Below are 287,564 nucleotides of genomic sequence, written 5' to 3' on the forward strand. Positions count from 1 at the left end.
TGCTGTGCTTTACATCCCCTTGACTATTTCATAACTATGATTATACTTTGTACTTCTTACACTCTTCATCTTTTTCATTCAGGTACTCAGGCTCCCTTCCCTCCGGCAACCATCAGCTTGTTCTCTGTTATCTATCAATCTATTTCTGTTTTGTTTGTTTACTTTGTTTTTTAAGTAGTTTGGATTTGCATATCCCTAATTAGTGATATTGAACATCTTTTCATGTGCTTGTTGGTCTTCTGTATGTCTTCCTTTGAATAATGTCTCTTCAGATTCTCTGCCAATTTTTTAATTGGGTTATTTGTTTTTTTGTTGTTGAGTTGCATGGGTTCTTTATATATTTTGGTATTAACCCCTTATCATATATATAGCATTTGCAAATACCTTCTCTCATTCAGTTGGTTCCCTTTTTGTTTTGTTGATGGTTTCCTCGGCTGTGCAGAGCTTTCTAGTTAGATTTTGGACAGGATGTAAAGAAAAGGGAACACTATTCCACAAATTGTACACTATTTGTGGAATTATAAATTGGTGCAGCCACTATGGAAAACAGTATACAGGATCCTCAAAAAATTGAGAACAGAGCTACCATATGATCCAGCAATTCCTTTTCTGGATATTTATCCAAAGAATATGAAAACACTAATTCAAAAAGATACCTGTACACTTGTGTTCATTGCAGCATTATACACAGTAACCAAGATATGGAAAGAACCTAAGAGTCCATCAATGGATGAATGGATAAAGAAGGTATAGTGTATATATGTATAATGAAATACTACTCAGCCATAAAAAATATGAAATATTGCCATTTGGACAACATGGATGGATCTTGAGGGTATTATCCTAAGTGAAATAAGTCCAACAAAAGGACAAAAACCATATGATTTCACTCATAGATAGAATATAAAACAAAAAAGAAACAAAAACATTAATACAGCTAAATTTATTAATCTGGAAAAGGATTTTTCCTTGGATTATTCATGGCATTGATAAATTTAAAAGTAGATGTCTCCAAGTTTACTGTCCATAAAACCAGCACAGTTAAAAGGGGATCTATCATTCTGATTCCTTTCCTTCATTTGTCAGCATCATTTTTCACATTAAAGATTAGTAGATGTACATTCAATAAATGGTTTGGCCAGTAGACACCCCCATATGTCTCTGAGGCAGAATTGCCAAACTTTTTTTCTGTGAAGGGCCAGACAGTAAATAGTCTAGGCTTTGTAGACCATAGATAGGGTCCTGTCGCAACCACGGAACTTTGCTCTTTGAACACAAAAGTGGTCAGAAACAGTATGTAAAATACAAACATGGCTTTACTCATGGCACTGAAATATGAATTTCATATAATTTCATATCACAAAGAATTCTTTTGATTTTTTTGCAATCATTTAAAAATGTAAAAACCAGACTTAGCTCAGGGGCTGTACAAAAACAGGTGGTGGGCTAAGTAGTAGTTTGCTGACCCTTCTCTGAGGTGTTACCATGAATCCTGTGGGACAAACTGCATCTGCTGATAGGCATTGCCCAACACAACTATTTTTAGCACAATTTCTGAACTTGTTCTGTGCCTTAGAAAAGTGCATCCAGATCAGAACCATGAAGTGAAAAAAAAAGGCAAGTTGCAGGCTTATCTCAATGTAACATGTTTATGACAGGACATTCTGTTTAACTGGGTGCATTGTGAGGTAAGGGCTGGTGAACTACCAGATGTGCGGTGTGGTTCCCTGCATGCAGTGGGAGGACACTGCCTAGATCCCGACGCTCTATTCCCACGGAAGGGTGTGTGTAGAATTATCCTTTGTTACTGTTATTAGATGCTCTAAAAAATGGGCTTTTGGGTTTCAACCTTGTTAGATAGTGTTTCCAAGTCCTGATTTTTAGTCCTAGCACTTTAGTCTCTGAACCCTGAACCCGCAGTAAGGGTTCGTCAGAACGAATACATGGCAGAGCCCCGTCCTGGGAGTTGGAAGGAAGAATTGTCCTTGAGTGTTTATCAGGCGGGACCTCTCTTCGGCAGACAGATGGGGCCACCGTGCGGGCAAATGTTGTTCTCACCCCGTCCGCCCCCACCCCCAGGCTCTGCAGGCAGCGTCGTCCTGCAGTGTGGCTAGCCAAGGGCCAGAGCAGACGCACATTGGGGGAACGGAGTTGTTTGTTCACCGATCACAAGATAGAGGAAACACCTTCCTAACCGTCCAGCAAGCGAGACTTCCCTTAGGGGAGCGTTCCCAGACGCCCCGGAAGAAGAACTGGACCTTAGAGACAGGTGCATCAAGCCCAAAGGGCCCTTTGCGCGCCAGTTATAAAAGTTACCATCAGAAGGGCCCTAATGGTGACCTGATGGCCCGTGAGAGCCGGTCCTACCTCCCTGACACCTCGCCGGGCTCTCCCCCACCTCGCCCCAGAGGCCCCACCCCCAGCTCGCGGCCTCACCCGCTGCCAAGATGCTCTGGGGGCGGAGGCCCGGGGACCCGGGGAGGCCCCGCCTGACTACGACCTCGGCCCAGAGCGCCGAACTCTCTCGTCCCACGCGGCCCGCGCAGGCCCAGGCCCGCGAGCCCCTCCCTTCATCTCTCCCCGCCCTGGCGGCGGGCGCGGGCTGCGCTCGCTCGCAGCGACCGGGCCCGCAGGCGGCCATGGCGGCGGGCGCCGGGGCCAGGCCGGCGCCGCGCTGGCTGAGGGCGCTGGCAGAGCCGCTGAGCGCCGCGCAGCTGCGGCGGCTGGAGGAGCACCGCTACAGCGCCGCGGGCATCTCGCTGTTCGAGCCGCCGCTGCAGCTCTACTGGACCTGGCTGCTCCAGTGGGTCCCGCTGTGGATCGCCCCCAACTCCATCACCCTCCTGGGCCTCGCCGTCAACCTGCTCACCACGCTCGTGCTCATCTCCTACTGCCCCACGATCACGGAGGAGGTAGGGCCCGCCCGCGCCCGCTCCTGGGCCGCGCCGTAAGAACCCCCAACTGCTGTCCCCAGGAGCCCCTCGTCCCCCGTCCGACTCCGCCCCAAGTGTCCCGCAGTCCCGCCGCCGGAGGCGCCCAGAGAGCGGGGAGACCCCCACGCGGCTCAGCCTCCCGGGGGCCGCGGAGGGGCGGACACGGCCGCTGCCCCCGCGCCGCGTCCGCTGGGAGACTCCCCGGGGCCGCCTAGAGGCTGTCACGCCGCTAACCCCAGTCCCATGTCCACCCTGAGCCTCTCCCAGATGGAGGGGCTGTCAAGGTCACTGCGAGCCGGGTACCAGCCTGCCTGGCCGCCACCCCATCCGGTGCCAAGCTGTGGGATGAAGGAGCAGTGACACAATGGGGACTGAACACCCATATCCCCATCCTGCCTGACAGCAGGGCTTGTGGTCAGGTTGGCCAAGGCCGAGATGCCCTTTGGACACTTACTATCTTATGTTTCTCAAGGGTGTGCTAGTGATCCAGAAATTACTGGTAGCCCTGATCAAAGATAAGTTACTTTGAAGAGGTAACTTCCTCTGCTTCCTTGACTTTTTCGTGGAAAACAAACTAAGGTGTTAGCAAGGTGATAATCCTTATCACCAGGGATCACAAAAGCCAACAGATTTTATTAGCAATCAGTATTTGACCTGTGTATCAAATAAGAAGAGTAAATAATGTGGGCTTTGGACAACTGTTAATGAGAAGCACCCCTTGGGCTGAGTGTGGAGGGCTTAGGAAGCAGAGAGGGTCCACTCATCTATAGCCTTTTAGAGTATACGGATAAACGTTACACTGCACGTTCTGTGACATTGCTTTCTCCTCTTTGCCCTCTAAATAGTGAAATCCCTTTATAATCATATTTGAGTGTATATAGGTCCTGTGGAGAACTAATGTGAGGTTGGATAGCAGGAATACAGTGGAAATATCCCATGCCTTCCATGTATGCATCCATTTTTAAAAATAATTAACACAGCCCACATTTTAAACAGTTCTTGTGGACTGACGGTTATGTTTATTATACATGATTTTTTTGGCAGAAATTCCCATTGTTACTCATTTCCATATTGTTTGAAAAAAATAAGTTGCTTTACTTTTAGGCTAGAATGAAAAGAGTGCTGGGTTAGAAGTGGAAGACTTGGGTTCTAATGTGGCTGTGCCACACCTTGCAGAGACCAGTTGGTCTGTTTCCCCGTGTGTAAAACAAAGTAATAGCTGCCAAACCAATTTCACAAGGATGCAGTGAGGGCCAAATGATATATTACCTGCATATAAACATAGAAAATTATAATTTGCTCAACATATTAAAAAGATTACTGTTCTTAAAAATGTCCTGAAAATATGTAATAAAATTTAGTGTTTCTTGGGCCAAGATTTGGCTAACAGTATTTGGGTGTTTCTGATATTTGTCAATTAAATTGTGAACTTTTCAATATTATTATGAATTTAAGAACCACTTGTGGAACACTTACAAAGAGCAGGGCATACATACAAATCCAAGAGATTCTATTTAGGGACGTCAAGGAGAGCCTGATGGAAGAGGTAAAACTATGATTAAATAATTTTTAGGTGAAGCCTCATTTCAAAAAAAGGGAGCCACTTTTCCAAAAAAATAAAAAATAAAAAAGGGAAAAAAATCAGAATGATCCAAAAAGGGGCAGTTAGAGTTAAAATAATAAGATGAAACTGAGAAGAGTTTCTAAAATGTATGTCATTGCATCCTGCACATGGTTCTACGTGGCTAAAGCAGTGAAGAGAAACACCATTACAGGATTCACATTGCCTGTCTGGTAATTCTAGCAAAAGCATGAAAGAAGCATAAGGGTTCAGGCTGTTATGTTTTCAGGTTACAGAGCTAGGAAATGATAGGATCAGGCAAGATTCAGATCCTAGTCAGTGTGACACCAAAGCTTATTTTTCACATATACCTCCACTTTCTTGTTTGGAGTTCCTGCCTTTTTGTATGTGGTATGTAGGAAAAATACCTTGTATCTTATGTAATATTCATCAGGTATGTAAGTGCTCTCATATCCCTTGTTGCATTTATGTCTTAGATCAACCCAAGGAGGCTGGCAAGTTTTTTCCCTTCCTAGAATGGCCTTTCCATTCATTTTGAAGTCATGGTAGTACTATGTATTTTTATGAAGAGAAAATTGAGGTCCGGAGAGTTAAATGACTTTAACCTGGCTTGGAACTTGTTTCTGATTCTTAGACTTACGAATTCTTAGTGCTTTTCAGACTTGAGAGATTGCTTCCACAAAGGGTCAGGAAAAATACTTAAGATTTTTGGATTTAGATGTGTAGGCTTATCTACCCATGTAATGCTGACTACATAGCTATATTAATAATATTTGCTCTATTTTTTAACTACTGTGTTATTTTCTAGGATATGACTGGGGATGAAGGGAAATTAATAGAAAGAAGTTAAATGATGGAAGTTAAGCGTCTACAACTGTGCTCTGAATTGCATTTCATACCACCATTTCTGTTAAGGAACTTTCCACTCCAGCCAAATCAAACTGCTTACTGTATAGCAAGGATTTCTTTTCTTCCTGTCCTTCTCTTTTCTCCTTCCTTTTCCCTTCTCCTGTGCAACTTCCATCGTTTAATGCCCAGTTCTAATACTGCCTCCTTAGGAAAACATTTCTTCCTCCTTGGCGTCAAATCAACCACTTAATCCTCTCAACTCCAATAATAACAACAATGATGAACATTTACCTGGTATTGACTACCTACCTGGCATTATTTTAAGCTGCTTTTGTCTATTTTCTCATTTAATCCTCTATAACTTTGTGAAAAGGTATTATTACTATCCCCATTTTCTAGATGAGGAAACTGAAGGGAAATTAACCTCTTCCAAGGTATACAGCTTTAATGGAGACCTGGATTCCAACAAGAAAGCTATGTTTCCACCATAGGACTTTGTAGCTCTCTAGTGGAACTTCTCCATTTCGGTTATGTATGTGTCCTTACTGAGCAGGACAACCTGCCAAAGTTTAAATTCAGACAGCGATTGCCCACTGGTGCCTTTCATAAAGCAGAGGTTTAGTAAATATTTGCTAAATTATTAACTGCATGAATGAAATAACAAAATGTAATCTTGGGAGATCATGCTTTCCCACCCTTAACCAGTTTTAGCTGGCCTTGGATTAAATACTTATCAGTTGTGATTTTAACAAGAGTAAGCAAGAGTTAGGGTGAGTAGAGAAAACAAGAACCGAATGGCCTCCTCCTTACCTTGATGAAGCAGTTCTATCTGAATGCGGTTCTGTCCTTGGCGGTCATTCCTTGTCCGTCTAATTCTAAAATAGAATCATAGACTCCAACAGTTTGAAGGACCTTAGAGCTTATTTAATGCAATTCCTATGTCTGCATATGAGAAAACTCAGTGATTTGAATCTAGTTCTTCAAGCTCTAGCCTCGTAGCATTTCTCTACCACAAAACACTCAGACACCTGTTTTTGGCTGATATAAACTGTGGCACCATTCTCTTTTAAGTTTATTTGAGTAGATGTTTGTGCTCTGCCCTCTTGGTCTGTGTATACAAATCAATGTCAGTGTCTCTGTTAACAGTATGTTTATAGCTGATATGTGCCCAGCATAGAGCTAGGTCAAGGGCATGGAATAATTTCTTTTATGATAGAAAGTTGAACCAAAAAGCAAGTATATCTGAGGAAGTCAGAAAGACCTTAAGAAATGTTTTAATCCCTGTCTTATTTCAGATTATAGTTGCCTTTGCACTATAAAGAATTATTTGTTGGGGGAATAATAAGAAAAGGCAATAATCTACAGATTCCTTCTCAACTTTTTATAGGTTTCGTTTCTTTGAAATCTAGTATCACTTAGATCCCTTTTTTTTTATCACTTAGATCCCTTTTTTTTCCTTTTTTTTTAAACCAGCTCAATAACTTATCAAGCATCATTTGTTAAGGCAGGAATGTTGTAAGGGATTGGCCTCTCTTTCTAAAACAAAGTATAAACTCCAAACTTTCAGGAGGTGAAAATTCTAGAAGCAGGGCAGGTATTAGAGTGAGGCAGGCAGGCACTAAGGCCTCAGAATTTACGCAGGCAAGTTCACAACCCTGGGAATAAATGTCCCCTTAAATTCTGCAGCCAGTGGGCCTCACTTTGCCTCACCCAAGTCCTGTCCCTGTCTAGAAGGAACTTCTGCAGGTGGAAGTAGCTTTTCTTTGAGATTTGCCTCTTTGATTCCTGTGGTTTTGCTATACTTGATTCCCAAGGACTAAGCTGTTTCTCCTTTAAAATTCTGGCTCAATGTAGATAAAACATGGCATTGTAGTGTATAGGAAGAGCTTTAAATCCCACTCCTGCTATATTTGACCTGGACACAGGGCTTGCTTCGACCACTTGGGTTTTCTGAAGTTAAAAAACAGGACAGAGGTTAAAACACCCAATACAACTGATGATGATAGATCTGGCCTGGAGAGTCTCTTCCTTCCTGTTCCCCATAGCACAGTGAGTGTGGCATTTTCAACAAGAACTCTAGTAAGAACTAAAGGAGGTTTTTTTTGTGTGTGTGTTTTTTTTTTTTTTTAAAAAAAGACTGTTCCGCAAGAAATATAAAAAGAAAGAAGGCTACCTTTCAAAGTACAAATTTCCGATGTCGTGAGGATTTTCTTAGGCCCTGAAGTGCTGGTTAAACCGCATTGGTGTGCTGCCTGGTTTCCTTCCCCCAGCTTATAACCTGCCTCATTTCCTGAAATCCTGTGTTCTCTCAGATGCTGGCCCCTAACCACAGCTGAGGCCAAAGGTCCCTGTTGAAACCAGTAAGCCCCCAGGACCCTTTCTGATTGGTGTGAGAACAATCTTACCCTTCCTGACACCAAATGCCCTGGAGCCTTCCAGGCCTCAGGGGAGCCTCCCTCTGTAAACAAGGAAGTGCCTCATCCACCACAGTTAAAAGTCTTAACTATATCATAGGCACGTAATAGGGGTTAGAGCAGTGTCAGAGTAGCAGTCTATTAGAAACTCCATGAATTTTCCCTTTAAAAATCACTAGAACCACCGACTGGGTACAAAGTCCACCATTTAACACCACACCAGCATTACATTTTTTCACATATGCATGATTTGTCTTCCAGTTTTCTTTCTTCCTACCTGTTATAAATGCAGTTTCTATTTTTATGGAGAGAGAAGTCAGTTGATGTTTGGATCATTGAAATGTCCCTGTTACCAGCTGACCCAGTAGCTACTGGTTATATAATATCTTTTGGATATGTATCAACTCATATCCAAGGTTATTTAAAGCAAAAACATACATTTTTTTTTTTAAGTACAAAAATTCATATAATTAGGCAATGAATAGTTCCAGTATTTCCTAAATTTTAATTTGGGAAGATTTTTGCTTTTGTGTATTACCTATACTATTTTTTATTTACTATTTTTCTTTCATCAACTTTAAACCTACTCTTTTTTAAAGATTTAGACTCATTTGAAGCCTTGATATCTATAAAATCATTGATTTGATAGCTATGGTAGCTATTTTTAAAACTATATTAAATAAATGATTTTCCAAAATACATTAAAATAAAGACATAAATGTTAAAATGAAAACTTTACCCATGAATCACCTAAAATTATCTTATGTAGTATCACTAATGACAATTATAATAATTAAATTTTACTGAGCTCCTTCCATAAATCAGGTACCTTTCTAAGCACTTTACATATAATAATTCATGTAATTCTCACAATAAGGCAGGAACAGTGATTATTCCCGTTTTTGATAGAGATTGAGGCACTGAGAGGTTACATAACTCATCCAATTCACTCTGCTTATAATGGCAAAGCAGGGATCTGGGTGCAGGTAAGTCCAGACTCCACACTCCTAACCACTCTGCCAGGAAAACCTGGGGTATGTATTCTTCCCTTTGGAAACCATTTTAACTGATAGATTACCAGGGAACCTACTGCCTAGTCGGAAACATTTAGATCATCAGTTAGTTTTAATCATCTAGTTGTTTAGCTCCTGTGGTATGTACGGCAGATTTTAAAAACAAACAACATGCCTCGTACCCTTGAGAGGATTATATTCTAATATGAATAGGGACCTTGGAAACTAGTCTAGTATTTTTATCTACAGAAGACCTAAGACTGTGTTCTAGAAAATCCAGTATTTTAAGGTCCGAGCTGTAAGTAAAGTTTGTCCAGTGAGCAGGGATATTCTCATTGACACTTTCTAAGTCTTGTCTTGACGCATGTGCTCATTCAAACACATGTATAAAAATGGGTATGATATCCAGCGTGAATAATTCATCCACATATGAGTGTTCTCTCTGATCCAGAGTTATTTTTAACAAGAACAATTGCCATATCATCTGGTTCAGACCTCTGGTTTCTCTATTCTATAATGAATAATACAAAGCTATAATTTAACTAGAAAAAAGTAAAATTTCTCAAATAATTTTATACAGATCTTTTTCAGTGGTGTAACTGAAAAGTGATTTAAATTTATTAGTTTGTGTTTTTTAATGACTAGGGGTAATGATTGATCCTTAGTAACTATCTTGTTTTTTAGAATAAACTTATATAATAAATAATCTTTCCTGAAGTCATGTAAGATTCATCGTTAGTAAAGTTATTATGTAAATTGTGACATAGCCACGTAATTGAATACCATGCAGTTATTTAAAAGAATGATTGATGTAGATCTGTATGTTTGACCTGGAAAGATTTCTATGATATATTGTTAAATTCTGATCTTAAAGGATACAGTAGATATTAAGAATATTATATAATTTAAAACTTTAAATGTTAGGAATCTAATATTACCTGAAGTTCTACTCTTTGGAATAGGTTCCTTCAATAGAAGTATTCTGATACATTGCTCATGACTTTATAATGCATAACGCAAGCCTGAGTTTTCCATACTTCCATTTAAAATTTTTGAAAATAAGTTTACATGAAAACTGGAATTGAGTTGGGGTGGCTCTGTCCATCCTGCAATTACACCCAAAGGGGAGACCCCTGGAAGGAAGGGTGTTGCTGCACCTCGCCAAGGGGATCTCCAGCCTGAGGCCTGTTTTGCAGAGATAACAGATTAGAAAAGAAGTTGAAATTTTGCAAACTATTCAATAGCTTCCAGGTGGGAATGGAGGTGATGACAGCAGGGAAAAGAGAAAGTAGCTCAGGCTCCTGAGGCCTTGGGAAGATGGGAAAAGGAGTGAGCTGGGTTTTGGTGGATCAGTGTGCTTTTCTGGGTTTAAAAGATAGGAAGCCTCACGAGACTTGCAGCCATTTCCTGTGGCTCAGTGCACTTGAAATAGTCTTGTGTGAGAGAGGGGAAAGTGCTTCTCAGCAGACTTGACGGGACTAGGAAGTCTGTGAAGTAAGACTCCAGGTGGGAAAGGCCATCCAGTCCTGTGGCAGGCACAGAATAGATCTCAGAGCTTAGGGCAGGTCAGAAGACCTGAGTTTGAATCCTGGACCCAGTCTAGCTGCTTGTTTTGATGTGACTTTATCACCACTCTCTAAGTTTCACTTTTATCTTTAATGAAAACAACATGATAATGACTGCCCTGTCTCTGGATTGCTATTGTATCAAATAAAATACATTTTTTTTAAATGTCCTGTGTTGTACTGTTTAAGAAATGTTATTACCTTTCCAATTTTATCTCGTTAGTAATTACCTATGGATTGTCTGTCTGAATAAACCTTTTCCTTTCAGGCCTCTACCTTGGTTTTTGCCTAGACCTCTTCTCTCTTTTCCCTCTTTAAACTACCCCTGCCCCTCTTTACCTGCTTAAACTTTAAATGTAACTCCTGTAGTATCCTAGTGAAGTAGTTTTAAACTAGTGAACCAGACTTCGTTTCCTTTTTCTAAAGGAGGGGCAGAGTTCTCCCCCAACCATGGTGTCCAGGAGTAACCAAATTTATTTCAGTATGGATTTCCATTAACTCCTTGACCTTTAGACTTGCCAGCAGCCAGTCTCCCAGAACAGAGGTCAGAATTAAGGTTTTTCGCCCCCTCTTTTCCGCCTCCCTCCCACACTCTGGTTCAAGACATTGTTTCTCAGTCTAGTTGTGTAGGACACAGCTCCCTGGCCCATGCCGGTGTTATCAGCCTTGCGCTCCCCCCGGCTGAGGCAGTCAGTCGCCAGTGGTAGGTCAGCCGCTCACAGCAGCTCACGGCAGCTCTCGCTGGCCGCCGGCCATTCACGCTGGCCACTGGCTGCTCATGGCAGCACACGGTAGCCCATAGTAGCACACGGCAGCCCACACCGGTGATCTCGGCGTTAGGAGCACGGCGCTCCCACCACCTGAGCCACCCGGCCAGCCCAGAATTAAGCTTTTAATGTGAAAATTTGGGAGTGTTTCTTGAGAAGCCCCAAATTTTCAATAAAAGAAGGTACTGTGCATAGAAAGGAGAAATGGAATATAACTGTCTCCTTTTGTTATCAAAATTAAAACAATATAATTTTTCATAGTAGGAAAAATGGGTAAGAGCTGGATGGTTGGAAAAAGAGTTAACAGGATTATTGGAATCCTTTTAAAAGATTCTAGGTAGTTTATTTTGTTTTTTATTTTTGTACTGTCGTGATTTCTCAATTCTGTTTTTAGCCCTCTCTTAAATTGTTTCATAGTTTCCAGTAAGTCTTTTAAAAACATGCTAAACAAAACTGAATATGACATTTTTATGTTTATAACTCAGGTTGCTTTTATTCTTAAGTTATTTCTAATTTATGCTACTTTTCTTTTAAATAAAAGAGACTTAATAAGTCCTTTTAAGCAGTTGGTAGTATAATCATTAGTGCTCGGCATTTAATATTAACAAATCCTGAAACTTTTATAACGTTAGTTCAAAGTAAACTTCTATTTACTTAGAAAGATTGAGGAATAGGGTAGGAGGTGGACTGGATATTCATATAATTACCACATAAACCATACTTAAGTTGATAACTTAAAAATTGTATTTCCCACTAAAAGTATGCAAAACAATTTAATGACAATAGCTAACTTTACTGAGCACTTACTATGTGCCAGGTTATGTGTAAAGAGCTAAGAAATTTTTCATCAGATACAACTGTAAGTATTATTTACATCTTACCTATGAGGTAACCAAAGTTCGGGGAGTTTAAATAACTTGTCCAAGGTCACTTGGCTATTAAATAACAGAACCAAGGACTCAAACATGGATCTAACTTTAAAACCTGAGTTCTTAACAATTTTGCTATTAATTCTTCTCTAAGACAGATTTCTGGGTTGACTATTGCTATTATAATACAGGTCCCTGAGAAAGTGGAATACTACATTTATAAAGTACTGAAAGAAAAGAATGATCATTTGTAAATATTTTTCTCTCTCTCATTCAAATTGGATTATTTCTGTTGATCTATTGTCAAGTTTACTGACTTGTTCCTTTTTCATTATTATCTGTGCTTCTGTATGTAATGTCATTTTTCCTTTGGCTTTTATGGTTTTTCTCTTCGTGACTGATTTTCAGTAATTTGATTACGATGTTCCTTGGCAGGTTCTTAAAAAATATTCTTCTTGGGGGTTTGTTGAGCTTCTTGAATATGTGAGTTTAAAGATTTCATCAAATTTGGAAATTTATTAGCCATTCTTCTTCTTGTATTTTTCATGTACAACCCTCTCTCTTCTCTCCTTCCAAGACTCCAATTACACATATATTAGACTGTCTGTTGCCCCACAGATGACTGATGCTCAGTTCAGTTATTCTTAGACTTTTTTTCTTTCTGTGCATCATTTTGGATAGTTTCCATAAGTAGCCTACAAGTTCACTGATCTTTTCTTTTGCAGTGTCTAATGTGCTATTAATCTTATTTTACATTTCAAATATTGTATTTTTCATTTCTAGAGGTTTCACTTGAGTCTTTCATGTTTTCCTCTACCTTCTTGAACATATGAAGTATATTTATAACTTTTAATGTCCTCATCTGCCAATTCCATTCCTGGGTTTGATTACACTGATTGATTTTACTCCTACTTGTAGATAATAGTCTCCTGCTTCTTTGAATGACTAGTAATTTTTGAGTGGATGCCAAACATTATTAGTTTTAATTTTGGGGATACTAGATTTTTAAATTATTATCATCACTCCTTTAAGATGTTGTACTCTGTGATAGTTACAGGTAAGTTGACTGGCATCAGCTGGATCCTTTTGAGGCTGGATTTTAAGTCTGTTAGGGCTGTCCAGAGAAGCCTTTAGTCTATTGCTAATTTATCCCCACTGCTAAGACAATACATTTCTGAGAACTCTACCCAGTTGAGGTCTTTCTACTGTGCATAGCAGGAACACGAATGATTCCCAATTTTGTGTGGGCTTCAAGAATTGTGCGGCCTTGTGCTTTCCAGTGGTTCTTTCCCTGACCTTAGTAGTTTTGTCTCATTCAGGCACAGGCTGGTTCTCAGCCAAAGGTACCCTTCTATAGATCACAACTCGTGCCCTTCTCTGAGCAGCTTCCTCTTCTCCCATGCTCTGCTCCACAAACTATAGCTGCCTTGACCTTCCTGAACTCTGTGTTTCTCCTCAACACAGCAAGATCACTGGGCTCTGTTCGGGTTCCCCATTGCTATGCTATGGCCTAGAAACTGCCTCTGGGCAATAAGCTGGAGCAGCCATAGGGCTCACGTCATTTGTTTTCCCTTCCTTTAGGAATCACAGTCCTGCATTGCCTGCAATGTCTGTAAACTGTTGTTTCATTTATTTTATTGCTTTTCTAGTTTTCTAAGGGGGGAGAGTAAATCCAGTCCCCTTATACACCATCATGAATGGAAGCAGGGTTCTGTAATTTGTCTTTAAGGTCTTTTTTCAGAGCAAAGACTTAACCGAATAATTTCAAAGCTGATGCCATATATGAATAGTATCATGTTAAAAGACCTGTGGACTAAGAATCAAACTCAGGGTCCTAATCCTTGCTCGGTCATTTAATTTGTGCTTCTTACAATATGGACTTCTGTGACCCAGATGACTTAGAGCAATTCATTTGATTTCTCATTTTAATTTTCATCTTTAAATGGAAGATTATGAATCTTTTGTATAACATACTGGGGTAATATCAAGTATGAACACAAGAAAGTATGTTACTTGGCTTATACTGAACTATTTTCAAACAGAAGTTAGCTTATTGCCACTTAACAGTCTTTATTATTTACATTTATTTTTAGGCACCATACTGGACATACCTTTTATGTGCACTTGGACTTTTTATCTACCAGTCACTGGACGCTATTGATGGGAAACAAGCCAGAAGAACAAATTCTTGTTCTCCCTTAGGGGAACTTTTTGACCATGGTTGTGACTCTCTTTCCACAGGTAAATTAACTATAGTGTTTGTTTTTTAAATAATGGCTTAAAAACTAAATGAACTGATCTGTTTGGTCATTTTCTTTTGGATAAGTGTACATTTGGAGCAGTTTTGCACAGCGTATTTTAAAAGTATCTTCAAGAATTTATTTTGTTCATTGTACCTTATTTGAATGCCAAGATTATGTACCTTAAAACTCTGTTTCTGAATAGGACAGGGTAGTTTTTTCATTAATTATTTCTAGTTCTTAATGGTTCTTAAATTTTGTTTCTTTCAGTATTATTTATGGCAGTTGGAGCTTCAATTGTTGTTCGCTTAGGAATTCATCCTTACTGGTTGTTTTCTGAATAATATAGGCTAGTTTTTTCATTAATTATTTCTAGTTCTTAATGGTTCTTAAACCTTGTTTCTTTCAGTATTTATGGCAGTTGGAGCTTCAATTGCTGTTCGCTTAGGAACTCATCCTGACTGGTTGTTTTTCTGCTCTTTTATTGGAATGTTCATGTTTTATTGTGCTCATTGGCAGACTTATGTTTCAGGCGTGCTGAGGTTTGGAAAGTAAGTATGTATTTTAAGTTGTACATTTAAAAATGTAACTGAATTTATTTTCACAATCTATTATACTTCATTTATCTATAATAAGGGACAAAGCTTCAATCAGGAATTTAATTGGTGCATCCATAAATGTTATACCTAATATACATACTAATGTTTACCTGTATGTGAGCACATATTGTTCTATAGGTTTTTTCATATAACAGTGTAGTCAGTTGATAATTCAGTGATGGAACTGAAGGTGAAAATAAACTAAGGCTATAGAAATTTTTACATCTTTGATATTTAATATATGGTTAACTAACCTCTGCATTCAGGAAGTTTATTTACAAACATCTTTTCTATTCTTTGTCCTTCCTTTTTAGAGTGGATGTAACTGAAATTCAGGTAGCGTTAATGATCGTCTTTGTGTTGTCTACATTTGGAGGAGCAACAATGTGGGACTATACGGTAAAACTGAGTATTTAAATTTATATTTAAGTACTTTTTAAATATTTAGGGAAAATATTGCATTATTAATTTTCTTTAGAAATCCTTGGCATTGTATTTATTATTCATTCAATTTCTTAACCTTTTCTCCTTGTTTTATAATTTTATTATCCTATATATCTTATTAAGGCATTTTCCCCCTATGCATGAATATATTAGTCCATAGAAGAAAACAACCCCATTTGTCTAATACAAAATTAAACACACTAGCTGAACTACCTTTTCCAGGCCAAAATGTATCTCATAAAATAGGTATTTAGAAAAGTAAATTCAATAAAATATTTTACATTTTGACACTTGTCCCTCAATATTAGGAAAGAAACGTTGCTAATTTGGATTTTTTATAATCTACTATGAGGTGAAATTTCCCATATTAAAGGAGTGTTTTTATTTTCTGCTTGTTGCTGACCTCAGTATTTTGACAAAGGTTGACTCTCAGGAAACTACTGTCGTAAATTCGTGCTTTGCATAGGAAGAAACTATAGAGACAAATTATTCTGTGTCTACAACCTAAGTCCACAACACTGGCTGACTCACAATCTCAAGAGTTAAGAAAAGGAATAAGGATAATATCAATAGTCAACAACTAACATTTATTCAACACTTACTGTGTTTCTAAATACTTTACTAATCACTGTTTCATCTGACCCTCAGAACAATACTATAAAATAGATACTATCATTTTTCCATTTTATAAATAAGTTTTAGAATGATTAAGTAATTTATCCAAGAATATATAGCTAGGAAGTACTGGAGCTAGGAATTAAGTAGACCGATTCCAGACTCTATGTTTTTAATTACTAAGCTTTATTGTATCACCAGTAAAAATAGACATAAAACTAAACACACTCTTTCCATAAAATCCCTTGGTATTTATCCAAATAAGTTGAAAACTTATATCCACACAAAAACCTGAACACAAATGTTTATAGCAGCTTTATTTGTAATTGCCAACCCTTGGAAGCAACCAAGGTGTTCGTTCAGTAGGTGAATGGATAAACTATGCTACATCCAGGAAATGGAATATTAGTCAGTGTTAAAAATAAAGAGCTATCAAGCCATGAAAAGACATGGAGGAACCTTAAATGTAGAGTACTTAGTGGAAGAAGCCAATCTGAAAAGGCTATATATTGTATGATTCCAATTATATGACATTCTGAAAAAGGCAAAATGATATAGTGAAAAGGTCAGTGGTTGCCAGGAGGGACAAACAGATAAAGCCCAAAAGATTTTTAGAGTAGTGAAACTATCGTGTATGATACTATAATGGTGGATACCTGTCATTATGCATTTGTCCAAACTCATAGAACATACAACACCCAGAGAGAGCCCTGCACTTTGGGTGATAATGACGTGTCATTGTAGGTTCATGGACTATAACAAATGTACCACTCTAGTGGGTGGTATTGATAGTGGGGGTGGTGAGGGGCATATGGGGACTCGATGTACTTTCCATACAATTTTGCTGTGAACCTAAAATTGTTCTAAAAAGCAAGTCTATTAAAAATAATGAGATTTCTCTAGGGCATTTTAGTTTCAGAATTGCCAATTACAGTTCACATCACTAGGCTCAGAAATCGACTTTGGGCATATTTTTAAGTAGTGGTACATTCCCTGAGACATTTGTGTTCCTTCTCATATAAGAATAAATAATAGAATCAAGTATTTGCTACTGTAGGCCTCTAGAATATACTAGAAGGATATGATGTGTTTTTTCAGGTAGCTGCTTTGCTAGTACCCATAGGTAAATGTGGACCTAGAGGCAGTTAGGCAACTCTCGTCATTAAGTCCGATATGGTTGTCTTAAATTTGGAATCCTGATTTATTTTTAATGGGGAAGAATTTAATTTAACCTTAAAGTCATTTCAGTGTTTTGACAATACCATAGGGAAAAAGCACATCTGCTTATTCTCACCAACAAGGATGCTTATTTTAGATGTAAATTTTCTAAACTTGTTAAACTGTAGTTTCCACAAATTTTGGTACAATATTTCAAAGTCTATTTTCAAAACACACTAGCCTATAGCTTTTGGCAATTCATTGTTACTGTTTTTTAAATCCTTTGCTGCCTTTGGAAGTTTTCTTGAACAGCAGTTGACCAACAGGTAAATATACTGCTAGAGATTTAATCCTGGATATTAACTACACAGAATTTTTGCATGCACACTCATCATGACTATTTGTCACATTCATGATGCAGATCATGGTATCTGACTTTCCTGGGATGCTGTCTTTTAAACATACTAGATCCAAGTAAACTGTCCTTTTTTCATTCCTTTAAATCAGATGAAGGCTTATGAGATTAAATATCTCATCACAATTACATAAGTAGACTTAGCTGAATTTGGTGGATTCCTTTTTCACTTAATGAATAAAATCATCAAAAGTTACCACTTCAGGCTACATTCCAGAAGTTAAGATTTGATTATAAGAAAAAGGATAGCTTATTGCACAGGGCTATATCATCATGTTTCTTTACTGTTTAATAGGGAAAAATATTGTTTTCTTAACGATTTCTTTCTTTCCTCTACCCCTAAAGATACCTGTTCTAGAAATAAAATTGAAGATCTTCCCAGTTCTTGGAGTTGTAGGTGGAGCAATATTTTCCTGTTCAAATTACTTCCATGTTATCCTCCATGGTGGAGTTGGCAAGAATGGATCCACTATAGCAGTAAGACATTAATTTCATCAACATTTAGTATTAATTTTATGCTAAATTTTCTTATCACCATCTACAGAGATAATAAAAATATGCCAAAGTTCAGGTATGGGGAAAGGAACTCTAAGTATCTTAAAGGATTCTTTTAAGGCATATAATTCAAAAGCCTTTTGGTGAACACACAATGTGATATATGTAGATGATGTATTACAGCATCGTACACCTGAAACCTATGTAACTTTACTAACAATTGTCACCACAGTAAACTTTAATTAAAAAAAAAAGTTTAGACTGATAATAAAGCTTTTTTCCTCTTTCTGTAGCCTTTCTGAGTAGACTTTTCTGACATTCCATTCACTCATCCACTGTTTCATTACTGTATATAATTAAGAATTGCCATCTGTTTTCTTGCATTTTGGGCCTTGCACTAAAAAGGTAGGTAGGGAATGAGTTCCTGTTGGTATGGCCAGAAAGTTGCTAGTGGTCATGGTTTCACACATGGGGCAGTTTATTGCTACTATTCTAGTATGTTAAAAGGTAAAATTTTTAACCTTAATTCTTAAATGGAGTGGACAGACCTTGTGTTCTGTATTCTTTACACTTTGCTCAGGCTATAATACTTTTGTATTTATTCAATGTATTTGTTTTTTAGAACTTAACTTTAATACTTTACGTGGGAGTCAGAATTCCTGTCAAGCTTTAAGAAAATACGTTATCAATGTTTTTTAGAAAAACATGTTGTCATCTTCAAGAATATAAGTACTTATTCCAGTGATGCCATCTTCTATCAAAATGTTGTTGGAATGTCTTTAGAATGACTTTAAGCTATAGCTCATTCTCTTTCATTTCTTTGGCGCTATAGTTCAAATTTTCTGTACTTTAAGGGTGGATTTAATTTTGGGAAAAAAATCAGTCACTTGGAGCTAGGTCTAATAAATAAGAGGAGTAATAAACACGAAATACCGCATTTTTAGTTTTAAAAAGTCTCATCCTCTTAAATGACTTATAAATTCTCAAGATAATTTCAAGGAATCCACATAATTCATACATTATCAATCCTTATGAATACATTTTATATACGTAATTCAAAAGCACAGTATAACACTCAGATATATAAGTTCTGATATATTTAGAAAAATTAATGTGTTGTTTTTTGAGGTGTTTTGTATGTTGATCTCAGTATGGTACTATGCATAAAGTGCTTAAAAATACTTGTTGCTTGACCATGAATGATAAAATAGAGTACCACTGAAGAAAATATGATTTAACAAGGATCAATGTCCACTTTAGAGAATATTTTACTAAGAAATAATTGATTAAATGTTTGAAGGAAAACAAAAAATCAAATACTATGGCTAAGAAGTGGTTGATTTCAAACTCTTAAACTGGAGGTTTTCCAAATGTTTTAGATTTTCTTGAATAAAAATCTACAGAACCATAATACAGATAAAAGTACTATTTTATTAGTCTGAATTTTTATAAGTTATTACTATGTAGTGTTTTATTATATGATTTTTATAGTAAGTTATAATTTATAACATGTAAACTTAAGTAAGTTTTAATGAACACATTTAAACTGGAGGTTAAAGATTTAGAAAGTCTTAATACCAAATTTATTTCACTATTTTGTTTAGGATAAGCAAATTATGAGAGAATCCTGATTCACATAGATAAAAATGTAATCGGTTGGATTGTATGGAGTTATGTAAGAGTGCATTTGCAATCTAAATGCAAAAAACGGGGGGTGGGGGGTGGTGTTGGTATAGAGAGACCAAGGCAGAATTAAACTCTTCCTAATCAGTGATTAAAATAATTTGTAAAACTGACCGATTAAACTGTATTTCAATATCTGCACATATGTTAACTTGGAAATCCAAGTGTTGATGGCCTTTAGCATAGTAAAGTTTGGTACAGAATAAATTATATTGTTATTTTTTAGTGGTTATTAGTTTAAAATGTGTATGTATATAAAATTGGAATCAAACATCAGTGGCACTGTATTGTTATCTGTATAACCCTAGGGGTTCCATGAAAGTCTGAAAAGTACCGCTAAGGCCTGTATACTCCTGTAAGCCATATACTACATCATACTCTTCTTTAGATTTCTAGTTCCTAATACAAAATAGATGCTCAGAAAATGCAGTGTAATAAATGCAATGTTAAAATGTGATGCTGATTTTGTTTTGTCCATTAGGGCACCAGTGTTTTGTCACCTGGACTTCACATAGGAATAATTATTATACTGGCAATAATGATCTATAAAAAGTCGGCAACTAATGTGTTTGAAAAGCATCCTTGTCTTTATACCCTAATGTTTGGATGTGTCTTTGCTAAAGTCGCACAAAAATTGGTGGTAAGAAATTCTTTTAATTTATGATTGATGGTATAAATAACATACTTGGGCCTCAAACATAAAACTGGAAACCATTTTATACAATGGGTAGGTTTTTTGTGGTGTTATCATCACAAAATAATATTTACCTATTTGTGCTCCAAGTAAAACTGTAAATGAGTTAATGTTATATTCAAGGAGACAGACTTTTTACTGTGTAGTAAGTTCTTTTAATTATTTTCTCAGCTGTAATTATCAATTGCAACTTTCTGATATCAAGGACTTTAAATATTGGAGACTTTAATAAGCTGCCTAGTCATCCAGTCATGAATTTGAGAATTTTTAGATTCAGTATTTCTGTATCAAATGTGAAATTAAATGGTCTCTTTATCCTTATTTAATAATGAATTAAAATTATAATCAATTCTGTCCTGAAAATAAAAGCTAAAATATTTAAAATTTAATAGTGAAATTATCTTGTTTACTTTTTTATAGATAGCTCACATGACTAAAAGTGAACTGTATCTTCAAGACACTGTCTTTTTTGGCCCAGGTCTTTTATTTTTAGACCAGTACTTTAATAATTTTGTAGACGAATATGTTGTTCTATGGATAGCAATGGTAAGTTCTTTTCTCCTAAGATTTTTATTTATTTTTAACATGTCAAATAGCACTATGCTTAAGAGTGATTTCAGTGAAATATCAGGTAGTCTCACTATCTATACAGTAAATGTTTTGTAAAATTACTTCTTTAAAGCTGTGAATTGTTTTTTATTGAGTATAGAAATGGCCCACATATCTGGAGGTCTTGCTTCCAACAGCCTAAATTCTTAAAAACATAACTGTTAACTGTGTACCTTAAAAATAACTATATCTTTCTCCCCCCAAAATAATAGGACAAAGATGTCAAAAATCACTTTATTCTGCCCAAAGGACTCCAACACTTATTAGAGTCTGACTTTACTTATTCAAGCTTGTTGAATTATTCCGAGCTTATAGAAGGTACCAGGTAAACTAGATGGAGTTAGTGTTAGCAAAGGTGGCCACTTACTGCACCAAGAACTGTCAGCTAATATTGAGGAAAGGAAGCAGAACTGACAGTATTACCAAGTAGTGGATTCTGGGACCATTTTGTGCTAGAAGCAAGTAACCCTATATATCTGTATGGCCCTTGAATGTACTGCATAATTTATATTAATAATGATGATTTCATCAAAGATTAAATTCTCATTGATTACATCCTGCTTAAGAAAGTGAAATGGATAATGTATATATTCAAAAGTCATTATTATTCAAAATGGTTATATAGAATTATGGTCTTAAGACAGAAGTTTTAGCCATTAGAAGAAAAGAAAATCACTGTTGTTAACACCTTAATCACAAAAGTGGATAAAGAAAGCATTATTAATTTTTTTATTTTGAGACATCTATATGGTTGGTCTTCAATTAATGGTGGTTTTGAACAATTCTACTGTATTTTTCCCTACCTCTGGACCTCACTGGCCTTCACCAAATTGTTAAGTGATATATAACATATACCGTGTTTCCCTGAAAATCAGACCTAGCCAGACCATTAGCTCTAATGCATCTTTTGGAGCAAAAATTAATATAAGACTGGGTATTATATAATTATATATTATATTTATTATATTATACCCAGTCTTATATAAGACCTGGTCTTATATTTTATTAAAATAAGACCGGCTCATATTAATTTTTGCTCCAAAAATGCATTAGAGCTGATGGTCTGGTTAGGTCTTATTTTCAGGGAAACATGGTATTCAAGTACACTAAAAGAAACCCTGCAGTGAATCTCTTGATAATTTAATAATCTCACCCTCTTTGTTAGATTTAGGCACTAAAAAACTGCATCTGTTCTGTGTATAGACCACTTAGGTATGTCTGATGATCCTTTATACTAGGTTCTATAGTATTAATAACTTAATATCCTTTTGTGGTCCATTCAAGTCTTCCATTCTTCAAATGGTAAAATATAAATCTTAATCCTTGAAAGTTTTTCAGGCAATATTCTAAAAAGTTTGCAAATCAAAATAATTTCCTTTAATTTACTGTCCACTTTAAATACTTTTAGAGCTCTAAAACTGTCTAAGTTTAAGAAATAGGGAGTGATTATTCAAACTATCTGAAAATTCAATGTAGGGTTTCTTTTTGTGAACTTAAATAAGTATTACCAAATGTAACTGGTAATTACCAAATGTAATTAAAATATCAGGTGTTAAAAATTCAAGCACCTATTTTGTAATGAATGAGTTGGTCTGGTTTTCAATGGTGGTGCAGATTATGGTGAGGAAGTCAAATTCAATTTCTCTTTAGAACACTGCATGGACCACAATGAAAAACAAAAAACACTGTGTAGCCCAAACAAAACACATGCCCTTTAGCATCCTTAGGGAAAAGGTTCTTGCTTCAGAGAGAAAAGGGTTAGATGGAGCTTTTCAAGTAAATGATACGAGATTTTCCCCTCATGGGTGAGAATTCCCTCTACCAGCAGAGCTGGGAGGCTCCTTTTTCTGAAAGGAAGCATTTGCCTCTGGTCCTGAGGATAGTTTTTAGTGTGCCTTCCTCAGTTTTGTATACAACACAATTTTGTATATGCCTCCCCTCAACTATGGTGTCTTTTCTAGGCATTTACTTTTTAACAACTAATCTCAAAGGAATAAAAAATGTAAATGATGGAATTTCATTATAATGACTGATAGCCCCTTTTAGTAGAAATTTGTGGCTTTGTTACACAGCAGAAAATTAAAAGATATGCATTCTGTTACTTTACAGCTTTTGTATTTAAGTCTCAGCTTTTACCACTCTGAGCCTCAGTTACTATAACTGTGAAATGTCCTGCATACTCCAGAAGACTATATAGTGAGGTCCAAATATGAAACATATGAAAGTACTCTAAAATGCAATTTTCCAGTGAAGAATTTTGGGTTAAGGTTTGAGATTGGCAGAGGGCAGAAAAATAGCTACTGCTTAAAAAAAGAAATATACCATAATCTATTTTATATTTTCTTTTTTGCTTCTAAAGGTCATTTCTTCATTTGATATGGTGATGTACTTTAGTGCTTTGTGCCTGCAAATTTCAAGACATCTTCATCTAAATATCTTCAAGACTTCATGTCATCAAGCACCTGAACAGGTTCACAAGCATATTGACTAATAGCCCAAGGAAAAGAGGAGAAGCAGTTAGGGGAACCTAGGAGTGAAGGAAATCCCCTTTTGCAGGAGGCTAGTATACTATCAAATAAGGTTATATTTGAATATAAAACATTAAGTCCTACAGATTCCATTATGTCTTGTTTCAGTTGTTAAGCCCTCATTATGTATCAGTATTTTTGACCACCGATGTTATCAGAGTAATACAATCTATAAATTATTAATAATTAGAAACAAAACCAAAGAAAGAAATTTCAATTTTCTGAGGGTAAGAAAGTGCACTACTATAGTTCTAAATAACAGTCTCTTTGTCTCAGAAATCTTTATTAGAGACTTGGGATTTTCACTGCCAAATGATTACATAAAAATTTAGGACTTAAAGGATTTTAGCCATGTTGAAGATGACGTTTACTTTGCTAAAAATTGATGAATTCATAATATTGCATAAGTGCATGGATTGTAATACTCTAATTACTGAGTCAAATGATGCTATAAGAAATGCTTTATTAGCCATTTTTCAAAAGCAGTATGTTAATTATTATATAAAAGTAAATACTTGCTTTAATATGCCAACTAAAATTTTAAAAGGCTACTGGAATTTTCTACAACTTGTATTTAGTAAAAGGAATTTGTCTTACCAGTTCAGAAAAACAAATGAATCTTTACAGTGAGGGTAATTTGTTCCTTGATATTCTGAGTTAAAATTTCATTGTTACAAAAAGGTGGACATTAAACATTCCCTTTTATGAAAATAATACAGTCGCTAAAGCACAGTTGACATGTAAGAAAATTAGTAATTTATGAAAACATGGCAAAATTATCTTCCCTTTAGAATATCAGCCTAAGTTACTTCAAGTATACATTTCATTAGAGGTTAAAAAGGGGGTAAAATAAGTATCAGTTATTCAACCACTATGTACATTATGTACTGGTTCACATCTTTCTACTCTCACTTAAAAGTATTTAGAGTGATTATTATGAATGATAGAACTACTACTGCAAGGATCTTTGGTGATCCAAATCCTCTGACTACCATCTTACCCTATTTTTAATTTTATACAAATTCTGTAGACCATAAGCCATATGGTAAAATAAAATTAAAAAAGTGAATGATTAATGAACATGTACTATATCTTAAGCAAGAAAACGACATTAATGAAAAAACAGTAAAAACTGATATACCTTAAGAGGAAAAAATATTTAATTAAGTATACAGAAAACACTCCAGAGTACTTATTTTGCCCCTGTAACTACTAGTAAACTTAAATAAGGACCCTCTTAGAAATTTGAGTAGTACTTGAGATTTATATTCTAAATACTTTGGCTTAAAATGGAAATCCTTTACAAAGTGCAAAAATTTAGGAAGTAAACTGTCCCCTTAGTGTCAAATATTTGTTAATGGTGGCAGACTAATTTCTTTCTATATAAGTTATCACAGAAAAAGAGAATCAGTATGGACTTATTTTTAAAAACATTGAAAACCTTAAAACTAAGAGTGAGTTGTAGGGGCAAAAACTAGAATTTAAAACATGGAAAAACAGGAGGAAATCACTCCTCTCCTAATGGGCATTATTTTTTGTTTTGAAAGATTCAGTGAAAGCAATTTGAGCAAGAAAACAGTAAGTTTGACTTATTTCAAACAAAAGCTGAAACAGTTTAATATTTATTAAATCATTTTAAAAGACAAGGTATAAGAATTAACTTCAAGTTTGGAAATGAAAGTAAAATCAAACTTCCATATATTTACTGAATATTAAAACTGAAAAAGCATTCTAGGTAATTTATTTTTGAAGACAGATGTGAAGTACTTAAACCATAAGTAATTAGGTATGTTGATAATATGCTCTTAATCATTACTACAAATATGTGCCATTTAATTGTGCACCAAGCCCAACTAAATGGCATTTTGATGTCTTTGTGGAAATGACATATTCACTAATCCATATTTTAAAAGTGATATTTATATAATGTTCAGTTGTCTTAATGGTTTTTATCAGGTTTATTCCATGACACAAACTTAAGTTGCTTTTAATAAATTTTATAAATCAGCAGTTTCTTTGAAATTTTATTAGAACTGGCTGTGTAACTTAATGACTATGTACAAAAGGATGTACATGTAAAATAGATTTTTTTTTCTTAGGAAGAACAATGTAACCTTCTATACTTGTGCTTTCTACTTTTTGGGACTGACAGAGATACAGTGAAGCCAAAACCTGAAATTAAGTCATCTTTATTGCTGAAAGTTAACTGACAAGTGTTAAAGAGAAAAATGCACTATTACTGTTATTAAAGATCAGAAAGTTTGGTACATATAATTTAGAAATTGCTGCTACTCACATGACTGTTCAGATTTTATTTGAAGGTTAACAGAAAGAGGAGGCTTACACTTAAGCTAATGATAAACAGGATGTAATATTTTAAACTAGAATTTTAAAACCACTCTGAAGATTTACATGCCTCTTAGCTAATATTATAATTGTATCATATTACTTAGGTTCAAGTTCTTCCTTCAAAGAATCATCAGAATAACATGGATTGAAGAGACTTTCGAACAGCTGCCGTCTCTTGCTGCTGCTGTTACATGAAAGGAAGTATTAAACATTTGTTTAATTTTTAGATAAGTGTTATACATATTTCAGCAAATAAAACATTTCAACGCTTATATTAATCCTTATTTTTTGGACTTTAAATGACTTACAGTTTCCATCATAATTTTTTTTCGCAACATAGCCAATTCGTTTCTAAGTTCATTTTGTGCATCAATAACTAGATTACTATGATTCTTCTCCAAGTCTTCCATACTCTAAAATACAAAAGGCTAAGTTCAGTTACAAACCACCACTTTTCATCTCAGGTTCTAAACTTGTACAATTAATTTTCAAAAGTAGGAATTTTAAAATTTTCAATGTATATTATTTATTCCAAATAAAAATAGTCTAAGTAATACATCAAAACCAAAATACCCACTAAAAGATTAAAAAATGTCAGACAAGAATCAACTATTATTATAGGAGGTATAACAGCAGTGTAGTGTACTTTGCTCAAAACAGTGGTTCATGAATTAAGGTTTCAATATTGAACATAAAAAGGAAAAAGTCCCAAATCAATAAATACCATCATTTTGAAAATTTATAGTAAGCTTTCTAAATATCAGGTTGTAATCTACTTATTATGACTAACAGTCAAGTTGATATGAATTCATTATAAAGGGAATAAAATGATCTGTAGTATACCTCTTCAATTTATGAAAAACAAAAATTATGTCATAAATCTTTACTACTCATCCAATAAATAGTGATCCTAATGCCTACTATATAAAAAGTATATGATGTTAAGTACTGTGGAGAAATTTAAAATAATACATGATCATTCCCTTATTCCAGTAAGAGACATATGAACAAAAATAACACAATTTTATAATAGGAATGGAACAACTTGCTGTGGCTCTGTAATAGAAAATGGGGATTAATTCTAATTTAGTTGGCAAAAGAGTAAGATTTCAGTAGATAAAGAAAAAGTTAAAAGCATTCTAGGGCAGATAGCATAAGCAAACGCATGGAAGTGCATAATTCAGAGAAAGCAATTATGATGAGGGGTGAGAGTAATGAACAAATGTAGAAACTGAAACATAAAAAGAAGATCATAGTATTGGGTGGAGGGAATACTGAATACCTAAAAATTTATAGTAAGAGGCTACTGACAGTTTTTCAGGAGGGAAGAAATAATGTTTAGGAAGATAGTATAGCAGACCTATGAAGAATGGATTAGAGAACAGAGAAATCAGTTAGCCTTTTAATAGTATAAGCAAAGAATGATGAGGTTCTGAACTAGGGTAGTAGCAGTGGAAATTTAAAAAAAAGAAAGAACCACTGCAGAGGTGAAAATTGCAGGACATACTAATAACTAGATGTGAAGAATAAGGGAGGTGGAGAAGTCAATATAATATTAATGTTCCTATCCTAAGTGGTAATATTTAGTGATAATACTTAGAAGAAATCTTTTCTAGTATGTTATCAAATCTTCATACCAATCAACAAATAATTTTCAGGGAGGTATTAGAGCTAGCTGATTAGAAACACTTTTAAAAATAACTTTTGTGTTCAGATATCTTATTTTAAAGTTCTTTAAAAGTATTTGTTTTAAAACTAATTAGTTTACTCAGAGAATACCAACTACTTTAGAAGTGACATTTTGACATGTATACGAACAAGATTTTCTAAAAGAACTCCCATCACCGCCCCCCAAAAAAAGGATTCCAATGAACTATGAAAAATTACCAAAAATACATATCTGCATGAATAAGGTCAATAGTCAGACCACAGACCACAATTTCTTAATATGCATGTGTCATTAGATAATTCTCAATCCAAAAATTTTTAATCAACATGTTTTTTTATTCTGTGTCTGTGCCATCTCTTGTAAGTTGGCATATAAAGCCATTTTTAGTCACTGGAATGATTCTAAAAGCAAATATGCCATAAAACACATATATAATACATTTGAAAATAAATATTCATCAATTTCAATAGGTACTTTCTATTTAACAAACACTGGGGATATAAAGACAAGTAAAAGACTACCTAAAAATGAATTATGGACTTTGTATTTTTAGTTGAATAGATAACTATCACAAGTGTTAATAAAATATGAATTTATGTACAATATGTACAATTTTTACGTAAATTTTCCAATTCACCATTTCCTGTTTTGAATAATTCCCCCAAAACATTAGAATCCTAAAATAAAATATATTTAGAACTTAAAATAAAAAACAATATGTTAGAAATGGATAGTTTTTAAAATATATAAGAAAACGTTTCCTTAAACTTAGAAAAAAATTATCTTCTACTTCCATACATGAATTATTTTATAAGAATATACTGTGTTACCAAATACAACAGACCTTTGTGTATTGTTCATGTAACTGTCTAATTGTTTTCAGTCTCTGGCTCTGAACAATCCTAGATTGTTGAAAAATCTTTTGTTGCTGTCGAAAAAAGTTCTACAAAAGTAAAAGAAAAAAATTATGTGATAACAATTTGAGTAAAATTTTAAATTTAGCAAAAAGTAAGCTTAAAAGGAATAGTTTAAAATCAATACATTTAACATTTTGCTTTAACATTATTATGACTAAATTTAGATAATTTGTATTCACCACTAATATAAAACAAAAATACAATAATCCTACTGGTCACTGAATAAAAATTTTAATACTCAAAATATGTCTTAATTCTTGGTGTTTTCAATATCAACATAGATGACCCTTCCAGTAATGCTGGTCTTTAAGTTCCTTGGCCTACTTTCCAGCAATGATTTTTGTCCTCCACCCTACTTTAGCCACTCACTTACATACTTCATATGCTAGAATTTTGTCATTACCAATAACTATAACCTCTATATAGTACTGATAATAGTAAACTTCATATTAACTTTGTGTTAGATACTACTCTGAAATCTTTTAAATAAAATTATATTTGAACTCGTAAATTCTGTGAGATAGGTACTCTTATTATCCCCTTCATAGATGAGGAAACTAAGGCATAAAGAAAAATAATTTTTCCAGTTTCACAACTAACATTTGGTCAAACTAGAATGTGATTCCAAACAGTATGTTTCCAGAATCCAGGCTCTAACCATTATTCCATACTGTCTCCATATATCCCACAATTCAACTACTATCTCCCTACTGTTCTAGCTTTCTCTTTTTAGTATACAGCTCAATAATCTCCATCAAGATCTAAAATCTATTCATCTTACCTACTTTTCACTGTCCCCTATCCCTATTTCCATGTCCTCATTTTCCTCTTTCCCAGTGTAAATTCTACAGTCAATCATTATTACTCCTTGGCCTATATAGCTTGCTCCCTTCTTACTCTGTCACATTTGTTTAGCTAAACCCCAACCCTGGAAAACCTAACTCTTCTAGCTACTCTGCCTGCATCCCGGTAGATGGTCATAACTGGAGAAAAACCCACTACATGCCAACAGGTCTAACTTTAAATCATGATCACTAGCCTAAAATGGACCCTTAATGTTGCTTGATAATTGTATTTCCTTAGTCCATTCACTGGCCCACTCAGGAAAGCATTTTATATTTTCTCATTTGACCTCAAAAGGCAACATATTTTCTACCATCTGATGACCTTAATTATTTCACTAAAGAAATCGAAGCAATCCAAAGAGAACTTTCAGTCTATCACCATATCTACCCATCCACCTACATCCCTCTGTGTTCATATATTCTACCTCTCTCCTATTTTTAAGGATGAACTATCCTTGTTCCCTGCTAACGCCAACTTTTTTACATCCCATTCATTCTCAAGAACTCAGCAAATGTCCCCCCTTTCCATTGTTTTTTATTTTTCCCTCAAAAATATTCCTAACAGCACACAAACATGCTGGTCTTTCTCCATTCTTAAAATGTATAAAATAAAAAACACTGTTCCTTTTCTACTCAGGCTACCATCCCATTTCTTTCCCATTCTCTCAAACGCTTTCCAGCTGGGTTTTTGCACTCGTTCCATCAAAATCATTCTGTTCAAGACTGATCGGAACCATTCTGATCAACAGCAATGACCTTCACATTGCCAAATCGAACTTCTTTGGCCTATAAGCAGCATATAAAAAGTTAATCCATTCTCCTTAAAAGGCTTTACTTTGCTTACAGTGGTTTTCTTTCTACTTATTAGGCCACTTAGTCTTCTTTACTGGTTCTTCTTCATCTTTTTGAACTCTTAAACACCGAAGTACTTACTCAGGGCTCAGTCCTTAAGACTTCTCTTTTACATTTACAATCACTCCCTTGGCCTTAGCAAGGAACAAGGATAGCTCATCCTTAAGAGCAGGGAGAAGATATAGCATATGAGCACAGAGGGTTGTAGGTGGGTGGGTAGATATGATGATGGGAGATTGGAAAAATTCCCAACTTTGTATATTCAACCCGTATCTCTTCTCTGAACTCCAGACTTATACCAGTGGCCTACACAACATCCCCCCTTGTTTCAGATGCATGTTTCATATTCATCTTAAATTTTAACATTTCTAAAACAGAGCTGATCAACCAACCCTTAAAATTATTTAATATGAATAGCACCTTAGTTCTTAGATAAGAAATGTGTGATAATTTTACAAACAATGAAAGGATGAAATAAAAGGATAGTTAATGTAGTTATATACCATATGACCTCTATCTCCTATAGAAATGGGCAGGTAACAAATCTGGCCATTAAGAGCAAACCATGTTTGACCATAATGACTGGTTCAGGAATAGACAAATAATCCAAATTAATCAGTGATATTCCTCCAGAGGACTTTTATACTAGAGTTACTGAGAAAGACTATCTTATTCCACCAGTGTTACTAAACTTTAGTTAAGTCTGGGATTGCAAGAACCTATTTTGCTTACCACATTGAGAGAGCTTACTACAAATTGGAGACAGAGCCAAGATGATACTACATGAACAATTCTCCCCCCTCCCCCATCCAACTATACCTAAAGCTAAACTACCCCTGGACTTCTTTTATTTAACCAATAATCCTTCTTTTGTACTTGGACAAATTTCTGTCGCTTGCAACTGCAAGAATCCCAATCAATATAGGAAGCAAAGACCAACAGCTTTTATGAGAATGGTATGTGCCTGTACTTCTCTGATTTACCATTCGGCAGAACCAAAGCATACAGCCAGCAATGGGTAATGTAACCTTGCCAAGTTCTATGGGTCTCCTACAAGGTTAGGCTCTCCATTCCTACTTGACACTTGTTTATAATAAATTAATTATAAAGCTAAGCATGATACTAACAGCTAGTTTTTGTTTTTGTTCCCCAGTTTTCTGTATGTCCATCTCCCACTGCTGAAACAAAGTCACAAACTGCTGAGAATATTCTTGGTTAAGCTTCTTTCTGTAAAATATAGTAACAAATATTGTCATATTTCATATCAATATGGGAAAAAAACATTCAAAACAAAATTCACTTTACATAATTTATACTATAATAAAAGAAGGAACTAGGATCTTAAAATTTCAGATATGAAAACAAGAAGTACAATTTTGATTATTGCTGACTCCAAGAAGTATTTAACCAGCTAACAGAAAAGCCCTCACATGTTTTAGCTCTTGAAAAAGAAAGTTTTATTGTATATATAAATTTTCCAGAAAACTTCATTTTACTCCCAGTTTATTTTTCATTTTCTCCTAATGAATATGGGCTCTGATAATAATAGATTCAATGAAGTTATTATATTTATCATATAAGATTTCCAAATAAACATATTTCACTTATTCCCATTTTGGTACAACAATGATTTTATACAAAAGAATAGTTAATTCACCTAAAATATATAAATTATTTATAATACATGATTGATCTTTTTCAACACTGTTGACTATCACAAGACTAATGGTTTGTATGACATTTACTTTTTATTCAGCTAGTGTATTTCTAGAACAAACTACCTTCATAGCAAAAAGAACCCTCCATTTTTATTTAACAGGATAAAGGTAATCTTTATTAATTTCTAGGAAATATATCTCAAGTCTACAAAGGAGTGAAGTTATAGGACTAAAGGACTTAGAGAAAAACCAAACCAAATATATTTTTTACTGGAGACCCCAATAAATGTAAGATGGTAATATTTTTCATAATTTGCATGAATGAATACTATGAAATGATAAAAATGTTGTGGCTGTGAATGAACCAACAACCATACCTTTGCTCTCGTTGGGTTTTCCAAACATTTTCAATTCTCTTAGTATTGGTTTTGAAAGAAGCCTTGGCATACATTTCTAATTTTTTTCTCTTGGTAAAAAGAACCTGGTTAACGTCAGCTACATGGAAAATAAATATTAAAATTTAATGTTGAATAAAATTGCATATTTTGTTCCCACATATTCAAAATAAATATGGGTAAACGTGGTTTAACAGTTTCAGAAAGACAAAGTTAAATCTTAAAATAGACATAATATAAAAAAGCAAGGTTATTTGCTTTTAGATAACTTTTAGTTACTAGTATACCAGTTTTGCTTTTCCTAGCTAGATTTTTTTTTTTTCAATTTAGAGATGGTTAAAAAGAGCTAATAAAAGAAAAGAGGGTCTCAAGGACAGACTTCAATTTTCTCATGTGAAAACACTAAGGCTAAATTTTTCTAAATTTATAAAATACTTGTCAACTGAAAGAACACATTTAGATGAATTATTGTTAGAACTCATTATACGAAACACACAAAACTTCAAAAACAAAAAAAGCAAAAAGTATAAAAATAGTTAAAGAATAAGAAAATTACTTGTTTTAAATATAGTGAATGATACTTTTAAGCATATCATTTACTAAGAGACAAAAACCAGGCATAGAAAAATCTTAATTTAAGTAAATATGTAGATAAATTCATTCAAGAACCATTTTAAATATTTTTGTGGAGCTTTTTATAGGACATTTTTACCCATAAGTACTGCATTTCGTAAAAATTTTAATACTTCAAATAATGTTTTTCCAAACACGTGCATATGAATCTACTATCAATAGTTATTTTTCAGTAATCATGATGGAACTGCATTATTATATAAATATACTTCTAATATCCATCAATAACCATAAATATATAAGACAGATTACAAAACAAGCATTTTGCCATAACCAAATCAAACAGGCTTTTCAAGCACTCAAAAGACTTGATTCTATAAATAAGCCATATTGAGAAGCCGAATATTGACTCTATTTGAGTACTATATCCCCTAACAGTTACTATAACTGACATTTGACATACTATTTAAAGTTTATTAACTTTTTATCTGATTATACAGCTCTTACTAGCTAGCAAGGCTGTTTTAATTCTCAACTACATAGTTTAATAATGTAAAAATAATATTTATTTAAAGGCTTCAATTTAAACTGTTCCTGATAGAGAAAAGAACAATGGAATGTCATAGAATATAACTAAATTGAGAAAATGGTAAACTGACATACATACAGATGTGTGTGTTTGTATCACTTAGTCTTTGGAAGAAAGTGGAAGTCTGTAAAAGTCCATACCCAAGAGGGGTAGATTTTTCTCATCACTTTGTTCTAAAATTCCATAGTCCATTAAATTCACACATGTATAATATGAAAGAATCATTGCTAGTAAAAGTACTCACCATTGTTAGTATCATTCGCACTCTTCACATCCATAACTGGAAAAGGTTAAGTAAGGAAATCTATGAAGCTGAATCACATATACTTATGCAAAATCTTATATATGAAAACAAAGCATTAAATGACAGTCTTGAGTACAACTGATTAGAATTTCCTATTATACAAAATACATGGTTTAAAACAACTTTCTTTAACTATAGGCATCTCCTAAAAACATACCTCCAAATCTTTTCAGCATATTCTGTACGTCACCCCTATGAAGAAATTGCATTTAAAAACTTAATTAAGGACCCATAAAATGTCATGCTTGATATCATAAAAATCACTCAGTATTTTACATATAATACTCATTGGCAAAGTAGACTGTTCTTAAAGTACTTAGTATCTAACAGGCAAAAATTATTTTGAGCACATTACCCCATATCTTCAACTATTTCTGCAGAATTCCTTTTCTTCCCATGCTTATCAATTACTGGAGTCTTCTCTGCATTAATAAAAAAATACACATATATTTTAAATTATACTATTTTGGTAATTTTTAATGAAGAAATATCTTAATTTTGAGGTCTTTTAGGCATTTTGTCAACATGAGTTTTTAAAGCAGATATATAAATGCAAATCTTTCTCTGCAGGTTAAGTGGAATTAAGATTCATGACCATTTCACATGAACAGTTTTGCAAGTCTTCCTGCGTTAATATCATAATAAGCCATGTAATATTTATCAGACATTTTGGGAATAAGGGCTGCAAAGGCAAATGCTATACAAGCTACTCTAACTCCAAATGACAAACATGAAGTTTCATTACAGTTTAAAATGCAGTAGGTTCAACATAAATGAGCTACAGGACATGGTCACTGCCCAACAATATTAGATATACTGTACCATCAGTAACATCCTCTGAACCACCCAGATCTTTTTTATCTTCTTTCTTAGAATCATAGGCTCTCATAACCTGATCCTCCATTGATGTCTTCCCAGATTTCCTGGTACGTTTTCTTCCAGAGGGCACCATATTTAGATGTTTTCCAACTTAAAAAAAAAAATCTCTTAAACCTTCCGAATCCAAAAACACAATTTTAGTAAACCGGTAAATTTCAAAATTAGAGATATCAAATAAAGATTATCTTAGTTGAATAACATTTTAGGAGTCTCATTTCTTTTGATGGACCGAAAGTTAACAAGATAAGTGTCAACCCTGCTCACACGTGTGCTGCTATGAAGAGCTCGCGTCTGAGGGCTGGGAGATCAGAATTTTGTCCCGCCCCTGACCAAGTCTGGCTAAATGTGGGAAAATCTAGTTTTTTGCATTTCAGTCACAAAGTGAAATCGTAGTTGGCAGGATCGACCATGCGCATGCCCCCCAAAAAGCTTACAGCAACATAAATATAAAATAAAACTGTTATGCATTCTATGCCGCGGAAAATTAACGTGCATGTAAGATTTACACAATATAGACATCGAGGACTAAAGAAGAATGGCCCTTAGTTTATTTCAATTGTTTCTGATGAGTTCGGGGCTGGCAGGAGGGAGAGATGGCTGACGACGGCCCACCCTTCCCCCTCCTCTCCACTTCCGGTTTCCCCCCTCCCCCCCAACGGTAAACGCTCCAAGTTCCAAGTGCGGTGTGACCGTCAGACCCAGCTCAGCCTGTTGCTTTCCCGTCTCCCTTCTCCCCTCGACCCTCGGCCGCTGAAGGCCCTGGCCTGCGTGAGGTTCACTGCCCTCATTTTCCTGTCAGAGACCCCAGGTGGAACCAATGAGAAAGATTCACCTCACAAGTCAAGAGTAACTTCTGGCTCAGACTCCTGCACTTCCAGACTCCTGCACTTATTCACGTCTGAAAACAACCCAATGGCAGAGAACCACAGTTACATATCACTAACAGTTAACCCCGCCACTACGGTCTCCCCGACGGCAGCCCCTTACCTGAGGTATCTCCTTCTTTACCGCGCGCTCCTCTGAGACAACTCGGAATTCGCGCGGGAGAAAAGCCAGTTTCGCCTCACCCAGGAGCGTCGCTGATTGGCTGATCTCGGTGCGCATGCGTGCAGTGGGCCGCGCGGGACTCCAAACCCATAGCTAGCTGATCTCGCGAGATTGATGGTCCAGAGCACTTTGTGGACCGAGGCCTACTGCTAATACGCTTGAAGCTGGTTGCTTTCCAGTTTCTTTTCTTTTTAAATTTTTATATTTTTATATTTAAAAGTTGCAAAAGAATATTATGAAACATGACAAACACACTACCTACCTAATTTGTGAAGTAGAATTTTACCAGAACTCATTGAATCTCATGAAGTCCTTTCCACCCCATCCCATCCCATTTCCTATTCAGAAATATATTTTTAAATTATCCTGGATTTTTGTGTAAATAATCACCCCCTCCAATTTTCTAAGCCTTATAACCTCATATATATGTTTTTGTACAACCCTGCTTAATTTTATTTGTGCTTGGGCAGTATAAAAAATTGCAGGACATTCTGTGTAGTATTCTGGCACTCACTTTTTTACTTAATATGTTACTAAGAGGCTCTATATTATTACTTGTAGCTATAGTTCTTTCATTTTTACCTCTGTATAATATTCCATTGTCACTTTTCAACAGTACATTCATTTCTTTTCTTGTAAGTGGACGGTGAGTTATTTTAACATTGTAGTCTATATAAACAATGCTATTATGAACATTCTAATCTCATGCATATGTGCCACAGTTCTTACAGAGTATCTAGGTGTGAAGTTGCTAGGTCATAGGTTAGACAATTTATATTCCCACCAACAAAGTGAGTCCCCATTGTTCAATATAGTTCATCATTACTTGGGATAGTCAGATTTCTTAATTTTGCCATTCTAGTAGGTGTAAAATATCTTTGAGGTCTTCTTTTATATTACTCTAATCACTCATGAGATTAAGATCTTGCTAGGCTTATTGGCGATTTGCATGTCATTTTCATTAAAATATCTATTTGGGTTTTTTGCTCACTTTTCAATTGGGTAGCATGTGATTCTTATTGATTTATAGGTCTTTTTATACGCTGGATATTAATCTTTATGACTTTTTTGGTATCTTTTCAAAGATATGTATCTTTATCCTGAAGTCATAAAAATATAAAGGTTTGAAGGTTTTATTTTTCATGTTTAAGTTTTTGTTTATCTAGAATTGAATTTCTATGCTATGGTATGAAGAAGGATTCAGTTATACTTTCCCCATGAGGAAACCATTTTATTGAATAGTGCATGGTTTTTCTACAACATATGTCATATGTCAAGTTTCTGTATGTTTTTGAGTCTGTTTCTCTAGCCTGTTCCACTGGTCAGTTTGCCTATCCCTGTGCCAAAATTAGTTTTCACCATTCCAGCTTTATTAAAGCTTTGATAGAGCAAGTCTCACACCTTATTTCTTTATTCAGGAGTATACTATGTGTTCTTGAGCTTTTGCTGTTCAAGTAAATTTTAGAATCAGTTTTTTAAGTTCAATAAAAAAAAAGCCTTCTGGATTTTGACTGGAATTTTCACTGAATCTATAAGTCAATTTGGAGAGAATTGAGTCTTCCTATTCTTGAATGTAGTATATTTTCCATTTATTAGAACTTCTTTAATATCATTTAATAAAGTTATTTTTTTTCTCTATGCAGTGTTTGTACTTTTATTAAATTTATTTATAAATATTTTATGGGTATTTTGATCTACTTGTTGCTGGTATATAAAAATCTAATTGATTTCTGATATTGATCTTATTCTTATATCCAGCATGTTGCTAAACACTTTTAATTACTTCTAATAATTTGTCTGTTGAGTCATCGGTATACTATTTCCTGAATATTAAACATATGAATGCCTACCGTGCCAGGCACATTTAGTAACAAAAAATAAGTTTTAATCATGAAAATTAGAATTAATATTTTATAAATATATGTGGATTTTGGGATGGAAAATATAACAATATAAGAGTTAGAATATATAAAATATTACAAGGCATTCTGAGTCTTTAAGGAAGTATTTTTCAAAAAAGAACCAAGAAACCAACAGCAATTTAATCAACAGAAAAACTGCTTACATAGACTGGTTTAGAAGAATACTGTGATAGTCACTGCTCTTACAATCTTAAAGCCAGTCCCTCACATGTTGTCCCATAAAATTCTGCCTGAAATTGGGAAATGATTTTATTAAAAATATAGGAAGGTGACACTTTGCACATCAAACTTATGTTTGTTCTCAACTTCCTAAATATCCCTTTAAGGCCCCAAAATCCCCAAAGGACTTTCCCTCCAAGTCCCCAAAGGAGACCTTAATGGCAGCTGCCAGTTCTCTCCCACTACCTCCCCTACTTGCCTCTCCACTACACCTCTTCTCTAGTTTTCCTTCTTCATATTGCCCTGGATCTTTCCTTTTGGGTCACTCTATGCATATCACTTTATTCTGTAAACAAAACTTTCTCATGCTTCTGTTGCATCTCTCCTATAATTCCATTCACCAAAACAAAGGAACCTCTTTAGGTTTAAAAGGGACAAGATTATACATAACTAGTTGATATTTTTGCAATCACAGTTAGAAAGAATCTAAGCATAATTTGGAAAGTTAATCCCGTAGGCAGATGTCCCAAGCAGCAGTCTTGTTATCTACCTCTTGGCCTCCCCAGTTCATTCACCAAACACTATGGCATCTGCCACAATCTTCTCACCCGGACTCCTGGCCTCAGTTCCTTAATGTCCTCATCTAAAATGAGTTGCACCTGCACTCCATTCAAAGTCCCTCAGTTTCTATGGCCACAGCTAAAGCTGCTCCACTTTCAAAATTCTACTTTCAGACATCCTACCCTCAAACCAGTACCTCCTACCTTTCCGGCTCACTTAGTCTCATCTGTTGCCACGATAACCATTTGCCAGTCTCTTCAAAACTTCCAATCCACTACCTTCTTACTTTTCCTTTCTACATGAGCCCCCACCTCTTGTCTTAGATTCAAATTCCATAATTTCAGTCAGTCTTTTGCAAATACCCTATGCTTTCACTGTACTTACCTGGCAAAATGTTATTTCTGCAAACACCTAACTATCTTTCTCTATGCCCACCCTGCTCTGGTGCCTCTGGAGAAATATACCCAGTAGAACAAATTTGTAGCACTTTAAATTTATGAGTTCCAGCCTCAATTGGGCCCTCAACATTGCCCCACATTCTCCCATTTCCTTTTGGCCTACACATTCTCCCCAGTTACCATTTTAAGCCTGTTTTACCCTACTCAACCTTCAACCCTGCCAACCTCTCTTCATGCTTAGTATTTGACCCTTTTCTTATTTTTTCTGAGGAAGTAGTTCAGACTGAAACCACCAAATCTTCTGCCATCAAACCTACAAACTGCCTGCGTCTGTATCCATCCTTTCCTTCTCTTAGACAGAAAACTTGTCCCTCCTCTTTTCTGAATTCCATGCCTTCTTATCTTCCAAGAATCTTACATTATCCATTTTCTCTTTCTCTGCTCTATCCTTCCTATTAACATATACAAATACTGAAATCTCTCACAACTATAAAAGTTGCTGGGCTTTATTTCCAAACAAGCTACTGTTCCTCTATCTTCCTCTTAGCAGTCAAACTTCTAGAAAGAATTATCTCAGCTTGTTGCTTCAATTTCCTTTCCTCCCATATACTCTTTAAACCACTCTAAAACAACTTTGGACCCCCTCACTTATTCAAAATTGTGCTCACTCTAAAGTGACCACTGACCTCCATGTTGCTAAATCAAATGTACAATCTCTGGTCCTCATCCCACTTGACTCAGCAACAGTCAAAACTGTTGACCACCCATTTTTCCTCCCTCATTCTGTCTTCCTTTGGCTTCTATATGTTATCTCTTATCATTCTTATCAAAGATACTTATCAGTATCTTTGCTAGCTCTTCCTCCTTCAATGGACCCTTAGATATTGGCGTTCCTAAGAATTAAAAGTGGTTTTACTTTTCCCCCCTCAATTTGTACACTTAACTCTAAATGTTTTTGTATACACATTATTTCAAATATCAGAGTTTCTCAAAGTGTGGTTCATGGACCAGCCTGTATCAAGATCATTGCAGATTATGACGTGAGGAGGTGGTGTTAAAATGAGGATTCCCAGGCCCCATCCAAGGCCTACCAAATTAACATTGTAAGTTAATTTGGGACTGGGAGTCTGAGTTTTAAATAAACTCTCCACGTTATTCTCATACTGCCTAAACTTTGGTACTAACTTGATTTGTCACTTTAACAAAGATAGCTCAATGTCTCCATCTGGTGACTTACTAATGCCATTGCCTTACTTTCTCAAATGTTAGAGAACTTTAAAAATGTAAAAAACAGGAAGGAAATTAGGAACAACAGATAGGAATGAATTATCTGAATAATCAAGATTGGGTTCTGTCATCTTTTGACTTTTCTAGTTCCAATAGAGAACTCATCCATGTTCAGGTTTCAAATTTTTATCCTTAGCCAGCTAAATAAAAACATAATAATTAGAATGATTATTTCATCACATGAAGTTTCTTAAAATGGAACCAAAGTTAGCTTTCCTGGGGTTGGCTAATAAAAAACATTCTACTTTCCACTAAAAATTTAATCTGGGTCATTAAAATATTACCTACCATGAGAGGGGGGTTGAGAGGTGGGGTGAAAACAGGTTAAGGGATTGAGAAATACAAATTGGTAGTTATAAAGTAGTCATGGGGATGTAAAGCATAGGGAATATAGTCAATGATATGGTAATAACTATATATAGTGCCAGCAAATGGGTACTAGTCAGGGGGATTACTTCTTAAATTATATAAATGTATAACCACCATGCTGTACACCTGAAATTGATGTAAAATAATATTGAATGTCAACTGTAATTCAAAATTTAAAAAAGGGGAGAAAAATGAAGGGGAATAAGAGGTTTAACTTTCCAGGTATAAAACAAGTAAGTCTCAGGGATGTAATATACAGCATAGGAAATATAGTCAATAATATTGTGATAGCGTGGTACGGTGTCAGATGGTTGCTGGACTTATCATGGTGATCATTTCTTTAGGTATATAAATGTTGAATAACTATGGTGTACACCTGAAGCTAATATTATATTGTATGTTAGCTATATTTTAATAAAAATCTTTAAAAAAATGTGGAAGAAGTTTCATATCACTATATGTATACAGATTAAACAAAAAAATGGAAAAAAATTTTACCTAACATTTACTGTTAAATTGTTCATTATGAAAGTAATAAATATTCATTGTAAAGCAATTTTTAGAAGATATTTTATGAAGAAAATGAAATTCACTCATAATCTCATTACCAAGAGATAATACACAATTTTATATTTGCAGTATTATTACCTTTCATTCTTTTTTCTGTGCATATATGTATTTTCCCCCAAGTAATTCAGAAATAGTATTTTTTGACTTCTGTACCTGCCTTAGTTTACTAACCAGCTCTGCATTTTTTTTTTTATCATATATTTCACCCCTTTTATCTAAGATTTGGCAAAGACTTCAGGATTTTATTGACTTTGATCATTCTTTCAGACTGCCTAGTTCAAGTCTCTGCTAATTCTTAGAAGACCACATTGTTAACACTCCTCCATATATATCATCACCCATTTACTCTAATTACCTAAATTCCTGGCAAAACTATTCATTTTCTTTAGTAATCAGTTGTGTAGAACTTTGTCAAGGTCATTTGAAAGCCTAAATATTTCATCCCTTATTTCCTTACTCATTGTCTCAAATAATTCAAGGTGATATAGGCAGTCTCTTAGAAAACTCAGTAGATGAACAATTGCTGATGGACTTTGAGTTATGAGTAGGAGTTAAAAGATAGACACAGAAGGAAAAGGCAGGTCATACAATAATAAAAGCATCTGCAAGGGTATATAGAGGCATAAAAATGCATAGTGTGTTTTAGAAAATTCAATGTGGCTGGCATAGTGTGTGCCCATGAGTGAGACTGGCATGGGAGGAAAAGCAGGAAGATCAGATAGATAACTTGGGACCAATTATGAACCATAGTAACCATAATTGTGAACCATTTATCAAGTATTTATCATGTGGCAGGTACTACTATACTGATGCTTTGCACACATTTTTTTTTTTAGATTTTTTTTTTTTTTATTGGGGAAGGGGTACAAGACTTTATTGGGGAACAGTGTGTACTTCCAGGACTTTTTTGTCCAAGTCAAGTTGTTGTCCTTTCAATCTTAGTTGTGGAGGGTGCAGTTCAGCTTCAAGTTGTTATCCTTTCAGTCTTAGTTGTGGAGGGCGCAGCTCAGCTCCAGGTCCAGTTGCCATTTTCTAGTTGCAGGGGGCACAGCCCACCATCTCTTGCGGGAGTCGAACCGGCAACCTTGTGGTTGAGAGGATGCGCTCCAGCCAACTGAGATCCGGGAACTCAGCGGCAGCTCAGTTCAAGGTGCCGTGTTCAATCTTAGTTGCAGGGGGCGCTGCCCACCATCCCTTGCGGGACTCGAGGAATTGAACCGGCAACCTTGTGGTTGAGAGCAAACTGGTCCATGTGGGAATCGAACCGGCAGCCTTTGGAGTAAGGATCATGGAGCTCTAACCGCCTGAGCCACCGGGCCAGCCCTTGCACACATTTCTTTGAATTCTTTCAATAATGAAAAATATGTAAGGTTCACTGTATTCTAATCAACAGATTTGATTTTTCCAATTGCTTACAAGTATGGCAGTTTACCTTCAACTTGAGTAATTAATCCAGAAATCTGGTCTTCCACATGCACCCAATCTTTATTCTGTGAAGCTAGAGTGCATTTGTTCAGCCCAGCATCCCTCCCCTCTTTCTTTTGCTAAAAGTCTCCATTCCCTTCTCCACAAAACTCAGACTAAACCAATCAAAATAACTTACCTCCTTCAGGATTTTCTATATGGAAGCCAGAGAGAATGCTTCCTGCTTCTCCGTGAATCAGGAGCTGTTATGACCCCACGATGGGGAGAAAAGCTGACATGCAGAAAGAGGCAGGGATGGGCCTTGTTGAATGTGAGTCCTAGTAGGATATCTGTCTCCAGCCCCCTTCTTTGTTTTTTTTTCCTTAAGCAGGTTGTTAGATTTGGCTCCTTAAGATACAATCCAAGTGTATCTTAATGGCTAAGAGTGAATTTTGGAGTGCATAAGGTCAAAAGCTGATACTGCCACTTAACAGTTAGACCTTGGGCAAGGCAGTTAAACTAGTTAGGCCCCAATAGTAAAATGGGGATGTGATAAGGATGAAAAGATTTTGAACATACAGCATTTAGCACATAGAATATGCTCAGTAAGATGTAGTGTTATTTTCAAATATATGGTGATGGAAGGAGAACTGACTCTGGGTGGTGAACACACAATGGGATTTATAGATGATGTAATACAGAATTGTACACCTGAAATCTATGTAATTTTACTAACAATTGTCTCCCCAATAAATTTAAAAAATAAATTAAAAAGAAAAAAAAAGATGTAGCATTATTAAGGCCAGTGGAGAGGCGAAATCAAGACTGACAGGACGCCCCTTCACCTCCTCTTAACAAAGAAGGAAGGCCCTGTATTCCTATCTCCATGAAGTCTGGGATTGACTTTAAAATATACCAACAAATAACTAAGTAACTACATAACTAAATAAATTAATAAAGCAAACAAGTATGGCAAAATATTTTTAACTGTTGAACAGATGGGAAAAGTCACTGTGCTAGACTCTCTACTCGTAGAATTTTCATAATCATTTTTCTTAAAGAAAGGTCCATTAAGATTATCATGCAATTTCTTTTCAGTCCTGCTGATCTGAATTGCATTGATTTTTCAAGTATTGAGCCAACCTTGCATTCCTAGAGTGGACTCAACTTGATCATAAAGGGTTGCTCCTTTGGAGAATCAGTGAATTTGACTTCCTACGGTTTTGTTTGGGATTCATGAGGTAGATGGCCTTTAGTTTTCCTTTCTCATGGTAACTGAGCCAAGATTTGGTGTGGGATTGTACTGACCTCAAGGAATGAGTTAGATGGTGTTTTGCTTCTCTTTTCTATACACTGGAGGAATTTTTGTGGGGATGGTGCTGTTTCTTCCTTAAATGTTTTGACTGGAATTATTATTACACTTTCCATTTAGGTCCTTGATCTGTTAGTCATTGTTTGTATACTTTGCAGTATATGTAGAAATAATCTTAAAAACAAACACTTTTGAAAAAGAAAGTGGGCAAAAGAAAAAAAAAATTTAATTAAAAAATCATTTCATTTTAATGACTACACTAAAATTCTCACTTCTGGCCTGGATAACAATCCTTTACACAAACTTTCACCACTACCATCATCACCACTGATATTTACCAGGCAGGACTACTGTGTTGGGTGCATTGCCTATGAGGTCAGACAATTAAGCTCGCAAACTCATCCTAGAAAACATGCTACATACCTGATTGCTCAATATCACTATGGTCACGTTCGAAGTACTCCCCTTGGGAAGCTATGCACCGATGCCAGTGCCTAGTCCACACTTCAAAGCAATTTTGGAACTCTTTTTCTGGAAAGGCCATCAGAGCTGTCGTTCGTTATTACCCTTTCAATATTTCCTTTACCTTTGGGTAAAGAAAGAAGTCACTGGGGGCCAGATCAGGTGAGTAGGGAAGGTGTTCCAATACGGTTATTTGTTTACTGGCTAAAAACTCCCTCACAGACAGTGCCGTATGCACTGGTGCAGTGTTGTGATGCAAGAGCCAAGAATTATTGGTGAGAAGTTCAGGTCGTCTAACTTTTTCACGCAGCCTTTTCAGCACTTCCAAATAGTAAACTTGGTTAACTGTTTGTCCAGTTGGTACAAATTCATAATGAATAATCCCTCTGATATCAGAAAAGGTTAGCAACATCGTTGCAACAAGTTCACAAACTTAACTGTCTACCTCACATGCCATTTCCGTTAATCATCACCATTTCAGAAAACTGAATCGTAGCAAAACACCAGGATCCGGGACTTGAACTCCAGAAATCTGCAGAGAGTGTGTGATTCACCTGCTCATGCTAGTATGTCATGGGGAGTCAACATGGCCTGGTGGGGATGGGAAAAGAGACAGACAACCTCGCTCCAACACACCTCTGCCTCTAACTGGCTGTCAGAATTTGGAACAGTCATGTAATCTTCCTGACCTTGGTGTTCTCGATGACAAAATGCAGGGTGTGGTCCAGGTAGTCATTCTGAAACTGCCGGGGAGGCATGGGAGTTTGGAGGCACCACCTTGGGGTCAAGCAGGATGAGCAGCTTTCCTTCTTCTGTATTATAAACTGGCCGTCTATAGAATTTCATTTGAATTAATGGTTCTGAGGCTTTAAAATTTTTGAAGTCATTTGACTACTCATCAACCTCTGAGGTTCCTCTGTGCTAATGGCTCTAACAGAATTAGAAGAATGATTCTATGAATATTCTATGATGTATATTATCTATCCCATTATCTAAAAAGTCCTAATTAGACAGAACTATATTCTTCTAAACACAGAAATCTCCATCACACCCAAACATTTATTTCTCTATAACCTTTCTAGAATAAATTCTTTACTTTTAAATAAATGATACCCAGATACCCCCTAAATTTCAATGATCAATCCCATTTAGAACTTATTTTCCCCCTATAAAATGACATTCTCCAGTATGTTATAATACTACTGTGTCCTTACACTACTTTCCATTTATTTCCAGTAGTGTTCAGTATAGACCCTAACACACTGTATAAGTACTTAAGTGATTATTGACTCTGGATAACAATAAACTCACTCCTCAGAGATTTAAAAATCAAAGCATCAGACAAAATGTAAGTTGTTATGAGACTTCAGTGTTTGAAATACATAACTCTTACAGCACAAACACAGTATTTACATTACAAGTTCTTTTTACAAAATATGTGTACCATTTTGAAAGAATACTGTTCAGATCATGATCTAAAACCTGTCAGAGTTCAAAAAGGACTCATAGACTCTGGTCTCTGGAAATCCACTGTATAATGATTATATAAATAAAATATGGCTGCACGTCAGGACTTACCCATACATAAAAACACTACTTCTCTATCCCAATAGTCAGCAAACAATGGCCTGGAAGTTAAACATGGTCTTGACATCTTCAAAGGTTAAAAACAATTTTTTTAAACTAAACAAGGAAGAAAATGCAACAGACACATGTGACCTGCAAATATTTACTATGTGACTTTTCACAGAACAGGTTAGCTGACCCCTGCACTATATAAAACCAATTGGAATATACCGATGAATATTAAAAAAGACAACACTGTAATGGGCCAATACCATCAGCAGTACTCATTTCTAAAATGAGGCACTTCTGTTAGAATATGTGTATTTCCCAAACATAATTACATCTGGAAAGTAGCTCTGCTACTTAACTCTAGCCCTTTGTAATTAGGCCTCCATATGAAATCACAGTATATTTAGGGACCGAGGTGAAAAAGGACAAAATATTTCAAATGTCAGTCATTGAGTTTGTCAGTAATTTAAGTCACTTAAGACCATTTACAGTCTTAAATGTTTATAAAATCCATAATTTAGATATTGCCAATAGAGGGGATATTGCTGCATTATTTAAATCTATAAAAACATGTTTAGACATCCCAATTCGTTATTTTCAGAAGAACAACTCATTAACTTAGTAGCTACTTATTTTAAAAATGGGAAATGGAAAAAAGAAAAACAAAAGACCAAAAATGTAAAACCACAGCAAAAGGGTTTGGATTGCAAAGACTGGGGACTCTTAGCAATGGCTGCCTAGGCTGCTCATATTGAAGTTAGTTGGCAATGGTTGCCATGGGAACTTAGCAGCAGTGTCGTCAGTGAGCCTTTTCATTAAAAGAATGACAGGTCCACAAGCAAATGCTTTAAAAGTAAAACCAGTTCAGAGCTTCACAACACACAAGTTTTCAGTGTGTTGGTTAAATAATTCCTGGTCAGTAGGCTATATTCACGCCACAGATCAAGCATTAAACTGGATGTTTTTCCTTCTTCAGGACAAGCTGGCTAAACATCACATCAGAAAGACAACTCTGTGATGTCAAGCTTTAAAATGCTCAGTGAATGCTGAGGTAGATGATTTTCAAATGAAGATCTCCTATACCCTGATTCGATCAGGACTTGCTTCTTTCTGTATCCTCCTTCTGGGAAATATCTTCCGCTTAAGTGCAATTAACTAAATGAAAGACAAAAATAAATTTTAATTTCCATGTTGACAAACTTTAAATTTTCTGAGTCATATGACCTTAATCATTGCCAGTCTTATACATCAAAAACAGACAGCAAACAATCTCCATGATTCCTCCCCAAAACAAAATCAACCACTACTTTTGTTTGGCTTTGTAGGGTCAATATACCTAGAGATATGTGCCCACAAGATATTTAAACCCACAAGAATTTAAAGTATTTTGGCCCAAGCTGCACTTTTAAAGACCTGTAACTACAGATTTCACAGAGCAATTACCAAGCACATTTATATTCAAGATGTCTGTTTGTCAAGTCATTTTCTATTGAAGGAGACTGGCTCTGTTTAGCCATTAAGATGTTGTCTCCAAGTTTGAAAATGACTACACATATAAGATAGAATTCTTAAAAAAAAAGAAGTAAAAAACCTACATTAAAATACTATTATCGTTTTCTCCCTATACTTAAACATAGCAACAATCATTTGAAAATATAAGTAATACTCAATTTATGAATGAGTTGTAAGGCAAAAAGTTCATTTGTAATTTACTAGTTTAGAACCTGGATAAATATTTCTTTCTCAGAGAAACAGTTAATCCATAAGACATGTGAAACAGAAAATCTGACCATCATTGTAATAAAGTTTCGATGAGAAAAATAAACATGACTTTTATGATTTTAACTTGGGATCCTACTGTCTACTCATCCATCTTGAGGTGGAAGTGGGGCTTTGCCAAAGCATAAACCCCCATGGTTTGAATGATGAGCTGGAATTCTGGGGCAGAGGAAGAGGCAGCACTGGCTGGTTTGTTTGTGAGCATGGCAGAGGTTAAGGAATTTGATTCAAGTAAGTAAAGAGCAGGTGTCAGAGAGGAGAGGGGATTTACTCCTCTCTTCCTTCCTCCCTCCTCCTGCCTCTCTGGTCCTCTGTTCTCTGCCGGTATAGACAGCGGGTGGAAGCCTGACCCTGCTGTTCCCTTCCACTGCGACCAGCTGCTCCCTTCAGCCAGGGTCCCTCTCCTTCCCCATCGCAGGCCAGCAAGCAGCAGACTCATAGGTTCCTCCCTGCTCTTCTGCTCTAAAAGCAGACATAGACTTTTTAAGATTTCTTTTTTTCCTAAGATTTTTTACCTGCCAGGAACAATAGCAACAAATATCAAGAACAAGATTATATTCCCCGGGGAAGTAGATGAAGGTTAAATCGCAGTCCTATTTGCCTGCCCAATTTTCCATTTCTCGAATTTCCTTCCATCTGTGGCAGGAAGCCCAGGAGCTGTTTATCCTAAAGCTCTTGGTACTTTGACCTCCTTTTCCTTCTTGAAGTAAATTCCCGTGAGTGACAGCTAGAACAGTTCCACTCAGCAGGCACCTAGGAAGGAGGCTTGAGGTGAGGTCCGCTTGCCCTGCACCAGTCAGGTCAGCCCAGACACTGTTCCCTTCCTTCCTCATTCCTTTTTCTTCAGAGCATTTCATACCTGCGGCCTACTAAGGATGCTCTTGCCCTTTTGTTTTCATCTCACAAATCTCCCTCCTACTTCTGGACCCTCACCTGAAGGAGCTGAAGGAGGCTGTGTGTGTGCCTGCCTGGAGAGCTCTCAGCAATTCAAAGGAAATGTTAGTGGGGAACATGTAAGTGAGTACGAGGGGCACCATCTACAGAACGTGGGAAGTCTGAAGAGAAGATACTACGATCACTTTTGGAAAGGTTAAAGAAAAAGAATTGGAAAACCCTAAAAAAATAGTATCAGATGAGGATTCTAGGTGGTTTTGAGTTAAAAATATTAGAGCTTTTCAGTTTTAGCTTGAACTCTGCAAGTTAATCTATTGAGTTCCAGGTAAAAAGAATACTGGTAATGGATCTAGAAGATAAATGAATAAAAGACTATTATGTTTGATGCCTAAATATTATGAAATATATTTGACATATTGACATATGAGCTGTAAGCCAATAGAAGAAATTAAAACTTTCTTGTGGGCAGCCGGTTGGGTCAGTGGTTAGAGTGTGGTGCTCATAACACCAAAGTCACCGGTTCATTTCACACATGGGCCAGTAAGAAACAATGGCTTGAGCTTGGAGCTAAGCTGTCAGTGGGAGGCTAGTTGGCTTAGTGGTTGGAGTGCAGTACTCATAACACCAAGGTTGTCGGTTCGATTCCCACATGGGCCAGTGAGATGCACACCCCCCCACACACACACAACTAGATTGAAAACAATTACTTGACATGGAGCTGATGGGTCCTGGAAAAATACACTGTTCCCCAAAATTCCCCAATAGAAAAACAAACAAAAAAAACTTTCTCGTGAATTTATATTATTTTCTAAAAGAATCAGATACTAATATACCAAGAAATACTGTTTGATCCCTACATAAAATATATAAAACTTACCTGTTCAGCAAAAAATGAGAATATAGTAAACATAATCAATGTTGCTAGTACACAATGAGTCCAAAACTTCAATTTGTCTCTATATGCTCTCCTGTTCAAAGAGAAAAGAAACAATTATGTAGCTCTGTGCATGGTTTCACTGTATTAGCATGAGTTATTTATTTAGCAAAAACAACATGAAACACAGAAACACTGGAGGCAATCCTAAAATGTTAACATAATATACGTTTCTCACATGAGTTTGCTTTTTCATTATATTTGAATTAGTAAAGTTATCCAGGCAGAGGAGAAGACTTCAAAAGAAAATTACTTCTAGCATTTAAACAAAAGCACTCTTTCAATCATTTTCATTTAGTCATTCATATTCATTTATTCCCTCAGTCACTCAATACTTCCTGTGTATACAGAGATGAATTAAATGAAGTTCCTGCTCTAAAAGTGTGTCGTGCGGGGGACCCTGTTTGCTGTGCCATTTGTCCTACAGGGAGGCCTGCGGGGTCTCTGCTCCTGCTCCCCACTTAAGAACGCAGGATATGGTGAGGCCAAAAAGGAACACCCACGGAGCCATAGATGGGGGAGTCACACCACTATAGTCTCGCTGGCGGCATCCGCCTCTCTGCAATCCGCGCTTGCCAGCTCAGCCACCATCTTCTTGCTAGGGCCCCATTTGCTGCTAGCGTAGCCACAGCAGTTATATTAGTGGCCAATGGCTCACTGGTTACAGCTGATGGCCAACTAGCAACAGCCATCCAATCACAGTTGATGGCTATTTACTACCTGAGCCAGCACCTTTCTATGTGAAGCCGAGAGCCTAGAAACTGCACTCCTGGCTCTGTCCCCACACTCCACCCCTACAGGGTCTCACCTCACAATCTACGTGACAAGTACCTTCCGCGAGGGGCCCTGTGCGAGGAGCCTGGAGGTGGATACAATATCCTGGACACAGCTAGGCTCTCTGGGCACAGCCAGGGTTTCTTAGGGCACCACCAGTCCTTCTGGGCACAGCCAGACTTCCTGGACTTCTTAGGGTACCACCAGTCTCCCCTGGCACAGCCAGGCCTTTCAGGGCACTGCCACTCTCTCTGGGCACAGCCTAGGTTTCTAAGGGTACCACTACTCTTTCTGGGCAGAGCCAGACTTCCTGGGCACAGCCAGGGCTCTCAGGGCACTGCCACCCTCTCTCGGCAAAGCCATACTTCCTGGACACAGCCAGGGTTTCTCAGGATACCACCGGTCTTTCTGGGCACAGCCAGGGTTTCTCAGGATACCACCGGTCTTTCTGGGCACAGCCAGGCACCCTGGACACAGCCAGGGCCTCTCAGGGCACTGCCCCCCTCTCTGGGCACAGACAGACTTCCTGGACTCAGCCAGGGCTCTCACATATTCTCAGCAGCGGCCACTTGAGACACAAAAACAAACATCCACCAGGTTCCACTATGGTGGTATGTTCCCAAGCAAACAGTCAAGCGGTCCACAAAATCAGGGATGGAAAGCAATTCCTCATAGTCCACAATCATTCACCAGGGCTGTGTGCCGACTCTACAATATGTGCCCGCTCCGCAAGGCAAGGGCTCCAAGTCCTCCCCAACCTGGGGGGTGAGGGCCTCAGCAAGGATTTCCCAGCCCACAGGGCTGCAACGACCTTCACTTTCTCTGGCCTATGCTGGTTGGGGAACCATCCACATCTTCCCACCCCTCCACGGGGGTCCAGCTCTCCGGCAGCTGCTCCTCCTGGTCTTCCTGAGACTGAGTGTTCATATGTACAAACTGCTCCACCGCCCTTCGGAGAGCTTTGGCCGGCACTATACCCTGCTCGTTGCGCCATGTGTCATGCGGGGCGGCAGGAGGGGTCTCAGCTCCCGCTCCCCACATAAGAACACAGGACACAGTGAGGCCAAAAAGGAGCACCCACGGAGCCATAGGTAGGGGAGTCATACCACTATATTCTCAGGGGGAAGGAGAGGGGGGAATTAGGCAGGATTTGCTACTTATCAGCTACTAATAACTCACCTTGAGCAAATCCTTCAGCTTCTACTACCATGTTCTCATCTGTAACATGGCAATGACAGTGCCCTTCATTGTAAAGACTAAACATACTGCCCAGTACAGTGTCTGCCATATAGCAGGTGCTCAAGAAACAGGGTGGCTGGCTACTCTGATGGAAGTAACGACAATGAATAAGGCTCAGCAGATGTGCTCGGCCAGTGAGCTCAGTAGAAAGTACATTTCAATTCTTATGCTCCATAAAAACTATAAGTGTATTTTGCAAAGAAATTATAGAGCAAATAACACATTTAAAAAACTGCATCACTCTAAAAAAAATACACATGTATATGAACCACGAGCACTTACCATTCCTGCAGCTCATGCATATGAAGGAAACGGTTTCTATACTCTCTTGGCAGCTCAAACTGGGATGGTATAGGGAACATGGATTCATAGAAGTCCCTGAGAACAGCTTTCACTGTCTGGGCATCTTTATGATTGTGGTCAATATTGTCATTCAGGCAAACAAACTTCCTGGAAATAACAGAGACCCGGGGTTACTGGTTAGCATAAGGATGATCCTGACTTAACAAAACAAGAAATATGGATTCCAAATATATTTAAATGGTTTATGTGCCAAGGTGTTACATGTACTAATACGATTCTCTGGGGGAGTAATGTTCTGTCAATTTTTCTTTGGATAGTTCTCACCTGTAACACAGCACTAGGAAAGATAATCTTGAAAGCGCCTTCTAGCTGTGGAAATAAATGAATGATTTCCAGTTGGCGTGCTCCAAAGTAAGTGTTTAATAAATGTAGTTAACTGACTGGAGCATTTTGTTAGCAACCAGGGGAAAAATGAGTAAGTACCTAAAACCAGTTCTCTGAACTGACAGTAATATTACTAAGAGCAGTCACATAGATATTGGGATAGCCTCAAAGCTATATAGATTCTATGACTCTGATGACTCTTTCTTAATATGTCTCCAAGCAAACTGTAAGATGCTAGAGTTCTGGCAAAAAGGAATTGCTTTCCATTCCTCTGTAATCTTACAGAGGTGCCTCCCTACTGTTTCAAGTTTCCTTCAAGGCAAAAGTCACTAAACTGAGAGCCCATAAAAATGGTAGGTAGAGAACAGCACTTCTGAAGTACACTTGCTAAAACAACAGCAACAACAACAACAACAACAAAACCCCAAACCAAAAACAACAAAAAAACCCACCAAACTTTAATTTATAATAATAAAGACCTCTCATATCCAGCTACCAATTTACAGGAAATACAGGGACAGAGGCACATGTTAAACAACTGGGATACAATCAGAGAAGGCCAAAGTGTAGAAAATATACAGAATATATAATTGGGTTTCTTCATATACACACACAAAAAATTATATGGTGAAAAAGGGAGAGCGAGATTGAAGGAAAACCCACAGACTGTAATGAATTTACTTGATGCCACTTCAAACCTACAAACTTAAAAACATATAAAAGGAAAGAAATACATATAAAAGACAATTGGGGAAATGTGTACACTGACCAGTTTATCATATTAAGGAATAATAAATGGTATTGTGGTTATTTTTTAAGAATCTTTATAGAGAAATATATTGAAAATTTTACATACAATGATACAATGTCTGAGACTGATGCAAAAATAATTGGGTAGTGGTGAAGGAGTGGGTGTGTTCAGATGAAACCACATCAACCATAAATTGCTTACTGAAGATGAGTAATGGGCATGTGAAAGTTCATTATCCTAGCTATTCGCTAAACATGGGGACTGCTTTAAATTAAAAAAATACTAAAGAGATATGTCAATCAAGTATAATGCATGAGCCTTTACTATATCCTGGATTAAAAACAAACAACAGCTATAAAGAACATCTAGAGACAGCTGGGGAAATCTGAAGACAGACTATCTATTAGATGGCATTATTTAGTCAATGTTAAGGTTCTTAGATATGTGTGAAAGGTCTTGTGGTGTGACTGTTTTAGAAGACATATGCTAAATTAGGGGTAAAGTGTCTGGATGTCTGCAACCAATTTTCAAAGAGTTCAGCAAAAACAAAAATAAAACATATGTGTAAATAGATGAAGCAAGATCAAGCAAAGATGACAAAAGGCTGATAATTTTAAAACCTGGGTTAAGTATTTATGGGATTTATTGTACTTTTTAAAATAAAAATTTATTTAAAATTTAAAAAATTGTTTTCTGTACCTTGAAAATTTTTTCAAAATTTGGGAAAAATTAAAGAAAGTATATGTATGAGACAAAGGGTGTGTGTGGATACAGGGTAGCTAAAGCAGACACTTCGGGGTGCCAAGCAAACACTCCCCTCTCTTTCTAAAGAGAATCTACACTTTGTTGGGTATTTCTACCACCATGAGCTGACTTGCATGGAGGTGACCCCAGCCCAACCCAGAGACAGCTTCTAATTAGCATGAGCGAATCCTTCCCCTTCACAGTGACTGGTGTGAGGAGGGGACAACACGTGACACACAGCAAAAGGTAAGCCCTTTCTGCCTCAGAACATGGCTCCGTCTGCAGGGACATCTAGAACTGCGGCAGCTGCCCCGTCTCCAGCCTGAGGATGAAGCCAACACAAGCAGGAGGGCAGCAGCGATGAAGAGGTCCGAGGGAAACGCAAAGCCTGGGTGCTGCCCAGCCCAAAATCCTTGTGAAGGGGATAAACCTATCCTTAGAGATGAAGTCAGAAGACTAATTTTCCCACTCCTGACTTAAAATGAGCCCCCATAAAAGTAAAACAAAACAAGAAAGGGCTCAAAATGATAAAATCTGTTCAGGGTCACAGGGTGTATCTGGGCCTGGCAGACACTGCAGGTGAAGGTTGGCTTACCATTGTGTCTTTTTAGTAAAATCCTATCTCCTGAAGTACCACAGAGGTCTATGAATTCAACAACTCATCCAACAACTTGCAAATAGGCATAAGGATATAAAAGGAGAAGGTATAACTAAGAACTGCACATTCTCAAATGGCATTACTACAGATCACTAATGACTGAGAAAGCATATCAACAGAATGGGGGAAGCAAAAAGCACATACCGAAATTGATTCTTAAAGTTAAAATTATTTTTAAAAATTAGAGCAGGGCATTCCAGGCAGAGGGAACAGCATGTGCAAAGGGAGCAACAGGCTGGGTGATTATTAATTATTGTGTCTTACTGTTTACTTGGCTTACGGGAAGTATGCATTTATTATTTTGTAGGAAATAAAGTACTTCCTGAATTACTAAATACACTAAATAAGCATTCAAGATAGTTTCATTTTTCTTAAAATTCCAATTTCTGCCCTTACGCCCAAACAAGAATGGGATTTTCAGAAAAAAATACCATGGTTTGAACATGTCTAGAACTTTTACATCTCAGAGTATTTATAATTAAAATCATAATTTAAATGAGGTGAAACTGAAGACTTCCAAAACCATTTCAAAGACTCCGATAAAAAATATTTAATTTTAGAAATGCTGAGAGGCCCAGCTGTCTGGCCTCACCTCCCCTGTGATGCAGTCCCACCCCTTAGTGGCACTGAACAGCTCACGTCACTTGACTCATAGAAGTCTGTGCATGAGTGGACCCTATCTCAACTCACAACTCTTATCTCTCAGTCTAAACACTACCTCCATCATTAGCCATTTCCATCTGCTCCAAACAGAAATAAATCACTCCGTTCTCTTTAGTTCTGTTGCTTTTTTTTTTTATGCATGTTTGCATGATTAAAGATAATTTTTAAAGTTATGGGAATTCTCTATACTTTCTGCTCAATTTTGTTGTGAACCTAAAGGCGCTCTAAAAAATAAAGTATTAATTAATTTAAAAATCCAGTACCTGGGGTTTTTTCTTATATCATCCAACTGGCCAACCACATGAGAAACATTGGTACGAATCATTTTAAAAGCAATTTCTTCTTCTCCCATGATTTCAAACCTAATTACCAAACATTTAAAAAGTGTAAATATTTACATGGATATGAAAAACAAACTTTCAATAAGAAATACATTTTATAAAACTTTAACAGACTCAACATCCTCAGAATGACTTAATGTTTCAATCTCACATAAGAAAACAATCTCAAATACATTTTAAAAGAATGCTTAATAAACTACTGTAAAACTATATGAAAATACGAGATTCTTGTCATAATTATTCTTAAACTAAACAAAGAGGAAATTGCATGTCTACTTACCTATATTTGTTTTTGTCCTTATATGCTTTGTGGATTTTATCAGTTACCGGTTTACAGTTGGTTACTAGACTTTTAGTGACTGGTGGCTGTGAGAAAATACAGACATTACATCAGGGCTAGGGACCAGGTAAGGCAAACAAAGCATCTGCCTCAGGTGCAAAATTTAAGAGGGTATCAAAATACTTAGTAATCAAGACAATGTTTTTAAAAATCTAATTGGTATACTATGGCCCGCAAGCTAATTGCCTGTTTTTGTAAATAAAGTTTTAAGTGGCACATATCTATATACTAATCCATGTCATATGCTAAACCAACCAGTGCATGGTCAACGATACTTATAGTTTGTCTACGTATTCTGATGGCTCCTGTGCTAACCTCTGTCACGAGCGGCTGCCACTCATCACATTGTGTCTCCTTGTGAGCCTTCCTGGGGCTCTCTGAGAACAGAAGAGAGGAACACAGTCCCTGACGTGCACTGTGAATGCTAAATGAATGATTCCTTCAATCAGGAACCAGATTTTTTATTGATTTGTTACTCTTTTCTCCATTCATTTATAAATGTCTTACCTGCAGTTTACTATAAATTATTTATATATGGCTTGATCATTGGCAAGGTGGAAAAAATTTGTAAATAACATTTTATTCTGATTTATTCTGAAAGTAAAAGCTATTCGTTAGAGAAAATATGCAAAATACCAGCGTGAAAAAGGAAATTAAAAAGCACTTATGATTTAATCTATTGTCATCTCTGTTACTTTTTGGGGTGTGTGTGTGCATGTGTGCGTGTGTGAAGGTATTTGGGAGTTTTCCATAGTTCAAATCATACTGTGTATATGGTACTACCTATTTTCCCCCAACGAATTTTATTTTGTAAACATTTTTCCATATAGCAGTAAAAATTAATTGTAAGCATCAATTAATGGCTATATTACACCCTTGTTCCATCAATTCTAAATACACATTTTTCTTTCACATTATCACTTCTCTGAAACTGGGAAGCATTTTATAATTAACAGTCTTCCAATCATTTCAGCCAAGTGGCACTCCAACATATACGTATGTCAATCATCCACAGCACCTTCTGGGAAGATCAAGAAAGTGTCAGCATCAAAACAGCTTAGCTTTGATGAAAGACGGTATTCCAGTTGACGAATACTCGTACTTCCTTGGTTAATGTTTAACCTCAGGACTATTCTCCCAAGCCAACGAGATTACTTTAGAGCTAGTTTCTGCCATCCTTAGTGAATAGGAGGCCTAATTATAGAATGTAAGCAACTGATTTCAATATTAGCTTAACATCCATTGGGTAAGAGAAAAGATATTCCAAAACAAGATATAAATTATTCTGGATTATCTGTGCTACTTTCCACCAAAATTATATATACACACAGAGCCCACTTCTAGTTTTTGAAGTGCCATACAGAAATGGTGTAAATAACACCCGATAAGGAAACACTTTCTGTTTTTCATAAAAGAACGCATTCCACTTACCAGATTGGGGTCATAGTATGCTTCCTGAGTTGCTGGGATGTTGCTTAGTTGAGTGATATTAGCAGGAAGCATTTTCGAGCAATTTATTAACATGTGTTCCAGACCCGTTAAATCCTTAAAGAAAAATAAAAGGATAAACCTCCTATGTATGTTACAAGTAATGATTGTGGTTTTAAAATAAAAACTATGTAAAAGTCTCCAAAATGTTTAATAAACTCTATCTTCAAAGAGACTTTGACTATATGATTCTTGTGCTAAAGATACCCTAAAAAGAGCAGAACAAGACAAAACAAATACAGGTATTGCATCTTCGTCTCAAAGTAGAACATCCTGGACTGTGAGGTACCATTTTACACAAGATGGTCCAGGGGATCACCAGAAGGGTGACCTGCAGCTGGATGCATCTTGGCACTCTCAATAGTGAGCTTCCTACTCCTGGGACTAGAGGGGACCATGACAGGGGGTCCTGTGCAGCATCACGGGCCTGGCTGGGCTCTCCAGTCGGCCATTCCCGAAGCCCCTGAATGAACTCGTCACGAGAGTCTTAAACTCAGGGATGGTCTGGCTCTTCTCCAGACAATACAATAGCGATCCGCACTGCAAGCCTAAAAAAGTAATCTCATAAAATACGAACTCCAAATTTGGTTTTAATTCTGGCACTAAAAATGAACTAGTTGGGAACACCCTCATTAAATATTAAGAATTGCTTTTACTTGACTTACACTGACAGATACAGGGGGAGAAAAAGAAAGTATCACAATTAAAAGTTTTATTTAAAACGTCACAAAGTTTAGGGGGGAAAATGCAATACCTGCAAACTTAAAGGCAGGTCGTGAATTCTGGTAGCCAGTGTTCGGATTTCTCTGTCAGATAAGACACCAGATTGGTCGGTATCAACTTCATCAAAAACTTGAGATATATTCAATGGCTGAACTGCACTCATGAGGTAATAAAAATAAGAGAAGGCAAACTGCATATCTTCAGAATGGCGCACTTTGTGAAATGATGTCTTGTCAAATTCTTCAGGAAACCTGTACAGATGTAACACACAATGAGCTCGAGATGTTTAAAATATACACGGTGCCTAACATCTGTGGAGTTAGCATTTGTTTCCTTCCCACTTATTTAGACAATACCTTCAACATATGACTCCTCAAATATTAGAGCCACAAATTTAGCACGGCAAAGATGTAAGTTTCAAGCAGCCTTAGCTGTGAGCACATGCAAGCAACCCAAACACAAGCCAGACTTACATATCTTGCAGTTCTTGCATAACTATTCGGTCGATCATGTGAGGCATGTGTGCAGGGACTTTCCGAGATGTGAATCCAAACTTGCTATTCAGAATTTTATTTACATATCGGAGGGAATCTGCAAATGTATCTTTCAGTTGCCTCCCAGTATGTGTGCTATCAGTAAAGTATGCCAATTGCATTTTCAATGACTCTTCTTCCTGAAAAGAGAATTCCACACACCACAGCGTTATGTTTAATGCACAAGTATATTCGGTTAACAAGAGATAGAGGTGCCATTTATAGAATGTGGTAATGACTAGTCACTAACGATCCGTGAGGGGCAAATGAAATGAGCACTCACACATCACTTAACGGACACTAAGAGCAGGACTGAATTGGATTCTAGTGAAGTATCACCAACATTGGCCTGAGAACAACAGCTGTAGCATGAAGGGGATTCGCCAAAGAATAGTCATTAACCAGGAGATGTCATAGCCATTCAATACAACATTTAGAAAATTTATTTACAAATAAATTTGATAGTGTTTTCATATCAAGCTTTTCTACCGGTGATTTCAAAGCAGCAAGTACTTGACTTTTGAACACAAGAACTAAAATACAAACTGGTTTCACCATATAATTGTCTTAGTATTATAAAATGTAAAGAACCCTATAAGAGGTAAAAATGACTGAATGGGCAAATATTGGCAAAGAATATGAACACACTTTACAAAGGACGCAATAGTGTTGCTTCTCAAGCTATAAAAATGTAAAGAGGTTGATGATAACTGGTGTTGGTTAGCCTGTGGCGAAACAACCAGTCGTGGATACTTATTTGTAGAAGCATGAAGTGGTACAACATTTCAGAAGGACATATTGAAATTTCCATGCACAAGACCCTTTAACCTAGCAATTCTACCGACAGAAATAAAAACATCCTCAAGAGTAAGATATGTGTATGAGAATATTTATTGCAACACTATTTGAAATTGCAAAACACTGGAACTAGCCTGCAGCTGTTAAAAAGAACAATGGCAGTCACATGGGCAATTTGCCCACATGTCACAAACCAAAAGGCAACTGCAGAGCAGTATATGTATAGTGTAACTTCACTGTTGCAAAACAGAAACCATATGGTTTATATGTTTACATACCTATAGAAAAATAGTGAAAAATACCCACCAAATTATAATCGTGATTATCTCAAGTGGGGAGATAAGGAAGGAAGGAGGGAGACCTTTCCCCTTTTTACTGTATCTCTTGTTACATAGCTTGCAATTTCTAATACCAGCTTATGGCACTTTTGCAATTAAAACAAGGAAAAACAGTGTGAAAATAAACCTAGGCACAAACTCTGCATTCCTTCATTCAACAATTAATAAATGCCTACTGTGCCAGGTACAAGATACTTCCTGAAGACAATGAAAGGAATAAGACATAGTTCCCCTCTTCATCCTCCTTTCTCCCAGCCTGACAGCCACTCATGACTGGGATTTGTTCACAATCCCACAGGAGTTTTCTGAGTCTGTTAACTCCTACCCACCCTTCAAAAGCCGGCTCACAGGGTACTTCTTCAAGGATGTCTTTCCCAATACCTCCAGGCAAAGATAAGGAATGTTCCTTCTGGATTCCTTGCACACACCTCAACAGAGATACCTGTCACATTGCTACAATTATTCGCCCACAAATCTGTGTTCCCGACTTGCTCTTTGAATAACCATTAGCAGCGACTGTGTTCTAAGCATCTTGCCTTCCCCAGCTGTTAGCAGTGATGGCTCTCGGGAGACATACAGACACCGCAGCTCTGCGGAGGCCATGGTTCGGGAGGGAAAGCTCTCCTACTCTGACGCTTGGCTCACACTGACTAGCTGTTGTGATGTCGGGGAAGCTAAGGAACTTCTCACCTTGGTTTTTTTTCATCAGCAAAGCTGGGAAAATATCAGATCTGACTCATGCAGTGCACACAAAAGCGTTTTTTTGAAATCACAGCATGGCAAGCAAAGATACCATTCCTGTTCTACCGCTTACTCAGGCTATGCCCCAGGCGGAATCCCTTGCTCATTTTCACAACAAGACCGTTTTCTAAACTGTAAAATGGGGATAACAATACTTAGGAGAAACTGCTATAAGCTATTTTTATTATTAGGGTTATTGGGACAATAAATGAAACCACCTAAGAAAAACATATAGTTCAGTGGTTGGCACAGAAAAGTGTTGGACCAAATGTAGCTGCTATTAGATTATTATCACTTAACAAGGTTATTTTTTCCTGAGCATGGGAAGGAACAAGGCTGGATGTCACTTACATCAAGAAGGTCTTGGAAATACTTTTTTTTCTCCCACGGCAAAAAGCCCAGGTAACTGTCTGTGTAATGTTGCAGTTTTCTTCTGGGTAACACTTCATTAAGATCTATGTGATTTTGAGGATTGTCCTCCATTCTGTTTTTCTCTTCTTCCCCTGTGATTTTGTTTTCTTTGGGCACATGCGTTTCCAGTGGAACCATCAGAGATGAGAGCTTTTCTTTCCACACACTTCCGCCGCCTACTTTTTGGGTCTGAGTTTCAGATCTAAAGCTTGCTTTGGTTTCCAAGTCCGAGGGTGGATTCTGACGCTGGTAGTGGCCAGTGACTTTCATTGTCACCGCTGGAAAAGCTGTCCTCTGTAACCTTTCAGATGCTCCTAAGCTGTTTGGCAACATGCTTTTGTGAACCTGTTTTGCCAGTGGAACCTCCAAACTATCATTTCTTTCACCGTGGTTTATTTGTACTGCGGCGTCCTGTAAGTTCATCAAAAACGATTTCAGCAAGATTGACTTGGACAGGTTGTATCCTTTCACAGTGATGTCTCCACGTTCCAATTGCAAATCCAGGTTACTGAGACGTAACTGGGCCTCTTTTGGAAGGAGTGAAATATTTACCAAGGGAATTTTCACCTCCTCTTGGAATCTCCCTGTTGTATTAACATCATGTCTCTTGAATTTTGGAAAGCGTTTCTCTTCGGGAACATCCTCAAATAGGATTTCCGCATCTGGAAGAAGTGTTATGGGGCTAACCAAAGTTTGGTAAGACCTCTGGGTCGTAGAATTCAGCTTGGGTTCCTCTCTTGTGTCAACCTCTACTGCTATCTGGATTTTGAATTCTTCGTCGTTTGTATTTTGAAGTGTGAGATTAAAATGTATTGTAGTCGCATTCATTCCACTGTGCATTATGAGGTGGATGGTTTTCCACTTGTTGGCAATAGAAGCATGTCGAATTATTGGGTTGTCACTGTAAGCGCCTTCAATTCCCCTTTTGGCTATTTCTGCAAAGCTGAAATAAGGCAGGTGCTCACCTTTTGGAATAACATAGTGAGTCTGGTTTGCGAGAAGAGTTACTTTATATAATTCATGAAAATGATCTAGAGGAAAAAGCACAAACATGACTTAAAAAAAATTAGGCACTTCCCTTCCCTTTCCTTTAATTCTTAGAGTCTGAGTTTTTACTAAGAATGCCTTTAAATGGACTTCAAAGTAATCAGAAATTCTAATCTAAGAGCTACTGGCAGAGGAGGGCTCGTTTTACTATCTGAAGCCACCACAATTATCAACATGGAATGTTTGCTGAGTCTGCCTCACTACCAAGACACCACACAATTCTTGACAGCAAATTCCAATGGTCAACTTCCATCTTTTTGTCCATTTGAAAAAATACAACTTTCTGCCAAAACCACCTCCATTAATAAGCTATCAACAAGATATAGTATTCAAACCATCCTTATCTAATAAATGATTGGTCTTTTGTTATTTCCAAATTAAACCATCATCATGTATTTTTCTACGAAGGTCAATCAGCTTAGTAAAAAGAAAAATCAGACTCAAGCAATAAAGGAAAAGATGTAGCCTTAGTATCTACTGTTTTCTAAAGATCTGTGTCCTTCTCTTTTAACTTACAACTAGTTTGGATGCAAAGCTGGGAAACGGATACACTGAGAATAATTACTTTACCCTCTCTACTTATCAAGGAGTTTTATCCCCTGATCCTTCTGTGTTTTTATGGCAATAAATATACCTTGCCCACAGTCACCAGCATCAAACCCACAGGACAAGACATTGCAGGCTTGGTCACAGAACTTATCAGCGAGCCAGGAATTTGCACAGCCTTGATTGCAGTAAGAGACACTGTTCATTCCTCCTCCAAACTGCCAGGGCTGTCCAACTCCAATACTCCCGGTTCCTCCGCCTCCTGCAACATAGCGACTCCCTGCATTGTTACCTATAGAGGGAAGAGGAAAACAGAACCTTGTTGCACTTGTAATCTTAAAAAAGAGATAGTTCCTTATTTCTTAATAGTGTTTTCAAGATGGATGCCCAAGGTTCAGTCAGAAAGCATTCACCTCATTCTTTAGTAAGATATCTCGTGTAGCTTAAGAAGAAAACGAACTGAAAAGGGGGCATTACTTGACTGTGGGCTGGGCACTTACTATCTGTGCAACCGAGAGGCACAGACTTCAAAACTGCTCCAGGGGACACGTGTAGACGTGGAGGGAGGAACAGGGACACAGGAAGAGGTTATTCCAAGACTGTGGCTGTCAGAACTGCCCGAAACATGACCGACTATGGGTGCTAACCTCGTTATCTAATGTCCACGTTCTAGTAGTGGCTGAGTTCTCTGGGCTGCACAGATCCACTCTGCATGTCTGTGTGTTCTCCCTGCAGCTGCTTCTATTTCTCAAAAGAGCATCTGATAGATCTGACTGAAACACAACTTGAAGTTTTGTTTCCTCCAGTACTCAACACTTTTCCAAATCTGTTTCCTCATATGAAATACGGGGATGACAACATCTCTGCATGTACTCTCTCTTTCTCAGGTGACTAAGAAATTAAGGTGGATAATGGATAATGTTTCATAAATTTAAATGCTTTATAAATTGACGGCAACAAATAAAAGTAAAGAACTTATTGTTACCAACAAGTCCAAATATAAGCATGTAAGAAAGGGAGAAGAAATGCTGAAGAGATGAGACATTTCTTTCTTTCTTTTTTTTTTTTACATTTATTTCTTTTGCCATCTCTTTAGTCACACACTGACCTATGTATAGCCATCTGCTGCTAAAAGCCACCAGCCATGAGCTCCTGTGAGAACCAGTTACAGATGTCCTTGCTCTCGAGCTTACGTGATTAAGGGTATTCCTGATTTCCATATTTTCAATAATAAGATAAGGCATTTTCAAATGCCAGGCCAACATGGGAAAATGCCCTCATCGATGGATAATACGAAAAGCTGGATCACACAGACACTAGTCATCACCTCCAGAGTCTCTGGATTACGGATTGTTTTAATACCTGAAGAACGTCTAATTCACTGTCCATGTTCACTAATGATTAGGAATGAAAAAATTCCATAAACTGAAGCAAATTACATTTGAACACATCCTTACCAGAGCAATCACCACCGTCCCAATCACAGGCTGAATTATTACAAGCCTTGTCGCAATAGCCGTCTTTAATCCAGGAACCTGGGCAGCCCTCAGCACAGTTTGGCACAGGCCATGTCAAATAAACCTACGATAAAACCAGAGAGAATGTACACCGGTTTCTGGTTTCTGACACTTTTTAACTCTCAAATTAGGATTCCTTTAAAAAAAATAAAAATGGAGCCTCTAGCAAAGGTTAATATTTTCCACGGGCTGACTACATTCATTGGCATAGTTTGCTTTTAGTTTGCCTGCTCCGGTAGTCATTTTCTAAGTTGTATTCTTTTGGCAGTTCTTACTGAGCACATTTACTCTGTTCCATTCCTCGAGGAAAGCAGACCAGGACTCAACTCATGGGTGGTTTCTCACACCAGAGTCTTATAATACATTTTGAAATAAAATAGCAACATGTCAGACTTGGATGTGAGTACAAATGCATGCCAAAGCAGGTGGAAAGTACACCACACAAGTCACTGCTTTCCTGTGACAGCTGTCATTAACTCCTGAATGTATTTATGCATAATCTTGTCTCAAGGCTGAGAAAAGCTACAGATGAACACTAAACACCCTAAGCATAAAATTCTGTGATAAATTAGTCAGTGCAGCAATCTGAGTTGTGGACTCACCTGCTTTCAAAATGTGATACGGGACACGGTTACTTTTGAAATGAAAATCATTAAACGAAGCATGCTCCCCTTTTGAAGTCTCCATGCCTTTTGCCCATTCCATCTGTTTGGAAACTAACTAACTCCTACTTGTTCATCAAAGTTCATTTCCACTCAGCTGGGAATTCTTCCCGGTTCCTGTCTGATTTCAACCTCCTGTGCTCCCACTCCTTGGCACCCAGGGCACACCTGCCGGAATGGAAATAACTGAACAGAGTCACTGATTTTGTGTGTCACCCCCGTGAAGCCACACCTCAACTTTGCAGCCCTACAATCTGACACGGGGGAGGCCGCTGAACAGGGAGACCAGAGAATGAGCACAGCAGGGTGGCATGAACAGCGACAGAAAAAGTAGCTTTGTGCATTTACCACGTACAGTTGCAGAGTTCTATCACTTACAAGCTTACGGTGATAAGCCTCCAGCCTAACAATAAATCCTTCTAACAACGCTACGGGGGATTCCTCTTTTCCCCACTATGCAGGCAGGACACACAAAGGTCAGGTCATTGCTCAGCACGGTTCTAAACAGCTGGCTCCCAAGTCTGTGCTCATAACCACTTCCCCTTCCTGCCTCTCAAAGACACAGTGAGACCAGCTGCCTTCCGTGAAACTGCATCCATGTCTTTAAGCAATAAATTGAGCTAACTTTCTATCTTGGTCATTTTGCTGACACTGTAACCAGGGTTTTGTGTTTCATAGTGATTTTGCTTTTTCTGCTGCTGTTGTAGGAGAAAATTTACAGGGCTGGGTAAAAAGAGTGGGTTCTGGATATCTGAGAATGTAGAAAAGTGAAAAATTACTAGGAGGTAGCTTTCTTTCTCCCAAATTGTTAACTTTCCTGGGCTTAGTACTCGAAATGCTTATTTGATCAAATCTGAATACAGTAGTATATATACTGATTCCTGATTTCCCGTTTATAACTTCTAAGTGACTTACAAGCTAGATATCGCTTCCTCTTGGATACTCACCTTCTGACCTTTGGAGTGACTATAAAAATCATCCGGCCAGACATCCTTCCCAAACATGACATCGTCGTTCAGGTAAATAAACTTCTGAGACAGGCCCTCGATGCGATGGATGTGACTTTCAATAGCTGGTGAACTAAAGGTGGGCAAGTGGCTCAAATTCCGAAAAACATCCTTTTAATGAAAAAAAGAAAGAAAGTGGGTGAATGCGTGATTTTCTTTTTCGAAGGAAGGAGGAAAGTGAGGAAGGACTAAGATAGGTAGAAATGGAAGTGAGAAGGATGAGGGAAATGAAACTAGGGAAAAGTAAAAGACAGAAAAAGAAACCACAGCCCTGTAATATATGAAAAGTCACGTACCTGGTGTGTCACTATTGTCACTCGAGGATTATCAAGGTTCAGCCACGATGGAATCTGCCCATTGGTGACAATGAAAATATTCCGAACCCATGGTGCGTGCCTCTCGATAGATCGCAGGGAGTATCTCAGTTCTTCATTATCTTCAAAACGGCTGGCAGAAACGTCTTCATCCTGCTTAGACTGAGAAAAACATTTGGCCCATGAAGATGTAAAATGTCCCTTCAGTCCCACCTCCTCCTCCTCCTGTCTCTCCCCCTGCCCTCTCTACTCTCAGGATGCTCTGGCAGACTTTTAAAGACCCAGTCTTACTTTTAAACATTACAACACCTACAAAACACTCAGCATAGTTAAAACAACAACAACACAAATATCTGACATTTCTTTCCCACACTTTTTAGAAAAGATTCTTGCATCTGATTCTAGTCACTTCAATTAATATTAACCAATGGCAGTGATGGGAAAATTAGAAAAGTTCCAGTCAACTCAAACCCTCTTCCTTCTTCTAATATAGTGACTATACATCTTTAACGATCTAAATCCGCGATTCGGGTGTTAAAATAATCTCTGTATCCCTTACCTGGCTGATGGCACTCAGATCCCATAATAAATACGCAGGACTTATGGTCAGTTCTTTTCCATCAATGGTCATGTTCTTCTTCGTCTGCTTATTCAGTTCTTGGAAATCTTTGGGGTTATTCAATTTTAGAAGGGCTACACTGGCCTCTGAGTACAGCTGCAACTATAAAATAACAAGAGGGTTACCTGTGGAAACACTGAACCCTAAAGAAGAGACACCTTTAGATTCCCAGTTTGATCACTGAACTTTAAATATACGTATAATATAGAATATACAGTATACATAGTATACATCTAAATATATATTATATACATTTAAAGATGAAGTTTCACATATATATGAAATAGCAAGCCTACATCTCAAAAAACAAGAAAACCTAAACAAGCCACTTTTCCCAAATGAATGGAACAGACCAGTTATTAAAAACAAGGAGTGGTAGGGAGTGTGGCAGACGGGACATCTTAGGCCACATCTGAAAGCTGTGGCCACTACCCAATGCCACCCAGTGCTGTCAGATTTCCTGAGATCAGAATCCCTGAGAATTATATGAAATCTCCCAATTTTCAATGCTGGCTCAAATGTTTTTGCTTGTCATATATTTGAACTAAATACATTTGGTCACCAGTTTGTGCCCTTTGTTCTAGAATATTACCCATTTCCTTTTTCTGGGATTAAGCCCTACAATGTAACTTCACTGGATTGGTGGAGAGCAGGTCTGCTAGCAGGGCGGCCTAGCAGTTTCTGTGCCCCATACCTAGGAGGAGTGTCTGGCAGGGCTGCTTACAGTGCTTCTGATAGGACAGGTAGATAGAAATGAGCAGGAGGAGGAGAGACCCAGCCCCAGTTAGAAAGCTCCTTGTTGCAGCTCCTACTTGGATCAAACACGCATTGCAGCTTCCCTCACTTAGGGCACTAATGCCTTACTAGCCCAGCAGGATTCCACGATCACACATACCCCTCAATCAAAGGGATGTATTGTAAGAAGCTAGAAAGAGAGACAAACCATCCTGCTTATCAGAATGTACACCCTGCTTCTCAGGGCCATTGTAATGAGTTCAGGCAGCCTTGGGAGCGAGAAGGGAATATGAGACATGCCAGCTGGGATAATGAGAGGCACTGGTGAGGGAGAGGGGAGAAAATTCTACCCATAGAAAGAAAAACTCTCACACAATGTAAGGAGGGGCTGTTTCCCTCTCTTGGGTCAGCCTGCTCCCTATCTCAGAGTGTACTTGCTTTTACTAGTAAACTTCTTGCTGTTCTACAGTGCACAAACTGTCTCTTAACTGAATTCTTTCCTTCAAGAAGACAAAGAGCAGAGGTACGATGTCATTCCCGGTAACACTTCCATAGGAAGAGCACCTTTGGGAGCAAAGCTTTTGAAGTGGTCGTAAGCCCATTATAAGCATCAACACGTGTTAGGAACAGGCTTCCCCACCTCCACTAGAATCTAAACCATCCTAGATCTGTTTATGTTCTAACTCTGTATCACAATTTCCTATGAAAAAGACCTTTCAGAACTGAAAAGGGCAGGGAGAGGATTGGAAACCACTCATCTAGGACAGCAAAATCCTTCTGTTGACCTGGCTTTTCTAACCGTGCCTAGGGCCTTCTTTTTTCATTTGTAAAACAGAAGCAAACACAAATTATTATGCGTTCATTCTGAGCTCTTGTATTTGCAACATGACTATACTTCGCTCACCTCTCAAGGTTACATAGGCCAAAAAACTAGAGGTTAGAGTTAGAATTTTATTTATACCCTTCCCCCTTTTTCTTATGCAGGCCATTACCTCTTAGCACAAACTGTGTGTGGCTGTATGTGTGCACGTGCTGGTGTGTGTACTGTCTTCCTGTCTTCTTTCACCTTGGCAGTGCCTGACATATACTCAGCCCGCACTGCTGTCACCACCCTGCCTAGGTGTGGGGGGCAGATGGGAGGAAGGCCATGCAGGGCGAACAGTCTTCTGTCTGCGTGGTACCTACACAGTCTCTCTCACTACCCACTCCCCGCCTCCCCTGCTCCTTCTCTACCTCCCACAGTGGCTCCCACAGCACCTGGGAGGGCTCCTGAGAGTGCTAAAATCACTATTCTAGAATAAATAAATGTCGTGCTTTAATATTCTGATTTAAAATTTAATGAGAAACTAACCTTATCTTCATCTCTTCTTCCAAACTGCTTTTATTCTTGAAAACTATTTTGAAATTTCACAGACGTTTTCCTAAGGTAACTATATAATAATTGGAAGAGAGTTGAAAAGTAAGGAGCAGAAGGAAATACTTATGTATATGAGAAAGATTGTCTACCACTGTCATCAACCAAGTTTTGAGTGGTGAAAAAGGTGGGGAGGAGGTCTCCTGTGCTGGCCACTAGGTGGCGCCCCAATCCCGGACACCTTAATTACTTTTCAGGAAGAGAGACAGGAGGCGGTAAGGAAGAGTGGTTGCAACAAGAGCCGAAAGCTGAAGTTCTTAGCTTGGGCAACTGCCTCCATATACAGATTCTTACTTGAAATTATAAGTTTATCTAAATTCTTTAAATCACAAGTTTCTCAAAGAGAGAGCAACTTTTAGACACCTACCCCATAGAGACCCATTTACCCTTTGCTCTTTTTAAGCCATTGACATTTCAAGACATCTGTTACTGTAGCATTACTGTGCTAAGGATGACTGACTGAATAAAAGCACTTAAATAGTTTTTGGGTGTGATCCCTTCCAAATAAGTGTTTACACAAAGCGCTGTGAGACCACCTCGGCTGTAGGTATGTGGGGGCAAGGAAGGCTTTGCAGACAGGAGGCATTTTGGCTGGGCCCTGAACAAAGCAACCATTCTCCCAGCAGAGAGTAGGAAAGACCATTCCAAGAAGAGAGAACAACCTGAGCAAAGGGCCGGAGGCTCGCAGTCAATGGTGTTTGCAGAGAACTGGGACAACTGTTGCTGAGGCCAGAGCCCCGGCAGGGATTGTACTGGTGCCGAGACTGGGACGGGAGGCTGAGGCCAGACTGAGAAAGATCTCCGGGTAAAGCGCCTGGATTTCATTTTGGAGACAGGAAGCATCTTTAGGAGGAGGAGGAGGACCCCATTCTAAGGAACACAGTAGGGGAAGATGTAGTAGGTAGAGATTAGACAAGAGGAGGCTGGAGGCAGGAAAACCAGTTCAGCCACGCTGCCGCAGTCCAGCAAGACATTTGGGTTCAACAAGTGCCTTCTCAGTGGTGCCAAGGATGAGAATGGTTCCCGAAACATCTGTGAGAGACCCTCAACATGACCCAGGTGACTCAGCTGTTGGGGGAGAGGGAAGGAAAAATGAAAGGGGAAGTGGATGTTTCCACAGAATATAGAAGTAATGCCGTTACCCACACTCAGAGCTTCACTGGGAGAAGCAAGCTTGTCGGGGAAGGAAACCAGAGCTCCGTGTAGAGTGTGCCACATTACAGGTGTTTTGTGGCATGTGAGAGGAAAGGGCTGTGAGGCACTGGACCTCAGGACCTCAACAGCTGAACCATTTCACCCTCCCAGGCTCCCACAAGGCCTCTGCCAAGGCCGGTGGCCTCCCTCCTGCCACTTAGAGCAGTTCTATCCCAGAGACCCCTCCCTGGGCCGTGAGTGTCTCAGGACAGGAATTACCTATTCACCTTTGTACCCCTAGTGATTATTTTGGGGCCGGCACTTAGGGGACCACTCAAGAAGTGCTTGTTGAAAGAATGAGCAAGAAGAAAGGCTATGACTATACAAACCTGCCACAAACAACGTCTTGGACTATAAAGGAAAACGCTTCAACAGTACGATTATCCATAGGAGTCACTTTAGGCTTATGGTACCATGTACTCAAATATTACTTTGCCTTCATTGTTCTGTTTAGAGCAAAACCAGAATCCCCATCCTCACCCCTCAGGAGGGAACAGAGGAAAAGTGGGATTTGAAAAAGGTTCCATTTGCAAGACCATAGATTTGAATTCATAAAAATTTTTTTGTGGACTATTATAGTCTTATAACTTAGTCTTTTCGATTAAAGGTTTTCTAGTTTGAGATACCTTGAGGTGAGTCTTTATGATCTGATTAATTACCACTAACTTATCTATAGAATTTTTGTATGTGATGGACACAGAATTCGCCTTTTGAGAAATCAGATTGTCCATATTTTCAGCTCACTCTAAATCATCGTGTTTTCATTCATGATGGGTTTTTCATTTGTGATTTGATTTTTGGTTTCTGTTCACTTCTTTAACATATGTCAGAGCAGATAGCAAACCTTCCCAAAGCTCTCAAGTGCATTCTCACATTTAGTTTAATTCAATGATAGTGGTTGCTGAGTGGGTGTGCAAAAGAAGTCGGAGGACATGGGTTTGTCCTCAAGCTATTTATAATCTCATTTGGAGACAGTATGTTTGCATACTCAGTATTCAAGTAACAAAACAAGATAGTATAAGATTAGATATAGAGAAGCATAGTATAGCCTTCCACTTTACATGCAGATAGGAAATGTCTGTGTGGATCCGAGACACGGGGTCAAAGAGGAGGGCTGCATGGGATCCTTGAAGGCTGACCAGGTCGTTTGTTTCAGCAGGGACAGTGCAGGTAGGGTGAACAGCATATTGTCCTGTCTGGACTCTCTGCCCGCTCAACCCTCTGTTCAAGACACATTCAAGGTCACAGTAAATTACAGTAATATTGTATTAATGCCCTTTCTTTTAGTGACTTCCCTGAAACTACCTTATGCACCTGCTCTTTTAAAACATGGCATCATGTCTGTGAATTTTATTCCTAAAATAAACACTTCAATAGATTGAACAAGCCATTCTGGAACTGATTTAAGTTTTAGAAAATCACCAGGACATAGTAAAACCTAGTAGGTTTGAGTTATTGAATCCCTAGAAGGAGCTAATTTGTTTTTCAGTTGCATGAGCTGGCCTTTTTCCTAACCTTGTACTGCCATATACAGGTGTATCAAATCACATCAGTGACAGCAACATCAGCAGGAAGTAAGAATCGGTAAGCTAAACACAGTGACAGAATTTAAAGAGCATTGCTTTGTAGAATCAAGAAAACCAGAGCTTAACAAATTTCGAACCAAGAACTTTATGCCCTTTCTTCTGAGAGAAAACACGCCCACGGATTATAGCCTGGAATGTTTCTGACAGAATAGCAGGAATCTTGACATAAGGTCAAAAGGAAAGTATACCTACATGAACTGTGCCCTAAATCAACCAGGCAAATAGCTCTGAAAACAATAAATGTTAAGAAAAAGGCATGTCACAGGGCAGCCTCCAAAGTCAACTCTGACAAATGGCATCACTGGTCAAGCGTGAAGAGTTAGTAAGTCTAAATCCTACTACGTTAATGGCTCTGTTAGCTATTAATGAAGGAAGATTTCACCTTAGCAAACGTTCCAAATGTCTGAAGCACACTCCCTTTGAGCAAAAGCTCCCAGTAAATATGCAGGTTGGAGCCTGTGTGTACTTACCACATGTATGATTTCCCCCATCTCCTCCTTCCTTTTGCTTCCATTTCCTTATACTCTAAGTTCCATCAGGGCTTTTGTCTTTTTCGTCCACTGCTATATCCGCAGCAGGTGTAACAGCCCCTGACACACCGTAGAAGCTCACTTGTTAAACAAATGATCCTGCTTCTATTTGGGACACCAGCAAACCAAATAAGACTCTTAGAATTTTGCCCAAATTAAGAGTAAGGAATGAGGATCTCCTATAAATAACAAGCCATCTCCATGACAACATATTGTGGCAGAATAGAGACCCTCTATGCTTCTTATGATTGTCAGCTATTCTATGAACGAAATGAACCACGAGAGAAGTCATGCATTAAGTGAGATGTGCTATATTAGTTTGCTCTATTTTCTATGCTCTTACCAGTTTTATTTTAGAAGAAAGATTCTCTGGCAATTTTGCTTTTAGTTGATTTGTTTCCTTGAATGTCAGTGGAAATCCACTCAGGAAAGCCAAATCTTGCATTAGCACTAGCCCGGGGACTTCTTTATCTGTTGTCTAAAACAAAAGGGGGAAAAACACAGCTCACTCTTGTGTCAATAGGTTGGGGAAACTTACAGCTGAGAAAACTAGCAAAGATCTACTGTACCACATGAGCTTCAAAGTAAGAATGTTAAGATTACCTACATCAACATTTACTAACACTAGCAAGCCAACCTTAGAGAAAAAGCAAACATTAAAAAGCCTCTCAACGTAAAAGAGCTACATTACTCAAACTTTTATTCTAGTCTACTGCAAAAATACAATTAATTTAAAATCACATACCAAATAGCCCCTCCAAACTGTCTGTTTGCTGTTTCTCTTCAACATTCCAGCATGAGCACCTTCAACTACAATAAAGAATACAATCAAATGAATACTTCACTGATGTCTGGCAGGACACTGTACAAAGCATTTTGAGAGCTGTTAAAATAATACATGGTCTCAAAAAGTGGTAGTTGGGGGAAGACAAAATTAACCTAGCCAACAAACGGGAACAATGTAAATCAGTGTATAATTAATGTTAAATTTTGCAATACCGAAGGAGAGATTCATGCAGCAGCAGATATGTGGAAACGACAAATTGACAGAAATCCCAAATGTAGGAGACAACAGAAGGGGGCTCTCGAAAGCTAGGCCAGTGGCATTTAGATTAATAGCAGGGAGCCACTGTGGATCCCAGGGTTTCTTAAGAAAGTCACCAGTCACCATGAATTCAGATAAGGCTGATTAGAGCAGATTTGGAGGGGGCTGGGGGGGGGGGGGCAATGACACAGCCCAACTGGGAGTGAGTTCTAAAGTGATTGGGGACAAATGAGATCAGCAAAGTTGCTGCTGACATTTGGCGATCAGGAGAGAGGTCAGAGGGCTGTAATTCTGATCTTCAAAATCGGCACAGAAAGTAGGTTGTGCAAACTATAGCCTGGCAAGATGGATTTCAATCCTGGGTTGAGTCTCAAATGTACCATAAAAGTATAGTTGGTGAGCATTGGAGAAGAACAACCCTTCGCAATACAGTTTATCTTTAACGGAAGCACTGAGTACTAAGGACACGGGTTCATTATGAATAAATTTATCTTTGTGGCTCTCTCCCCTCCATTGACATGGTGGGTTCTACAGTGACAGATCAGAGAATTCTAACAGATGTGGTATATGTATTAGTACATAATCTCAGCAAGGTCGTTATAAACATCTCATGTCATCTTTATGGATATAATGGAGACATACAGGCTCGATCTCACATTGAGTGGAGATCTCCATTCTGACTGCAGAGTGTGAAACTATAAAGCTAGAATCCACCTAGAGAGAAGTTTTAGAGTTCTGCCATAGGTTCTGTCTATGAGGTTTTGGAAGAGACAGAGGCATGCTTGTCAAACATGTGGAATTTACATGAAGCTGACAGAGAAGCTATTATCCTGAGTAACAAACAGACTAAGTAAGGGTTTCCCAAAGTTCTTACTATTTGGAGCAATGTGTCAAATCTAGCAAAATCAAATCTACAAACAAAGGTTAAGATCTCTAACTTGGCACCCCAAACTAACCACACAAGCATAAATTAAGAGACGTTTCAACATTAGCACATCTGGTGTTTTTTATTTTTATTTTTTAAAGATTTAAAAAGTTTTAGTCAACACTGAGTTCAGTATGTGGCAATGTGCTATGGCCGTATCAATCACTATGTTGTGCGTTTAAACAGAAGCAGAGTACTTAGAATAAGAAAGGTGATACTCCCCAACACCAACCCATCAGGAAACCCTGGTGGGCAGACCTTCAGAATGTCCAGAATCCAACCACTTCTCCCACCACTCTAATCCAAGCCACCTTCCCTCTTACCTGAATTATCACAACTTTGGCCCACCCCAAACCTGGTCTCTATTCCCACCACAGCAGCTAGACTAATCCTTTTGGAACATAAGTCAGATCACATTACCCTCTACTCAAAATCCTCCAATGATTCATTGGGCTCTGTCCTTGTCATGGCTACCTGGGCCTACACCATTTGGACCCCATTACTTCTTGCTCTTCTTCAAACATGCCAGACACACTCCTGCCGCAGAGCCTTTGCACTGGCTATTCCACTGACCTCAATACTCGTTCCCCACGTATTCATGTTGCTGGCTCTCTCATCTTCTCCAAGTTTTCACTCAAAATTCACCTTCTTGGTGAGCCTGCCCCTATCACCCAATTTCCCCTGCTCAATTTTTCTCGACAGCACTTAACTTCTACAAACTATATAATTTACTTGTATGTTGTATTTATTATCTGTCTCCCTCTACCAAGATGTAAACTTGATCAGATTTTTGCTCATCTGTTCACTGATGCATCTTCAGCATTGAGAACAGCACCTGGCACATAATACGCACTCAATAAACACTTGTTGAATGAACAATTTGCAGATTGAACCACACTGAAAAGAATGTCTGACACCAGTTGACACACTTTAAAACAGAAACAAAAGCTCATTCTGGGAAGTGCAAACTAGGATGCCGGTACAGAAGCCCCTAAGACACAGCTAAAGGAACAAAAATGAAAAGAAACCTCACACGGCAAAAGGATTACATTAGTTCTATAGGATTCCAAAGGATACAAACTTAACCAGTGTAAGAAAGCTGTAAGGAAGCACTTTGTAAGTCCTTGTAAAAGTCAATGTAGTCCAGAGATAAAATAAATTGTCACAGGAGGAAATTCATTTCCTATACATCAAAGGGGATAAGCCTGACTGGAAAAACCACTTTGCTGAGGAGACCCAGGTCCACCCCTCGCGGGCTGGACGGAGTGACTGTTTAAGTACCGCCCAATCAGTTGAGGCGAGGACACCGTGCAGTGGTAGGAGAATCAGAGACGGGAAGAAATGACACATTTCAGGAGGAAAAAAAAAAGGTCAACAGACCTCGATGATTAAATAGAAAGAGGTTAAATGAGATAAATGCAATGTCAAGTATGGCTACAAATTTTTTCATCTAAATCAGGGGTTAGGAGCCCATGGCCAAATTCTAGCCATGGCTTGTTTTGTATGGCCCCAAGCTAAGAACAGTTTTTACATGTTAAAAAGGTTAAATGTTAAATTCTTATATAAATACCTACATAACATCTGCCATTTTGGCTCTGGCCCACTAACCTAAAATATTTACTATTTGGTCCTTTAAGAAAGAAGTTGGCAATCCCTGATCTAGGTAATTGAGTGCAATAAAGAATAAGTATGCGGCCCACTAGAAATGTAAGTTCCAGGAAGGCAGGAGTGTGCCTTTTTTCTTCTCTACTGTTTCCCTGTGACATAGAACAACAACCAACTCAGAGCACCGGCTCAACGAATCTTTACTGAACGAATGAATATAATAAGTAGAACAGTCAACTAGAAACCCAAGTGGGAATTCAAAAACAGTGTTTAGGTGTCTATAGTTTAATACAGATTTTACTTATATCAAAATTTACAATTTTTTAAGTCTTTGCTACATTATAAAATTAGAAGAAAACTCAAGTTCCTCTCCATAGATGTTATAACTAAGTTATAATTATTAACATAATGTCATTCCCTTTTCTGTTTAGATAAAATATTATCAGAATACCTTCATTTAAGGAAACCTTAGTTTAACAAACAGAGCTAAATTTAGCCAAACAATAATCTGGATAACTTGTTATAATTTGTCCAAGATTATCCCTTTACTTTCCCTATAGATTTAAAACATAAATAAAAAAACACTAAGTTATTTATACTAAATAGTCCAGGAACAGACCTATAGTGGGAAAGGGGAGATATCTGTACTTGGAAAGGTTACAATTTCCTTTCAAATTACAAATAACTTAAGTACCAGGAGGTGAGTACTACATTAGATACTATTCAGGACACCAGCAGGTGAGGACTGAGGTCTCTGCTCAATAAAGAAATTAGAAGAGAACACCAAATCAAAAACTAAGTTGGGAGTTAGGTTATAAGTTCTTCCAGGAAAAGTTAAAGTAAAACAATATCATTTTTGAATGTACTAGTGAATGTACTAGTCCAGGATCTTCTTGGAGGAGACGGAACTTGACGGGTCTGGAACGAACAGGAGATGGGCGAGGAGAGGAAGAGTTAGAGGAAAGAGAGAGGCAGCACCACACGTGGTGACGACACTGACAGCTTGGAGGAGATACAAGGAGGCCAGTGAGGTGAGGATTGATGGGCAGAATCAAAGTAATTAAAGCTGAATCCTGAACCATATGATTTCACGGATATGTGGTATATAAACCAAAAAACAACAAAAGAACAAGACAAACAAATGAGAAACAAAAACTCATAGACACAAACGATATTTTAGTGGTTATCAGAGGATAAGGGGGGAGGGGGTGGAGATGAGGGTAAAGGGGATCAACTATATGGTGAGGGAAGGAGAACTGACTCTGTGATGTGATTTATAGATGATGTAATACAGAATTGTACACTTGAAATCTATGTAACTTTACTAACAATTGTCACCCCAATAAACTTTAATTAAAAAAAAAAAAGCTGAATCCTAACCACGAGAAAGACAGAGAAGTTTGTGTCTGTGAAAAACAAATATATACTACTGTACTGTTCTCTTCAAAAAGGGAGTGAACTGATAAAACAGGGTTTTCCAATTTATTTACAGTTGTGTGCTAGACAGATTGCAGAAGAACTTTACAGAGCAGCTAGGCATCTATGACTGGAGTCTGTGTGAAGAAATTCAGCCTGGTGTAGAGGAAATGAGATGAGTAGGGTAACAATCTATGAATCATTTGCAAAACAACAAAAGCAAGTAACAGGATGAAGTGAATTACTATTAATAGTTGTGGAAGTAAAAAGGAAGAATGGGTCATATAGTTCCAGATTTAAGCAGGGAGGTATGACATTGAAATAATGGGAGCTTGAGAATAAGACTCTATGCCGTAAAGGGACAATCAGTTTGCACTTCACACAAGTGAAAACACACAGAGCCTCCAAGGAGAGAGGTTCAGTGCAGAGGAAGAATGAGAGACAAGAGGCTCAAGGAGACCCAGGCATGGGGCTCAGCACCTCAGCAGCCAAGTGGGAGGAGGGATCCCTATGGATGCGGGTACAGTTTTATGGAAGCAATTACGATTTTAATTCTATCATCTGGCCAACTCAACTGTATAACCAGATGTTTCAGACTGTGAAGTATGAATGTTCCAGGTATGTTCAAGTATGATTGCTCCACGTATGTTCTGTCCAAACAGCAGAAAGCAACCTTGCTGAGGAGTTATATGTTTTTAAAAACAAAACAAAACAAAAAACAAAAAACAAAACCCTCCAGAATAACTGAGAGCCAAGAAAGTAAGGTAAATGTTGAGTACCAGGAGTAAGGTCCTGACCTGAAGTACAGAAAGCGCATGTATTACATGTGCATTTCTGAGGTTAGGGCTGAGATGCAATGGCAGCTCTTTTGCTTCTCTTTTTATCTGAATCATCTCTGTTCCACTCAGAATTTTTAAATTCAAACATCCAATGATAACAGGATTTTAAAATACCCACAAAAAAATCTTACCATTCTTAGTATTGTCGAAAACAACAACTGAAACATTAGTAGAAGGGTTTTTGGGTTTTGCAACATTGAATATGTCGCTGGCAGAATGAAAAGAAGGATAAAGAGATGGCAGGTCCTTCAGTGTGACGTTGGCCGGCAGGGCTGGGTCCAGGATGAGCATTGGCACCTTAATGCAGTGTGTCAGCAAACACTCCAACTGCTTCTCACTGGAAGGAAACACCAACATGCTCACAACTACATTCTTGAAAAATTCATCAACACTAAAAAGCTTGTTGGTGCTACTAAATTTTCCAGGTGTTTTTCTACATCCTATAAAAAATCATAATGTTTTAATAAACAAAGAATTTTATTTCAAGAACATAAAAATTTAGTAAGTTAGCAAGTATGGTATATAAAATTATTAAAAAAGTACAAGTCTAAAGATAGATATTTCAAATTTCTATTAATAAAACATGATTGCAACCAAAATGTACTAATTCAAAGTTATGCAAAAATTAAGCATTTCATTACTATCATTTGAAAGATTAGTCATAATTCCTGTGAAGCCCATTATTAGGCAGATTAGGAAGTAGATAAATCCGGTTGACAAGAGTGTCACCATACTAGATACAATTTACCAGGTCCAACTAGAATACAATTAAATACATTGGATACGACATGACACTGATGCAAACAAAAGTAAATGTGACAAGTTTCTAAGGTGATTTTACATGAGATATTTCTATGTAAACCTAAGAAATACCTAGAATAAACATATTACCTAAATAAAAGACTGGGCAAAGGACACGGCTAAAGAATTCAAAGTGGGAACTATGACTATTTAAATAATACATAAAATTGTCCAACCTCACTAATAATCAAATAAATGCAAATGAAAGCAATGAAGTATCACATTTTGTTTACTAACTTAGCACCCTCAAGAAATCATGTCTCAATGTTAGTCCAAGTACAGCAAACCTATTCCTCTCAAAAACTGCGGGAGTCACTCTAAATGGGCATTCACCATTTCCTCTTTGGAAAAGCAACTTGGTTATACATACATTGGTTATAAATATCTATCTATCTATATATAGATAGCTATCTATATATCTATATCTTTATCTATCTATCTATCTATCTATCTATCTATCTATCTATCTATCTATCTATCTATCTATCTAAAACAGGCAGATGCTTCTTCCTCAGTACTTTACTTTCAGGAATCTAGTTCAAGTAGGAGAAGAGAAACAAACAGGAAAAATGAACACACACACACACACACACACACACACACACACACAAAAATGCCACAGGCCCAAATAAAATATCACAAAGTACTGACAAAAGTGAAAATATAAAAGTGCCCTACATTTCGTAAATTATAGTATAGTTACTTTATAGAATATTATATACAACTATCAAAATTGAAAAGAAGCATGGAGATAATTTATCAACATAGAAATATGTACGATTATATAAAACTTTTAAAATAGGATAAAAAATTGCATTTAGATTATAATTTATAACTATAAAACATGCATGAAAAAGGAATAATAAAACAATCATAGCTGTTGAATGAGGGAGGGCCATAGAATTGTGTTGGTTTGTTCTTTTTACTTTCCTCTCAACCTTTCTGTAACGTTGCATCATTACTTTAAATAATTTATAAGGCATTTTAAAATAACAGTATTAACAGTAGTATATATAAATATCTATAATTAACATAAAGAGATAATTCAGAAGGTACTTCTGGATCTCAAAATTCCTCAGGAACATTTCTATGAATAACTCTTTTAAGTCTAATGATTAAGTGGGGAAGTGGCAGTTAACAGAGATTTCTGCTTTAAGTGAGGCAGTCTTGTTTTAAGGAGCTATCAGAGTCAGTTATGATTCAAATCAAGATAAATATATCTGATTCTTGTCATTAGGCTAAATTCCCTTCCCAGTCCTCAAATATGAGACATACAACTATGACAGCTTTTAAAGATAAGGAAATATATATGGAACACATAATTAAATAATGGATATAAATTCTATAAATGAAGACACTGGGTATAAGTTAGAGTTTAAGCAGACCAAGAAGAACAGTACACTAAGACAGATTGATTGGAATGATAAAGAAGAAAAACAAACCTTCTTAACCCTTCCAAGAAACGATAAAGCTTAGGTCAGCCACAACACAAATACCCAGAGTTCTCAATCAACAATAACTTGGGCACCGCAAAACTTCCTATCTCATGGATGCACTTAATTTGGGGGTCAAAAACTAGCCAAAGAGGGATTTAACAGGAGGAATAGAGTAAAGACAAAATACTGTGTTCCGAAAAAAAAACAGTGAGAACCTGGGAGTTTTACTTCAATCCTTCAAGTTTTTATTCCTGAGAGGAAAATCAAACTGCTTACCTCTTCTTAGTAGGCTCCGTTGTGTTCTTCCCAAGGATTTCTCTAAAGAAAGCAAATGTATTTCATTACAGATGCATGGACTAGTGCTAGCCCTGAATGTGAACAAGAGATAACTTACAACATTGATTTTCTTGCTTACTCCACTGGAACTAACCAGTAAATTAGGGAGTGCAATAATGCTTAGAACATTTAAGGTACATAATAAATTATGTTTCAACAAAATATGATCAATAAATATTATCATCATGTACCTTCCACAGTAACCACAACAGTTCAATTAAAACATAATCTTTTACATTTTACTAGTAAAACATGGTACCAGACTGTCAAAGCCATTTTCATATATTGGGAAGGTCTGAAATTCTCTAACACTGAATAAAACAGACTATTTGTTGCAGTATAACATAGCCAGTGACCTGCAACTGGGGCGCACCCGTAACATTTACAAAGAAGTAAATGGGGAAATTCTCAGCAAATACTCCTGGGGAATCAGAGGGGACATTACATTGGCCAGGGCCCTAGCTCTGAAGGCTCTCCAGAAGCCCATGGTACCTTTCCCAGATAAAGTAAAATGATCAAAATTCCATATATATGAAATCACCAGTTTCTAGTTTGCATACTATTTGATATTCCAAGGGGTAAAGAGAATATACTTTTTACTGCCTTTATCAAATGGGAAAAAAATTAACTCTGTAGGCCTGTTTTATTTTTCAAGGGAATAATATACATCCTACTGTATAGCTATGTTGCAGAATAAAACCTTATTGCTTGAAGATATCACACCTGGGCCTCAGACTGAGTGAGCAGGAATCCCAGGGCTCCCTTGGGAGGCTCCTCCATCTTCAGGCCTCTCAGAGACCCAGGCATCACTAGTGTGCCGCCGTCTAAAATGGGCAGCTAACAAAGTGAGGCCAGGATCTTGCCAAAGGGGCCAGCTGAGTCCTCTCTAGGCACCAAGAAACAAGGGTCAGGCGCATGGCTGCCAAGCTCTTGAGATGCAGGTTCTTGTTGGGATAGCACTGGGGACATCACCTCACCCTTCTGAACTGCACTGCTACTTATAGAACTTTTGGGGTTTTGTTTGTTTAAAAAAATCAGTTTCACCTCATTGCTTTCTGCTCCTCTTCCATGTGTTCTCTGACTTGCTGGAGTTCCTTCAGTAGTTCCAGGTCTGTGCCGTTCACCCAGGTGTACACCACATCGATCGGCATGGGCAGACAGAGCCTAGGGCAAACCAAGTCCCCCAGCTTATATGCATGTTTCCAATGCTTTGGGGAATAAGAGTATAACAGGGTTTAAACTTCGAGGCTGTGAAAAAAGTCAATGAAAAGGTAATCCCACCGTGGCATATATCACAAAATTGCATGTTTTCACACTGGAGCTAGGGGACTAATATTTGTTGAAAACCTTCTTTACACAGTTTACGTACTTCGTGTAGTTTGCATCTTTGAGCCCCACAACCACCCTGTTAGGAGGCTGACAGCACTCCACATTTACGATTGTGGGGAAGGTCTGAGAAGCTCACTTAAACTACTACATTCTCAGTTTAGCAAAAATGAGTCAATTGGGATACAAATGCAACCAGAGAAAAAAAAAATGGAAGCTTAAAATTACCAAAGAGTTATATACAGTTCCACCATGAAGACCAGCCCTATTTAATGCAGCCCTCCTACTCCCCGCTGCCCCCAAACCTAGCCCCTCCCAATCCTCCTGGTCTTGCTCTGCTTTCTTCTCTTCATAGCACTTATCATCTAACATATTAAAGAACTAACTTGTGAACCTACACTGGTAATTATATGTGCCCCTCCCCTAGAATGTACACTCCAAGAAGGCAGGAAACTTCCATCTTGTTCCCTTAAGTACCCAACTGATTAAAGAGTGCTCAGCACATAGGAGCTCAGTAAGTATTTGCTGAATGAGTCTGGTTTCTGAGACACTAGCCCAGAAGAACTTCCCAAACCTGCTCAGTTGTTTCCTTGTTATCCTAGCCTCAAAATAAGGAGTCAGGCAAGCATTTAATTCTTGAGTATCCTGTCTAAGGCTCATCTTGGTGTTTTTGTTCAGTTCTTACCCCTGCTGAAAGCTCTCTTCCCCTATTTTTCACCGACTTACCAAGATCCTACCCATCATGCAGTGCCTGCTCCAGACCTATGTTACAAAGTATGCGACACAGGACACAGACTTGGGATGGTTCTGTTTCAAGTTTGGTCTTTTCCAAGAAATGGTACAGTCTGGGTTTCTTTTTAGGTCAAGGACCAAAGCTTACCCTCCTTTTGTCTTCCTCACAGGCCAGGCACAGGGTCAGGCCCATGGCAGTAAGAAGAGCTCCAAAGCCTAACCAAACCATCTCATCTTTGCTTCTGGCTGCAATCATCTCGCTCAGGGCAGGATTAATTATCTCATGGGAATATAAATGTGGTTTGGTGGATAAATCTTTCAAATTATGGAAGGAAAAATATAAATAGTAGAAGTCACAACCACCTCTAGCTTCGAAGAAGCAGGTAAGATGATGGCAGGAGTGTTTACCCATTCACTAAGTATTTATTGAGCACTCAAGTGTGTTCTAGAAGCTGAGGACTCAGCAGTAAATAGAAAAAAATCCAAATCTGTGCCTTCATGGAGGTTACATTCTAGAAAGGTGAAGACAGGAAATAAGCCAAATAAAGTCAGATGATGTTCAATGTTATTATGGAGAAAATAAAGCAGGAAATGGGGACACAACGTGTGCCTATAGGGGAGGTCGGTGTTAAATAGGGAAATCAGAGATGGCCTCACGGGAAAGTGGCATTTCAGCACAGATATGAAGGAAGTGAGGACGCAAGCCATGTGGGTAACTGGGGGGAAAACGGTGCAGACAAAGGGAATACCTCATGCAAATGCCCTGAGGCAAATACCTATCTGACATGGGCAAAGAACTGTGGGCAGTGTGGCAGAGACAACAGAATCAAAGGGAAGAGCATAAGAGGAGGGGGGTCTCAGAACACCAGGGGACCCAGTTACATGGGGAAAACCAGGAATCACCTCATCATCAGGCATCTGTGATCGCTGAGCACCTACCAGCCCTCCCGTGAAGGTTCACCAGCGCCTACAGAATAAAACCTAAAACTCCTTAATCTACACCTCATGCTCTAGACACTCCAGCCGTATAACCCTTACCCAAACAGGGTAAGAACTTGCAGGCCTCTGTGCCTTTGAACATGCTTCCTCCTCTGCCTACAATATCCTTTCTTTCATGCTTCTTTCAACCACTTCCTCCTTCCTCAACTGCCCTCTTCCCTCATCTTCCCTCAAAGCACAAAGAGAATGTGCTTTGTACACTAAGGAATCCTTAGCACACTGTGTTGGACTATTCTTTTATGCATGTCTATCTTCCACTAGATGGAGTTATGTGTAGGACAGAAATGCTATCGTGTATTCTGTGCCCTGCTTCATTATTTCCTCTTTCCTTTCCCTTCAGGCTCTCTCTCCCTACTGTAAGGGTGTACAAAAGCTTCCTCATCTAGGTTTTTTCTGCATTTATCTACACCAATGGTTTTCAAATGTTAACAGGTTATCAGAATCAGCTGTAGGACTTGTAAAACAGAGTGCTAGGCTCCATCTCCAGAGTTTCTCATTCATTAGGTCTGGGCTGGACCCCGGAATTTGCATTTCTAACAACTTCCCAGGTAATACCCATGCTTCTGGTCCAGAAATTCACTTTGAGAACTGCTCACTTATATGTAGGTTATAGTTCACATTGTAAAGTTTAAAAAAAAAGCTTCCCCCCTAAAATGCCAGTTCTATATGAGGTGAGTTTCTCTTCTTCATCACCACATGTCTAGAAACAGTGCTTGGTGTATGAGTGCGGTTTAATATATATTTGTTGGCTAAATAACCACTAGTTTATTCTCTCAACATATACATCGGTCTTTTCCATTAAAAAAAATAAAATGCCTCACATTACCCTCATATAAATTACCCAAAGTCATTTCACTCCCAACTTCTCAGGTAGTCTATGCTCAGACTGAAACTTAACTTTAAAAAACTGCTTAAGTGACATATTTTTAGAAGAAAAGGCTTTAAAAAAGAAGAAAAAGAATTATACATTCTAAAACTTTCCTATAAAAGTAATTATCTGCTATTAAATTTTTTTAAATAGAATCAAGACATATCTATACATGTTCAACTGAGGAACACAATGTAAATATATAATGCATCTGTGCACTGTTTCTTCTAATAAGGCTGTATGACATGATTGATTTAATTCTCTGGTGTTAGACTAACCACCCTAAGGAGAACTTGTGATCTGCTCCACGTCAGTGAGTCAGTTGTTTTTCTACGATTAGACATTGTCACAGTGAGATTATCTTTCATTTTAACCACGAGACCACTATCTTAGTTCCCACATGAGAAGGGAGTCTTTATCTTAGAGCTGAAGACTATATAAGTCACCTCTGACTCAAAACTAAAGCTGTGGTGACAGTGATACAACTTTTATTTTAATCAGTTTAGTTTAAATTTAAATAAAGGCACTTAATAGTCCCTTGGCTCTACATTCTATAAAGTAGGTAAGAAAACTTAGAACTTAAATAGTATCTTAGAACAAAACAATTGTTAGAGATTTCACTCTTAATATAACATCTACATTTTAGAGATGATAAAATTGAGCCCCAGACTGACTTAATGCCTCACAACTAGTAGTAGTAGATAATTTATATAGAATGGATTTTTTTTTTACATTCAGTGTAAACAATATTAAAAAGACTTGTAGAAAAACTAGCAAAACAATGAAAACTTCCTATAAACATTACAGTATTTTAAAATCTATTAGAACATGTGATATGTATGATTCATTTACTTGTCATCATCAAAATAAGGCAATTTTGAAATATTTCTGCATAAAAATCAAATTATATTTTAATGCAATCTAAAATTAGAAGAAATATCTAACACACACAAAAAAATTCTTCAGAAAGAGAACAAGCGTGTTTAATTAAAACTGCTAGACCTTAACATCTGGATTTTCTAAGCTAGTTTTCTTTCTAAAAGTTTCGAGGCCCCTCAGAGCATGGCTTTACACAACCACACCAATAGCACCTAACACAGCAAAGGCACAGTAGGTTGAATAGGTAGTCAAAAAATGCTTGAGGGGGAAAAAAAAAGAAGACTCCATTTTGAGATTTTTTTTAGGAAAACTCAATGTTATTAAAGTGAAAATTGGAGAAGTAGGCAAATTATATTTCATTAAGAATCCGTTAATGTAACACTTCTCAAAGTGTGGTGACCAGGCCAGCAGTTTCAGTTTCACCAGTTAACTTGTGAGAAATGAGAAGTCTCTGAGCCCCTCTCTGACCTACAGACTCAGAAATTCTGGGGGTGGGGAGAAACCATATTTTTTCAAGCCTGCCATGGGAGTCTGGTTGGTGCCAACTAAAGTGTGAAAACTACTACATTAAGGAAATGGTTCTCAGACTTTTTAGTCTCCAGACCTTCCATACTCTCAAAATTATTAAGGACCCCAAAAGGTTTTTGTGTATAGATTATAACTATCCACATTTGCCATTCTCAAAAATAAAAGACATTTAAAAAACATTTATTAAATTCATTTTAAAATAAATCCCTTCACATGTTAATTATTCATATGAATAATTTTTCTAATGAAAATAACATTATCCAAAACAACAAAAAAAATTAGTGAGAAGGCATGGTTTTACATTTCTGCAAATCTCCTGAATGACTTAGCAAAAGAAAGCAAGCATCTTAAATCTTCTGTCTTCAGTCTGTTCCCTTGTTTTGGCTGAAGTACATGGGAAAAAAACCCAGGCTCACACAGATGAGGTAGTTGGAAAGAGGAGTATTTTAATAGCCTTTTCAGATAATAGCAGGTATTCTTCTTTGACACTACAGTGGCAGTTTCTTAAAAATTAGTTGCAATGTAGAATCTGAAACCACATTAATGAACTTTTTGTGCTTTTACATTATAATCCATTGGCCTTTCTTGTACTTTGAATGTCTCTTTTTACCCATGCAAGATTCTGTAACATCAATGTATTGCTTATCTGGAAAAATAGTCAGAGCTTACCGAGTTATGCAGATTTGCCAAATGATGACACATTTCCTTAATTTTCTTACATAATATTGATGAATGTGATTTTTTGGGTGATGCCACAAGTCTAATCAAAGAAGTCTTTACCATATTGTGAAGTTGTTAAGCTCACAGTGATGGAAACAAGTTTTCCAAAATTTTAATTTTCATTCAAAAGCTCGAGTTTTATCATTGGGAACAAGTACTATTATTTGTTTTCCTTCAAGAGACAGGATTGGTTTGTTCACTGTCAAGAAAATACCTGCCAATAACCAAGTGTGAGTAATTATACTTGGATTTGTCCTTTCAAGTTACAACAATGGTGTTCCATGAAACAGAAGAGCTACTTCAGGTTGCAGCTCAATCACCACGCAGTCAGGTGCTTTATGATGGCTTCCCATTTCATCACACAGACATTTAAAAAAACAACAAAAAAAAAACGTCTACTCAAAGGGTCAAGATACAATTAAATAATTTTTACTACATCCTCACCAACATTTTTAAGTGAAACTAGCTTTTTCCTTCCCCCTGCAAATATGTGGTGAAGAATACAATGATTCCGGCTGAAGGGTGGAAAATTTACCCACCACTGCTTTTCCACCAGCTGTGCAAATGTCAACACAGTAAAAAAGGCAAACAGCACCTTGGTATTGTTATAAAAATAGTTTTGATTTCACAGACCCCCAGGGTGTTTGAAAACTGCTGTTTTAAGAGCTCCGAAGAGAAAGATCCAGAGTTTCCCTACTTTACCAGATACTTGCTCACAAGCTATCTCCCGTACTAGACTGTGAAATAGTTGTGTCTCAGGATCTAAAACAGTAAGACTCAAAGATTCAATCTTCATTGAAGGAGCAAATTCAGGGATGCCATTCATAAGGAGGGCACTTTAAGGGAAAGGAAAGAGTAAAGCTTTAGGTCGACTCAAGAAATCCCACAACCGTTCTTCATTGAAACTGTCAGGACGAGAATAGTGAATACATCTAATAAGCACTGTTATTTTTAAAACTTCTCACTTGACAGAAATCCTACAGGCACTCATAAGAGATGAACAGAGAAACACGCAGGTGCTTCTAAGTGGGGACAAGGGTTGCCGAGGAATCGGTGTGGTAGGCTAGAGATTCTCAGAAAACTGTCAAGAAGTGTCAACTGACACCAATTGTCACTTGTAGTTTCACTAGGTTTCCTGGTTCAGTGAGAGTACAGGGATTTATGGGACCTATTCTCAGGAAACAATGGCAGTCAGGATCTCTTGTTATGGCCTCTGACATTTAGATCAAGGTCTTTTGTGAGGTTAACTACGTTGGTAGCTACCCCACATTTGTTTTGCTCCCCTCTTGCTTCCTGCCCTAGTGATTGGCTGTGTGCCATTACAATGAAAAGGAGAGTCAACAGATACTGTTTATTTTTTTAAATTAGAATGGCAATCAGCAGAAGAATCCAAAACAAACATCCATTAACAGTGGTTCCTCTGGGTGAGGGGAAATTCAGAATGGAACAGAGAGGGGCTTTACTTCCTATTTTTCTGTATTGTCTGAACTATTTTCACCACAGATATATATTTCTTTTATGATATAAAACAATGTAAGTAATAGTTCTATAGACAAAAAAACCAAAGAGCCTGTGTGATTCATTCTAGCTGTAAAAAGGGAAGGAAGACGCTGGAAAATATTGCTTCTACTCTGAAGTCTGTCTTGTGAGGAAGGAAAACTCTCAAGGAAAAGAAAGGTTAAGGCAGTATTCAAGAATGGCTACACCAAGAAGCGTGACCTTAAGGAGCAAAAAGAACCAACCCATGAGGTATGTGCTCCTTCCCGCAGCAAGAGGTGGTGACCACAGGGGCAGGGAGGGTCCCGTCCTGGTGGCTACCTTGGGAACGGCCCTGGTCAACAGTGATGTTACCAGTGAACACTGGCCAGGGCTCTGAACTGGCTGCAGAGTGGCTACCCAGTCTCCTCTTCCTACGGGGGTAGAGTTACCTTTCCCTCACAGAACTGGGGCAAGGGTAAAATGAGACCGTGTAACTTAAAGTACTCAATAACCTGCAAGGCAGGATTACTCTCTGGGAGTCGGATTTTCCATCTGTAAAATGTGAGGATGGACTACAAGGTTTCTTCAGAGAGAGGAGTCTTGAATGAATTAAACCATATCTGTAACTTGGAAAGACCCCTTCAACTGCTATATTGAAAGCATGGGTGATTTCATGACTCAACATTTGAGTCCACATAAGCTACTCTCGAAAATTGATCTCACCGATTCTGAAAGGACTTTCCAGCAATATTGTCTCTGTAGGAATCAAACAAAACATGGTATTGATCCCGGCTCCATTCCAGAACCACCTACGGAAAAAAAAAGAAGAGAAAAGGAAAAGAAACAATGTTATATTTGTATCAAATACTGAGTTTATAACTTTCATTTCATTAAGAATTGCTACAGAAACAGGTAACGCAATCAAAATTCACCCATTCACTCAGTGCCTGCCATATACCAGACACAGTGCTCAATCCAGATGAATAAGCTACATTATAAGGATAGTTACATCTATCTATCTATATCTATATCTATCTCTGTATCTACACACACACACACACACACACACACACACACACACACACACACAGTTTCCCCGAAAATAAGACCTAGCCGGACAATCAGCTCTAATGTGTCTTTTGGAACAAAAATTAATATGAGACCCAGTCTTATTTTATTGTAAGACTGGGTATAATATAATATAATATAATATAATATAATATAATATAATATAATACCAGATCTTATATTAAGTTTTGTTGCAAAAGATGCATTACAGCTGATTGTCTGGCTAGGTCTTATTTTCGGGGAAACACAGTAGATGCCACAGTTCCTGGCCTGTGGAAAGGGAAGGAGAATCGAAGAGATTTAAAAGGATGTGATGTGAGAATCGGGCCTTAGAGAACGAGTTCGCCAGGTGGAGAGAAAGGCACAGTGTCAGAAGAGTGTTCTAAGGGTGAGAAGCATCAAGGATGAGTCCCCGAGGATAACTGTGCAGTTGGCTTTGACTGGAGCAGTTAGTAACCTGGGCCCTGATTGTGAGATGCCTGTGTGCCACGGGAGGCAGAGGCACTGACGGATTTTAAGGCAGCTACATGATCCATTCAAAACTTGGGACAGACTCTTCTCACAGCACAGAAGAACACAAGCTATAACGGGAGACTGACAAGATATGGGGGATGATGACCTCACTACCTGTGAGGTTTCACTGATGACCTTGCTAAATATTTCAGAAGAAAACAAAGGGCTTTAGATAGGAGCTCCCCCATGTCTGCACCCCAAATCCATAAACCTACCTACATGTGCCCCATTTTCTTTTTCGCTCCCTTTTTCACAGAGGAAGTGTCCCTCCTCCTTGCAAACATCCCATCTCTGCCCATTTGCTCTGGATCACATCAACTCACCTTCTCAACACCTTGCCTCCTTGCTCTTTTCCTCTCAATGGATTATTCCCATCAGCATATAAACATATTCCAGGAGTATCTCAGGAAAACCTTCTCTTCACTCCATACCTCGCTCCAGCTAGTCCCTCTACTCTAAATTCTCTGCCTCTTTCAAAGGCAAATATCTTTCGAGTCATCTGCCACTCTCCCCTTCACTCTTCAGCCCATCACTTCTGCCTTCACCATTTCAGTGTCCTTGCCAAGGCCTCCATGTTGTCAAATCCAGTGACATTTCCCTGATCTCTAGCTTACTCAACTGGTAGTGGCTGCCCAGTTCCTCCTAAAGGAACCACTTTCTTGGTTTTCCTCCCATCACTCTGGTGACTCCTTCTCAGTCTCCTTTGCCAGCTTATCCTTTTCTCTCTGACCTTTAAATGTGTTCTTTCATTCTCTTCCTCTCCTTGGAATGCCCGCTTTCCTGCCAAGGCTTCTTCCAGCTTCCTACTCCACCAGCCCGAGGACATGGCCTTGCTACCCTGAGATGGCGGTGGGAGTCCCCGTCATTTAGATTTCATCCTAGCCAGCAGAAAGGAGGGAAAGGGAAAGACGTCCCCCTTCTCTAAGGAGTTTTCCTGGAAGCTGCACTTCTGTTTTCATTGGGCAGAAGGTAGTCACCTGACAACATCTGGCTACAGGGGAGGCCTCTGTAATTGTGCCCCTCTACAACTGCTCATTTCTTTGGGTGGCATTCAGGTTTTTCAAGATCTGGCCTCTGCCTACCTTTACCACCTCACCTCACTGGCATGCTTCAAAAACACCACAGATTCAACTAATAGTTCTCCCACTCAATGTACTAATTTTAAAACAACTGATTTTAAAATGTACTGATTTAAAAACTGAGGGTCTAATGTGCCTTGTACTAGGTTTACAAAGAGAAATAAGCTAAGTTCTCTGACTTCAAGTAATAATACCCAATGAGATATATATATATATATATATTAAGATTTTATTGGGGAAGGGGAACAGGACTTTATTGGGGAACAGTGTGTACTTCCAGGACTTTTTTCCAAGTCAAGTTGTTGTCGTTTCGATCTTAGTTGTGGAGGGCGCAGCTCAGCTTCAAGTTGTTCTCCTTTCAGTCTTAGTTGCAGGGGGCACAGCCCACCATCCCTTGCGGGAGTTGAACCAGCAACCTTGGGGTTGAGAGGACACATTCCAACCAACTGAGCCATCCAGGAGCTCAGCGGCAGCTCAGCTCAAGGTGCTGTGTTCAATCTTAGTTGCAGGGGGCAGAGCCCACCATCCCTTGTGGGACTCGAGGAATTGAACCGGCAACCTTGTGGTTGAGAGCCCACTGGCCCATGTGGGAATCGAACCGGCAGCCTTCAGAGTTAGGAGCACGGAGCTCTAACTGCCTGAGCCACCGGGCCGGCCCCCCCAATGATTTTTAATAGAGGTTTATTGATGGCTATAGCTGCACTGAAGGAGCACCTGACCCTTTCTAGGAAGACACCAAAAAGACTTCCCTGAAGAAACAGTGTCTTAAAGGATGGACAGGAGGAGTCTGTCAGCAGTTCGGCTGGAGAACAAGGTGTGTGCTGGAGGATGTGCAACCAGACTGGATAGGGAGTGAGGAGAAGAGAATCATGGGTGACTGCTAGGTTTTCAGTATATCTGGTATGAGTGACTGAAGAGAGAGTGGGGCCACTTAATGACACAGGAGGGAACAGGCGTAGTGGGGATGAAAGCTGGTGGGATTCCAGGTTCCCATTTTAGTCACGGTACATTAGAGGTTACACATGTATACGACCAGCCTCTCCAACTAGACTGCAAATTCCTAGAGGAGGTGGAATGAGCTCTGCTTTCAGTACCAGATACAGCACCAAAGCCAATGGTAGGCACATACCGATAGCTATAAAATGCCATCTACTTCGTTGAACATAGAATATGTTATCTATTTTTAATAATATAATTGTATCAATTTGTATCAACTTACTGAGCTCATGCAAGGGCCATGCATGCTCATGCAAGAAACCATGCAAGGGCCACTTCATAAACGGCTGAGAAACGCTGACATGCTGTGTGCTGACACACCATGTCTTCCTTCGTCAGATAAATTAATTTCGCCATCTCCAAATCACTTTGGTGTATGAGAAAGAACAAGAATCATAGCAAAGGTCCTCTCTAACACCTTCAGGTACGTTCCTACTAGTCCAGAATTCTGCACACTTAGCTCTCAGGGGACGTAGCTGGGCTATGACTCAGGGAACGCAGGTTTTCACCCCAGCTCTGTCACTTTTATGAGCGCTCTTGAGCAAGTTACTTAAGTCTCTTTGGGCTGTTTCTTCATCGTTACAGTGAAAGAGGTCTGACCAAATCATCTTTGAAACCTCTTCCAGTCCTAAAAGTGCATGACTAAAGGAGGTGAAGAGCTGTGCAAATGGTGCCCTTGCCTCCGTGTCAACTCCATGTCTCTTCCCATCTTCGGCCTCCTCTGGGTCTTGGCCCTGGTTCTAACCACATCAACATTTAAACTAGATTCTCTTCCGTCATAACCACTTCCCTTTTCTGCTTAAATCAATCGCCCACTAGACCCTATTATGGAAATCTTGCCAAACTCTTTTTAAAGTGAATGAGTAACAAGCTACGTAAGAAATCAAAAAGGAGGCTTGTAAATCAAATAAAATTCATCTCAGGTTTAGTGTCAGATCACTTTCTTAATACTACCCAGGATGGAAAAAAGCAGGAATTTCAATGGACAATTACAAATTATTTATCCTGGGTTAAGCCATAAAAATAGAAATACCTTCCAAACAACAAAGAAACCAAAAAAGACTTAAACTTCCCATGGGATCTTGTTTTAAGCCATTATTAGCAACAAACAACAGACCAGAGCTTGGACAAGTTGAGAAACACTTATCAAGTCTCTTCCTTCACAAAGCCTCCCCATCTTCTTCAGCCCAATCTGAATGCTTCCTTCTCAGAACTGAGTAACTTTTATCTCTATCACTACTGGTAACTTGCAAATCCAAATGACCCACTGCCTTGTAACAACATTTCTTGCCTTGCAGCACTTAGCATTTTTTTTTCTTTCTTTTTTTTTTTTTTTAAGATTTTATTGGGGAAGGGGAACAGGACTTTATTGGGGAACAGTGTGTACTTCCGGGATTTTTCCAAGTCAAGTTGTTGTCCTTTCAGTCTTAGTTGTGGAGGGTGCAGCTCAGCTCCAGGTTCAGTTACTGTTGTTAGTTGCTGGGGGCGCAGCCCTCCATCCCTTGCGGGAGTCGAACTGGCAGCCTTGTGGTTGAGAGGACGCATTCCAACCAACTGGGCCATCAGGGAGCTCAGCGGCAGCTCAGATCAAGGTGCCGTGTTCAATCTTAGTTGCGGTGGGGTGGAGCCCACCATCCCTTGCGGGAGTCGAGGAGTCGAACCAGCAACTTTGTGGTTGAGAGCCCGAGCTCCAACCAACTGAGCCACCCATCCGCCCCCACTTAGCTTTTTTATTGTTATATTTACCTTTCACTTCATGTTAGCATCTTGTCAGACCAATCAAGTTATAAATTGCTTCAAGGTGGAGAACTACTTAAAATTCTATTTATCATCAACTCATACCCAGTACATTTCACCGTATACCATAATCTTAACAAATAGCTGGTTACAGCAGGGGTGACATAAGAAAAGACTGGATTTGGGACACCTCCTAGAAGAACCTCCCAGTTCTCCTACCAGTAGCTGTGTAACGCTGGGTAAGTTACAAATGTTCAGGCCTCAATTTCCTCCCCTATGAACTTAAGTACAAAATCTATCTTGTCATTTTGTTGTGCTGCTGTAGCAGGAGAGTGATTCTTACATGACGTAGGCGAGTAAAAGGTATAAAAAGCATGCTGGAAATACCAGAAGTCACTGGTAAAGCGTATTTTCCTGAACCATCATTTTTATAATGGCAAGACATTTAAAACATTACATTGGTAGTAATGCAACATTTTTATGGAGCAATATGGAAAACTGACATAAGTTTTACAGATACAATGTCGGCCTACAAAAACTTCCTACTTGCCATTTTGAGCTATTTCCCCCCTCCCCGCCCCCCCCCCACCTCCTATCTACACTATTCTCCTCAGAGTATTTACTTTTCCCTGCTACTAAGGGAAGGTTGTCTGTAAAATTTAAGACACAGTGAACTGAAATACTATTTATTAAAATACCACATGAGCTCTGAAATACCTCATAAAAAATGTTTTTAATAAGGAATTGTAAAAATCATCTGAAGGTAGTTTATTGTACTAGTTAAAAATGCTTATCACTTTTAAGATTCCATTTTAATAGTCATGGCATGTAAGGTATTTAAGATCATTTGTCGATCAGTTTTTACAAAATGGCAGCCAAAGTCAGTTTTAATGTGTTGTTTGTAGAGGAGAAGGGGTGGGTATACACATCATGCCAAACACTCCTTCCCCAATGAATCCTCGTAACAAGGGGCCAACTGTGAGGGAGGGAGAAAAATGGGTCATTTTCCCAAGAGAAGCTCCAGGCCACAGGGCAGTGCATGACAGGGTTGAGATTTGAATCAACCCAACTCCGGAGCCCATGTGCCTGGTTAGCTTCGCCCAGGCTCTCTCGGCTTCATCAGGAGGCCTCCTCTGACGCTTCCTTACACAGATCCAGCTTTGTCAAATACACACTTAGGAACGTGGTCATTCCACTGTCTCTCCACTGGTTCTGAAGCTGGTATGTTTATCATCCTTAATTCAACGACTCCGAAATGTTTCCCCAGCATGTTTATAAATGACCACAATCACATAATAAATTTGCCTTTTTCCTCAGTATTTGCAGGTCTAACAGTCCTTTAACTGGTTTGTGTAGACAAATGCTAAAATTTTCAGATGATAAACTTTTTAAAGTTATAAAACCGGTATACACTTTTATTATAGAGTTGTATGATCCCAGACAGGAGAGATTCATGCCTGTGGCAGAATAATAGTGAATGAGATGAAAGCCCATAATCCTTTGTATCGGAGGAATTCCCGAATTAAGGAAAGGAGGAAGGTAATTATTAAGAAGAGAACAGGTATATGGTGCAAAGACCATAAGCTGTACAGTCAGAAGACATGAGTTTAAATCTGGCACTTATCAACAATAAAATCTAGGGCACTTCTCTATTCTCAATTTCTTCTTTTGTAGAATGAGGATATTTTTACCAACTATTTCACAAGACTGTTTTGATAAGTAAATGAGATGTGAAAGTCATACGTGGCTGTACAACAATACCTTCATACAAGCCGTTCACATGTCTCTTAAAGACAGCACTTACAATGCTGCAGGATTAACTGTTTAAACACGTGTCTCCACCTCCGTGAGCAACTCAAAGCCTGGAACTGGACCTCTTCTTTATTTTTATTCCCAGGTCCATGCACTGTGCCTGGCACAAAATCCATGAACATTCTAGAATGAATGAATACTAGTTTCACAAGGCAAACATCGTGGAATAGCTTATCACTCCACGGTTTTCCTCTAGAACTTTCTGCGCTTGGCTCCATTCTCGGACAGTCAAGGTAAAGCTAAAGGGCTAGGATTATAAAGAGACAACAGCAAGCCTAGGTACATAAGGACGTAAAACTCTCTCTGTAAAAAGCTCACGTCCCTTTCTCAATTTTCCGAGTAAAGAAATGGGACATGCTACCCCGTAAACCTTAAGAGGTTGGGGCTCTCTAGCCGCAAGCAGTAGGAACTCTAACACTGACAGAGCTTTTCACACATTGATAATCATCTCAAGTTTATAATATCTCTAGATTATAAAGGTTCTTCACAGTTTCTGAACACAAAATTAATTTTGCATTTAAAAACACTGAGAGAGAGACCAATACATGTATCTTAGGGATATGCTAAGCCTTATCTTTTCTACTAACCCTCCTCCTCCTTCGATACCAATCAGGAAGTCAAATCTCCTCATCAGAAGTGTTTCCTCATCACATTTGATTAAGCATGCTCATTCTGTTTTCCTGTCTTAGTCCTTTCAGGCTGCTGTGACAAAATGCTATTCCCTGGGGAGCTTATAAACAACAGAAATTTATTTCTCCCAGTTCTGGAGGCTGGAAGACGAAGATGACAAAGTGCCAGCAGACTTGGCATCTGGTGAGAGCCAGCCTCCGTGTTTATAGACAGCTGCCTTCCAGCTGTGCTGCCTCACTAGGTGGAAGGGGCGAGGGAGTCTCTGGAGTCTCTTTTGTACGGGCACTAATCCCATTCATGAAGGCCGCACCCTCATGACCTACTCACCGCCTCACCTCCTAATTCCTTCACACTGCGGATAAATAAAAAGACTTGCCCAAAGTCAAGCAATAAATAAGCAATATATAACGCCAGTTTCCAAACACAAAGGCACCTTTCTTTCAGGCCTTTGTACAATTATAAAAATCAATATGGAAAGTCTGCCTATTCTGAAGCCTCACTCAATGTGGCATTTTCACCACGACTCCTACTATGCCTGACAGCCACCTGCTACCAGTCTCCTCCACCTGCAATTCACCTCTAAACACAGACCTGATTCATCATTCTCTTGCTTCAAATCATTTGAATGATCCCCATTTTCTTCAGGATGAATCCAAGTTTCTTAGCGTCACGCACTAGACAAGTCGTAAACTGGCCACTGCCGGCCTCTCCAGCTTCAATCCTGGAAGGCGGTGGCCCTGGAGAACTACTTTTGTTCCTAGAAGGTGACAGTGCTTCCCACACCTACCAGTACACCTATGGCATCCTTCACTTTAAAAAGGTGGGGGGAGGGCCTTTCTTCCCTCAGCCATCTCATCTCCTTCAAGATCAAGCTGAGATGTAGGAGAAACTGTGCCCAACACCCATGCCTATGTCTTCAACTTAACTTTTCACAGTGCATTGCAAGTTTGTCTATTTGCTTGGCCATCTCCCTGTCGGGAGAGTGAATTCCGTAAGAGCAGAAAGAAACTGAACCATCTTTCTGTCTCTAGAAAGCAGAATAGCTGGCCCAGAGCAAACATCTCTGCATTTTTCTACCAAATAAATACCTTCTGAAATTTTGATAAAGAAGCTTTATCCAATTTGGAATTAATCAGAGACGGAAGTAAAGTTAATGAAACGAGGTGAAAAGGGGGGAAAGGTATTATCAATGTGGAAAGAGAAAACTAGAATCTAAAACAAACAATTTTAGGAAGCAACTTTAAAGTGGACAATATGGTTTTTAGTCTGATGGTAGAATGCTTTTGGCTCTTCCTGCACAAGTGTGACTTAGTCTGTAACATTTTAAAAGCTCACTTGTTTTTTCCTGCTTAATTGAGTACACAAATGAATCACACAGAGGCTGACTAATCACCTGCTAAAGACACTGCATGCGGATCCCAAGACTGGAACAATCAATCTAAAGGACAGTAAGAACTTCAGAAGATATAACATGAATATTTATAACCTGTTACAGCTACACTTGTTTGTTACCTTTTAGAAAGAACTAGAATAACATATGGTATTGTAAGTTGCCAGCGCTAGTAAATTAAAAATGCACTTGCTCCCTCTGCTTTCACATCAACCATAACAAAGCCCACTCAGGTAAAGTAATCATTGTGAACTTTTCTGCTCTGAGGAAGGATGAACATACTCTCCAGCATGACCTGCATCCACCCAGAAGGTAGGTCTCCTGCTGCAGTCTCCATGAGAATCACTGTGGCCGAGGGCAGAACAGTCCTGGGAGAGGACACCTGGCATTTAATTAGCACTTACTACACACCTGGCCCCAGGCACTGTGCAAGGTGCCTTCTATACCTTAGGTGTTTCATTTAAACCACCTTTCCTCTCTAGGCTCAATCACAATCAGTGAGCAAAAATAAATAAATTTTTATAAGTATTCATTCAACAAATATTTATTGAGCACCTATAGTTAGGATCTGGGAAAGCAAAGGAACTTGTCTATCTTGCTCATTTTTGTATCCCAAGGATGTCTGGCACATAATGGAACAAAAAGACCAGGAGGTCTTACCTTCTAAAGGTCTCAGGTCTGTCCACTTCTCTTAATACACCCTTCCACCAGCCTAGTCCAAGTCTCCCACTCTGTCCTGCAGATATCCGTGCTTCCTCTCGTTCAGTGTTTCTCAACGTTGGCACTATTAACATCTAAGGCCTGACAACTCTTTGTTGTGGAGGCTGCCCTGTGCATCCTAGGATGTCCAGCAGCATCCCTGGCCTCCAGCCCCTGGATGCCAGTACATACCGTGTTTCCCCTAGAATAAGACCGGACAATCAGCTCTAATGAGCCTTTTGGAGCAAAAATTAATAGAAGACCCGGTCTTATTATACTAGAAGACTGAGTCTTATACAACACTGGGCTTTCTATTAATTTTTGCTCCAAAAGACGCATTAGAGCTGACTGTCCGGCTAGGTCTTATTTTGGGGGAAACAAGGTACTAACCTTGGATGGTATTCCCATTGTTCTCAGGACAAACACTCAAATCCTGAACACCTATTCTACCAAGTGCTGAGAACAGGGCACAACCAACGCACCAATCTCCTCTAGGTCCACACTTCCTCTTGCTCCCCACCCTCCAGCCACATGGGCCTCTGTTCACCTTCTCACATGTACCCCAACTTCAAGCCCTTCACACGGTTTCCAAGGCCTGAGCACTATTAACATTTTGGGCTGGAAACTCTTTGCTGTGGGGCTGTCCTGTGCATTGCAGGATATTTAGCAGAATCTCTGGTCTCCACCCCATAAATGCCAGTAGCACCAATCCCACCCCACCCCCAGTCATGACAACCCAAAATGTCACCAAACATTGCCAAGTGCTTCTTGGGGGCAATTCTGACCCTTCAAAGTTGAACTCAAACAGTATAAAGAAAGCTTCTCCTGACCCAGCCACCAGTTGAGTTGGGTTCTCACTGCTGGTCTCTCCCACAACACCCTCTTCTTTGTAGCATTTCTCCCAATTGTTAGTTAAGTAGCATTTAATGTCTGAATGTGTCTGCAGGAACCTGTGGGCTCTGCTCACTGCTCTATGCCCACCGGCCTCCCACAGTGCTCAAACAACCGTACTAAGTGAATGGATGATGCAGGCAGCGCTCAGCTGTGGCACAGGGATTCCAAGATAAGAAGGATACCACCTTTGTGCTCAGGATGCTGAGTACAGAAATGGCAAATGAGTTTCATCTCCTGGGCAAGCTCAATTAACTGCTACCTGCATTAAGAAGCTGTGCATGGTGGAAAGAAAGGCTTCTTCTAAGGCTCCACAATGCCAGACACCACAGTTCAAAGAGAAGTGTTGAACCAAGAAAATGCAAAGTTTCCTGAGGAGGTGGTTGAAAACTCGGTTTTTGGAAGCTGCTGGCATTCTGGGAATCATGCTCCACCGCATCTAAAGGGGAGGGGTGGAAATCTCTTTTCCCATCACCTCAAGCCCAGGAAAAGGACTCAGTGGCATGACCAAGAGAGCCCACTGCAGGTCCGTGCAGTTGGGTGGGTGCCACATCTGTCTCCCACCTGAGAAACAGGAAAGGCTGGTTGGCTACCTACTCTGAGGACCAGGGAGAGGTTGCTGCCATGCTGGAATCAGCCTGCACCCCGCCTTTCTGCACTGCTAGGCAGGGCATGCTACCCCCAATCATGCTACCTTGGCATCAGGAATATTTCACGCTGAAGGAACTGAGAAACAGCAGCTGCAGGAAGAATTTTCTGACCGTCCCTGAAGCAGGTCTTAAGACCTTTTATTAGAGGTGCCTTCTCTGCACCTAGAGGAAAGGAGTGTCCTTCTCTCCGAAGACAGAGGGACGCTGAAAGGAATTCTGAATGAGCAGGACTGCATTTCCCCAGCTTTCTATATTTAGCTCATATCCTTTTACGTCCTATCACGACTCTCCAGTCTTCATCAAACCTAGCATTAAAAACTCAGGTTAACCATTTCCTTATGAAGTCTCCTACATCATGTAAAACTTAGATTAAATAAACGTGTATGCTTTTAATCTGTCTCTCATTAAGAGGCTTGTTGGCGAGGCAGCTGGAGATTGGAGAATCACAAATGTCTGGCCCAGGGTCTGAAACCTGACATCCCCCATGAGAGTAGATGGCCAAGGAGCAAAGCCTGGGGAATCCCAGCATTGAAGACAGAAGGAACAGTGAGTGGGCAAGGAGAACAGGGAGGGTGGTCTTCGTAAAGAAAGGAGTGAGAATTTCCAAATGTGTGGAGTACCAGGTGCTGCAAAAAGCTCAGGTGAAGATTTTTCTCTTAGATGCTAAAGTTCATTAACAAGATCAACAAAGTAAGACCTCATAGTAAGTCAAACCAAATACAGCTATCAAATTACCACATTAAAGATATATGCTGAATCGTTACTGAAAGATTTATGAGGGCACACTTGAGCTGTGTTTAACAAAACTCCGTATTAATACACCCATCCAAGAAGACAAGTTTCACAGATACCGAAATTTATAAGATATTAAAAATGGAAACAACCCACTTTTACATCTTCTAGAACAAAGTAAAGGGCTAACAGCGATCGCAGTCACACTGTCAATGTGAAGCCCAAGGACAGGAAATAGGTTTTGGCTCCAGCCAGTGTCTAGGACATCTGTTGCTCTCGCCCTTCTTTGATAACAGCCTTGTGATTTCCCTTCCGGGAACCCCCTCTTGGATCATGTGGCTCAGTTGAGACTGATGGCCCCGCTCACTCCCCCCGCTCTGGGGAAGATCCAGGTGGTGAATAGCAAGGGCCCTCGTGACCTGGCTGGGCAGGCCACTCTGGGTCTAGCTGGCAGGAGCAGGCAGAGAAGCTCTCTTTGCCTGACTTACTAAATGGTAGACCAGAAGCTGAAGTTGCTGGCAGCAATCTTTGCTCCGATGTAGACAGAGCCTGCCTTAGAACTAAACCAACAGAGGGGAAGAACAGGGACAAAAATGAGACTTCTGATGACATCATTTGAGCACCTTGACCCAAGCCTGCCAGAAGTTTCACCCTATATTTTTCAACTACACAAGTCAAAAACACTACCTTTTCTCTTTTATGAAGCCAGGTCTGAGTTGGAATTCTGTCTCAACCTCGTGCTGCTAATACCAGCAGCAGTTTTAAACCACTAATGATTCAAAAAGAAAAGGCTCCTGCCTCCTTCTAAAAGTCTCAGCTTCCTCTAGGATGCTTCACTCCATAATTTTCTTCCCTTCCTCTGATTTTCTAAGTGATTAGTGGGTACCTACTCAGTCATTCAATTGCCTGCTCCCTTTTATTGTTCTCCATGTGTATATCACAGCCTCATCTCAACTAGACAAAGATGGTCAAGGATGCGCCATAATTCTCTGTATCCCAGATACCACCTTCTACCATACAGAGTATAATCAGACGAATCATGTCTGAGAAAGAAAAGGTTAGCTACAGATGGTCTGCATCAGAACAGAAAACTTACCTATACTGGAAATGAATTTGAAGGGATGTCATTAAGATCATTTCCATTCATTCATTTTGGGTGCTATGAATACAGCAGGGAATATGACCAGGTCACTGCTTTGACAGTTAGCTGGGCTGCATATTTCTCGCAATCCCACCCCCAAAAGAGACCATTTAAAAAAAGACTGTGAGGCCACCTGCATTTTCTCTGTAGCACAAACTCCGTTATAGTTCATGCTTTCTCATGTTAAACACCTAATAAATGTATATTCATACAACATTACAGCTAAAGTGGGGGGTCTTAGAAATCTAGAAGTTTTAAAACGTTATTTTTAACAATGAAACCTTTCTCCACCCCAAAAAGAAATGTATACCAAACAGGTAAGAATGGCTGCCCCCACCCAGGAGGCGCTGGACTGACGCAGTTTGGGAACCACTGAGCATCACTGGCGCCGGAACCAGGCCAGAGGCTGCCTCCCAACTCTCAGGCCAGGTCTCTTTCGACTTCACCTGTTTGTTGCCTTTGGCCAAGAACACACTCAAAATATTTCTGTTCAATGACTGAACTACTCAAGTACAAACATGGTAACTAGTTTCTTTCTTGAAATTGGGCCAGTACGAGAAACTAACTGGTCACGGAGGCTGAACATAACGTGAGCTGGACCCAGTTTTCAATCTGATCAACAGTGATTTACAACCCTCTATTCACAATTCTGAACTCCAAAAAGCTCTCAACTGTGAAGATCTTTCCGTGTCTATTTGGCAGCAAAATTTGACCTGACCTGAATTTATCTGGTGGCAAAACTTAGTCTAAACTGACTTGAAGTTATTTATAGTCTTTATTTTCCTCACTGAGTGTGAACAGGCATATGTTCCACTGTAAAAGATTCTGATGTTTTCAGGTAAATTAGTAGTTCCAAAAGTTTCAGATGAGAGATTGTAGATTTGTATAAAAATAATGTATATAAATAATTCAACCAAAGAATGATGGCCCTGAAATTTTTACTTCAAAAGCTATGTTTTAAAGTATCAATATCAACAACAGAGGATGAATATTTACATCAGGACTTTCTGAGACAAAAAGGATCTTAAGAGCACAGTCAATCTAGTGCCCTCACTTGTAGATGAGAGAACTAGACTCCCAGAGGCCACATGATTTGCCCAAGGCAACTGCACAGTTTACAGACAAATTCTCACCCCAAGGTAATGGACTTCAGTGGAAATTAGACCCCCCCACCCTGACTGCCCTCCCTGTGGGTATGGATCCAGCTCTGCTTTTGTTTGATCAGAGTTGGCAGGGGTTCTCCAGAAAACACTGTGGAGAATCAATATTAAACTTAAGGGGAAATTTTTTTTTTTTAAGTAATATTTGTATGGATATTTGCGTATATGTCTTTTTTTTTTTAATAACTTTTATTTATTTAAATGTGTTCTTCCAAGACCCATCAGCTCCAAGTCAAGTAGTTATTTCAATCTAGTTGTGGAGGGTGCAGCTCACAGTCGCCCATGTGGGGATTGAACCGGCAACCTTGTTAAGAGCACCACACTAACCAACTGAGCTAACCAGCCACCCCGAAAGGCAAATTTTTTAAAATGTATTTTTAAAATACATCCCTCCCTCAATTCCCCTTTTCTGTCTCAAAACTTGGATGAGTGTACAAAGGGTTTATCAAAAAGTAGGAACCAAGACCACTTATTCTAAGAGTGGGGGAAGAAAGATATTAATGAACTCACAGTTAATAATGATAAATAATAGTCCTTTTATCCATTACAATTAGTGAAGTTATTAACAACTTGGTAATATCCACTGTATGATGAGAGTATTCTATTTCAAAATAAGGATTAAAGACATAAAACAGTTGATGATGATAATAATAGCAGCAGCAGTTACTACTGTTTTATGAGAGTCTCTCACGGGCCAGGAACTGTGTGTATTACTTTATACACAGGTCTTATTTAGTCCTCATACCAAACCTGCATGGAAGGTATTCTTGCCTTCATTTTAAAGATGAGGAAGCAGAGGTTCAGAGAGGTTAAGTACCCTTTCCAAGATCATACAAGGGACAACGTGGGCTGTTTGACAGACCATAAAGAGATGTGCTTAAAAGTACAGCCATTGGGGTCATATACTACCTCGGTTGAAAGCTCAGCTGTACCATGAACTGGATGGACTAACTTGTGCAAATGCCTCAGTTTCCTCACCTGTAAAATGGGTATAATAACAGTACCCATCTCACAGAGGTGATGTGAGGATTAAATGAGTTAATGTAAATAAAGCAGCTAAGAGAGTGCCTGGCACGTGTATTGGCTATTATCATGATCATGAATACAGACATCAGCATTCAAACCCGGATCTGCCTAATCCGGTAGCTTTTCTTTCCACTGTGCTGTAGAAATTAACTACAGGCGATATACTAGTGGTATTGAGCTAGTGTCTCTACCTCCCATGTCACCTATTAACATTCTTTGCCTCATTTCTTTTGTCTGTTCCAAACTTTAAGATCTGTCGCCGTTTCAAGACTGACAAATGTTTTTCTTTGTGGCAACCTGGATGGACCTAAAGGCTATTATGCTAAGTGAAATAAGTCAGAGAAAGACAACTACCACATGATCTCACTTATATGTGGAGTCTAAAGAACAAAATAAATGAACAAACAAAACAGAAACAGACTCATAGCTACAAAGAACAAAACTGATGGTTGCCACATGGGAGGGGTTGGGGGACGGGGTGAAAAAGGTGAAGGGATTAAAAAGTACATATTGGTAGTTACAAAATAGTCACAGGGATGTAAAGTACAGCATTGGGAATATAGTCAATAATATTACAATAACTATGAGTATTGCAAGGTGGGTACTAGACTCACCAGGGGGAAATCACTTCGTAAATTACATAAATGTCTAACCACTATACTATACACCTGAAACTAATATAAAATAATATTGAATGTCAACTGTAATTGAAAAATAAAAAAGGTCTTTCTTTTAGTAAATAAATGACCAGATGTTGAATATATAAAATGAAAAAGTCTAATAAAGGATTCCTTTAAGTCACCTTCACACTGCAGGGTTGTTAATAAACAGCTAATTTAAATTACTCATGGCCAAAAAAAGTATCTATCAGTAATAAGACTTAACTATGCATAGACACATTCACTATATTAAGTTGCAACACACAAAACAAAGATAGAACAGCAGGTGGTATATTAGTTACATATTCCACACTTACAAGTCCCAGGCACTTTCTCACCTGTACTTATTAAATTTATTTTTATCAGCCCCTAGACCAAGAACTACTAAAAGTGCCTGGAAATCATGCCATATCATTCATTCATTCATTAAACAAATATTTAGACTGCATACTGTGGCAGTACTTGCACAGTATTACTGCCTGGGCCAGGGTTACAGTAGGTAGTTAAACAGACAGTACCTTTCCTTATGGAGCTTACAATCCAGCATGGGTACAGACTTCAAGCAAATGTATACTGTGGCATTTCTAAAAATCATTCTGTTAATCTTAAAACCTTTTGCGACCATATATATATATATCATACATATACACAAGGAGTCAGATTTCTGACTTTAAAATACAACTCTTCTCCCAGCTGCTAGACACTTCTTTTAAAAAATGGTGTACTCTAAAATCACATACGTGTACTCCCCCAGTTCTGACCCACTCACCGTCACTGCACACTTGCTTATGATAAAGAATACGGTATCAGAGGGTCGATAATTAAATAACTATCCACCCTAAACCAAAGGGTTGTTGCATTCAATAATATGTTTAAAGTGTATATCCAGAGGGGTACAAAATCTATTAAACCCGTGCTTCCGAAACCTCCCAAACCTGTTGTTGGACCCTCTCAGGAATTTACAGTCTGACAGAACTACTTCATCGCACATTAACTAAGAGCAGGTCAAGAAAGGCCGGGCTCGTGTGATCTGAGTCTAAATTATTAGCCAATCCTGTGACCCAACGGCTTGTGCTGGCTCCCAAGAGGTCCCGGTGCTGGAGTCCAAGATCATGACGGTGTCCTGGTCACGTGAAGGGGCCCTAGCCTCAGGAGATCCCCAGGTAGGGAAAAGGGCTTGGCGCTACCTTTTGGAGCTACCAAGAGATCTCTCACATCCGTGTGTGCACATCTGCCCGTAAGCCGAACTGAAGGTGTACAGCTGTTCCAAATGACAGAGCAAAAAATGCAAAAAGTCCCCTCGCACAAGTAAGTCCTTTAAATTTGGGGGCAGCACCCACTCCCCACCGCAAATTACAGGCAGAGAAACACGCGCCCCTTGGACAACGTTTTGAGATCAAGGAAGAAACTAGATTAAGAAGTGCCTATGTCAAAGGTGAAAAGATTAGGAAGGTGACACCAGCGGAGGAAAACAGCAGGAAGGGCAAGGAATGAGAATTGAGGAATGGGAAAAGACACCGACTCTGGGTCCTGGGAGGGGGCTTCGTGAAGGATAATTCCTGGGGGATACAGTCAAATGACTTGGGGACCCTGCAGAAAACACCTGGAGGGAATGGAAATCAGCGCCTATCCCCACAAACCGTAGGGAGGACGAGAGATCTCAACCCCAGATGCTGAAACCTGAGCCTGCGGAGGAGATCGGAGTTCTCCGCGCCTCCGGGGAAAGGACAGGCTCTGGGACTTGTCCCCGGAGCGGCAGGGAGGATGGGGAAGCAGGAGCCCCGCGCGCCAGGGCTCGGGGTGCCCCGGGGCTCCGCGAGGCAGGGGCGGGGCGCCGCGGGGTCGCCCGGGTTCAAGGCCGGAGCTCCCGCGCCGCTACTCACCTCTCCGAACTGGAAGGCGGAGACGATGGTGACAACGACGCCCACGAAACAGACGTAGAGCCCATACCTGTGGGACAGGCAGGTATAGGTCTGTCTCTGTAGGAGCTTGAGCAGCATCACCCCGGCCGCCGCCACGCCACGCCCGGAGGAGCCAGAGCCAGAGCCGCCGCCTCAACGAGCCGCCATTCAGCGGCCACGATCGGGCCGCCGCGTTCAGGTCACAGCCTCCGGCAGCCGCACATTGCCGCTCCGGAGACCGACGGCCGCTGGGCTCCGCGCCGCGGCCACCGCTTCCGGGAGCCGGGAGCTCACGCCCTCCGCGCAGCGGAGGCGGACCCGCCGCCCGCGAGGGGGCCGGCGCCGCCCGGGTCTGGCCAGGGGAGAGGCGGCGGCGGCGGCGGCGGTGGTGGGGCCGCCAGCGCCACCTGGAGGACGGAGGGGAGGAGGGCAGGCGAGCGCTCTCCCGGTCTGCGCGTGCGCGGCGGCTCTCACGTCTGGGCTGGGGACCTCGAAAATCCGTGGGCCGGTCCCTGCAAGGTCTCTGTGCCACAGATGACGCTATAATGCCATGAATACTTTCGTGCACAAACCCCTTTCTTCATTTACAATAATTGGGAAATTATGGTTTTTCACAAGGTTGAGAGGAAATGCTGCATGGAGCTCATTTCCCCTCTGTCTCTCTAACCACATTGCTTGGAGGAGGAAACTTTTGGGCTAAATGTGCCAAAACCAAATTTCATTCATTCATTTATTAATTAAATATTTAGTGTCCAGTGCCTGGCATAGTGCTTGGTGTCGGGTTTTCAGAAATGAGCTACAGTTGGCCACTGTTCCCAGAGAGTCTAGTTCGGAAGATAAGCACTTAAACTGCGAGTGCAAAAATGTTACAGAAATCGTGCGATGTACGGGGTGGGGGTGAGGGGTTGGGGTGAGGGGACTACGCAGAGGTGCTCAGTTATTTCCACTTTAGCATCAGGTGATTTCTAGGAGGGCCTACCCTGGGCACCTCTTATTTGGGAGAGTTTTTTTGTTTTGTTTTGTTTTTTGTTTTTTGCCAAATATACCCGAGTTAATATGATTTTTATCTTGAATCTAGTCAGGGAAACAAAACACTTACCCAGTGTTGCCATCATTTATAGCATTTTTTTAGTTATCTTCAGAACCAATTTCAGGATACACTCAAAATATGTATGTATTCAACCGGATGGTCAGATGAAATTAACAGACTTGAAAATGTGATTACTACCTTTGTTCCAATCCAAGGTAAAATGTTTATACTTTTCAGTCAATTCTTTTCATCTTTCCTTAGGAGAAGCTGATATACATGTTATACACACATGACAAAAATTATGACAGTTGTATGAGACACTTAAACAGCGCCAAGGTCTTTTCAAGGGTAGTAATAGATATAAAACCATCTGCCTTTCAGTAGGACTCAGGACTCTGTTAAGATGCTTGTTGCCACAACAATGATGGCCAGCATTTACTTAAGAGCTGCTGTGGCCGGGACTCATCTAATCCTCACAATCTTATGAGGTAGATAGCATGATTATCCCCATTCTATAGATGAAGAAACTGAGGTACAAAGTGGTTAAATGACTGTCTAATACCACACAACCAGTGAATGACAGAATTGTTATTTGAACCTAATACTTAGGCTCTACAACAAGGCTGGGATTAGGGGGTGGTGAGCCCTGCAAATGCAAGGTCAGATTCTGTCTTTGTTTAAAATGTTGATACTTTGTTCTCTGTGGCTATTTCACATTAATTTTGATCTTTTTAAATATTGCACAAAAATATTATGTCTTACTTAGTGAGATTTGGTCTTTCCCTTAAATTTTGCACCCAAAGCAAGTGCCTCGCTCCCCTAGTCCTGGCCCTACCCTAGAATCTATGTTTCTAAGAAAGTATGCTTTGTGGTAGTGTAATTTACCCTTTTTTTTTTTCTATCTCTTTATGCTCCAACTAGAGAGCCTCAAGGATGTCCGTACTGTAGAAGACCTTTCTTCTAGAGAACTGATTCTAGCTCACTCTCTCTGTCCCTCCTGAGCCATTCAGTTGAACTTGAGTAAAATAAACGTGGGTGTAATATGATACATCTGGGTAGCTACCATACAGAGATAGTAGGAAAGTTAAATAAAATAATTCATGAAAGCACTTCAGTCCTGGGACATTTTGAGTGTTGGAAAAGTCAAGAGAAGAATACAGCATTTGACTTTGTTCTATAAGCCCTGAGGCTTTTCACCAGGGGAATGAGCTGATTAAACATGCAGTTCAAGAAGATGAATTTAGCAATATGAAATTTGTAGACATTATTTTAAACTATCAGTATCTGAACAATGGGGAAAATGGACAGGAGCATCTCATTTATCTGGGAATCTTTTACATGGCAACCTAAAAGAGCCAGAAAAACCAAGACAGAAAAAGACTGTCAGAAACCCACTGAAACCCAGGAGTTTTGCTTTTAGGAGAACCCCTCAGTTCCTCTGTCAAAATCTGAAAATATAATTCTGAGAAACTTTGTTATTTGGCTTCTCAGTCCATAGCAGGTTAGAAAAGAAAGAAAAAAAAATAGGAACTTTCTTTCCCATCCCTCCAAACAAGAAGTGCCTGTGATGATCTTGAGAAAGTGAGAAAAGGAAAAAAAAATTTTTTTTAAAGAAGTCAAGCTGGTTCAAAAAGCATAATTGTCCTGGGGTCAATAGAGTAGAGGCAAGAACAGAGAGATACAGTGGAGGCACCAGTGTCTCCCAGGGCAATAGGATAACGGGTCATAGAGTAGTGACCCCAATCTTTGAGAAAAATTCAAGTGATATTTAGTGTTTATTTATCATTTATCAAGGAACACTCAGTGCTGGGCATTTTACCAGGCACTGAGGATACCTAGTACTGACTTAGATACCTAGAGGGATGACCTAGAAAGATACAGTTCCTGCTTTCCTGGAATTTACACTCTAGAGGGAAAAGTATTGAGTTAGTATTGTGAAGGGAACTAACCTAGCTTGGGAGATCAGGGAAATCTTCCTGGAGTAGGTGATGCTGAAGCCCAGACTAAAGATGGAGGGGTGGGGGTAGGAAGGGATGTGTATTTTAGGCAGGGCTGGCACGTTGAAGTCTCTGATCTAAGGCAAGAGGGGCTGGAAGTGCAATAAGATGGAGCTAGAGAGGTTAGCAGGGCCTTGAAGGCTATCTTAAGAATAAAGGACTTCATCCTAAAGATAATGAAGAATTTTAATAAAAACCAAAAAGTTTTTTGACATGATCAGATAGGAATTTAAAGAATCATCATAACTGTGGTGTGGAAAATGTATTGGAGGGGACCCCAGGAGTTGAAGAGAGACGGGTAGGAATACACTTGCCACATAAAATTCAGAACACCTAGTTAAATTTGAATTTCAAATACTTCATTTTTAGTATAAGTTTATCCCATTCAATATTTGGGACTTATACTAAAAATTGTTATTTATCTGAAATTCAAATTTAACTGTACATTTTGTATTTTTATTTGCTAACTCTGGCACTCTATGTGGAAGGCTACTGGAGAATACAGGCAAGAGGTGATGGTAGCTTGGAGGAGGGTCAGGACGATGTCAAGGGAGAGAACCTAGGTGTATTTAGTCAACTGAACTGCCAGAACTTGGTGACTAATCACATGCGGTAGGGAAAGCATGTCAATCGTGACTTAAAATTTTAACACGGACAGCTAAGTGGATGAAAGTGCTGATTCTCTAGACGGAGTACACCAGAGGAAGAACAGGCATACAATAAATATTTTAGATGTATTTCCAAAATGGAATAATTACTGACGATAGGAATAATTGGGGAGTTAATACCTTAGGCTCTAGTGAACTATGAAGTTTACAGAAACGGGTTCCCTTAGTCCCAAGATGCTATATTCTTATTATTGGTGAACTTGTCCAATTTTTCAGCTACAGGATCTGTAACAAAAATCAAGAAAAGTATTTTTTCTTTTCAATATGCTCTTTCCCTAATAGTTTTTATTTTTTTAACATTCAGATGAAAACTTCAAACATAAGAAAAGCCTCTTTGATTATAAAAAAAGAAGATTAATCTTTGGCTAGGGCATAAAAAAAGAGTAATCTAACATAAATCACACATGATAAACTTATGGCCTACAGATAAGTTATAGTTGACCAGAAAAATTTTTAAAGTATTTTAAAATTGTGAGATTTCATTGACAAATCCTAATTCTAATTTCTAGTTTCTTCTGAATAAATGGAAAAATCTGGACATGCTGGGGCCACATTTCCACAAGGCAACAATTAGCTGTGGCTAAGTAAGGACTCCTTTGTATGACATGTGCTCACCGTGACTCATATGTCACTGTGTTTCATCTCCCCAACCTTGAGGCTTAGGGTCAGTTGACATTTATCATAGTGCTTGGACTATAATTTACTGCACTGGTGAGAAATATTTGCACACACACTTTTATCAAAAGTAGTAAATGGAAAGCACAGAGAGCCATATGATTCCAGTAAAGAGGGGGTTTGGCATGTGTGTAGAAATGAAGATATTCTTATGTGTATTTGTGACACCCAGCCTGAGTCACCCAATTGTATTACCTGCCCGTACTGGAGTATGCAATACTCTAATTAAAGCAACAGCCAGACTGTTGACCAACAGTTTGAATTTTGTTGAGATTAAAACCAAGGCAAGATTGGTTAAGCAAGATTTATTCTTTCCTCTCCTGACCCTTCTGCACTTCCAAGTTCCTTGCTCCCATAGGATAAATCCTGGGATGGGCAGAATCTTATCAAAATCAGGTAGAACCCTGTAAGCTCTTCAGAAATGTTAATGTCCCACGTGAAAGTAAGAGTTGAACCGCAGTGTGCCTGCAGGGTCTTCAGATAGAAGGGGTTTGGACAGTACCATCTAATAGAATAAAATCAGAGGGCTTACATAGCAAGGAGTTTGCAATGACTATATTTCATTTCAAGACACTTTTTTCTTTCAGTATTTTATTAACACTCCCGGTCTGTCTTGCCACCTCTCACTCCAGAAGATGCGGAATATACCCGACTGATGTTGAGAGGGGCTGAGTTGGTCTGCCAGAGATGGGAGTTCTGATGCTCTACCTGCCAAGCATGGGAGAATCAGTGCCCGGGGCCTGAGCTAGGGCCAGGGCCTAGAAAGTCTGTCTCAGTCAGGGATGAAATGCGGGTTGCCCACTTGCAGAGGTAAAACAACCTTCTCCAGTTAACTTTATCAGTGCTAAAGCTGATGCTTTGATCTCTGTCTGTCTGTACCTTGCATGGCTTTCTCAATTGGTTCAAAACTCAGAAGACAAGGAAAATGCTTTGACTGGGCCCTAAAACATCAACCATCTTTGGGCCTCCTTATGCTCAGCCATGATGAAAAATGAACCAAAGTAAATAATCCTGCACAAAGAAGAACCTCTGGCCCCAAGCCTACAAAACATACAAGTTGTATATATATTATACAACTGTGTCCTTGGAAAGCCTTACCTTGCGCTAGTAAGAAAATGGAATCTAAACAAAAAGCTTTAACTAGCAGCTTAAGCAATGTTAAAATAACTCCTAATAAATCTGTATTTAGTTGAGTCCTTGCTTTATTCAGGTGAAAAGGTAAAAGGTTCACATTGTGAAATGCTTTTACTTTTGAGTTTTAGGCTTGAAAAACTTGTTTGTTGCTAAGAAACATATTTTGATTTTGTCCCTCCCTCCTTTCAGGATAAATAGTGTATGTTCATGAAACACAAGCCTGTTGCGAGTCACCTCATCCCCTTCTTTTTTATTCTAAAAAAGAAAGCCAGGACAGCATTTAATTTTTTGAAAACTAATAAATAAAACAAGATTATTAAGCAATTTAATTGCTTCTGCTAGAACACCAAGAGCAAAAACACAACATGTCCCACTGTTTATTTTTTGTGATTTCAGAGAGATCGTGGACATATACAAACAAATATATGCACTTTTCACATAAGTGTGACCATATTTTATTCTATTTATGTTATATTTATTTGTGGGGTTTTTTTGTATGCCTCACCCACAGAATATAGGCATCATAAAGAAAGGAGACTTGCCCACCTTATTATATTAATAACATATTCATATCCCCGTCCTTACTATTGTGCCTTGCTTAGAGTAACCAATTGATAAAAAATGTATTATATAAATGAATGTATTTTGCACTTACAAAAGGGACCAAGTACAGTGTTGGCAACTATTAAGGTTTTGATGAACTGAATTGCAATGTGTTAATAGAGGAAACTAGAGCGATACAGAGGACAACTTTAACTTTTGAGGTAGGACTCACTTTGGAAACTCTCTGGACCTGGACCAAATACTTTGGTATGGGGGATTTCCAGAAATGAACTCAAGTTATAATTAGGTTTTAAAATCTTTGTTATGTTTATGGTCATTTACTCTGTTTCATTTTGTGTAGTATTCCTTTGTATCTTCTCAACTTTTTTCTAAACATTTTTGTTCACTTACCCTTTGGCTCATTCAGTCTATTTTTCTGTGGGTTTCTAGTTCATTGATTTGTGCCTTTATCTTTATAATTTCCTTTCCCCTCATTCTCTGAATTTTCTCCGTTGCTCTTGAACCAGTTTCTCAAATTTAATACTTAGCTTAGTTTGCTGTCTTTATTGTTTCTTGCAAATGTTTCAAAACTATAAACTTCCTTCTACATGCTAATTTTATTGCCTCCCATAAATGTTGGCATGGGAGGCACGTGCACATTCCAAGTTCAGGCTCTGCTAGGGGTGCCTGTCCTGGGCACACAGTGTCCACATCCGGGAAACTGTAGCAAGGTGGTTCCAGGCCTAGGTCAGGGTGGTAACTGTGCTCCCTGGGCGGCCATGGCTGGGGCAGAGCACCACTGATGTCCTCACTTACTGGTACACTAACCCACCAGACAGCAGGAGAAAGAAAAAACAAAACCACGCACTGGAATCAGTAAGAGCCCCTTTCTTACTGCACTATCCCTCCAACGCCCTCTACTGGCAAAGACTAACACTACAAAGGAGAAATGCTTAGAGTCCAGTCCGTTATCACAGAGCAGGTTCTAAAACGGTGAATCTGCAGCTGACAGGCAACAATCCAGAACTGGTACATCCCTGAAACCAGGGTTTCGGATGAGATGTAGATTCCCATAATCAGATGAATTTACAGAAGGTTTTAATCTGGAAGTGAGTGATATAGGGAGAGAGGCAGGACAAAGGACACCTATTTTAGCAGATGTGTGGTTCTGAAAACAGTCACCAGCTCCATTGGCAGCTCAGTTCAGCTGAGACTTTGGGAGCACTTCCTACAAATTCAACCTAAAGTCTCTTGTTCAGCCCTCGTGATCAATATCAAGCCCACCATGATATACTTTGTAGAATCTACCTATTTGCAATAGCTAACTCGTACCCTGTGTTTGAAAGTTGAATGAATTTCCTGATCTCTAAGCCTTTGGAACTTTCTGATCTCCGTGATTTTTCTTGTTGTTATTTAGTTTTCTACTGCTTAGAGCCAAAGCAGTGAGCAATCAACATATATATTTGATTATCCATAAACACTCATTATCCAACTCATTGCAATGTTAAGTGCAAATTAAGTAGGAAGACTTTTGCATCTTGCAGTCAGTCTTCTAGAAGACTCTCAGAGTATTCATATTGTATTATAATGTTTTGGCAACCCTTTAACTTTATTATAGTCACTGTAACCAATATTAAGGAAACAGTATAAACCCGAGTGAGTTTATCTAAAATACAAATGTCACGGCAAAACACTAACATAACTGCTGCCTCTGACTTTTCAGGCTAAAAGAGTGGGGAAATGAGTATGGTAAGAATCTCTACAGGGTACCAAGGGAAAGAGTTAGTAAATATTAGGGTTAGTGTGAATAGAACTGCCCTCTGAAATAATGAAATACCACTGAAATAATGAATCCTAACAAATCCAGTAGTATTTTTGCTTTCATCTTCTCCTTGACTCTTCTGTAGTATTTGACAGTGTCTTCAATGACCCCTTCTGGAAATGTTGTCTGACTTTATTATGCTCAGGACAGAATAAAAAAAGAAAAATAGACTTTCTTTTGTCTTCTTCCACCATGAGAAGCATGTGAAACAACCAAAATTCTAAAAGCTACATTCTAAGTTCTCTTGCAATGTGGACAGTTCTGCTCCTTTCTAGGGCCGATAAACCCTTTGAGGTCTTAATTTGAAGCAGTGGCATTAAAATTGCAATTGAGATGAGATAGGACTAGTTTTACTCTTGTTTCCTATATCACTTCATATTGATCTACATTCGATAGGTAAAGAAATTCTTTTTGGCTTTTGTTTTGTTTCGCTTCACAATGTACAGATTCACTGCCAATTAATTTTGGGAATTTTCCTCTAGATAAGCTAGAAACGTGTTTTTATATGAAGACAAATTTCTCTCAAATAAGATTAAATAAACAAAGCTTCACTGTCTGTTGAGCAATTGTGCAATGTTTTTGTTCCTATTTCCATTTTCCATCCTTTTTCAGGTTCCTTGAACATTATTTAACATTTTTTTGGAAACCAACTTTACTGAGGTACCATAAAATTGACCCATTTTTAGGTCAACAATTATTTTAGTAAATTTATAGAGTTGTTCAACAATCACCATAATCCAAAATTAGATTTGAGACTATTTCCATTATTCTAAAAGTTGTTTTGTACATGTTTGCAGTTAATCCCCACCCCCACCTCCTGCCCTAAGCAACCACAGATCTGCTTTCTGTCTCTCTAAATTTATCTTTTCTAGACATTTCTAGAAAATGAAATGGAATCATACAATATCTAGGCTGTCTCGTCTCCCATCTGGCTTTTGTCACTTAGCATGATGTTTTGAGGTTCATTCATGTTGTAGCATGTATCAATAGTTCATTCCTTTTCGTTGCTGAGTAATATTCCATTGAATGCTTATTACATTTTGTTTATCCACTCACTGTTGATGGACACTTGAACTGTTTCCAGTTTCAGGCTATAATGTATAATGCTGCTCTGAGCAATCACACACATATCTTTAGGAAGATGTATATTTTCATTTCACTTGGGTAAATATGGAGGAAAGGAATTGCTGGGTTGTGTGGTAAGTTTATGTTAACTTTTTAAGAAACTGCCAAACCATTTTTTACATTCTCGCCAGCAATGAAGAAAGGTTCCAATTTCTTCTCTTCCTCTCCAACACTTGGCACTGTCTGTCATTTTAATTATAGTCACTCAGTATAGTTTGGATTTGCATTTCCTTCATATCCGTAGTGACTAATGATGTTAGCATTTTTTCAGATCCTTATCAGCCATTTGTCTATTGTTTTTGGTGAACTGTATTCAAACCCTTTTTAAATTGGGTGACTTGTTTTAAACCTTGGCAACCTAGTTTCTACCCTACTCTATTAAAACTGCCCTCGGAAATAATGAAATACCACTGAAATAATGAATCCTAACAAATCCAGTAGTATTTTTTCATTCATCTTCTCCTTGACCCTTCCGTAGTATTTGATAGTGTCTTCAATAACCCCTTCTTGAAACATTGTCTGACTTTATGTTCAGGACAGAATGCTTTCCTGATTCTTCTCCAAGATCTTTGATAACTCCCTTTTTGGGGTTCTAGTCTTCCTCCGGTCCTCTCTAGATGGTCCAGTATACGTAGACTAGATCTCTGCTCTCTGCTCTTCTCCTTCTAACTTTTATTTCATGGCAAATTATATTGTCTTTAAGGAGATGTCTAAAAGGAAATGAGATATTTAACAATGTCTTCAAGGAAATGGTGTTCTCAGAATCTGGTGAAAGCTGGCACTGTGGACGGGAGCTGCAGAAGAGGATTAGAAATGCAGCCACAGAGAGAAAGGAGGCAGCTAGGCAGTGAAGGAGCAGGGAAAGAAATACCAAACTTGACCTATTTCCACCCCTTGCTCTCTTACTGGTGCCTCCCATTGGTTGAAGCCAGAGGCCAGGGGAGGGTGGGTAAAGCCATCTGTGGGGTCAGCAAAGGGTATGGGAATGAATCCGGGAGCAAATGAAGAATAGCCAACATAATATCCTGTTGTTCCTACACATTCAGTGTCTAAAACAGATCTCATCATCTTAGTGCCTAAATCATCTCCCTGTTTAAATTTCTGTGACTCTTTCAATGATAACATTACCCTCCCACCCAGTCTCCCAGGCTGGAACCTCAGAATGCACTCCAACCCTCAGTCAGTGATCTGTTCTGCTCGTAAATTCTCTCCTCCATATTTGGCATTAACCATCTCATGGGGTTAAACAGGATTGACTGTTAAGATCTACTTTAAATGTGAGAGTCCATGTTTTTATTGCATCATGATTTTATTGAACTTCTCAAGTGTGTACTTGTCTCTTGAACAAGCCTGAAAGCATTTTTAGGGCAGAGTCTGTTCCTCAAACTTCTTCAAATCCTCTTTGTGCCCATCAGTGGTCTATTAGGTTAGGGACTCAGCAAATGTTTGTAAAATGAATAAATGAATGATTCAGATAGGGGATTAACACTTGCGTAAGTCCCTTGTCCAAATTACAGATTTTCACAACAAATAGTCAACATATTTCACCACTAAGTGGCAGCATCCACAATGATAATTTCCAGAGCGAGCCCAATTCGGCAAGCACACCACTAAGGCTTCAATCATCCTAGTAACAAGAGTATAAACTGTGCTGTACACCTGAAAGTAATATAATATTGAATGTCAACTGTAATTGGAAATTTTTTTTAAAGAGGGTGGAAGGTGAAGGGGACTCTGAGGTTCCAATTTCCAGGTATAAAACAAATAAGTCTTGGGGATGTAATGTACAGCATAGGGAATATAGTCGATAAAATTGCAATAGCATGGGACGGTGTCAGATGGTTGCTGGACTTACGGTGTTCACTTCTTTAGGTATCGAAATGTGGAATAACTATGGTGTAAACCTGAAAATAATATAATATTGTATGTTAGCTATATTGTAATGAAAATATTTTCTAAAATTAAAAATAATTAAAAAGCAAGAATATGGTAAGAACAGAACCTGTTAATCAAACTATTATTTTCCCAGTGAAAAATTACCAATGAATTATTTTCTGTGCAGATAATTTCTAATAAATATGGTTAAAAACCAAAAGTATCTGTCTGCTTAGCAAATATTTACTTTCATGCATTATTGACACGAATTTTAATATACTTTTTGTTTTTAACTAAAGTCTAGTTTAGTTTTCTTATTATGAAAATATTCTATTCTTAGTACAGAATAGACCAAAGAAGAAAAAAATTGTGGTGGCTGGATGGCTCAGTTGGTTAGAACGCGAGCTCTCAACAACAAGGTTGCCGGTTCAATTCCCATATGGGATGGTGGGCTGTGCCCCCTGCAACTAAGATGGAAAATGGTGACTGGACTTGGAGCTGAGCTGCGCCATCCACAACTACATTGAAGGACAACAACTTGGAGCTGATGGACCCTGGAAAAACACACTGTTCCCCAATATTCCCCAATAAAAAAAAAGAAAAGAAAAATTATTCTACAGCTCCATTTTTTCTCTAAAGGTTTCTCCTTGCTTTTTTCTTTTGCAAGTTGACCTTTAAATTATATTGTCTCAAAACAATTCACGCTCATAAAAAATAAAAACAGTAAGTGTATAAAGTAAAATATTAAAGACTTCCTTCCCTCCAAGGCCCTACTTCCACTCCCAAGGTGTAACCATTGTTAACATGATGAATATTCTTCCAGACAATTTTTTTTTTTGCAGATTTAATTGTTTAAAAATAAAGTTTCAAGCATTTTTAAAATTAAAAATGCAATGTTTTTTAAATTAAAAATGCAATGCAACTATTTCCTCCCCTCATACCCCTCGTAAATGAAACTGCAGAGAAGTTATCATTGTTACCAGTTTTATATGGATCTGGTTCTCCACACTTAGGTATTTGCAAATGTGTGAGAGCATTTTTGGTTGTCATAAGAATGGGGGAGCTCTATGGCTTTTGAGGGCATAGTGGTCAGATGTTAACAACTCTGCAATGCCCAAAAGGGTCCCACATGATAGAACATTGTTCCACTTGGAATGCCACAGACACTCCTGCTGAGAAACCTTGTAAGACCTCTTTTATGCTGACTAAAACACACACACACACACACACACACACACACACACACACACACACAGCCTTTTTCCCCCTACAAAACAGTTGAAAGAATTGTACAGTAAAACACTCATGTACCTACCACCTAAATTCTGCTATTAACTTGTTGCCTTATTTGCTTGTTCATAATCTATTCAAACATCTATGCCAATTCCCCTTCATCAACCCATCTTTCTTTCCAATGCATTTCAGAGTAAGTTGCAGACACCAGCACACATCTTCCCTAAACACTTCACCATTAAATTGCCTTTAAAAAACCATCTTATACATATTGATCTACAGCTGGCTCTACAAATATGTCATCATTCATTCAACAAGTCATTATTTTTATTGGGTGTTCAACATGTGCCAGGTACTGTGCTAGGCCCTGGGGTTATATTAATGACAAGCTAAACAGACACAGCTCCTGAATCATGGAGCTTGCTCTAACAGAGCTTTTGAAACTCTTTCTGTAGTAGTAACAATAATAACAATGATAGTAATAACAATTAGTAGTAGTATAACAATATTATAACAAAAATAGTTATTATTATACCAATATAACAACGAAGTCTAACATTTGTTGTGTGTCTACTATATCCCTGATGCTGTTTAAGTATGTTAAATATATTAACTAATTGAACCCTGTAAAGTAAGAAAAATTGTCATCTTCATTTTTGCAGATGATGAGACTAAGACACAGAGAAATTAAGTAACTTGAACAAGATGACAAAGCTAATAAATGACAGCTGGGATAAAAGCCCAGGCAGCCTAGCACCAGAGTTCACAGGTTGCACCATTACATTACTACCTATACGGTATGATCTCCATGTTAATAAGATACAATCTACCCTATTCTTTTTTACAGATGCATAATATTCCTCAGAATTTTTAAATGCAATATAATTTAATGATTCCCTTACTTCTTAAATTATTGTTACTGTTATATTCAGTGATACAGTGACGATCCTTATTCTTAGATCTCTGTGCCTTGGTATAAATATTTTTCTTAAGTAGGTTCTAGAAGTAAGACTTATTGAGTCAAAAGGTAGGCACATTTCAATTTCGATAGATATTGGCTAATTACCCTCAAAAAATGTTGTACCAATTAATATTTCTCTAATAGAATATAAGACGATCAAACTTCTTATATCTCTCACAACACTCTTTTTAAAATTTTGCACATCTGGTCAAAGAAATGTATATAAAATTGTTTCTCATTCGTTCATTTAATTATTTAATGAATATTCATTGAGTATCTATTATGTTCCCATCACTGTGCTAGGCCAAAGAAACAATTAATGAGCAATAAAGACAAAATTATTTCCCTATGGGCATATAATCACTAAAGGTAAGCAGACAATAAAGAAATGGGCAGTTAATATACAATATAATGTTAGGCGGTGATAAGTGTGATGAAGAAAAAGAAAGCAGAATTAGGAACTGGAGAATGGTGGAATTAGGGGTTAGAGTCATCAGGAAGGGCCTCTGAGGAGGTGACTTTTAAGCACAGATGTGAATGAAGTGAGGGGGAGCCCTGTGAAAATCTGGGGAAAGACCATTTTAGGCAGCAGGTGTAAAGGCCCTGAGGTGGAAATTGGTGGTGAATCTGAGAAACCTCACTGTTTTCATTTGCGTAATTATTACTGAGATGGAGCAACATTTCTCCCCTCTGCCTCCTAGTCTATAAAATATGAGTATAGCAGTTTCATAAACTTTGAAGCTCAACCTCAGCACTACTATTTTTCATAGATAATTCTTTGTTGTGTGTGAGGGGTACCCTGTACCATTGTAGAATGGTCAGCAATATTTCTGACCTCTATTCCTTAGATGCCAGTTGCAACTCCCCACCCAAATTTGTAACTACAGAAAATGAGTCCAGACATTTCCAAGCGTCCCTTGGGGCCAAAATCACACCTGATTAAGAACTACTAGCCTAACTCAAGATCAGAAATATTTTTCTCCTATATTTTCTTCTATAATTTTTTTTAAGTTTTAGCTCTTATATTTAAGTCTATGATCAATTCTGAGCTAATTTTTGTACATGGTGTGAAGCAGGATACTTTTTTTTTTTTTTTTTTTTTTTGCATATTAGTCCAACATGTTTTGCAGAAAAGACTTTCCTTTTCTCACTGAATTATTTGACCCCTTTTCAAAAGTCAACTGACCTTATATCTGTGGGTCTATTTCTGGATTACCTTCTGTCTCATTGAACTATATGTCATTCATGACTTTTGTATCAACTGCCTCATTACTGCAGCTTTACAGAAAATGTTATTAGATAATGTGAGTCTTCCAACTTTACTTTCCCTTTAAAAATGTTTTGGCTATTTAAATCCTTTGCTTTTCCATAAACCTTATGTATGGGTTTGTTGATGTCTATAACAAAGGCCACTGGAATTTTGGTTGAGATTACATTATACCCTTAGGTCAACTTGGAGAGAATCACATCCTGACATTAGTGAATTTTCCAATTCATGTACCTGATCTATTTCTCCATTTATACAGACTTTTATTGTTTTGAATTCTATATATGTTTTATAATATCCATCCTTCCCTTTTTTTTTTTGGTGTGGGGGTGGGAAGGAATCTCAGGTCTTCCCTTTTTTCTATAATAACTATTTTTCCTGAAGAAGACTGACACATTGTAAGCACTCAAAAAAATACATTTAAGAATGATGCTTGATATTTCCTAGACACAAAGGTTTAGGGTGGTATATATAACCTCAATTAATCAATTAATTACTGAAATTTTTATTTTTCAAGTATTCTACTGGACCTACAGGGAGGACATAGAAAATAGTCTGTGCAATCCATCAGTGTAGGTTTGATATCTGGTTTCCTCTTACTATTCCCAAGCCTCAGTTTCCTCATCTGTCAAATGAGTATAACAATAAGCTATCTGTCTTATAAGGCTGCTGTAAAGATTAAATGAGATAATTCACATAAATATCATAGCGTTATGAGGTTAAATTTTAAATATATCACAATTTACAAATCTATGTCCCTAGTGTTTATTTATCTATAATTGATCCAAACATTCTCACTAATCTCCACCCCACTTTGTTAGAGAAGGGAAGCAGTAAGTGGGATACCACAGAGTTACACTTGCCAAGTGAAGGCATTTTAGTCTCTTCTGTTTAAAACTGTCTCTTTACTGGGTAAAAATTCAATAATCTAATCTCTAACTCCACATCATAGCTGTTTCATCCTTCTTCCTCTTCTTACTTTTGTGGAAAAAATAATTTTTCCTCCTACTCTTAAGTTCTTCTGGCTAGACTAGTAATCAAATTAACATGAGATAGAGTAACAGGAGAAAATGATCAAATTTATTACATATGTACGTATGGGGGTTTCATAAGATTATGGAGGACAGATTGGGTAATTAAAGCTTGCATGTTATCTGGAGCTAAGGAGTGGGTATTGTCATTTGGGACTTCAAAGAGCAGGAAGGCAATTCACATCGAGATAGAAAAGCCAATGGTTAGTAAAGAAATGTTTGCCGGGCCATCTCTAACAATGGGACACAGAGAGAACTGTCCTCTATCTAAATCCTTTTAGGTAGTTAGGGGTGGGAACAGAAGCCTCTAAAATGGAGTCACCAACGTCAAGGGGCCCTAAAATGGAGTTGGGAGGCCATTAGGGAAGAGTTACATGTGTCTAAATCCAGATAAGACTTGAACTTTTGAAATGTTTTTGTGCCCTGTTGCAAGGCCACACCTGGATCTTACTTTCCTGTTTCCATGCACAGCTTTGCCACCTGGTCCTGACCAATCCTTTTCAGTCTAGTCAGAATGCCATGTTAGACAGCCACTAGGAAAAGTTTCAAATCGACTTGTGTAATTTGCATCCTTTTCCTTATAACCCCTGCCTTTCTTTGTCTTCTCTGGAGCACATCTCAAATTTCCTCCTGAGTCTGTGAATCCTGCATTTGCGTCCATAAAGACCCCAAATAAATTTTTGTTTTACTTTGCAGCCTCAGTTCTTTCTTGGTCAGGGGTAAGGTGAACGGTTCTTCCTGAGTCTTTTATCTCTTAAAAATAGTCTTAAAGTAGTCAATATTCTAAAAGGCATATTTTAGGGTGGCAAACTCTGCTTTTCCTCACTTTTCAAGGTGGGAGAAGCCATGCACCTTGTTGTTAGGAAGAGAGAGCCCTTGTGTCCCTAAGTGGATCTTTTTGTAGGCTTTGAAACACTCGTGGACCTCAGTGTCCCTGCTCAACTTAGTATTGATGTCCCAGGTATGCCTGCCACAGGGGACACTGGGGACATTTTCTACCAAAACGTGCAGTATTAAGAACATTGGCCTGTCCTCTTGGTGGGGCTGGGCCCCAGTGATCCACAAATGCTGATTTGGTCCCAAATTAGAGGCTCAGGCATTGTCTCCCGAAGATGTGTGGCAGGGGCGGCCAGGTCACCCTCCACCCCACACCCACCTCATGGCAACTCCATGGCAGGTCCCACTCAATTATCTTTTACTTCCCCAAAAGGTATAAGAGGTAAGGGACTTTTGACTCCTTTCAAGCCATCAAGGGAGGTTCACTCTGTCTCATTAAACTATTGTCACGTCACTGCACCCACCCTGATAGGCCTAGGAATACTCTGTAGAGTGGTATTTCATCCATTTCAAAACAAGAAGCCAGTCCAAAGCCCCCTTTGTGTTTGGTTTATTTCATCATTGCAAACTGTAGTTTTCCCCTTTTCAAATTCACCCCTTGAGTTTCAAGAGGTAACAAGCTGTGTGCAAAGCAAGGGTCTTGGACTCTAATCTCTTTCCCCACATCTTCCATATCCTGTACCACTGGACCGTAGGAAGGCTTCTCAACGGGTAGATTTCCCTTTTAGAAAGTCTTTCTTCTTTTTGAAGGGTACTAGAATATGCTACCCGAAAATATGCCTTTTTGGCATCTGGATTGGTTTGAGCTAAAGGCCATTGAGAACCAGCAGATGCAGGAAAAGCTTCAAAAATAGAGCAGGCACAAGTTTGCCTTTTGTAAAGGAAATTTACACTTACAAAGGAATTTTCCATTTGTAAAAGGTGACTCCCTCTCCCTAGCAGGAAGAGGCAGATTCTTAACAACTTTTAACAACAAGAAAGCTTTCACTTATATCTACATAACAAATCTTACTAAACAACCCTTATTTATCATACTTTTCCTAGTCACCCTCCCCATAACTTGCCTCCTTCCTCCCCTCCCACAACCCAGAAGGTCAAAATCCTGTTTCCTTTGTTTAGCCTAAGATGGTACATAAACCCGAGTTCAAAGTACCACTTTGGGTTTCTCATCAGTGAGTGCTGTGTGCGTGCGTGTGTATGATGCACATGTTAATAAACTTGTTTGTTTTTCTCTTGTTAGTCTGTCTTTTGCCAGTCTAATTTACAAGGTCCTAAAGTGGGTAGAGGAAAAAGTGGTTTTTTTCTCCCCTACATTCCTTAATCTAAAGCTAGTTCTTCTCCTTCCTTTCTCTGAGGCAATAAACTTCTCCCAGCCTTAAAGTTAAGAATGTTTGTAAGAGAAGGAAACAGATTACAGAGAAAAAAAAAAAAAAAAAAACATTTGGAGGCGGTATTTCTACAATATTATATCAATTACATCATCCTTTAACTAGATATTTTGAGTGTTTTCCCACCTCGTCTTTGCCCACCTTTTATAGAAAATCAAGAGGCTATATACATTTTTATATGGTTGAGATATAATGTTCAAAATTTTGACCATAAAACATTAAAGCCCAATATTAGTGAGGATGATGATGATGATGATGGAGGACATAGAGATTCTGCCACCACAGTCATGTGAATTTGAATACGTTACCTCTCTGGTTTTACAGTTTCCTCTTGCACGAATCCAATCGATGACACCAGATGACCTTTAAGGAACTTCTCTATGGATCTGAAATACTCAGTTCATTTTCTGGAAATGTGGCATTGAGCTCTCATTCATGGGTCACATGTTAACTCCTTACTGGAAATGAAATATCTCACACCGCAATTATGCAACCCTCCAACCCTTTAAGGGTTGGGTTATTATAGTTAGCCAGAATGATAGGCCCAATTTAAACACGGGTACATGACTGAGACTGGTAAATGTGAAAAACTGCTGCAAAGCAACAATTTTTGCTTGTATTTATTTCCTCCTCCCCTTTCTCCATGACCTTATTTCATCACTTACTTCCTCTGCTAGTGCGTTTTCAAATAAGATTCTTTCCTAATGACACCAGAGGGCAACTGAGTCCAGGGCTTATGCTGCCTGCGCTGGCTCGGCCAATAGACCGACACAGGAGTTGGGCCAGAGGATAAATATTTAGGGTCAGAGCGCTGGTGGTCTGAGAAGGCAGCAGGTTTACACCTTCAAAATCTGCCTTAACATTCTCAGACTGGCTTAGCGTATTTCAGGGAATATCTGGGCATTTCTCCAGAGGCTACATGATGGTTCTGGGGATAACCCAGGAACAATGATGGGAGTAGCCTGGAAAGAATGCTAGACTATGGAGCTTGTGATCAATAAGCCTAAGGGTATTAATCATAAGTGTCAGGGTAATTTTCTAAAACAGGGAACTGGGACAGGGGGCATTCTGAGCTCAAGCCACAGGGGGTTGATCTATGGTTAAGCTACAGGTAGGTCAAGGAAAGGTGAGGCTGGGGATTGTGTGAGGCCTCTCCCAGGGGGTCCCAACCAGGCCCTGCTTCACTAACACATAAACGTGAGCATCTCCTCCTTTTGTAGTATTTCTCTATCATCTTGGACTAGAAGTCTGAACCTACTGCCTTCATTCCTCAGTCCAATGAAACTTTTATTTGTACCACTCTACTGAAATGCGTCTTACAAAGATTGTCAATGACTTTATCCGCCCAAACCAGATAAACTGACTTTCTTCTTCTGCATGATTTCACGGCAGCATTTACCCCCTTGGTGATCTCAACCTATTTTAATGTTGGACCATCCCCATCCACTGATACGTCCCAAGTCAATTGCCAACTACCTAGCAGTTGTCTTCACCTAGGTATCCTACAAGCATCTTACACTATCCATTAAACTGTTGTATATCTAAAACCAAACTCATAATCCTCCACACTTCTTCCGGTTCCCTGGCTCAATTGGTGATTTACATGCACTGAACCTCTCAAGCAGGAAATCAATTCCATCTCATCAATTCTTCTCTCTTATTGCACTCATCTAATTGGAGACCAAATTCCTTTTCTCCATTCACAATCTGCTATCTTAGGCTATTTTGTTAGCATTTCTTAAATGGGCCCACCCATCATTAATCCTCATTGCTATCTCTAGTCCCTGCACTCAAGGCCTGCTGGAGTTTTCACCACAGAGAATAAATCTGATAATGATACCACCCTACTCATGAACTTTCGCCTCCTGGAAGGTTGCTTCCAGGTTATAGCCAATCTCCTTAGCATACTGAAGCAAGGCCCTTCACAATGTCACACCGTGATCTCCCCAGACTTCTCGTCACATGTTCCAGTCACACTGGAGCACTTTTCCTCTCCTAAGCAAACCAAGTTCATTTTGAACACCGTGACCTTAATTTCAGGCACTGAGTGTTCTCTTTATATATGCTTAATCACAAAGCACAATGTCTGACAAATTGTACATCCTCAACCAATGTTTGTTGAATGAATTAACCATGAATCCTGGGTTAGCTCTTCAATAAGACATGATTAAGTAATTAAGTAAAATAATTATGAAATAAATGTCTCCTTCAAAATATTACTTCTTTTGTAGTTGAGAGGAGGCAAATAGTTGCCTGCTGATCTGAATTTTCTGTCATTATCCTAGCCATTTTCAAATCTTACCCCATTCATGTCAGACTATCAAAAGAAGAGCTGACAAAACCTTTCCCCACTTTGTGTAATATCTTTACTATGCAGAGACATAAATTCATGAGATTATTGTAAATTTCAGCATCAGACCTCAGTTTTTCCATAGATAATGACAACTAAAGCACCTTATGAGTTGCACCTCATAAGAAAACCCTATGTGGGACTGTGTAGTTACATAGAGATTTAAGTTTAGCTAAACTGAGAAAGTCAGATCATATGAGTTCCCATATTTGCAAGTTAATTTAGAAACTATTCATAAGGGGAAGGGAGAAAAAAACCGACCTCTTAAAATTTATAAGAAATTCTCACTCATTGTCATAATGGAAATTCCCAAATTTCTCACATATGTTCTTCTTCATCTCTGGTAGCATAAAAACATCTGCAGAAAATACTGTGAAACTGAAAAAGTATCCAGTGCCATTGCCCAAACCTATAATAACTTGTAATGACCAGGTTATCCTCATGAACAGGTATCACTCCCACGAAGGGCTCTGGTTTCTCTTTCTTTAAGTCATGGAAATGACTAAGCCTTGTTGTAGCTTTCTGATTTCTGTACTCAGTGATATGGGGTTAAAGAGTGCCCCTTATGAGATGCTAATATGCTGATGGTATGTACAATTGTATAAAGACCAGATTCTCAAGGTAATAGTATTAAGTTAGTATCTATTTTTTCAATAAACGTTTATTAACCATTTATTTTGTGCTAGTGGTTGGCACTAGAGAAACAAATATAGGAGATTCAATTCCAGCTCACAAAGCGTTTCTAGTCCAGTGGGTAGGCTGACACGTTAACATTACGAAACATATAACAGAAGTCACCCAGGATGCTTCAGGATGCAGAAGAGTGGCACAGAGGTCAGACCTTGGGGGTACTAAGGGAAGACTTCATGAAGAAGGTCATTGCTGAGGTGAATACATTCAGCAACTACTAAGCACATTTGTCAAGCTCTGCTCCAAGGCTGCAGATACAGCAGTGACCAAAGCAGAAAGTCTTGCCCTTGTGGAGCTTACATTCTAGAATACCCTGAAGAAAGTTTGCCAGGTGAACAATCTAAAACAGAAATGAACATTATATCTTTAAAGTTTAATTATGTACAAATGAGTATAGCATAGGCGCTAGAAACATGTAATCTCTGTCCTATTCAAAACCTGTTGAAAGTATGTTGAAATTTCCTGCCTTTGTAAATAGAGGGGCAACTTCTCTCCATACCTGGGAACAGGGCCCAGAATCCATTCACAGCTCAGGGGTGCCTGCTTATAATAAACACACACACACACGTGTGTGCGCACAATACACACACACATGCACGCACAGTTGGGCCATTCACACGGTGACCAACATACCAGATAGTGACATCCCTGTTATGACAATGTCCCTTTGCCAAAAACAGGAATATACAGGGAAAAGATTCTACTTAACCCCTATTCCCAATAGTATATTTTAACTTTACTCCTGATCATGAAAGGGAGAGTAGAACTTATACACAGTGCTTTTTAAAGAGAGGGCAATGTTATTATTTTTTTTCCAGAGCAATGGTTGCACACATTCACTCAGATAAGTTTATCTGTTTCAAAACACTCTTGGAAGGACAAGGAAGGATGGTGACATGCCACTGGGGTGGAATGTTCCCTATAACCCTGCCATTCATTAAAAAATACACAATTTTGATTTTAATTCTAAACGTAGTGAGTTGCAGTCATCTTTTGTTCACTTTAGTTCTGTATTTATTTGTTGTTCATAGCAATGTTTGTTAACATCTGCCTGACCCTCTCTGTGAACCTAGAAATACATCAACCCAATTCAATGAGTTAGACAAGATGGGAGAGTCAAGTTAAGTAGACCTAGGTTGCAAGTCTCTGTCCATAACATTGGGCTTTGAAGGTCATTGCAGGCACTGGCATTCTGCCAGCTGATGGGAGAAGAGAGAAGTCAAGAAGGGATACCCATTTACCCATTTTTCACCTCTCATGCTGGGAAGTGACTCACATCTCCCATCGGTAAGAACTCGTCCTATGATCCCACCAGGAGGAAATGAAGCCCTTGGAGGACAAATGAAGTTCCTGTCTGAGAAATCCCTTCCCAGCAAGAACTACACAATGGGAAAGGAGCAGGGATCTTTCATTCTAGGTGAACATCTAATTATTTCTGCCATAATATATGTTTTCTGCTTCTACAGTATAATTTAGAAAAGTACGATAACTCTGCATGGTGACAGATGGCTACTAGACGAGTGTGGTAATCACATCGTAAGATACGTGTCAAATCAGCATGTTGTATACCTGAAATTAATATATAATATTGCACGCCAACTATACTTTAATAAAAATAAAATTGGGATAAACTGAAAGGTAATAGGGTTGCCATAGGTGACTAATTGTGAGATTTTAAATATAAGATCTTAGCAGTGAGTTTGTAGTGAACATATTAGTGCAACTTTTAAAAGTAAGCTTTTTCTTTTGGAATAATTTTAGATTTACAGAAAAGTTGCAAATATGGCACACAAATGGAGGATAGGTGTCTCCTAAATCTTATACAAACATGGTACATTTGTCAAAACTAAGAAATCAAAGTTGGCACATAACCATTCACTAAGCTATAGGCTTTATTCAAATTTCACTAATTTTCCCACTAAGGTCCCTTTTCTGTTCCAGGATCCAATTGGATGTACCATATTGCATTTAGGCATCATGTCTCCTTTGTCCCGTCTAGTATGTGACAGTTACTCAGTCTTTCCTTGTTTTTCATAATGTTGACACTTCTGAAGGGCTAATCAGTTAATTTATAGAATGGCCTTCAATTTGGGTTTATCTTGTTTTCTTATGATTAAACTGCTAGCAAGGGTTTTGGGAAAAGTACCACAGAGAGTATGTATCTTCTCATTGCATTATTTAACGATATCTTATTATATCAATGTATAGAGCATCAGTTTATTACCACTGACATTAACTTTGATCATCTGGTGTTGTCTGGCAGATTTCTCCCCTGTAAAGATATTTTATTTCCCTTTCCGTACTCTAGTCCTCCAAAGCAAGTCACTAAATTCAGTCCACATTCAAGGAGAGAGGCTATGGCAACTTTTAGAATGGAGAAGTCACTGAGTTTTTTACTGCTTGTTATTAAAAATATATAGAATAAGTAAAGACAAGGTGAGGGGAATGGAATGTACCAGTGCTAATTTTTATACTCTCTTATCTGGTATTAATGACAAGGGACAGAGCTGCTGAACTTAATTTTTAAAAGTTGCTTTTGCCATAAATGATTTATTCCTGATAAAAGATGTGGATCTAATGTAGAATCCAGCTTCTGCTTCTAATTATGTTAGACTAGGAAAGTCAGAAAACTGAAAAAAACTGGCGGAAATGCAGGCATACCTTGAATATACTGTAGGTTCGGTTCCAGACTACACAATAAAGTGAATGTCACAATAAAGCGAATTACACAAAATTTTTGGTTTCCTACTACATATAAAATCTATTTACTATACTATAGTCTGTTAAGTGTGCAATACCATTATGTCTAAAAAAACAATGTACATATCGTAATTAAAAAATACTTTATTGCTAGAAAAATGCTAACCATCATCTGAACCTTCAGCAATTCATAATTTTTTTGCTGTTGGCGTTGGATCTGGGCAAAGTAAATTGAAAACCTTCTGGAAAGGATTCACCATTCTAGATGCCACTGAGAACATTTGTGATTAATGGAAAGAGGTCAAAATATCAACATTAAAAGGAGTTTGGAAGAATTTGAACCCAACCCTCCTGGATGACTTTGAAGAGTTCAAGACTTCAGTGGAGGAAGGAACTACAGATGGGGTCGAAATAGCAAAAGAACTAGAAGTGGAGAGTGAACATGAGGCTGAACTGCTGCAATCTCATGGTAAAACTTCAACAGATGAGGAGTTGCTTCTTAAGGATGAGCAAAGAAAGTGGTTTCTTGAGATGGAATCTACTCCTGGAGAAGATGCTGTGAAGATTGTTGAAAGGAAAACAAAGGATTTAGAAACTTAGTTGAGAAAACAGTGGCAGGTTTTGAGAGGACTGACTCTAATTTTGAAAGAAGCTCTACTGTGGGTAAAATGCTATCAAACAGCATCACATGCTACAGAGAAATCATTAGTGAAAGGAAGAGTCAATCGATGTGGCAGACTTCATTTTTGTCTTATTTTAAGAAATCGCCACAGCCACCCCAACCTTCAGCAACCACCACCTTCATCAGTCAGCAGCCATCAACAATAAATCATGTTTCACAATTATTTACGTGGGGACGGAGTCCCAGAAAGCAGTTTCCAGGTTCTTGACCTCACATGGAAAGGTGATGGCTTGGTTATTAGAGGGCCATCAGCTGTAACCAGATGTCCATCCGCTGCGGCTGGGTGGCCATCAGCTGTTAGTGGTTAGCCATTAGCCACTAATATAACTCCTGTGGCAAAGCTGGTAAGGGGGTTGGTTGGTTGGCAGAGAGAAGCGGACAGCAGATTGTGTCTCCTGCTTCCTGTGTTTCCAACCCAGCCGCCAGCGAGAGTATAGTGGTATGACTCCCCTATCTATGGCTCTGTTGGTGTTCCTTTTTGGCCTCACCATATCCTGCGTTCTTGTGCAGGGAGCGGGAGCTGAGTCCCTGCATGACAATTTATGTTGTTATGTAATATTGTGTAAGTCTTCAAATTGCATTATTTCCATTGCATAAATACATACACATGTACAAAAATAAAATATAACTACATATATTTGAAGGCATTTCCTTCTGTAATTCTGGAGTTTGAGGAATTAGGTGAGACAGTTCTTCACAATTGTTAGGATTATAGGCTCATGAGTCAGATAGACCTGGATTCAAATTCTGCATCTCCATTAATTAGCTGCCTCTCCATTCATTAGCTGCATGACCTAAGCTCAGTTTCCTCATCCATAAAAAGGGGTAACACCTGAACTTGGGGATTCTTTAGATGAGGAAGGACACTGCCTTTCAATAAGTGGTGGCTACCAAGGAAGAATAACTTCATCCTCAAAAGGACAGTCCTTTGAAACTCTTACTGAGTCAGTGTGACTTCCTTTGACAGAGAGAAAGTTAGGAATCAATTCAAGGGGAGAAGCGCAACTTTCACTATATATCCTAAAGGTACCCGGTGTAGGGGAAGAAAAATATTTACATTCTCAGTGGGTTCTCTGTTAACATGACAAAGGAAAATGGTTTTAGGCTGGGGGGGGCAGTAAACTGGGAAGGTAAACATATGTGGGGAAGGTAAACATATGGGGGGAAGCTAACTCAGTAAGGTTTGTTTGCAAATTTCTCTGGTGCCATCTCTGGGCTAAGAGTCTAGAGCAGTATAAAGGAAATTTATACCCTGCCTTTAGACAGAAAAGGAGGAGGAGGGTAAGAGAGCTCTTCCTGCTTTTGCTGCTTCTTAATTGCCTTCAACTCAAAGTAATTATGTCAAAGAGGCATATTTTGGGGTGACATATTTTGGTTTCCTTCACCAGTAAGGTTGTTTTCTAGGACTTCAGAATTTTGTACCTGTTGACATAAGAAACGTCCACACCTGCAGAGAATTTTCACAAGAGTTTTTGTGAACCAAACTGATGACATATGCCAGGGAGTAAGATCTTAAATGCTCCAGAGAATAACTGTTTTGCAGTTTCTTTTATGGATTTGAAATTAAGGAATGTAAAAAAGATTACACGGAGGTGGGGGAAAGCCAAGTGGGAATTGGATTACAGGATAGTTAACAAGATTATGTGCTCTCTGTGAGTGCGGCTAAGGCTAATTTCAAAGGGATATTAACTTAGATGCACAGAAACAGTGGACAAGGCTTACTTGAGGCAAAGATAAACCTTTTACTAAAGAAGTTATATGCCTGAGGCATGACCTGCCCAGTGAGGAATTTATGATCAGATCACCCTGTGAGGTTACTTTCCGTAGAGCTCTCTTTCTCATCCACGCACCACACACACTTTACTATTCCAATGAGAAGGTGTTGTAAGGTCTATGGGACCGAAAGCTTTTAGAAGAGGAAGCAGCGCAGTGCTTCTCAGGGCTGCTTGCCATCATATGTACATATATATGTAGTCAGTTACATACCTATTTTAAGTGTATACACATATACATACTTATTTTAAACAAGAAAACACCCATTGCTGCTATAGTCAGACAATGCTTGTAATTGCTTGTGTTAAAGGTGATTAGCCAATTGGATTACTTAAGGGAATTGCGTAAGCAATAGAAAGACGATGATCAGGTGAATTCCATTTGATGTCATAATTCCTCTGCCTCAGGGAGGGTTTTTTTAAATCAGATGAAGCACTAGTAGAGTAGGAAAGGAGAAAAGGGACGGAAAGAGAGTGACTTTCACAACTTAGAAACCTAGGTAGAGATGTGCAATGGATCACCATGGATGGAAGCTTTTGTGATTTATAAAAAGCCTTAATTTAAAGCATTTGTTTTATTCAATGTGGTGCTCACTCACCCCACAGCCACAGTGATCTGAAATACGAGTCTATCCATATCCCTACACTCTCCTCACTACCAACAAACAAACCAAAACACACAAAAACAAAGATTCTTAGCAGGACTCTGGTGACATGGCCTGTTCGCCTACCTCTCCAGTCCCTGTCTTACACTTATTGGAGGGCTGTTTTAATTCCAGAAAAACAAGCAAGTTCACACTCTATGCATTTTCTCCTGTTTCCTTGGCCTGGAATGCTAGTCTCACCTTTCTTTGCCTGATGAACAATCATTTACTTTGGAAAACTCTTGACATCATCTGTCAGGAACCCTTTCCTGGTTCTTCCTCCTAGCACTGGCCCCTGCCTCTCAGCTCTATGCATATCACTATTTTATTTTTTTAATCTCCTCTTATCTATTTCATGTTTCATACAATATTGTTTTATTTTGAATGTCAGTTCTCTAGAGCCGGTAGAACGATTTCATCTTTGTATCCTGTCCCCTAGCGGGGTGTGACAACCAAAAACTGTTTATGCAGCTGAAATGAACCCACGTTTCCTCACCAATGACCCAATCACCCCCACCACATACCTTCGGCTCAGAATCCCTAAATTATATCTCAAAATCACCATGCTTGCAAGTGCCTCCAGGACATAAGTTCCTTTTACAGAGTTTGAAATGTCTTAAGTCACCTGTACTTCTCTTAGGTCTTGTTTCCCATTCCTGGGCTAAGCTTGCTCAGTGAGAGGAGAAAGGGAAATCTAATTCCTAAGAAACAAACACTCCAAGCCTGCTTTGGTGTAAAGCAGAACTGTGGGCGGCACAAGCCTGTCTAGAGCTCAGTCCCACCCAGACTCCCACCCGCCCCCACACTCTCTTGGTTTTCAGGTGGACACAATCCAGGTGCGAGTCACATCCGTACCGCGTAGCCTGGTGAACGTCACCGAACACTTCTCCCGGACCCCTGCAGCAGTAATAGCAGTGCGACGGGATGGGGTGGGTGTCACCACGCGGTGGTCACCGTCTCCCCCGCGATGTGCAGGCGTTGGGACCTCGAAGGGGAAGCCCTGGGTGTTCATGGTCCCGTACCCCGGAAACCCCGAGGGAAGGAGGGGCTGGGAGGAGTTGATCAGTTTCTCCGGAGTTGCGCAACCAGCAGCTCCCAGAGGCGGGCATTCATTCCCGCCCGCGTCCCCGGAGCAGCCCGCCTCCGCTGACCCCTGCAGAGCCCGAACCAAAACCGAAAGGAGCCGCATCCCCGCTTACCTGGCATCGCGTCCCCTGGGTGGTCGCTGCGCTCCTCCAAGTCCGCGGGGCACCGCTTTGTGACTTCACTCATTTCGCAACAAGCCCGGGCCGCCTGGGCCCCACCCACCCCGGCCCGCCGCCTTGCCTTCCGCAGCCTCCTCGGGTCTCCGCGCTTCCCCTCGCTCCCGGGCTGGGCCTGCCCCCGCCGTCGCGGAGCCTTCTGTCCCGCAGCTCGTGGCTGTCCGTGCGGTGGACGCCGCCTGGCGGGCCGGCACGTGGCGGCCCCCGCCCCCCCGAGCAGCCAGGAACAGCCCGGCGTCCCGACCCGCTGAGGGCAGCGCACTCCCGAAGGCGCGATGCTGTGCTTCCTGAAGGGAATGGCTTTCGTCCCCTTCCTCCTGGTGACCTGGTCGTCCGCTGCCTTCATCATCTCCTACGTGGTCGCCGTGCTCTCCGGGCATGTCAACCCCTTCCTCCCCTACATCAGGTGAGGGGCAGGGTGAGCGGAGGGCTGGGGACCAGGCAGAGGCACCGCTGGGAAGCGCTGCTGATGGGGAGGACGGGGGACCAGATCCAGCTGGGGTGTCTTGCGGAAAGACCGAGGTGTGACCACGAGGAGAGGAGAGTATGCACCCTGGCAGATGTGTAGGGAGGTGGCGGGTCGGGGGTACGGAGCTAAGCAGTTCTGACTTGACCCTGAACACTGAACACAGTGGCATCACGAGCTGTTCAGGGGAGACAGGAGAACTTTCAGACTGGGTGCGGGACAGAATCTCTAGAAGACGCTTTTTTGGCGATACTGAAACAGGATGCGTGCTGATGGATGCTTTTCATTGAGAGTGCAAGTTGCAGATCCAGGTGTGCGCTAAAACAGCTCACATGTTTCACTTCTGCTTCCCAACATCCTCTTGAAGTGGATGTCTGGCTCATTTTTCATGAAAAGAAACTAAGTTTAAGCAGATGTTGAAATACCATCAGTGTGACGCTGATGTCACAGCTAGGAAATGGTGAAAGCAGAATCCACACCCAGATCCATTTCATGCCAAAAGCAACACTGTGGTACCTCCAGGTCACTGGGGGTCAGGTTTTCGCTCTCCTGGATGGAGCTGCCCAAGGTCCCTCTGGGTTCTGTGCCCCCAAAGTGAGAGCCTTCACATTTCAGCTTGTGACATCCCTTGTGTTGTCATTATGGCTTTTCGTTTCTCATGAGTTTTGGCCTCCACCTTTTTAGGGTCCCTTCATCAGTGCCCAGGACACACGTCCTGATCCTCTTCATGTGCCTCCCAACTCAGTGCCTCGCCCATGGCAGTGTTTATTAGAACAATTCATCTTTATCTAAGAGATGTGACTTCTCTGGATTGGTATTGGCTGGTGAGGGGATAATAAAGTTGGTGACACCCAGTGTCTGTAGAGATTATAGATTGTAGGGTTTCTCCTTTCTGCAGCCATTCTGCCTTGTGCACAATATTTTGTAATATGGGTGAGGAAGGGAGTGAAGATGAAGCAAGAAGAGACTCGAATTTAGAGAGATGCAAGGAAGAGAGCGTTCTGGAGTAGGGGGAAATATATGGTATTGATGCAGAAAGAGGGGCTTCTTGCATCAAGCAGACTTTCCCACTAGGCCTTGTGCTCCTGCAGAATGGGCACGAGGGCTTAGTTTCTCATGGCTCATCTCAGTCCCAAGTGCCACTGTGTCACTCCTCTGGATTCTGAACCAGGATAGATCCTCTTAGACTTGTGTAAAAAGCTTCTCTTCCTGCAATGCTTTTTATTGAGAAAAGAGTAGCTGTATTTGTCCCAGATCTGAAGGTCAGGGACAGATAATATTTGATACGCATTGGCCAAGCAGTCAGAGGCAGGGTTTGAGTCTTTGTAGAGGTGTCTGATACGGTTGTGATTAATATTACCCCAAGGTGAACCTGAAATGTAAGACATTCAGAAATGGGGAAATGAGCTGACAAGACGAACCACTTGTGAGATGCTCAGATCACAGACATTCCAAGGGAGAGGGTTTAAATTTAACAAGGAAAGAAAGCCTTTAGAAAAAGAATTACAGGAAGAAAAGGCATGAGATTGTCCCTTTGTTGCCAGGAGCCATCAGTCTACAAACAACAAACACGTGTATTGCTTGCTCACATGTGCCTGAGGCTTTGAAGTTGTCTGCTTCCCTGCAGACAAGAGCAGCTGGAGCATTGAATTGCTCCTGCCCCTCCCAGAAAACCAAGTCATTGAGGCCAGGACGAGAGGTAGGTAGATAAGAGCCAGACAACAGGACCTGGTGGAAGTAGCGCCAAATTGATCAGTTTTGCCCAGAAATGTTCGCCCTTATCTCCTGTAAGTCCTCTCTGCTCTCACTACCTCCTGTTCTTCTTTACCCTCACTCCCTCCGTTTCCTCCAACCACGCTGGCTTCCTTTCTGTGTCTCACACATGTCAGGCACACCTCCTTCTCAGGGCCTTGGCACTGACTATTCTTCTGCCGGAGTGTCCTACCTCCAGAATTTGCCCTTACCTCCCTTGTTCAAGTATTGTTTCAGTGAGGCCTGCTCTGAAAGGCCTATTTAAAATTGCACCCTAGTGAGCTTGATCCCCCATACCCAGTCTTACTAGTCACCAAAGCTCTGTCACCTAACAAACTATATGATTTACTTATTATGTTGATTACTTGTCTTCCTTCTCTGGAGTGTAAGATCTATGAAGGCTCTCAACATTACTTGTTGAATTAATATTTCTCAGGCACTCACTGTGGTTATTGTATTCTTCCCCCCGAGCAGGCCAGTTCCCTTCAGGGAAGGCCTGATTCAGTCAGTGGTGGTTGGTCAGTGATTTGGATGTACAGATGCTCCTCAACTTTGGGGTTACCTCCTGATAAACGCATCTTAAGCTGAAAATATCGTAAATTGAAAATGCGTTTAGTAATCTAGCTTAACTCTTTCACTGCATTAATTGGTTTCAAGTTTTTTCTCCAAAATGTATCAAAAATCGACAAAAGTCGAACGTCGCAGCTTAAGTATTTAATAATAGCTTAGCCTAGCCTACCTTAAACGTGCTCAGAACACATATATTAGCCTAGTGTTGAGCAAGATCATCTAACACAAAGCCTATTTTATGATAAAGTGTTGAATATCTCATGTAATGTATTGAAGACTGTACTGAAAGTGAAACAGTGGTTGTATAGGTTCTCACCGTTAACTCACCATTAACCACTAACCATTAGCACACGAAACTTAAAGAATGCTTGAAGCATTGAACTAAAACAAAGAATGCTGGCAACATAGTATACTGTAGAGTATCAGTTTAAAAAAATAAACTTTTTAATTAAAATATAGTTGGCATACAATGTTAGTTTCAGGTGTACAACATAGTGGTTGGACATTTCTAGAGGATGAGTTGTTGACCCTCATGATCTTGTGGCTGACTGGGAGCTGGGGCTCACTGCTGCTGCCCAGCGTCCCGGGAGGATCATACCGCATATCGCTAGCCTGGGAAAAGATCAACATTCAAAATTTGAAGTATGGTTTCTGTTGACTGTAGGGCTTTCACACCATCATAAGGTAAAAAAAAAAAAATCACAAGTAGAACCATCATAAGTCAGGACATCTGTGTTTAGAATGAACCTCCTTTTTGGTGATAACGTTGTTCACATTGTGCAAGCAATCTGATGTTCTGATCTTTTGTTTTGTTTTGTATTTAACAATGTTGAACACTGACTAAAAGCCATTGCATGTTAATTAAGCACCAGAACCCTGGGAGCACCTCTCTAGTATGGCAATCAAACTCAGCTTCTTTACCGGGTATTTCCCTATGACACTGTTACTCTTCATTATATTGGCTAAATGGGCAAATATTAATAGCTCTTAGATATATGGAAAGATGCTCAACCTCAAGAATTGAATAAAAATTCAAATCAAAACTCATTGATGCCGTTTTTCATCTACTGAATTGACAGAAGAAACCTAAATGTTTGACACACTATTTGTGAGACTTTGTGGAAACAGGCTCCCATATGTTGCTGGTGGGAATGTAAATTGATTCACTCTCTCTGGAGGAACTTGACTTTATCTATCAAAATGACAAAAGTATATTTCTACAAGGTTACTGCTAATAGCATTGTTTTCAATAACAAAGGTTGGAAACCATACAAATATCCATCAGGAGAACACTAGCTAAATAAATATGGTTTATTCAAAGAAGACTTCAAACAAAGCTCTCTATACATAGAATAATCTCTTTGAATTAACACATTGATGTGAAAAATTTCCAGTACATTGTTACATGGAAAAAGCAAGATGCAGAACAAAATATGTTACCAGTTTGTGGAAGAGGTAGGGGGTTGGGGGATGGAGGGGGAAATAGTATACATTTTGTATTTGCTTGCGTAAAGAAACTAATAAAAGTGATTTATCTGTATGATGGAAGGAGTAAGTCATAGTCAAGGAGACATTAGCAGATGGGTAAAATGACAGAAATACTTTTTCACCATACTTTTTAAAAATTAATCTTTTTACTTCTGAGATAATTGTAGATTTACATGCAGTTACAAAAAATAATGCAGAAAGATCCCATGTATCTTTTACCCAGTGTCTCTCAAAAGTAACATCTTGCAAACTTGGCATACCTTTATGTATGTATTTATTTTTCAGACAAATGAATGGGCTTTCTCAGAAAATTAAATTAGAAACATGGGATTCAAACAGCCACTAAATTTAACAAGTTGGAGTAGAACAGTGCAATATTTCTGTATTATGAAACCATTAATGCAAGGATGTCAAAACCAAGGAAAAATAAAAGTCAACCTGAAAGGATTAGTTACACCCATATATATTGTTGAGCACCATCATGGTTAATTTATTAGAGTTTCTTTTTTTTTTCAATAAACTTTATTGAAGTATAATGTCCATGCAAGAAAATGCATCTATTTTAAATATACAGTTTTGTGAGTTTTTAAAAAAATGTGTATGCCTATATAGCCATCATGATAGTCAAGCTATAGAACATTTTCATCACTGCGGAAGACTTCCTCGTACCCCTTCCTGCTCCATCCTGGCCCTACACCACTGCTGATCTGCTTTTTCTTACTTTGCTAGCGATTCATATTAATATAATCCTACAGTACTTACTCTTTTTATTTTATTAGTTTCAGTTGTGCAAAACGATGGACTAGTTAGACATTTATCATTTATACCCCTCACAAAGTGATAATGTTATAGTTTCTTATATTTCCTCTGTGACCAAATCCTCAGGCTATCTTGGATCAACATTACTTCTCAACTCCTCCAACTGGTAAGCCATTATCTTTTACATATTGTTTGGCTTGTGTTTCATGCTTCCAGAATATTTGGTGGCCTTTTACTTTCAAGTTTGCCAATTCTGCGTCCTGGTTGCATCCTTTATTAGCGTAGTCTCACTTTTTTTTTTGCAAGTCCTGTTTGCTGGATGAATTGTGGTCTTTGATTACTTCCATGGCGCCTCCTCAGGACCACAAATCCTGATCAGTGATTGGTGGCAGAAAACCTAGAATTAAGCCACCTTAGAAGGGAGACCAAAATGGCATAGTAAATAAGTAAAAGAAGTTAGGTTTTTAACTCCAAAAATGAATCTGAAAATTATAGAAATTATTTGGTATTTATTTCGTTAACAATCACAAAATGTAGGTTACAATCACAATGTGCTAATTCTTATAATAAACAAAATTCATTACAACGAACGCTTCTCATAATGAACAAAACAAAATGAAAAGACAAAATTCTTATAAGGAACCAAAATCTTAAAATGATTCAAGTGCTCTTTTTAAGGGAAGGGTACATACTTTTCCAATACAGTTCTATGATTGCATGATACAAAGTCCTTGATTTCACATTTGTCTTTTGAAGGGGGATATGAAGAGGCTCATTTTTGCAGAAATGTTTTATGACTTCAATTTTCCCAATGACCATTCTTAATATATGTGGGAGGACATTGATCTTGTTTATTGTCTGTGTCTCATGAGGGAGAGATTTCGAGCCTGTTCACTGCTCCATCCCCAGCATTTATGACAGCGCCAGAGACATAGGAGATGCTTGGTAAATATTAGTTGAATGCTGATTAAGATCATTTACACCAGGGCCTGTTTCGTTTATACCTGTTTCATTGGTCGTGTCAGTTTCTCTTCGATTGTTAACTGACTCTGCCAGCATTCATTGTTCATTTACTACTTTGATTGCGATTCCAACTCTTGTCTCCAACACCATTTCTACTGACTTCATGAAATTCTCCATGTTTATAAGATTTGCAATCTCCCTTTGTAGTCAGTTTGACTATTTACTTCTCAGCTCTCCCAGATGATAAAAGCCACTCTTTATATCGTCTTCTTTGGCTGTGTCTCATGCTTCCAGAATATTCTGTGGCCCTTTACTTTTAAGGTTTTGCCAGTTATGCATCCTGGTTGCTTTTTATTAGCCTAGTCTTACTTTTTGTGCAAGTGCTGTTTGCTGCATAGAATGTGGTCTTTGGTCATTCCCATTATTTCTCCTCATGACCACCGCCCAATGATTATTGGCAGAACACTGGGTAACCTAGTAAATATTCACCATGTTGAATATTTACAACACTTGGTAATCATACTGAGAGGGAACATAGTAGATTGGATAAGGGAACAACTGTGCAGCAGATGACTTTGATTAGACTACACCATGTGCCCCGGCTATAGGACTTTGGACAAGTGACTTGACTTCTCTCTGTTTCCCTTTGGGTTAATAGCACCTCCCTTGTGAATTAACACATGAACCCACTGAGAACTCATTAACACCCTGATCCAAGAACATAATAAGTTATCTGTAAGCACTTGCTGTTAGTATTATTAAGGGACCGGTCCAGGTTAATCTGGGTAGATGCTAGTGTTAAGTAGGAAAGGACATTTGGTTGAGGGCTAGTTTTATAAGTGATCAGTTTATTTTGTGGGTGTAGCAGAAGCTTTCCTAACTACCCTCAACTTAATGAAGTTGCTTGTTTAACTGATAACCTCATTCTCTGAAAAGTACACTGACTAAAGCCAGTGGATCCTGAAAACCTCTCCCAGCGGTGGCTACTCTCTGAGCTGCTTGCTTTCTCCTTTCACCTGTTTTTGTACGCTTATCAATGCCAGCTGTGTTTGTTCCCAAATGTGTTTATGCCAGTTGTATTTTTTTTATTGTAAGATTTAACTCAATATACATAAACTGTTGGTCTGTAAATGCAAAAAGAGAACCATAATTTATAAGAATACTCGGTCGAATGCTTTGGCAAGATTCAACAGAGACAAGTAAAAAAATTGCAGTCTGTTTAATAGTGTTTATGACGAGTGTAAAGATTTACGAAAAATGATAAAAAACTGGAAGGATTCTGCACTTAAATTGCTTCAAAAGTGTCTTTAAGGTTTCCCTCTAAAGAAACCAAAACTGGAAATGAGATCATGCAGGGTAGATGTGGTTTATCTTCCAGGAAGACATGTAGTGGACTCGCACTTGTGTAATGGCCTTAACTTCCATCAATAGGTAGGCAAGCGAATATACGTTTATGTTTGTGGTGTGCATGTATCTGTATAATTTTTGATGACTTCCTGCTTAAACCAATATTTTTGATTACTAACTACTACATTGAATTTCAGGCAGTGGTGACGTTTGCTTTCCTATTTAACTGTAACAATGGTGTCTGGGATAATAATCAGAGAATGAGGTCTGTGTGCCTAGAGTCACACATATTCTGACATGCTGTTGATGACATGTTAATCTTTACAATGTAGGGATGATTACCTCATAGAATCTCTAAGTCATAGTGTCATAAGAACGAAAAGGGAGGCATGCCGTGTAAAATTTTCAGCTAAGAAAAGTATCATCCTTTTAAGTGATACTTTATCATTTGATATTTTCTTCAAAAATGCATTACCCAAATTAGTTAATTCTAACAAAAGCATAATGAGAAAATTGAAAATCTCAAACTTGTACAGCTTGAAAATGAATTGAGGTGGTGGAGGCAGTGTTCAGTTCCTGAGCTAACTGTAAATAGTTCAGTTTTCCATTCAATTTAAATTTTCTTGTGTCACTTGATGACATTAAAAATCCTCCCCCACTAAATTAAATAAAATTGTGAACATTTTTCTTCTGTGTTTCTGACTTGTTAAAAGGCATTAGAGTATTGCTCAAAAGTCCTGACTGATGCAGGGCTGATAACTTTTAATAAGGACTCAATTTCCACTTAAAGAGTGCACCACTTAATAGTCCTAAATACCCAACAGTAATTGCCTTTCAGCCCACCAAGAACATGCATTATAGAGTTATTATCTTGCATGCCAAAGACAACTTGCTCATGGCTCCAGAAGGAACAGCTGATGCCAACGTGGTTGTAAATAGACAAGACTGTAAATTCATATGGAAATATGTTATCATAAAATGAAATGTGATAGAGCACAGCAGAGAAGGGTTCCTAAGTTGTGTCCATTGAAATTATCCAGCTCTGGATGCATAGCCTGGCTTCCCCATTTACTATCTGTGTGATCTCGAGTGCATTACTTTTCTAAGACTCAGTTTCTTCCTCTTTAAGATGGCCATAATAACTACTTTCCTTATAATGTTGTGAAGACCAAATAAGATGTGCCGAGCTGAGTGTAAGTACTGAGGAAATGTTAATTGTTTTCTTTTGTAATATTAGTAGCTATAGTCCAAGAAGGGATGGTTTATAGAGACTCGCCTTAAAAAACTTCCTGGGCTGGCCCGGTGGCTCAGGAGGTTGGAGCTCCATGCTCCTAACTCCGAAGGCTGCCGGTTTGATTCCCACATGAGCCAGTGGGCTCTCAACCACAAGGTTGCCAGTTCAATTCCTCGACTCCCGCAAGAGATGGGACTAAAATTGAACACGGCACATTGAGCTGAGCTGCCGCTGAGCTCCCAGATGGCTCAGTTGGTTGTTCAGTTCCTCGACTCCCGCAAGAGATGGGACTAAATTTGAACACGGCACCTTGAGCTGAGCTGCCGCTGAGCTCCCAGATGGCTCAGTTGGTTGGAGCGCGTCCTCTCAACCACAAAGTTGCCAGTTCGACTCCTGCAAGGGATGGTGGGCTGCGCCCCCTGCAACTAGCAACGGCAACTGGACCTGGAGCTGAGCTGCGCCCTCCACAACTAAGACTGAAAGGACAACAACTTGACTTGGAAAAAAGTCCTGGAAGTACACACTGTTCCCCAATAAAGTCCTGTTCCCCTTCCCCAATAAAATCTTTAAAAATAAATAAATAAAAATAATAAAATAAAATACAAACTAACCCAAATGCTTAAGAAAAAACAAAAAAAACTTCCCAAATTTGACCTCTTATCACCTCTACCCGGTCCCAGCCACTGTCATCTCTTGACAAACCTCTGAAATAGCTCCCTAATATGGTTCCCCTGGTCTGCACTTGCCCCTCTATAGTCTTTTCACAACATCCTTTATAAAAACATCAGCTTCATATCACTTCCCTGCTCTCAGCCCTCAACAGCATTGTATCATGTTTAGAATAACATTCAGAGTCCTTACCATGACCCATGAGTTCTGCGTGACCCCTCCCCCCACACGCACACACATCCTTACTCACTCCCCTCCAGGCACACCTACTTCCTTGCAGTTTTTCTAACATATTGCCACCTTAAAGCCTTTGACTTTGCTGTTCTCTCTGCTTGTGATTTGCCTGGCCCAAATATTCCACTTCGTTCAGATCTCTGCTCAAGTACCCTTCCCAGATTACTCTGTCTCAAGTATGGGGCTCACCTATCTCCCTCTTATGCAGGTTTCCTTTTCTTCACAGCATTTATCACTCCGAGACTATTTTTATTACCCTTCACAAGAATATAAATTCCACAAAAGAGGGGCGTTTTCTGTTTTATTTACAACTACAGTCACCATGCCTACAAAATTACCTGTTACGTAGAAGGCTATCAGTAACTGTGTATTGAATCACTGAATCCTTGCATTTTTTGTTAGATATTAAGCTTCTTGAAGGTTGTGAGTCAGTTATCTTTGCATCTTTGTATCCCCACTAACTGGCACAGTTCCCGTCACTTTGGAAGTGCTTAACAATTTTTTAAAAAATGTTGTATGAGTGAACAAAGAGGAAACTCGGATTGATAGAAAGAGGGCAAATTGCAGGTGTGTAGTGTGAGGAAAGAGTTGTTTGCATTTATGAATAGGAAATTCTTTTTACATTTAAAAACAGTTGATATAGCTTTAAGATGCCTGTCCCTCTAGAATAATTGTTACCAAGTGAAGCTGCCAAAAAGTTAGCCCTAATAATTATAAGCATCCAATAAAATGTAATGGCTTGTTATTATCATACTTATTCCTTTTAAATAACATTTAAACATTGTGAAGATAAAGGAATTAATGGTCTCTTTTTACTGGTGCATTAAATGTTTTTAGGTTCTAAGTCCTGATTCATCTTCCAAGCAATGGACTAGAGTATTACGGCAACCCAGCAACCTCAGTCTGGGCATGCAGATAATTTTGCATTTTGTCATCCCAATAATCATGACTGCAGGCTTTGGAGTAATAGAATCACATGTATTCAGTGATTTAAAGCATTTGACCAAGCTTATATTGTCGTATATGTCTTGTTTGTATTGTTTCCATTCCTCTGAGCCTCAAGTGATTATGCAGTGGCTTAATGTTATAAATTAGTTTGCAAAAGGATGTTAGACAAATAACCTGGAAATTTCCATGATGAAATTAACTTGTAGAAATGTAAATAAAGGAAACATAGACATAAACTGACTTCCGAGGCACAACCTACCCTAGAACCTACTGTGTACACACAACAACCTCAACAGTTTTGAAACCACATGCAAATGAACAGTTCCTATCCCTGTTGCAGTTTTCAGGAAGTGCCTCATTGACAAGGTGAGGAGGCTATAAATGGGACTGGGGCAGGGCTAGAACCATATTGCTTAAGCCACGTGGTCCAGAATCATATGGTCGGAGTTGGGCGGGGAGACTACTTCTGCTGGGCTGGGAGGCAACTGATTTTGCCTCTCCCTCTCCAGTTTCCTGAATCAGGTACCCAAGTAAAGCTATGCCAGCTAAAGACTACTACCGCTGCCTTTGTGCAGTGAGATCATTTAGTTTGACCTTAACAAAAATAAAACACAGAGAGGCTGCCCACAGGGCCTCTTTGTACCTCCTTGGTGTTATACTCCTCTGGATTCCAACATGAAGCAGAAGACGTGACACAATATATGATGTAACATATTAGCACATTTTCATTTGCTGCTTGGAAAGTCTTTTTGAAATATTCTTGAGCAAAATTTCATCAAATGCTAGGTACCATTTTTGTCACTTTAATGGAAATAAATCACAAACTGACATTCTTACCTGACAGATTGGGGTATTTGTGTCTCAGACTGTGTCTAATACCTAGTAGATGCCCCATAAATATTTTGTTGATGAGTGGATACATTTTATATTATATGTGGAGCCAAATAAAAAAATTTTTAAAGGTGGTTGCATTTAACCAAACAACTGTTTATGACTACATTAATGTTTTCCCCATTTTTTGTAGTTTAATATTGTCTATGTTTTAGTGCCAAGTATAGGAAAATAGGCCCATTGGTACTCATGCATTGAAGGTAGGTGTTGTAGACTCAGGACTTACGAAAGGAAATCAGATTTACCATGGCAATGAAGATTTCTTAAAGATATTTACAATTAAATTATGGCATTTGAGAAGCTGTGAGGTCTTGCCTGCTTGTCACCTTCCTGGTATACAGGAAAGGCATGATGCTCCCTTCTTGTTACCATCATGGTTCACTGCTCCTGAGAGCCAACTGTGTGCATTTCTTCCCAACTCTATGTTCAGTGACCAACATTTTGGTAGTTTGAAGTTTGACATGTTGGGAGAATTTACACCATAGAAATGGGCCTAGGCTACTGCAAATGCACTCCCTCTAGAGCTGGTTATTAAGTATTTATTAACAAACAGCACATCACTGTTTGTTCTCCATCCCAATCCTAATCTTTCTTCTAATTGCTTTGTCCCTTGCCTGCTGTTAGAGCATAGTGAAGGCAGAAAGATTAGGGAGTCAGACATCTGGATTGGAATATAGATTTTGCTGTGTAATAATAGCTCTGTGACCTCGAACAAGGTATATAAGTTCTCTAATACCCAGTTTTCTCCTTAGTAAAATGAGGTTGATAAAATGAGGTTGAAATGATGTATAATAAGCACCTAGCAGTACCTGGTACATAGTAAATATCCAATAAGTGGTATCTATTATGTCAAGTTTTTTTGCAAGTACTGATCGTCATTCAAAAAACACATATGGAATGGCTATTGGCAAAGCACTTTTGATTCTGCCTGTATTGTTTTTAATGTACAGATAAACAAGAATAAAATACCATCCCGAAATTCTGAGCTTTCAGATTGCATATTTGATGTTATGTGGACTATACATTGGGGCCCTTGGCCTATGTCTTGGTTTGCTGTGAATGGACAGATAGTTTCCGAGTCTGGTCTTCTCACCTCCTGTTAGAACACCTTAGTCCGCCCCAACTACCTGTCCACCTAAATAGCCTCCTCATTCTTCCCTTTCCTTCTCTTTCTCCATGAACAAGTAAATAATCTTCCTGGCATATGGCAGATTACCTAGACCTATGGTAACAAGTGATCTTCCATGGGTTACCTGGTAACTGCTTTCTTTCCCCCCCACTTCTGCCCCGCCCCCCACTCTGGTTCAAGACGTTTCTCAGTCTAGTTGTGTAGGACACAGCTCCCTGGCCCATGCTGGGGTTATGAACCTTGTGCTCCCCCCCCCCCCCCCCGGCTGAGGCAGTCAGTGCCAGTTGTAAGTCGGCCACTCACTGCAGCTGACAGCGGCTCATACCGACTGCCGGCCACTCACACTGGTTGACAGCAGCTCATGGCAGGTAGCTGCTTTTTTATACCCTGAGGACAAGAATAGAAGGCTTGATTTCCCTGTGAGAATGAATATTCTGGCAAAAGTGTTGCCCAAGGGTATGAACTGTCTGTACCTTTTTCTCATTACTGGTTCCAGTTCCCTCCCGTCACCCACTCAGCACCGGGTTGTCCTCAGAAAGGCATTCCCCACCTTAGGCAGCCTTCACTACAACATTCCTTCAGTGAGAAAAATAGTAATATCAAATTCTAAGTACTTCAGATTCTTATAGGTACAAGTGACGCGGAGATTGAAATAGTTGAGAATATAAGCATTTGTTATAAGGGGGAATATTGACCTCTTTATGTTCTTCAGGTATTAAGTGTTCACAAAATTGAATGGCTCCTGCTTTCCGCAAACACAGGCTTCTTGTGGGATTCTTCAAACACTTTGAAGTACGCCTTTTTCAACGTGATCAGTTTTTCAATACTTAAATTGCAGAGCTGTTTTAAAACATGGGAACACTCAAGACGGGTACAAGTTGTTTCATGTTGGGAGCTCTTTTGCCATCAGTTTTAAACTGTTGCTTTATGCGAGCAACTTGAAAATGTAAACATTCAAGCCTTGGCACAGATGAATAGAAAACAGAACTTTCCAATGCTACCTTCCAGCTCATTCAATTAGTGATAGACTACACCTGAAAAATGTTTTATAGAAATTATGTTTTGCTAAAATAATTTATCATACCCTCAATTGCTTCCATAAAATATTGGCAGGCTTCAATAATATTGCTCAGCTTTTCATCATTATTTTCAGTGTAAATTTGTGCATAAGTGAAATTGTTAAAAAATTTAAATGTGTTTATGTGTATTGAGCATCCCGGTAGCAGATTTTTCAAATGTGATTTTAGACCTATTTTTTCCCCCCTGAAATAGTCACACTCAAGTCTTCACCAAGAATGGACACATGTCAATCAAGTTTATTGAGTTCGATCATTTTAGAAACACTACCACCATTCACTTTGAGCATTTACTAGCTTTTTATAATGAAAAAAAGATGTAATCTTTCATGATAGAAAAATGAATTTTAGATTTTTCAGAGCCAAATGAGAACACTTTAAAACAAAATCAGGTCAAATCTTTGGAATTCAAAGTGACTAAACACCGAGAAGAAACGCAGTATAAAACCTGCCAATTACCTGCCTGCCCAGAGGTCTGAACTGAATTCTTTTTTCATAATTTGGATATTTCTTCTCTTTCTCAGTGATACAGGAACAACACCTCCGGAGAGTGGTATTTTTGGATTTATGATAAACTTCTCTGCATTTCTTGGTAAGTACATAATGATTATTATAAATAAATTTTAAAAGTTCACAATCTCCAGTGAAGAGAAATGTGTCATTTGCAGTTTGTGTATAATTCTTAATTATTTTTTAATAATAATTTTTAACAGACTTTATTTTTTAGAGCAGTTTTAGGTTCACTGAAAAATTGAGCCCATGGTGGAGATTTCCCATATAGCCCATGCACCCCCCCACCACAGCATTATCAACAACCCCCACCTGAGTGACGTTAGTTAGAGTTGATGAACGCTCATTGACACATTATAATCACCCGAAGTCCATAGTTTACCTCAGGGTTCACTCTTGGTGTTTATCATTTTTTAAAAGTACAACCTTTCAAACTAAATTTTGCTCTACTTTGAGAAACTAAATGACTAGAAATCCAGAATTCCTTATAACCTCATTATAGGACTATTCTTTACTTCCTCTGGTAATTTGCCACAAGATTTTGCAATGGATTTCATATGTAATCTGATTTTTTAAATTGTGTTTTATAGCCAATACATGTGTGTAAACCAAAGACACCTAATGTATAAACTGATATTTCTCAGGATGTGTTCTGAAGGCAACTTACATGACAGTCATCTGGGGTGCTGGTTAAAATGCCTATTCTGGGGCCACAGTGCAGAGCTACTCAATCAGCATCTCTGAGAATGGGTCCTGAGAACATGTGATGTGAATAAGCACTGTAGGGGACTTGGATACTCACTAAAGCTTGAGAGGCACTGACACAGGTGTTGTTTCACCTGTTAGAGGGGAAAGGTGAAGCAGGGAAGTTTGTCTCTAACTCAGGTATGACTTCAATTCCTTAAATACACCTGAGATGCAGTTGGTAGGGTACGAGCCTCTCGTGAGCCAATTAATGTGATGACTGAAAAGCTCAGTCTACTAAAGAGTGATCCGGTGTGTAGATGTAAGATGCGGGTCTCTTTCTCCTTTGCCCTTCCATAAACCCCTACCCTATGTAACAATCAGGTGTTTGCCAGAGGTCTATCCTGTAACTAGCACTTTTGTCCCTCTCTACTGGTATAGGGTGGGAAGGGACAGAGGTGCTGGAAACCCTACTTAGTGACCTGGCATCTTTTGAATCTGTTCATCCTACTTGGTAGAGAGAATGTTTCACCCTGTCAACCATGTGTGGTCTTCTCCCGAGGTTTTAGAGGTGAGCAAGAGGAAGTAGAAATAGTCTCTCAGTCTGATTGCCCTCTTACACCATCCTTGCCCAGAGTCCAGATTTAGAAGACAGATTCTTTGATCATCAGCAAGTGATAAACATGGCATTTTCTTCTAGGCAGGGCAGAATCTGATACGAATAGCTTTGTTTAAAATAATCTACGATCAATGATTAGCTTTTAGCCTGCTTTTTAAAATTCAGCAAAAATATTATGGCCATCACACTATTTCAATACATAGAAATCTACTTTATCCTTTTTACACATGCATGATACCCATCTCATGGATGTATTATACTTTATTTAATCAGTCCCATATTGTTAAACATTTAGGCTATTTCTGATTTTGCAATTTATAATGCTAAAGTGAATATACTTTTAAACATACCTTTGCATATATATGTTTTTCTATAAAGTTGCTGAGTTAAAGGAAATATGGATCTAAAATTTTTGATACCTATCCATTTATTCAACATTCATTTACTAAGTGCCTACTACCTTGTTTCCCCAAAAATAAGACCTAGCTGGATAATCAGCTCTAACGCATCTTTTGGAGCAAAAATTAATATAAGACCTGGTCTTATATTATATTTTATAAGACCTGACCTTATAGTAAAATAAGACCGGGTCTTATATTAATTTTTGCTCCAAAAGATGCGTTAGAGCTGACTGTCTGGCTAGGTCTTATTTTTGGAGAAACATGGTATATAACACTCTCTGTGTTTAGTGCACAACAGCAAAAGACAAGGACCCTCCTGTCATGGAGATTACATTTTATTCTTAAATTACTCTCCAAAACAGTAAATGGTATTTGGTTAATTGACTAGCTCTTTGGAAAAACATACCTTTAGTACATTCCCCATACCTTTCACAAAAACCAAAGGCAACTAAAGAACTGAACAGGAAAAGCAAAACTATAAGAGGATTAAATTATAGGAAAATATTTTTAAAAACTTGAGATGGAGAACCTTATCTAAGTGTACACAAAAATCAGAAGCTAAATAGGAAAGAATTGACAGATTTGGGTAGATAGAACATTAAAACTTCTAAGTGATGAAAAAATACAAGAAATAAAGACAGACAACAGACCAGGAGAAAATTTGTAATATTGACAACAGACAATAGACTAATGCACATAATGTGTAAAAAGCAACCACAAATTTAAAATGAATAGACAAACTCGAGAAAAAAATTATAGACATGAAATTTTCAAAAGGAGAAATGCAGATGACTAGTAGACATACCAAAAGTTTCTCAATCTCACCAATGATCAGAGAAACGCAAATTAAACCAACAGGTTGCCAGTTTTCATTCATTAGATTGGGAGTAATTAAAAAATCAAGGGCATATAGAATTACTTTCAAACTCTGTATAGTTTTAGAAGTATAAATTGCTACAGTCTTGGAACAATTTGGAGCTACTTCTCAGCATTTTAATTGGGCATAGTTTTTTAACCCAGTAATACTACTTCTAGGAATTCATCTTTCACAAGCACTGAAAGTGTGCCAAAGACTTGCACATACAAGGATGTTCATTGAGCATTGTTTGCAATAAGAAATACATAGAAACAATGTTGAAATCTATCATTAGGAGAGTGATGAGATAAATATGGCATTTCACTGTATACCATGATGAGACCCCTAAAAATGATGACATAGACCTATTTGTACTGACATGGCAAGATCTCCGGAGTACATTTTTAAGTGAAAAAAAGCAAGTCACCGAACAATACATGCATGATAGCATCTATGTGGAAAGGGTAACAGCCAAGTGTGTGTGTGTGTGTGTGTGTGTGTGTGTGTGTCTGTGTGTGTGTCCATTACTCTAGGGAGAGAGTAAGCTAGGGTGAGTAAGGACGGGTGAGTGAGTGGGGAGACTATTGCCATCAGAAAATTGAAAATACAAACTTAAACAATGCAAAACTTTCTGTGTTTTTCATTCTAAAAAGTCAAATAATAAAAATTCATTTCTTTTTCAGGTGCAGCCACTATGTACACAAGATATAAAATAGTGGAGAAGCAGAATCAAACCAGCTATTTCAGCACTCCTGTTTTTAACCTGGTGTCGTTAGTTCTGGGATTGGTGGGATGTATCGGAATGGGCATTGTAGCCAATTTTCAGGTATGACCAAGAGTTTTTTTCAGTTTTGGGGGGTGATGGAGTATGTGTGTCTGATGGAAAGAAGCAAGAACTCAAGAGCTATGCTTGTGCCCGTATAACTATCAAATAGTATCCCAATTATGACAATTGGGATAGTTCGCTTTTGAGAAACAGATATCATTTGAAAGTCAGTCCTGCATGGTACTAGGAGAGACAGGGTGCATGTGGCATGATTGTGAGAGAGCATGCTTTGAACGATGCTATGGGTGTTGCATTGCTTTATATTCTTATTGATGTGGTTGGATGTGTTAGGAGAGCTGTTTCAGTCATTGTAATGATTTCACTAAGAGTGTGAAAATATTTGTGTGTGTGTGTATCTGTATGTATACCAATTCTACTGTTTGAACCTCTGGTGTTCAAGCTCTTTCACAGATGAGGATATATATATGTACATGAAAGTAAAATAATTTGTTCAGGATTCCTCAGCTAATTAGTTGCCACGCCCAAACGTGGCCCCCCTGGCGCCAGTTATCTTACATGACATCTACTGTGGAGTCTGCTTGATATATTCTACTGTGTCAAGTGTTTGAAAAAACTCTACTTGTTTTATTCTAATTTGTGGGTCCCTGTTCATCCTGAGATCTCTTACTGGAGGGCATGGAACCTATTTGTCTATGGAGAACATGTTTAATATTTTAAAAACATTTGTTGTATTTCAAATTAATACCAATTATAATAGTACTCACCTTATAGGGTTATGGCAAGGATTCGATGAGGTAATAGGTAACGTACTGTAGTAACCAGCGGTCTGCACTTGACAACCATCATGGTCATCACCAGTTCATCATTATAGGCTAACTCTATGGTTGTCCTGCTCTGTCCATCACTGTTGTCTCTTGGTAATAGCAGAAATCAATTCATTCCAGGACAATTTTTTTTTTTAAGGGTACTCCTTTAACTTTTTTCCTACCAGAAGTGGGTTGATCTTGTATGATGCTTATTTTCACAAAACAGTGTCAGCCTTCACTGCCAGCAGGCTGCTAAAGTACATGTCCACGCACTGAAGCAGCAGCCTAAGGGTGCTGTACCCTAGCATGGATATGGGAGGATAATAAATAACCTCAGGCCTCCATCCATCCATATTCTGCTCCTGCGTGAAGCCGGACCATTGTCAGAGAGTCCCCTGTCTGACCTATAGCACGTGGGCCTCATGGAGTCACTTTTTCTGCACTGTCCATGGGGGATGCCATCTGTCATTAGGGGTGGGGCATTATAATAGAGTGCTCTGGGACACTCAGTGCTGTATTGTGACGGGTGAGGGGAAAGGCACCCTTCCCTGTATTTCACAGTATCTTCAGGATAATCTACAGGGTCCTGGGATATTCTTTAAGGTCTCAGGGACAATGAGTTTTCAGTTTTGAAAGTTACAAATCCATAATTATTAGTACTTCCTTGTTCACATTGGAACTAGAAAGGTGAGAGCCAAACTTGTAGCCTCCCTGAAGCAAGTGCATAGGGCTTCAGGGAGGGCATTTTGTGAACTAAATTTGCCTCTGGCTTCATTTCACTTTGCTACTCTTATTGCCATATATGGCAAAATCAGACAAACAATGCTGCCATGTATGGTTACATGTGACATTTGTCACATGGTAGAGACTCTCTGTGACATTTCTTTGTTTTATGATTGTATGCATTTTGTTTTTCTTAACCTCATTTATTGAAAATTTTCTATGTGACATATTTATAAGAACATCGAATGCTTCAACTCATATAATTCTAATAGTAAGCTTAGAAAATAGGTAGTATAATTTTCCCCATTCTCAGTGGAGAAATGGAGGCCCAGAGAGGTTAACATTTACCCAAAATCATATGAGCAATAAAGGCAGAAGTGAGCCTTGCATTGAAGCCATCTGTCCAGAACCTGTGGGAAAGAGTTAACCTCAATGCCAGAATGAGGAAATCTCTGTGAGAAAAAAACATGTTCATAAGTTCTAGTATCAGAAAAAACAATGAAAAAAAAAAAAAGGGGGGAAGTGGGGAGACCTGGAATGATATAATTTGTCTAGTAGAGTATTTATATGAATTGTTCAGTGGGGGATAGTATGCACTCTATGATATCCTATCACTTAATTTGCCAAATCAGTGAATGTCCTAAGTGATACTGCTGTCAATTTCTAAACCACAAAGGGAAGACTTTAGGAAGAAAATTTAGATAGTTAGATGATTGAACTCTTGGTTCTCCTGAAGGCTTCTATGATGTGATTACATTTATACAAAAACTGGAAATAGAATCTGTAACTTTCCTGAGAGCAAAGTGTTTGTCTTGTCATTGTTCCCATAAATGTATCTTTACAACTTCCTTGTTGAATATCCTGTAATTCATTTCCAGCATGCCATGAGCAAACCAACTTGAGCTGTAACCTCAAGAAGAATTAGAGATGTGAGGGGAAGAGGGAGCGTTGACTCTCTGGTGGTTTTTCCTGAGTAGGAAGTAAATTGCATTTATCGAAAAGTTCACAGATAGTTCCCTTTCCTGAACCAGGTGGGTGGATGGCTACTTTTTGGGGTGTCCTCACCAATCTGTCAATGTTTTACTTTTCCTCCAGAAGTTTCCTTTTTGGAAAAGTTAAGTTTTCCAAGGTTTAACCCTCTCAATATTCTAGTTTTCTCTATCTTTACTATCTTTTAAATTAGTAAGAGAGTTTTGAAAAAGAGATCCCAAAAGGGCTCCAGATTTTCATCTTATCCTCTATCCAAAATTCATGTCTGATCTAAGACTCATTTCCCCCTCTAAAAGGCATCTTTCTGAGAGAGTATGTAGTCTACCCTGAAAAAGGCGCATTGTGAGTACAGCTGTCGGTCACTCATGGGCCTTTTGATCGGATAATGTCAGGATTACTGCTGGGGGGGCAATTAATTTTGCAGATTAAGATCCTAACAGATATGTTGACTTGGCCAGGAGTGAGGAAGCAAATTCCTTGACAATATTGGTGGGAGGGAACTAAATATGCAAATTCAGGATATTAACCAACTTAGATTCTCAAAACATTATTCCTGAAAACAACTCATTAGCAATAGATGCCTTTCTTTTTTTTTTTTTTCTTTTGCCCAATATGCCTAACATTCAGAGGTGACAACAATTCTTCTGTTATTATTTTTTTGGTTTAATATTGTTTTCCCCCCAGGTTTATTGAGATGTCATTGACATATAACATTGTATTAGTCCGAGGTGTATAACATAGTGATTTGATATATGTACATATTGCAAAATGATTATCACGGTAAGTTTAGCTAACATCCGTCACCTCACAGTTACGTTTTTTTTCTTGTGATGAGTACTTTTAAGATTTACTCTCTTAGCAACTTTTGAAAATACGCTATTGTTAAATGTAGTCACCATGCTGTACTATATATAACTGAAAAGTTTTTACCTTTTAACTGAAAATTTTTATCTTTTGCTCACACTCACCCATTTCCTCCGCCCATCTACTCCCCACCTCTGGCAACCACCATTGTGTTTCCTGTATATATCTATGAGTTCAGGGTTTTGTGTGTGTGAGTGTTTTAAAAAAGATTTCACATCTAAGTGAGATCATACAGTATTGTCCTCTATCTGACTCATTTCACTTAGCATAATGCCCTCAGATCCATTCATGTTGCAAGTGGTGAGATTTTTCTTTTTCTATGGCTGAATAATATTCCTCAGTTTGTGTGTGTGTGTGGGTGTGTGTGTGTGTGTGTGTGTGTACCATATTTTCTTTATCCATTCATCCATCAATGGACACTTAGGTTGTCTCCATGTCTTGGCTATTGTAAATACTGCTGCAATGAACATGGTGGTGCATATATCTTTTTGAGATAGTGATTTCATTTGCTTTGGGTTATTACTATTTTTAATTGTGGTAAAATACATATAACATAAAATTTACCATCTTAACCATTTTTACATGGACAGTTCAATGGTTATTTTCCTTAATTCTTTAAATATTTGACGGTATACACACATTTTAAAAAGCATAGAATGTATTTTATTTTTCATATATAACTTTTTAAAATCTATACACTTATGCTTGGTATCCTAAGTATATAGAATCTACATGTAATAAATGAATAATTGATATGCCACATTGCAGAATATTAATACATTTATATTTGAATATAACACAAATCAAATAGTGGATTTTCCCTTTACATTCCTAAGTTTGGTACTAGGAAATAAATTTCCTTAGAAAATAAATTTAAAAGTTTTTTTTTTTTTTTTTTTTAATTTTCTTTTCCCATGTGGAGGATAAAGCATTTCCTAAAGAGTTTTAGTGGAAATTGATTCGAATCAGGCAGTGCCAAACCGGAAGTGGTTAGGAGTTAAATCTTAACCAAGATTTAATGATTTTTTTCGTGGACAGTCAGTAATAGAACTCTGTGGTTCTGGGGAAACCTGGGTGGCCCAGGTCAAAAAAAAATATGTTCAGGGAATGGGTGTGGACAGTGAATTGGGGCCAAGAGGAGTCTGGCGCCAAAACCAGGCTGTCTTGGACAATAAATTGCTCCTTTGCAAAGCTCTAATTTTTAAGTTCAAGGGGAAACTCAGTCATTCAATCTAAATGTCATTGTTATACCAGAAAGTAGGTGCCTACTGCACATTTGAAAGGAGCCTCCAGTGCACTCCTTAATGGGTCAGTTAAGAGTACGTTTGGGGTCGACACCAGACTTTCTGCCTAGAAGGGGTGTAGAAGGGGTGTAGGGGCTGCCTTCTTGTTAAAATGGCTGGTTAGAGGATGGTGGGGGCTGGGGACTTGATTGAAATTGTCTTTGCATTACAAGAGCAGTGTTTTTACTTAGATTTGTGTGTTCATTTGGGGTGGCTTGGGCAGGACAAATAGCGATTATGGGGGAGTAAGGAGCCTAAACACCTTTGCATCCTGGAACAGGTTGTGTACTTGATTTATAACTTATGTAATCTTCATTGCAAATCTGCAAGGCAGAAATTATTATGCCCATTTTACAGATAAAGACATTCAGGTTTTAAACTAAGAGCCCAGTCAGTGGTGGAGTTGAGAAAGTTTTATCCAGGTCAGCTAGACTCCAAAGCCCACTATGCCCAACTCTGCCACCTCTAAGGTAGCTGTCATTCTGTCCTTGTTCCATGTGTCCAAGTTTGCTGTGGAAAAACATTTACTTCGTCATGGGGGAAGGGTTTTGCCTTGGTTATCTGCAAGCGGCTACATTTTCCAAAGGAGGGTGGGTGCATCTGTGAGGACAGATGGCTTTGAGTAGCCGAGGGTGAGTGAGTGCTCAGGTCTTGATGTGGACAGACTCATTCCGAGTAACGTACACTTGTGACTTTCTGTCTAGGAGTTAGCTGTCCCAGTCGTCCACGACGGCGGTGCCCTTTTGGCTTTTGTCTGCGGTGTCGTGTACACGCTCCTGCAATCCATCATCTCTTACAAATCGTGTCCCCAATGGAACAGCCTCTCCACCTGCCACGTACGGATGGCCATCTCTGCTGTTTCCTGTGCAGCTGTGGTCCCCAGTATCCTTTTTACATTTGTCAGTGTCCATGCAAGCGGGACACCTTCCCCTACCCACCTTTCATCAAAAAAAAGCATGAAAAAAGCAAAGGTTAACAGCCACATTTCCACATGCTTCAGAAGAACCATTGGGGGGAAAAGTGTAAATCATTAAGAAAATGTCTCAACATTGTCAGGTTAGATCAAAAGAATCTTTGAGGAAAAGAATGGTCTGAAAGGAGAATGGAAAAAGGTCAGAAAACTTCAGTCTCTGTTTACTTTCCTTCCAACAGGGTTGGTTTCACCAGCCATGTGAAAATATTTATTTTCCTTTGTAGTGCTTGGCTAAAGACACCAAATATTGATATTGTACTTATAGTAACAGCCCTGTGAAGTCCCAAAAGGTCAGACTCTCCCCTTTCCCTGCACGTAGGTCATTAGATGGTTTGATTTACTCAGATTAAGAGGTTTTTAAAAGCTCTCTGTCATTAACTTCGAGGTCAATTAAAATACACTTAGCCTTTTCTTTTTTATTACTGATTTCATTTTTAAACTTTTATTTCATTTTCTAATTCAATGTGAAAAGAAAATTGGGCTTGTATGTTCTAATTTAAAGGAAATGACAGCTCTCTTTCTCGCTGTCTTTCTTTCTAGAAGTATTTAACAAAGAAAATAAAAAGTCTGTGGTCTTCAAGAGGGAAATTCTCCATCTTTTGAAATACCATCTGCACTCCTCAGAGAAAGCTGCAGAGTCATTAAAAATGGTGATTACTATTTTTAAAAATGGTGATTACTGTCACATTATAGGAAACGGGGAGCTATTTTATTAGTGACAGTTTTGTTAGTCTGGGTTGGATTGGGGTATAAAGTGCGTAAGCCAGTACCATGTACTTTGAAATATTAAGTTCGGTGTTGCTCTTTTAAAATAGAAACTATACAAAATACTAAGTTTATGAATGGTTTTGGGTTGGGTTTTTTTCCCCAGTTTAGGGAAGGACATTTTTAATTACAAAATCTGTAAGCACAGAGGAAACAAATCCTGGTATTGAGAAATTTAACAACAAACTATATATACCCCTGGTTCCTAAGATAGTTCCTTCTCAGTTTCCTTGTCCTATTTATGAATTGAAGACATTCATGCTTCCTCTTCAAATATATCACCTTAAGACCTTTAGCTTGTGTTATCTGTAAAATTCATAGCAGAAGTGTCTGTAGTGTTAAATGAACGTTTCTTGGTGTAGGGAACCTTTCCTTGCTTCCAGCTTTGGAGACAGAAATCTAGGTATTAAACTCAGAAAAAGTTTTAGCAGAATACGCATTTCAGGTCTCTGAGTTTCACATACTAATAGTTCCCGTTTCGAGAGGGTTTTTATGAGCCATGCCAAGGGGTGGCAGCCTCACACAGAAACAGGGTATGTCCCTGTATGGAGTTAATTCAGTCATCCATAGGAAAAAGTCTTCTGCATTAAACATTAGCTGGTATTTATATTTTCTTACAAAGATTTCAAAGCGTCTTTAAAATGCCTTTGGTTCTCCTTATTGTAGTATTTCTGCAAAACACCCTCACTTGACTACTGAAGACACTGAGGCCCATTAGAATCAGGCCTCTCGCCCTCCCTGGTAAACTCGGTCTTGCACCAGCTTCTGTGGCGTTCAGAAGCCCTTACAAAATCACTAACAACAGAAAGTCCAGGTTCCTTTACCGGAGACACTCACTCTGAGATGACCTGTTTTGACCTCATTTTTACACTTTCTCCTCCAGACTTGGCTGTTTTGTGCTTTGTGCCCCTGCCCTTCTGGCTGGAATTACTCCCCTCACCTTGTCTTTTGAGAGCAGAACTGTCCAGTCCAACATGGTCGCCACCAGCCACATTTGGCTTCTGTGCACTTGAAACGGGGCTAGTTCCACATGGAGACGAGCCATTGTGCAAAACACACGCCAGATTTCAAAGACTTAATAAGAAAACAAAGAATGTAAAATATCTCATTAATAATTCTTTACATGATTCCATAATTGAAATGATAACATTTCTGATCTACTGGGGTAAAGGAGCGACATTATTAAACTTAATTTCATTTGGTTCTTTTGCGGCTACTATAGTAGAAAAATTTAAATAACACCTGTGGCTGGCACTGTATTTCTGTGGGACGGTGCTGCTCTAGAGAACTCTTCAAACCTCACACCTTAAAATCAGCTCCACTCGGGGAAGCCTTCCCTGACACCCAAACCCCATTCCACTCTAAATTAATACTTTTCCCAGTGACGCAGCACTGTGCCCTGTTCTTTTCTCTCGCGTGGCGCAGTCCTGGGCTTCCTTCGACAAGGCTGGATGTTTCTGGGAGCTGAGACTGAGTCTGTTTGGCCAGGGTTTTTCCTGCCTCTTCTCCCCCTGCAGCATGGTACTTGGTGCCCAGAACATGGAACAGAATGAACACATACATGAAAGAATGAAGGGCCTTTAAAACTATGAGAAACAGAAGTATGATCATGAAAGGATCAGAGACTCTGCTATGCTTTCTACTTTTTTTGTTTTGAAAAACTGAGAAGTGTTAAGCATTGCAACATATGGGGATGGCGGGCAGGGAGCAGAGGTGCTGACTCCCTATTCAGAGGGGACTCTAAACTTGGCATTGATGCAACACTTGGAATTTCTAACTTCATTAAAATCTTTTTTTTTTTTTTTTTTAAAGAATGTCTGTCTTTCTCTTTTACCTTCTAAGTTTAATCAAAGTAGTGTCACTGCCTTTGTATAGACAATATTCTCCATGGAGGGCAATAGCCCCAGTCCCTGGCATTAGCAGGCTGAGCCCAAGGTCACACGTAGGATATATCTCTTTGATTTGTAAAACCCTTTGAGCTTGGGAGAAAGGGCTCAAGTTATACCCAATTACTCAACAAAAATATGTTTTTTAAAGGTAAGAGTTTGAATTTCTATAGCTTGTTTTTGTATATGAGCCTTGATACTTTGTAATGCTTTGGTACGTTGAAATGTTAATTTTCCTAAAAATATTAATAAATGTTAATAAAGCTGTTGCCTTGAAAATAGTATTTTTAGGGGAAAAGTATTCTTATTCAATATTTTTTTTTAGGGAAAATGGACTCAAAAAGTACTCATCTTGGAGTGCCATGTCAGTCGTTTTGACCAAATTTAAAGAACTATTGTAACTGGCAACAACACCAAGAAACAGGGTTGAGGCAAGTGTAGCTGCAGATTAAAATTTCGCTATACACAACTGAAAAATATTGCTAAGAAGTAACTATTTCCATGTTGTAATTTAACTGCTGCCATAATCAAATTTAAGGTTTGAGATTTTGAGAAGCTAATATAACTTGGTAGGACCGCAGAAATGTTGGTATTAAGTATCTTTTGTAGTGTTAATATACACATAACAAAATCTACCATCTTACCAATTTGTAAGTGTATATATTTCAGTGGTATTAAATACATTCATATTGTTGTACAACCATCACCACCATCTATTCCATAATTCTTTTCATCTTGTTAAACTGAAAATCTATGCGTGTTAAACAATAACTCCGTATTATCCCCTCGCCCTAGACACTGGCAACCACTATTCTACTATCTTTATGATTTTGACTACTCTGAGTACTTCATATAAGTGGAATCACATACTACTTACTTGTCTTTTTGTAACTGGCTTATTTCACTTAACATGTCTTTAAGCTTCATCTATGTTGTAGCATATTGCAGAATTTCCTTCCTTTTTAAGCCTGAAAAATATTCCAGTGCACGTTATACCACGTTTTGCTTATCCATTCATCTGTCTGTGGACACTTGGGTTGCTTCCATGATTTAGCTCTTGTGAATAATGCTGCTGTGACATGGATGTTCAAATTTCTCTTTGAGGGTCTGCTTTCAGTTCTTTTGGGTATATACCCAGAAGTGGAATTGCTGGGTCATACAGTAATTCCACTTTTAATTTTTTGAGGAACCTCCATACTGTTTTTCACAGTGCCAGCACCATTTCACATTCCCACCAACAGTGCACAAGGGTTTTAAATTCTCCACATCCTCGCCAACACTTGTTTTCTTTTTTTTTTTTTTATAGTAGCCATCCTAATGTGTATGAAGTGGAGCATTTTAACACTGTATAATTATTATTGGAAGAATAATCTAGTCTTAACATTAAAAGACCTATTTTTCTTCTGTACTTTCCTTAACAATTTCCTTTTTTTTAGTGATTGCCTGTGCTTCACTAATTTCTATAACCAAGCTGGAGTGGAATCCAAAAGAAAAGGTAAAATTTAAGTCATTTTCAATACAATTGTCGAACTTGGTTTTGTGGGGTTGTGGCTGGGTAAAGCCTTCTTCGAAAGGGTCGCTGCCATTTCTTAGAACAAGTTGCAAAATATGGAGTAAATATGGCATATAATTCACTTACTGTCCAATTATGTGGTAATGCGTTGTATTAATTAGCTCTCAGAGTACTCTCAAATGGTTCCTGGGATTAGTTTCAAAGTTTTGAATTCCTAATTCTCTCTTAAACACTTCAACCCTCTATGACTAGTAAGAGAGCTGAGACATTTAAGGATAGGGGAACAATGTGAAGGCAAGTGTATGTAGGCCAGAGGAAACATGGGATGTCAGGCAACAAGCTCCACTGTAGCGGTTATTTCATTTCAGGATAAAGTGAGACATAAATAGGATCAGGGATAAATTTTCAGGAAGGAGTTTGTGCAAGATTTTACGAGGTGGGCAGAAAGGCTCATGCTTCACTTAGGTGCCCAGCGTAATTGAAAAATATTATTGGATGAATATTAGTTAGAAGCAATGCCTGGAACAAATTGACGAGGAGGGAGCCCGGAGTTAGGATGGCAGAAGGCAATTCTGTTAGTTCAGATTTCACATCAAGATTAGCCTAGATAGCAGATAAGAAGGGAAAATATTTGACGGGCACTGGCAAGTGACTAACATGGGAATGAAAGGACATGATGAATCAAAGATGACTTCCGAGTTTTTATCTTGGGTGAACCAAAGAATTTCTTCTCATGAGCAGAGAGCAAGAGATAAAGTTCCTGACAGAATACATTATTTTGTTGGGGGGAGGTTGATGGGTTTGGTTTTACAATCGTTGAATCAAAGACTGTAGTGAAACATCAAGGAGAAATGTCCAGTTAGACAACGTAGGACTAGACCTCTGGTGGGATTGAGAGCCATCAAGCAGAGCATAGGGTAGAGTGACTGGTCATTTCCAGACCAAACATCAGAACACATGGAACTGAGCGTTTGGAATTGAGATGGACTCATGCCATTATAGTGGTGATTCTAAGCATGGCAGGAGTATTTTTTCAAGGGGCAGGTGGAGTTGCTGATGTTTTTCAAAAAGCAGTTTCAGTTAGAAATGTTGGAGTTAAAAGCCAATTGCAGGGGGTTAAAGAAATGATGAGAGGAGCGGTTCATTCATTCAGCTATTAATGTTTGGAGGTGAGAGGAAGAGAAGTAAGATGGTGGCCAGAGAGGACAGCGTGATCAGAGGAAGGATTTTCCACCACAGAGTATTCTGGCACGTGATGAAAGCCTGCAGGAGACAAGGGAGAGACTGAAGATGCTGAGGAAGACAATGATGCAGACAAATTTTTTAAAAGTGCTTCCTGAAAGTGAGACCTCACGGCACAGCAGCCTCAGCTGTACTTTACTTTTTAACCACTAGGGGGAGACCTTCCCCCACAAATCAGCTGCTGGGAAGGGAAGCATTCATGGAATCATATCCCCAGGCAGCTAAAAATCTTTTTTCATTTCATTTTCAATCTTAAAAATGTGAAAAGTACCTGATTTTTAAAAATACATTCCATTAATTACCGTGCCTTTCTTGTATTGCCTTCTGTTCTCAATACTAATGAATGTAAGGAAAACTCTTTACATTAATTCACTGAATAGAATAATCGTTTCTGCACTACCCCAAACTAATGTGTAGCGCTTTAGAGCTTTCATAGCACATTCCTGTGCATCGACTGACTTGGTAGGGAGGGCAAGAATTATGTCACTGTCTCATTTGACATAGCAAGAAGATTAGAGCTTTGCCTGCATTCACACTTGTAGTGGAGGAGTCTGAACTTCTGGTTCAGTGCACTTCATTAATGTGCTAAATAAATATCTGCCAAAATTTCCTAACCCACCTTCATTGTCCAGGGATAATATGGGATGGGGTGGATCCTCCCCTTAATGGAGGCTGGCCAGGTCCTCCCCAGTGTGACCTAGATGAGAACAGTAGATGGGAACATTATAAGGAGGGCAAGGACAGGTGTCCATGAGAGTTTGATGTGCCTGGATTAAATCTTGCAGATGAAAATTGGAGCAAAGAAAACAACTGTCACCATAGAACCGACCTGCAATTCAGCACATGTGATTATTCACACTTGTAACCTATAGCCAAACAGAAAGTGAAATGGGGGGGGGGGGAGGTCATTATTTGAAATCAGATGGGTCCACCTGGTGGTCCACAGGTCTAATTTTGCAAGTGGGCTAACGTCAGAATGATGACGTTATCTTTTTTACTTAAACGGTGTTTTAAAATGCCTTTTTTTTTTCTTTTTTTAAAATTAAAGTTTATTGGGGTGACAATTGTTAGTAAAGTTACATAGATTTCAGGTGTATAATTCTGTAATACATCATCTATATATATCACATTGTGTGTTCACCACCCAGAGTCAGTTCTCTTTCCATCACCATATATTTGAATCGCTTTACCCTCATCTACCCGCCCTTTTTTAAAGTAATTTCCAGCATTTAAACATCAGGATCTCTCTCTCTCTCTCTCTCTCTCTCTCTCTCTCTCTCTCTGTAGAACACACACACACTTTTTTTTTCACCTCTTTGAATGCAAATGGGTCATAGTTTCTCATCTAGTGAAAATTGAATTGAGTTGATGAGGCATGGGCTCCCCATCTTCCCTGTCATTTTGCAACCATCAGTTTCATTTCTTTTTGTTAATCTCCTGGCCTCCATAGGCAGCTGACTTCAGAACCCCCGATTAAAGCCATTCTCATTCTTGCCTTCCATTTTTTCATTCCTGCCCTCAAGAAGATAGTCAGTGAACACGTAAATGTCTCATTGGCATTTGCTTTTTAGCTGTGTTTACCTTAAGCAGAACTGTTTTCTGAACTGACATTTTCTATGGCAATAAAGACACACAACACCCAGTGGTGACAGCCCGTTTCCTCTAGATGCATACACTCATTCCTTCAGATAACTGCATGAATATGAATGCCTTTCAATTTGGGGATTCCCAGCCTTGGAAAGCAAGTCCCGCCTTGTATGGAACACTCTCTCTTCCATTGAATCCGCTTTGGCTTCCTAGTCTCAGCCATTTGGTGGTCCTTATTCTGCTTTTTGAAACTATTGTAATATATATAGGCAAGTGTTAAAGCCAGAGTGTGTGAGAACCAGAGAGCACTTTGGGAATGATTGCATTCCTGATCTCACGGGGCAGGGCCCTGCTGTTCACCTGCACGGCCTTACGTTACTGTGTGGCCTTACGTACTGTTTCCTCACGGGGTGACTGATGTCACTGCACAGCTTTTCCCTCTGGTCTGACCTTGTCATTGTTATTTCGGTACCTCTACTAAAGTGAATCGGTTTAGGCTAAATTCTGTTTCTTTCTTGTTGCTATTAGGACTATGTATATCACGTAGTGAGTGCGATCTGTGAATGGACAGTGGCCTTTGGTTTTATTTTCTACTTCCTCACATTCATCCATGATTTCCAGGTAGGTGTTTATCAATTCAAATGTTTCAAATGGCGAACACGTAGGATTGTTAAAATCCATAGAAAATTCCTTGCCTTAAAAAGAGCACTATTTTTCTCTCTTTTTATCCTTACGCGTTTGAAAAAATATGTATCATACAACTTAGTGTATTCCCAAAGGCAAACAGCTTTAACCGTTCTGCCAACCAATGAAACCTGTATATGTCCTCTGCCATTTGATGCTTATAGTCATACATCCTGGTTATTTCCTTTTTGAGGAGGTTTCACTTGGTGGTTCCAAATAACAGGAAATACGTCTTTAAAAAAAAATAAAAGTGAGTTGTTGAAAATTGTTCCCAAGACAGAGAGAAGGTGGGACATTATCAGATTTGGCCCCAGGTAAAAATCTTATATTTTGAAACAAGTGAATTCATTATTAGCGAAAAGGATATAGAAAGCCCAGAAAATTCTGTAGGACCCAACTCAAGCTCAGCACAAACCGTAGTGAAGTCCTCTCATAAAGGCTGGTTTTGTTTACCTTCTTTTTTTTTAAATATTATGAGCAACTTTATGCCAATAAAGTCGATGACATAGATGAAATGGACCATTTGCTTTTTTTAAAATTTATTGGGGTGACAATTGTTAGTAAAATTACATAGATTTCAGGTGTACAATTCTGTATTACATCATCTATAAATCTCACTGTGTGTTCACCACCCAGAGTCAGTTCTCCTTCCATCACCATATATTTGATCCCCCTTACCTTCATCTCCCACCCCCCACACCCCTTACCCTCTGATGTTTACCTTCTTTTGTACCTTTTTTCTTTTCTTTCTTTTTTTTTTTAAGAGTGTCACCCTCAGGATATCCACAGAACTCAATGATGATTTTTGAAGAAAGAAGAATTATATCTCAATGAAAGTCATAGACAATTTCTAGAAGTGGTACAGGGGAAAGACAGGGTTTTCATGCTGCCTTGAGTGGCATGCATCTGTGTCACTTCAGGACTTGAACTTCATTAAGAATTCCCACTAGTTCTATTATTTCCAAAGGTATGTTTTCCTAGAGAATGTAGAGCATTTATGACACTGTAGCAATGTTTTTATAATTTTCCAAATAGACACATTTTTTTTATATTTGCAAATTCATTACAGAAAAGGTGTTACAGAAAATGGAGAGCTCTTATTTTTGTACAGGTTCTATTGTGTCCGTGTGTGTGTGTGTGTGTGTGTGTGTGTGTGTGTGTGTGTGATTGATTTCTGGAAATACACTAAAAGGAATTTATTAACAAAAAGTAAAATTGGGGGATAGTCCTTTTTAAATTTCATTTTTAGACAATGAACTGTATACTTTTCTATCATGAGAACATTTGTAAAATTCATGTATGGTGATCATAAAGATTTAGTACATAAATGAACACTAATCAGATACCCTGATTTTTAGATGAACTAAACAAAATGTTTCCATTGAAAAGCCTTAATACCACTATGCACATCAATTCTAAGTAAACACGGAAGACCTCAGTTTTGAAATTCCGCTCCGCTCAGCCCCTCTGCTCACAAGAGCTGGAGTTATTACCTTTGCTGCTAATTGGCAGTCTGTAGTGGGCATAATTTCAGGTGGGATGGATTCAGTAGGGCTGGTTCAAAATCAAAAACCTTATAACAACTGGGTAAAATGGAAGACAGTCCAGATTGCTGTCTTTGCTAGACGAGCAAAGAACGTCGGTAGAAGGGAGGATTATGGGAAGGAGACTTTTGCTTATACTAAACCTCTGCAAAACCAACCTGTGAAAATCATTAAAAATACCATTTGTAAAACCACCCTTTATTGTTACTGGCGTAAGTTGATGTACAGTCTGACTCAGAAGCTGAAACTTACATCTCTAATTCACTTTACACCAGTAAACATGTCGAAGAGAGCATAGGCCCCAGAGAGGGGGGAAAGGAGAGGGTGTGGGGTGCAGTTTATTCGTTCCTCCTCGAAATGCTGTGGCTGGATTGTGGACATATATGAAATGTGAGTCAGGACCTCTGCGACAACAAACTGTTTCCCCCAAGTGCCCAGCAGTGGGAATCTGATAACCATTCCTTGTAACTTGCCGTAATAATGTGGATCCCCATTGTCACACTGGAACTGAAAGACTGAGGAAAGCCATGTCAAGCACTTGTTATTCTGAAGAGGAGGTGGAACGCCACATACCTTTACCGTGGAAACTGTAGTAGAATGAATTCCTGGTTGTCCTCCCTTTGAACCAACTTTTGTTATCAGTACTTCTCATACTGAGTTTCATTCTGCATTTCCACAGCTCTCTGTGAGATTAGATTGGGAGCTCCTTGAGGGCAGAGTATGTGCCTTAATCTTTCTCTCTATAATTCCAGCATTGAACTGGGTACCTCCTGGTACACAGCAGGTGCTTAATAAATACTCACTGAATGCATAAATGAATGAGTGAACAAATAAGGGAATGACTAGAGATATTTGTAGTGTTGCCTAATGAAATTTACTCTGGTTGACGACTAAGTGATAAACCAATCCTCTCTATCACCCAATAATGTTGACTGTTTTGCTTTGTGTACTGTAAACGTTTCAGTTGTTTGGGCTTCACCATGCAGTGACAACTGTCTTCAACCTGGATATTTACCACAGAAATGGTTACATGGGCTAGACAAAATGGTACATCTGGCTTGGCAAACTGAGAAGGCCAAAATTCACTCCAATCACATTCTGCTGCGTCCATGCAACCTCTAAAGCTGGTCTTATCCACATTTTGGTATTATGTCCAATTTCCATGAGCTTGCATTGCCTTGGACCTCATGACTGAAAGAGTAAAATAAAATGAAGTATTTCTTTATTTTGGTCATTTGTGTCTCTGTTACCATATGTAGCCTGGGTAGTGTATTCATCCAGGACACAATTCTAGTTCCATTGGATTTTATAAAGGTTTTGTGTAAATCATATGTTTTCTTAATTTATATAGCTTTGCATGTGGGCATGATGGTTCATCTTTGTAGAGATCTTTGAACATTAGTATCAGAAGTTTGCATCAGTCAAAATTCTCAGAGTTGAGGCACCAGAAATACAACTCAAATTTGTGCAAGGAAAAGGGGGCATCTGTCCACTCAGGAAACTGAGAGGTACAGGGCTGGAGCTGGCTCCAAGGACGGTGGAGTCAAAAAATGGACTCCATTTATTCTCTCCTCTCAGCTCTTCTTTTCTCTCTGTCAGCATCATTCTCAGGCATGCTTTCCCCCAGTGAGAGGGAGATGGTTTCTGGAAACCCTAGGTCTACAAACTATCCAGTGGAAAGAGAGAGGACTTCTCATTAGTTTCAACAAAAACCCTGATTGGCTGGCTTGGGTCACATGCCCATCCTGTAGCCCAGGGAGGCAGGATATGCTGATTGGTCAGAACTGAGCCACATGTCCACTTCTGGAGCAGGGAGGGGTCAGCACCACCCATACTACTGGGCTGATTGTGGGTGAGGAATGGGAAATGGATCTTGGACAAACATAAAGCAAGATTCCACTATGGAATTAAAATACTCCCCCACCACTGCCCTCCACACCAGAGAAGCTAACCTAACTTGTTTCAGAGGAAACCAAATTTACTTGCTGACCTTTTCAGGTTAAAAGAAAAGAAAACGCAAGCCATTTAATAAACGTGCCTTCAGTTAACTTCCATTAACTTCCAAGTGATGTTTACTCTTTTTCAAGCTTCTTGTGTTCTTATTTAACCTCTGAAACATATTATCATATGTTTCAGATGAGGAAACTAAGGCAAAGAGAAGTTCAATGATGTACAAGAGATTCTGTACTGCCAGATGGCAACAGATTGCAGTCTGGGACTCTTGTTTTCCTGATTTCTAATTAAGTAGATCTTTTTGTTGTTGTTGTTGTTCAATGAATACTAACACAGGATTCTACAGAACTTGCATTTCATAAACCAAATTAAGTACATCAGTGTTGTGCTGTGTTTGGGTTTCCTAACATCCCTTACATGTGGCAGTGTCCCATGTTCCCATTTTTTATTCAGTTGGATACATACTGGTCTGGTGTTTGGGCCTGGAATGAGGAAGGAGGAGTGGGAGGGAGATAAGTGATATCCCATTCTCTCCTACTCCCTGATTCTGGCAATCAGTAAGCCCAGCCGTCTCCCCACACACATACTCTTGGTCTGGCTCTGAGTACCCGCATTCTCAAGGCCAAAAGGTCATGCATCTGTGTCCTGTCTATTGCACAAGAGAGCAACCACAGCCTCAAGCCCTGGAGGAGAAGTTTCTGACTCTCCTTGATCACCCCCAGCAGATTCACCTTCTAAAATGAAGGGGGCAACAGGGTGTCAAACTCATGTTGGGGACAGGGTGGCAGTGTCCTCCAAAATCAATGCTTGGGAAATGCTGAAGGAGATACCAACAATGTACAAAGACAGTCAACTGCTGTTATCTGAGTCACCACGCTGGGGTGAAAGATAATTTCTAAATAAGTAAGGATTCAACTGCTCCCATTCACAGCCCTTACTCTCTGAACCATTTGTTCTTATTTAAAAATTTTCAAATCAGTAATATCCATATGATTTAAAAATCAAAACAATATAAAAAGGGAGTCTATGAAAAGCCTTTGTATTTTCCTCTACCCACATTTACTGAATTCACCCCTTTCCTTATTGAGATCTACTTTTTATGAAACTACAAGCAGAAGCACATGTTTTAAAATATTTTCCTTTTAAGTTCAACCCCCAAAATAGCATACTGTACAGCTTTGAGCCTTCCTCTTTTGACTAAGCAATATATCTTAGAAATATTTCCTTGTCAAATTTTAAGGTTGTTCTGTTTTACACCTGTACAGTATTCCATTACATGGCTGTGCCCATTTATTGAACAAGTCCTTTGATGAACAATCTTGTGGTTTCCAAACTTTTGCAATTACAAGTGAATGACCTTATATGTATATCATTTCACACATGTGCAAGGAAATCTGTGGGAGAAATTCCCATAAGTGGGAATGCTGGGACAAACGGGAACTACCTCTGTAATTTGACCAATACTGACTGTCATCTTGCCTTTAGAACATTCTACTTGAGCATTTTTTTTCGGTTGGAAAATCTTTCCAACTATTTCACACTTTCCTTTAAACTGAGGATGCCAAGTATAAATTCACTTTTTCTTGGTGACTCATTGCATCTACAGGCACAGATGTGGATTCTGCTGTAGATGGTGTAGGACAGAGGCCAGCCGACTTTGTCACTTTTCTATAAACATTCTCCCTCTTTTATACTCCCTTTTATTTAAACACCTGGGGTGGGAGGTCGGCTGTTTGCTTCCCTCTGTTGCAACAGCACAACCCTACTCTCTTCTACCTCCTTTCTCTGGCTCTTCCTTCTTTTCATGGTCAAGAGTGTCTCCAGCTCACATTGGTTTTTTTGTGATCTCAAACTTTTGTCTCTGCCTCTTCTAGTCTTGTCCCTTTTCTACCCACTTCCGCCTTTTGGTATTTCTTTGAAGGGCTACCACGTCACTTACAGCTCCTTATCTTTTGAGAACATTGTGCTTTATAGACATCAGTCATCAACCATGATATTCTCTTTTCCTTTTCTGGCAAACTGACCCATTGCAGAACACGTGGAGGAATCCAAAGACCATTTGGCCTTCCTGACCTTGTAGATTGACGGTCAGTGTGGAATGATCCAATGAGTGGGGGGATACCAGCAATTGCAAGAACCACAAAAAGAGAGAGGAAATTCCAGCTTTGAAAAACTTAAAACATTTATGTAAAAATCATAAGCTTTAATTTTGCTTAAATGTGCCTTTTATATTATTACAAAAATTAATAAGCTATTTTTAGAGCATTTTTAGGTTTACAGCAAAACTGAGTGAAAAGTACAGAGTTCCCATACACCGTCTCCCTCCACACATGCACAGTCCTCCCAAATACTCACATCCCCCACCAGTTGTAATTTGTTCCAACTGATGAACGTACAGTAACACATCATCGTCACTCATAGTCCTTAGTTTACATTAGGGATCACTCTTAGTGTTGTACGTTCTCTGGGTTTGGACAAATGTATAATGACATGTATCTACCATTATAGTATCATACAGAGTAGTTTCACTGTCCTAAAGGTCACTTTGCCATTTAAAAAAAGAAAATATTATTTGGAATTACCTATGGAAAGTCATCCTACTTTTTTCAGTACGAGGTATTCAGGGACTTTTGCTTAAGTACCAGGGACATTTCTCTACCTGCTTGGGTTATCACTCTGGTTCTGTTAACAATGAGATCTACCATATTGAAGATATTATTATAGTTGGTTGCATTTTACTAAATATTAAGGAAATTAAAGTGCATTGAGGTTGTCACCAAGTACCAAGGGATGGGGCTAGGACTAAACGCAGGGCTGTGAGTGTTACGGTCAGCTTTTTCCAAGAGGACAATGGGATTATCAGCCATTATCATGTCAGTATGAATGAGCTTTTCTAGGCTTATAAAATATAAGGCACCAAGAAGTGAAATCCCTAAACTGGCATGTTTAGAAAAATGAGTAAAAAGGTTTGGTTGTTGTTTCAAAAGGGTGGGTCCTAGTTAGTTAAACCATGCATCTAAGACTTGGGGGCAGAGGTCTCCAGTACCCATGTGGACCTCTGAGGAGGAAATAGTGTGGAATAGCCAAGGATTCCATAGGGCAGTGAGGCTGGGGAGGGTGGGAGTGTGGGAGGTGGAGGTTTCAGTATGGTTTAGGCTTTGAAGGCTGTGAGGTATGGTTTCTTAGGACTCTCACCTCTTAGTACCTTATCATTTGTTTCTGGCTGGCGCAGTGAGATGGACTCAGGGTTGTCTTCTGTTTGGAAAGAAACACCTGGTGTTTACTCCCCAAGGGGTAAGTCATACTGGGGTTCAGAGGGAAGACCATTTTGGCTATCCCCAGGCTGGGTAAATGAAGTGCTCAGAGTTCACACTGGTCAGACGTCTGGGTCTGGCGTCAGACCTCCAGCACGAGACGCGGAGTTCGTTATCTGAGAACTGCGTCAGGAAGCAGTGAGGGCCTCTGGATGCCAGGTCTTGGGTTTCTGCTCTCCTGCTCTCTTGCTCATCAGGCTAATATTAGCACGAGTAATAGGAATGCCGGAAGACAAATTTCACCTTCTTGAACAATCCTTTTGCTCAGGGTCAGTCCAGAGTAGCAAGTTCCGGGGACCACCCAAGCCATCTGATTTAAGGCGAAGAGTGATGTATTTAGGGTTGGCCAGCAATTTGACAGCTGCTAACGTAACCTTTAACACGTGTATTAAAATGAATACTGAGCTCAGTTCAGTCTGTCATTTCCTCTTAATACTTGAAAAGCCACAGTTTTGTTTGAAAGGTCCCTTAAAAGGCTCTAGCGGGTGAATTTATTCTTCCGCTTGACCGCACTTGGAACCCTTAAGTAAGAGCCACCTTGAAACCGAAACCTGGAAAATCCCAGATCTCTGGCCAAAAGAAGAAGCAAAGGTATGTTCTGAGGTTTATTAAATAATTACCTAGTTGTTGACATGTGGTGGGGGGTAGGAAAAAAGCCGAGGTGTTGGCAAGTATGAAGAGAGATTAGTAAGGATTTGGGGTCATGTGGCTTATAAATGAGGCAGAACATTGTGGTGTTCCCTGACCTTTGGCTCAGGTCAAACTAGGGGATGTTCTTCAGACTCAGTTAACCCCGCCTTGGCATGATACACCACTCTTCTGACTGCAAATGACGGCGGTCATTTAACTGTGCTCCAGTTAATCCTGAAGATACTCAAAAGTCATTAGTTGTTGGGAGCAGACAGCAGGGAATTGAAGGGAAGAAAATGGGGAGTGAGAAAAAGCTGGGATTCATTGGCCATTTTGACTTCCCATCTACAGTTGGTCTGACAGCCAGAATAGGGCAGGTTTCCTAATATAACAAATTGCTCTGAGACTAACTCCATGCAGAGCTTCAGAAGCGGATGTTCTCAATTTGGTGAGACTTCCATGAGTATTCCCCAAACATCAGCCATTTGTGTGTGTCTTTTGCAATTCTTGTCATGCTACACAGTGCAATCGACTTAATAGTTTTTAATGACTCACTTAACTTAAATGTTTTTAAAGAGAAACTTTTTATCCCACGGCTCCTCCTTGTGGACTGCCGAGCTTGGGGAATGGTGTTACCATCCACTGGGCCACCCAGGACAGAAACTTGAGAGTCCTAATTTAGACTCCCCATTATCTGCTCTCCCCCACAAGCACATGTGTTACAAAGCTTATCTTCTATGTACAGTTTATAGGGGGGAACAGATAATTATCATCCAACCCAAGACGTTTGGGGAAATGAAAGGAGCACTACTAATAAATACAGCCAGAGTAAACGGGGTCTGTCTGAAGCAAATGGGGAAGTGTAGTCAGCCCATCTGTATGGTCTTGAATCCTCTTTCCTCTTCTCCATTCCCAGCACCACTACCTCAGGCCTTCATAATTACTTGCTTGGACTAGTGCAGTAGCTCACTATTGTTTTCTTGACTTCAGTCCCGTCCTTTCGAATACATCTTACACATTGAACATACACCTTTGATACATCACCCTATTATTTAAAATCCTTCAGTGGCTCTCATAACTTCAGGATAAAATTTAAATTCCTGGAGCTGGCTGGGTGGCTCAGGTGGTTGGAGTGCTGTGCTCCTAATGCCGAGGTTGCTGGTTTGATTCCCACATGGGCCAGTGAGCTGCACCCTCTACAGCTAAGATTGTGAACAGCAGCTCTCCTTGGAGCTGGGCTGCCATGAGCAGCTGGAGGTTGACGTGAGTTGCCATGGCTTTTATGTGCTGCTGTGGGCTACCGTGTGCCGCCATGAGCGGCCAACGGCTGCAACTGTCATGAACTGCCATGGGCTGCCGTGGGCTGCTTTGAACCTCCGACCAATGACTGGTGACCGACTGCCTCAGCCCAGGGGAGCGCAAGGCTCATAATACCAGGATGGGCCAGGGAGCTGTGTCCTACATAACTAGACTGAGAAACAATGGCTTGAACCGGAGTGCGCGGGAGGGGGGGGGGGGCATGGAAAAAGTGGGAAATAAAAGTTTAATTCCTTAGTGTGGCTTATGAGAGGCTCTTCACAGATCTGGTTTCTTTTTATCTTTCCAGCTGTGAGCTCATTCATTGATTGATTCATTCAACACTTATTGAAAGTTACTGTGGGTTCGCACCATGTTGGGCTCAGGAATATAATGATAAATAAGATGGGTATTTACAGTGCAGTGGAGAAACAGCCAAGGAAACACTGCAATAAACATGCTATGGTGAAGCACTGCATTCTTTGATCTCGCTACTCAAAGTGTGGTCCAGGGACCAGCAGCATGAGCAGCACCTGGGAGCTTAAAAAAAATGCAGATTCTCAGGCCCCCCCCCGACTCATTAAATCTGAATCTTCCTTTTTATAAGATGTCTAGGTGATTGGAGTGTAGGTTAGTTTGCAAAGCTGTGACCTCTGGGACCATGCTAGTTGAAGCACTCAGTTCAGATCCCTAAAGATGGACAAGTCTGGAGGGAGACTTGGAGCAGATGGAGTTTGCTACATGAAGGTGAGGTGGGAAAAGGCACAGATAGTGAAGAGATTTTCATGTGCTGCGGCACAGACAAGAGAACATGCTGTTGGGTGGGAATGACAAGTTGTTCAGTATTTGGGGAGCACAGGATGCAGGTAGGGACCTCACCTAACTTAGAGATACCCTTACTCACAGAAAACATTTGGTCAATTTGAGCATCTCCATTTTCACTTTGAGCCCATCTAGAAACATAATGATTTAGAATGAATATATGAAGATAGACAGCAGAATACAGGTCCCCAGGGCTACAGGCAGAGGAGAATGGGGAGTTACTGTTTAATGGGTATAGAGTTTCTGTTATGAGTGATAAAAAAAGTTCTGGAAATGGATAGTGGTGATGGTTGTACAACATTGGGAATGCACTTAATGTCACTGAATTATACACTTAAAAATGGTGAAAGTGGTTAATGTTTTTTTTAATTTTTCAGTTACTGTTGACATTCAATATTATTTTATATTAGTTTCAGGTGTATAGCATACTGGTTAGATATTTATATAATTTACAAAATGATCCCCCCAATTAGTCTAGTACCCACCTGGTACTATACATAGTTGTTACAATATTATTGACTATATTTCCTATGCTGTACTTTATATCCCTGTGACTATTTTCTAACTACCAATGTGTACTTTTTTTTTTTTACAGTTAGGTTTTGTTTGTTTTTTAATTGGGGAAGGGGAACAGGATTTTATTGGGGAACAGTGTGTACTTCCAGGACTTTTTTCCAAGTCAAGTTGTTGTCCTTTCAATTTTAGTGGTGGAGGGCGCAGCTCAGCTCCAGGTCCAGTTGCTGTTGCTAGTTGCAGGGGGCGCAGCCCACCATCCCTTGCGGGAGTCGCGGAATCGAACCGGCAACCTTGTGGTTGAGAGCCCACTGGCCCATGTGGGAATCCAACCAGCAGCCTTCAGAGTTAGGAGCATGGAGCTCTAACCGCCTGAACCACCAGGCCAGCCCCAATGTGTACTTCTTAATCCCTTTACATTTTTCACCCAGCACCCCAACCACCCTCCCATCTGGAAATCAGTTTGTTCTCTGTATCTATGAGTGTTTCTGGTTGTTGTTGTTCTTTATATTCCACATATAACTGAAATCATATGATATTTGTCTTTCTCATTCTGACTTATTTCACTTGACATAATACCTTCTAGGTCCATCCATGTTGTTGCACATGGTAAGATTCCATTCTTTTTTATTGCCAAGTAATATTCCATTTTATATATGTACCACATCTTCTTTATCCAATTGTCTATTGATGGGCACTTAGGTTGCTTCCATATCTTGGCTATTGTAAATAACACTGCAATGGTTATAGGGGTGCATACATCTTTTTGAATTAATGTTTTGGATTTCTTGGCTAAATACCCAGAAGTAGAAATGCTGGGTCATAAGGTGTTCCATTTTTATTTTTGTGAGGAGCCTCCACATTGTTTTCCATGGTGGCTGTACCAATTTTCAACCAACAGCACATTAGGGTTCCCTTTTCTCCACATCCTCATCCAAACATTTGTTGTTTGCTAATTTATTGATGACAGTTATTCTGACAGGTGTGAAGTGATAGCTCATTGGGGTTAATTTGCATTTCTCAGATGATTAGTGACATTGAGCATCTTTTCATATGTCTATTGGCTATCTGTATGTCCTCTTTGGAGAAATGTCTATTCAGGTTCTCTGCCCATTTTTCTTTCTTTTTTTTAAACTTTTATTTATTTAAGTGTGTTTTTCCGGGACCCATCAGCTCCAAGTCAAGTAGTTGTCTCAATCTAGTTGTGGAGGGTGCAGCTCACATGTGGGGATGGCCCATGTGGGGATCAAACCAGCAACCTTGTTAAGAGCACTGAGCTCTAACCAACTGAGCTAACCGGCCGCTCTGACTGCCCATTTTTCAATTGGATTTTTCTTCTTTTTTGGTGTTGAGTTGTATGAGCTCTTTATAAATTTTGGATATTAATCCCTTATTGGATGTATCATTGGCAAATATCTTCTCTCATTCAGTAGATTGTCTTTTCATTTTGTTTATGGCTTCCTTTGTTATATAAAAACTTTTCAGCTTGATGTGGTCCCATTTGTTTATTTTTTCTTTTGTTTTCCTTGCCCAAGGAGATAGATCAGAAAAAATATTACTAAAAGCACTGTCAAAGAGTTTACTGCCTTTATTTTCTTTTAAGAGTTTTATGGTTTCAGATCTTACATTTAAGTCTAATTCATTTTGAGTTTGTTTTTGTTTATGCTGTAAGAAGGTGGTCTAGTTTTCCTTTTTTTGCATGTATCTGTTCAGTTTTCCCAACACCATTTATTGAATAGACTGTCTTTATCCCATTGTATATTCTTGCCTCTTTTGTCATAGATTAATTGGCCACATAGGCGAGGGTTTATTTCTGGGCTCTCTATTCTGTTCCATTCATCTATGTGTCTGTTTTTATGCCAGTACCATGCTCTTTTGATTACTATGGCCTTGTAGTATAGCTTGATATCAGGTAGCATAATACCTCTACCTTTGTTCTTCTTCCACAAGATTGCTGAGGCTATTCAGTGTCTTTCATGGTTCCATACAAATTTTAGGATTATTTGTTTTAGTTCCATGAAAAATACCATTGGTATTTTAATAAGAATTGCATTGAATCTGTAGATTGCTTTGGGTAATATGGACATTTTAACTACGTTAATTTTTTCTATCCATTAGCATGGTATATGCTTCCATTTATTTGTGTCTTCTTCAATTTCTTTCTTCAAGGTCTTATAATTTCCCAAGTTACAGGTCTTTTACCTCCTTGGTTATATTTATTCCTATGCATATTTTTATGCAACTGTAAATGGGATTGTTTTCTTAATTTTTCTTTCTGATAGTTCATTATTGGTGCATAAATGCAACCAATTTCTGAATATTAATTTTATATCTTGTTAATTTACTGAATTAATTTATCAGTTCTAATAGTGTTTTTTTTTTGTTTTTTGTTTTTTGTTTTTGGAGGAATCTTTAGGATTCCCTCTATATAGTATCATGTCATCTGCAAATAGTGACAGTTGTAATTCTTCCTTTCCAAATTGGATGCCTTTTATTTCTTTTTCTTGTCTGATTGCTGTGGCTAGGACTTCCTGGAAGTGATAATTTTTTTTTTTTTTTTTTTTTGTGTGTGTGTGTGTGTGTATTTTACCACAATAAAAAAATTAATAATATAAGAATGAGTACTTTGGAGTTAAAGAAGTCTTGATTTCTCAAGTTGTAGCTTTGCTACTTCCTTGCTGTGATGCCTAAGGTAAGTCAGGTAACTTCTTGGAACCTCAATGTCTTTACCTGTAAAATGGGAATAATGATAGTACCTGCCTCACAGAATTGTCAGTGAGGATTCATTGGGGCAATGCCCATAAAGTACCTGGAAACTTGTTGAGATATCCTTATGCCCATTGAAGTTTGCAAAGTATGGTCAGAATGCCCGGAACAGTCAGAACTCAGCATAGCTATTATCACCCCTTCCACCTCCTCTTTGACTGCAACAATGGTTTTTAACTCTGGCTGCACATGGAGAACTTTGTTATACTCCACTGCCTGTAGCGATTAAATCAGTTTCAGGAAATGGGGCAGACATATTGTGATTCTAGGTGACTCTAATGTGCAGCCAAGGCTGAGACACTGTGATGTAGCAGTGATTCACAGACGTTAGTGTGTATCAGAATCACCTGGAGGGCTAATTTAAACAACTCCTGGGCCCCACCCTGAGTTTCAAGTTCAGTAGATACAAAACAGCACTTCACTATATTCCATTTTCTATCTGGTGACACTTTCATTGACTTTGTGGTCTGTATTGTTCTACCCACTACCTGACCTCTTCCAGACCCATTACTGTATTGCAGTTTTTCTTGAAAACATTTGCCAACAGCCTTCTTCAGGCCAATGGCCTCAATATTCTCCAACCTGTTCTGGCTTCAGACAGTTCACTATATCTCAGACTTCTCCTTTGAATTCTGAGTCTCTACTCTCTGGGTTTTCCTCATTTCTCTTTCCTTCTCCTCCTCCACTTGGAAGTACGGAGAATCTCATGTGGGACTCCCACAACCATTTTCTTGGATCCCTATATTTATTCCCTTAAAAAGAACATAGTCTTAGGAGTGAGGCAGACATGGGTTCATATCTTATACTTGGGCAATTCACTCAAGATCTGAGTCTCATTTTCCTCACTGGTGAGTCATGGGTGATGATAATTAGGCCCCTATGAATAATACATACCTGATATATAAAACTCAACTATTAGCTGTTATAGTGGCTCACCTTTAAAAACTAGGTAAAATTTAACCTTGAAGAGAACTCCAGGAGTGGTGGAATGAGGCCATGGGATGCAGAGGGCAGAGCCAGGGATATAAAAATCATAGCATGGTGTAATAAAGCCAGGATTACCAAAAGGCAAGGAAATGGCAACTGAAGATTCTTCACAAGGCCTGGACAGACAGCAAGGTGATAGGTGGAACCTGACAAAGGGAACTGACCAAAAGATTCCCTGTGACTACATTAAAATGTGAGCCTCTGGGTTGGTCCATGCATAAGGAGGGTGTTATTAACAGATGGGCTATGTAATGGCCCCAGAGAAAACCCACAAGGGGATTCAACCCCATCAGTGTGAAATTCAGTCCTTTGGCAAGAAACAAAGTGCTAAAGAACCTGTTACAGTTTGCACCATTTATTATAGTCATGTGCAAAATGTGACTGTGAGTGTTATCCAGAGCTCTTGTTACAAGATAAGGTCTGCATGCTGTTTCCCGTCGATGATGTTATTCAGCAGGATGGCTCACATGTTGAAATTTGAAACTCCTTGGGTGAAGAATCCCTCTGCAGGCTATACCAGATGTTGCTTGTGTAGCTCCCCGAGCCCAGAAAGATGAGTTAATCCTTGAAGGAAATTATTCTGAACTTGCATCAAACTCAGAGGCTTTGATCCAACAGGCCATGGCAATAAAAAAAACACACGGCCATCAGAAGAACTGTGGGTGGTAGTCCTGTCTCTGAGAAGGGAACAGGGCCACTGGCCAATGGCTTGCATTCCAGAAGGCCTCCAGATGCACGGAGCCTTGAGCAGAGGGCCTCACTCAGTGCGATGTTGTGAAAATCCTGCACTTTAAACACATGTAGTCATAAACAAGAACTTCCTCACCCTTTGAAGACCCTACAGAAGTATCACCCTCTCCAAGATGTTTCCCCTGAATGTTCCAGGCCCCACCGACCCCACTTATCTTCTAACTTCTTCAACTTTCATCATTCATAGCACAACGCTTGCCACTTGTATCTCTGTATTTTTGTATTTCTGAATTCCCAGCACACTATCAGGCACCACGTGAGTCATCTTCTCATCCTTAAAATCTAGCACAGTACCTGGCAAGTAGCAAACACTCAGTAAGTGAATAGGTGTTTATGTTTATAAATGAACGGAACTATTGTTCGATGGCTAAATTGAGTTGGCATGTACAAAAGAACTATGGAAAGACGTAACAGACGCCTCTTGTTTTGCTTGCTCAGCACCTCACCCTCTCTATTTCCACAAGTTTCCTCTCCCTTTGCCATATCTTTGTGGTTCCCAGAGGGGCCGCCATGTTATTTCATGACTCTGTAGAGTTTGCCTGACTCAATCTGCTTTAATGAGTCCTTTGCTGGGATTTTTTGACTTGGAACCAGAGAGAATGATAACATAGTCTCTTTCTAGTGACCAAAGCTATATAGCGATATACTGGAAATTTGGGAGCTATTGAGCCCATATTTTTCACCACATGGAGAAAACTGATTGCTAGCTAGAATGAAGATTGAAACTAATGAAGAGAGTAAAAGGAGACACAGAGACAAGAAGCAAAGAGAATCTTGGATGGTCCTCAAGTTCCTGGTTTCAGTTGTTCCTATGTACATTCTTGTCTTTGGGTTTCACAAACATCACATGACCCCTTGTAATAACCCCCTCTTTTGCTTCAATATGTTTGAGTTAGGTCTCTGTCACTTGCAACCTCCCAAGTCCTAACAAATATAGAAGTGTCTGCTTTGTGGTAGACACTCTAAAAGAGAATAGATGAATAAAATCTCATATGCCAAGTTATGAAGTGTTGCGAAGTAATTTTTCAAAACTTCCTATCCTTGTGGTTTGAATAAATACCTCTTTGATATCCCTCCCCGACCTTGCACAGTACTGAATACAGAGGAGGCGCCGGTACACACGGACATTTCTGGCAGGTCGAGTGTTCATTTTCAATGACTTTTTATCCATGTGTACATTCGTGGAGGACCTCAGGTCCCTGGGGCTGCAGTGCCATCTGTGCATGATGGAAACCACGTGTAAGGACTTTCTAAAGTGCGCATAGAGTGATAGGCTCTCAACAGCAACCACTGATGGAACGCCAGAGGAAGGACCATGGGAAGGACCACGGGAAACAGCCTTCAAATCGCTCCATGGTAAACAAGATGGTACTAGAGACTTACTGGTGTCCACATTTCCTGAACTTCAAATCCAGGCAAATGGCCCAGTGCATATGAGGAAATTATGGGAACAGTGGGACAGCATATTAGATGTGTGTGAGCAGCTCAGCATTTCTGTTTCCCATATTTGTAGAGCTGATCTTTAGCATTAGACACTTCTCTAGACAGGCTAGTCTACTTACTGCCACCCAACTAGACCCATGTGGGTTTTATCCTTGGCACATCTGCTCAGAAAATTCCTTTTGCCAGATACCTCTCCCTCCCTTTCCTCATCTCCTTTCTTTGATATCAAACACATCCTCCAGGTCCAGCTATCCTACCTCCTCCGGAAATGACTGCTCTGTCTAATCTACCATGCTTGGCATTTCATTATTCATTCTAAGAATGACAAGTTCATGCCATGTAACCTCAGATCCACACTCCCCATTCCCATGAAAAATATCACTAATTGACATTGGTGCTGTTTCCCTCCAAGGTTGAACCTCAGAATTCTTCTCAACATAGCATTTGAGGCAGCCGCGAAATGCTCACTGGAGCTGGCAAGTGACATGAAACCTTGTTGCTGTCTCTGATCCATTCCCTTCATTGTTACTTGAATTTCTGTGTATGCTTGTCTTTTTTCTCCAACTGGGCTATCAAGATAATCCTACTCCCAATCACAATAATTATAATAACAATGCCAAGAATCACAACAGCAACAATAGTAGCAGCAAATATTTATTGAATACTTACATATGATGGCACTGCTAACCATTTTACATGTCTTTTCTAATTTAATCCTCAACCTGATCTGTAAAGAGGGTATCAGTGTTATCTCCATTTTATAGATAGGCATCCTGAGTCTTTTATTTATTTATTAAATTGATTTTTTAAAAAAATGTTATTGGGGAATGTTGGGGAACAGTGTGTTTTTCCAGGACCCATCAGCTCCAAGTCAGGTCGTTGGTTTCAATCTAGATGTGGGGGCGCTCAGCTCAGCTCCATGCCAAGCCATTGTTTTCAATCTACTTGTGGAGGGTACAGCTCACGGACCCATGTGGGAATCAAACCAGAGACATTGGTGTTATGAGCACTGCACTCTAACCACTGACTCAACCGGCTGCCCCTAAATTGATTTTTAAAAAATAAAAATTGTATCCAGGTCTGATTTCAGAAACAAACGCAGTTTTAAATACCTATTCAACATTGTTTATAATACTAAAAATTGGAAACAACATAACAACAACAACAAGACAATGGTTATTATTTAAATATTGAGTATTATATTTTTAAGTATTTTTAAATGGCACAGAAAAAAGTTCACAATATAATATGTGAAAAATGTAGTATCCAAAATTAAATATATTACTATATGTGGTTAAATGAGAGGTGACATGCATTAGTAACTTCGCTGAAAATTTGGAGAGAAATAAAAAGTAAAGGAATAGAGAAATGCATAGATATATGTGAGAAAAGCAAAGTTGGAAGACCGAATATACTTTCTACAGGTCAAATCACTTTTTAACAATAATTTAGACCTGACTGATAAAGATTTTAAATACCTTATCCTTGATGTAATTTTCTAAATAAACACATCAAACTTTTAGTACTCAAAAAAAAAATAAAAAAAAATAAAAATTGTGTATATTTAAGGTGTACAACATGATGTTTTGATACACATATACATAGTGAAATGATGACTCCATCCAAACTAATTAACCTGTATTCTCCCATAGTTACCATTTTTTGTTGTTGTGATGAACGTACCTAAAGTTTACTCTCCTAGCAAATTTTCAGTATTCAGTACAGTATTATTAACTATAGTCATGATGCTGTACATGAGCTCTCTAGACTGATGCATCCTACATAACTGCAACTTTGTACCCTTTGTCAGACATCTCCCCATTTTCCCCACCTCCCCACCCCTGGTAACCACCATTCTGCTCTTTCCTTCTCTGTATTCAGCTTCTTAAGATTCCACATATAAGTGAGATCTTACAGATTTTTTCTTTCTGTGTCTGACTTATTTCATTTAGCATAATGTCTTCCAGGTTCATCCATGTTGTTGCAAGTGGCAGGATTTCCTTTTTTAAGGCTGAACTTTACGTATATTATAATTTGTTAATCCACTCATCTGTCAATGGACAGTTAGGTTGTTTCTATATCTTGAGACTTAAATATGATAAATGACTTGTCCAAATATACCCAGTCAGAATGTGGCACAACCTCGAAACCTTTGCTCTTACCCAACGTAGTATATTATCTCGTCCATCTGTGTATCGTCCAGCTGGCACAGAGCTATGTGCATAACAACTATTTGTTGAATAGGGGCTTTTTATAAAGCAATGAAGTTCTTCAGAAGAGACAGAGAAATAGAATTGAAAATATCAGAAGCAAATTCTCCTCCCCAAAGAGGTGGAACATATTTGAAAGGGGTCTACCTTACTTTCGATATCCTTGGCTGAAGGCAATGCCATTTCCCATTCCACAAATAAACATGCTTTATGGAGATGGAAATACTAAAGATCAGCCATAAGGGGGTGGGGCACTCTGGTGAAGAAGCATCTCTGGGAGTACGGCAGTCACCGGATGGGTCCTCACAGTGGCTCTGCTACTATCTAGTCACTGGCATCTCCCTGGGACTGACTTTCCAAATTTGTAGAATGATTCATCTGGACTTTATCAGCACTTGCCAAGTGTGTCCCTGGAATATTGGCCCTATAAGAAGTTTATATAGAAAGTGGGTCTGTTGTCAAAAACTACTGAGAAATTGCATTTCCCTTTGGGAGATACACAATCCATATTAGAGGCTCTGAGAAGTCCAGGAAGGAAGAACCTGCTTATACGTATAGTGTTTACTTAATGCTTGTTAACTCACCATTTCCTAACCCCTTTGGTTTCACATAGTAACTGCTAATATCTCTTAAAAGTAATGCTCACACTTAGTGTAAAAAAAAATGGCTAAATATTTTCTGAAGACCCTAACAGTCTATAAGTCTGTGGAATAATAATTTAACTTGACTGTAAACTGCCCCTCAGTGAATTAAAGGTGCCATCACAATTTCTGATTTTTGAGATTTCCTTTCAGAAGAATTTAGAAGTTGTTAAGGTGACAGGGTTTAGCAGTTTGTGCAGCCCTGTGAGTTTCCTGAAATGGGCAATAGGGGGCGCCAGTGGACTGCAGTAGTGGCCATCCCTCCCCAAACGCAGCAAGAAAGGGCAAACCCAAGTTGTAGCAACCAGAGCAATTCCTTTTCCAGCTGAATGGAAAGCTACTGAGATCCAGCTCCCCTCCCTTTTGGATCTTTCTCTCCCTTTTCCTCCTTTGGAGGGGGGAAAAAAGGGGGCATTAGGATCGGTAGGTAACACGTACTTCTGCCCTTTACCTTTACAGACAGAAAATCATATAAAGCAACTCTTTTCAACTGCTTGCCATTGGTTGTGTTCTCTTTGGGGCAACTACATTCGACAGTGGAAGTTCTTACTGGACTAAACATAGAGCCTAGGAGTTGAAAAGGAATTCTTTTTTCCTTCATCCAGTCTCATTTTGAAGGAAAAAAAATGTACAGGTGAAGGAAAGAACTACTTTATGACATAAGTTCTTTTTCATTTATATTTTTTCTCTGTGCTTTGGGTGTAAGACTTACACAATAAGACTTTTTAATGTTATGGCAGGCTATAAGAGGCTTGGAGGCAAAAGGACTATACATAACTTTTTCTCACTGATCGGCTCCTTGTCATTTTCTGGTGAAGAAGCAGGCCAGACCTCCCTACCCAAGTTGAACTCAAGAGATTGGAGTGACTGCTTCTAAGGTGACATTGTCATTTTTTTCCTGCATCCTCTCTCATTGTTAACGCCTCCTTTCCCCCGTTCTACCCCTATACACAGAGCCTCCCACTTAGGAAAGAAATGTTTCATAGATTTTAAAGCTTTTTTCTTCAAGAGAAAGTGTAAACAAGGTTCAGGAGTATAGATATCCCATAGAAACTAACAGAGGACAGAGAAGTCATATTTTCCGATAGGAATTCTCTTCATTGCTGGCTCAGAGGAACTTGGAGTTTGGAGGGTCTTCAGCACTCGCCTAATCTCATCCTTTCATTGTGTACAGGCAGGCATAGGAGTCCCCAGGCCATGCAGGGAGTAGCAGACAGGCCCACGCCCTAGTTTCCAGCAGCCTGTCCTTCCTGTCAACTGGCACTGGAGCCCAGTCCCAAACCCTAAGGAGATTTCAGGTGCTCATCTCTGCAGGCAGTAAGATACACAGGCAGTAAGAGTCCCACTCGGACTCTACACGCTGTGTGGAGCGTCTAGGTTTTGACAATCCCATTTTTGTGCCAGTGAGGACAGTGGAGAAAATGGAATCTGAGAGGGAGGCGCTGGGCCAGCAAGCAAAGCCCAGTTTGTCTGTCTGATTTCTGATCCACCTCAATGATTCGCCTTTCTCAGAAAGTAATGTTGGAAAGGGTTCAGAAGCTAGAAATCAAGCAGTTTCGCCTTTGAAAAGTTTCTAGTACCTTAGAATTGCAGGAAGTGCTGAATCATAGAGGAAAAGATTCATAAGAAAAGGATAAATGAATATTTATTAAACATCTCCCATATTATCGGACATTTTGTATTCACAGTCACTCAGAGGTGGACAAGCATACTGTGATCTCCTCTTTGTGGGGGGCAGCGGGGAGGATGAGAGTGGTTATGGAAATGGGCCCAAATCACTGAAGCTGGGATTTGAATTCAGGTCTGTTTTCACTGCTCATAACTGTAGACTACTACTTTTTGTTCTTACTTAACTGTTTTCTACTACAATGATGCTCAACTGATATCCTATATGTGTGAGTTTTTCCTATACTTTCTTCAAATTTGTGCAGATAATAATATTCTACAACCACAGTGGTGTCTGCTTCCCACAGTCATTAGAGTGAGCAAGTTCTTCTGAGCATCTAACTTAAATCCCCTCAGATACAATGACAGCCACAGACCCTGCCCTCAGGGAACATGGAAAATGGCTACAACATGGCAGTTAGCAGCAGCTTCCCAGTCCTGGTTCCAAACAGCTTCTGTTAAAAGAATTGCCAATTCAAAACACATGCGCTGTCCTGAAGTCCCACCCCCACCCCAGACGTTCCACTCTGGGCCCCTTAATATCACTCAGAATCAGGCTCGGTTATCCAGATTTGCAATCAAGGTGGATCAAGGCTTTTCTTCCACCCTTAGTCCTGAGCTGAGCCCTGATCAGCTCCCTTTTTCCATAGTATATTCTAGAGCTAACATTTTTTGTGATCAAACACAGTGTCTATTTACATTTGAGCTGTCAGGGACCAGAAGCAAAATTTCTTACATGAAGAATTTGGGTACCCTTTTTGATTCTTTATAAATAGAAAAGTGTAGCCTGGGGATCTCTTTGCAAAAATGTATGCATGTAGGACATGATTGAAAACTAGAACACATAGTAGTACAATGATTTGCATTTATGAGTGAGTGAAGGTTTTCAGAAAATGTAGGGAATTTGGAGCTAAAAGACCTGGGTGTGATTCCTGTTACAGCCCCTTACTAGCTATGTGATCTTTGGCACATCACTTACCCTCTTTTTCTTAAGCTTTCAGTTTCTTCTCTGTGGAATAAAAATAATAATACATAACTTACACAGTTGTTGAAAAGATTCTTGTGAAGTGCTCCATAAAAAATGTAAAGCTATTACTATTAGCACTATTGCTATTGCTACAGCATTAAAAAAGCCTACCTCTGAGTTGAGAGAATAACCTTCAATCTTGCTCCTTGGCACACACTTTCATTTTGGGTGTTTCCTATGTGCCAGGGTTTATCTGTTTTCAGCTTCACATATATTAGCTTATTCCTAATCCTAGAAGGTAGATGCTATCTTTACCACCCTCCTTTTTCAGCTGAGACAAAAAGCGAAGCAAACTTGTGATAACTACGAGCCAATAAGTGATTGAACCTAGGAAGTCTGATTCCAGAAGCCACGCCCCTGACCACTAGGTCAGTTAGGACTCATTTGGGAGGTGAGTAACAGAAATTCAAAATAACAGTGGCTTAAATTAGATAGAGGTTTCTTTCTCTCTTATGTAAAAGTCCAGAAGTTGATAATTCAATGCTAGACCCAAGGCTCGACTCCACACAGTACTCAGAGCTCCAGCCTCCTTCTCTATTCCAAAGCTACTAATATGTAGTCTCCTCCCCAACATTCAAAATAGACGCTAGCGCTTCAGCATTACATCTGCATTCCAAGCAGCAGGATAGAGGAAGAGAGGATAGAAAGGGGATAAAACACATGCCAGTTGTTTATTTTGGACTGCTCCTGGATGCACATGACATTTCTGCTTACATCCCATTGATCATAGTAGCAAAGGGGCTAGGAAACGAGTCATTATTCTGGATGGCTTTGTGAAAAGTTAGAAATTGGAGGATTTTATTACTGAAAAAAGGGGAGAGGTAATCAGGGTTTAAGGGGATTATGGAAGAGGAATGGCAGATGAAGCTGGAAAGGCAGGCAGGTGCTATATGATGAGAACTTATCAAGATCCTTCAATTCACCACTGTCATCTTTGGGTTCATCTACCATTTCAACAGGTACCAAGGAAAGGCAGAGCTGTTTCCTGAAAACCACCAGTTATGGCCATTGACTGGCCCTCTGAAGGCTTGTAATAGGTGTTCTCCCAGAATGCAACACAAGTGTCCACCTTGGTTCCAGTCTGAGACTCATTAGCTCATGAGGTTGAAATGGGGATGGGTAGCTTCTGAGTCATGTCTCTGGAGAGTCCCGAGAGAGAAGGTGGGGAAGGAGGACATCAGGACAGGCCACAGTCTCTGAGGGGCCTTTAGCTGGCTTCTCTGAACCTCCAGGGACAGCCTGGATGCCACACTGGAAAGTAACTTCTTGGTTTCCAAAGCCCTTTCCTACATGCTACTTTGCTTGAATATACAATAAGATCGTGGCAGGGGTTGCTGGTCTCTATTTTACCAATGAGGACAATGAAGTCAGTATCCTCCTGTGATACTCAGTAGAATGAGATGAGGTCTTTGAAAATATCTTTTCACAAAAGAGCCAAGTGATTCTTATGTTCAGATAACTTTGAGAAGCACCATGTGCAGGATGCTGAGTGATACAGGAGGGTCCCATTTAGGATGGCAGATAAATCGCAAGATTGTAAGTGCCATGATGATATTGAGTTATGTCTTTTATCATCACTGCTATATCGCTACCTGGCTCATTGTAGATACTCAATAAATATTCAGTGAAGGAATGAATGAAGACAAGCTTAGGTATCCAGCCTTCTGGGATCCTGTTTCCTCTAGCGCCATGGAACAATCCTAGATGAGCTCACATTTTTATGTGCTTAATGCCAACAAGATAGTTGATACACATTATTAAAACCTCCATTTTAGAGATAGAAACTGAGGTTAAATGACTTGCCCTATGACTCTATGAGGGTGACACTCATAGAGCTAGAACCAGGATTCAAAATTAAGCTCTTAAATATTATACCCTCTTTTTCTCTAATAGAGAGTGACTACTCACTACATGTCAGGAAACTTACCATAGCTCAAATCATTCCCCGTGAAATAGTCTATTCCTAGATATATAACAGTTAACCCAATACACAGCTTTGAGTCCCTTCACTGGACACCAATGTTATAGCAAAGTTGCACTCTGCTTCTTAGACTATTTGCTCATGTTGAAGTGCCAAATTAGATTGGCAGAGAGGAACATATATTGACCTTGAATGTTTACTTGTGAGCACACATCTGTTTTTGTTAATGGGGATGTGTGCAATCAGAGTGAGCTCTCAGAAGCAGACATTCTTGATATGGAATTTTCTCCCCGCCTGTGAGGTTTTATCATCCCTCAGGCTGGAGAGCAGTTTGTCAGGTTAGACAGTGGCCTGTTGGATCTAGAAGCTTCTGGACTCTTCTGTTCTTCCAAGAGAGCTATTGTTTCTTCAGTGCCATTAGCTGAAGTTGGACCTTAAGGAGATGTGAGATTGTGTGGGGAGTAACTACATCAAAAAGACCCCCAGTAGACTTGGAAGAGTAAAACAGCTCTGGGGGGAGAGTAAAACCCTTCTCTTTTCCAGCAACAAATTCAAGATACAAGAGCTGACCCCTTTTCTGATCTGCCTTCTCAGGGGCTCCTGCTCCTCTGCCCACTTTTTTATCCACTGCCTCAACTCTGGCATTTGTGGGGAGGGGGAGGTTGCCCACAATGAGAATAGTTTCCATTCCCTTCCTTTGCTGACAGTCCTTTGTAGAAGACATAATACACAGATGGCACAGGCAAATGTCTCCTTATAACGTGTTTGGCATTAGTAACCTTCATGTGTTTTCTCGCAAGTTCTTCATTTGTCTAGATGCAACCAAGTTGGCTGACCACTGTAACACCAGGGCAGGTAGGCCTATGGGTTGTCAGTTAATGGGGTTCATGAAGCCTATGCTTTTTCACTCAGTTTCTTTACCTGAAAGAAGAGTTGAAGACAGGACTATACGAGTATGGTTCTTGGAGGCAAGCAGCTGTGACTGGGTTTTGGGATCCACCCCAACTCCCCAAGTGACGAGAATAGTTCTTGATTTATTGACTGACTGAAACTACATCCCTGACATTTGGTGAAAGTGAAGCTTTTTCAAAGACAGGGTATAAAAAAATAGAGGAGGTGAGGGTATGAATACAAAGGGACTTAGTAGTAAATCTGTCCATGAAGTGGTACTCATAGTCTGCCTTTGTATTTCTTTTCTAACTTAATAAAAACATTGTGATTCTTTTGGTTACAGAAGAAATATGATGACTTATGGTTCAATACTTCTGCATCTGATTTCTTAGACTTTTGACATTTATATTATGCTTCCTACAGTTACACTGCTCGTCTTGGAGATATCTGCTCATTCCATTTAGAAAAGCATTTTGCCTTGTGCATAACCTCTTGTAATCCCAGCCATATCCCTTCATAACCCCACCCCCACATGCCACACTTAAGTGTTCCCAAATTATAACTCTGCCAAGTAAAGGAAGCAGAGGGCTGCATCTTGCCTTCCTGTAGTGCTGGCAGAATGTGGTAGTGAGCAAGCGAAAGTTGTTAAAGATTTGAGCTGGAGGAAACCTGTGCCCACTCCAATGCATCTGAGGTAGATTGACCTGAATAAGGTATGTCTGTAAGTGAGAACTGGACACTACTTTCAAGGCTGTTGGAACCCAGGTGGACTTTCCCCTTCATGAAGTCTCCCCTGCACCTAGCTTGAAGGGAGCTGAGGCACCGACACATAGCTCGCTCCCATCACACTGCTCCTTTAGGTTTTCAGGTTCCCCACCATTTAAGATCGGGAAAGGACACAGGGAAGGATATGTGATATTGAGCTTCTGTCCAATTTTGTCCTGTGGGGCACTCAAGTTGGATTTAATTTAATATAGAAATATTGTCATATACATTCTGAGTGCTGTGTAAGAATTTTTAACTGTTAACAATATGTTGAAAGAAAAATATATTGAAAGAAAAAGTTAACCTCAAATTTGCAAAGAAACAAAATTTAAATGAGATTTCATCCCCCTCCATTAGATTAACAACAAAGAAACTTTTAGAAGCTCACACTCAATGATGGTGAGTGAGGGTGCAGTGAAATGGGTACACTTACATACTTTCATTAGATATGTAAATTGGTACAATCCTTTTGGCTCATAACTTGTAATTATTAAGAGGCTTAAATTCTTCTTCCACCAAACTATTATAATGAAATAATCAGAAACTTGGATACAAATGTATCCACAAAGATGTTCATGGTAGTGTTCTTTATAGTTATAATAAATGTGCTATAACTTATTAGGTAACAATGTGATTCTAACGATAAGAAAATAGTTAAATAAATGATGGCATAGCTCTAAGATTCAAGAGTCATTAAGACTCTACAAAAATATCATTATCATGGCCCTCTCCTGGATGAAATTAGATACAGACATGTGAATAAGTCAGCTCTTGCTGCATAACAAACCACCCCAAAATATAGTGACTTGAAACACTCAAAATCTGGATTGGCTGGATGGTTCTTCTGGTCTGGGCTGGCTCAGCTGGAACTGGATGGTTGAGGATGGCCTCTTGTCCATGTCTAGAACAGTTGGAACAGCTGGCACAGCTCAGATTCTCTCCATGTAATCTTTCATCCTCTCGGTCAACCTGGGCTGTTCTAAAATCATTAAGAGAGAACAGGCCCTATTGCACACAAGCACATTTCAAGCTTCTGCTTCCATTACATTTGTTAATGTCTCATTAGTCAGTCAGTGAAGTCACATGCCCAAGCCCAGAGTTGAGGGGTGGAGAAATAGACTGAACCCATTGATTGGCAGATCTGCAAAATATTGTGGCCATTTAAAAATATATCGTACTATATGACTTACCTTGGCTAATAAAAATGTGAAAGCTTTGGGGATGAAGCTTTAAGGCCAATGCATGCTTTCCTGAATTCTCCTTTCCCTCTTGCACAACCAGATCCATTTGAGATGGTAACTGCTCCATCTGCCTCGGTTCCAGAGTGATCAAGATGAGCAGAAGCTCTGCGCCAACCTGCACTGGACAAATGGCTTGAATAAGATATAAACCTTTGTTGTTTGAGGCCACACAACAAAGTTGAGATTTTTTTGTTATGGCTACAAAACCTAGTCTATCCAAATGAATACAAAAATTGTGTAGGCACTAAAGTGATATTTTAAAAAAATTATTATTTATATGGGAAAGAGTTCATTATACAATTGAATATAAACTAGCAGACTATAAAGAAACTATAAACTTGTGTAATGTTATATAATCCTAAATTTGTCAAAATTAGCAAACACACAAATTCTGAAAGGAAATATATCGGAAAGTTAACAGTGGGATTATAGTTAATCTTCTTCGCCTTTCTTTTTTATATTTTCCATCTCTTCTATATGAATTTATATTGTCATGATAGATTATATTCATTTTTCAATTCTCCCTACCCCCTCCGTGTCCATTGCCACATGATTTACTGTGTCTCCCGGGGGAGGATTTTATGTCCTTCCCTCATTGGATTTGGGCTTGGCCATGTGACATGTTTTGGCCAATGAAATGTGAATAAATATGACATTTGCCATGTTGCAGCAGAAGGTTTAAGACACATCTTGAGTTTTGGGGCATTTCTCTAGCTCTTTCTCAGGCATGTCCCACGTACAGGCTGCTCTTTCAGCCTGGGTCCTGAAATGAAAAGACAGAGCAGAGTCAGGGTGTGAAAGAATGGAAAAAATATATATTGACCTCTGCCTCAGTTTCTGGCACCGAGCTCCCCGAACCCTTGTAAGTCCCTAAGCAATAAGAGTACGAGGAGCATCTGCTGTTCTGCTATTTGGTCTTTGACCCCAGTTCCTGACACAGAGCTCCTAAAACCTTTGGAATTTCCTGGGTGATAGCTGTGTCTTTTGTTTTAATGAGGTGATTCTTGGTGGGCTGCTGGATGGCGGCTGGTCACCAGAAAGACCAAGCCATGATTAGAAGCTTGGAATTTTCAGCCCCACCTCTCTCCTCCACAGAGGGAAGAGGAGCCAGAAATGGAGTTAAGGAGCGATCATGCCTAAGTGGTGAAACCCCCATAACAATCCCAGGAGTATGGGGTTCAGAGAGCTTCCCGGGTTAGTGAACATGTGGAGGTGAGGGGAGAGCAGTGCCCCCAGAGAGGGCATGGAAGCTCCGCCCCTTTCCACATACCTTGCCCTTCGCATCTCTTCTACCTGGATGTTCATCTATATCCTTTATCATATCCTTTTATGATAAAGTGGTAAACAGTAAGGAAGCTCTCTTCCTGAGTTCTGTGAGCTGCTCTAACAAATTAATTGAGCTTGAGAACGGAGTGTTGGAAACCTCTGATCTGTAGCTAATTGGTGTCACTTGTGAAGTTAGAAGCAGAAGTGACAAGCTGGACTTCAGATTGGCCTCTAAAGGTGGTGTTAGGGGGCAGTCTTATAGGACAAAGCCCTTAACCTGTGGGATCTGATGCTATCTCCAGTTCAATGGTGTCAAAATTGAATTGAATTGTAGGACATCCAGCTGGTGTCGCAAAATTGCTTGGCCTGGGACATGCACTTCCACCCCCCACAATCTGGTGCTGTGAATGTGGTAGTGGCATGAAAGTAAAGGGGAGATACACAGGAGAGAAAATGAGTTTTTCTTACTCATAGATCCTGGTGCAAACCACAGCCCACCTCAGCCTCTATAGAATATGCAGGGGAATTGAACCAGTGTTGTAAGCTTCTGAGATGGGGGGGGGGGGTTGAAGGGGGAGGGTTGTTAACATAGCAAGCCTCACTAAGAAAATTCTTTTTTAAGTATAAAAAACATACTGAAAAATATGGCCTTCGTTGACTCGTAAGTTGCCAAATTCTAAGTCCTGCCCATAAAGGATACTGATTTCTTCTTTAGACCACACCATTGTTTCTTTCTCCTTCCCTTTCAATTACAAGGTGGAATACTATGAGATCAGGTTGTCCTGAAGTAAGCCAGTTCACAGGTCCAAAGGCTGCCCCAGTCCTCTTACCAAGGCCACATCCCTGTTTTCAGGGGGATGTATCAGGGTTGACACCTCTTGGGACCTGAGGACAGGTAAAAATGGATCTCATCTCTTCTTCAGTAAGAGACTATTTTAACACTGTAGAGTATTTATGGCATGATTCAGAAGTCACCAACCAGCATAGAACCCTTGTCATTCTGAATTCAAATAGAATTGTTCCTTCCCAAATCTGGCCAGGCAGGGTCATAAACCACATATTGACGGGTTGATCATTTATACACAATATATCCATTTCTTCAAAGAAAGTGTAGCTTTCTTTCCTATTTTTTTTTTTTTTTTTTTTATGTATGACCGAATCCTCCTTATGAGCCCCATCTTGCTGAGTAAAGACACTTCCCTTTAAGTATCTCAGTATTCCCTCCCTGTCCTGCACCCCTTAGGGCCTGTTAGCATATGCATTTGCTTATTGTGTCACTTGTGAAGTTGGGCAAGTGGCAACTAAGGTGTGTGCTAGTCCCAGGCTGCTTCTTGGATCTTTACCATCTTTGAAAAAGTGATTTCTCTGTATATCTACCTGGTCACTCCTTGTTCCACTGGCACCTTTTGCAGACATCTGTGACTAGAATACTCGAGGTCCTCTGTTTCTCAGCTCAGTCACAGCCTGGGGGCCTTATCCCCTTAACTTGCCTCATCTTAGCTCTCTGAGGCTGTATATTTCTTTAAAGTATAAGAGATTCCCATTTGATTCCCAGCTCATGTGGTCTGCCCTGCAGCCCCCACTCTGGCGACCCTCTGCTGAGCTTGCCAGCAGCACCATCGACTACCTTCCGTGTCCCTCGCTGGGCCCTTAGGGGACTTGTGGACACTCTCCATGCCACATGGGAGTCAAGGGAGGCTGGGCTTAGCCGTCCCCAAAGTGGCAGCCCAGATTGGCAGAGGGGGCGCTCTGTTTTGTTCCAGTTGCTGCCTTTGTGCATAAGAGGAAGTATATGAGCTAGACTTCCTGCTCTTGGCTTTAGGTGAAGATCGTGGAAGGAAATGGGCCCTAGTCCAAGGTTTGGAAATGAGGGTTCTGTGGGCTCCTCAAACTGGAACAAAAATTTCTCCTGCTTCTCCCAGAGCCATGCTTGGGCCATGTTTGGGAGCTTATTTTCCATCTGTTTTTCATTTCCCCAGCATAGAATGTGGGAGGTCAGGATCACACAACATTCCCTTCTCATTCCCAAGATGCCTCTGAACTCCCTTCCTTGAATTTTTTTGTTCCCATCTATGCTGAATTACTTGAATGGCTCCCAGCACACACCAGGCTATTTTATACTTCTGAGCCTTTGCCTAACTGTTTTTTTGGTTTTTTTTTTCCTGCCCAGACTGCCCTTCCAACACCCATTTCCCTTGAAAAACTTTTATTCATCTCCCAAGACACTAGCCCGGACTCTTCCTCCGGGATGCTCCCTCCCCTCGTGGCACTTTACATGATGAACTTTATCAAAGAGATTGTTTATGTCTGTCTTCACCACGAGAATATAAGGTACTGAGGAGCAGGAATCCCCTCTCAGGCATCTTTCTTTCCTGAGGTCTAGCACAGAAAAAGTGCTCAAAAAATGTTGGTTTAAAAAATTAAACCATGGGTAAAGGATACATGGTATCTGTCTGTATTATTTCTTACAACAACGGTATGTAAATCTATAATTATCTCAAAATAAAAACATGTAATTTAAAAAAAAAAAAAAAACCTTAATGAACAGGGCCAATTATGCTCTAAAGCTCCCCAGTTACCCACTGGTTGAAGACCAGAATCCAAGGTAAGCCCAAGGCCTTTATGAAGTTACCATTTCCAAAAGGGGGATGGATGCTTCAAACTATTAGTAGGAGGGTGTCCTATACCTCACTTGACCACAGAACTATCCAGTCCTGAAAAGCTTTGAGGCAATGAAGGCACCTGCTAGCACACACAAATGATACTAATTTTGAAAAGGCGCCCCTGCAGGCAGATGAATTAAGGAAGTGGTCTCCTCTAGGCTTTGTGGGTGGACATTGTCTGTGTGTGGAATGAAAGTATGACATTCCTTCTTTTGGGTGCTCGTACCCACACAAACAGACTAAGAGAGGAGTGTAGGCCATATTTCAGTACCCTCTCTCCCTCTCAGCTCTGCACTCATATATAAGGCCTAACGTGGACACAGCTGCCCAGGCCTGAGTAATTTCCTAGGTTTGCCCTCTCCTTTCAAAGGGCCAGCGGCCATGTTTCCATCTACTTGGGAAGTCCGATCATATTGAAACATTACTTGTGGGTGTAACAAAAACTTAGCATAAACTTAGTTTTCCTTTGGAACTAGCCCCTCCTTTGCATTTGTTCCTTGTAGAAGTTCTTGTGCGATATAGTCATCTGTGGTGGTGGTGGAGGAGGGCTTCCTTTTTTTGTTAGAGAGTGGAAATGAGGGTCCAGGAACAAGTTTGGACCCCCTTTATGAGTGGCCCTATGGAACTCTGCTAATCAGGCAGAAGTATCCATGCTGGCTAATTTCCTGGGATCTGCTGCTGTCACACGAAGGCAGCACAGATACACACCTGACCGGCGACATGCAGCAGAAAGAGGAATATGGTTTACTGGGGAAGTTTCCACATAGAGAGGCAGCAGAATGCATGTGTACCCTGCGCTGCCATCATCCAACAGATAGATGAGTGCTTGACTGACCAGAGCTGGATGCTTGTCAGAGACAGCGTCAGAGAAAGGGCCCTGTCCTGAGCTGCTCTACAGATTTATAGGGAAAGGATGGCAGAGACCATCTGGTATGCTATAGAATATTGGGAATTTCCAAGTTGAGGAAGCAGTTTTGTTCAAAGATAGACCCTTCAGAGATCAGCTTCTGGCATCAGCCTGCACTTTCCTCAAGCTAACACAGGCTTGCTTGGCCAGCCTCTTGCTAAGCTACCAAGAGTGTGGCTGGGATGTGTCTCTTCTCTGGCACCAAGTAGGCAATTGGGCACCCAGTGAGTGTGGAATGTATACAACTATTATTATTAGGAGGAAAATCATGTTTGTTTCATATACATTTGCTTTCCTCCCACATGTTAGCTATGGTAAGGCCCTTGGAGGTAGATAAACTGAATGGGACTTCCTGTGCCTGCTTACTTCATAGGGAAGGCAGCAGACAGATTCGCTATAGTGGGTTCTTTTTGCATCTAGATGCCTAGAGTGGAAACCAAGTGATCTTCTGTCTCCTGCTGGGTAGAAGAGATCGCCACTGGAGAGGCTGAGGTGCACAGGAACCAGGTGGGCACGGCTTTCTGCCCTGCATCACAGCTTGGGCAAAGTAGCCTCCAGTGTGCCCAGGAGAACCATTCCAGAAGAGGTCTGGTTTGGTATGGCAATCATGCTGTCTCGGCCAAAACGACAGGGCCAGTGGCAGCCATATGATGACTATTGAGGGCTCTTTTGGGGATTAATGTTTAAAATCAGGGCTGTCCCAGGGAGAAAAGCAATCCAGGATCCATCAGAAAGTTGGGTTTGTTGTGAGCCCCAGAGCTCCAGTATCCCTGGAAGTTCTAGATCTACTGTGCTGGGCTTACCATGGGATAGGATGGGGCTCCTACCGCAACCCAAGGGGCTGAGTTGCGGGGAAGAATCTGTACCACGGGGTGGCTGGCTTTCACAGCCACAGCCACTGGTGGCAGGTCTCAGGGGTGATGTGGGTGGTTGCATCTTTTGGAGTCAGAGATGTCAGGGCTGAGGTAGTGTGAGGGATCCTCCAGTAAAGGCTGAAGACCACGCTCCTAGTAAGAAAGGAGCTGCAATTCCTTCCACGAGCAGTAGGAGGCACAACAGCTTTAGAAGGCAGAGGATGTGGTTCTGAAAATTGGACAAGCCTTTTTTCCCCCCTCCCTCAAATTGAAGAGACTCCCCAGGTAGAATGCATCTGCAACCTCCCAATGATGGTAGGATCCATGAACTTGCCATGCTGAGGATGAGGAAACTTAGCCTTCTCTGCCAAGGTTGGTGGGGCCCATCTACTCCCCCTCCTCCTGCTACTACAACTACTGCTACTGGCTATTAACCAGGCACTCTGCTAAAAGCTATACAAAGCTTTTTCACTTAACCCTCAAAATAACCCCATGAGGTAAGTACTACTGCTATTTAGGAAGCTGAAGCTTAGAGAGGCCACGTAAATTGTTCAAGATAAAGCAACTTGGAGTGGTGTAGCCTGAATCACAGCACACGTCAGTGGGATTCTAGTCCTCAAGTTTCACCATTACCCTGTTTTGCATGTGCCTCGAATGTCTCAACAGCAAGTCATCTATGCAACCAAGATATCTTCCTTCAGAAAGTGCCACGTGGCAGGAACTGTGTTTATCCTGGTCACCACTGTGGTCCCAATGCCTAGACCAGTGCTTGGCCCACAGTTGGTACTAGATATGTATTTATGGGAAAAACAAAACAAAACAGGGATGTGTAGATAGCAGAGAACCAGCAGTTTGCACTGAGTCTCTTTCTTGAAGTGAGCTTTGAATCATCTTCCTATGCCAGGTCCAGAGAAGGAAGCCGTGGACTATCAGGGTATTTAAACATTTAGTAATTCAAATTCAAAACAAGCATTGTTTTATGATCAAAATGAATTATCCTGACATTCTATCACATCTTATCAGACTCTTCTTTATTCAAAATGTTGTTGTTACTATTACTTAATAAACTGGAGCAAGCAATAAATTCCACTGGTCTACAGAGACTGCGGTTGGGTTCCCAGTACCAAAATGATTTTGATTATTGAGTTGGCATATACCCCTACACATTCCTAAATCAGTGGTTGGCAGCAGCAAGATTCTGAGAGAAAGAGAAAAAAACAGCACACGCACACACACACACACACACACACACACACACACACACACATCTAGCAGCTTCAAAGCCTCTTACACATTAATGGATTCCTTATGGATTACATGGCTGTAATTGTGAAAGAGGACAAAGCACTAAAACAAACCTTATTACTTTAAACAAAAAAAAAATTTTTAAATATTCTTTTGAAAAGTCAATTTTTCTGAAAAGAGTAGGGAAAAAAAACTAACATAATGGAACTCTTAAAAATGTGTGTCTGCGACACAATAGGAAACCGGAATAAATGTAGGCAAGGCAACCACATGAGGCCAATCACAGAGTGAGTTCATCTGTACTCTAACAGCAGAGGAAGATGAAGAAAACAACCAGCAGAGAGTAGTGAGAGGGAGAATGCCAGCTCATAGTAAGAAGGTCGGGGGTGGGGTGCCATAGAGGGAGGAACATTCTAGAATTTGAAACAACAGGATATTCATATCATATTCCTAAAATCTGTATAATGAAATCTGTTTATATTATCCTTAAATTAATTGTTCAATGTTCAAATTTCAGTGTCCTGGCCAATGACCCACCACCAATTTCCTTGTTCATAACATTTTCTTTTCTTGGTCCCTTGAAAAAATAACGAATAAGTTTCTCCATTTATAAAGCTGCTCTGAAATGTCTTCTTACGTCATAGAGGCTGGGAGGTCATCTTGGGACACTGAATGTAATGGGGGGGGGGCCTTTGGGCCAGGGACCAGAAGGTTTTGTGATTGTGAGGCAACTTCTGATTCCATTAGCTGATGGTTGACTGACATTTTGGAACAAGGTTTTGCAAGAGACTGGGGAAAGGAAAAAGAAGGAGCATGGGAAGGAAGCACTTAAGAGATTGAGAAGGCAGGAATGAGCTGAGTGCTCCCAGATTTGAGGAGGATTTTATTATTGGACACAGATCTGCGGTGAGCTTTTCGCCAGGATCTCAGAGGCCTGGCTTGCGGGGCCTAGTATAGGTTTCCTTATCAGCTTTGTTCTAACCTTACCAAGCTAACTGGCTGTGTGAGAGAAGATAAACTAACTTCTCACTTACAAATTAAGCAGCCCCAATATACAGGCGTAAGAGGCAGTCCTCCTGAGGGCTTCAAGACGATATTTTAGGGGGAAAAAAATGAAAGGAAGTATAGCTTTACTTGCTTGGAAATTGTTTCTCAGAGAAGTGACATAAGCTAAAAGCAACTAGTTTCATGAAAGATTTATCTAGATTTCTTGGTGCTAGATTTCTAATGTTTATTACTGGAAGTGAAGGATTTGGGGGATGTTCTTAAGTTTTCCTCAGTATTTCTATCAGAGGTGGCATATCGGTTGGGTTGCATAGAATCTGGCTGAATATATAATTTCTCATTGAAAACAGTAATTACATTTTGAAAGACCTCAGGAAGCCCCTCTGTCCAAAATGCGTGGAAATGTGAAGAAAAAGAATAGGCTTTGCAGTCGTACAGCCCACTTGCACTACTTCCTGCCTTTGGGTATTACTAATTTTACTTTGGGTAAATTATTTAACCTCTCTGAACCTCCACTCAATGATGAGGATAAAAACACATGCCTAACAAGGTTTCTATGAAGAAAAAGTAAGATCATATGTGTGTAAACACAGCATAGGACCTGGGATACAGTAGGTCTCCAATACATATTAGCTCCATTTATTTTCAATACCTTCATTTTTTCCCACCACTTCCTGCACTGATTCTTGAAAACTTTTAACCAGTGACAGAGCCTTCCCTTGCACAATCAAAAATAATAATAATGATAATTAGCAAAACATAGCCTAGATAGATAGCATAACATCACTAAACACTTACCATATTTTTCATCTCATTTGACCCTCAAAACAATCCTATGCAATAGATGCCATTATCAATCCCATTTTACGGAAGAAGAAACCAAATCTAAGTAAGGTTAAATACTGTTCAGTTATCTATTGCTGTGTAACAAAGCACTCCAAAAGTCAGTGGCTTGATGCGACACCATTGTATCTCATGATTCTGAGCTAACCTGGCTCAGCCGGGCAGTTCTTCAGTTCCCTGCGATGTATCTGGGGCTGCATTTATCTGGAGGTTCAACTGGTCTGGAACATCCAAGATGGCTCGCTCACATGGCTGGCAATGGGCGCTGGATGTCAGCTGGGAGCACAGCTGGCACTGCCCACCAGGGTACATCCATGCTCCTCCACCACTTCTCCTGGGATGGCAGCTAGACTTCAAGAAGGAGCTTCCTCAGAGGAAAGAAATGGCCTGGGCTCAGATGTCTCCGGACATCACTTCTGCCCTGGTCTGTTGGTCAAAGCAGTTACCTAGCCAAGAGTAAAGAGAAGGGGAAACAAGTTTTACCTCTCAATGGAGGAGTGGCAGGGAGGGGAGGATTTGATGGCAGCCATGATTGGAGATTATCCACCACAAATACGTTGCCCAAAGTCACAGAGCTAGTGGTGTCAGAGTCAAGGTTCCAACACGTCAGTCTGACTTCAGAACCCACACGCCTAGCCACTAGGTCCGACACCTACACACGCCAACATACAAGTAAACGCCAATATCTATGGAAAACATAGGAAGTACAGTCTAATTTCCAAGGAGAGACTGGTACAAAATTAAGAACTCTAAAGACCCTAAAATGAAAAAAGTTCCCCTTTTTGTGCCCCTTCTCTCCATGTAATGCAGAATAAATGTTATTTCATGAAATGTCACCAACGCTACACAGACGGAGGTTAATATGAATTCTTTCTGGATTTTTCCATTTCAAAATTCTGGATACCTCCATTAAAGGTGAGGTTTTTTTCTATATGTGTGGGGGTGACGTGGGAGTGAGGGGTGGTGGTGAGCCCCTTGACTCGCAAGTGTGCTAAGCACATCCTCAGCCTGCCTATTGGGTAACTCGCGCCTGTGTAGGAGAAGGCACAGAGGCCTGGAGTTGGCAGGGGAAGCTCCAGCAAGAGGCAGAATTTAGCCTGGCTCTGAACTTTGATGATGCTTTGAATAAGAGAAAGAGAAAGAGGAGGAAGGGAAATAAAAACAAGACATGGTGTTTGGAATGAGCAGTGAGTAGTAGCTTAGCATGGATGGAGGAAGGGACCAGGCTGAAGTTAAAGGGTCTGGATTTGGAAATGGGAGGGCTGACTAGTAATTTACTTGATGATTGGCGCTAAATTGGCTTCCCATCTTCAGAGGTATCCTAAAGTAGCACTGAGAACCAGATCACAAAGAAGGAAAATCCTCATGAAACTCAGGCCCAGCTGTGTAAACTGTTTTAGTCTTGGCCTTGCTGAAGGCAGATGCCTGGCGAGCCCTGCTGGGGGCTTCTGGGTAGGAAGGATACTGCTCCAGGATCTGCCAGGGACAGGGTCCCAGGACACCTAGGCTCACTCCACTGTCTTACTAGTTTCCTTTGGAAAGAGACTGACAAGCATAAAGCAAAGCCAGTCATCATAACCCTTCCTATAGCACTCTCCAGAGAGTTTATTAACCTCATCGCTCTTACTGACCATTTATCAGGAATTCCTGGTGAAAGCAAGGACACGGGGACTCTTTTGAGCCATCCTGAGCAAACATCATCTTTAGATTATTTTCCTAGTAAGGTGGCTTCTATCATTTTCATTTGCAAAACCTTTTCTTTTTCTTCACATTTGAAAGAAACCCAGTACAACTGTTGTAATTTTTTTCACGTAAATTACAAATATTTAGAATCCCTGTCAAGGGAATGAAATAAAAGCAGATGTTTTCCCGTATGCTGGTCCCAAGTAATACCACATTAGAAAACAGTATTTTCAAATCTCGTTAAAAAATATTTAAAAGAAATAAACATTTGTTAAATACAAATAAGAACAGAATATGGCATTTTAAATATTAATATGGAATTCAGAGCTCAGGAGTCTAAAGACCAGAGAATATGAGTGACTTGTGGAAGGTCACAGAGTGAGTTTGCTGCCAAGTCAGAATCTGAACTCAGTTCTCTCAAGTCTCAGCCTGGTGTGCTTTTTAGACTCTGTGGTAGATTGACTGCAAAAATGGCTGCAATCTGTCATGCCTGCCCGTGGCAGAGACTGCTGTGTGTTCATTCTACCCAACTTCCTTCCCTTATTGGGTACTCAGCTAGACTGCTGTCCCCAGCCTGCCTTGCATTTAGGCATGGCCATATGACTGGCCATGTTCCTTTGGCCAAAGGAATGTGGGCAGGAAGGAATATATAGTTAGGCCTGGCTTATCAGAACTTTCTATTTAATCTTCCACATTCTCTCTTTTCATCTTGCTGCTTAATGGAGAGGATGTTGAAAATGTGGAGAGGGTGGCACTATAAGAAGAAAGGGGCTTGAGCCCTTGAGATACTATTTGGGGGATTATAGGCTGACCAGGAATACCCACCTTGGACTATTGCATGAGTCAGAATGAATTTTTATTGTGTAAAGCTCCTGAAAGTTTGAGACTGCTTGTTACAGTTGTCAGTTTAACTTGCCTAACACAAGTGTTAAGTTTAATGCAACCTTCCTAGATTGATCATGACTACCTACTTTTCAAAAGCTTACCCAGTAGAGAAGATTTCAAAATTGCATTGATTACCCCCACTTAAGTATAAACTCTCCTGTATCCATGGTCAGAAATAATGGCCTTGTTCAATCTCTCACTTTTGTAGTCTTCACAATATATGTGAGTAGTAATGATACCAAAGATCAACACCAAAGTAGTAATAACACCAACTGATCAACTTCTCCTACAATATAATCTGCTCAGAGACAATTCTTTGGTCTAGAATATGAAAGGGTCTAGTGACCCCTGCCCCTGGTTAGGACAATGTCTGTGCCCTCAACAGCAGGCTGCTGTCCACAAAGTCTGTTGTAAGATATTCAGGCCCACTGAATGTTGGGAAATAAATAGAGGGGACTAAGCTTCGATTTTCTTGATGCCTTAGAGCCAATTTGGCACTGTAACAACTCTGTGATTTGTATTCATGTGGCAACCTTACCACTTCCTGTTTTGATCTGAAAAAAGAACTCTAGGAGAGAAATGAGGCCACAAAAGTGAAGAAGGCCCAGTGTGCCCCCTTTTAAAATTTTTTTTAATTTTAAAAGATTTTTATTAGAACTAGACCTAACGTACCATATTATACGAGTTTCAGAGATACACCATAGTTGTTCAACATTTATAGACCTAAAGAAGTGATCACCATGATAAGTCCAACCATCTGACACCGTACCAGGCTATCACAATATTATTGACTATATTCCCTGTGCCGTACATTACATCCCCATGACTTGTTTTATACCTGGAAGTTTGGACCACTTATTGCCCTTCACCTTCCCCCAATTTTTAATTTTTCAATTACAGTTGATATTCAGTATCATTTGATATTAATTTCAGGGGTACAGCATAGTACTTAGACATTTATATAACTTAAGAAGTGATCCCCCTGACTAGTCTAGTTCCCACCTGGCACTATACATAGTTATTACCGTATTATTGACTGTATTCCCTATGCTCTTCTTTACATCCCCATGACTATTTTGTAACTACCAATTTGTACTTCTTAATCCCTTTACCTTTTTCATCCTGACCTCCAACCACCTCCCCTCTATCACTCCAACAAATCTAGTACCCATCTGACACCAAAAATAGTAACTACAATATTGTTGACTATATTCCTTACCCTATATCCTACATCTGAATGACTACTTTGTAACAACAAATTTGTACTTCTTAATCACTTCTCCTTTTTTCACCCACACCCTCACCCCCACTCCCATCTGGCAACCATGAAAATGTTTTCTGTATCTATGAATTTGTTTCTGATTTGTTTGGTTTTTATTTTTTTTCTTTAGATTCCACATATAAGTGAAATCACATTACATCTGTCTTTCTCTGTCTGGTATAATCCACTCAGCACAATACCTTCCAGGTCCATCCATGCCACCACAGAAGGCAAGAACCCATTCCCTTCCATGGCCAAGCAATATTCCACTATATATATGTACCACCTCCTCTTTATCCATTCTTTTACCTATGGACACCGAGGCTGCCTCCATATCTTGGCCATCATAAACAATGCTACAATGCACATATGGATGCACAGGTTCCCTAACAGTAGCATTTTGAGTTTCTTCAGATAAATACCCTGAAGTGGGATTACTGGGCCCTTCTTTGTCTCTTGTGATAGCCTTTGTTTTAAAGTCTATTTTGTCCGGTATAAATATGGCTACCCCAGTTTGTTTTGTTTTGGTTTCCATTTTCATGATACATATTTTTCCATCTCTTCACTTTCCATCTGTGTGTGTGTCTTTCAATCTGAAGTGAGTCTCTTGTAGGCAGCATAAGGATTTTGTTTTCTTATCCATTCAGCCCTCCTATGTCTTTTGATTGGAGCATTTAATCCATTTACATTAAAAGTAATTTTTGATAGATATGTAGCTAATGCCATTTTATTATTCATAATTTTGATCTCCCCCCCATCTTAAAGAAGTCCCTCTAACATTCATTGTAATGCTGGTTTGCTGGTGAAGAACTCCTTTAGTTTTTTTCTTATCTGGAAGCTCTTTATCCTTCCTCCTATGTTAAATGATAGCCTTGCTGGGTAGAGTACCCTTGGTTATAGGTCCTGACTTTTCATCATGTTGAATATTTTGTGCCAATCCCTTCTGGCCTGCAAAATTTCTGTTGAGAAATTAGCTGATAATCTTATGAGAGCTCCCTTATAAATTACTAGTTGCCTTTCTCTTGCTGCTTTTAGGATTCTCTCTTTGTCTTTAACCTTTGCCATTTTAATTATGATGTGTGTTGTTGTGGGCCTGTTGGTGTTCATCTTGTTTGGGATTCTCTGCACTTCCTGGGCTTGTACGTCTGTTTCCTTCACCAGGTTAGGAAAGTTTCAGTCATTATTTCTTCAAATAGGTTCTCAATCCCTTCATTGCTTTCTCTCTTCTCCTTCCTTGTGATGTGAATGTTGTTATGCTAGATGTTGTCTCACAGGTCTCTTAAACTCCCCTCATTTTTTTGGATTCTTTTTTTTCTTTCTGCTATTCTGATTGGGTGGTTTATGCTACCTCATCTTACAAATCACTGATTTGATCCTCTGCTTCATCTAGTCTGCTGGTGATTCCTTCTAGTTCATCCTTCATTTCAGTTATTGTATTTTTCATTTTCGACTTGTTCTTTTTTATGGATTCTATGTCCTTTTTTATGCTTGATATATCTCTGTTGAAGTTCTCATTGAGTTCCTTGAGCATCCTCATAACCATTGTTTTGAACTCTGTCTCTGGTAGGCTGCTTGTCTCCATTTCATTTAGTTCTTTTTCTGGAGTTTTCTCTTTTTTCTGGGATGTATTTCTTTCTTTCTTCAGTTTGGCTGCCTCTCTATGTTTGTTTCTATGTATGAGGTATGTCTGCTATGTCTCCCAGTCTTGGCCCTGTGACCTTATGTAGTAGGTGCCCTGTGGGGCCCTGGCACAGTCTCTCTGGTCACCTGCTCTGGGTGCTCCTGGAGTGTCTCTTGTTGGGTTGTGTGTACACTCCTGTTATAGTTGAGCCTTGATTGCTGTTTTCACCTCAGTGGGTGGGATTGAGCCTTAGGCTTATTTCCTGTGGCCATATCCACTACTTATGTATGGGCTGCTGTGCAGGGGGGCTTACCCCACAGAGTGGGATTCACCCCAACAGGCTCTGGTGCCTATTGAGACCGCCCTTTATGTGTGCCACTTGTGGGGTTAATTGGGTAGTGTTCTGCTGTGGTCTGAGGCCTCTTGGGAGGGGCTCTTGTACAGGCCTACATCACCCACTGCCTGTGACGAGCCGGGGACCACTTGGTAGGAGCTACAAAGCTATCTGTGGTTTTTCACTGCCTGTACTAAACCTGGAAGCATGTGGGAGAGGCCACGCTGTGAACCAAGGATGGCTGCCACTAGTACCGGGTCTGCAGTGACTCCACAAAATCCAGGACAGCTGGAGGTCTTTTGCCGGCTCCCATGAGGTTCTGCTTTTGATAAAGCCTCGTGCAGTACCGAGTTAGGTGAGGCCAGGTCTCAGTGAGTCAGCAGGGCAGAGCTCTAGAGCTCACCAGACCAATCAGATTCAGATTTTGCCGTAAGCATAGGGGGCGGGCTCAACACAGGAAAGATGGTGCCTGCCTGCTGGCTGCAGGCGAGGAGGACCCCATGGGAGGGAGAAATGGCGACTGTCCTCCAGCCCTGGCCTTGAAGCCACACATCTCAGTCTGCTTCCTGTATGCTTCTGAAGCCCTCCGAGTCACTGTCCCTCCACTGGAGCCCAAGGTGAGTGCCTGCGAGTGAGTCTGTGTACGGGCCGTTTAAGAGGACGTCTGGGTTTCTCGCCCATTCCGTCCCACCCAGATGGTTGGAATCCCCACTGTTTGTCACAGCCAGATGTTATGGGGTCTCCTCTTCCTGGCACCAGTACTCCAGGCTAGGGAGCTGGGGTTGGGGTCCTTCACTCCTCCAGGGGGAACCTCCACAGCCGAGGTATCCCTCCCTATTGTCAGCCGCCATAAGGAAGTTTGGGAACAATCCAGTTCACGTCTCTGCCCCTCCTACCAGTCTTGACATGGCTTCTTTATATCCTTAGTTATAAAACTTCTGTTCAGCCAGACTTTAGATGGTTCCCCAGGTTGATTGATCTATAATTTAGTTACAATTTTAATGTGTTCATGGAAGGAAGTGTTTATTTACTCTGCCATCTTGGATCTCTACCCCAGAGTGTCCCTTTTTATCTTTCATTTTACTCAATATAAGTTTAATGAGCATTATGTTCACAACTCTGTGTTTATGTATGGAGGTGTTGGGATTTGACAAGGCAAATAGATGTTTGAAAGACACTATAATGTAGAAAGGGCATTGACTTTGATGAAACAGACCTGGATTCAAATTCTTTCTCCATCAATTACTGTCACCTATTTAAGCATTTAAATTCAGCTTCCTCATTTGTAATTTTTGAGGATTGTTGAAAGAATTACAGAATTCCCTAGAAAGGAGCCTGGCAAATAGTAGGTGCTTAATAAGTGATAGTTCTGAGAGAGAGAGAGAGAGAGAGAGAGAGAGAGAGAGAGAGAGAGAGAGAGAGAGACAAGGCACAAACGCAAACTTGACCAGTTGGATGTATAAGAAATGGTAAATAATTGGCATAAACAAGAAAAATTGGACAAGTGTGGATGAGGGAAATCATATTAGACCGGAATGGACAAAATAGGTTAGTAATTTTTCTTAGTCAAGTCTTCCTTTTAGAACATGTTTCATTTCTAATCTAATGTGGATGACAGATTTACATGTACAACTCTCATGCTGGTATCACCAAAAAAAAGTATAAAATGAAACAGGAATTCAATATTCCTGAAGAAAAGTTCCTATATTAGATGAAAAAATTCACAGCAGGCACTGTCGACTCATGTATACCCATGTGTGTGTATGTAACAGGCATGATAAATAAGTGAGGGATAAGCCATAAAAATTGTTCATATAGTCCCAAACAAAGAGTTACGCTATTCCTAAAATTGTAGGTATTCAGAGTTAGAAGAGGATATTTCAAGCCAAACCATTCATCTTATAATTGAGTTAACAGACCCCAAAAGGTGAAATGATTTGTCTAAGGCTACAGAACTAGGAAATTGTCAAGCCAGGACTTGAATCTTATCCTTTTGGATTTCTGGTCCAATGCTGTTACTAACTCCTTTCTAGTCCAGGCCTAAGGAGTTATTCCATAATGCTACTGGATGGAGCTTCTTGGAGGTCTTAGTTCTGGGGAGTGAAGACTTCCCAATATCACAGGCAGAGATCAGACTTGAACAAAAGCTCTATTGAGGGATTCCACAATATACCTAAAAATACTTAATATGTCCCTCATTTAATTGAACACTTGCTATATGCCAGGCACTATGCCAAATGCTTTATATATATATAATTCATTTATTCATTCGCTTGAATTTTTATTCATACCTACTGTATGCCAGGCATTTACACTGTGTGCTTGGATACAATATTGAAAAGACATACATACTTACATGGTTCTTGACCTCATGGGACCTCTAGCCTTCCCCATAACGGAAATTCCATAAAGTTTGTTTGTTTATTGCAGTCATTCTACAGGTGATGAAAGGGCTCAGAGAATAACAATGATAGCTGCCATATACTGACCACCTAGCCCATACCAGGTACTTTTCCAAGCATTGGCTGAGTTAATCTTCACAATAGCCCCATGAGATAGGAAACAAAGGCACAGGAAGCTGAAGAGACTGGTTCATGGTCCTGTAGATAGTAAGCAGTAGAGCAAGGGTTGGAACCAAGGCTGCCTGGTACCAATGTCCAAAATGTTAACCACTACCTTCTCCTGACCAGTTGGGGTCATGCTCTTACTCTCTTCTCTAAAAGATGATGCATATTATGTCAAGACTCTGCTGGTGAGAGCTAGGATCCCAGGAAGCATAAATTCCTTTGCCTACAGACAAATTCTGTGTTTTCAGCATATGTACATAGACAATAGTATTTGCTTGAGTGCTCAGTAAATGTGAGTACCGAACCTGTACACATGACATCCAGGTAAAACACCAGCATAATGCTAGCCCTTAGTAGATCCTCAATTATAGTAGGCAAATAGTAAGCAGTAGGAATAAGTAAGCAAGGCAAGAAAGAATCTAGAAATTATTGAGAAGTAGGAGTTACTAGTAGCAATATTGCTGGATCTGTATCTAGACAAAAATATGGTTGTATTTTTGTGAGGGTGGGTTTGCTTTATTTAAATATAGAAATAGCAGGTATCTACATAACCTTTACACACCTGTTAGAAAGAAGGTGATTTCTGCAGAATTATATGTCAGCTACACAATTTATTGTGTAATATAATATACCCATGTTTTTAAGCCATCCTGTTGCAAGGCATGGACTCACTCCTTGAGAATAAAAAACAGACTTGAACAATTTTAAGTTTCACATAAATTCTATTAAAGAAGAATAAAACAGTGAAATCGCAAAATTTCTCCCCTCTCTCCCACCATATGGGTTTCTTTGAGGTTTAATAATATTATAAATAAAGCAGCCTCAAGATGAAATGCAAAACAGTGAACAACAATTTAGAAACATTTTGAAGAAATAAGTATTATATTCCAGTGTTGCCAGGCTTTCAACATAAAAGTAAGATAGAAAACAGAGCGAGAACTCTCATTTACTCTATCAAGAAGGCATAAATATTGGCTCTGTATTAAGCCAACCTCTTGCAGCTGTACACCAGCTCTCAACTATTAAAAAGATTCTTAAATTCCCAGGGAAACTAAAATCAATTTCAGCCATATAAGTCTGTACATAAATCTATTGTGCTTTATTCCAAATATTTTCTCATCAAGAAGTTTGGAATAAAATTTTTTTGAAAGAGACTGTCTCCAGTTTACCCATTCCACTATTATAAATATTTGAATGACTTCCAGTAACTTTGCTTAGAAAGTCTCAATGTCTGTATAACATGCCAATGACAGCTCAGCAGTATATCAATACATTTCATTATTTGGCAAGACAACCACTCATAGCAATAGATTGGAATTCTGATTGCCATTTTTATGTATTATATTTCACTTTTGTCACAGAACAATGATGGTTCCTCTTGCCCTCTTGGCAAGATACTCATTTCTGGGCTTATATGAAATATCTATTTTATCTGTTAAAGCTTAGAATGAGCTAAGTGATTACATTTTAATCCCAAATCAGTAAGTGTAGTCAGGTCTTGAAAGAATTCCAATCACTGTAGCCCTCGTTCATATTTTAGATGAATAATAATGCTATTAGGTTGTTTTCCTTATGGCTCAGTTTATATATTCTGTTTGTTGGAATTACAATTACTAGTATAGTGTCTGTAGTTCACATAATTCAAACAAATAAATGGATGTGGTATTAGTTTTTTGAGTTTTGGAAGAATCTGCACTGGCAAAGTGAAATACACATATCTGCTGAAGTTTGGAGATAAGGAATGGAACATAGATAGAGTTATAGAGATGCACTTCTCAAACTTTAGTGTGCATTAGAATCTCCAGGAGAGCTGGTTAAAACAGATTCCTAGGTCACACAACCAGAGATTCTGACTCAGTAGGTCTAGGTGGGGGCTCAGGACTTTGATTTCCAACAAGTTCCCAGGTGATGCTCATGTTGTCAGTTCCTCTTTTGAGGAGCAGTGGAATAAAATGGAGTGGTCAACGGCGAAGGCTAAACTCTTGTGTGCAACAGACTTGTTGACGTGGGGTAATTCACTTAGCCTGTTTTTTAAAATATATTTTATTTGGAAATGTTTATATAAGTACAGTGAAACTAAATTTAAGAGATACTGGATGTCATGACTTTGGATATCATTAGTTTATTACAAAAGAGAGACATGGAAATTACTTACGTGATGAGATTTCACAACTTCAGTGAAAGGGGCAGCTTCACGTGATGCCATTTCAATGGTGATTTATTTCAGTCTACATACTTTCCAAGAATGTCACCATCTCTAAATAAGAAATAATCCTTGTTGTCTAGAACTACTTTGGTGCCTCCATATTCTGGAAGAACTTTACCTGCACCTTTCGCGTCAACTGGTTGAGTCTCTCCACTCTATCCTTTAGAGCCCGACCCAGCAGCTACTACTGTTGCTTACAATACTGTTCCTTAAGATTTTTGTGGAAGCATAATGCCTTCGGTTACAATTGCCACAGCATTCCTCTCACCTAATACTGGGCCAAAAAGGGGAAGGAACTTTCTAAATGCCTGTCCTGCCATGGCTGCACCAGCAGCAGTTCGTGTTCTGCTCTCGTGCCGCAGCCACAAGGAGAGACCTGCAGTCCGGTCCTCTGGACATGTGAACTTTGAAAAGTACTTAGCCTATTTTTAAATCTTAGTTTCCTCATCTGCTCAATGGGGGTTTTGTAAAGATTAGGTGTCCATAGAGCCCTTAACAGTGCTGGAAAAGATACCTGCTAAGTTTGTGCTCAATGAGAGCCATAGTTATTGGGAATGCTGTAGTCTCCTTTTCGGGGATCCATCTGGTTGAATATGTGGTGCTTCAGCTTCATATCCTAGTGTACTTGGCAGATTATTTGCTAAGTATGTTAAGGAGTTACCCGATTGGTACGTTAGCAACAATTCTAGACTTGAATTGCTCAGGTGGGCCCTAAAACCCTTAAATGTTTTGACCCTTGGGCCTTCCAACTAAACACCGAAACTAAAACTTTGATTCTCTGTTCTTTGGATTGTTTTTCATTTAAATGGCTTTAGGTTCACAACTTCACAATTGTGTTTCCTTATGAAAGATATTTTTAAGGACAACATCAGTTTAATTTCAAAATCAAACTCAAGTCTTTGGAAGCTAATATCCTCTCTCTCCATATTTTACTATTAAGGGCCTGGTGTTCTGCCAAGGCAACATATTAATAAATTTAAGCTTGAGATTTTCATTGTCATGTGAACGTTGAAACTGGCTCTTAATGACACCGAGGAGCCAATTCAGCAGGATATGTGTATTGGGTTTACAACGAACACGCCTGTGAAAAAATTACTTTAAAATCCCTGATTTTGTGGTTTGCTTTTAATTTGTTAAAAAGTCATGATCCATCAGTTACAAGAATCTCAGCCAATTCAGGCTAAGTTAATTTTGAGAAATATATGATTTCACTTTCGTCAAATGTTAGTAAATTAATTTGCCTTGCATTCAACCATTTATTCAGCTGTTTCATTTAATAGTAAGGGCCATTTCTGTGGTAGGTGATGGTCTAGACTCTGGGGAAAACACTTACCCCAACTTCCCAGTGTTTACGGTCTAGTGAGAAAGGTAAAAGCACAGTTAATAAAACCTCATTTTCATAGGCTGATAAATCGCCAGTCTTTACCAGTTAACAAGCTGTAGAAAGTAAACTCATTATTTGTGTTCATACCCAATGACTCATGAATCTGTTAACCATTACCCAAAGCTCGAGACACATCCGCAGCCCTGCATGATGTCTTCTCAAAGTAGGATTGTCCAGAGTTTCTATCCAAAAGAGCATTTTACATTTCCTATGATTTTTATTTGTAAAATATAAGTTCATTTTACAAAGCGAAAGCAAAGCAAGTCAGTTTTGTAGCTGGCAATTAGCTGTTACATAAATTCTCGAGCAAAACTACGTGATCGAAGACAGAGTACCAATCTGTACATGACACTTGATCTTTCGGGCGTTTCAAAAGATACAGGGATTTACATTCACATAACCTGCTATGGACTGACTGTTTCCTAGCCTCAAACCCTCTTACCCTCGCCGAATTCATATGATTCAAGTCTAACGCCCAGTGTAATGGTATTTGGAGATGGGGCCTGTGGGAGGTAGTTAGAAGAAGTCATTCAGGTGGAGCCTTCATGATAAGAAGAGATACCAGAGAGCTTGCTCTCTCTCTCTCATGTGAGGACACAGCAAGAAGGTGGCCACCTACAGGACAGGAAATGGGCTCTTGCAAATAACTGAGTCGGCCAACACTTTGATGTTGGACTTCCCAGCCTCCAGAACTGCGAGAATAAATTCCTGTTGTTTAAGCCGCTCAGTCTATGGTATTTTGTTATGGCAGCCTGAGCAAACTAAGACATGACCTTAGAAAGATGACAGGGATTTGTACAAAACTGTTGAAATGCTTCAGATTTATCTCTCATTATTCCCAAGCAGAACTCCTCAGCCCCAGGCTGGCAGGCTGGCTCTTTGCCACTAGTTGCTCACACTTTGCTCTTTCTTGTCCCTACTATGCATTCCAATTTGTGTTATTTTCTTTACCCAAAATGCTCTTCCCAAATCTTCCACTTCTGGCTCAGAGGCTTATAGCTAAGAATTTTTTTGTGATTAGTGCTAGTCCTTTCCCAAACGATCGTATGTTGCAAAGTTTGTTTTACTGTATGAGCACATTTATTTGCACTTCACTCTATGGTGTCCTTAATTTGGTTCAAGGATGTAGGTAATATCTCCTCCGCTAGACCTTGAGCATCCCCAAGAGAAGCCTCTGGTCTAGATTTTTCAAATCTTTTGTGTCCTCCATTGGCCCTTTTAGAGTGTTGTGCAAATAAAATGGGAATAAGACTTACTGAATGAAAATTGAACTAGGTGCTGAGAGCCAACAAATGTTCTGAGGCTAATGAATCAAGTAACGCAAGGAAGTACAATAAAACTCTGGCTCCAGAGCCTGCAAGTGGGGGTGAGAGAGAGTCGTTCTGGATAAGTGAGTTTAATAGATGGCTGAGGATTTATCCTTTTAAACACCAAGAGTTTTAATTATCTTGGATGGAAACATTTCCAATATATTCATCATCCCTGTCTTCTGAAATAGTGCAGTATAAACGTAATCCAGCTTGATGACTCCAGGTTTGTCATTAAAAGTAGCCTTGTGCTGTAACCCCGAGAAGCCCTCAGGCCCTTTGGAGGTATGCAGAACTGTTTGTCCTTATTCTAAATGGCTGCAGATTGCCATGTTTTTATTGTTGTTTTGTTGTTTTAACTTTCCTGGGTCCTCCCTTGCTGCTGGGCTGTCAGTCTCACTGATGTGTCATTTCTACTCCCCACTCCTAATTCTCTACTTCTCATCTGAAGTGAGTTTGGAAATCAAATGCCCAAGCACACTGTGGTTGTTGTCATGATTCTAATTGCTAAAGATGTGTGCTAACTGAGAGCAAAGGGCTCTGTGAGGGCTTGCCAGGGTCTCCATGGCTAAAGTGTGCAAGAGACAAACACATATAGCTTGTGAGCTCCTAGATCAGCTGCTCTGAAGACTTTTTAATTTATTTCCCTTTCTATTTTTGAGTCTGAAAATAGAAGTTTCTGGCCCTATGTTTTTTTAGATAAATTAGGAATTCACATATTCAACAAGTGATCATTGAGTGCTTCCAAAGGGTCGGTGCTGCGGAGTGGCCCTCGGAAAGGGATCCTCTGTGTCTGGCTCGCTCACTGCCTTCTGTATTGCACTAGAATGTGCCAGGTACTCAACCAATGTGTGTTGAATCAATGAAGTGAACTTTGTAATCTGAGCAGAGAGAAGATATTGCATTGACATACATATATACCCAAGCAAATTTACAATGCAAGCTGTAGTAAGGGTCATACCAGAAATACAAATAAAATATGTACAAGGACCAAAAGATTATTGTCTCTGGAAAATCCAGAAGGACTTCATGGAAGAGGTAGTCATTTTGACTGGAACTTGAAAGATGGTGTTATATTTCAGTCAGCAAATTAGGGAAGTTAGAAGAGAAAAGAACGGCACAGACAAACACCAGAGGCTAAAATGGGCAGGTTGTACATGGGAGACGATTAGTACGTTTTGGCTGGAGTATGGGTAGCAGAGTAGGGGGAGATCACATGATAACATTATATTGGGGTCAGAGCATGGGTGGGCCTTGAATGTCAGGCGAAGAATTTGGACTTAGTTTATTAGGTGATGGGGAGGAACTGAGGGTTTTTGAGCTGGGAGGTGACATACTTAGAGATGGATTTTGGAAATCTTGGTAGATAGTAGAATTTAGGAGTTGAAGGGAAACAGGGCTGGAGGTGATTCCAAAGGTGCATGTGGAAGGCATGCTGTGCCTGAGCTAGGATGTTGGTGTTGGGGGGAGTAGAGAGGGAATGATTGTCAGAGAGGCTGCAGAGGTGGCATAAGAGGATTTGGCAGCTTTGTTGTCAGGAACGACAGAGAAGGGCATGTCTGGTATAACTCCAAGGGATGTCCTTTCCAGAGCTCAAAGAGTCTGGAAGAACAGGTTTAAAGAGATGCTGATGTGTTTGACTTGGGACATGCTGAGCTGTGAGAGGGAATTGTTGACAGCTCTGCTATAAAAAGCATGAGTGGGAAACTGCCCTGAAAAACACCAACAGGGTAATGAATACTCACAAAACGAGCGCTTATGTGGACTCAGCCCACACAAAGGAGTTATAGGGTCCACATCTTAATTTTAGTCCCTTCTTGGTGTGACTATATTAAATATTGTTCATTCTTCTTTTTAAATAACTTTCAAGTAGTGCAACTTTAAAAAAAGATTTTTACGTGCTTTTCTTGAGAGATGACTGTTGATAAGAATGGGGGCATTAACGATACGCGAAGGCTGAGCGTTACACTGGAGTTGCTCATGGATTCCTAGTGCGTAGCTCCTCTCTAAAACAAAACAGCGAGCGAGCAAGAAAGCGATCACATTGAGAAAACTCCCCCAATGGAAGCTAGATCTCAGCTTCAGCCATCCGAAACAAAGGTGTCTTCAGATTAGCAGGCAGCTCCTGGTGGAAGAAGTAGGGAAGCCGGGGCACTGACCGGGATTTCATAGGACAGAAGAGTAGGATTTCTGCATGTAAACAAGAGGAAAGACTACTTTCTAGGCAAAGGACAGCTGGCATGAGAGAACGATATAGCCAGGAGCCACTTGGCTGCGTTGTGTGGAGAGCATATGGGGGAGAGACCATGCAATTAGGGAAACGAGATGGAGGTGTGGCTTGAGAGATGGGTTGGGGCCAGGTGCAATGGGCCTCGTTGGCAACAGTAATGAGCTGGCATTTTACTGGCAGTGGGAACCATCTCAGCGGTCCACTGGGGAAGCAGAACAATCAGATATGTTTAAGCAAACTCCCTGGTAGATCTATGGAGGATTACTTTAGAATCGGGGAGTGGAGGAAGCGATGAGGATACTACTGAAATACGGCTGAAAGCATATGAGGACCTGTGCAAATGAGGTTATGAACTAAGGCAGTGCTTAGCCTGTAACAGGCACTGCATGTGTGCTGGTTGACAGGCTGTTCAGGTGGACCCAGCTTTGGGCCCATCACAATTGGGTAAACTTCCTCTTGGATGCAAATCAGCTTTAGCAGTAGGTGGCCGGGCCAAAGTGGAAAGGGTTCTAGAAGATTAATACTATAGTCAGAAGTCAAGATTCATGTTTGGCTCAGGGTACAATGTTAATACAATAGACACAGGGAAGCAAAATATGTCTGGTGGACCTGCTTCCTTATAGCATGCCAATCACCTTGAAGCATAATCATTCTGGACAGAACATGTCAGGCCCAGAGGTTGGCGTGTAATGTGGCTTCTAAAAAGTCCAAGGGAAAAACTGCAAGAAGCCTCCACTGAAGAGGCTTTATTTCTCTTTCTCCTTCTCCCTCCCCCTCCCCTCCCCTCCCCCTCCTTCTTCCTCTTCTTCCTCATTTCAATACAGTGACTATGTACTACTCTATAGGATTGCTCTGTCCAACACAGCAGGTACTAGCCACTTAAGGCTATTGAGCATTTGAAATGTGACTAATTCAGATTCAGATTTGCAGAGTATAAGATATACACCAGATTTCAAAGCCTTAGCAAGAGAAAAAGAACATAACATATTTCATTAATACTTTTTGTATTGGTTATAGGTTGAAATGATAGTATCTTAGATTTATTAGATTAAATAAAATATATTACTAAAATAAATTTACTTTTAAAATTATGGCTACTGAAAAATTTTATGTATCTTATCAGTCCGTCGGACAGAAATACTATGAAAAGTACAGTGTTATTTTCTATCGCAAAAATAAAATAGTTCTATCCGCTCTGATGATTTTTCCTACCTTTTTCCTTGTAGGAAAGTTGGTCACCATGTGTAGTAGGAAGAAATACAGAATGTAGTAAACACACTAATGCATTCTTGTCTATTGTCCAGAACTGTCCGTCTGCCTTTCAGTGTCTCCATGGAGATTAGATTAGTGCAACTGCAGGCTTGTTTTAATGGTTGTGGTGTCCTGTACAGTTTGCATACTATAGAAATTATTTAAATAAAAAAATTGAAAGGTTCACCATTTGGGGCCATTAAAATACAAGAAAGATGGGAAGCCAAAATATCTCATATTAATAACATTCTTATCAAGGCAAGTTGTAGTCTGCCATGTTTACATAGACTCAACCTTTCTAAAGAAGAGGTTACTGTAAAATACTCTCCTACAAAAAGCTCTGAGCCAATATCTTTATTAGAACATCAATTAATAATTGCAAATTCTTAAACACCAGCATACTCAGTGAAGGACCACGTTGTTTTCACATTGGCAAACAGCAAGTAACTGTTCTGAAAGGGCATTCCTGGATTCACCTGCAGGGCTTCCTTTTTTGTTTTTCTTATGGACAAGTGGAAATTGTAATGCGCGATCCTACCTTTAGCTTGATTGGCCCTAATTTTGCAGAACCTTCCTGTTTCACACCAACAACCCTCTATGATTCTACAAATTCAGTGTGTGTTAATATTGAACAGAATGTGAAATAGCCTCAAGGACTCTCCACCAAATGGAACTGATTATACAATGAAAATCAACTTAAGGAAGGATCTGAGGCGTCATGTATTTTACTATGTGCTTGTAAGGCTCTTTGCATTTGGAAGCAAGTAAATTTGTTTTTAAATAGAAGCGGTCTCTTTGGAAAAAAAAAAGCAAAACCTTATCCACTGTCTTTGAAGTATAAGACCAAAAAAAAAATTTTTTTTCAAAAGTTAAATGATGACTATGATATCCAAAGGAGGAGAATTACAACTTGAGGTGTGCCTGCCACACAGAGGGTCTGCTGTGCTTCAAAGCAGTTGGGAGCAGTTTAACTATGTATATAGACACTCTGATAGTAACTCCACAGACAGTGAACTTTTTGGATAGAACAGGCAGTTCTTGAATAACTGTCACCAGCGTTATACAGCAGAGCAAGATGGAACTAAAAGATTCTCATGTCAAGCCTTTAATATCAGTGCAACAAAAATGACTTCATCTGTGCAATTAGTGAACAAGCTGTTCCCACTCGTCTAATAGTTCCAGAAGGAGAAACTTATTTTGACTTTCATTTGTCCCGTTTTTCCTGCGTACTGAATGTTGCAACCTTATGTCAACTAAAATCTCTTGGCCTAATAATTACAGCCAACACTGCCCTCAAATTATTAGTACAAATAAAAGGATGGTGAAATAAATTAAACTCAGCCCTCCCACCCATGTTACATCCTCTTCTGCACCTCAGAAGTTCTGTGGTCAAAATGTTGCAGCAATTCTTCATCCATAAAATCAAACTAAATTTCTGTTTAATAAATTAACTTTGCAGAGTTCTGTTTTGCTACTACTATCATTGCTTTCTTTTCCTGTTTGAGCAGTGTATTTGATAAAGTTTAAAATAATTAAATTCTTTCACTTAAAGGAAAGAAACTCTACGGGATCCCTTTCTTTCGCATTTAGTTTCAATTGTCTGAAGGGAGAAGGCTAAAGAGAGTCATCCACTTCTAGAAATATGTGGATATTGTGAGGCTGGTATATACGAGAAACACATTGTGACTTGAGTATTTTGCCTGGAAGAAAATTTTCAAATATTAACAAATTAGGCCCCAGAAAAATCAGAAAATGGATTTTGTGTCTTAATTTTGACTCAATAGTGAGGCTGAATAGGCAGCCTTTTTTGTATTAGTTTCAAGTGTACCAAACAGCATAGTGACTAGACATTTATATAAATCACATAGTGATAACCCCAATAAGTCTGTTACCCATCTGACACTGTATACAGTTGTTACAATATTATCGACTGTATTCCTCATGCTGTACTTTATATCCCCATGACTATTTTTTAAAAATTATAGTTGACATTTAATATTATTTTATATTGGTTTCAGGTGTATGGTGTAGTGGTTAGACATTTTTATAATTTATGAAGTGATCCCCCTGATAAGTCTAGTACCCATCTGACACTATATGTAGTTTTTATAATATTATTGACTATATTCCCTATGCTGTACTTCATATCCCCATGTCTCTTGTCCATTGCTCTTTTTCATCAAAATCTGAAAAGAAATATCCAAAAACCTTTTCAAAAATACGATTCCTCCAGGTATTATCTATCTTACTAGTAATAAGCCCTGCGGATCTGGGGACTGTCAGCAAAGTTGCTTAAGTGATGCCAACTTTTTCTAGGACTTAAGGATCCAGATTCATTATTCCAAAGTGAAAAACAGATGTCGAATAAGGTCAAAAAGTGGGGAAATGCTCCCTCTAAAAGTAGTAATAAGCCACTTATGCTGTGGCTTGTCAGGTGGCCCCCTTACCCGATAGCATATTCCATTTTAATGTGGGGGAATATGTTACCTAAACAAATAATGTTCACTTTAAAACTTGTTTCCATTTAATTCCACATCTGATTTGTAAAAAAATGAAAAATGTATTTTTGCCTCTTAGTGCTGTTATATGTAGTTCCACTCTTGTATGGCATTCTGTTTTTCAAAAGGGCAAACCTACTAGTAAGGATGAAAGAAGAGCAGCTGTAGGAATGATGGAGGAAGCCCACATGCCCACTGTGTGCTAATACAGTTATTAGCTTTGAAATGAATTTACTCTATTCTTCTAAAAGAGGATATGATTTAGGAGAGGATTTCACTCAAGACATTTTTTAGCACTTAACCTTGTAGCCTGGAAGTGACAGAGTTAATGCCAATCCTAGCAATTTCTTAGCATTTTCTAGTCTTCAGGCCATAAATTAGAGAGCTAAAGAAGGACCAGGTTAAATTATTTTGGTAGATGAGAAATATGAAGCATTTCCTCCGAGGAAAATTTAGGTCACTGGATTAGATCACTGTTTGATGGGTACACCACCCCTTAGAGAGTCTGCCCAGGAAGTTATCTGTAGATTAGGTCAACTAGAGGCACCTACTACAGTTTATGTAGGTGTTCTCTTAGGATCGTTTTTTTCCTAAACATTTTAGAAATGATGTGGATAAACGTTAACTACACAAAGATGACTAGAGAAGAGGATAGTCAACATTTCAGAGGAGAAAATTGATAATGTTCTTGGCATGTTAGGGAAATGGTTAGAATGGAAAGAAAAGTTCACTAAAGGCCATGTTGGGAAGAAACATGACCTCCTTAATTAAAAGAATATTTATTGAATGTCTACTATGTGCCATGCATTGTTCTAGGTGCTAGCTTAATTTCCAGCCGCCCACATTCTAATTAAATTTGAGGGTCTAAAGTTGAAGCACTGAACTTCTACTTTTGGTCGTGAGAGAGTAACAGGGACCACATTTACTCTCCCTCCTTAAACAATAGAAAAACTGGTCCAGATATTTTAAACTAATTTACAGACATTGGAAAACAGGCAGCACAGAATAGAGATCTCTGAAAAAAAGGGGAGAAAACCCCCAACAAGATGAGCCTGATAAATGTCCTAGTTTACCACCTGAGGAGTTTCCAGGCCACCACACAGGGAACGGGAACCCAGCAGCGTTTGGTGATCTCCCTGAGTCGAGGGCACTGAGTTGAGAGTACAGAGATGCCAAGGCAGCTAGACTTCATGGGGCAGGCACTGGAGAGAAGAAAACTGCAGCACGAGACAGAGAGAGAGGGAGAGAGAACTCCAGATATCCACAGAGGACCCCCTTAAATCTTTAGCTGAATAATAAATGCCTGGATTTGAGGAAACTACCAAGACTAAAGAAGAAACCACTGGAAAGGAGCCAGTGGAGTAATCCTTGGAGCACACACAGGTCTGGGAATAGTTTATGTTCCCACTAGCCAGAGCAGAAAGACTTCCTAACAAGTAAGGAACAGAGGACAGCCTTTAGAAGGATATGATCTCAGTAGTAGGTCAGGTTAGCCCTGGGCTAAATGCTGTTCTGCACCCACCGAAGCTTAAGAACAAGGCTTCACACTATCAAACTGCTTCCAAGTAATTTAATTGCATCCTACTGCAAAACCCCCAAAGTATTTAAAGCATTGCAAACATATCCAATACTCAAAAGTGTTAAACTTACAATATCTGACATTAGATTAAAAATTACCAGGCATGCAAAGAAACAGGAACAGAAGACCAAAATGAGGAGCAAATCAATAGAAACAGACCCAGAGATGACATAGGTGATGAAATTAGTAGATACATTAAAACAGCTATTATAAATATATCCCATGTGTTCAAAGAGTTAAACAATACTGAATGCCAACTATAATTTTATATATATATATGTATGTATATTTATATATTTGTATGTATATTGTTACAGGAAGCGGAGTACAGCATTAGGAATAGAGACAGTGGAAATGTAATGGCTGTGTGCGATGTCAGAGGGATAATGGATAGGGGGAGGGGGGTTCACACAGTGTGAGGGATATAAATGATAAATGTCTAAGTTTTGCTTTGTCTTGTGCACTTGAAACTAATAAAATTTTTTAAAAAAAGAAGAAAGTGTTAGCGTGACAAGGCGAGAAATGGAAGATATCTAAAAAGACCTAAGTCAAACGTCTACAGTTGAAAAGTGAACTGGATGGGGCTGGGATTAACAGCAGATTAGACAGGACAAGAAAAAAAGATCAGTGAATCTGAAGACTGTAATAGAAAGTATCTGAAATGAAACACAAAGACTGGAAAAAATGAATAGTGAGCTATGGGACAACACCCAGGAGCCTAACATTAGTGTCACTGGCATTCCAGCAGGCGAGGAGAGGCAAGTAGAGACAAACATGTGATATATATATATATATATATATATATATATATATATATATATATATATATATATTTTTTTTTTTTTTTTTTTAACACGTTGCGTACGGATCACGAGAATCTTCACGAGGGATTTAAACCCCGCCGTACACAACATGTTAAAGAAACAATGGCTGAAATTTTTCTCCATTTATTCAACAAAATACTTACTAAGTACCTGCTGTGTACCTGGAGCTGGGAATATGATGGAAAGAAGTACAAATGCCCTCCCAGTGGAGGAGTCTGGCAGGGAAGTCAAATAATTACATTAAAAGGTATGATAAGTGTGACCTGGCATTTGTTGGTTGTGGCTGCTCCCTTCCACTTGAACCACTCTTTGATATTGGCTTCTGTGACCCCATCCTTTTTGGGTCCTAGTCTCCTAATTCTGACCAGGCCATAATACTCTTTGTACTGGGCTTCTTGCCCTCCACCTGTCCCAGGTATTGTGTGTTTTCTCCCTGATTACTTCCTTGGCCTTCTTCCCAATCTACAGGTCAAGTTTCCTTCTCATGATCTCATCCATGTCCATGGTTTCATCTATTATAGTTCCAAATCTGTATCTTCAGCCCAGAATTTTCTCCTAAATTCCAGACGTGTTCTATGTACTGAACAGATTCACTGGGATGTCCACAGGTGCTGCAAAGTAAACAAGTCTCAAATGGAATTATTATTTACCCTAAACCCCTTCAATTCTGCACTCCTTAATCTAGTAAATGGTACCTAGTCCTCATCTAGGCTTAATCCTTGGCATTGTCCTTAATTTCTGTCTCCTTCACACCTCACATCTAGTTGACCACCAACTCGTGCAGTTTTGCTCCTGGGCATTTTTCAAATGAATCTCTTCTTTAGCCTGACAGCCAGCACTTTAGTTTAACCATATCATTTCTCTTTTGGATGCATTAGTCATATCTCCTTGCTTCTGGTCTTGATTTCTTTCAATCAGGTCCATACGGCAAAAGGCGAAGTAGAATCCAATTACGTTACTTTCATGTTTAATGCCTTTTGATAGTTTTCCATAGACTTTCAAATAAAACTCCAGCTCCCCATCAAGGTCCACGGTGCCCCGACCTGCCAGCCTCATGTCTCACTTTGTATTGAATTACTCAGTTCCTCAGGTTCCTCATGGCGTCTCAAACTTCCTAGTATTTGCACATGCGGCTGGCTCCTTCTGCTGGAACTTGTCCCCTCTAATGCCTCTTTGTGACATTCTTTTTTTAAAATTTTAATTTGTGTATGTTTAGTCATATGGCAAACAACATTATGCAGCTGGTTGGATACCCTAAGTTCAAAAGGCAACATTAAATTCATACTTTCACATCATAAGGTAACATTATATCAGAGCTGAAATATAACTTAATGGTTAGTCCAAGCATACTGAAAAACAACCCCCAAATAGCATTAATTTGTTCACGTTCTTCCTCTAATTTAATTGGCATAAAATTTATTTATGTTAAGAATTACTTTTTTGTGGCATTCCTTAAGACTCAGATCAGATATTGCTACATCTCAACAGCTTCCCTGACATTCCCCTTCTCTAAACTGAGATTAGATGCCCCTTATCAATACATCCATAAAATCCTCCATCTCTAATTTTTGTGGGGCATTCATCTTGATTTTTAAGAAGTATCTGTTTATGTCTTTTCCATCGCTCAATTGTGACTCCCTCCCAATCCTCTCTACTAGCTATCCTCTTTCCTTGCTTAAGTAGGTTTTCTTCAAGCACTTATCATGATCTGGCATACAACATATTACACTTATTTGTCTCTCTCTCCCCTCCAATAAGAATGTAATCTACACAAAGGTGGGAAATTTTGTCTGTTCATTGCAATATCCTTGACACCTAGAATAGTATCTGTGGCACATAGTAAGAGACTTGGTAGTCATTCGTTATATACACAAATAAATCTTTGCCCTCAGCATTTAGAGCAGTATCTTGCACATGGTATTGGTTGTTAAATTCTTCTGCAGCTTTGTTTACTCCTTGGAGGGGTATTAGATGTCTAAGGAAGGTCTCATGGGAACAATATTTCCTAATTAGGCTCTTACGTTCTTTCATGATCGTAACAGGTTTTTTTTTTTTTTTGTTTTGTTTTAAATTGTGGTAAAATATACAGAACATAAAATTTAACATTTTAACCATTTTGAAGTGTACAGTTCAGTGGTATTAGGTCATTCACATTGTTGTGCAATCATCACCACTATCCATCTTCAGAACATTTTCATCTTCCTCAACTGAAACTCTGTACCCATTGAACAATAATTCCCTATTCCCCTCTCCTTCCTGCCAGTGGTAACTACCATTCTACTTTCTGTATCTATGAATTTGACTACTCTAGTTACCTCATACAGGTGGAATCATACAATATTTGTCCTTTTGTGTCTGACTTATTTATCGTAATAACTTCAAGGTTCCTCCATGTTACAGCATATATCAGAATTTCCTTCCTTTTTAAGGCTGATGATATTCCATTGTATGTATATACCACATTTTGTTTATCCATTCATCCACGGAGGGACATTTAAGTTGTTTCCACGTTTGCACTATTGTGAAAATGCTGTTCGAGCCCATGCTTTCATTTCTTTTCGGGATATACCTAGAAGTGGAACTGCTGGATCATATGGTAATTCTGTGCTTGATTTTTTAAGGAACTGCCATACTGTTTTCCACAGCAGCTGCACAATTTTACATCCCCACCAGCAATGTCCAAGAGTTCCAGTTTCTCCACATCTTCCCCAACACTTTCCTTTGTTTTGCTGTTTAATAATAGTCAACCTGATGCCTGTGAAGTGATACCTAATTGTGCTTTTGATTTTCACTTCCCTAATGGATAGTGATGTTCGGTATCTTTTCATGTGTTCATTTACCGTTTGTATATCTTCTTACTTTCCCTTATGTTCTCCACATTTTGGCCAGTGCTTGGTATAGTCAGCCTTTCAAATTTTAGCCATTCTAATAGGTATGTAGTAGTATCTTGTTGTGGTTTTAATTTGCATTTTATTAATGACTAATGATGCGATGCATCTTTTTATATGCTTATTTGTTATCTGTATACATATTTTGAGGTATCTGATCAAATCTTTTGCCCATCTTTTTAAGTTGAACTTATTATTGGGTTTTAAGGGATTTTTTAAAATATGTTTTAGAGATCTCCTTTATCAGATATATAATTTGCAACCATCTCTCCTAGTCTATGACATGTCTTTTCATTCTCTTAACAGTGTCTTTTGAAGAGAAGTTTTCAATTTTGGTGTTCCAATTTACTAATTTGATTTTTTTATTTTTTAAAGATTTTATTGGGGAAGGGGAACAGGACTTTATTGGGCAACAGTGTGTACTTCCAGGACTTTTTTCCAAGTCAAGTTGTTGTCCTTTCAGTCTTAGTTGTGGAGGGTGCAGCTCAGCTCCAGGTCCAGTTGCCATTTTCTAGTTGCAGGGGGCACAGCCCACCATTCCTTGCGGGAGTCGAACCGGTAGCCTTGTGATTGAGAGGACGCAGTCCAACCAACTGAGCCATCTGGGAGCTCAAGGGCCGCTCAGCTCAAGGTGCTGTGTTCAATCTTAGTTGCAGGGGACAGAGCCCACCATCCCTTGCAGGACTCGAGGAGTTGAACTGGCAACCTTGTGGTTGAGAGCCCACTGGCCCATGTGGGAATCGAACTGGCAGCCTTCGGAGTTAGGAGCACGGAGCTCTAACCACCTGAGCCACTGGGCCAGCCCCTAATTTGATTTTTATGGATCATGCTTTTGGAATTGCGTTTAAGAAATCTTTGCTAACCTAAGGTCACAGAAATTTTCTCCTATGTTTTTATTTTTCTAGAAGTTTTATAGTATTGGGTTTTACATTTAGGTTTATGATACAGTTTAATTTTGTATAAGTTTCAAGGTATGGATTTAAGTTCATTTTTTAACTATATGAATATTGGATTGTTCCATCACCATTTGTTGAAGTGCTGCCTTTGCTCCACTAAATTGCCTTTACATCTTTGTTGAAAATTAGCACTGTATACACATTGGTCTAATTCTGGAGTCTTCATTCTGTTCCATTGATATTTGCCTATTTTACACCAATACCACACTCTAACTACTGTAGCTTAAGTTTTTAATTTAAGTAAATACCTAGGAGTGCGAGTGCTATCTAGTAAAACTATGTTTAGCTTTGTAAGAAATGGCTAAACGTTTTTCAGAGTGGTGATACTATGTTGCTGTCTCCTCAGCAAGGAATGAGGGTTCTTATTGCTCTGATCCTTCCCAGCATTTAGTATTAACAGTATTTTGGATTTTAGCCATTCTAATAGGTATGTGGTATAACCTCATTGTTGTTTTAATTTGCAGTTCCCTAATCATATAGGATGATGCACACCTTTTCATATGCTTATTGAACATCTGTATATCTTCTATGATATTGGATTCAATTTGCTAAGAAATGTTTAAGAATGTTTACCTCTGTTTCTATGAGGGATATTTGTCAGTAGTTTTCTCTTATTGTAATGTCTGATTTGGGTATCAGATTAATGCTGGTCTCATAGAATGACGTAGGAAATAGTTTCCTTTTTTCAATTATCTGGAAGAGTTTTTGCAGAATGGACATTATTGCTTCCTTATTTGGTAGGAGTCACCAATGAAACCATGTGGGTGTCCAGTTTTCTTTATGGGAATGTTTTTAATTATAAATTCAAATTCTTTTGTAGCTATAAGGCTGTTCAGATTATCTAGTTATTTTTGAGTGATTTTTGGTTGTTGGTGTCTGTGAAGAAATTTATCACAGATTTTACCCTTGGGGGGTTTTGATTTTGCTATCCAGGTACTCTGTGTTCATGCTGGCCATTGAAAAACTATGATGCCACCTTCTTCGAATTTTTCAAAGTTTGGAAAACTAGAATGACAGTATACAAAGTATAAACTAGTATGGTTAAGATGTCCCTAAGAAAATGTAGAAGTAGCTTAACTTGATTGCCACAGGGTCACATGTTTTCACACAAGTGAGAAAAATTGAGAGATCGATATTAGAATATCCTGAAGAAAAGTATGAAGATTTTTTCCCACAGCTCCATTTTGCAGATTACAAAAATGTGAAATTTTAATAAGATTACTGAAATTTTAAGTATTTTGCCTTTGTATGAATAACTGAAAGTGTCAATATTTAAGATAAGACTATTACTGGTAGATTAAGCATTTTTATTTATACAAATAAACTTTTTCTTTATTACATTTCTTGGGGAAATCATTCCACTCCTCTGGGCGTCAAGTTATTCATTTGTTAAAATGAGGCAATTAGACTAGATATTTGCTAAGATTTCTTCTGGACTTAAAAATATTCCAATATTTAGAACTTACTGCAAAAAAAAAAAAATGCAATGTTAACTGTGAAACTGTTTAATTCTAAAGTGTTTTAATCTAATTATATCAGTTTGAACGTAAGTATACACAGATGCCTAGTAAATAATTTGTAGATATTGTAAAATGAGTTTTTTCCAGACTTATTTATTTGTAAGCTGCCAACCTAAAATAATATTGTTTTGGGAAGAGAGGACATGGAGTCACAAATAAAATCTTTATGCGTCATGTTCCAGAAAGATAAATATCTGTTTAACCTACCTACCTAAAACCCATGTCAGAGTGACACTTGCTTTAGTGGCCATCTTTTTGTTTATGAATCTTACCAACTAGAAAGGTAAAAGTGAATGTTTTTGAAAAAGACCCCTTGGCACTCTCGCAGCAACCGTTGAAGTAAAGGATTAAATTGTAGGAATTTAACTTCTTCACGAATCCTGGAAATCAAGCTTGTTTTTGTGAAGAACTTGATCAGAAACAAAAGTTTTCCTGAACCTTATGTTGTCTGGGCACTCTGTGAGAGCACATGGACACAATTTATTCTCTAACAGGAGCCATGTTCTGGTTCAGATAGAAAAAGTTTCACAGAAAAACTCTGCGGGGTATGTGTAAATGGAAACATTTAAAAATTGTATTATAGTTGCAACAGACTATAAAGATATAGATTTAGTCATTGTTTATCCTTTGGTCATTCTTGGAAGATTTGAAAAACTAAAAATTTTAATGAAAAAGTTCTGGAAATGTTGAGTGAGGTTTGCTATCCAACTTGTCTTTATATCCAAGAAGAAAATTATACATTTGAAGGAAAAGTAAGTTCAGGTCAGTCTGGTGTTTTAGAAGCAGCACGTCTGCAGCTGACAGTCGTGGCTTTGCCCTGTAGCATATCTCCCAGGCATGCCTTGGATTTCAGCCACAGTGGGCGTCAAGTTCAGATAGAAAAGACACCTTTCGGTGACAGCAACCCATCTCAAATAAGTGCCCCAATTCTCTGATTTGTGGCGACACGTCCTTTCCAAGGCCATGGGAGCCCCCGAGGCCTATGCAAGTATAATTGCAGACATGTAGAAGAGTAATGCCATCAACCAACGGGTCCAGGGCTAGTGGATGGATGCTCCAGCCTCTAGTCCTTCTGGTGGACAATTCTGGGAAGCACTTGCTCATTTCTGAGGTGGTGCTGGTCGCAGAATCAAGTCCCAAGCACACATAATGGCACTCTCGATCATGTGCTCTTGTATTGTATTTTCTTCCCTTGCTCATTCTTCCTGCTGTCTCTCTCCTGCTTCCTGGGATCAATTCACAAATAAACTACTTGCTCCGAAGTGTTGTGTCAAGGTCTGTTCTAGGAGGAACTTTGGTAGGAGAATGTCCCTGGAAAGCAGAACTTTAGGATGGGTTTCCGGAACTGGATCACTTATCTTATTGCTAGTATTAGCAGGATGGTGGTAATGCCTGGTGTGTATCACATGCCCTAAGAATTCCACTTGTGGTGGACGGGGATGGGAAGCAATGGGTTATCCAGTAGCTATGTCACTGTTAGGATGGTGCAAAAGTAACTGCGACTTTTGCAATTGTTTTTAACCTTTTAAATCACAATGACTTTTGCACCAACCTAATAGAATGGTTTGGGGGCAATTATGGAATCGGCTAGCATTTGTTAATTGCCTTGGAAGCTGTGAAAAAATGAAGTGGCACAGGCAGATCAGCCGACTATCATCTTAGGGCACACCAAAAGCTGAAAGGCTACCTTGGCATTGTTTAAAGAGACCATTATCTCCTCAGTGATAGGACAGCTGTGGTGAAAATCAGTACCGGAGTTTAATTGTAAGGGTTGGCAGAGCTGCAAAGGAGACGCAACATGCAGCCTCCCCAAATCTGCTTTGCTGAAGTCAGGGCCCTGATGTCATAGGACAGGGGCCGCCATTCGGGATGAGAACATTTGGATGGGTGCGCTTGAGAAGCTGGAATCCCGGTTTTCTCTGCATCCCCCATGGCAGCCAAAGCAGCTCTTTCTCCCTCACTAGAGGGAAGCAGCCTCCCCCTTACCTGGAGACCGGTCAGTGTTCACCGGTAGTGGATGCCTTGTAAGCTGACTCTTACTACTTCAAGATCTAACTTATCTTGCCCATTGCTTTGAGAAGGATAACTCAGCTCAAGTTTCAGCCTAGAGAGAAAATGGAGTCCTTGATCTGGGCAGCAATAGCTTATTTACTGAAAGAATTTTAGAACTGGCTGACAAGTACTGGCAGGAATCTGAACACGTCTGGCAATAGGTCTTGTGTGGCTGGACCAGAGGGGCAGAGTGTTAAGGCTGGAGAGGGGAGACTTTATTGACAAGAGAGCATTCTCTTATGATTCAAGATTCAAGGTGGACGTGGTGGCAAGGACACATGGAGCAGGTTTTCATGGGCTGCTGGGATGGCTTCTTGAAACTTGTCATGATGATGGCATATACTAGACGACACGGAGATGCTGGAATTGCCTTGGCAAAGTATTGAAGGTCAGTGGCTCAGAAAGGTGGGAATGTTAGAAAGGATTTCCTGTATGGAGAGAGCCAACTTACTGTTTTCCAAGGAAGGGTCCAGAGAACACACTCTTTACTAAGGCAATAAAGAATATACCAATGAGGCTGGCAACGACATCTTTCAGAAAATCAGCGGTAGCTGTACTCTGTAGGCCACGATTCACAGGATACGATGCTCTTTTACTGTGGGCTCTCCTTTATTAACTGAGACATTTTTCCATAATGGCAGGGGGCAGGTAGTGGTATTCAACAATCAGTGGCACAGTAGCAGCAAGGCTGAAGTGGCAGGCAAGGTTTCTTGGTGTGCAGGGATCTGTGGTGGTGACTGCTCAAGGGAGAGTGTGTCTTCACTTGTAAAACCCCAAAAAGCAAGAGCTGGTGAGCAAAAGGTTGATGTCAGGTACCGGAATGGAAAAGTGTTATCCTATTAACTATTATCTCATGCCCATCGATTGAAACAGAGGCAAAAGCCCTTTGATGAATGCCACTTATGCCACCATAAGTATATACAATAAATATTCACCCAATCTTTCTCTAAAGAACTATAGCGGTCTATCAAAGTAGCTGCACAATGGAGAAAGGGGAATACTCAATCCCTTCAAAGATTGTTGGGTAGAGGATTAAACTGACTTGGTATCAAGTGATCTAAAATGTTTTTTAAAAATGTTACACTGTTGCTGACGTGTACTGTATACTTAGGCTTATGGTTGCATCTGTACTGAACACGTAAACCCTTTTTTTCATTATTCTCTAAACAATACGGTATAACTATTAACATAGCATTTGCATTGTATTACGCAGTGTAAGTAATCTGGAGATGACTTAAAGTATACGGGAGGATGCATAGGTTATTGGCAAATGCTATGCCTTTTTATATAAGGGACAAGAGCATCCGTGCATTTTGGTGTCTGTGGGGCTCCTCGGACTGATCGCCCGTGGGTACCAAGGGTAGACTGTATTTTAATTATTTTCTAGACTGTATGCAAATAATTATTCATGAATAATTATTTGTAAGGTGAGGTCAGATCATTTTAAACCTGTGCAAATATATTTTTTCTGTTTAGGCAATAAAAGAGTTGATGACAATGATGCTTGTGCAGTCTGAACTATATTGAAATTACCTTCCATTCAATTTCTATCTTATAATAAATATAATACCTAACTCTGATAGTATATGAACTAATGGCCAAACGGTGAAAAGCTCTATACGAGGATGCTAACAAATACTACCTAATAAATATATCTCCATGGATATAAGTTCTACATCATATTGTGTATGATATATAAGCTATAAGTTGTCACAGAAAATTTCAATACAGTATTACTCTCTACCAGAAATTTCTTTAACATTTATGATACAAATGTACATAATACTTTTCATGCTAAAATAGTCACAAAATATTCACTTAGCCAAATTCACATTTTTTTTTTTTTTGCATTGAGTCTGTTTTTGATAACCTCACATTGACTTTACAGTAAATGTTCATTGCATCCCTGTGATGTTCCATCGTAGTATTTACAGCACCAATTGCACTTTCTTAGGCTATTTTGTTTTACAGTTCAGGGCGCTTTATTTTGGTAATGAGACGTACTGCCAGGTTTTAAAGGCTTTATTTATTTATTTATTTATTTATTTATTTATTTATTCATTCATTCATTTATTTGTTTATTTATTTCTAACACCGAGGAAGCTTGTTAGTGGATATTTGCCTATTTGATGTTTTCATGGCGAAGAGTTCAAGTTCAGGCTCGCTTTCTGATAGAACGTAAATGTACATCTACATATGTCTATGTAATTGCTATCAAAATTAAGCTCAGTCACTAAAAGAAGATTCGCTATCTGAACTTTCTTCTGTATTTTTTTCACCTTCGCCATCAGGCACTGGAGCATCTGGCCTCCTGAAAGAAAAGGAAAAACATTTTTAAAGGTTTTTCCACTTGAAAACAAGCACAACCTGTAAATTAGGTTCATCCTAGAATATTGCTGCTAATAAATGTGCCCAGTCTGCATCCGTCACTGAGAGACTCCCACTCGCCACCACCGCGTGCCTCGCGGGCGTCTCCAGCACCATGGGGATAAAGTGCTGTTCCTGTACAGGCTGTGGCCCTGTTTGCTCTTGCCAGCCCTTCCAGAGTGTGCTGCTTCCGCACTTTCTGCTTCTCATTACCATGGAGATCCAACTGTAGACAGAGATGCGATCTGGAGAGGCTGGCGTGACCAGTGCTGAGGCCATGTAGCCCCCGGGTGCACATGAGGTACAGAGAGAGGAAAGCTGGCGATGGACAGAAAAGGAAAATGTTCATATTCAGGAAAGCTGCAGGGAGACGTCTTAAAATGGAAAGAGAGTTCAAGCATGGCTATTAAGAAACATAGGCAATAGGGAAATTTTGCAGGAGAGAAGAGTGTCTGGTCAAACAAGGTTCTTCATGTTTGTTGAGTGTTTCCACGTACACGTTTTATCTTCAGAGAATAAATATAAAAAGTATGAGTTGGTAAAAATAGCATTTTGAAGAGTCCCTAGGCAAAAAAAGGACATATGAGAATGGTTACACTCCAACTTTGCATGGAGGTGCTAGAATAAACCAAAATGAAAATTTAATGGTGTTATTAAAATAGTCACCTAGCTAGCCTCCATCGTGTTTGTCAGTAAATCACTGAATCAGTTTGTAGCACTGTCACTCAGTCTCTAGTCACTGTTACCAAGAAAGTAAAGTAAGGAAGTAAAGTATACTTCGGGGGAAACTAACAGGGAAAGGAAGAATAATACAGCTCCTGTGTCTCAATAATTAAAAACTACCAGACTGATTTCTCCCTCAGGCTCCTTGATTCTTATTAAAGACTTAGAATATCAACAAATAAAACTCTTCTTTGCCAGAGACAGAACTACTATTACTAAAATAAGAAAACGTATGGTCTGTTTACTTTTAGTTATGAAAAATTATGGCTGCGTTTTGGCTTATGTTTTTTAATATCACATCTGGCATGCTACAGAAAAGAAAAAAATGCTGGCATTCTCCCTAGTTGTCTGTCACATATCAACCCATTTACTCTGCTGTACAATTTTAGATTGTGCTTATGAGGAAGTCACATATACTCAATACAGTAAAACTTGAAAGCTGGCTACAGCATTTCTAGGTTTGGACTGAGGCTCCCTCTGCCTAAAATACGAACAAAGGACCACAGACTTCATCACTGTCCCTAGAAGCAAGAACTGTAGCAGTGGGCATGAAAACTGGGCACATTTCCCCCAGTAACTTCTTTTTTGTTACATAGTTGATTTCTTATTGTCTTCACTTTGTCAAAAAGGAAAAAAATTACCTGAGGGAATTATTTGAACACTATAATACAAAATTATGTTAGTATCTATGGAAGCACGAACAAATAAAACAATGTATACAACTCCCCTAAAATATATGCTATTTAAGAAAAGGGTAAAAGCAGCCTAGAAGAGAGTTGAAAGGATAAAATTAATTTATATGTGGAACCACTTTTTTGATATATGTGATGCTGCATATAGCATAGTGGTTAAGAACACAAACTCTGGGCCGGCTGGTTAGAGCTCCATGCTCCTAACTCCGAAAGCTGCTGGTTCGATTCCCACATGGGCCAGTGGGCTCTCAACCACAAGGTTGCCAGTTCGACTCCTCGGGTCCTGCAAGGGATGGTGGGCTCCGCCCCCTGCAACTGAGATTGAGCACGGCACCTTGAGCTGAGCTGCGCCCTCCACAACTAAGACTGAAAGGACAACAACTTGAAGCTGAACGACATCCTCCACAACTAAGATTGAAAGGACAACAACTTGACTTGGAAAAAAGGCCAGGAAGTACACACTGTTCCCCAATAGAGTCCTGTTCCCCTTCCCCAATGAAATCTAAAAAAAAAGGAAAAGAAAAAGAAAAGAACACAAACTCTGGAGCCATACTGCTTGGGTTCAAATCCCATCTTTGTTACTTAATTGTTGGGTAACTTTGGGGAAGTTATTTAACTACTACTGTGTATCCAAGTAACTGGATTCTTGTGATGATTAAAATAAAATATGTCATTTCATAACTAGACTGTAAGGTATATTAGAGTGCAACAGTAGTCGAGATCAGACCATTTGGCAGGAGCCATAGGTGGAGGGTGGGGAGAAGTTATATGAAATATAAGTTTTCACTGAAATTGCATTACTAAGTTTGGGATTCTTAAGTAGTCATTTATTTTACATTCACATTGTTGTGCAATCATCACCACCATCTCCAGAACTCTTTTCATTTTGCAAAACTGAAACTCTATACCCATTAAACAATAACACCCCATTCCCCTTTCCCTACAGCCTTTGGCAACCACCATTCTGCTTTCTGTCTCTATGAATTTGACACTTCTAAGTGGAATCATATAAGATTTGTCATTTTGTGACTCGCTTACTTCATTTATCATAGTAAAGGTCTTCAAGGTTCATCCATGTTGTAGCATATATCAGAATTCCCTTTCTTTTAAAGGCTGAATAATATTCTGTTGTGTGCATATACACAGTACATTTTGTTGAATCACTCATGGTTGGACATTTGAGTTGTTTCCACTGTTGCGTTATTGTGAGTACTGCTGCTATGAACATGGGTGTACAAATATATGTTTGAGTCCCTGCTTTGACTTCTTTTGGATACATGCCCAGAAGAGCAACTGCTGGATTATATGGTAATTCTATGATTAATTTTTTTCATGAACTGCTATACTGTTTTCCATAGTGGCTACATCATTTATATTCCCACCAACAGTACACAGGGTTCCAATTTCTTCATACTTGTTACTGTTTGTCTTAACTCATTTTTAAAAATTGAAACATAATTGACATATAACATTATATTAGTTTCAGGTGTACAGAATATTTCGATATTTATATATATTGGGAAATGATCACCACAATAAGTCTAGTTAACATCCACCTACACATTAACATCTAGCTACACATTTTTTTCTTGTTATGAGAACTTTTAAGATCTACTCTTTCAGCAACTTCCAAATATACAGTATTGTTAACTATAGTCACCACACTGTACACTATATCTCTATGATTTATTTATTTTATAGCTAGAAGTTTAGCCACTGACAGACCACAACTGCTTTTTAACACCACCTTTTTTTTTTTTTGCATTTTCATAAGAATTTATTTGAGCCAAAATGAGGACACATGCCAAGGAACAAGATCTCAAATGCTCTAGAGAATAACAGTTTTGCAGCTTCTTTTATGCATTTGGAATTAAGGAGGGAATGTAAGGAAGATTATATGGAGGTGAGAAAAATCAAAGCGGGGATTGGACTACAGATAGTTGATAAGCATATGTGTTCTCTTGAGGGTGGTTATTTCAAAGATCTGTTAACCTAGATGCACAGAAACAATGGACAGGACTTGCTTATGACGAAGATTAACCTGTTACTGAAGAAGTTACATGTCTGGGGCGTGACTACCCTCCATGACCTGCCCAGTTAGGAGTTTATGATCAGATCGCCCAGTCAGGTTACTTTCTATAGAGCCCCCTTTTTACCCACAGTTTCCCCTTTTGGCCATAAATCAATCCAAAGGATGCATTGATGAGCAAACTTTTGGTTGGATAGGGTAATACTACCTTTTTTTTTTTTTTTAATTTTTATAAGAGCTTATTTGAGCCAAACTGACAACATATACCAGGGAGCAAAATCTCAAATGCTCTAGTAACACTGTCTTTTTTATTTTTATTATCTCTCTCACTCTTGTGATCAAGGTCTCTAACAGTGGACCAATCACAATTTTTTGACATTGTTTTCTCCTGTCTTATATTTTGTTTCCACTCTGCCAGCCAGTGGTTGAAGACTGGCAACTAAACTGAATGGGAACCCAGCTCAACAAGAAATAAAAAAAAATGGAACGAGTGAAAAAAAGAACTTACTTTTGGAATTGTCGGGTTGGGGAATTGAGGCCTCTTCTATCCTCAGTCAGCCCAAACCCAACCTTTAATCCATTAATGCTGTTGTGTACCAAGAGGTAGGCAAAGATCACTGGCCGAAAAGGAATTCCCTTAGAGGGCAAAAAAATCTGTCGGACATGCCTTGAATATAATTAACAGAAAATCTTGCTTTCCAGTATCCTTTTGGTTAGCACTAATAAATCCCCTCTGTCTCAGTGATAAGTAGGCTGAGGTGGTTACTTTTGTTTCTGGCAACCATAAGACAGGTCTTTCCACAGTCTGGGAGAAGAGTATAAATCTTTTGAATAGATATCTTTAGGACAAATGCCAACTGAGCTGGTTCTATTCGAAGCCTGCAGAGTAACTTGAATTCAATTACATGCTTTCTTCAGCCAAATCAATATGCTGCAAACTGTACTCTTTTACTTATATGGAGTATGACCAGTTGAATTTCATTCAGAAGTCTGTTCTTTACTGCAACGTTTAAAATACAGATTTTCCAGTTTGAGAAAACAGAATACTCTGTGTATGGTAAATATCTCTTTGTTGAAAACACAAATGTGTCTTGGTGTGGAATTAACCACTGGTCATCGCAGAACATGAAAGCATTCATGAGACTCTACGAGAGCAAAAAGATCTACTGAAAGTCAGGCAGAGAGAGAGAGTTCTGTTTTGAACTGGCAAAACAAGTTTTGCCTGGGTAGTCTGATAGAGCCACCGAGACAGAGGGGTAAGAGAAATACTGGCAGAAGTTTGCCAGGGCAGAGTCTGAAGGAGACAGCTGTGCAAGGTTTTTGTTTAGCTCGAGTTTCACATTTTTCTAAGCAGGATATAGGGTGCTTGTTAGCCTGCAGGAGGGCTGCTACTACAGTTGTCTGTCCTGTTCCCATCTATGATGGATGTCAGCTTGCAGGAGATTGCTATTGCGATTGGGAAATGTTCCGTTCCCACCTACGATGGATGTAAGGTGCTTGTCAGCTTTCAGGTGCAGTGCTAGCCAGGGATTCAGAGATAAGTGGTTAATGTTTAAGCTCCTTCCTACCAGCTCACAAGCCGGTTCCTGTTAACCCTTTACCTGTCTCATCACAATGGTATACAGGTAACTACAGGATTATAAACAAGTTGTGATCCTAAAGCCTGGTAAGTTGTTTAGAACTTGCTATATCTTCCTCCATTACATAACATTTATAAATCACATCTAACGCTTACTGCTTATCCAGAACTGTGCTAAGTGTTTACATCTTTATCTTATTTAGTCCAATCAACTCTATGAATTCTTCCATTTCCCATTACACTGATGAGGAAACTGATGCACAGAGAGATTAGGTAATTAGTCCGGGGTCAGATAGCTAGAAAGTAGCAGGGCAGAACCTGAAACCCAGCAAGCTGACCATTACTGAAGTCTGCTTTAGCCTGAGCCTTTAACCATCACGAATTTCATCTCTAGCTGATGGGCAGGCCCAAGGGTTAATCTCTGTATCCAAGAGTAGTACAAATACTAATTACTGCATAATAATAGTAAACAACCTTAATTCTGGGACATAAATGTAAGCCTAGAACAGGATATGACAGAAATGCTTTTTTTTTTCTTTGTTTTCCCCTGGTAAAAAATCCAGGCATTGATTGGAAGACTTTACAAGGCATGGTTTACCTGTTTTATATTTCTGAATACAAAACTAAAACAAATTAACCTTAAAATTTTCCATTTTCTTTCCCATTAAACTCTTTTGAGTATGAGGTGACAAAGGTACTCTTTCACGTATCTTTTTTCTTTCAGTGGCATTGGAAACTAATTTTTACAATAAACAGGACTAATTCTTGGTTATATAAGAACTATTATTATTTTCAAAAATGTGGATTTTTAAAACTAATTAATCCCTTAGAAGCAGCACACAAATACTATTTATTTGGTAATTATTAGACATTTTCTTAAGTTTTACAGAATTTCTAAAATTCGATAATAGTCATTTTTCTTAGGAAAAGAGCCAGGCTCTCTTCTCCTTTATCATGTAAACTATTTTAGTTTACAATTATGTACACTTAGCTTCCGAAATTTTATATACAATCAAATAACAATGTATTTTCTAATCAGTAGTTATTTTATATCAACCTCAGCTTTGCTTTTTGCTCAGTTCAGGCAAATCTAGGCAGTTATATGAGTCTGTTTTACTATCTAAGGCTAGTAAAAAAAGTGTATGTTTATACTTTAAAAGAAAAAAGGAAACAGAACAATCTTTACTGAAAGTTCTTGGCTGAGGCTTACTATGTACCTACGATTCTAAATGAAAGTACACTCTTCACTTGGGTGGCACATTTTCTTCTCTTCATCAGCTCAGACTTTTCTCCCAAAGTGAGGCTCTTCAACTTTTCTGTAAACATGATTATCAGAGTGCCAGAATTCCTCATTAACAAGACAGTTGATTCCTCCATTTATCATATCTGGCTAAATGCAGTTGGAGCTGGTTTGCTAGCAGTAGTGGTGATAGGTTCTAGTGAGTCACCCCCATTCCAACCAGTGCCCCTTGTGACCAATGGCCTGTACTTATGAGGTAATGGGGCAGAATTCCGGCTCCAGGCTGTGGTTGAGGAGTAGCTTTTCTGTAAGATGATGTTTGAGCTGTTACTGGAATTCTACCCTAAAACTTGGCACCATCTTGCAACTGAATGTTTTTCAACATTTACAGACAATGACATACCCTCAAACTTGCTAAGTGGGATACATCAAGGAATTATTAGGGGTACCAGGGATTCGCCTCTTGGTAGCCATCCATGGACTTCTTAGGGTGGTGATACCCAAATGGACTCTTGAAATATGAAATCAGCCAGAGCAATAAGATGGGGGAAGGGGAGCTCCATGGAGAAGAGAGAAAACATTCAAAGACACCAAAAGGGAATAAGAAAATGATACATATGGAGAACTGCCAGTAGTTTGTTACAGCTACATAAGATAGGCAAGAAATGAAGCCAGAGAAAGAATCTGGGTCTCGATGATAAAAGTATTTATATGCAATTCTAATACGTTAGATTATATGTTGAAGGCAGCAGAGAGTCACAGAAAGATTTGAATGAAGAATGAAGTATGAACAGATACACTCAGGCTTTAGTAACAGATTAAAAGAGAATAGGAAAACCAGTCAGGAACTATTATAATAACTCAGGTGAGAAATGATGAGAGGTTGAACTAAACAGCAATGGACATGGAAGCACGTGATGTGATCAGATGTGAGGGATATTAAAAATGCTAGTGTGGGTAGCTGGTTAAGTAAAGGATTATGAAGTAGCTTTAGTCTGAACAGTGGACAAAATGAAGCCACAGGGGTAAAGGGATTGGATAGTCAATGTATGTTGATGCTTATTGGGATGCTAGTTTTCCATTTATTATATTTTCTCTCCAGAGAAAAATCATCATTTCAAAGGTCACTTTAGCTCTGTTATTATAGCAGGTCTACTGTGTATTTCCAGAAGCAAAAAAAAAAAAAAAAAAAAGGTCATGGTCAATGTTAAGTATATTTATAACATATATTACAGTGAGTACCAAATGGATTGGACCCATATGTTCAATCACATTAAAATATATGTCACAATCCATCTGCTTTTAAAGTGTGTGTGTGTGTCAGAAACAATTTCCAGAATAAATGTCAAATATCCTGAAGATGCTTTAGTTCAAATTACCAATCCATGCAATTGAACTGTTTGCTACTTGGACATTATTAAATGTTAGATACATGTTGAAAATCTGTTCTTAAAAACTTTTTAAAAATTCCCAAATTTCATACTTTTGATGATAAAATATGAAAAAGAGACTGTTTTATGGTGTTTCACCTCCAAAATGAACACATTTTGTTTAAGGGCTGAGAGCCAAGAAAAATTCCAAAGTAGTATACTGCTAGTACAACATGAATGCCTGAATAACATAGCTAAATACATTGGGGTGAACTAAAAGCCCCAAACTGGAAAGACTGTTTATAAGTATCTAGATACTTACAAAACAGTCTAGTTCTGAATAATACATTAAGATATATTTTATCCAGGATGAGCTATGTAGCCAGGTTTGCTTGGATGGAATAAATTATTGTCAAATTTCTGAGCCACAAATTGTCAGCATTTCTCAACAAATAGTTAATAAAACTCACACAATCCAGTATCTAGTTTCATAATAACAATTAATGTGGATCTAGAGTGACTTTAACCTATTTATTTCTCACTCTGGCTCAACTTAGATTATGGTAAATTTCCTATACAGTGAGGTCTGAAATGAAAATCTGGTAGATAATTGAGAGAGAGCGAAACGAAGGAGAAAGAGAAAGAAAAGAAGAGGAAGAGGAAGAAGGGAGAAGAGAAAAGAAAAAAGTAAAGAAAAGAAAAGGAAGGAAGGAGGGAAGGAAGGAAAGAAGGAAGAAAAGAGAGACAACGCAGGCAGCATGGAAAAAAACCACATTTCTTATGGGCCCTACTTTTATGTAACAAAACTGTCATCAAATTCCATCTCTTCTGGATATCTAGATTCACCACTGATCTATTGTAAATGCTCTTAAATGTGCAAAGGCTGGTTTTAGTAGCATAGGGTAGATTTTTTATCTTTGTAACATAGCAGAGATGCTATTTATGAAGGTGGTCTCCTCAATTATAAAACACTGTATAGGAAAAAGTAGAGAGAGTTTGAAATATTTTTATTATAACTCAGTATTACAAATTCAGTATCTTGGTAATGATATCATTATATTAGAAGAATTACTTACTCAAGAAGATCTGGGTCTAGTCCTTCTGATACCATTTTGTTTCTTATTGCCATGACTGGAACACCCTAAGCAAAGAACACAATATAATAATCCAATCATTAAATGCCTCCATCATAAACACAGAAAAACAGACCAATGGAACAGTCTTGTAAGCCCCGAAATAAACGCAGCATATATGGCCACCTAATATTTGACAAGGGAGCCAAGAACATTCAATAGAGAAAAGACGATTTTATCAATAAATGGTGCTGGGAAAATTGGATATTCACATGTAAAAGAATGAAATTGTATCCTTGTCTTTTACCACTTACAAAAATTCACTCGAAGTGAATTAAAGACTGAAATCACGAAACTCCTAAAAGAAAACATATGAAAAAAGCTCCTTGACATGGATCTTGATAATGATTTTTAGGGAAGTCACACCTAAAGCGTAAGCAACAAAATAAAAAACAAGTAGGACTTCATTAAACTAAAAAGCTTCTGTACAGCAAAAGAAATCATCAAAAAAATAAAAAGACAACCAACACGATGGAAACAAAAAATCTGCAAACCATATATCTGATAAGAAGTTAATATCCAAAATATAGAAAGAACTCATACAAGTCAATAGCAAAGAACCAAATAATCCAATTTAAAAATAGGCAAAGGGCCTGAATAGATATTTTCCCAAAGAAGATATATGAATGGCCAGCAGTTACATGAAAAGATGCTCAACATCCCTAGTCAGTAGAGAAATACAAATTAACACCACAGTGAGGTTATCACCTCACGCCTTTTAGAATGGCCATCATCAAAGACAAGTGATAACAAATACTGGAGTGGATGTGGACAAAAGGGAATTCTCCTGCACTGCTGGTGAAACTGTAAATTGGTGCAGCCACTATGGAAAACAGTGTAGAGGTTGAGCAAAAAATTAAAAATAGAACTACCATATGATCCATCGATCCTTCTTCTGGGAAAGGAAACGAAAACACTAACTTGAGAAGATATCTACACCCCATGTTCATAGCATTATTTATAATTAGCTAAGACATGGAAACAACCTAAGTGCTCCTTGATAGATGAATAGATAAAAAAGGTGTGAGATATATGTCTATATAGCTATATCTGTATAGATACCTATATCTATATACTCGTAGATACATTATTCAGCTAGAAAAAATGAGAAAACCCTACCATTAGGGACAATGGATAGACCTTGAAGGAATTATGCTAAGCGAAATAAGTCAGACAAAGACAAATACTGTATGAGGTCACTTATATGTGGACTCTAAAACAAAACAAAACAAACTCATACAAAAAGAGATCAGATTTGTGGTTATCAGAGGTAGGAGTGGGTGGGGAGGGGGAATAGGAGGAACGTGGTCAAAAGGTACAAACTTCCAGTTCTGAGTAAGACACGTCAGTCCTGGGATGTCATGTACAACATGATGACAACAGTTAACACTGCTGTATGAGACGCAGGAAAGTTGTTAGGAGAGTAGATCCTAAGCATTCTCACCACAAGGAAAATTTTTTTTCTTTTCTTTTTATTGCACATCTATGAGCTGATAGATGTTAACTAAACCCACTGTGGTAATCATTTCACAATATATGTAAATCAAACCATCACACTGCGCACCTTAAACTTATGCAGTGACATATGTCAATTATTTCTTAATAAAATTAAAGAAATAGAAGCTAAAAAATTGCCTCCTTTATGTGTCTCCACATACCGCTTAAAACTGGTGGCTCATTTTAAATGGCTCATTTAAAATAACTCTTATTTTGCTTTTATATTAGAATGTGCATAGCACTTGAATAATCTAAAACAGTAAACATTTTAACTGACTTAATGGATCAGTGTTTTCCAATACCATATAAGCCCAAATGAAATATTTGAGCTTTTGCATTAGTAATTCTGCTGTATAGAAGCCAGGTATTATATTCCCTCTCTTCTTATATCACCAAAAGAAAGAAAACATTGATAATTCAAATGATTAAAGCCTTGGATGGACCGGTACAATGAATACTTAATAGCATGAATAAGTTCCTTTTCAAATAAAGGTTTCAGGGGTTTCTACTCTTAAGTATAGCTATGTTAATGCTCTTTTCATAAGCAATGTCCTTCCCTTTGGACACATTATGCACAAAGGTCAAATACAATTAAAGAACTCTCCTGGGACTGTATTCTACATCTTCCCCACACCAATACCAACACTAAGCAATGACAATTCTAGAAGTGTATACGTTGCAAAAACATTGAGAATATGTGAATTTCAAAGTTCAGGATAAGAACATCAAAATAGTAAGAAAAGGCAATGTCAGAAAAAAATACAATTTTACTTGAAAAGGGAATTGATTTGATGGATAAATAAACAATTATTGAAAGCTCACTTATAAAGCTCTAAGGAGAGAAGATGCAATCAAGTCTCTTTGCCAACTCCTCTTCACATCATCCCAAAAGATGAGCATATATTAACCTGATGTGTTAAATTTGAGGACTTTGATTATATCACCTTCAAAATAAGTGGGGTCACTGTGCTTTAAAAGGCTGAACGCGTGGCTGGGACTCTCCTTCATCTCTCTTCATCCCATGAGGTAGGTAGGAGGCGTAAGCTGAGCCAGGGCCCACATGGGAGAAAGCTCAGTCACCTCTCTATTGCTGTTGTGTACTCTTCCCTTTGGTCTTCCCATGTTACTAGCCAATTGGGACATTCAGTTTTGAACTTTACAAGTGAGCTTTCAATAAATGTTTATTTATCCATCAAATCAGTTCCCTTTTCAAGTAAATTTCTATTTATTTCTGAGTAAATACAGAAAGAGGCCCCGTAGGAGCTCTGATGCTCCAGTCCAATTTCTCATAGCCCTACCCTGAAGTTTCTGGGCACCCATCCAGCCAAGGTTCCCTGCTTTATTTTGCAGTTGTCCCTTGAGGTCTCAGGGATCTTACAGTTTTTTGGTCTCAGGGATCTTACAGGGTGGTTAGGAGCATACGTGGTCAGTAGTAGAATTCTGTTATCACAGTCCTACACCTCCGTGCTCACATCACTACGGCAGCACAGTGCTTTATGCTGAGAAAATAAAAATATAATCAGCCCCTGCCCTCCGGGAGTACAGTCTAATAGATGTGTTACGACCACATATGACCACAATATGACCACATATACAAGCATGACCACAATATAAGCATGAAATTGATAACAGAGCCCTGTATAATGGGCAATGTTAGAACCAAGGAAAGGCAGGCAGAGTTGATGACCAGCAAAGGATTCACTGAGGTGAGTCTTGAAGATGGGATAGGAGTTTATTTAAAATGAAAAACACAAATACATAGAAATATACATAAATGTTTAATCTATCATATGTATGCTTGTCTCAAACATATTTTTTAAGAACAAATGCATACTTGTGCAGATATTTGACCTCCTTCAAAATGCTGATTTCATTTTACATTTTACCCAATAAAATCTGTGTTTAAGTCTAGGCAAGCACATGCTAAAAATAAGAGTAAAGTGGATTATAAATTCAACATGAAAGTCTTCAGAGTTAATGACCATGTATCTCTCATTGTTACAGATCTTGCCAAATTAAGTTCAGATCATGATGAATTATAATCCTCATTTTTAAAACCAGAAAATATATTAAAATTTTAATTCTTATTTACTTTTTAAAAGATGTCCAGCAAAAATGCCTTCTTTAACCATAATCTTTTATTTTTGCAATGGAGGAGGAAAAAGTCCAAGTTCTCTACAGCTTGCGAGGTTAAAGGAGGTTGGGAAAGCAAAGGATTCTTTTACATTTGCAGGTTACCAGGAAGACTTTCCCTCCTGAGAAGTAGCAAAGGCAAGGCTGTCATTTACAGGCCCATTCATACATTTATCTTCATAACTGTTCTGTTTTATTTTATAAATTAGTAAAATTTAATCTATTAAAACTCGGGTAACAATGGATACGTAAATGCATCTTAAATATTAGATGGATGAAAATAAATAGCACCATCACAAAATTTTCTTCAAAACCATACTGCTGAATGTAATACTTGTTCCATAGGGCAATCTTTAAGGTATTCTGAAAAATGAAATACGATAGGTTTGGAAGACAAAGACAGTAGAAGGTAAAACTCTGGGCTTTTTGTTAGCTTATGAAATTTAAGGATAAATGAAAGACAAAATAAAAAAGCAGTTAGTTGCTAAGGGGCAATGGAATGCTAACAGACTCTTACATGTGGGATAAAGTAAGGATGAGATTAAAACTTGAACCACTTTTTTAAATATACTACCTGGAACTAAGACTTGAGAGAAATATTTTTAAATAAAATGTACTTAATGATCACATAATAATAAATTTCATTTGATGGAAGAGAAAGTTGACTACTTGAACAACCAAGTTGGGAATTGTGCTTGATAATTAAATGCCATTCAACTATTTAGTATAACAGGGAAATTAGAAGTTTGAAACATTTCATAAAAAAACACTGAAGTGCTTAAGGAGAAATGGGAAAAAGTGCAGAGTTAATGTCATACTTCTTTAAAAAGACCTCTCAGTTTCTATTAACTATGGTTTGATGGTATAAGGTCTTTCTACAAACTTGACTATGTAACTTATTTATTATACTTTAGCATAATCCACAGGATATCATTGGAAAGGTTAAACAAACAAGTTACAAAACCGAGAAAACAGAAGGGAAAAGAAATGAGACTGAAAAAAAAACAAAAAAAACACACATTTCCTAAAATACAGCAAGGAAAGTGTGTGTAGGGTGGGAGTGAGGGAAGGTGGTAAAAGGGAAGGAAGGAATAGGAACTGGGAAGTTGGTGGAATTAAATAAGCTCCCTATTTTAACATTAGTTTCATGGACTTGGTTATAGTATAAGAATAATAGAAGTCTGAACTCTATAAGCTCCCTATTCTACTCTTAGTTTCTCGAACCTGATTCCAGCAAAAGACTATTACCAAAATTTAGTGAGTTTTTAGTCATTTCTGTATCTGGATATATATATAGATAAAGGAAGATACATATAACTGATAATATCTTTCCCTATTAGAGACTTTACTATTATCATCACCTTAATAAAAATCTCGTAAAGCGTGATACAAAAATAATTTGGCCTGTTACAAAGGATGCATTCCAAAGGGATTTGCTGAAATGTTTCTAGTGACGTTGCTTAGAAAATTGGTTGTTTTGTTATATTCATTCTTAGAGGTTAAGGAACAGCCTGGTTTGTTAAACATCAAAGAAGTGTCCAATTTCTAATCTCTAAGAGACAAGGCTACTGGTGGTCTTAGGAGGACAGGAGAGGCCTCAAAACTGAAGTCTACTGAACTGTGGGATTATTTTTGGCAAGTGATAATGGCAGTTTGTCCAACATAAGTAATGAAGAAGAGAGAAGTCAGCCATAAGTTTGATGTTCCAAAAAATCATGTCTATTTGCGTCACTGGAGAAAGTGTGTAAAGAAGCCACAGTAATGAAATTATGATGGCAGCAGTAATAGTTAAACACTAGTTTCTTATATCACAAAAACTGTTTGGGGTTATAGGACTGCCAATATTTACATTTATGTGTTATTGTGTTAATGAAAGCCAAGCTACTACATTCCTTTATAAAACATGTTGAAATTTTCCTAAAGTTTTAGATTAGGAGAAAAAAAACAAAAACCTCTTAATCAATCTAATAGAGATAAATTACTTTCCCTTTTTTTTAAATAACAAAAAAGTGCCTTATATTTTAGAGTTTTCCCTCTCAGTTTATGAGTTTGAATCATAACAATTCAGTTATGAAAGATGGAAAATATGAAGTTTGTGAAGTTTTCTTCCCTACCTAGGTCAACAATATAAGAAAAGATCTACTGAGTTGATAGGTGGATGGTACTTGTTTTATTTGAAGGGAAAGGGAATGAGTAGGATTGAAAAGACGCTATGGGTTAGAAAAAGGCAGCCAGTCCCCCAATCAGGCTAATTTTAACTTAGTAAAATGCTCAATCCTTTCTTTGCCTTCTGATTTTCAATAATGTTCTCTTTGAAATATCTATACTGCATTTTATGAAATATACTAGTAGGGTGTTATATTTAGGATAAAATTTTTAGATGAAATATTCTATATAATAGATAATGAATGTTTACTAAATAAACCATAACACAAAAGCAAGTGCACGCTCCATCTTTTCTCATTCTGGAAGCTTTCTGTAAAGGAATACAAAATTAATTTAAACCTTTTAATCACTGTAGAATGAAGATGGCTACCTAAAAAAAGGGAAGCTTTATTTCTAATGACTGTACGGATTTAGAAAATGACAGATTCTGATATTAACTCTGATACTGTTGCCTGCATGGGTCATTCATTTGAACCTAAGTATGTGGGCAAAGAAGCAGCTCACAAATCTTGACTGGCACAATTCCCAGTGTCCATGGACCTAACAGGAAATTATTCCCTTTCAATGTTATCTCAAGAGATCAGTTCCACAGGGAGAAAGTATTCCCCACTAATTGCGCATCAGATTATCTTTGAAGATGAAGGAACAAATCACATGATAAAATGGACAAAAATGACACAGGCCATGACTAGGCTCCAGGAAATTGGTAAGGCAGCTATTCTTACTTTATTCATAAAATAAATACATGTTAGCAGTTCCATCTGTGCCTTTTAGGCATGGGAACAAAGGTTAACCTAAATGTCTATCAAGAAAACCTTTAAAATTTTATTTCAAAAAGTTAGGGAATTTATTGTTATGGGACTCAAAATATACCATGTTTCCCGAAAATAAGACCGGGTTTTATATTAAGGTTTGCTCCAAAAGACGCATTAGGGCTTATGTTCAGGGGATGTCATCCTGAAAAATCATGCTAGGGCTTATTTTCCGGTTAGGTCTTATTTTCGGGGAAACACGGTAGCTGCATCTATTTTCCCATGTGATTGATTCCCCCCCCCCGAATATTCTTGTAACATGATAAATATTAGGTATTGACCATTTCTTAGCGCCTCAAATATTTGTTGACTTAGGAGTAATTTGGTGCTGTGGAAGACCCATTTTCCTCCCTTTATTATAATGCAAAAAACCCAATAATTTAAAGACTCGCTTTGATAGGCTAATTAATGCTATAACACCATTATGAATACGTCAGATACATTACAGCTTTGCTACACCTCATTTCACTCAAATGATATTTGTTGTTGAAGACATGTATTGATTAGAATTGTCTAAATCTATATGTTTACTTACTTTCTAGGAACAAAAACTTTAAAAAGAATCATTGCAAATCATTTTGGAATTTGCTACTTGAATTAAAAGTGTAACAAGTTCAGATGGTCTCTTATTCAGTTTTTGAAAACTTACTGCTATATGTACCTATTCAAGAGGATTTAAAGAAATATCTCCAAATATAGCAATAAAAGATATAAAGAATAGACTTCTTAGTAATTAATGATAAAGATAATTCTACTGATTGAAACCACAGAATGTTCACTTTTGAACTAATTTTTCAATAGTGGTAATGTGTTTGAACTGATGTATTATGAATTTCTCATTCACTGCCCATAGGCACCCATTTAAAGAGCAGTGGCCAGAATTAGGCACCCCATGAGGCTACAGAACCACAATGAAGGGTCCTCAATCTGGTATTAATGTGTCAACAGCACGTGGTCTAACCAATTAACTGAATAAAAGTCATTTGTGAACTCAGACTAGGAAAAGAATAAGAAAAGTTGGGATGTTGTATTATACCATGAAAAACTCTGGTAAGCTATACTTAGGTCCAGAGATACGTTTATTTTTTAAATTCAGTATTAAGATAAATACAAAAGATGTACATATCTTCAGGTAGAGGAACATATAATTTTCATTCATTTTTCCCAATAAAATATTTTGAAATCAATTTTATTTCCCTTTAAATCATACAGTTAACATATTAGCATTTTCTGCAAATTATAAAATAATCCTTACCAAAAAATTAACTTACAAATGAGGTATGTTGTTGCATCTTACATTGCCGTGATCTATTCAAGGCACATTATTTTCCACACCAGGAGAGTCCACCCCATTATGAATACTTCCAGTATCTGAGATCCTTGTCCAAATAACGGTGCTAAAGTGCCTCTGTCAAGTTGATGGTCTCTAAAACCTCTGAGACACTTTTTTTCACCTCAGGTGACTCAACTTCCTTACGATAGCTCATTTGGCTCCTGGGGTCTTTACTTTTTTTCCCCATTAATTAACCATAATCTTAGAGAAACAAATTTATAGTTAAGGTGAGAATCATAATATTTCTATAAAGAGTAAACCTAAGTAAGTAGCTACTTAATTTACATTACTATTATTTCCTCCTCACCAATTTGAAAAGCTTTGATCAGAGGTACCATATTTCTGACGAAGGTAGTCAGCAGGAAAGAAAGATAGACGGGCACTGAGAAATCAAAGTTGGGTAACTGAAAAATTATAATTGGATCTGAGTAAAAGAATTACACCACACATTTCAGCAAGTATAAAAACTGTCATTGTTAGTGTATGTCTTCAAAAGCTTCCTTGTGAACATTAATAGTCATGTCACAACTTCTAAGTAAGAGCGAAGAAGTTGTTTACAGAAGTTGGAATGAAAGATATGAAGTCAAAAAAGTTAAAAATATTTTTCTGCTGAATGCCTCTGTCTTTGTTAGTTCCCATTTTACATATCATTTAAAGGAAATTCCTATGAAATTTAAACCTACCTGAAGCTTATCCTCTAAAAGTTGCCTTTCCTTGCTTGCTTGCTTATTTGTATTCCTTCTTTTTTCTTTCTTTTGTGGGCAGAGGCGTATAGAAGTATAGTGTTATAGTGAATTTAGGGCAGATGAAGTAAATTTTATTGGTGTTTAGCAAAATAAATAAACTGAAATAAAGAATTACATGTTTTGGTTTGAAAGGACTATTTCAGATAAGCTGTCCTATACATTATCTCAATTATTTTAATTATGATACCAATGACACAAAACTATAATATAGAGAATATATTCCTTAAGAAATATATTCTTCAAACATACTTCTATATTTAAGAAAAACTGATTTGACAAATTTAGCACCCTAAATTTATTTCCTTATTATTTTTAAAAGATTATTTTGCATTCTCAAATTTATGTTTCTCTTACTCCCCCTTTTAAGTTATTTTTAAATTTAAATTAATTTTTAATTATCTGATATATTATTAAAAACAAAGAATGCAAGTGTACAGTAGCCAAATGTCCTCCTATAACTCTAATGGAGACCAATATCTGTATACACCTGCTTGTTGGTCTGACAGAATTCTTCAACTTTCATTGAGCATTCCAAACCCTCCTGAGTGAGGTTCAGAGTTGAAAATATATTTTTCCAGAAACCATAAGCACTATAAATAAACATAGTTATGGTTAAATAATTAGTTCCTGGAAACAAATTATTCACAAATCAACACTTTTGTGGTAATTGAATGCTACCAAATCAACACTTTTGTGGTAATTGAATGCTACCCGAGGATAACTATAATGAAAAATGTGGTATCAGTATTAATATATTCCGAGCTGTATGATTATGGCAACAGTCGTTATTAGTGAAGACTACATAAGGCATAGATAAGAATCAAGGCAGGTGCATAGAATATTACCAAATGGATACTGACAACCATGTAAGTTGGTAGTACCTGTCCCACTACATGTTTTTCTTTCAGTGTTCTAACTTCATACATCAGGGAAAGTATGAAATTGAAAACCTGAATTTAGCAATATCACTGTTTACTGCTCTCTAACAAACATATATAAGAAAAATAAAACAGCAAAGAATAAACAAAAGGGCAAATACACCATTTAAAAGCAATACTTCTCAACATTAAATACGCACATGGTATGACTGGTTCTGAACTCTAACTTTGAAGGCAACTTGGGGAAGGTTCAAAGGGCAGCCAGAATATTGACAAATCACCATCTGTCAAACAGGCATAGTAATTTCTCACACATGGTTTCCTTAGAAGCTAGTTCACTGACTTTAGCAGAGAATAAGGAATTTTGGTAGTTCTTTACCAAAAATACAACAAAAAGTTACCTGTTTCTAGGTTCTCCAGACACTCAGGCCATGGCAAAGCATAGTAACACCCCAGGGGCTCCCAACTGGTGGCTGTCAGTTTTCTGCCTTAGGGGAAATTGCTATCCAATCCTTCTAGCATTTGATATAAGATAGAATGCAGAGGAAGGAAAAGAACAGTGGTCACTTGAGTTCCATTTATCCCAATTCAAAGTTACTACTCATATAGTCTACCATTCTGCTAACCTTTGCTTCTTTCTTTTAGTTGTGGTCAAATGGATCTGGCTGGCCATTTAGTTGATGGGAAGAATAATGTATTTCCCTTTTCAATTTTCAAAGTTGGCTAAATTATGCAATTAATTCAACAGACAAATGTTTATTTGCACCTTTACCTACGTTCATGTGTGTGAGAAATCAATCATTGTACAGTGTGAGGCAAAAAAAGCACAAAAAGTTTTCCCCCTTCAAGTTTTATGTGCTCAAAAAATACTGACCTTGATATTGATTAGTAAATCATAGGTATTATAAAGGAAACAAAACACATACTAATATTATAATACCTACAGAGTTAAAAAAAGATGAGAAAAGAAATAATGGTTGTTAAACAAAATCCATAGCAGGGTTTTCCACAGCTATGACCATATATGAACCATTTTTTACTATACTGTCGGTCAGTGACAAGGAACTTACCCTAGAGCTCTCTAGACCATGGAAAGTCACACTGGGGTCATATCCCAAAAAATATTTTTAAACCTTTTAATTACTCTTACAAAAACTACACCTTATCTAAAGAGCACTCTACTTCATGCTTGATTAGTTTTGCAAGGTCCAAGGTACATAACTTCTTGATCAACATCTTTAATAATCAGTTGGAGACTCTTCATCCTTAGGTAATGGAAGTCCCATTTGCCCAGGCCAACATCCACTACTGGCAACAGATGCATCAGAACCACCAGAACCAAGGAGATTATTCAATTCACATTTTAAGCCAGCCAAAGAAAATAGAGCTTTAAAAAAGCCTAAGTGTCTGAAGAGACTGTTTTGGCAAATCTGGTTTCAAAAAACACAAGTCATTAGCTTCTTAATGTGGAAGTCGGACTTTCCCAATGCACAATTTATTACTGGCAAAGGATTCACCAAGCTCTGCCAGTAAAAGGGGGAGAATTGTTGGAAAAGTGATCTATGTACACAATTCCAGTTAAGTTATAAAAGCAATATGTAATTTAGTAAAGGCTTGTGCTGCACTATTATGACAACAAACATTAAATCAGAATCAATTATCTGTCACATTTGGAACACAACAGTATTACTCACTGAAAAATCTTGTGTAAAACTTGCTTAAAAAGGAAAAGAAAATCAGAAAATGCCAGCAGGTGTTCCAGGAACATTCGTTAATAATGAGATCCAAATCTGGGGATCAATTAAATAGATCATAAATCTAGAGAGAACTTCAGGTCTCATTTTTGGTATGAGGAAACTGAGGCCTTAAGAGGCAACATGACCTGAACATGGTCACACAGGATGACAAAGCTAAGAAACTGTATCATGTTGCATCCCAGAAGTACAGAGTAAAGATCTGGGTGTACTCTTAGGCATTCAAATGTCTCACATAAACAACTTTCTGGAACTGTAATCATTCTTATATCTCACAGATGGTAGTAACCCAGGAGTGAAAGAAAAAGGTATAGAGACCAAAAAATGAGGTACTGCTTATTTCTCTGTGAACTGGTACTTGTGACATTTGAAAAATTCTGCTGGATTATGTTCAAATGAGTTTATATTAACTGAGCAGTTTTAACTGTCTAGGCTCTAAAATAGATTGGCAGGTATGTGACAAGTGAGGCAAAGCAAAATAATAGTAGTACATTCCAGGAGCTAACCAGGATCCAGGAAAAGGAAGATTTTGTGGCAGCTTAGGAAGAAAGCCAAAAATATTGTAGTTCATTGATAATTAGGAGGCCTGAAAATTGTTAAATATCTGTATTTGTAATTTGCCAGACTTCCTATGTCTTCCTGTCTAAAGTGAATGATCACTACATGGGTTGTCAAGCAAATTCAAGGTTTTATACCAGCAAAGAAGCTAAAGTAGCTTGAAAAACATTTGTCTATTCTCTGTTTTATTAGAGAGAATGAAATGGTTCTAAACAATAATTCAGAAAGGAAGAAAGTGGAGAGACTACCAGAGGGTTGAGGGTCTAGTAAGTATTAAGATGCTGAGTGGAAGAATATTACACTTTGGAAAAAGATAAACTCAGCCTAAGTGGAATTACAGGTATAAGACTCTGGTTGGGGAGCAACAACTCATTTTTAAATTATAAAAATATAAAGGCAATTAAAAATGAAAGAAATCTTGTTATTGTCCTTAGGAGTTGAGAGGACATCTGGAACTGTCAGTTCCCTTTTGAGGATACAGAAATATTATTTTTAGAATCTTAGGAATACATTTTTATAATCTTGATATAAATATAGTGATTTTTTTTTCAGAAAGACAGGTTTTTTTGGAGATCATGCTATCTTCTCTTTTGTTAATCCAAACAATTCCCTATACAGAATATAAGCTTCTAAAATTCAGCTTTAGTAACATGTAGTAATGTGTACGATGGGTGATAAACTACTCAAGACCATACCAATAGACAAAGTGCAACTCATTTGATGAATTATGCTGATATTAGTCTTTCTCTATATTAACACCTAAAACTAAATTGTTGAGTAGTGGATAAGCTAGAGTTACCTTAGTCACCCTTTGAGGTCAAGAAAAATTGGGTATTTTAATAAAAATATACAATCTTGTTGGGAAAATGATACATTTTCCAGTATGGATAAGGCAATTTGTAATGAAGCTACCCTCTAGAATTAACTGAGGTTAGATTCCTCCTTACAGGAAGTGGTCAGATTTGTTTTTCTTTCTATCTATATCCCTTTGAACCAACACTCAAGGAACTGAACCACTTTAGCAGAATGAACTGATAAGATGACTATCACAGAAAATAGGAAGGCATTTCATCACCCTGGAGTATAGAGATACAAAGCTATATCTAGATTCTTCCCATGTCAATGGCAGAAATTGAAGGAGTCTATGTACAGATTGTAATGGGTCTCTAAGGACTCTCCTGTGAGGCATTTTCTAAAGCAGGGTGCTACTGTCATCTGTTCTTCTTGTTATAGTTCTGTAAAGATATGGATATAGAAAACACTGCTAATTATGCAGTTGCTGCTGAAGAACAATAGTTTCAGCGCTAACTTATGACATTAGAATGATTATATACTCCTCGAAAAGTGCTAAGTAGCTCAGAAGAACCAAAAGATTATCCTTAGTAAGACTCAAAGGTATGATCAAGGGGCTTTAAACTGAAACCAAAGAATAAAAAAATCCGCAGGGCAGAGGATTTGAATACACATTGTTCCAAGGAAGATATATAGATGCCAACAGATATATGAAAAATGCTCAACTTCACTAGCTATTAGGGAAATGCAAATCAAAACCACCATGAGACTATCACCTCACACCTGTCAGAATGGCTATTATCAAAGAGCCAAGAAATAAGTGTTGGAGAGGCTGTGGGGAAAAGGGAATCCTTGTACACTGCTGGTGGGAATGTAAATTGGTGTAACCACAGTGGAAAACAGTATGGAGGTTCCTCAAAAAATTAAGACTAGAACTATCATATGATCTGATCCCGCAAGTCCTCTTCTGGGTATTTATCTGAAGAATATGAAAACACTAATTTGAAAATATATATATGTACCCCATGTTCATTGCAACAATACTTATAATAGACAATATATGGAAGCAACCTAAGAGTCTATCAATGGATGAATGGATAGAGAAGATGTGGTACATATAAACAATAGAATACTACTCAGCCATAATAAGATGAAATATCACCATTTGAGACAACACGATGGAGCTTGGGGTTATTATGCTAAGTAAAATAAGTCAGAAAAGGACAAAAACTGTATGATTTCACTTACCACGGAATATAAAACAAAAAGGTAACATGAAAAAAACAAAAATAAACTCATAGACAACAGAAAGGTGGTTACCAGAGGAAAAGGGATGTCAGGGAAGGGTGAAATGGGTAAAGGGTATATGGTAATGGATGGAAAGTAGGCTTTTGGTGGTGAGCATGCAATAGAGCATACAGATACCGAATTATAATGTGCACTTGAAATTTATATAATGTTATTAACCAATGTTACCTCAATAAAAAAATAAATTACTAAAAAAATCCTCAATTAAAACTGCAAGACTATGAATAGCAATAACATGACGGGGAAAAATAGAAGAACTACCGTGTTTCCCCTAAAATAAGACCGGGTCTTACGTTAATTTTTGCTCCAAAAAAACGCATTATGGCTTATGTTCAGGGGATGTCATCCTGAAAAATCATGTTAGGGCTTATTTTTCGGTTAGGTCTTATTTTCGGGTAAACAGGGTAGCAGGTAATTATTAACAGGAGAGATATAAAGAAATAGGAAACAAATCCAACAGCCTAAAAAAAAGTGTGTGTGTGTGTGTGTGTGTCTAGAGCAAACCTGAAATTTCAAAATAAGTAAATCCCAGGGATGGCTAACCCTTATTAATAAATAGGAACTGGCATCTGAAAGGCATATATTACCATGTTTTACAATGGAAGGACAAAGATACCTATAAATCAACACAAATATGGAAATTCTTGAACTTGGGCTAAAGGAACCCCTAAGTGAGGCTAATAAAAGGCAACTGTTGTATTATGAGGTGGAGCATACTTTTTTGGCCACCTGGCCAGATGAAGAATTTAGATGAGGTTTTCTAAAACATGCTGCAAACAAGCACAAGGATAAAATACAGATGTGATGTACTGGCAGCTAAATTTTGCCCAAATCGAGCATCTGATAAATTCCTATATGCTGAAAAGTTTATCCTTCAACAGATAAAGGAAGCACTGAGGGAACAGATTTAACTATTTCATACTTAACATTTGAGCAAAAAGATAGAACTGAATGTTGATGCAGAAGTGCCAAGAACCCTGGTCATAATCGTGCTCAAGAAAAACAATCCCGGCCATTGTCAAACATGTAGCCTATACCTGCCCTTGGTCATTTTAACAGTCACTCATAATATACTTAGGAAGCTGAGAAACGGTGGATTTACAGAGGGCTCAGGAAGATTAATGACTGGCAGACTCATGTGCATCAGGAGGGAGACTTCTTCTTGGTCTATTCTTAGTTTGGTACCACAAAACATTGTAAATCAGTACTCTGAAGAAATGGGAGCATTTCTACACATTTTCAAGTGACACAAAGCTAGCAAGGAGCGTTAACATGTAGGATAAAATATCCATTCAACAAGTATTGATTGAGCACCTTTATAGGCAAAGTGCTAAAGTGAATACAAAGGTGAATCAAGACACAGCTCTTCTTCCTCTCATGGTTTTCTTTTCAACAGGGGAAATAAAAATATGTAAATAATCACTGAACAAGGTTATGAACTCATAAGTTCCATAAAACATATAGATAAAGTGATTAGATAGGTCAATGAAGGGAGATATTACTCAAGCTTGATGTGTTGGTGGGTTCAGAACTAGGGATGATTTAGTAAAAGTGCTCATAGGAACGTGTCAAATAAGTAGAATTTGGACATGTAATAATCAAAAGAAGTGGGATCTAGATTCAGAGGTGGAAAAGCATGGAGCTTATATCGGGAAGGATTTGTGGTTTTGTATGAAGAATGGAATTCAGGACAGGGAGCAGTAAGAAACAAAAGTTGGGTAATAAGATTCTGGGATACAGGTTGGCACAATAAACTAAAAACAATAAAATTAAATTTAACTAGGATGAATTTACAGTTTGAAGATGGCAGTGTAAAGATGTTGCTCCCCCCTTTCTCCTTGAAAATTACCCCCAAACAATAAGGCACAAAGAAGTCAAACACAAACTCCAATTTTAATGACAAGAAGGTGTATATGAACCACAAGAACGTGGAAATGATTGCTGACTTAGCAGAGCAGAGGAAGGCCAAGTCCATGTGCCTGAAGAGGGAGATGCCGCAAAGAAACAGCACTTCCAGAACCCTGTAAATGCTGAGGAATCAGAATCTCCTACCAAAGGCAGAGGGGACATAACGTACTGAAACCAGGAAAATTAAACTAAAATCTGGAAGAGTCTGAGGCACAAGAAACTGAACTCCTGCTCCTGCTCAGTGAGACTAAAGGAATGGGCTGAAGCTAAGCTCCAAGTACTGCTAGAGCATGTTTGTTTGTTTGTTTGTTTTTAATAGAATGAAGAATTATTTATTCTATCATAAATGTTTCTAAATAAAACTTCTTTGAATGATGTGACAGGCTGAAATAGTTTTAAATAGTTCTTCATGAGCATGGCTTTTTTAGAACTACACATGCTCTAGCTCCAAGTTCCAACTCCAGATTCTAATTTCGTAGGGTAGGGACAAGGAACTTGTATTTTGACAGTTTCCCAGTCTGAAAACCACTGAGCTAGTGTAAAAAAGAAATCTGTCATCAAAACCTATCAAAAGGTAAAACAGCATAGAGAAAATACAGGCATTTTCATTCATAGGTTAAATACTATTAATATGTACCAGGTATTGTTCTAGGAACGGGGAATAGTGCAATATACAAAAACTCCCCTACCCTCATGGAATTTATATTCTAATAGTGGGAGAGACACAAACAAAGTAACTATGTAAGATAAGCAGTAATTTACATATTATTGGAAGGTTATATGAAGAAAAATATAGCAGGTAAGGGGTAAAAGGAATGGGGCCAGAGTGGAGTTAATAGATTTAAAGGAAGTAAAGGAGTACACCATGAAGATATCTGGGAAAAATTGTTTCAGGCAGAGAAAATAGCCGATGCAAAGGCCTCAAGAGAGGAGACTGTCCATATATTTATTCAAGGGACATGAAGCCAGTGGAGCTGGAGCAGAATGAGCGAAGACATGAGATCAGAAATGTAACAGGAGTGAGCTAAATTGTATAGGATCTCATGGGACTGTAAAGGACTTTGGCTTTTACTCCTAGTGAGATGGTAAGCCATATAATTAGAAAAATGAATATTTAAGGGATCATTTAAACATCTGTATCTCTATATCTATCAATCTGTCTGTCTGTCTGTCTGTCTGTCTGTCTATCTATCTATGTATCTATTCACACACATATGATATATACCAGGGATGCCAAAAAAATGTCTACAGGTGGACACTTTGGTCAACGTTGCGTAAGCAGTAGTTCTCCGTCATCAGAAGTGTCTGGACACTGATGGTAACCACCTTGAGCACCTCTTGTAGTTGCAGAAGTCAAACGTGACTTGTATTCTTCTTTTGTTATTGGTATATATTGAGTATTACAATTTTGATAGTTTTCCTTTCTTAAAATGTGTATTAAAACTGTAATACTCAATATACACCGATAACAAAAGATGAATACAAATCATGTGTATACATTTTTTGGCACCCCCAGTATGTGTGTGTGTGCATACACACACACTCACACTCACACTCACACACACACACACACACACACACACACACAATTCTGAAAAGCAATGGAAGGTGTCTAAATAATTAATAACAAAAATAAAAATTTCAAGTGGTTTTTGGGAACCTTAGCTGGCTAAATAAATCTAGACAATACCTAATATAGTACATTAAAGTAAGTGTTTAAGAAATGTTTGTGGATAAATGGACAGTGGAATTATACAGAAGAGTTTTTAAAGTTCCTGTAAAATCAGACGTAATTTTGCAACAGTTATCCTAAGATACAGGTTTTAATCAAAGATTTCAGAGAATTCTTATAGAAATAATCAAGTAGATTTTCCTATTTCATATTTTATATACATTAGGCAAAGAGAGACTAAAAAAATAAATGCCTTCCAAAGTCCCTCTGAAACTTTTCCTCTTTTGTTTGAATGAGTCAAACATATAGTTTTTAACAGTCCATACTTATATTTTATGCTTAGCTTAGGGTTTCCTGGGTTCTAGCTTTAAAAACTTATTTATCACGATTCATGCTCAAACTAGCTCTACTTTATTCTTTTATTAAAGAACTTCATACATTTTCATCCCAAAGTCTGGTTGATATTTTTTCTAAAGGCTAGAGCCCAGGGTTTTGACTGTCAGTGAAGAATTCTGAAAGTGACAAATCCACTTCTGACAGCTAGGAAAAACGAATGTGTTTTCTTCTTACCATTGTCACCATTGTAGCTTCTAAATGAATCAATCTATTCTTTCTTTTATCAGAGAGTATATGTTTTTAAATTACTTTGGTGATAAGTAATGCCATGGACAGCAAAATAAAAATGTTGTCCTTAGTACTTCTTAGTATTATTACTTCTTTTGCCTGATAATAGAATGGTACAAAAACATAAATTTTTTAATTAACAGAAAAATGATGAACAGCTAGCTCCTTCAATCACTGCAACAGCACTTTCTACAGGAATGAAAAGAAATTAGTTTCTGCTGTTACAGACAACTGCAGATATTTTTGGTATCATACTATGTAATGATTTCTTAGAATAAATAAAAATTCTGAAATCATATAATAAATTTAAAGGATTACCTTACATGGCCAAGAAACTTAAGCTTTTTTCTATGAACCAAATCACTTGACAAATGAAATTCAGAATAAAAATACACACACAAAAAACATTATTTGTGCTAGCATACAGGAATTAAGCTAAAGCCATAGCATTTACCAAATGAACAGTCAGTCCACTTTCATTCCTCTATTGATACATCCAAGATTTACATTGATAACTTTGTGTAAAGCAAAAAAATTTACATAAATCTATATTAAACTATGTTAATCTGAAGTGTGAGATCAATTTTAATTAGAAAAGTCTGATCTTTTGTTACTTTTTATCAGGCTATTCATTAAACATAGGAAAGAAGTAAGAGAATAGAAAACTTGGTCACTCGGTTTAGCAGTGTTCTCAGGTTGTAAAGTAACAATGAAACCTCCAGGGTTAAGAATTTCAAACGTGGCTGCTAGACAGAGAAGACAGACCAAATTAGCTTACCACTTGAACCATTTTGAGATATCTGGCATATCTTGGATCCTTGGCTACAGTTAAGATATTTTCTGCTGTTACTTCACTTTCCTGTGGTCCAGAGTCTTGTAAACTGTTCTGCTGTAGAGAGTATTGCGTGTAAATCTTTAGACAATTTACAAAAGGGGTCCATCATGTTACTTAAAAGGGATATTTCTTTTTATAATTCTAAAGCAATCACTATCAGAAAAAAATCATATTTCTAAATTTAAATACCAATAATTTAATTATGGAATATATGTTCCCAAATATTTAAATATGATTTCAGAGAAAGGTACACTTAATATTAACAATATATTGTTCCTTAAAAATGCAAACATATTCATGGCATTAAAAAATATTAGAATCCTGCTTTACTTGTCCCCAGAATGCAGATATAAAACATGAATTAAAGGTTGGACATATTATTTTAATGAAACTTTTCTTAAAGGTAATAAAACTATCGATTCATCAACTGTACAACTCTCATGGACAGTAAATTGATTTTCTAGGTATCTATCATCTGCACAGTTGAATTCCTAATTTAGTAAATAATCTTTTTCTAAGTAGATATGGCTATTCTAACATCTTAGAAAGCAATGCCTAAAGAATTCGTGGAAGAAACCCATTTCTCAGACAAAATTGTCCAGTTTTATATATTTCAACTATTAATGGTAACATTCTCCACATAGTGGTTAACATTATATACTAAAAACTATGTACAGTAAAGAATACTAGGAATGGTCTTTTAGATAAAAATGGTTTTATCATACAGGCAATTCTCACAGTATTGTATTACCTCAAACTTGCTGCAACCCTGCCCTCACTTAAGTGCAAAGCTAAGACTGTCTCTATACATCTTGATTTTTCTATCAACATAGAAATAACATTTAGAGTAAGTTTGCTTTTGTGAATTCTCACTTATTACTTGTATAGGTATTAGCATTAATAGGAATTTCCTTAGCAGAATGAAGTCAAATTTTATGTCTACATATCTATGCTGAAATATAGATAAATCAAGAAATATCTTGAAATATTGAGTTTTAAAATGAATGTGAATTATATATTAAGATTTTTCCTTAGATAATTCAAATATAAATTAAAGCTTTCAAAAACACTGAGGCAAATAAAACACCCAAAAATCCTTTAGATTTCTACTACTGTTATACTGCCACTTAAATGTACAGAAGTGAGTGTATGTGTATTCATCTGTAAAATACATAAATACAAAAAGTCCAAAACATTTAATTAAATAAAAAATTCAAACAAGACCCAAGTATGTTTAAAATATTATGGACAATAAACGCCCACAATAGCACAATAGACTAAATGCTAATTATGTACAGGCCTACTGAATCTCAAAACTCAGCCGTTAACTTCTGCCTAATAGTCAAGACCTCAACAAGGTTTAATTATATCAGGTCTTATTTGAATGACCCAATAAATCCTCTATCATATCTCTCAACTGTCCTTCATTTTATTCTTAAATTAATCTCAATCTGCACAATTGGATGTTCTATTGTGAGTAATGATAAAATCTGAACCATGAAATTAAAGTTGCAGAAAAATCAGTATGCAAACTTTGGATCTTTGACTCATGCATAGAGATTGCAATGAATGGATGATTTCTAAAAACGTGTATAATTATCCTTTATCTGATAAGTCAGTTGACTAACGCCAATGGAAATTCTGTGTTAAGCCATACTTACATCCATTTCAAAATATTTTACAAAAAAATACACCAATTAATAACAATGGAGAAGAAATAAGTTGATTTGAATATTAAAAACATGCTAAACAGTCATTTTATTAAGCTAATCAATGCACAACTTTACCACAATTTTTAAACTCAGGAAGCCAACAGAGCTTCATAAATCCTCCAAATGAATTAATATACAATTTTAAAATAATATTGCCAAGGTATATTAGGCTACTCTGAATTTTAGAAAATTTAGATGTGATTACTCATAACCAATTTTTTGAGACCTTAAATAGGCAGGACCAAAACAACTGCATAAATTTTAAAAGGCATATTGAAGATAGCATTCATAATGGCACCTGGAAAAATTAATATTCAAAGTTACACAGATACCACTTAAAAATGTATAGAAACATGACAGCTACTATCCACCAAAGCATAGCTACTATATAGAGTAGAAATACTCTTAATATTTTTTACATGTCTTGTTTTAGAAAAAGGATGGTCCATATTTAAGTGAAAGAACCTTTTAAGTTAAACTCCTCTACAACATCTGGCTTTCCTCTTATATATTATATGTGTTTTCCAGTGGCCATGATGATGGAATTTCCTATGTAATTTAAACGGATGTTAAATTTTCTAGTATGTAATTGTTTAGAACATGGTCATCTAATTCATTCCACAAATCTATACTATATCTAACTATATGCCTCCTCCCACAGTGTCTCACACCACGTGTGCTCAGTATGTTTAATGAATTCAACACAGGTGCTGGAGACAGTATCGTGTAATGCAGCAGGTAAGAGCTAGGACTTTTGGCACCCAACTACCTGGGTTAAAATTCCAGCTCTTACATTTACTGTTTGGTCTTCGGCAAGTTACTTAACCTCTGTTATACTTATTTGACCCGTCTGTAAAGTAGAATTGATAACACAGTATGTAGTTCATAGGGTTGTTGCGAGGATTAAATGAGTTATTAGTAATTTATGAAAAGCACTTGGAAGTAGCCTGGCTCACAGGAAGCACACATTACATCTTAGGCATTATCACAGTCAACAGCATCATGATCTACAAAATATCCTGTCAAAAGTACCTCTGGATACAAATGCAGAACTCCACAGAGATAGGAAGTCCACTTGTTCTCCATTTTAATGACTATCATATTTTGAATTTTAATACCTCACTGAGATACACTAGAGATTATTCTCAAACCGTAAATTTTTATTTCTTGAAATAAAAAGTAATATAAAATTTAAACTTATACAGAGAATAAATGAACATTAAAACATAAGAACCAAATGTAAAGACCATTACTTACGATGCTGATTTGAACAAATTAAACCCCAAAACACACTTTTTAGACAATTGGTATTTCTTAGATCACTATCTGCCAAATTTCAATAGCCTACAAATCACCTAGGGATCTTGCTAAAATGTAGATTCTGATTCAGTAAGTCTGGGGTGGAGCCTGAGATTTCTAACAAGCCCCCGGCTGATGCCCAGGCTGCTGGTCCATGAAGCACACTTTGAGTAACATGGCGTTAGATAACAAGGGAATCGGCGTTAATTATATTGTGTGACATAAAGCATTGTGGTTATGCAAGAAAACGTCAGAACTTTTCAGAGATGCTCAAGGAATTATACAGGGGTGAAATAGTATGATCCAGGGATTCAGTTCAGCTAGTGACAAAAAAGAGATGAAGCAACTGCCACAAAAATCTTAACTGGTGAATCTGGATAATGGGCATTTGGGTATTCATTGCACTACACTATTTTTGTGAATGCTTGAAAGTTTCTATAATAAAACATTTTAAAAGTACATTTTTTATAAGAGCTTAGAAAAAATTTCCATAGTGAACTTAAAGAAAGTAATTATATTCAAGATTTTTCCAAGTCCTGTATAGATCAATTTTCTTTTTTTATTGGCAAAGAAAATATAAACTTCAGGAAGCCCTTCCAAATAACAAAACAAAACACCTAACTTTTTTTTTCCAAACTATCTTAAGCCTTAAGTTTCTATCTTAAGGCTTTAAAATGTTAGTATTCAAAGTTTTAGATTTTTATTTAACTTCTTCCTTCAAACCTGTTGCTTAGGTCTATCTAGTTCAACCAACAAGATTTGCTCATGTTTCTTGGAACTTAAATACTTACCTGTGATTGCTCTGAAGTGGTTTCAGAATGTGATTCATTTGTGACACTAGTGACACTTACAGGAGATACTTCAAATGTGACATCATCTAGGCCTGGGATTGATGACAACTGAGAAAATAAAATTAATGTTGGTATATGAGGATACTACTACATGCTAAATACTATAAGTTCCTAGGTGTGTGTGTGTTAAGTGCAGAGAAACATGTTTATAAAATCTCATCTTCGGTGTTTGAAATTATCTATGCCGTAAAATATTCAAAAGGAAAAGGCATTTACAAATATAATATTCTGAACAATTTCTCACAAATCTAATTTAGCTTATGATCATTATTTTCCCAGAAATTATTTTTAAACTAGAAAGAATCCTTGTGTAAGGAATGAGAAGAGCATGGTTTTGGAGTCAAAGTGCCTAGGTTTAAGTCACAGGCCATGTGACCTTGTGGAAATCTCTGTAAGCCTCAATTTTCTCACCTGTAGGGTGGGGATAAAAAACTGACTTCACAAAGATGTTGTAAAAAGATTTTTACTAAACACACTTTGTAAAAAAAAGTGGTTTGTAGCACATTTTAAATTTCAATTATTTGAGAAATGACAAAACTCTTGTCATCACATTTTCATGTCTAATATAGCTCCTTTTTTTTAAACATTTATCTCTGAATGTTACTAAAATGTATTATTTTTCATATACAAAAGATGAGCTTGTTGTTAGTGGCTAAACATCTCAGGTTGGAGTTGCAAGATCCACGCAAACCCTCTTTTCTGATTCAATCTTGATATCAGTGATACATATTTGTCAGATGTTTGGCTAATATTGGAGATTAACTCTATGACCATGGAAATAATTAAGGTTAACTTGTCCATATAGTAACTCAACTTGTGACCTTGGACTCTAAGTCAAGAATTCCCCAAACATTAAAACAAGATACATAATCATAATAAAGAATAATGAAAAACCAATGGTAATAAGATCTGAAGCAGCGATATTCATTGAGAACTGTTGACTGATGACAGTACTTAGCACAGTGGCTATGGCCCAAATAGTTTCAAGTGGCTATGGCTGCTAAGAGGATATCTTGAACATGTTCAAGGCCAGGTAGCCTAAATTTTCCAAGCTAGAGAAATGTTTGGAGAGAAACAAAGGGGCTGAGTCCACAAGAAGATGTAGAAAGTACAAACTACACATCATGATCCTATGCTAAAGATATTAGTCATTTTAATTCCTCATAAATATTTAATATTTTTTCAGAATTTTTTTTGATAAAAGGACAAAGTCACAAAAATATATTAGTGTCTCCATTACATGTAAACAGAAAAAACACACAAAATCTGCAAGTTTTCAAATAAAAACAACCCTTTTATATTTGCTAGTTATCTTTCTGACTTCAAACTACTGATATTCTTCATTAGCATTTAATATACTCGTAAATGGAAAACGGCTGATACATTCTCCAAATTTTGCTCTGGAGACACCTAAAGTTCTTAGTGTGTTATCAAATGATTACTATTAAGATAATTGGGAATTTTCCATCAAATGAAGTAAACTATATAACAGCTCAATTTGTTAACATGTTACTCACATTATGCTTTTGACTAGCATAATGAAAGAAATCTCAATCCATGTGTACATTTAAACAGACTCAGTTAATGGCTGATAATAATTATCATTTCCTTTGCAATTATAATAAATTAAAAAACAACAACAAATAAAAAACACTATACCACCTCAGGATGGAGGGGCTAAATTTAATTCATTCCCAAATGCACTTAAAGTTAAGTATAACTGAGAAGGTTGATAAGTATACAGCAAAGTTTATACTATAAATTATTCAGAAATACAAACCTTTGCATCTAAAATATTGAGAGTTGTTTCAATTTGTTGGATACGAAGAGAAAGGTCTGCCAATTTCTGGAAAAGATTAGAAACAAAAGAATAAAGTTTGATTAAATTAAACTTAACAAGGATAACAAAGGGCAGATTGGAAAATAATAAAAACCATGGTTTAAGTGTTTGTCATTTTCTATTTTTTCCATATTTCTCTTATTTACATGCGTAGGAATAAAAATTCAAGTATTCTATTCTTTTTCATTAGCATGCTTCACAGTTATTTTATAAAATTGTATTCATAGATAAGAAGTAGTTACATTTTCAGCCTTCTCTGACTCATTATCAGAGCCATAATCAATCACTGGGATCAGAATGCAAACTCCACCCAGGACAGAGTTTTTCTTCATTGCTATGCCCCCAGCCCCCAGAACAGTACTTGACACTTAATAGGAGACTAATAATTATTTGTTGATGAATGAAGACATTCTTCATAGAAAACAAGAATAAAAATGAGCTCAAGACAGCCTAGAACAGGATTTGCCTTTATAAATTACTTAAACACGTAAGTATGTATAATTAATCCTAAATTCAAGCTTTTCAAGTTTGAAAAGTGAAAGGACATGAAACTGGAAGGCGAGCAGTTCGTGTTGGAAGGAATTAAAACAAAGAAAAAATCAGAGTTCTAAAAAAACAAAAGGAATCAACTCACCACCAAAATCCCAGATAAACCAGAACCAAGAGTTTACCATACTCTAGTTATTCTAACCAATTATATACAGAGGGTGCCAAAAAAATGTATACACATTTTAAGAAAGGCAAAAACTGTTAAAATTGAAATACTCAATATATACCGGTAACAAAAGATGAATACAAGTCGTATGTATTACACATTTTTGGCACCCCCGGTACATACATACACACACACACAGCCACACAAAGGTAACATCGTAAAATATGATCCGTAAGAACATTTATTTCTACACATAATCCTATACATTATTATATTCAGTGACAGTCCAAGAGCAGTTGGATGGTTTACTAGTTGCCAGATGTGTATGCAGCATTTTGACTGCTTCTGGGATATTATCAAGATCCTGACTGACTCGTAAGCAGATTTTTAACACCCTGAGAAATGGTAATTTTGCCCACATTTAGAGAGAGAAAAAAGCGAAAGCAACCACAGAGTGGTTAGTGCTTCTTCACAAAATACTTATTTTTAAGACGAGCATCTTCAGATCTACAAAGATATAATTTAGAAATAAAACATAAGAATCTAGTTTTAGTGGCATTCAAAGCTAACTTTAATTTTGATTTCTAGGATTTGTTCACATAAAGCTTTTATGCAAATATAAATACAGGTTTATAAGACACTATATGGATGGATTCCTCTCCAAATTATAGGTGTTTTCCTGAAAATCATGGAAATTAAATTTTGGCAAATTTAATCAGTCTTTTAACGCATTAGAGAAGCTTATGATTGTAGAAATCCCACAGCAAATTTGTAAAGTGAATGATAATTTCTAACTTATTTTAAAATACATACATTGGTTTGACTAAAGTAAATAAACACATAAAGAGAAACAAAAAGATGAATTAAAAATTAATCTTTGTCTTAATATATTTTATGTAAATACGTATTTTTAACTGATAATCATCACTGTAAACATTTTGAGCACTTACCATACTATGCTACACTGTATATACAACATATCATTTGAAATCTCACACCAAATCTAAGACATAAGAACTATTATTATGCCAATTTTAAAGATGAAAAAAACTAAGTCTTCATACAAGTAAAATAATGAACTCAAACACTCCAACTCCAGATACTATTTTTGAAAGAATTTTACATTGTTTTGAGAAAGCTTTATCATAGACTCTGGGAGATGATGTGTCAAGGTAGATTGTAACAAATCAGTTTTAACAAATGTACCATGCTGGTGGGGGATGATGATACTGGGAAAGACAGTGTGCATGGGGGCGAGGGGCAGGGAACTCAGTGCTTTCTGCTTAGCTTTGCTGTGAACCTAAAACTGCTCTAAAATAATAAAGTTTACTAATTTAAAAAAAGATGGAAAATTCCCAAAGTATTTCACAGGTAGAATTTTTGTTATTCAAAGCTAATAAATGACTAATCCTTTTGTCACTAAGATGTTATTGTGCTAAACACTGGGAATCAAATTTTTCTGATCAAAGTTTCCTAAAACAGATGCTGTTTATCTGATTTAAAAATTGGTATTAATTTTCTTTTTCAGGTTTAGATCATAAAACTAAATAAACTGTCCTACAATGGGTACTCACTGATTCATACAGGATAGGCTAAGGACTGAAATACAAGTCTTAGTAAATAATGGAATAAGGATGAAAATGATGATTTAATTACTAGATAAGGAAGATTAAAGAGGCTTGGACAAAAGAGTTATAGTCAGCCCTCCATATCCATGGGTTCTGCATCCTTGGATCCAACCAACTGTGGATCAAAAATATTAAGGAAAATGAAGTTACATTATTGCTGATGTGTACTATGCGGTTAGGCCTACAATGGTTGTGTCTGTACTAAACAAGTACAGAATTTTTTCTTATCATTATTCCCTAAATAATACAGTATAACAACTATTTATATAGCATTCATTGTATTAGGTATTATAATCTAGAGATGATTTAAAGTACACAGGAGGATGTGTGTAGGTTATATACAAATACTACACCGTTTTATATAAGGGACTTGAGCATTCCTGGATTGTGGTGTCTGTTGGGGTCCTGAAACCAATCCCCGGTGGATACTGAGGGATGACTGTACTTTGTAGGGCAGTAATTCTCAATCTTTTTTTGGTTGCAGATTCGTCTGGTATGTTAATCTTTTGCTTTGACACTCATCTTACCTAATCTCATTTATTATTATCAAAACCACACCAAAATGAAATGATCTGTCTTTTTAATAAAACAAGATATATGATTTATTCACACAAGACATGAAAGACACTGATCTAAACATCAATATATTATAATGTATAATAATTTATCCAAAACATCTTTGACATTTAATCTAATAACAACAATTGTGAAGTACAGTAGTCCCCCATTATCCGTTTCAGTTACAAATGGTCAACCATGGTCCAAAAATATTAAATGGAAAATTCCAGAAACAAACAATTCATAAGTTTTAAATTGCACACTATTAAAATGCATAGCGTGATAAAAATCTTGCACCGTCCTTCCCAGGATGTGAACACTACTGTGAATTTTGCTGACTAAATTTCAAGTTAAAGAAACTGTGAAATTTAAGTTAAATATAGTTATTTTGTCATCCAAGTTCATGTACCCCGAGTTTAAAACCACTATGTAAATGATTTTCTTAAAATCTGATCAACAATGACTTTTTCTCCTGGCTAGGGAAGATTTTTGTTGTAGATAAACCATGTTATTTTATTATCCATAAAAGTATTATCCATCTTCTCTAGAGCTGGTTTTTGAGAGTCTAAAAGATTACAGAGCGGCTCCCAGCTAGCTCAGTCGGTAGAGCACGAGACTCTTAAAATTTACATGTTATCTGGATTATACAATATAATGCTTTAATAAAAGACATACTACGTCAAAATTTTGAGTTTTTCTTAAAGTATGAAATCAATGTAATTGATTTCTTTTGTAATCCTATACACTTTATTTTATACATTTAAAAACATTAATTTTGTTTCATTAGACTGCCAAAGTGTACATGGCACAAATTAAGAATCTCTGCTTTTCAAAGATAATTTGGCATAGTAACTGTTATTCCTATAACATATAATTATTCCTATAATGTACATAAATACATACTTTTTAGAAAAGCCATTGTCACTTGATCAACTACACCTGGCTTCAATTATGGGCTGCTGAAGTTCATTTCTAAGATGTTGAAGCCTTCTGCATTTTCCTTGTACAATCCCAGACTACTACAAAGCAAGTTTCTAACCTTGGGTCTACTGACATTTTGGGCTAGACAATTCTTTGTTGTGGGGGGCTGTCTGGTGCACTATAGGATGTGTAACAGAATCTCTGACCTCTATCCACTCAATGCCACTAGTACTCTCCAGTTGTGACAACTAAAAATATTTCCTGACATTGCCATATGTCTCCTAGTTCAGAACCACCGCTCTAACGTGTAGATGACTTGACTATGAATGTAAATAATATAACCAATGAGAGTAACTGTGCCCATCTCTGAAAGTTTAAGCAAGGAGGAAATGGAAAGACATCAGTTTCCCATGTATTTAGCCACCCTTTTATCTTTATAAGGATTTAAAGCAAACCTGAAATATACCTTGGCTTGGGACAATAGGGGAATTTACAAGTTGCCTGAAATCTGTAAGCTGAGCTGAAAACTTCTTGATTTATCACCCATCTATTTCTAACGCAAAGTATTTTATTAAAGTGAAAAAGAAGACGAAAGGAAGAAATATGGAGTGAATAGTTAAACATGGAAACAAAAATAAAATACTGTGGTTTTTAGGTTTGTAAAATATCCAGTGTGCATATCCAATTCTCTAAAAGAGAAACAGTATTTTAAAATAATGGATCTCTTGGTATATCACACTGGATTGTACGTGTCCGAACAGCCAGAAAGGGAAGCAATTGCTGGTTTTATTAAGCTTCATCTGACACTTAAGCCCAGCAGTTGTAAAAGTTGTAAAAGCAGTTGTAAAAACTTGTAGCAATAAATAGTTTTAAACAAAACATTATTTGGTTGATAAGTCCGATGGTGGGCTTAAAACTGGATGTAGAAGATAAACACTGTAAAGTTTTTTAGATTATGTGAGAATTCTCAGCAGTTTTCCCTATACTTAAGATTTTAGGAAAAAAATGAAACATTTTAGAATATTTTTAAATGATTAAAAACCCAGTATTCTAGGCACGTTACAAGTCTGAGTCAAAATGACACATCTGACTACCCTGTTTATAGAGTACCTTTGACTTTAAAATTCAATATAAGGTTAAATATCTGCTCACTTTTATCTGCAATATGCATAGAACTTGCATTGAATCCCCCCCACCCCCCACCCACCCACTCCAAATTTAAATTAGCAGTCCCAATGGACCACCATAAGATTTTGCTGAGTAGGGCCAGAGTAGAAATGCTTACTAGGGCTTTGTGAAGAGATGACCCTAAGTAACTCTGTAACTTGGATCTGATTCAGCTACTTTCCTTTCTCCCTCTTCTAACTTCTTTCCTATCCTGGATCCAGTCATTAGAACAGTTACAAAGTAGCCTGGTATCCAGAAAGTTTTTTAAAAGTTAAGTTCTTCACTTTTCTCTTTATTAGAGAACTCTAAAACCAGTATTAGCCATGAAGAGAGCCCCAGCCATTTATTTCAAATTTAATTACAGTTTCAGTTTAGCAGTGATTGAAATTGTTACAGTTTGTGTTTGGTTCAAACCAGACTGTATGAAAAACAAAAAACAAAACACAAACAGGTATTTCTTGCCTCCCTCCCCCATTAACTTCCAGTTCAAAACATAACAGCTAAGGTTCATGTTTTGTTGAGGGAAACAGTTATTTGGGTTCTTGTTTGATGCTTTAAATGAGGATTATAGACCTACTAGGTGCCATGTCAAAAAACCACATTAATCTTAACTTGGAATAAAATGGCACTTTATATTTGAACACATATATTATGTCCTTGGAATTCATCATATCAAGAAGACATTACATCAAATGGATATGGCATAGCAAAGAAGAGAATACGTATCTGAAAAATAAAATTTGAAATAGCTATAAAAAAGGCACTTTGAAGTCTCTCACTTGAAAATGATGTAAACATGCCTCTTATTCAGGGCAGAAGATGCAATATAACTGAATAGGGAGACATTTTTGTTTTCTCCAGTGAATAGATCAGAGTTGGAATCCCAGCTCTGCTATTTTCCAGCTGTGTGAGTGTGGGCAAGTTAGCGCAGTTACTGCAGCTATAAATACTATGCACTTAAATATATGTTGAATGAATGGATGAATGGCTAAACAAATTATTTAAACTTCTCTACATCTTGTTTCTGTATTTCTAAGAGAGAATAGCTGGACCTCTTCCAAAGGGCTGGCTGTAATGATTCAAGATATGTAAAGCAATTAGTACAATGCCTAGCACAGAATAAGCACTGTCATCACACCCAGCAAACAGTCTACAACTATATCCAAACGGCTAAAATATTATAAATAATGAGTCCTAGTCAACCTAGATTATCATTCGTTAAGGAGAAAAAGGCAATAAACAACATTTAAACTTCATGAGTTTTTAGTTAACAAGGTTGTCTCTAAAGTTCAAGGAAGAACTAGGGAATAGTGAACAATACAGTGAAAACAGCTGAGGGGAAGTTGAGAGAGGAAGTTGAGAAGGGGAGAAAAGAATGAATCACGAGGCTCTGATAATTCATAAGAAATCAGTAAACAAGAGATGATTATTGTTATATCAGATCTAGTCCCCAATCAACAGTACTCACTCCCCAGGCCATGAAAACCATGAGGCACTACAGAGGTGAGGTGAGGGGCTATCGTTGGCCCAGAGCAGCTCAGTTAAGTTGCTTTCATAGGTGTGTTTGCTGGCTGTTGCTGTTTATTTTTTAATCCAGTGATGAGGGGATGGAGTATCTGCTCCTCTCTACTAACAATCCTGGAATAGTCTCTGTCCAGATACTTCTGTACCCATCCCTGATATAAAAAGTGAAGGACTAAATCCTTGGTTTACTGGTTTTTAGTCAGTCAATTCTACACCCATTTAGAGAGGCAGCAATATAAAACTCACCGAAGCAAGCACCTAGTCTCTGGACCTATTAGATAAAACATATTGAATTGAATCCCTTACTCTATCAATTATCATTTCAGTTTCTTTGTCTTAGTAAGAAGACAGAAGAGATTTTGATAGCTAGGCAAAAAACAGCAGCTGAAATCTACAAGTGAAAATAGTTTTCTTCTCTCCATGCAATTTTTATTAATCCGATATCTAACAAAAACTCCACTTGCTAAGGCTATACCTTATGTTAAATACAAGACATAAAGAACTCAATACGGCTTATTTAATTGGCTTACCTATGAATTATGTGATTTTATCTTTCTCCTTTCTTAAATCCAATTTCAACCCATGTTTCCCATTTCATCCCCATTCTCTTTTTTGCCTTTTTTTTCCCCTAAAGACAGGGATCTTTCATCTTTAATTGGGTACTTAATCCTCACTTCACAAGTCAGTTGCAGGAAGTATTTTTATTTTCATAATGATATTTGATGCCAAAGCTATGTTTCTAGGCTACCTTCTTACCCATTTTTTTTGGCTCCAAAGATGTAAAATAATTTTAATATCAACTGAAACAATGTGTACTTGAAAATGTAAATCTTTGGGGTAAGAGAAACGTAACTAATTTCAAAATACAAAATGTTTTCAACTGTGAAATTTTGGAATTCCTTTCGTTCTCTTTAATCATAATAAGCTTTACTGAACTATTTCACAAAGGCCTCTAGGAAACTAATTCAACAGAAGTGGAGTGCAGGACTGATGGTAACAGAATCAAAAAGGATTTACAGTATGTTAACATAATTGGGGGACATCAGATGGGAAGAGTAGACTAATTCTTGTTTTACTCATTTGCTGTCTTCAGCAGTGCAAAGTGATTTCTAGGGTACTTATTACACCAGTATCACAGGACCTACCTCCTCACAAACTGTCGAAAAGCGATTGAGGAACTGTACAGTGTGCACCACAAACTGGTTTAGAAATGCCACCGTTCTTTTCTGCTGAATAGCTGGCACCTGCGTTATGTAAAAAATATATTATTGTGGTTCATACAGGAGGAAGATACACTGTGCAATCCCTTTGATATTAATATAACGGGGTGTTTTATGAGCAGTGTGATGCGAGTCCCTTTTAGTACTGCCAATAGGCAGTCCTTAATTTGTTTTCCCAAACCGTGGGGGTGGGGTGTCCGAAGATGGCAGAAGCTGCAGAAAAGTTTGGGAATGGGCTCTGGATTCACAAGTAAGAACTTGTCGATAAAGACAGCACACACAAACACACATAAAACCTGGGGGCCGAGTAAAAGACGTGGGGTTAGAGTTCGCAACCGGCCCATGTCGCCTTGATCATAGAGATCCGTGAAGCGAAGGCTGGGAGAGACACACGACCCCCTTAAACAGCTCGGGAGGGACCCCTTTTCAAGGTGAAGTGTGGGACTCTCCCTTCCGAGGCCGGCCGAAGAGAAGCCCAGGGCCAGGGACAGGGTGAGGCAAGGGAGATGGGGTCCCCCTGGGCATCGGGCGTCCCTTCCCCATCCTCCTCCCAGGTCACCGGAAGTTCAACTCCTTCCTTTACAAACCTTGGTCAGGTCTATGCCTGACCCCATGAGAGGAAGCCCGTCCTCATCCATCTCCTCAGCGGGCGGGGAACCCAGGGATCACCCACAAAGTCCTCCCGGACGTGGCCCGCCCAACCTGGTAATAGTGTTTAAACGTCTCCCCCAAGTCCCCGCCTCCCGGGCCCTTCCTGCCGGAAGGAAAAGTCCCCGCTCGCCAATCATTCGGCGGCTCTCGGAGAGCACGCCCCCCGCATGGAATTCTGGAATTGGTAGTTCTAGGTCTGGTTTGTCACGTCAGACGCGGGGTGGAGCATGGTTGCAGTTCTCGTAGTAAAATCTTAAAAACGAGGCAAAAATTAAGAGTAAAAGATTGCGTCCGTTTGAGGTTATACCTGCTTAGTTTTATCTGTTAAATATATATAGCTAGGGGTCATTCGTTAATCAAGTGTGTGTGTGTGTGTGTGTGTGTAACTTTTTTTTTAATGCTAAATGCCAGGTACTCTGCTAGGCCTTGTGGGGAATACCAAGATTGAGTCAGATTAAGCCCGCTGTGCTTTATGCCCCGACGGAGAAAGTAAGACTTGTTTCTAGAGGACTTTAAAACATGAAATAAAATGTCAAATGCGACAAGTGAGGAAGAAACCGTTGGAAATAGCATCCACTTGAGACATCATCAAAAAGGGGCCACAGACACCTGAAAAGGCTGCATGTGGGATTTGAAGATCTTGGTTCAGATTTTGACTGTGCGGTTTACCAGCTACGTGATCTAGGACAAGTCACCAAACCAAAAGTTGAACCCCTTCTACTAGATACCAAGCACGATGCTCAGTGCTAAAAAGATGAAGAAAATGGTCTCTGCCTTCAAGAAGATTTTAATCTAAGGCAGAGGTAGAGTCTAGAATTGCCACATCTAGTGCAAACAATACTGAGAAAGTTGTGCGCACACACCCACACAGATGCAAAGTGCTTTGGTATTGTAGATGAAAGGTGCTTTTGAATCCTCTGAGAAAACCAGAGAAGATTGCATTAAAACCAAAGAAGGTAGCTTTTTAGCAGGTTCCTGAGTGGAGTTAGCCAGACAGACAATTTCGGGTGGATCTTTGTACAAACAAAGGCATAGAGGCATTGAGGAGTATGGTTTGTAGAAGAAATGGGTAACTGGTTGTGCTGAAGCAAAAAATCCCAGAAGTGGAGAATGGAAGCAAAGGAGACAGGAATGGACAGAAGAGCTCATTAAGGCCCTTTTATGCCAGATTTGATACTCTAGTCCGTGTTTCTCCAAAGTGTGATCCATGGGCCAGTTGCATCAATTATTTGGGAGTGGACGGTGCTTCTTACAATGCACATTCCAGGAATTGACCTTAGATAAACTTAGGACCTCTGGGGAAAATCTGCATTTTAATCAATCTCGCTCACCCCCACCATTATTCTGAACCAAAAGGTGTTATTTCAATAGGTGATGGAGCCATTCAAAAATTCTGAACACGAGAGTGACGATTCACATTTGTAAAAAGGCTACACAGTGCCTAGCACATAGATGTCTAATAAAAGTTGGAAACAGAAAAGTTGAGAATACTATTTGTACACATAGAAATGGGAGGTAGAAGTGAGGATGCATAGGATGAGGAATGTGTTTAAATGTATCTCTTCATGTCTCTGTAGCTATATAATTGTGACTACATAATCTCTTCACATATAATTGAATATTTCATTGTTGTTTCAACAACGTCTATTGAGCATCTTCTATGTTCTAAATACTGTACTAGTGCCACACTAAATAAGATAAACATTGTGAGTGACAGCTCTAGGCAACTGTCCTTTATGTTTTTTGCCTTGATAAAGTCCATGAGTAGGAATTTTTCCATTAGGTTATAAATTCCTTGGGGTAAATATTTTTTTTTTCTTATGAGTCCTCACTTAGTACCAGCCACTCTGCTTTGTAATGAATATGCATTAATAATTTTAATACATGGTCTTGAGGGCTGTGACCTAGGATGACCTGAGATGGTGTCAGGGATTGAAGAGAGCCATCCATCCATCCATCCAAAAGATATTCCTTACTATGTGCCAAGCACTAGTCTACGAATCTGGGATACAGTGTTAACAGAACAGACAAAAATTCTGCGCTCATGGAGGTAAACAGATAATGAACAAGTAAGCAAACAGACATTAAGTTGCTCACAGTCCAGCTAGGGAGACAGAAAAATGCAAAAAGAGTAACAATGTGGTAGTCTAGGTTAAAGTATGCCCCAAACAGGAGCACCCAGATCAGATTAATGAAATTAGGGGTGGTTTCCTAGAGGACCTGATATCTTAGCTGAATTTTGAAGATACGAAAGTTAGCAAGGTGAAGAAGAATGGGGAGGAGCATTCCACAAAGAGGAACAGTATGTACAAAGGTAGTGAGATTTGCACGACCGAGATCTACATGCTCCAGATAAGAGCACCCCTTCTCTGGCCTACACAGCACCTTTGGTTGGAGTGAAGACCACCACTCATTCTTTTCACGAGCTCTCCTGCTTCTGGCAAGAGTCCCCCCTCCTCACCTCTTCCTCAACTACTCTGTGCCTTAAACATTCACACTTGGTCCTGGACTCCCAAGTTATTCCTCATCCTTCAGGCTCTCCTCAACCTCATATGGGTTTCTAGATCACCTTTCCTGACCCCTCCCCAACTTCTAGACCCTTCCTCTAGGGTTTGGGAATTGGGTCATTGGCAAAATCTTCATTTCTCAATCTCGTCTTTGCTCATTCTTCTCTTCAAACTCAAGCTTGACTGTTTCTTGAGGATATAGCATCCTATTCATCCTGTGGTTCTTTTTTCACCCACACCCTTACAATACTAGGCCCAGAGGTGGGGTGGGTGTTTTCCTTGCTTCTCATTGCTTTCAGACCATTGCTGTTCTTTTTTCCTTACAAACGCCCCACAGCTCTGGGTTTATGCTATCAGATATAAAATGACATCCTTGTAGCGGTCATCTACAGGCTCCTAGGTTACTGTTATTCATTCCTTGAAGTCCATAGTGTTTGGCTTGCTACCATTCCTTCTAACACTACTCTTGTTGTAATTCTTGAAATTTGAGTGTCTACAGAGATCATCTTTCTGGTATCCTGATTTCTCAGTTCCTGCAACTCTCCTCCTGGGATCTTATCCTGTACCCTCCTATTTCAGGCACACTCTCCCTTGCATGTTCAATCTTAGCAACCTGGGGGCTGGGATGCAGGCCTAAGTGATTTATTTTTGTGATTGGGTTCCTTCCAGACCCAAGTCTGTCCCACCAGCTTATACTGTTGGCAAAGTCTGCGCTGGTTTCTTCTTGACTCTGCATTTTCCCAGAGTGTCCCAGGCTTGCTCTTCCATCTACTTATACTCAGACCAGACCCTTCTTCTTGAGAATGGCAATGCACAGCTCTCTGCTCACCTGTGTCCCTCTAGACATAGATACCTGTACAGAATTTAATTATTAAGATCTATCCACTGCTTCCCAACAGCCCCATGGAAAAGTGTGATTATTTTATCTGGTTATTTCTTATTACTACAGATGTGAGAAGCTTTCTGACATCTTTCTATATCCTAATCAGTGGCAGAAGTCTAATCATCCTATCTCTAGAGCAGCTTTCCCTGATCCATCAAGACTAGATTAACTGTCCCTCCAAATACATGCTTCCTTCCATAGCATCTTCTGCTTCACTTCATCTCAGTACATGTTATACTTACCTGTTTGTCTGAAGCACTAGACCATTGATTTAGGGCAGAGATTCTGCCTAGTTCACTATTAATGCCCTAGCTCAATGTCTGATCTCTAGTAAACCCTCAGTACCTGTTGAATGCATTGAGGCCTAATGACCCTTGTGCTTTCACAGCTTACATGAACCCTTGATTTAGGTGGGACCCACAATTCTGGATAAATTGTTTCAATCAGCTTCCCAGAGCAGAATCCCAACTAGCCAACCTAGAGCCTAGCCTTCCTCTCCAGCACCAGGAGAGGCTCCCAACCAGATAGGAAAAGAAGACAAAACAAAATCAGAGAGCCGCTTCATGGTTATGTATTTATCTATTCTCTATATATGTATAAAATAGAATTATAGAAACATGAACTTGTTCTCAGTCGGCCAATTGACAAAACTTTTTTTTTTTCACAGTGGTTCGGTTTCTTTAAAAAACAAAAGACAAATATAATTCTAGAAGAGGAGAGTTCTAGTTAAGAGGAAGAAGAGTGGCAGTTTTTCTTTGCTTCCTGGGGTCCTTGACCATCAATCATCCCTAGCTCCTGACAGCAATGCCAGTCACAATTTAGTCACTGAATTTCCAGGACTATTGAAAACAATCTATAGCTGTAAGTTTTGGCCAACTGCCAGAAATCCTCTGAAATATGTACTTCTTCCTCCAGGCTTTCTCTCATTGGAAATGTATTAGCATATTTCATTTACGTAGTGAATTTTGATAGCAAAACAAGTTTATTGTAATGGATACCAATTTCAAAGGGCAGCGACTAATACGCCATCTGCATCTATCTGTTCAATAAACAAAATCTTAATTTTTCAATACTTACCTTGGTTTTCATAGCAGATTACTAGAAAAATCACTGCCATTTAATTTCATCGTGGATAAGTTCTAGGTGGGGTAAATAATGAGAACTGAGTTCCCGTTTTTCTTTTGTGTTTCTTCCTGCTCTGCTTCAGGATGGAACAGTTAAAGAGGTATGTATTGGTTAATAATAGTGGGCAAATAAAATGTCCCCTACCCCTGCCTTACCTCACCCTTCAGGAGTGATACCAATTGTCTATTGAAAAGGGAAAATAGTGTTTAGTTAAGTGAAAGAATTCTAGCCTAGTTATTTCCATTGTGTTAAGAATTCCATTGTTTTAAGCTACTTCTTTTAATTGTTCTGGCTTTTGGAACTTCACTCAGAAAGCTGGGCTGTAGGCTTATATCCTCTAGGCCGGAGACTGGATTCCCCTCTAGAAAGATGATTACTTCAAGAGGAGATCTAAAGATACTTACAGGTAGGGGGGTCTCCAATAAAATAGGTAGCGAGATGATACTGCTTTCCTTGAGGGGGTTGGGAAAGGTCTCAGTTGCATCTGTACCCATGAGTTTTAATATATACAGGTGACTAAGTGATGAAACAGAGAGGCTAATGTTATTGAGAGAATTTCTTACTTACATTTCCCAAGAGAAAGCGACATGCCATGCCACACAGGGCCACTAGGTTTTGGTTAGGAGGTAGACAGAAGCCGGAGCCAGAGGAAAGCCTAGGCCAGGGTCTTTATTGGGGTTTCTGTGGGAAATGTATTATCTTTAGATACCCCTGGTCATTTGCAGAGTGTGAAAGCATTCACAAGACTCAGAAAAATGAGAAAACAACGAGAGGTTTTATTAGTCAGGAGAAAGGAAGCTAGTGTCAGTGTCTAGGGAAGACAGCTGTCCTGTCCTCTAGGCTAGCTTTTTCTTATGTAGAAAAAGGCAGGTAAATTTTCTTACAGCAGGAGATGTGACGTCCCTCTGAGATCATTTGATTGACGTATGCAGGTTACATAACTAGTTTCTGTGCATGCTCTTATCCATAATGCATACAGAAAAACCCACAGGGGTGCCAAACTTTAATGCTCACTTTATTCTAATTGCAGTTAGGCTTCAGCCATCTGCGCAGGTGTCAGGAACAAACTCAATCCCGTTAGGGTCTTATCTGCCTTTTTTAGGGGTGTTTGACAGCTTATCTCTGAGATGAGCCTGGGCGGTTCCTGGGGAGGGGATGCAGGCCTGGGCAGTTCCCATTGGGCCCACTGTCATTAACTCTTTTTCTGCCTCAGCCGGAAAGGCAAGGCAGGGCAGGGATACAGCTGGAGATTGGCTAATGTGAATGACTGTGGCAGGATTTGATGTACGAAGGGTTACGTAAGATGGTTGAGGGTACAGGTACCTCCTGCTTTTCAAGTTTTTGTTACGCCACTTGGCTTTTACCGAAGGCCTACCTTAGTACCTGTTTTCACTAACTGAAAGAAATCTGAAGAGGATTTTCACTTTTATGAAAAAAGGTGAAAAGGAAAACAGTGCTCAGCGTTTGTTTTGCAGTGAGCCCTCATACAGGCAGCACTCACCTGAGTAATGAGAGTGGCCCCGCCAAGCTCCTTCCCCCGGAACCACGCGGTGTCTCAGCATCAAGCCGCCATGGCCTTGACCGGTGTCTGTGAGCATCTGTGCTTTGTCGCCATTACATTGTGTATCCGTTAGCGAGATGTAGCCTAAGGTATCAGAGAAGCCTGAGAGAGCTGCTAAGGGTGTTACGCTTGGTGTAAAACTGGACATAATTAAGCATTTCGATAATTGTGAACAAAGTAAAGACACGGTGTGTGCGTTGAATTTTGGGTGTGGGAACACTCAAAAAGTTTCCCATATAAATGAATGATAGTTGCTTCTTCCCTTTATGCCATTTCAACCTACAAAAGTTTTCATAGAAATGCTCTACTTTTCAATGGGGGTGGGGGAAGGGGAAGGGACCTGTCATGGGCTCAGGTTTGGTTGGTTTGCATATAAAAATGAGCTTCCAAGTAAGATGTTTTACTATCTTTAGGAATTAGCTAGTCCTGGGAGAGATAGTATCTCCCAGGGTCTATAAGACCACAAATGCCAGAGCTTCAAGAATACAGAAAATAAGAAAATATAATTTATATAATTGGTCCTGTGATGAACGGACGCTAAAAAGTCAAATACAGAATGTAAGACAACACAGAGCACTCATCTTTTGTATGTGGATTTTCAGGTAACCATCTTAGCAAGGCACCTCTCTCCTGAGTTTAGGATCTCATTCAATTTCTCAAGAAGTGATCAGAGGGGTAGTAGTAGCTGCCTGGCTATGCAAGCCAGGGGAGGGCTTTTGGGAAGGGGGTCTAATCATTCCTCATCCAGATTCTCCTGTTTTAGCAACCTCTGACACACTCCACCCTTTTCAGAGGAACTAAAGCCCCAAGAAACCCAAGTGTCTTAACTATCCTGCCTTGGAAGATGATGCTATTTCTTTTTTTAATCCTTATAACACTCCTTGCTTTCATCACTCATTTCATACCTAGTACACGCTACCTTTATCTTTTTGTGACCATGTGGCATTGCCAACCTTTCTGTAATTTCTTTTGTCAGGGACCAGTTTCTACTTCTGTATATTCTCTTACAACTATTACAGAGCCATGTGCATGACAGTTATTAGCTTAGTTTTAATTTAAGAATTTATTATAAATGTGAAATACTTATTATGGAAAACAGAGTAAAGAAAAAAGCATATGAGGAAAAAATGTCACCCACGGTGTCACTCTTCTTAGAAATAACCATTACCATTTTTATAGAGCCAAGGTATTTTACCTTGATTTCATGAAGTCAGATGTTTCCCCCATTGGTGGGGGTATAAGTGAGGTAGGTCTCAGTCATGAGTCTTTGCTTAGCTTTGTACACCTTTTATAGCACTCTGCATAGCATAACCTTCTCCATTTATTAAAAAAACAAAAAGCAGCAAATGATGCCACTATCAGCTGCTTCTAATTAACCTCCCCTGGCTGTTTTAGTAAATGACTCAGCACCTGGACTTCTGAAAGCGGTCAGGTTTTTTTGAATCACAACCACATAAAATCACTCAACACTACTCTGGAAGTTCAACATCAACATTTCTTCCTGTAGCCTCGTTTCTAGAGTCCAAAATGATCATGTTAGAACATTTGCTATTACCCTTTAAAAAAATGACTGGGCCAGAAGGTGTGAGCCAGTCAGTCTAGGAAAGTGGTTCATAATATTTTCCAGTATGAAGCCCTTTTTAATAGAAAAAAAAATTTGTGGAACCCCAGATGATTGTGGTTGGATATTTAATATTCATCGAATGAACGAACACACACACACATTGTTGAGTATTTGAAATGGGAATATTAAATGGAAATGGTGAACTATATTGGGATATCCATCTTAAAATCCCAAATTCTTATTCAAAGATAGTATTTCACTCCCCTTTATTTTCCAGGCTAGGTTCTATTAGTTTTCCCATAATATATCCTGCTTCAGAAAATCTTCCTCTTATACCGGGGGTGCCCAAAAAATGTATACACATGACTTGTATTCATCTTTTGTTATTGATGTATATTATTACAATTTTAACAGTTTGTTTCCTTTCTTAAAATATATATACATTTTTTTTTGGCACCCTCTGTATATCACATAGATAGGAATGGTTAAAGTATCCTGGCTTTTATCTGAACTCCAGAGCCAAACCTGGGGTAACGTAATAGGTATCAAGATAACAGGCACACCTTGATATATCCTGTTTCCCCGAAAATAAGACTGTGGGGACAGAGCCAGGAGTGCAGTTTCTAGGCTCTCAGCCTCACATGGAAAGGTGCTGGCTCAGGTAGTAAATGGCCATCAACTGTGATTGGATGGCCGTCAGCTGTGGCTAGTTGGCTGTCAGCTGTAACCAGTGAGCCACTGGGCACTAATATAACTGTGGTGGCTACGCTAGCAGAAAATGGGGGCTAGCAAGAAGATGGTGGCTGCAGAGTGAGGGTTGCGGATTGTGTGGCTCCTGTTTCCTGTTTCTCCAGAACCCAGCCACCAGCGAGACTATAGTGGTATGACTCCCCTATCTGTGGCTCCGTGGGTGTCCCTTTTTGGCCTCACCATGTCCTGCGTTCTTATGTGGGGAGTGGGAACACAGACTCCGCATGACACCCTGCATGACACGTAGCGCAGTGAGCAGGATATGGATATGGTGCCGGCCAAAGCTCCCCGAAGGGCGGTGGAGCAGTTTGTGCATATGAACACTCAGTCTCAGGAAGACCAGGAGGAGTAGCTGCTGGAGAGCTGGACCCCCGTGGAGGGGTGGAAAGACTTGGACGGTTCCCCAACCAGCATAGGCCAGAGAAAGTGAAGGTCGTTGCGGCCCTGTGGGCTGGGAAGTGCTTGCTGAGGTAGCCCGATGCAGGACTTGTAGTCCCAGGAGGAAACGCTTGCTGAGTCCTCCGTGGGAGATGAGGGTAAGGTCAAGGTCGTTCCTCACCCCCAGGACAGCCCTGGTGAATGACTATGGACTATGGGGAATTGCCTTCTAGCCCTAATTTAATGGACCACTTGACTGTTATCTTGGGAACATACCACCATGTAGTGGAACTGGCAGATGTTTGCTTTTGTGTCTTGACTCGCTGCCATCGAGAATATGTAAGCACCTTGACTGTGAGCCGCTGTTGTTCCAGCAGGGTACCCTGAGAGGCCTGGAGAGAGTGGCAGTGCCCTGAGAGCCCTGGCTGAGCCCAGGAAGTCGGGCTGTGCCCAGAGAGTGGCGGTGCCCTGAGCTGCCCTGGCTGTGCCCAGGAAGTCTGGCAGTGCCCTGAGACGCCCTGGCAGTACCTAGGGAGACTGGTGGTACCCTAAGAAGCCCAGGAAGTCTGGCTGTGCCCAGCACTGGTGGTGCCCTGAGAAACCCTGGCTGTGTCCAGGATATTGCATTCACCTCCAGGCTCCTCACACAGGGCCCCTCGTGGAAGATGTTTGTCGCATAGATTGTGAGGCGAGACCCTGTAGGGGTGGAGTGTGGGGACAGCCCCGGAAAGCAGTTTCTAGTTTCTCGGCCTCACATAGAAAGGTGCCTGGCTCAGGTAGTAAATGGCCATCTACTGTGATTGGATGGCCATCAGCTGTGGCTAGTTGGCCGTCAGCTGTAACCAGTGAGCCATTGGCCACTGATGTAACTGCCGTGGCTACGCTAGCAGAAAATGGGGGCTAGCAAGGAGATGGTGGCTGAGCTGGCAAGCGCGGATTGCAGTTAGCACAGCAGGTTGCGGACAGTGTGGCTCCTGCTTCCTGTGTCTCCAATCCAGCCTCCAGTGAGACTATAGTGGTATGACTCCCCTACCTATGTGTGGGGGCAGAGCCCCAGAAAGTAGTTTCCAGGCTCTCGGCCTCACGTGGAGGAGTGCTGGCTCGGGTAGTAGATGGCCGTCAGCTGTGGCTGATTGGCCGTCAGCTGTAGCCAGTTAGCCAATTAGCCGCCAATATAACTGCTGCGGCTACAGAGGAGAGTGAAAGAGAGTCGTCGGTGTGTTGCAGACAAAAGGGACAGCAGGTCGCGCGTTCAGTGAACCCAGCCTCCAGTGAGACCGTAGTGGTATGAGTCCCCTACCTATGGCTCCGTGGGTGTTCCTTTTTGGCCTCACCATATCCTGCGTTCTTGTATGGGGAGCGGGAGCAGAGACCCCGCAGGCCGCCCTGCATGACAAACGGCGCAGCGAGCAGGGTCTCCCGCATGACACTATGGCTCCATGGGTGTTCCTTTTTGGCCTAGCCACATCCCGCGTTATGTGGGGAGCAGTAGCTGAGACCCTGCCTGACACCCTGCATGACAAAGACCTAGCCAGACAATCAGCTTTAATGCATGTTTTGGAGCAAAAATTAATGTAAGACCTGGTGTTATATTAAGACCTAGTCTCATATTATAGTAAAATAAGCCTGGGTCTGATATTAATTTTTGCTCCAAAAGATGCATTAGAGCTGATTGTCTGGTTAGGTCTTATTTTCGGGGAAACATGGTGTCAAGCAGGTGTCATGCGGGGTCTCTGGTCCTGCTCCCCACATAAGAACGCAGGATATGGTGAGGCCAAAAAGGAACACCCACGGAGCCACAGATGGGGGAGTCATAGCACTATATTTTCGCTGGTGGCTGGGTTGGAGAAACAGGAGCCACACAATCCGCAATCCTCACTCCGCTTGCTCGCTCAGACACCATCTTCTTGCTAGCCCCCATTTATTGCTGGCGTAGCCACAGCAGTTATAGTGGTGGCCAATGGCTCACTGGTTACAGCTGACGGCCAACTAGCCACAGAGGATGGCCATTTACTACCAGAGCCAGCACCTTTCCACGTGAGGCCGAGCCTGGAAACTGCACTCCTGGCTCTGTCCCCACACATGGTATCTGGGATCTTTTAAACCCTCTCAGATTTCTGAATGAAATCTTCAAAACCACTTTCTCTGAGTTGGAGGTAAGGATTCTTTGGCAGACTCATCCCTCCTATTTGTTAATGGTGTTTTGCGTGAGGAAGAGGCAGACGGCAGGACACCTGCTGTCAACGTCTGCTAAAATTATGTGGACAAGTTTGATTTTGGAGTGGCCTATAATCTCAGGGCCCTAGGACATCACAGCTTCAAAGGAAAAAAAGGATTTTGATAGTGGTTAATAGGTATCCGATATTGAGAAACTTGAAATAATTCCATATTCTCCCAGTTGTTATGAAGAGGTTGGAAAGCAATGACTGAGGGTTTTGTAAAGATTATATACACATGTGAAGACATCTTAGTTACTGTGGTAGGTGAATGGAATGATGGGGAAAGGAATAGGTCAAAAACACCAAATGCATTTCAGATTGCTCTGTGGGCTTGGGGTTTAAAATATTTGTGGGGTAAGTCCAGGATGGGGTGAGATCTCTGATGCAGCTGTATACATGACCAGGTCCTATACTTGCTCAAAATCAAGCACCAGGGCAATCTTACTGGAGCCCCATAGATTTCAATGACGGATACACACACAGATGTTCTCCTTGGTACAGGCAATTTGGAGAGAGATGCATCATTAGCTGTTCACAACACAGCTTGAGGCGCTAGTGTAGAACTCTCAGGAGAACCAGCCCTACAGAACATTTGGCAAAGTATTTAAAATTCCAGAGCGTCTAAATCTTAATGAAAAAAAAAAATTTGTAGGTTGGAAATCAAAGTGAGCTATTATACAATAATTACAATAAAACATGAGTTATTTTATCTGTAATAAATAACCACCTAGTTTTCATTACACTAGTGTAAGAAAGAACTAGCAATTAACGAAGGAAACATTAAATTAAGATGGTAGAAAGAAGCTCTTTAAAAAATAACTTATACTGACTGGCCTGGTTTAAACTTAGTCAACTAAGAGTCATTCCTTACAGTTATAGTCTAAGTAAAAATGAACCAAAATGAACTAATTTGTTTAGACAGCCTATCTTCTTTATCACTGTGGTATAATCCATCAGTAGTTGCCTCTGGCTTACATTAGAAGTTAGTTGTCTGGGGCTTATTTCCTTTATATACTGTCTCAAAAATAGAGATTTCCTAAAACAATATTAGAAAGCTCTTACTTGAGATGGTTGCAGAGATTAACCTTAATTTTGACCAGAGTCTAATCTTCTCTGGATTTGGCTCAATGATAGGACAACAGTTGTGTTTATAAAAAAAAAAAGATCAAAGTTTTGTGTTTAACCACCATTAGAAGCAAAGGTACCAGCAGCATTTATTGCCTGTTACTACAAAGGAAGGAAATAGGCACGGGACTCAATATTGCACTAAAAATACAGTTGGTAGAAAGGCTTATTTCATATATCTTTAGATCTATTGGGTTACTCAAATTGTTTGCAAAGGCTGAGAAACTTGGTGGCCACCCCTTTAACTTACCATTGTTCATATGGATTTTATAAGTTTTTGTATAAATGTTACGAGTTGTCCCAAGGTAGAGTATTCTGTTAAGAATTAGTTGAGAAGGCAAATAGCTATATAACAAAGACATAAGTTAAACAGAAATAAGCTGATCTGAAGAAATTTCCAGGCAAATGTAACTTGATCTTACATAAGGGCAACAATTGTTTTTACTAAGGTAGTTCAAAGAATAGCTGAAAAGGTCAGAAAGTAGATTCAATGCTTTTTGATTTCTCATGAAGGCTGTGTCCATGCATGCAAAAGAAATTGGTTATGTTGAGTTTGAGTAATGGATATGGCATCCAGTGTGCATTCATTTTTCCTTTTGTGAAATGCGAGCCTCAAAGCTGATATCCTAATGATTTTGTTGTTACTGTGTTTAGTTAACAAATGGTTGCTATACATTAAAGTCATGTTAATAATAACAAAACTACCTATGTTTTAAAGGGCATATTTCTTTAAATATATAATTAGAAACGAATGTTAGCTGTTTTGAAAGCCTTTTCCAATGCCTGTTAAAATAAATGTTTTTGAATCAGCAAGGTGTTAGATTAAAGAAACAGAGTGTTCCCTCCTGTCCCCGTTCCTGAGCATACCGACAGCTTGATAATGATACACTGGAACAGAATGCTGCTTTGGGGACTTGACCAAGCTCTCAGGAGGAGTATGTGGAAATGGACCATCATAATGATAATTTCTACTCTGCAAATATTATTTGGGTTTAGAAGAACTAAGGCTATTACCGGTATGGCATAAAGTTGGGTTAAATTGAGTATAACTTTTTGAGCTACAGAAAAACATGGGGAATAATCTGGAGCAAATACTTTCTCTCTCCTCAGAAATCAGTCCTGGGCACAATACTGTCTCATAACTTCCCAATCAGCATTTCTGGGATAATGTCAGATTTTGGACAATTACAAAAAACCAGACACAAATGTGCAAACCAGATTTCAATTTCTTCTCCACTGACATGAGATTTAAAACAGCAACAGGAACATTTCTAGGTCAGTGTCAATATGCAGTTGCAAATTACCAAAGTAAGAAACAAATTGGAGTGCATGGGTGTGTGATTTTGTGTTTTGGCATGGGGGAAACATTAAAATATTCACAATGTACAAGCCAAATCATAAAAATAAAATAAGACTTATGATCCCATCATTTTGAAAGAGTAGGATTTAGTTCTGACATCTTGCAGATTTGTGATATCCTGACTTTTGCTTCAACAGTCCTAAATAATACACATTTTAGAACATAAGTACAACTTTTTTTTTCTTTTTCACAATGTTTGTAAGTGAAGCAATCCTGAGGAAAACTTAATTTCAACAAAAGAAAAACCATCTTAGACATATTTATAAACAAACAAGGAAAAACTAAAACTAACTGGAGCACACACACACACACACACACACACACACACACACTTCATGTTATTTATCAGGAATTAGAAGTGATGACCAATAATTAATTCCCCATTAAACACTTCCTCCTGCCTTAGTCTAATTTAAACACAGTTTACTAAGAACAAAGTTTACTAAGGAAAAAGAATATCACTACACCACTTAAAGTAATTGAATACACTAAAGTTTAATAACAAAGGAGAAATTGGAAAATGGTTGCATAGCCTATATGTAAGATTGAAAGAAAGACAAGGTTACAATTCTCAATGCTTACTCAGAATAAAATTTATACTACTCTTGAAACTAAGAGGTAAAGACCTCCCTCTCACCTCACAGCCACCATATTAATTTACACACACAACCATTTTCTCTCTTTGAGGGTAACACTACCTGCCTCTCTTTGGCATCTGTATTGACACGACCACCGTGAGTTATCTTTCTTTTCCCAAGGCAGCTGCCCCAACAGATAGTTCTATTGGGTAATTTCAACAGACAACTTATATTTGGATAAGCCCTTATTCTGGAAAATGCATATCCTAGATACCCAAATACCCAAACCTTTCCAATCTCCATCCCTAAACATAGCCCATTCAATTCCTAAGTCAATTTTTCTAAGTATAAGACAATTTTCAAAAACACTGGTCCAATCTGTCATTTCAGGATCTATCCCTTACTTTTGGGATACATCCTGAAATGACAAATTCTTTGGCCTATCCTCATACTTTTAACGTTGTCTGTTCCATCACAAAGACTATTAAAGGCAACCATGTCAAAATTTTCTGTCCTTTGCTTTTTTAAGTTCAAAATCTGCTTATGAAGGGGTAAAGGAAAATATTTCTATTATTTCTATATTTTACTGTATTAAATAACTGACATGGAAACTGCTGTGCTATGTAATTTTTCATCTGTACTTTAAAGCATATAACAATTTATACCAAACATCTACATGATTACAAAACTTTACTAAAAAATTTTTAATTACCTGCAACATTTTCTCTCAAAGATAATTTTCTTGATTCCATTAGATACTTACAAGACATCTTATAAATAGAAAACTTAGTAAACTAAGTAAAAAATATTTACTGGTATTAGAAATAATCTTCTAAGTCCTCAAAAATAAGAACTATACATCTCTGAAATAAATTAATAATACCTACAAATCCCTGAACTGTGTGGCAGGCACTTGTTAGGTATTTTCAGTCACCTTTTCTTAATACTCACTAACTCCGTGAGACATTAATTTCTATAGCTCTATTTTATAAGAAGAAATGCAGCTTCAGAGAGGGCATTAACACAGCAATGCAGAGTTTGTAGGCATTTATTTAACTCTATACGTTATTGACACGCAGAACCCTAAGTTTACGCTCTTCTGATTATATTATGATGTGTCATTAAAAATATGATATGGCTGCCTTACATAATC

General features: G+C 38.8%; 5 protein-coding genes and 1 pseudogene across 14 annotated transcripts; 2 read left to right on the forward strand and 4 right to left on the reverse strand.

Moving 5' to 3' along the window:
• Positions 1–2,084: 2,084 nt before the first annotated feature.
• Positions 2,085–26,093, forward strand: CHPT1 (choline phosphotransferase 1). 5 transcript variants are annotated; one of them, XM_019732086.2, is made up of 9 exons: positions 2,085–2,912; positions 14,086–14,233; positions 14,642–14,783; positions 15,146–15,230; positions 17,809–17,940; positions 20,123–20,281; positions 20,756–20,881; positions 23,304–23,414; positions 25,926–26,093. In XM_019732086.2, exons 1-9 carry the CDS (start codon positions 2,448–2,450, stop codon positions 25,968–25,970), a joined length of 1,413 nt encoding a protein of 470 aa, XP_019587645.2. In that variant the 5' UTR covers positions 2,085–2,447; the 3' UTR covers positions 25,971–26,093. The 5 variants fall into 5 exon arrangements, 3 of the variants coding, with proteins under 3 accessions (XP_019587645.2, XP_074182320.1, XP_074182319.1); XR_012494068.1 differs by having other exon boundaries at positions 2,401–2,912; positions 23,304–23,503; XM_074326219.1 differs by lacking the exon at positions 17,809–17,940 and having other exon boundaries at positions 2,385–2,912.
• SYCP3 (synaptonemal complex protein 3) lies at positions 25,952–34,575 on the reverse strand. Its single transcript, XM_019732088.2, has 8 exons — positions 34,441–34,575; positions 33,979–34,040; positions 33,781–33,815; positions 32,140–32,257; positions 31,232–31,331; positions 28,335–28,433; positions 26,130–26,234; positions 25,952–26,005 (listed from the first exon to the last, which is right to left on the reverse strand). The coding sequence occupies exons 1-8, from the start codon at positions 34,573–34,575 to the stop codon at positions 25,952–25,954; spliced, it is 708 nt and encodes a 235-aa protein (XP_019587647.2).
• A 10,767-nt stretch (positions 34,576–45,342) lies between these two features.
• Positions 45,343–133,473, reverse strand: GNPTAB (N-acetylglucosamine-1-phosphate transferase subunits alpha and beta). Of its 3 annotated transcripts, none has more exons than XM_074326216.1 (21): positions 133,217–133,473; positions 88,233–88,318; positions 81,023–81,142; positions 79,919–79,960; positions 77,537–77,742; positions 72,321–72,385; positions 71,919–72,053; positions 66,057–66,218; positions 65,480–65,659; positions 65,124–65,294; positions 63,455–63,578; positions 62,086–62,289; positions 60,345–61,435; positions 58,057–58,256; positions 57,615–57,834; positions 56,804–56,917; positions 55,313–55,398; positions 54,955–55,053; positions 51,471–51,638; positions 49,119–49,209; positions 45,343–46,723 (listed from the first exon to the last, which is right to left on the reverse strand). In XM_074326216.1, exons 3-21 carry the CDS (start codon positions 81,127–81,129, stop codon positions 46,646–46,648), a joined length of 3,543 nt encoding a protein of 1,180 aa, XP_074182317.1. In that variant the 5' UTR covers positions 81,130–81,142; positions 88,233–88,318; positions 133,217–133,473; the 3' UTR covers positions 45,343–46,645. The 3 variants fall into 3 exon arrangements, with proteins under 3 accessions (XP_074182317.1, XP_019587663.2, XP_074182318.1); XM_019732104.2 differs by lacking the exon at positions 133,217–133,473 and adding an exon at positions 105,576–105,962; XM_074326217.1 differs by lacking the exon at positions 133,217–133,473 and having other exon boundaries at positions 81,023–81,186; positions 88,233–88,304.
• DRAM1 (DNA damage regulated autophagy modulator 1) lies at positions 132,859–166,747 on the forward strand. Of its 2 annotated transcripts, none has more exons than XR_012494070.1 (7): positions 132,859–133,685; positions 147,330–147,397; positions 150,559–150,701; positions 156,033–156,951; positions 160,389–160,447; positions 163,823–163,915; positions 164,743–166,747. XR_012494070.1 is itself a non-coding variant. In XM_019732188.2 (7 exons), the coding sequence occupies exons 1-7, from the start codon at positions 133,555–133,557 to the stop codon at positions 164,785–164,787; spliced, it is 717 nt and encodes a 238-aa protein (XP_019587747.1). In that variant the 5' UTR covers positions 132,859–133,554; the 3' UTR covers positions 164,788–166,747. The 2 variants fall into 2 exon arrangements, 1 of the variants encoding a protein (XP_019587747.1); XM_019732188.2 differs by having other exon boundaries at positions 156,033–156,210.
• Positions 166,748–209,714: 42,967 nt separating this feature from the next.
• LOC109447586 (10 kDa heat shock protein, mitochondrial) lies at positions 209,715–210,017 on the reverse strand (annotated as a pseudogene).
• A 20,176-nt stretch (positions 210,018–230,193) lies between these two features.
• Positions 230,194–272,460, reverse strand: WASHC3 (WASH complex subunit 3). Of its 3 annotated transcripts, none has more exons than XM_019732203.2 (7): positions 272,298–272,460; positions 271,636–271,734; positions 263,978–264,043; positions 262,138–262,245; positions 258,279–258,389; positions 239,263–239,327; positions 230,194–230,497 (listed from the first exon to the last, which is right to left on the reverse strand). In XM_019732203.2, the coding sequence occupies exons 1-7, from the start codon at positions 272,346–272,348 to the stop codon at positions 230,413–230,415; spliced, it is 585 nt and encodes a 194-aa protein (XP_019587762.1). In that variant the 5' UTR covers positions 272,349–272,460; the 3' UTR covers positions 230,194–230,412. The 3 variants fall into 3 exon arrangements, with proteins under 3 accessions (XP_019587762.1, XP_019587763.1, XP_019587764.1); XM_019732204.2 differs by having other exon boundaries at positions 258,279–258,386; positions 272,298–272,454; XM_019732205.2 differs by lacking the exon at positions 258,279–258,389 and having other exon boundaries at positions 272,298–272,454.
• Between the last annotated feature and the right edge of the window lie 15,104 nt (positions 272,461–287,564).

The sequence above is a fragment of the Rhinolophus sinicus genome, linkage group LG02 (assembly GCF_036562045.2).
Source record: "Rhinolophus sinicus isolate RSC01 linkage group LG02, ASM3656204v1, whole genome shotgun sequence".
NCBI classification, from domain to species: domain Eukaryota; kingdom Metazoa; phylum Chordata; class Mammalia; order Chiroptera; family Rhinolophidae; genus Rhinolophus; species Rhinolophus sinicus.

Coding starts and splice junctions, on each gene's coding strand:
- CHPT1 (XM_019732086.2), top strand. CDS start 2,448: ATGCTCTGGGGGCGGAGGCCCGGGGACCCGGGGAGGCCCCGCCTGACT. Junction 20,882..23,303: donor TTGTTCTATGGATAGCAATG/GTAAGTTCTTTT, acceptor TTGCTTCTAAAG/GTCATTTCTTCATTTGATAT. Junction 23,415..25,925: donor GTCATCAAGCACCTGAACAG/GTTCACAAGCAT, acceptor CATATTACTTAG/GTTCAAGTTCTTCCTTCAAA.
- SYCP3 (XM_019732088.2), bottom strand. CDS start 34,575: ATGGTGCCCTCTGGAAGAAAACGTACCAGGAAATCTGGGAAGACATCA. Junction 33,816..33,978: donor GAAATAGTTGAAGATATGGG/GTAATGTGCTCA, acceptor ATTTCTTCATAG/GGGTGACGTACAGAATATGC. Junction 31,332..32,139: donor AAAACCCAACGAGAGCAAAG/GTATGGTTGTTG, acceptor TATATTTTACAG/AAAGAAGCTTAACCAAGAAT.
- GNPTAB (XM_019732104.2), bottom strand. CDS start 105,692: ATGCTGCTCAAGCTCCTACAGAGACAGACCTATACCTGCCTGTCCCAC. Junction 58,257..60,344: donor ATTTCCAAGACCTTCTTGAT/GTAAGTGACATC, acceptor TTCTCTTTTCAG/GAAGAAGAGTCATTGAAAAT. Junction 55,054..55,312: donor AAGGACAAAAACAAATATAG/GTAAGTAGACAT, acceptor TTTGGTAATTAG/GTTTGAAATCATGGGAGAAG.
- DRAM1 (XM_019732188.2), top strand. CDS start 133,555: ATGCTGTGCTTCCTGAAGGGAATGGCTTTCGTCCCCTTCCTCCTGGTG. Junction 147,398..150,558: donor AAACTTCTCTGCATTTCTTG/GTAAGTACATAA, acceptor TTTCTTTTTCAG/GTGCAGCCACTATGTACACA. Junction 150,702..156,032: donor GCATTGTAGCCAATTTTCAG/GTATGACCAAGA, acceptor CTTTCTGTCTAG/GAGTTAGCTGTCCCAGTCGT.
- WASHC3 (XM_019732203.2), bottom strand. CDS start 272,348: ATGGATGAGGACGGGCTTCCTCTCATGGGGTCAGGCATAGACCTGACC. Junction 271,735..272,297: donor CAGGCATAGACCTGACCAAG/GTTTGTAAAGGA, acceptor TACATAACGCAG/GTGCCAGCTATTCAGCAGAA. Junction 239,328..258,278: donor ATCTCAAAATGGTTCAAGTG/GTAAGCTAATTT, acceptor TTCTTTGCTTAG/GGTGTTCCAGTCATGGCAAT.